The 277,630-nt window shown below is 42.6% G+C and overlaps 4 protein-coding genes across 4 annotated transcripts; 2 read left to right on the top strand and 2 right to left on the bottom strand.

The window, feature by feature from the left end:
* Window positions 1-115,134: 115,134 nt before the first annotated feature.
* On the bottom strand, window positions 115,135-123,909 carry SPCS3 (signal peptidase complex subunit 3). The gene is made up of 5 exons (XM_054990455.1): window positions 123,489-123,909; window positions 121,996-122,069; window positions 119,496-119,572; window positions 118,028-118,143; window positions 115,135-115,561 (listed from the first exon to the last, which is right to left on the bottom strand). Exons 1-5 carry the CDS (start codon window positions 123,629-123,631, stop codon window positions 115,429-115,431), a joined length of 543 nt encoding a protein of 180 aa, XP_054846430.1. The 5' UTR covers window positions 123,632-123,909; the 3' UTR covers window positions 115,135-115,428.
* An 11,602-nt stretch (window positions 123,910-135,511) lies between these two features.
* Window positions 135,512-161,441, top strand: ASB5 (ankyrin repeat and SOCS box containing 5). The gene is made up of 7 exons (XM_054990684.1): window positions 135,512-135,764; window positions 152,305-152,384; window positions 154,599-154,706; window positions 156,724-156,874; window positions 156,972-157,106; window positions 159,256-159,447; window positions 160,795-161,441. The coding sequence occupies exons 1-7, from the start codon at window positions 135,569-135,571 to the stop codon at window positions 160,920-160,922; spliced, it is 990 nt and encodes a 329-aa protein (XP_054846659.1). The 5' UTR covers window positions 135,512-135,568; the 3' UTR covers window positions 160,923-161,441.
* A 5,368-nt stretch (window positions 161,442-166,809) lies between these two features.
* SPATA4 (spermatogenesis associated 4) lies at window positions 166,810-183,664 on the top strand. Its single transcript, XM_054990198.1, has 6 exons — window positions 166,810-166,961; window positions 169,069-169,198; window positions 176,545-176,663; window positions 178,162-178,382; window positions 180,330-180,437; window positions 183,288-183,664. Exons 1-6 carry the CDS (start codon window positions 166,861-166,863, stop codon window positions 183,422-183,424), a joined length of 816 nt encoding a protein of 271 aa, XP_054846173.1. The 5' UTR covers window positions 166,810-166,860; the 3' UTR covers window positions 183,425-183,664.
* Window positions 183,665-187,246: 3,582 nt separating this feature from the next.
* Window positions 187,247-257,701, bottom strand: WDR17 (WD repeat domain 17). The gene is made up of 30 exons (XM_054989996.1): window positions 257,636-257,701; window positions 247,560-247,688; window positions 245,257-245,440; window positions 243,853-244,083; window positions 231,331-231,582; window positions 230,523-230,645; window positions 228,012-228,199; window positions 227,090-227,258; window positions 226,045-226,136; window positions 223,862-223,944; window positions 220,661-220,747; window positions 218,352-218,516; window positions 216,380-216,582; window positions 216,116-216,265; window positions 215,517-215,647; window positions 212,711-212,836; window positions 211,174-211,329; window positions 209,130-209,194; window positions 208,429-208,561; window positions 206,813-206,904; window positions 205,897-205,996; window positions 204,073-204,212; window positions 200,379-200,399; window positions 196,861-196,972; window positions 195,591-195,732; window positions 195,395-195,497; window positions 191,094-191,195; window positions 189,837-189,935; window positions 189,475-189,658; window positions 187,247-187,890 (listed from the first exon to the last, which is right to left on the bottom strand). The coding sequence occupies exons 1-30, from the start codon at window positions 257,699-257,701 to the stop codon at window positions 187,771-187,773; spliced, it is 3,948 nt and encodes a 1,315-aa protein (XP_054845971.1). The 3' UTR covers window positions 187,247-187,770.
* Window positions 257,702-277,630: the final 19,929 nt, after the last annotated feature.

Here is a 277,630-nt window from a genome sequence, read left to right as displayed (position 1 = left end):
TTAAGAGAAGATTTTAGTTTGTATGTTTTAATTTGTTAGCCACATTAGTGGCCCTATGATGATGGAAAGTAGGGGTAAAAATCTAATAAATAAATACGTGTCTGATTCAAAGCTGTGACTCTCCATCCGACAAGTTATACAAGTATGTTTGTGTGAGTTTGACATATGAAAAGTCAGTGCCAGTTTCAAACAATTTGCAGCAACATGGGTTTTACCTTAACAAATTTATACACGATCGGCTGATTTTATGAATTAGGCATTCATTTTGCTTCAATCATCCGATTCCATTGTTTTGGCAGAGGATCTTCATTGAAGCCCAGCAATGTGTAATGATTAGAACTTTGAACTGGCATGTGGGGAAAAGCCTAGACTCAAATTTCTGTTCTTTTCTGCAGATTTCTGGGTAGCTTTCTCAGCCTAACCTACTCCACAGGGTTATGGGACTAAAATGTCACTGTGCGCTAGGGATCCTGTAAATTTTGCCATGAACCCAATCAGCTGTCAAACTTACCATGTTTGAAGGTGGCAATGAGATATGAGCCAATTACTCAGTTTGCATCCAGTTTATTCAAAACTGTGAATAAAAAAGACACTGCCAATTTAAACTAATCAGTGGCCATCAACATCACGAAGGACTATTTAGACAAACACCACAGGGTAGGATTTTATGAGCCTCACCATTTATTGATGACTGATTTAAATGATTTGTGAGTGATCTAATTGTCTATTTAAACAGTTGCCTACCAGACAGAGAAGTTATGCAAAAAAGCATGTGGAGTAGTAGAACTTCAATGGGCTATGTGAGAATGTGCATGCATAAAAAGTCAATTGCGCTGTACTGCATGATTACTAAGGAATGCAGTGAAACAACCTGCCAAGCACTAACAAATAGATCACAACCAGCAAACAGGAAGTGAGCCAAAATTGCAAGTGTTCAAGCATCCTTATGATGAGCTCTTTTGGAAGAAGGACAGAATCCAAATGTAATAAAGGATTAAGGACAGAAATGTATAAGGCATGGAATGATAACAGCTAGCCATCCTATTCCATGCAGGTTTGATCAGAATGACACTGGTCTACTGACTGTGAAATCCTGAGAAGAGTTACTCCAGTCTAAGCCTATTGAAATCAATGAGCTTACACTGGAGTAACTCTGCTTAGGATTTCACTGTAAGTGGATCTTATTTCCAAAGAAATGTCCTTATGATGGCACTGTAAGGGCCTTTAAAAAGGTGCATATTAATAACAAAATGAGTTTGTAGAACTCACAACACAGAGTGACAACAACCACTAGGTTAATTAATGTCTCAGTTAATGTCAGTAAACGTCAGCATAACGTTCGTTTCCATTGCTTGTTTGTTGGCTACATTATGCTGTTGCACTGGTTCTCTGCTTTCATAGTCCAGTTTTGTTAAATTGTTTGTATGCAGTATACTGTTGTTATTGCACTACTCTCTAATTCTGCCATCCTCTTTTATCACAATCATGATTTGAATGTATTATACTGCTCTGATTGCATTGCTTTAATTGTTCAATCTGCCTTGAGTGAGAATGTGAACTGTAAGTGAAGCCAATAAAATAAATTAGATAGCTTTAAAAGGGAAGCAGACAAACACTTGGGAGAGGGATAGCGTCAGGTACAAAAGCGCACTTGTGGCACCTTGACCTTGTAGCCCAGGGCTGCTTGGACCGTAGGGCAGTACTCCCAGCCTGTGGGCTTTGTATCCAGTGGGGAAGAGACCGAGAGACCCAGGCAAGGATCCTTTTACAATAAAGTAAAACTTGATTGAATTCACCTATGCTTCCTTAACTAACCTTGTTCACATTTCCCACTCACCTGAAGTTACGATGGCTAGACCTGAAGGGGTACCCAAGGCTGCTGCACAGGCTGTTCGAGCACAATGCAGGAAATCAACAACTACCTCACAACTACATGCTTCTTCTGTGGTTGCCCCCACCTTATGGAATAGCCTGCCTGAAGAGGTCAGGAAAGCCCACGTTCTCGTGTTTTTTTTACAAACTGGGCAAATTTTTCAGGATGGCTTTTTTACACAGGCAATAAGGCTGTGTTATAAGGAAATGGATCTGAGACAGGATCTGGTAAAAAGACAGGGACTGTAGACTGTACTCCTGCGTACTCTCTGTTGATGTAGATGTGCTCTTACTGGGTAATTTCTGCATTGTTTAATATGTCGTGTTCAACAAAGTTTCATCTCTGTATTCCTGCATTTGAATTTACACTTTTTTATTCCTGTATTTGAACGTATGCTTCTTTTTAAATTCCTGCTTTGCATGCCTCATTGTATTTTTATATTTTATCCCAGCTGGTGATCATATTGACTTACACTGTATAATCCGCCTTGAGTCGCAATGAGAAAGGCAGACTATAAATAAAGAAATGAAATTTCCCACATGGACTTCCAAGCGTTATCTATTTTTGGACGTGGCTTAAGAAATTATCAACCCTACATTTCTGAATAAACAGAAACTTTCAGTACTGTTATAAGGAGGCTTGCTGATTTACCGGTGGGCTACATTGCAGCTGGGAGGGAAAGGGCAGGCTGTCTCCCAGCAGAAGCACATCGTTGGTGGGGAGCAGAGCAGGGAGGGACACAAGAGGGCCTGACAATCCTCCAGCTGCCCTTGTAATCCTCACCAGGAAGGAATTTTTCCCTGCAGGGCGAGAGTGACTGGGGGCCTGGGGTTTTTTTTCACCTTCCTCTAGGCACTTGGCTGGGATCACCCGGGTATGGGCTGCTTGATTCCATTAGAATGTTGGTGGGAGGTAGACAGCATGCCTGTCTCTTGTGTCATTTCAGGGGATTGAACAAGACCCACTGGGGTGAGTTGTAGTAGCAGGGCAGCTCCACCACCACCCCTTTTTGGGGGGGGTCCCCTTAAGGGATCTGAGGGAAGCTGAGGGGTATGCGCCTAGGCTGGCCATTGAAGACTTCACCCTGTGTGGCAGGGACCACCAGGGTCATGCCTGGCCAGGTGCTACACCTCCTGCCATCCCCTGGTGGGCTCGGGAATGCATGCCATCAAACAGTGGGAGGCCTTTTGATGCAATGGATCCATTGCTCTATGCTGCCAATTTTCCAGCGCCTGTAATCAATACAGTTGTGGCCAATTTCCATTCAAGAATGATGTGTTGTGTGTTCTTTGCCTGGGCACCAACCTCGTGCATAGCCTATATGGATGCAATTGCAAGTTAGCTTCTGGATCATTGGTCTGTTCCAGCAGGATTGTTCTTATGTTGTTAATTAGGGTTATCATTAAAGTGTAGCGTAAGTGATATCTGATGAAGTGAGCTTTGACTCACAAAAGCTTATACCTTGGGGAAATGTGTTGTTTTTTAAGGTACTACTGGACTCAAATTTCAATCCCAGTGACAGAACTGCATTCATGAAAGTCAAGGATTCGTCACACGTTATTGCCCCCCAAGACTGATTGCTGTGTAAAAGGAAAAGCACACATGTACAACACCAAAGTGCCTGTTTGGACACAAATCAGGAAGCCACATTGAATCAGCTTCCTGGCATGTGTATACGTAGCCCAAAAATAATTGTGTAATTGTGTGCAGATTACAAAATGCACGCTTTCCCACATTTCATGTGGAGAATCATCTGAATAATCTCATTGTCCTGAAAACTGATTTATCACTCTCTGTCTCCATTCAATACAGTTAGTGGTCAATGGATCCAAGAAGGCAAAGTTTGTCAGCCTTTACCCCACATGCATATGAAATACACCACATACTAGGAAACAGGAAATGACTGTTACACAATTACTATGTGATAAGCACTGGCAAAACTCAATTTCTTACAATTATAAATGCATATGAATGCTTTGATGGAGTGCTAAAGATTAGATGTTATTTGGTCTTGTTCCAGAAGGTCTGACTTGTAGAAACAGATTGAAATAAATGGCACAACTAATACTTATCATCCAGTTAGTCTGATAATATGTTACCTGATCTCCTCATGCCTTATGATGTTGTGGCTTGCCCAAATACATTCATAAGCTTCATATACATTTCCTGGTATTCGCAGAAGACACAAAAATGCAGTTATTCCTAAAGACTTGAAAGGATCCAGATGTTTCCATTTTTATCTCTGTCATTGAAATGTATTTGCTTTATTTTTCTGAAAGAACTAGTTCAATAAGTTCATACTCACATAAATACACACTAATAGTCAGGTGCCCCCTCTGAATACTTAAACTGACGGATTGGGGCCATTTGGGAACAATACAGATGTTCCAGCAACCTTAGGGGATTGCCTAGGGTTGCAGAAAAATCTGAGGCCCCAGATAAAAATAATTGGGGAGGTTAAAATTCCCCAAAACCACTTACCCAAGGTTTGGGCATGCACCATTGCTGCAGAAGCAGTGAGATGTTGTCAAGCCAACCCCAGCCTCATCATGGTGGCATCGAGATACCCAAGGCCTGACTTCCGGTTTGGGATTTATGGAGGTCTAACGCAGCTCCATTTGTGGAGCTGACCGGACTGCCGTTTTAACCGGCCGGAGGGGTGAAAATAACCCGCGGCCGACTGCTCTCAGGCGGGGAGCAGGCAAAGAACGCTCAAGACCCTAGGGTGAGCTAGATCTCGGATGAGGGGGGGCTCTACTCAAGGAGTCTCCCCCCCAATCCTTGAGGTCCCACCTTGCGACGGGTCGGCTATAATCTCTGCGGCAGTTCTGGGGCCAATTCGGCTGGCATAAGACCTACATACCCAAGCTTCGATCGGGGAGGGAAGTCGAGAGGAGAATTTAAGATCGAAACAGCGATTACAACCCGAGAAAGTTGAAGAGAAGGTAAAGATCACTATCTCTTGAAACGGGACAGATTGATAAAAACAGAGAGGAAAGAAAGTAGATTTTTAAACTGCAACAGACTAATGAAAAGGAGGTGAAGACTCGGCAGGAGTTGTATTTTAAAAGAGACTAAATTTAAAGAAGTTATTGCAAAAAGCGGACTATTGTTTTGAATACCTGTGGTTTTGGAGCTGTGGGAAAAAGACACCATCGCGAGACCTGCTGTGGGAAGACGGGAGACAGGAAGTGCGTAACAACAATAGAGTGGCTGGAGGGAAGCGGCCCTTGCCGACGGACAGGAAGTAGGGAATCGCCATTTTTGAAAAGGGAAGGGTCGCGGCTTCAGCGGAAGAGGAAGTAGGCCATCTTGGATTACAATAACATAGAGAAACCATAGAGAAAAGACGCCCGACATTTTGGATACAAAAAATTAATTTTGGCAAAGATTGGGACATTTGAAAAAAAAGGAAAACGTTTAAACATACGCCACGGAGCTAAGGAAGAGAGCAGATTCGTGGGAGCGAGCTAAAGCAAGCCCCACGATGTCGAAAAAAGAGTGGCAATCGGCAATAGAAAATTTGGATAAAAAGCTTATAGACATGATGAAAGAACTTAAGGACACGAAATTGGAGCTTATTAAAGAGGTCAAAGAAGTTACACAGACAGTAAAGTCGGAGCTGTCAGAAGTGAAAAAAGGCGTGGAAACGATTAGTAGTGAATTACAAGGAACGCAGCAGAGAGTTAAAACAGTAGAAGACGCGATGGAGAATTTAATAGAAACGCAACAAACAGAGATGAGACTGGTGAAGGGGAGGATGTCAGTTGCAGAAACTAAACACATGGAGAAGCAGCTTCGTTTTCGTGGTCTGCCAGAAGTGGAAGGGAAGTCAGCGCAAGAACAGATGACTGAGGTGTTGGCTGATTACCTGGGGAAGGAGGAGGAGGAAATTGTGGCTATCCTAGATGTGGCGTACCGTGTGAACTCAAGAATTGCAACCCAGAGGAAACTACCAAGGGATGTGATTGTGCAGTTTACAACTAGAAACATGAAAGAGAGGATTGTGACAAAACAATTTCAAGATCCATTGGAGATTGATGGCAAGACGATTATCATAATGAAGGAACTGCCCAGATCAGTGTTACTGGACAGGAAAAAATATAGAGTGCTAATTCAAACTTTGAAGGACATGAATATCAGATACAGATGGGAGTTACCGGAAGGAGTGTCCTTTGAGTTTGGAGGGGCAAAAAAACGCATCAGATCTGAGCGGGAGATGGAGAGATTTATTAAGGACAATGAAAAAGACTTACCAACAAAACCATGAATATGGAGTGTAATGTATTATCTTGGAATGTAAATGGACTAAACTCACCGAATAAGAGGAAAAATATTTTTCATTGGCTACTAAAACAAAAATGTGATATTGTTTGTTTGCAGGAGACCCATATTAGAAAACAGGATGTAAAATATTTAAAATCTGGAAAATTGGGCAAAGAATTTGTAGCGGCCTCTAATAAGAAAAAAAGAGGAGTGGTGTTGTACATAAAAGAGGAGCTGCAGCCAAAATTTGTTATGAGAGATGTGGAAGCTAGATTTGTAGCGGTGGAATGTAATTGGAATTTAAAGAGAGTGTTGGTAGTCGGACTTTATGCACCTAACGGTGCAAAGGAAAGCTTCTTTGAGGATTTAAGGAAGCATTTAGACGATCTTGTATATGACCAGATAATTCTTGCTGGAGATTTTAATGGAGTGACAGATTTGGAACTAGATAAAAAGACTACAACAGCACAAAAGAAAAGAGGACTATTGCCAAAGCTTTTTTTTGAGTTGATTCAACAAGAGACTCTCGAAGATGTATGGAGGAGAGAATATCCTAAAACCAAACAGTTTACTTTTTATTCTGCAAGGCATCTTACATTATCAAGAATTGATATGATCTGGGCCTCAAAGGACTTAGCGTTATGGACTAAGGAGGTAGAAATAATGCCGATGGTAGGCTCAGATCACAATCCAATTATGTGGAAATTTGGAAAAAGGAGAAAAAGGAAAGCCTGGAGAATAAATGAGGACTTGCTACAGGAAAGTGAAAATATGGAAATATTGAGAAGAGAGACAAAGTTTTTTATACAATATAACGTGAATAAAGAAGTACCAACCAGTAAAGTTTGGGACGCGTACAAGGCGGTTGTAAGGGGCATACTAATGGACTTAAATGGCAGAGCAAGGAAAAAGAAAGAGGAGAAAAGACAAGAGATTGAGGAGAAAATAAAGGCCAAAGAAATACAGTTAAAAAAGAGACCAGGGAAAAAGAAAATACATCAGGAAATTAAAATTCTTCAAGAACAGTTAACAGCAATGAGTAATAAAGAATTGGAGTGGAACCTTAAAAGACTGAATCAAAAAGCTTTTGAGGGTGCTAATAAACCTGGGAAATATTTGGCATGGCAATTGAAGAAGAAAAGGGAAAAGAAAATAATAAATAAAATCTGTGAAGAAAATAAAACGTACCTGGAGCAGACTACCATTAGTAGAGCCTTTTATAAATTTTATGCTAAGCTGTATAATAAAAAAGAAGTAACCAAAGAATCAATAGCATCATATTTGGAGAAAACCAAACTTCCAGAGATCTCGGAAGCTTGGAGAAATAAGTTGAATAGTGAAGTAACTGATGAGGAAATAAGTAAGGCAATACAATCCGCAAATCTAGGAAAGGCGCCAGGGCCAGATGGACTTACGGCTAAATTTTATAAGACAATGGCCAACGAACTGGCACCATTCCTAAAAGAGGTGATGAATGGAGTTTTTAGGGATCAAAGAATTCCAGAGACTTGGAGCGAAGCGAATATATCATTGATCCCAAAAGAGGGCCAAGATCTGACTAACGTGAAAAATTACAGACCTATATCATTACTTAACAATGATTATAAAATTTTTACGAAGATATTGGCGGAGAGACTGAAGGGGTGGCTCTCGGAAGTCATAGAGGAGGAACAAGCAGGCTTTTTGCCAGACAGACAAATAAGAGACAATTTAAGGACAGTGATCAATGCTATTGAATATTATGACAAGCGTTGTGACAAAGAGGTTGGTTTCCTCTTTGTAGACGCTGAAAAAGCGTTTGACAATTTAAACTGGGATTTTTTGTTTGCCACTATGGAAAAGCTACAATTGGGAGAAAGATTCATCAGAGTAATTAAAGAAATTTATAGAGACCAGACTGCAGCAATTGTAGTGAATGATGAACTGACCAAGAAATTGACGATTAGTAAAGGAACAAGACAAGGTTGCCCGTTATCTCCATTGTTGTTCATTTTAGTATTGGAGATTCTGATGATACAAATACGACAAGACGAGGAAATACGAGGAATAAAAATAAAGGACTATTCATACAAGGTTAGAGCATTTGCCGATGACATAATGTTAATTGTAGAAGATCCATTGGAGAACATGCCAAAAGTGATAGATAAGATCAAGGAGTTTGGTGATTTGGCAGGTTTCTTCATTAATAAAAAGAAGTCAAAGATACTATGCAAAAACATGACCAAGCAGAAACAACAATTGTTAATGGAGACAACGGACTGTGAAGTAACTAGTAAGGTGAAATATTTGGGAGTTGAGCTGACTGCAAAAAATATAGATTTGTTCAAGAATAATTATGAAAAATTATGGACTCAGATAGAGAGAGACTTGATCAAATGGAATAGACTGAATCTGTCATGGTTGGGTAGGATTGCAGCAGTTAAGATGAATGTGTTACCAAGAGTAATGTTTTTGCTACAGACAATACCAATCATCAGAGACTCTAAACAATTTGAAAAATGGCAGAGGAAAATATCAGATTTTGTTTGGGCAGGCAAGAAGCCTCGAGTGAAAGTAAAAGTTCTACAAGATGCAAAGGAAAGAGGCGGAATGCAACTGCCCAACCTGAGACTTTATCATGATGCAATCTGCCTAGTTTGGTTAAAAGAGTGGATGATGTTAAAGAATAAGAAATTATTAGCCCTAGAGGGATATAAAAAAATTTTTGGATGGCATGCATACCTATGGCACGACAAAGTAAAGGTCAACTCGATGTTCCTACATCATTTTGTAAGGAGAAGTTTATATACAATCTGGAAGAAGTACAGAATTTACTTACAAGAAGGAACCCCCTTGTGGGTGGTTCCATACGAGGTGATAGATCCGAGAGCTGTTGATAATGAACAACAATGTTTAACATACAAAGAAATAACTAAAATTGAAGTATCTAAACTTAGAATAAAGACGCAAGAGGAACTATCACCTAACTACGATTGGTTCCAGTATAGACAGATTAGAGATTTATACAATTCGGACTCTGCAAAAGGGGGCATACGAACAGAGAACTCGGAACTAGAGCAGACCCTTCTTAAAGAAGACAAGAAAAGAATATCCAAGGTATACCAAGTACTGTTGAAATGGTATACTGAGGATGAGATAGTTAAAACACAGATGGTGAAATGGGCTATAAATTTCAATAAAGAAATAACAATGGAGGCATGGGAATACTTGTGGAAAACTACAATGAAGACAACGACATGTATCAATATTAAAGAGAACATTTTCAAAATGATCTATCGTTGGTACATGACACCAAAGAAGATTGCGCTAGGGAACTTGAATACTTCTAATAAATGCTGGAAATGTAAGAAACATGAGGGCTCCCTCTACCACATGTGGTGGTCGTGTGAGGTAGCTAGGCAGTTCTGGGGAGAAATAATAAGAGAAATGAGTGAAATTTTACAGTTTCAAATAAATAAGAACCCAGAACTCCTGCTGCTAAACTTGGGAATGGAGGGAATTCCAGCCCATCATAGGACGTTGATTTTTTATATGACTGCAGCAGCTAGACTTTTGTATGCGCAGAAATGGAAAGTACAGGAAGTGCCAACTATTGAAGATTGGATCTACAAATTGCTGTATATGGCTGAAATGGACAAGATGACAAGAAAACTGAGAGATCTGGACTCAGGGCAGTTTAACACAGACTGGGAGAAGCTGAAACAATATCTGGAGAAGAAATGGGAGGTGGGAGGAAAACTGTGGCAGTTTGAGAACTACTGAAGTATAATAAAAGTATAAAAGAGAGGGGTGACTTTACCGGGGGAGGAAGAGAAATGTGAATTTATAAGCAGTTAGATTAATTAATTGATTGAGATATATATAGATATGTAAAGGTTAATTGATAGAATATTGATAGAGAATAATTAACGGTTTAAACATGAGGATTGAGTAATTAACAATATTTTTTTTTATTTTATTTGATAAGACTTATATGCACCAAACTGAATGTATAGAAGAGTTAAAATGACTGACTATGTGATGAGTTATATAGAAATACTATAAAAAGAAGAAATGATTAATATATAGAGAACAAATCAAATTGTTTGATTTAAATGTGGGAAATTTTTATGGTTTATGACATACAGAAATATTCAAAACTGGAAAATGGGATAAATTGTTTATCTAAAGAAGTATAGTTTGGATGTATAGTAAGTAAAAGAGTTAAAGATGTACTGCTTAATATAATGGAGAATATATATTTGTTTTAGATAGAGGAAATTAATAGAAGTAAGGGAAAAGGGACAGAGGGTGGGAAAGCTGTTGGAAGTCAACAAAAGGGGGGGAAAGGGAGGGGGTTAGAAACGAAAAATTAGGGGATAATTGAATGCAATGTAATGTAAAAATATTAATGTTCTAACCCAATAAAAAAATTTTACTAAAAGAGATACCCAAGGCCTGGATCAGGATATGGTCAGCTGCTTTGATGCCAGGAGCAGTGGTGGCGAGACTTTCCAAGGCCTGGCACGGCAGTTGCAGCGAGCTACCCAACACCCAGGAGAGGCAGAGAACCGCCCCAAACTGGGTGTGGGGGTAATGAGCCACCTGAGACACAGTTTATGCGGCAGCAAGCTGGCAGAGGCCTCTGTAAGGTTGCCAGGTCCCTGGTGGCCAAACCAGGTGATGGGAAAGTGTGTGTGCGGGAGCTGCATGGGCGGTACTTACCATGAGTGGTACTTACCCATCCCAGTTTGGGGTAGTGGTTAAGAGCAGGGGACTCTAATCCGGAGAGCCGGGTTTGATTCCCCACTCCTCCACTTGAAGCCAGCTGGGTGACCTTGGGCGAGTCACAGTTCTCTGGAGCTCTCTCAGCCCCACCCACCTCACAGGGTGATTGTTGTGGGGTAATAATAACATACTTTGTAAACCGCTCTGAGTGGGCATTAAGTTATCCTGAAGGGCAGTATATAAATTGAATGTTGTTGTTGTTGTTGTTGTTGTTGTTACCATACCCATGTGCTCTGGAGTGACACACATCACACCAAGAATTATATAATTCCTGGTGCCAGGAAGTGTGTGTGTGTTGCTGTTGTTTTCACTCAATCATCCCCCTGACATGACATGAGGGCATGTGGGCGTGCTCCGGAGCATGTGGGAGCCCGCTTCGCTCCCAGTACTATGTTTTGGCACCTTTCTTCCTCCTGCCACCCAGGTGAGAAGTGGTGTGGGGGGGCAGAGGCTGGGGGCAGGATCCTCTGCCCCCACCAGGGAAATGGGTAGCCTAGTTGAGGAGGCAACGAGCCACTCTGAGACCAGGTGCAGCAGCACTCAGCAGCCCCAGGCTCAAGCAATGAGCAACAAGGTGGTGATGGGGGCTTGGGAAAGGCTTTTGGAAGGGGGAAAGGAGGAATTGGGAAGTGTATTGGGAAGGGGAAGAAAGAAGGGAATGAGGGAGGGTCTTTGGAGAAAGAGGAAGGGTGTTTGGGGGCACCCAGGGGAAAGATATTTGAAAATGGGAGCAAAGGGGCAGGGTCTTTGAAAGGGATGGATGGAGGAAGGAAGAATCTTTGGAAAGTCGGGGGGGCGTGAGAAAGAGGCAAGGATCTTTGAAAACGAGCAACTCAACAGCTGAGGATCTAGGAAGGAAGGAACAGGAAAGGATCTTTGGGAAGTGGAGGGGGATATGGAAAGTTCCTTAGAAGGGGGAAAGGGGAAGCATCCTTGGGAATGGGGGGGAACAACGAAGGATTCTTGTGGGAGAGCCAGAGAAAATAATCCTCAGAAAGGGGAAGGAGAAAGAAACAAGGAAGGGTCTTTGAGAAGGGGAGAAGAAATGGAAGGATCTTTAGGAAGGGGGAAGAACAAGGAAGGATCTTTTGTAGGAGAAAAGCAGAGGCAAGGGAAATGGGATCCCTCCTCCCTGCAACTGCCTTGCCCCATCCCAGTGTCACCACCACTGCCACCCCCCACCCCCTGGGACCATTGCCAGACTGGGTATGTCTCCCTGCGCTCCAATGTCACCCTAACACATACCGCAACATATTCTTGTGGGCCCTCACTTGTTCTAAACTAATAGCCAAGAAGCCCTGATCAAAGGATACTTAAATCCAGAGAATGGAGCCATGAACAGAAAGGACAGATCTTCCTGCACACCTGAAAAATACATCGGAGTTTAAAAAAAAAAATGATAAAAGGAGCTCCAGGAAGTTTAATCAGATGCCCTCAGCAGCTGTTGCGAGGTGACCATAACAATAACAATTTAACTGGTATTCTAAGCTTGGTTTCTGTCAGTAAAAGACAGGGGGAGGGGCAGGACCATTTCCAGGGCTGTTTTAGCCTTTGAGGGAGGACTCACTGGGGCCAGGCCCAGATACCACCACAGGACAACTTACTTCCACTGGACTTATGTAACTCACCCAGGCCTGGTTGCTTCTTGCTACTTTTCAACAGCAGTCCCCGCCTCTCGCCGCCAACAGTCAGTATAGTGTAGTAGGATCTGGGAGATCGAGGTTCAAATCACCACTCTGCTGTGGAAGATCACTAGGTGACTTTGATCCAGTCACACACTCTCAGTCTTGCCTACCTCTCAGAGTAGTTGTGAGGATAATATGAAGGCAAGGAGAATGATGTAAGCTACTTTGGGTGCCTATTGTGGAGAAAGGTGGTATATAAATGAAGCTAATTAAGAAACATAGGTGAAGATGAGAGGGGCAGATAAAAAGTAAGTTGTTATAACAGGTTTGAAGGAGAGAAGGACATAGGGAAAGTGAGCATATGGAGGCTGCCAGGAGGAGGGAGAGGAGATAGTGTGGAAAAGGGGATACAGGGGTTAAGTGAGGTACCCCCCCATGCCCTTGCAGGTTCCCCACCATGATACTGGGCCATAGGGGGGGTGAAGACAGGAGGGCAAATAAAGATGGATGGGAAGGAGAGTAGGAAGCAGGAAAGGGGGGAGAGGCCATGGGAGGCAAGGGAAAGGAAAGAAGACATGATGAGGGAGAGGGAATGTTCTTATGGGTGCCCACTTGAGTATACGTATATAATATGACAAATATACATGTTCTTAAATACAGACAGGGATACAAATTACACTCTTAAATTTGCAGAAGTTGTTATGAAGACCCTGAACTGCATTTCAAAAGCACTAGTCAAAAACCAGCCAAGTTTCAAATAGCACAAAACACATTTTCCAGGTTTCTTTTGCTATTCTGCGCGCTAACTCTTGACAATAATTCAACTATTGCTAAAGTTCAAAATTCTGCACGGGCAGAGCTGGTTATTGTCATATACAAACTGAAAGGAAAAACTCAAAGATTTTTGGAAGAAAGTCAAAAAGGTATTTCAAATGCTTTGGTTTGAGACAAAGCCTTCATTGTTTCATAGTAAAGTATATATTATTTTTGAAATCAGTTTATACCTTTCTTATGTCATAAACGATATTTCTTTTGTGTGAATGTGAAAAGCCCAACCTTCATCCATTGAATACTTACTGATTCACAAGTATGGCTGGTTACTAAAGTGGAAGGTTAGATATATGAATGTTGGCTTGAATAGTAATTCACTTTTCCAGCTGTGCATTACTTGCAGTGCCCTTGGAATGAAGGGGTGTTTGCTCCTGCGATCCCTCTGGTTCTGCAATGGAAGTGTTACCTGTATCTAAATGAAGATCAGCATATTTGGCAGCAAAAGGCTTTGATGCAAGGGGTTCTTTGATTTGCTCCTCAGCTTTTAAAAGTAAGTCTACGCTTTCTACAAATTCCAGTTATGGAAGAGAATAGCTGGAGTGACTGTCATTTGATCAGTAAACAGAAGCTAAGTGAAATAAAAACTTTGGGGTCAAAAGAATGATCACTGATTGGTACAAAGAATGGACTCTGAACAATGAACAGTTGGGAAAATGAAGCCATGTCTCCAGAACTTCAGATAGTATCTGTTAATGCTTCAAGGCAGTTCACCACCTGAGCATCTGGACTCTCAATTAGACATGGGCATGAACAGCATTATGAACAGAAAAAACCCACAAACCGCCCATTCATCTGTTCATAAACAAGCAGTTCGTGAGGCTCCATTCTAAACAAACAAGTGGTCGTTGCAAGCCTTGTTCGTTGCCTTTGTCAGCTGTTCATCAAGCCAGACAGTCTGGGGCCTTTCAATCAATTCCTCTGCCAACGGCAGGGACTGAACTCTGTCTGAACTCCTTCTGGCTTTCCTTCTGGCTTTAACCCTTCAAAGTACTTCCAGCAGAGAGTCCCGTTTTTGCCACTGGGAAGAGAAAATGACAACAAAGGGGGACCCATACATCATGACTTTCCTGGGGTGAAATCTCTCTGAAAAATGGGGGGTCTTTGGAGGACAGTCCAACCCCCCCCCCAAATTTGTTCCTTCAAATGTGGTGGGTATTGGACATTGGGAAGGTCAGTTTGTAACCCCTCAATGTAGCTGCCTTCCAACAGGCAGTTCCGTTTTTTCCACTGTGAGGAGAAAATGAAAGCAAAGGGGGGGGGATGCATGGATCATGCCTTTTCCAGGGTGCAATCTCTCTGAAACTTGGGGGATCTTCAGAGGACAGTGAGGACTATGTCCCCTGCAAATTTGGTAGGTATTGGACATTGGGAAGGTCAGTTTGTGGGGTGTTTAAAGGGCCCTGCCCCTTGCACATGGCAGGAAAGGGTCCTTTAAACTATCAGCTGGCAGACAGCAGGGGGGAATTCCCTGCCTATACCATATTGTTAAATATAAACAATATTCAGAAAGCTGATCAGAAAGAAGAATACCAAGAATACCTCCCACCTACCAGCTGATAGTTTAAAGGGATCTTTAAGGGGCCACAAACAACTAACAATGAACGTGTTTGTGAACAAGGTCATGTTCGTTACTGTTTGTTGTTCGTTGTTCGTGGATGGCAACAAACAATGAACAGCTTGTTCGGTTTTTTCCCCGTTCGTGCCCATGTCTACTCTCGATACAGGAATAAATGTTAATTTCATACTGTGTTTTCAAGCCTCTTCTCCCAAGGTTGGCTGGTTTCTAGACAATGGAAAAAGGAAAGATGGCAACCTTATGGGCTGGAATCTGTGTATCTCTCTCTCTCTACCTCATACTGCTTCTTAACTTAATAGTTTTAATCAGACTACTAAAATATAAAAACTAGACCACATTTAAATGGCTGTGGAAATCAATCACAAGTGCATAAAATTTCACAACTGAAAGAGTGATAGGTCTAATATTATTTTCTAATATAAAAAAGGCAATGTCGCCATATGATCTATATTTTGGAGCAAAGGAAAAATTAAAAGATTTCTAGCCTCAGAAGAATAGCTGCATTTAAAAGTCACATGATATAGAGCATCCACACTACCTATTCTACAGTCACATACTCTGTCAGAATATGGTACCCAATGGTACCTCCCTCGCAAAACTCTAAATGGTAAGGCATTTAGGAGCACCAACATAAAGGCATGCCTATACTATATTGTTAAATATAAACAATATTCAGAAAGCTGATCAGAAAGAAGAATACCAAAAAATTGAGTAGAGCAAACATATCAGGGTCTACAAATCATGCTCTTATAATCATACCTAAATAAACAGTTCTTAATCATGCTGATAGCTTCCTGTCTGGTGACTGAATGGAGGGAATCCACGGAAACATTAAGAAGCTGAAGTCGTAGCTCTACAAGTTTATCCCAAAGGGAAACAAAACAGTCATCTCTAATCAAGCCAAGATAGCTCTCTTGGATGCTGGAGTGTATGATTTTATATTTAAGGGGGGAAGCCTTCATCCAAGCCCAAGCTACAAGAGATGATTACACAATTTAGAACTCCAGAGATGGAACATAGGAATTTAAGGAGAATTGAATCAAAGCACTCTCCTATTTTATTAATCCAAATATCCACCCCGTATAAACATTGCACGGCCACCTTGACAGTGAAAAGTTTAATGGCAGCTGGAATATATTGAGCCCCAGATGAATAAAAGAAGCAACAGATTATATTTGTTGCTGCGGTAGCCAATCTTTTAACATGAGCACCTTGCACTGACTGAGTTAATCTTTGATCAAACCTAGGTATTTAAAATAGGGGACCACCTCAATGTTATTACCATGAATTGGCCACTTATGGTGTGCCTGAGATTTTTGACAAAAGACAAGGACCTTGGATTTTTTATAGCTGACTATCAGGTTTTCTTCTAGACAATAAGAGACAAAAGCTTTTGCAATAGTTGGAGAATATCAATACTGGGTGGAAATAGCAGAACTCATATCATTAACATACAAAATAAACAATAAAGGGGCCAGCACACACCCCGACGCACTCCCTGCTGTAGGGAAATTACATTGGAAAGTTGTCCCATAGCAAATTTGTGCAGTAGGGTTAGAATACAGAATCTTAATCAAAGCCTTAAGTCTTTTGTTAATATATGTTGATTTTAGCTTATGCCACAATCTGGTGTGGGGTACAGTATCAAAAGCCTCCTTCATATCTATATTTGTTGATTAAGAACTGTAGGGTCAAAAGATGATATTGTGTACCCGCCCTAGAACTGGCCTGTTCTCAGGGCTTTATTGGTTTCCAGACAGTCCACAAGTCAATAGTAAAGAGACAGAGTGTAGAGCTTCTTGACCACTGGTAGAAGGCTAATTCGCCTATAATTGTATGGGTCCGCTCTGTCCCACCTATTATAAACTGGTATTATGGGAGCATGTCTCCAACCAGACAGCATGACTTCTGTGTATCTGTGACCGCTCAGCTCAGTTCTTCTACGCAAATGAAGACATTACTAAAATTGTTTCTGCCTTTCTGCTGTCTTTCTATGCTTTCTATGCTTGATCTCTCTCCTGCTTCCACTGGATTATTTATTTCAATACTGGATTGTTTCTTTCTTCCCTTTGCTTGCTCGAAAGAGCTCAGAGCAGCATTTTTGCTTCACAACTCTGTGAGGTAAATTAGACTGAAAGGTCATGATCTGCCCAAGGCCAACCCAGGAGCCTTACAGTCAGTAAATATCTAAATTTGTATTTTCCATACTCATCCCATTTAGACAACACCATTATTCCAGTAATAGAATATCACAGAACAAACTCTGCTTGCTGTGAAACATGCACAGAGGGAGTTTAGGCTATTAAAATGTTTGGAAAGAACTGGTTCATTTGAGCAAGCCGACGCATTTTCTGTAATGCTTTCCATCTTGCTTGGGCTTGTGCAATCAATTTAGTTTTGCAGGCAGCACTTAAGATTTCTTCTGCCACTAGTCTCTCTGAAGCAAGGACACTTTCTGGCATGTCTTCTAATTGTTTTGGCCTGATGAGGCTATAAATTTAAATCTAGCAGTTTGGTTGTTTACTTTACTGGACCTTACATACTCAGAGCAAAATGCCACAATATTAATTTCAGCTTTTCTTAGGGTATAAATAATGAGCTTTTTTTTTAAAAAAATGCATATTTCTAGGCCACAGTCACTGACATAAAAAACTGTCTCTGCAATTGCTTACCAGCACTATCACAAAAGAGACATACACACACACTTATGCCAGATCTAGGATTAATTTTTAGAGAGCTACTTAAAGCCTTACTCTGCCCCGTGGCGCACTGTGGTAAGCTGCAGTACTGCAGCCCAAGCTCCGCTCACAACCTGAGTTCGATCCTGGAGGAAGCTGGGTTCAAGTAGCTGGCTCAAGGTTGACTCAGCCTTCCATCCTTCTGAGGTCGGTAAAATGAGTACCCAGTTTCCTGGGGGTAAAGTGTAGATGACTGGGGATGGCAACGGCAAACCACCCCATAACAAAAAGTCTGCCAAGAAAACGTTGTGATGCGAGTCGACGTCCCCCCATGGGTCAGTAATGACTTGGAGCTTGCACAGGAGACTACTTTTACCTTTACTTAAGGCCTGCTGTCTCAGTACACCTATTGGGCTCTGATGTGCAAAAGACTACTGTCACTTGGTCAATAATATTACAGTACCTGGTTAATGTTCAATTGATCAGGATGAAACTGGATGTTACACACAGCTGCATGTAATTCTACCTGCATTCTACTGAGGTACTAGAAACTCCCAGTATACTGTCCAGTCCATTCATGGATCACTTTAATATGGTTGCTACAATGGACGCTAACAAGATCGTGGGTTCTGTGAAGGCCACCACTTGTATGTCGGATCCTTGCTCATTCTGGTCACTGAAAGCACTTAAGGATCATATCAATGAGACCCTCGTGTCCATCATAAATCAATCATGAATCAATCACCTTTCCTTTGTCTCTAAAGCAGACAGTCATCCATCCACTACTAGAGAAAAATAATGAGGCCGATTATTGGCCAGTCTCCAAACTGCTCTAAAGCAGTAGCAGAGCAACTCCAGGTCTTCTTGAATAACTCATTTGCCCTAGTTAGGCATGTTGCCATGTTGATATGCAGCAGAACAGCAAGACTTTCATCCAGCAGCATCCTAGAGACCAACAAGATTTTCAGAGTCCCAGAGCATCTTTCCGATGCCCACCCACTTGGTGACATTGGCACCCTACAGTCCACAGTGTCTTCCCCATCCTGATGATGCTGCCTAGAGATCAGCCCCACGAATAATGCTGTGCCCACAGATCCAGACTGATACATACCAACCTGCAGAGACTATAAAATGGAGGAATCAGTGGAAAGCCCAGATAAGGACCAATTTGGTGTAGAGTGCCATTTTGCTGTAGTGGTTAAGAACAAAGGGACTCTAATCTGGAGAACTGGGTTTAATTTCCCACTCGACTTGAAGCCAGCTGGGTGACCTTGGGTCAATCACAGCTTTCCCGAGCTCTCTCAGCCCCACCCAGCTCACAGGGTGATTGTTGTAGGGATAATAATAACATACTTTGTAAACCACTCTGAGTGGGTGTTAAGTTGTCCTGAAGCACGTTATATAAATCAAATGTTATTATTATATTAATGTAAGAGCAGTACAGTTCTGATCTTCCCTGCCTATGACCCTAGTGCAGGCTGAGGGGAGCTTGGCATCAACCTTTTCTGGGCATCAAATGCCCTGCTCCCTCAGAAAGGCCAGGTAGAAACATAGATGCATAGGACTGGAAGTGACTCTGCAATTTATTCCTAGCAGGTGGACCAGAGGGTAGACCTCTAGGTCCACTGGCCAGGACCCACCCCCACAGACTGGTCAACCTGCTGCTGACTGGCTGGCTGGGGATTTTGAATCTGGGATTGCACATGCGATTGCACATGAGATTGCAAAGGCATCTGGGAGCTGCTGGGCCCCAAGGATGATGGTGGCTAGGGTACCATATGCTTCACCCCCTTCCTAGTGGACCACAAAGGAGGCCTTGGGTAAGTCTGGGACTGGGTGCATTTCAACAGAGATAAATGTAAAGTTCTGCCTTTAGACAGAATCAAATGTATAATTATAGGATGGGTGAGACTTGTCTCAGCAGTAGAACATGTGTAAAGGATCTAGGGGTCTTAGTAAACCATACACTGAACATGAGTCAACAGTGTGATGTAATAGCTAAAAAGGCAAATGCAATTTGAGCTTCATCAACAGTAGCTCAGTGTTCAGACGATGTGAAGTGATTTTGCTCTGGTTAGACCTAATTTGAAGTACTGGGTTCAATTTTGGGCACTTCAGTTTAAGAAGGATGTTCACAACCTGGAATGTGTCCAAAGGAGGGCTACAAAGATGGTGTGGGGTCTGGAGAACAAATCCTATGAGTAAAGGTTGAAAAAGTTGGGTATGTTTAGCATGGAAAAGAGGCGACTGAGAGATAAAATAATAGCTCTATTCAAATCGTTGAATGTCTGTCATACAGAGGATGGAGTGGAGGTGTTTTCTGTTGCTTGAGTGGGTTAAAATTAAACCAAATGATTTTTTTGGCCTAAACTTTAGGAAGAACTGCCTAACAGTTAGAGCAGTTCCTCAGTGGAATAGACTTCCTTGAGAGGTATATAGTAGGCTCTTTTTCTTTGGTAGTTTTTAAGTTTTTAAGTTTGCTAGATGGCCATCTGTCTGCAGTGTTGATTCTCTGACTCGGTATGAACTTAGGCAGATTGTAAGAAGGAGGGTAGGAAGGGATGAGCCAGAGCTCGGCTGTCATGGCTCTTTCTTATGTGTCTAGGATTATGCAATCAACACTTAGGGGTGAGGAAGGAATTTTCCTCCAGACCAGATTGGCCAGGTATCCTGGAGGATTTTGCCTTCCTCTGGGCATTGAGCTGGGGTCACTGGGAGAGTGTTAGCTATGAATTTCCTTACACAGGTTGGACGCTTGTCAGCTTCCCTCAAGTTTTGATGGGAAATGTAGGCATCCTGGTCTTGCAGCTGTAATGGAGAGCCAAGCTGTAAAACCAGGACGCCTACATTTCCCATCAAAACTTGAGGTAAACTGACAAGTGTCCAACCTGTGTAAGGCGTCACTTGTAGCTTGGCTCTCACTCTCTAAGTAAAGCCCTTAGGAGGAATCAGTCACGGTTTTCGAGTGTCTCTTTCACCTCTGCCAATGCAGTGTGAACAGTCAGCTTCTACCTCCTCTGCTTGGTTTTCCCTTGTCTTTCCCCTCCCTCTGCCCTGAAGAGGCTGTATGGAATATGTTGGTCAGTTCAGCTGAGCAGGAATGGGGGTTAGCTAAGATTGCCTTCCTTTTTTGCCTCCTTCATACTAGCCCTGTTCACACATGTTTTATTGGTAGTAGTAGTAGATTTATTTTATTGCATATGGCCATTGGCCTTCACAATATCAAAACACTCTCAAATATCAAAATAATACATTATCAAATAGTCAGGTGATCAAACACTTCAGAACCACCTAAAACACCCCGCTAAAAAACTTTAAAATTAATAAAACTTTCTAAGATCAGTCACATCAAGTCAACGGCTAATTCCTTTGCTCTAATCTTCCTAGCAGCTAAAGCAAAACGCACCAATCTTAATGAAATGAAAGAATCCTTGTCTGAAAGCATCGTAACAATCTTATCAGAATCAGACAGAGGATGTAAGGCCAGTAAGATCTTAGCTAGGAACTTATTGCCAAACCGCACAAGGAGGCCCGCATGGACTACCCTTGTGTACTTGTAAGAGAGTGTTAGTCAGAAGTATAAGAAGAGTCCCAAAATATTATGTAGCATAAATACCACTGGCAGTCGACCCCCCCGCCCCCCGCACATGCACATTAAGCTAATAGGACAATGCCTGGTGATACCTTTAATCAAATGTTGCCTATGAAGTCAGACATCTCTCTCCCATGACTTGTTGGGGTCCCTAAAGGTCTATTAATTAATTTTCTAAAGAAGCTAGCCATCTTCGTTAATAGTTCTAAGAGGTGAGGTGATAAGTCCCAGAATAAGCTCATGCCCAACAACATTCAACATTTATTCTACCTCGGCCTCCCTACACCTGAGAATGCATCCGATCACAATGCTCTGCCTTAACGCTATTGTTCTACAAAATGCGTTTGCTGGATTTTTCTGTGTGAAAATGGCATGAGAAGTCTGAAGACTGACTCTTCTGACCGTTTTAGTCATTCTGAGAAAGCTCACAGAATCCCAAGAGAGTTCCAAAGAACAATCAAGTCTTGCATCAAGGAAGTAAAAAAAGGAAGCGCCAACCCAGTGGAAATGTATTTATCACACACTTGAAGACTGCTGAAACAACAAAACGTCTGGTTTCACAGGCAAGCAGGGTATATACAAAAGCCATAGGATTTGTCTGGCTTTAAGAACCATTTGCTTTATTCAAGTAAGTGTTAAAAATGTTTGCTTTGTTTTAAGCCCTCCAATAAAATTAAGTGTGTGTTGGGGGGGTGGATGCGACAGTCATCAAAATGTGTAATTGGAGACAAATTTTGCTAAACATTGCAGGAAATCACCTCAACGAAGACCAACGACACTGTGAAGAGGACCAAACACTGCATCATGCGAAGTCATTTTTGATGAATAAGTATTAAATATTAAAATACAATGTAGCTGATGCTAAGTATAAAAAAAACAGTACATATAGATCCAGAGGAGTTAACCGTGTTAGTCTGTAGTAGCAAAAATAGAAAAGAGTCCAGTAGCACCATTAAGACTAACCAACTTTACTGTAGCATAAGCTTTCAAGAATCACAGTTCTCTTCTTCAGATGCCTTGAGGGTAAGAAGAAACTGGTCAGATATATAGGTGGAGAGGGGAGGGGGGACTAGATGCAATCAGTAGCTTCTGATAATGGGATCAGTTGGCTTCTGATAATGAAATCAGTTACTTCTGATAATGAGATAACCATTCATAGTCCCTATTCAATCCAAGCCTGACTGAGTCAAATTTACATATGATAAATTTGACTCGTATGTAAATTTGACTCAGTCAGGCTTGGATTGAATAGAGACTATGAATGGTTATCTCATTATCAGAAGTAACTGATTTCATTATCAGAATCTACTGATTGCATCTACTCCCCCCTCCCCTCTCCACCTATATATCTGACCAGTTTCTTCTTACCCTCCAGGCATCTGAAGAAGAGAACTGTGATTCTCGAAAACCAGTACAGTTACCTTGGTGGCTGAGAGGGGGTGAAATCTAAGAATTTAAGCAGAGGGCATAAGATCTGGCCAATCATATTTCTGTAAACCTCCCTGCATGTATCAAAATCCCATCAAGAATTCTACCCTACCCTTCAAAAGCCCATCTCAAAAGTAATACTGCTTCCTAGTAAGTACCTATTGAAAAGCAGCTGATCACATATGAAGCTACAATAGCTATAAAGGAAAGCTACACAACAGTTATAAATATATACAGTAGCATCAAGCACCATTTCCTGTGATCCCAAATGATTTATGTTTGTCTATGAATTTTTGGGTGTCTTCAGATGTTACACAGACGCACCAATAGAGGAAGTGCTTGCTTTTTCATGCTCCTTAAAGTAGTGTGCAAAAAGAGAGCTAGCACTTCTCTTCAATGGAGAGCAGTACACGTTACAATCGCGGGTTCAGCTCATACATCTTGGCATAGTCTTACATCTTTTATAAGTCACTCCAGAAGAGCAAAAAAAGAATTATGACTCATTCACTCTTCCTCACTTGGCCCTTCTCCATATTATCCAAATTTTCTCTTTGTATAGTTTTAACATCCTTCAAAGTTAATATGGAAAGAGAAAATCATTCTCCTCCCTCATCAAAATAGCTCTTTCCTGTAAGGACTGAGGGCTTCAAATAAATCTATTAGAATGTTTCCATACTCTTTGAACTCCTGCACTATCCTGTTCTGCTTCACACCACCATATTCTGAGATGGTTCACTATTTTCTCTGGGATACCTTTCACCTACATGAAGCTGTGGCTGGAAACCAATAAAAAGAACAGGGTATCCTCTATTAGCTGGTCATATGCCCATGTATAAACACAGCTGCTGGAGCACTTAATGTGACAAAGAGGTCTGTGATAAGGAGCCCGCTACAGGATGCACATGATGAAAACATGTTTCATTTCAGTAGGAATGTTTCCATCACATGCCAAATAGATCAGGTAGGGAGCAAGGTAATTCTTTGACACAGCGCAAAAAAAAAGCCAGTTGTTATAAATCCTGGTTTATTTATATAAAGATACTCATCCTTGGTGAATCACTTTTGGCATTCCATTTGTCTCCAAGTTGCAAAGTATTGTACAACTTAGTCCAAAAAGAAAAGAAAAAGGAACGGCTGCAGAAGATTGTTATTTTTCAAAGATCAGCTTCCAAAATGCTTGGCTAATTGGATGAGACCAGGGCTTTTTTTCAGGGGGAACACGGGGGAACGGAGTTCCGGAACCTCTTGAAAATGGTCACATGGCTGGTGGTCCCGCCCCCGGATCTCCAGACAGAGGGGGGTTTAGATTGCTCTCCATGCCGCTCCAGCGGCGTGAAGGGCAATCTCAACTCCCCTCTGTCTGGAGATCTGGGGGCGGGGCCACCCGCCATGTGACCATTTTCTCTGAGGGCAACCCACTGAGTTCCACCACCTCTTTTTCCAGAAAAAAAGCCCTGGATGAGACCATTGCCTGTAGCAAACATCCTCATTCTGCATTCCTCTTATCATCAAAATTAAGAAGGGAAGGTCTTCATTGGCTTCCTATTTCTTTCTGTTTTTTCAGTTTTCTCCAAGCAATTAGCATTGCAGAACTGTAAAACCAACAACTACGGTGTCCATTGAAAATATCTATTTCCAGATCCTGCTGGTGTGTTAGAAGGCTCATTCAATTAAATCATGGTAAATATGGTTACCAGAAAATGTGGGCTAATCCTTTATGATAAAATTAATATTCTCAAAAGCATAAGCATTCCAGAAAGTGTCAAATAAATAACATAGGAAAGTAAGAACTGCCTTGCTGGATCGTACCAAATCCAGTCCAGCATCCATTTTTTGACAGCAGCAATCAAATGCCTCCTGACAGTCACAAGTAATCCCTTTTGCAACTTAAAAAAACTGCCAAATAATGAAAACAAACTAGTCTTGCGACACTTGGATGACTACAAAGTTTTTATTTTAGCATAAGCTTTTATGGAATACAACTCACTCCAACAGGTGCTTCTTATGAAGTGGGCTCCAGTCCACCAAAGCTTATGCTAAAATAAAAACTTTTTACTCATCAAAATGCCGGAAAAATCCAGGCCATTTTTTTGCAGCAACAGGCGGTAATGGCCACCTAGTGGACTCTCTTTTCATGATGGTTCAAGAGGAGTCGGCAGATCCGTGCTCAGGATGCCTGGGTCACAGTTGCTACCTGGTAAAGAGCTCTGTTGTCTAGGGACTCTGTACAACCTGTGGGCAAGAGGACAAAGAATCTCTCTACATGTGGCATCTGACACATGAAGAACACATGTTGGGAGATGCAATGGTAGCCAAGAAGGGTAGTTTAAAAAGACAGAACCAGCGGCAAGACAAAGGCTCTGCTATACACTGGAGCTGTATGACAGGTCTGTGAAATGACGGAATGGAAACTTCAGCCCGTTATAACGTGTCCAGGTCCAAGCCCGGCTCCAGAAAGCAGCTCCAGCCCATTTCCATTCCTTGCTGCCCTCTGGTTTTGATCCCACACAGTTTTAGATTGGAGAGGTGAAATTGACAAAGCCTTTGGGGAGGTGAAGATGAAATTAACAAACCCTCTGAGGAGTGATCTCGTGTAGAAAGAGAGTGGCCATGTTGAATGAGGCTAAGTAAACTGTGCTACCAAAGTCTCTTGGCCAACATAACTCCCCTTCCCCCCTCTCAACTAAAAAGGGGACGTTCCTCTTGTGGTTTATAGATTCCTGGGAAAGTGGGCTGACCTTGGATGATGCATATCTAAACAATCACGTCCTCTAAAGCCAACCCCTCTCTTCTCTGGGCCCCAGGCTAAAGGGAAGCAAGTGGCAGAACTGTTTTTGTTCAGCTTATCTGACAATACTGTCTGGTTATAGGCTTGGCCCCTTCACTCTTTTCTATCCTGACAATATTTGCTGGCAGCCCAGGCTACATTTGTACTCAGTCTTCAGTCTCTGTGAGCTAATATGCAGAAACCCCTCCTGGCACAGCCTAACCCCTGTTTTCCCTTCCAGTACATGCCCACTCAGGGCACCCACTTTGCTAACAATGAGCAGAACCACAAGTGACAAAAGGCACAGATTGGACACTTGTCAGCTTCCCTCAAGTTTTGATGGGAAATGTAGGCATCCTGGTCCTGCAGCTTGACTCTCTGACTGCTGTCCAATGGACTTTTCAACTGTCACTTGTCCAACATTCCGCCAAGCTGCCTACATTTCCCATCAAAACTTGAGGGAAGCTGACAAGTGTCCAATCTGTGCCTTTTGTCACTTGTGGTTCTGCTCAATGATGAAACATTCCATCTCAATCTTCCCAACATTCTAGCCAGCTAGGACTCAAGATGAGGCTGCATAAAAGAAAGGGGAAACATGCTTGATTCTTCTCAGTAATTCAGGTCATTGGGATAACTAGAGATAGGAAAAGTTGAAAGCAGTAGGAAAAGAGGAAGACCTAAAACTAGAGGGCTTGAGTCAATAAAGGATGCCACAGCCTTCAGTGTGCAAGATCTGAGCAAGGCTGTTAATGAGGTGCCGTAAGTTGGAAGCGACTTGATGGCACATAACACAGAGATTGGGAATAGTTTCAGTCACTGGTAGGGCAATCTAGAAAGAGCCCATTGATATAAAGGATTGCACTGTGAGTGTGTTACTTTACTTTCTGAGATAAAAAACAAAGAGTTGCCTGTCTAATTTATGAAGAAAAGTAAAACTTGGAGACATAATTGTACAGACGGTAGAAACTACCCTTCACCTTTAGTATGCAGTGGACCTGTCCTTGCTGATTAGGATCCTCTAGGCCCTCTCTACAGAGAGAAGGGGGGTAGTGTCTATTTTATGAACTATTATGCTCTCCGCACCTGTCATGTTAAAGTTTCACTGAGAAATTGCATATCTTGGATCTTAAACAATTTGTGTAATTTAATATAGTTAATCCACTTTAGTTTGATCACAGATCACTTATCTTATTGGCTAAACCTAGCTCGTGCTTTCCTGACAAAGGATGAACATACAAATATATACATGTGGAGCTTTGAAAAAATATCAATATATCTAATTCTCAATGTGGCCTCATCTGTCAATCCTTAAATCCAGAGACTAGGACAATGAACAGACAAGCTAGATCTTTCTACATACCTGGGAATAGCCCAGGTCGCAGAACTATCAGAAATTTGAAAAAAATAAAAATAAAAATTGATAGAAACACTGCCTGTATCTGTAAGAAATAGATGTCCTGTGATGTGAACTGTCATTGGCTACTGTGAGGGTTGCTAAGCAATCAAAACATTATTGCCAACCTTCAACACTAAAAGATAGGGTCTTCCCAGGCCTGTTTTGACCTTACAGGTCATCCTTGCTTCCCTCCCTCCTGCTCTGGAAGGAGGACTCATCAGGGTCAAGCCTGGCAGCAACTGCCTGGTGACTCACTAGCACACAACTTGCACAACTCACCCAGGACCAGCAGCAACCATCTAGTGACTCACTACTATTAAACATTAGCCACTGCATGAAAGCCAGTATTGTGTAATAGTATGAGTGTCAGTCTAGGATCTGTCATTCTAGGATTCTCATCTCTACCATGAATAAGTGACCTAGAGCCACACACGCTCACTGTAACCTACCACATAGAGTTGTTGTGAGGATAAATTAAAGAGGAAGAGAACTACATGCTCTGCTTTGGGTCTCTACTGCGGCTAAACGCAGGGTATAAATAAATTAAATAAATAATAAAGAAAACTGAAGAATAGGCTTCTAGGAAAGGTGGGTGGGTGGGAAGAAGAAATAGAAGCAGCATAATGGGAGAAAATATGGGGGCTGCCAAGAGGAGAGTATGGGGAAGGGGATAAAGGTGGAGGTCTCTCTCTCTCTCTCTCTCTCTCTCTCTCTCTCTTTCTCTCTGTGTGTGTGTGTGTGTGTGTGTGTGTGTGTGTGTGTGTGTGTGTGTGTGTGTGTGTGTGTGTGTGTGTGTGTGTGTAAAGGTGAGCTATTCAACCAAGGACAAAATGGTAGGATTCATGGCTGATTAAATTTCCAAAATGTAGAACGTCTACCTGTAGGATGTTTATCTATCTTGCAAATTGTCAAGCCAGAAAAAACAAAGCTCACGAATATGATAACACTAGTGTGACTTCTGTTTTCAACCAAAACGAGTCTCCAGTGAATGCATGCATCAAATATTTTATTTCTTTCAAATACTTTCAAACATCAATAATCTATATAAACCAAGAAGACAGTAAAGGAAATAATACACTATCAAAAGCAACAATCCCTCAAAGACTCCTCTCTTACTGCTCCTAAAATTATAATATCTAGCATCCTACTGAAATATAGTATTTGGATAATACAACACTAGCAGGTGTCTTTCAAAATGTACATGAAGATATTATTAAATTTCCATTTGCAAGTCTCCTTTTAGGATTACAGCACCACCTAGTGTGTCGCAATATTGTCCTCTGATCTCTCATTTTTAGACGGTCTCAGTGGATATCCATTTAATGCCATTTATTGGAAAGGATTAACCTGTAACAAGGAGCTGCTGTTTGCAGCAACCATTATAACCTCCCTAAGAAAATGACAGGCTCACTTTTAACCGTTCTGATAAATTCCATCCAAGTCTGCAGATTCACAGCAAAATATATCAGATTTGCTGGCCAGCCCTTTCTCCAACAGGGGCTGTAATAGTGGGTTGGCTTTGACTGGGCTTGAAGGCTGGGGCAATTTTTTTAGCATGCGTGAGCATGGACCAAGGCTATATTGAAGGAGGCAATGTTTCTGTACTAAGGGTGTTACCTTTTCTTCCTAAAAGCTCTGTTGACTTTAAGAGAGTTACACCATTCAACGCATGGTTTCCCCAAACATGTAGGTGCAGTTGTGAAGAAATCTGCAGACATTCTTCATGAAAGTTAAACCGAACGTTGTCTATTTTTATTTCCAGAAGGCTCTCTGCTTTCAATTAGTCTCCAAATAAGATAACTGACTTTAAAAATAGCCACACAGTGGCATCTTTCTCCTTACAAAATTGCAGACATTTATATAAATTCTTTAGGCTACTGATGAAACGGCCATGACTGTTATTTCTTTAATTCCAAAGAATTTCTATTTTTAAATCTCAACATTCCCTCAGCATTACCTAGCATACTTGAGCATATTCATTTAGCAACTAATCAGTTTGACAAGTTAAGGGAGTCTGAGAATAGAAATAGTAATTAAGATGAAAAAAATCTTGTATTTCTTTACAGAGATCTTGGCCTTCATTTTTTTCAATTACAATTCATGCACAGGCACCAATTACATCTCCATTCAAGGGGGGTGGCCTAACCCCACTTTTCCTTAAACATCTCTCAATTTCTTTTTAATTCACATTCTTAGGCCAGTTCAGCCTTAAATACATGTTAAATTCTCTTCCCTGGCTCCAATGGCCCTCTCTCTGTTTTATGAGTCCCTAGATTCTGCCTTTCTGAGGCTCTTAGAAACTGTTCAGATCAGGGCCAGTGCCAGCACATGGCAAGGTGGGGCAACTGCCAGGGCCTGTGGCTTCTGGTGTGGCCCACTGCTGCCGACTCCCTCCCTACTAATTCATCTCCCGATGCCTGCATTCACACCCTTCCACTGCCTGCTTGTGAGTAGAGATGGGCATGAACAGAAAAAAAACTAACATGATGTTTGTTGTTCGTTGCCATCCATGAACAGGGACTCACAAACAATCACGAACATGGCCCTGTTCACGAACATGTTCATGGTTGGCTGTTCATGGGGGCCAGCAAGCTCTCTTCCAGCCATCATCCAAGTCAAGATCCCTACTGCACCACTCCCAGAAACCTGACCTGACCAGGCAGCAGGAAAGGTACCAATAATAAATAATAGCTTGGCCCCAGAGCCTGGCAGCAGCCCTGGAACTTGAAGAGGTAGAACCCTAACGCACCACTCCCAGAAACTTTACCTGAGCATGCAGTAGGAAAGGTACCAATAATAAATAATAGCTTGGCCCAGAGTCTGGCAGCAGCCCTGGAACTTGAAGAGGTAGATCCCTAACCCACCACACACAAAGAAAACTCACGGTCCAATGCACCTTCTCTATTAAAATGCCAACAGCAACTGTCTCTCTCCCTCTCCACTGTCTGCAAAGCCAGAGCTGGGAGCCGCCCTCCCCCCTGCTCTTTGCTCCCTTGTTGTAACAAATTTGGAGCTCCACACTTGACAGGAAGACCTGCCTATCAAGCTAAATTGGGTTTAGATTGGGGTTTCCAGGGCAATAGCAGGAGTTCAGACAATCCCTGCCTGAGTTGCCAAGGGAATTGATTGCAGGTGCCAGACTGTCTGGCTTGACGAACAGCAATGAACAGCAATGAACGAGGCTTGCAATGACCACCTGTTCGTTTAGAATGGGGCCTCACGAACAGCTTGTTCGCGAACTGCAGATTGGTCTGTTCGTGGGGTTTTTTTGTTTGTATTGCTGTTCGTGCCCATCTCTACTTGTGAGTGCATGTTGGTGGTGCATAAAATATCAGAATTCTTGGTGGCACTCCTCCACCCACCAACATTGGGCAAAGAGAACACAGGCAGTGTTGGCAGCTCTGACTGCAGGCATTGGGAGAGCTTTTGAGCGGGAAAAGGAAGGATGCACAGGAAGGTTTGGGCATGTGGGAGAGAGGGCAAGAAGAGAAGCCTAGTAGTGTGCATTGAAGGGGGGAGAGACTGAGCACTTTGCTCTTTGCCCAAGGCCCTTCAAAACCTGGAACTGGCCCTGGTTCAGATGTACAGAAATAACACATGAAACAAGACTTCCAGGATGTGCAGTTCAGACTGCATATTGGCAATTACATGACTGACAGTGCAATTTGAGAAGGGGCATTGTGTGCATGTGAAAGTGCTCAGTGAGCAAACTGATCACTACTCTGACAATCATGGCACGGATGGGCAGGGATCCCAGGGACCACCAATAAAGAGGCAATGTTTGCCCACCAGTCACCAGCAACCAGAGGGAGGTTGCTAGCTGTCCAGTAATCGCTTGTGGTCAGGTCAGCACAGGTGTTGGCAATACCAGCGTCTCTTTTAGTTATTTAATTAATTTATTTAATTTATACACTGCCTCTCCATCACGTTTAGGGCTCAAGGTGGTTTACAACATACATATAAAATACATGATTTAAAAAGATAAACACAAATATTAAAATAAATAATGCAATATTACAGTAGAAATACAAACATTAAAAACCAATTACACAGTAGAATACAAACATTAAAACACATGCAGCTCAAAAAACAGTGCCATCACTAAATCCTACCATGCCTGTTGTCTATAATAAATCACTCATATGGAGTCAAGCCACATAATATGGAGTCAAGTCATCAACCCTGTAGTGTTGCTGCCAGGGATTGTGCCCAATCCCCAGGCTATGTAGATCCACTCCAGAGAATGGAACAGTGGCACTAGTGTTGTGTTGGTGGCTGGCCACCGCCACCTTGGTGACCTTCAGAATTGTGCTGCCCATGTGCTCTTCTTCCACCACAACCTCCCAGTAAAAACCACCTCCACATAGAAGAGAAGGAAACTGCAAACTCAAAAAAAACCTGTACTGTTTTTGGTACGTCTTTGGTATGGAAAAGGAAAACAAGGAGCCACCAGCATTCCAAGCTCCTGGGATATGTGCTGTATGTGTATGTCTGTATATGCTGTCAAGTAGACATGGGCACGAATAGAAAAAAATGAACATGATGTTCATTGATCATTGCCATTCATGAACAACGAAAAACAAACATTGACGAACATGACCTGTTCACGAACATGTTCATTGTTCGTTGTTTGTGGGAGCCAGCAGGCTCTCCTCCAGCCATCAAGATCCCTACCACACCACTCCCAGAAACCCTACCTGAGCAGGCAGCAGGAAATGTACCAATAATAAATAATAGCTTGGCCCCAGAGCCTGGCAGCAGCCCTGGAACCTGAAGGGGTAGATCCTTACCACACCACTCCCAGAAACCTTACCTGAGCAGGCAGCAGGAAAGGTACCAGTAATAAATAATAGCTTGGCCCAGAGCCTGGCAGCAGCCCTGGAACTTGAAGAGGTAGATCCCTATCCCACCACACACAAAGATAATTCAAGCTCTAATGCACTCTCTCTGTCTCTCTCTCAAAATGCCAACAAATGTCTCTCCCTCTCCACTGTCTGCAAAACCAGAGCTGGGAGCCCCCCTCCCCCCTGCTCTTTGCTTCCTTGTAACAAATTTGGAGCTCCACATTTGGAAGGAAGACCTGCCTATCAAGCTAAATTGGGCTTAGATTGGGGTTTCCAGAAGGAGTTCAGACAGAGTTCAGGCAGTCCCTGCCTAGGTTGCCAAGGGAATTGATTGCAGGTGCCAGACTGTCTGGCTTGACAAACAGCAACGAATAGGCTTGCAACTACCACCTGTTCATTTAGAGTTCGTTTAGAATGGGGCCTCAAGAACAGCTTGTTCACGAACAGCTGATTGGGCTGTTCGTGGCTTTTTTTAGTTCGTATTGCTGTTCATGCCCATCTCTACTGTCAAGTCACAATCAACTGATGGTGACCCCAGTAAGGGGCTTTCAAGGCAAGTCAGAAGTAAATGTGGTTTGCCAGTGCCTTCCTCTTCAGAGTCTTCTTCAGTGGTCACCCATCTGAGCACCAACCCTGCTCAGCTTCCGAGATCTGATGAGATCTGATGACATTGGGCTATACTATGCTGCCTTCCCTTCCAGCATAAGTCCTAGGATAGGATTTTTAAATGATTTGCCTGGAGTAAGTCAACAGTGTGTGTACTCTCATAACACCTGTTCAACATATACATTAATAAACAGATTGCTACTGCTCTTGATTCTGTAGGATACCTGTTCTGGTGAAGGATGATCTGAATTTCCTACCACTCAGGGAAGAAGAGCATGACATGATATTTGCACATTACACAGCTTTTCAAATATTGGTTACAGAAATAAGTGGTTTATGGCAGGACACCAAACACAACAGGCAATGAATATATCCAAGAAAGCTGAATAAAAAGCTGAGAACACCTGTGCAATCAAAAGAACGCTAGGTATATTTTCATGATTTTTGAATGAACTGTGCACACAGAAAAACCCTTGAACAACATATTCTTGAAAACAAGACAGAAAAGAGACGTAGGCATTAAGTGAGAGGTTACAATAAAAATTGGCTGTAATATTGCAGTGCAAAATGTATACTAACATTTCAACAGACTGATAATTCTGTCTGACAACTGGTCTTCCATTCTGGATGCGACCATATGGCATTGCTTCAAAAGCTTCAGAGGAGGCTTCAGCAGCTCCGAAGTTTGAGAATTTCCAAGTGGGATGTTTCAGCAAAATCCTCATTTATAAAAATAAACTTATAAAAATCTACTTTTATTTGCCTTGATTGCAATTTCATGGATAATTTATTTTATAACAACTTTGTGGCTCTGTTTCCTATATCTATATCCATTCTGATCCTTTAATCTCCCAAATAAAACTTGAATAACCTTATGGACTATAAATAAAACATAGCTATATTTTATGGAATAGAATTTAGGAATGTTTTTTATACTAACTCATCTTTTTCAGATAAATTATATTTCAGACATAAAATAACAGATTTGACCACCAAACCTTGAAACTTTGAGGGGTCGTCCAATTTTATTTTTTGTTTATAAAAATCAACCAAATTTTGGCAAAAAATTAAGTTCATATTTCAACCAAAGTCTGCTTGTGATACTTCTTATTAATGTAGGTATAACAATTAGAGAACAATCCCAAGAAGTCCCATTTTATTCAACAGGGCTTTCTCCAGGTAAAATGACTTTAAGATTGCCGCCTAAGTGGTCCCAGTCCAGAGTATTAATGGAGTCTAATGACTGGGCTGGATAGCAGTTGTATGGAGACCAGGTTATAATGCAGAACTTAGACATGGGGAACCATATTTCGATTTCTGCTTAATTATGAAGTCCCTTTGGTTGCATTGGACAAATCGCTCTTAGCCTAACCTACCACAGGATTGGTGTGAGACTACAAAATTGCTCCAAGCTGCTTTCGGGGAGGGGATACAAATGTGAAATAATTAATGATGCCACTAAGTGGGTATAGATTTGGACTTCAAATTCCCCTTGCTCATAATATCAGTTTGTATTATACAGCTATCTTGCCATGAAGTTATTACTTTGTTCAGAATTAAAAATGAGAGTTACATTGAGGTTTTGTGTTACCGTTGTATCAGCAATGTTGATATGTTTTTTCAAAAGGCAGCCAAGGCCAAAAGCTGCCGCTGGTACGCACTGTGTGACCTTCACATGGTCACCTCCCAGCCCTGGTATGGAATCCCAAGTTTGTGTATACACAGGCATCAGCATGAGTGATATTTGTAAAAATGCGAGAGAGGCTAACCTTTAATTCGACTAAAGCAATCTTTATTGCACTCTGAAAAGCAAGAAGGGATGGCAGCTTTTGAAAATTTTAATGAAATCAAATTTTACACAAAATTGGCCAATGCAACACAAAATAGCTAAACAATTCCTAGTGGAAGCAATCAGTTTTAATTCAATGTCCATCCATGGTTAGTTCAAGCAGAACCCACTTGTAAAGGAACATGTGGTACCACCAATAAAAAAAAAGGAAGGAGAAGAAGCAGAGCGAAGAAGAAGTGTTGCAGACTGAAGAGGGAAGTTTTGGACTTGAACCAGGGAGTGGAAATAGAAAGGGTGGAGGGGTGCAGAATGGGGTTTTGAAGCTTAGCCAAGCAACGCTAGGAGAGGACAAAGAGAGAGAAGTTGTCTGTATTATAAGGAATGATCTTTGAGGGGAATGACAGGTAGGGTTATCATCCCACAAGTTCTGCTAATTCTGTTTGAAGGGCAGCCCCATGAAGTCTCAAGAGTAGCACTTAATGAAAGGATATGACAGTTTTTCATGGGGACTTGGCTATCTCATCATGAGATGGAAAATTCCTATTGCGATTATCATGATGTCGATCTTAGAGATGGGCACAAACAAACAAAAACGAACGTGATGTTCGTTGTTCATTGCCATCCACGAACAGGGACTCACGAACAACCACGAACATGGCCCTGTTCACAAACATGTTCGTGGTTGACTGTTCATGGGGGCCAGCAGGCTCTCCTTCAGCCATCATCCAAGTCAAGAGTCCCTAGATTCCCTAGAGTCCCTAGATTCTGCCTTTCTGAGGCTCTTAGAAACTGTTCAGATCAGGGACAGTGCCAGCACATGGCAAGGTGGGGCAACTGCCAGGACCTGTGGCTTCTGGTGTGGCCCACTGCTGCCGACTCCCTCCCTACTAATTCATCTCCCGATGCCTGCATTCACACCCTTCCACTGCCTGCTTGTGAGTAGAGACGGGCACGAACAGAAAAAAAAACTAACATGATGTTTGTTGTTCATTGCCATCCATGAACAGGGACTCACAAACAATCACGAACATGGCCCTGTTCACGAACATATTCATGGTTGGCTGTTCATGGGGGCCAGCAGGCTCTCTTCCAGCCATCATCCAAGTCAAGATCTCTACTGCACCAGTCACAGAAACCTGACCTGACCAGGCAGCAGGAAAGGTACCAATAATAAATAATAGCTTGGCCCCAGAGCCTGGCAGCAGCCCTGGAACTTGAAGGGGTAGATCCCTATCCCACCACACACAAAGATAATTCAAGCTTTAATGCACTCTATCAAAATGCCAACAGCAGCTATCTCTCCCTCTCTACTGTCTGCAAAGCCAGAGCTGGGAGCCGCCCTCCCCCCTGCTCTTTGCTCCCTTGTTGTAACAAATTTGGAGCTCCACACTTGAAAGGAAGACCTGCCTATCAAGCTAAATTGGGCTTAGATTGGGGTTTCCAGGGCAACAGCAGGAGTTCAGATAGAGTTCAGACAATCCCTGCCTCCAGCTGCCAAGGGAATTGATTGCAGGTGCCAGACTGTCTGGTTTGACGAACAGCAATGAACAAGGTTTGCAACGACCACCTGTTCATTTAGAATGGGGCCTCATGAAAAGCTTGTTCGAGAACAGCAGATTGGGCTATTCGTGGCTTTTTTTGTTTGTATTGCTGTTTGTGCCCATCTCTAGTCTATCTATCATGATTGTATTGTTTAATCCATGACAGTGTCTGCCTATACCTTCACGGTCAGGCCCCAGGAGTGTAAGGGATGCTTATACTAATAAAGTGGTGGTGGTGGAGAGTGCCCTCAAGTCACATCTGACTTATGGTGACTCCTGGTGGGTTTTCATGGCAAGAGACTAACAGTGGTGTTCTGCTCTGCGACCCTGGTCTTTGTTGGCAGTCTCCCATCCAATTACTAACCAAGGTTGACCCTGCTTAGTTTCTGAGATCTGACGAGATCAGGCTCACTCACTCGGGCTATGGAGGTCAGGGCATCAGTAAAGTACCCTAGCAATTTAAAATTTCTGTCCTTCATGGCTTCATTTTATCCCATGCTGTGTTTCCTGCTCCTGAAGATGCCGCTCATATTTGACAACCCAATTACAATATGACTTATATACATAGCAGGAGTAAGAAGCCAGACATGCAGGTACAAGACGATCTCTTATTTCTCCCGTCTACACTGCAGCATTCACTTTCACCTGATACAGGAGAAGCATGCTTGTGCCTCTCATGTATCATAAGCATTTCTCATGCCTGACTTAATCCAGCCAGTGGTGGTATGTCGGGCATTGCCAGGAGAAATGGATTTGAAAGGAAGGAACACCACATGATGGCTTCTGCTCCTATTCTGCCTTGGCAGTTCTGAACAACAAAACGGTACCATTTTTAATGTGGTACCAACCTGGAACCCCTCCTTCTACTGTATTTAATTATACCAGCCTAGTATATCTAAAGAAGCAGGGCATTCATTGGCAGGCAATGGACTCAAGTTCTTTCATACATATATTTTCATAGTGTGAACTGACTTTCCATTAACGTGAATTACTCCTTATAATCAGAAGGCCCAGCTCTGAATATTGAGACCTCTAAGGACTAGGCACTTCCTCTCTCACACTAATCATTAAAGTTGTACCTTTGCCCTTAAGATATTCCAAGGTTATTAAAACTAACCACCCTGTGCAAGTATAACAGGCAGTAAGGATGTTATTGTTTCCTTGACCTTGACCCATAATATTTTATCCTACGTCAACACATTTATAACAGTGTTGGATTGTGTTGTTAAAAGATGTGGCTGAAATAAAGAGTACTAGAACTTCTTTTTAAAAGCATCTTATTATACTTGCCAAAGAGGTGGAAAAATATCTCCCTCCCTATTTCTTACTAAGAATTGCTAAGTGAATGTGAGAACATCAAAAGCTAAAATAGCAAGACATTACAGAATGGTGGTCTACCTTCTGCCAATTTCTGTATTCTGCTCAGCACCTTATTAGAGTAAAAAACTTACTTGATTCTAATGGGACTTTCGCTACTAAGAAACAAGCAAGAAATGTTATGCAGGTCTCATAATCATGGGGAAAAGGTATGATGAATAGGATATCCTGCCTCCTCCCTATCACGTAATTGCCTACCTAAACAAAGTACAGTGCAATTGACACTCCTTAAGGTTAATTGGAATCCTTTCCATATTTCCTTTCAAATGAGCAAGAGGATTACGAACTTTTTTAAAATGGACAATTAGGGTGCATTCATTTCAGGATTTAAAAAAAAAAACAGTATCAGTATAATGTCACACTATTAATAAAATGTCATCAATTTACACATAAATGTATTTATGCCATAAGACCTAATTATTTAAATCACAAAGAGATCTCAAATATGAAGGTTTTTAATTTAATTAATCTGACAACAGCACATGATGTTTAAAATGCAGAATGCTACCTTGCATAAAGTAGTGTATACGTATTTGATGAATTATTACGGGGTCTATTCAGTTAAAGTTACTATATGCAACAAGGTAATATATTCTGTGCGCAAGTGTGTGCAGCAATGAGATAGGGAGCTTGCAGTGTAAACATGCACTTCCTGAAAAGGGGAAATTATATTTTAATTGATGTGCATTTGGCAGTACTTAACATACTTATGTCAATGTGAGAAAAATATTAGTTGGCTGGTTTTTGATCAGCAGTTCCCACATTGGCTGTGTTGTAAGGAGTCCACCTAGAAAAGCTAAACAATGACCTGTGAGATGTAGCTTTGGGATGGGTGTTGATGAAAAGGTTTCCTTGTATTATTTTCATTGTGTTTCCTGCTTGCCTCATCACTAATGATTGAGCTGGTAGCCAAAAAATACAGAATATTTTTTAAACAGCATCTTAGGAGATTGTTTCCTTTGCATCTTGAAGTTGCCATGTAGGGCATACAAAAATGGGCCAGAAGTATGGGTTATGAGGGGCTTTTAGCTCTGATCCCATGACTCATCTTTGTGCAAAGTAATGAAATCAGCTGGGAATGATTAACTTCGGTAGCTATAAACATTATCTGGAGGTTTGATAGAACACAGCTATAGATATTGAGCAGGTGTCTTACAAGGTTCATACTCAGAATGTACACCTTGTGTTATGTCTGCTGTACGGAAGTTAAAGATATAATCTGTGTTTATGACAACGTGCTCATTCTGCTGCAATTCAATCCGCCAGTTTGCATTATAAGTAATGGCTCAAATCTTGAAATGCTGCCTACTTGATAGCTGCCCCATTCATTTTCATTAAGAAGAAAACTAGCACACATGGAATTATTCCCTCCATTCAAATTAATGGAGCAGTTGTTCCATTCACTACCTGGTCCATCAGGGAAGGGGCAGGAGGCCTCTGGTGGGCAGTCAAGATCAATCTGGGCTGGAACACACCCTTGGTGTAGGAGCTGGGAAACATGAGCCTTGCTGCAGAGATCTGTCCAGGATCTGCACAAGCTACAAGAGATAATCAGCAAATCTGCACACGCTACAAGAGTTGCTCAGCAAAGGCTAAAAGCTCAACTGAAGGCTTATATAGGGAGCTAATACCCTGTCACCAGAACTGGATCCTAGATCTTGCAAAGATCCAGAGAGTGTTGCTGCCCTTCTGGAATGGGGGATGTCTGGAGCTGTCAGGCATGCATTCCTATACCTGGTTGAGGTTCTGATCCTGGCTCTCCTTCTTTGTTTCTGCAGTCCTGAGGGAGACACTGGGGATACTGGAGGAGGACAAGTCAACTCAAGGGTTCCAGATACCTAGTCTGTTTGTTCAACTGGGTTTTGAATGGCAGCCTGCTCTGGTGAGAGGGCAGGGGGTCATGCCCAGGACGCTCTGAGGTGCGGGGAGCCTCTGGGATAGCAGCAACCATGGGGGATCCTTAGCCATTAAGGAGTGCTTCTTTTCCTCTGAGAAGTCTTCTTCCCATGGAGAGGCTAGGTAAGGGCAGGTAGGAATGTCTGAAATAGGGTTACCAATCTCTAGGTGAGTCCCGTAGTTCTCCCAGAATTACAACTGATCTCCAGACTACAGAGATCAGTACCCTTGGAGAAAATGGCAACTTTGGATGGCCAAGTCTATGGCATTACATTCTGCTGAGGTCCCTCCCCTCCCCAAACCCCACCCTCTCCGGGATCCACACCCAAAATCTCCAGGAATTTCTCAAGCCAGGGTTGGCAATCCTAGCTCAGGAATGAAGCACTAGCATATGGTTATTCTAGCCCTGAACAATAATGCATATTTTTCCGGTTTAGAAGTTTCAAAGTTAGATTCATGCTTTCCATTTATGAGCAACAATACTATTTCCATTTCTATTTCTGTTTTGATAGATCTAAAACTGGTACTAAACCCTTTAACCATGGGGTATAATATGCTAATTTGTTTTCTTGCAGATTCTTTTGACAAATGTCACTATTGATAATAGAATTACTCCTTAATATCCAGGAGATGACAGAACGTAATACCTTACGCATTCATCTAAGACGTATAAAGTCCTTTTGCAATGAACATCTGATAAACATTCGTATGATATCATAAGAAGTTCGGCCTCCAATATAAGTCTGCTGGGGCCACTTATGTCTCATCATAACCATATTTTACAGATGTATGACTCTCTCACCAGCAGACAGAAAATATAATCAATCTAAAAAATAATGAAACTGGATAGCACTGATTTTATTCTTATTGACAGATGTTTATGCTCCATGATCTATGGCTGAAAGTAGCTTTTGCATAATTTACTGTCAAATGTCTTCTGATGAAAGAATATGGGCTCTAATTTTCACATCTAATAATAGGAAGGCTCACTGCATTTTATCAAGGGGCAAATAAACATAAAAAAATATATCAAAGTGTTTGTACTTTGCTGTCGGTGAACATGGCATAGCAGGAATTCTTGTTAGTTTTTTTTTTAATTTAAAAACTTTGTAACCTGACAATTTTTTTTATTTTTTTAAAAAGTTCAAGGTAGCTTATAAAATGACACCAGTAAAAACTGGAACAATAAACATTCTTAACACAAAACAATGATAAACATAGTCTGTCTACATGAGACATCTAACACATGAAGAACACGTGTCGGGAGATGCAATGCTAGCAAGGAAGGGTAATTTTAAAAGATAGAGCCGGTGGCAGGGCAAAGGCTTTGCTATACACTGGAGCTGGGTGAAGGGGATGTGAAATGCCGTAAGGGAAACTTCAGCCCATTACAACCTCTCCGGGTCCAAGCCTGGCTCTGGAAGGCAGCTCCAGCCCATTTCCATTCCTCACTGCCCTCTGGTTGCGATCCCACACAGTTTTAGACTGGAGAGGTGAAATTGACAGAGCCTTCAGGGAAGCAAAGATGAAATGAACAAACCCTCTGAGGAGCGATCTCCACCAGCTTGGTCTTTTAAAACTACACTTCCTGGCTAACATTGTGTCCCCCTATACTTGACAAATGTATGCATCTTATGTAGAGAGACTGATAGGAACCCAACTTTAACACTCGGGGGGGGGGAGGGGAATTTTATCACTGAATGTATGTCAAAATAAAGCCGCATGTCAGGTTCAGTGAAATATAAGCATAGAAGGGGCCTCATGCATGTTCTCAGGCAGCCCATTCTTCCATAGAGGCACTACAACAACACAAAAGGACATGTAAATCACCTAAATGGAGGGTACAGCCTAAAGAAATTGCTCAGGAAGTCTCAGATATCACATAGGTTCGTACAGGGAGAGGTGGCCTTCAGGTATGTATGCTCCAAGTCATTAAGGATTTTAAAACTAATATCTTGAACTGAGCCCAGAAAAAAATCAGCTCCTGCTGTTTTAGGACAGGTTACCATTTTCATAACACTTCAGTCCTATAAGAAAATAAGCCAAAGCATTCTTTATTCATTGAAACTTCTGCAGAGTCTTCAAGAAAACCTCATGTAGAAGGTTTTTCAGTGACCAAGTCTTGATGTTAAAGAAGCATGGATCAGTAAGGCAAAAGCCACATCAGCTTAGTCAAGAAGGGAGCTGTCTCAGAAGATGGAAATGGAAAGGGCTTTCTTAGCAACTCTCCCAACGGCTTTTTCAAAAGCAAGGGTGGCTCCAAGAGCACCAGCGAGCCCTTCATTTCATCATCCACGGATAATCTTACCCTCTCTAGAACACACAGCATCAATATTCTCTAGAAACTAAACCGGATCTGAAACCACCTGCTGATGTGCTTTTATCTGATCATATAAAGGTGAGATTTAATCTTAGAAAAATTGTGGGGAAATGTATAGTGCAGTAGCTCAAGTGAAATCACTTTGGGTTTTCATGAACTAATGTTTTTGGTATCCAGGTTCTCGTTTAATTAGCTACATGCCAAAAAGATATTTGCTGTTATCAAGACAAGTCACCATGACAGAAGATTAAAATCAATTCACCCATTAAATATTTCTATACAATAGAGGCATGTAATTAATGTCTGGTGTTTCGATTAGCATAATTGTCTTTCTGGCTTCAATATCAATTATCTATTATTTAAATTTTAGATGAACTAGACAGGCCGTTTTAATACGCCTGTAAATGCCTCTGGAAAATCACGTAAAACTCACAGCACAACGGCGTCTTCATAGCACGATTTCCCTTTAATAGAGCAATGACATCAGAAATCGAGCCATTAAGCGAGAAATTGCGCTATGAAGACGCTGTCGCGCCATAAGTTTTGCACTATTTTCCAGAGCTTTTAAACGTGTAAAAACGGCCTTAGTGGGGAATGACTATGCTCTTCCGTTATATTTCTTTTGCCATTGCATTCAACAAAACATAGGTTAATTTGCCTACTGCAGTAGCTAGGAAAAAAACAGCCTCTAAATGTTACTAGTGGAAGACCCGCAAGGACTTTTGGGTAGCATCTCATTTCCCCCTACCGCACAATTTAATCTTTCTCTTCCTTGAAAGCCCCTGTAACCTCTCCTCTTTAACTGCTTCATTCTCTCCTTCCCATTCACCAGACAGCCTACCTTTATCTGCTCACTAATCTCCTTACCTCCTCTAGCAACCTCTAGAATCCTCTAGAAACCCCAGGAAAACTATGGCCTAGTCATGTGGTGCTGGCCACCAGCCAGGCACAGTTGTGCAGTGGGGAACCCCTGAAGACTTGTGGGAGGCACCTCAGTTCCCCCGTGTATCCCCTTCCCCACACTCTTTCCTCTTTCCCTCCTTCTGGCAACAACTATGTTCTCAGCTTTCCCTGTTTCTTTTTCTCCTTCTCACCCACTCACCAACATTTTTTTTTTATCCAGCATCCCCCTTTAGATATATTTGTAATTTATTTACTTCATTTATATTTACCTCATTTCTCCACAATGCAGGACCAAAGCAGCTTACATCATTTCCCTCTACTCCATTTTATTCCCTCAACAACCCTGTGAAGTAAGTTAGGCTAAGAATATGTAACTGGCTCAAAGTCATTCAGTGAGCTACCATGGAAGAGTAGTGATTTGAACCTAGGTTTCCCAGATCTAACCACTACACATACTGGCATCTGGGGATGGCAAGCAGTTTGGCCCCTGGTGAATCATGCAAATTACCCAGTGGTAGCTGATGGACTTGGCATCAATAAGTCCTCCTGTAAAGTCCAAAACAGCACTGGAAAGGGCCCTGCACTAGACATGGGCATGAACAGAAAAAAAAACCCTGAACAAGCTCCTCGTTGTTCGTTGCCATCCATGAACAATGAACTACGAACAGTAACGAACGTGACCGTGTTCACAAACATGTTCATTGTTCATTGTTTGTGGCCCTTTAAAGATCCCTTTAAACTATCAGCTGGCAGGTGGCAGGGGGGATTCCCCCCTGCCGCCTGCCAGCTGATAGTTTAAAGGGCCCTTTCCTGCCACGTGCAAGGGGCAGGGCCCTTTAAACACCCCACAAACTAATCTTCCCAATGTCCAATACCCACCAAATTTGCAGGGGGCATAGTCCTCACTGTACTCCAAAAACCCGCTAAGTTTCAGAGAGATTGCACCCCGGGAAAGGCATGATGCATGGGTCTCCCCCTTTGTTGTCATTTTCTCTTCACAGTGGCAAAAACGCGACTCTCTGCTGGAAGCTACATTGAGGGGTTACAAACTGACCTTCTCAATGTCCAACACCCACCAAATTTGCAAGGGACATAGTCCTCACTGTCCTCCGAAGACCCCCCCAAGTTTCAGAAAGATTACATCCTGGGAAAGGCATGATCCATGATTCCCCCCCCCCCTTTGCAGTCATTTTTCTTCACAGTGGCAAAAATGGGACTCTCTGCTGGAAGTACTTCAAAAGCCAGAAAGAGTTCAGACAGAGTTCAGTCTCTGCCTCCGTTGCCAGACTGTCTGGCTTGACGAACGGCTGACGAAGACAACGAACAAGGCTTGCAATGACCACTTGTTTGCTTAGAATGGGGCCTCATGAATGGCTTGTTTGCGAACAGATGAAAGGGCTGTTAGTGGTTTTTTTCCATTCGTTTGTGCCCATGTCTACCCTGCACCCTGCCCCTGCCCTTTCCTGAGAATCTAAGGCTCAAAGGCAAGCAATACTGTTGTGGTTGCCTAGAAATGGCCACTGAGGGCATTTGTTTCTTAAAGCTACAGGTGCTGCTTCTATTATGGGGAGTTAAACCCTCACCAATGTTTTCTCCCCCTGCAAACCTGGAGCATTTGGGGGGGGGTTGTAAAAGATCTGTCTTGTTTGTTCACAGCTCCCATCTCTGGATTTAATATCCTCTTATTTGGCAGAGCTGAGCATATTTATTGATGTTAACTAAATACTTCTTTTCCAGTACAAAACATTTTTCATTTATTAAGAAGGTTGCTAGTTTATTCCAATGCATTGTTCACATTTTTACGTTCACTGAAAGGGAAAAATCATTCCAGAAACTGAAAGTGGTAGACCTTTTCAGCATTAATAAATATAGAGATCCATAATATTTGAGTCTCAACTTAAAGCAATCAGTTACTGCTGTGGGGCGGGGGGAAATCAAACAATATAAAATATAATGAACAATGGAAGTAGTAGAGGATAAAAAACAAAGAATGCAACTCATGCACTAGGCCTAATGTTAGGATGATGCCAAAGAATGTTTCAGTGGTATAGCATGCCTCTAGAGGGCCCAGGGCAAGGGAAGCCCGCGCGCTCCCAGGCCCGCGTGATGAGGTCACTTCCAATGATGTCATTGCACAGGACGTGGCCACCCCTGTCCACTGCAGCTGCCCATGCCCTTTGGGAGGCTGCTTTTGCTGCTTGTGGCTAATGGGGCTGCCGGCTTGCTAGGCGCTTGCTGGGCACCAAGAGCCAGCTGTCCCATCAGCTGGAAGCAGCGAAGTGGCCTCCCAAAGGGTGTGGTGGTGTGGGTGGCTGTGGTGGAGCGAAGACTGTGCCGCTGCCCATGTGCTGATGGGGTGGCTGGGTCGCTGGGTGGAGCAGGCAGCTTCTGCATAGGGGGGTGGCCATGTCCTTTGCAGCCCGCTGCAGGAAGCCCAGCTTGGTGCCCAGTGAGACGGCTGGTCCATTAGCCCACAGGCAGCCTACCCAAGTGCACGACACAATCTCTTGCACCCCCCCCCCCACAAATTTTGTACCCAGGGTGACCTCCCCTCTTGCCCCCCCCATGCTATGCCACTGGAATATTCCCCTGTGTTTGAGTTCTGACCCCATTCTACTGGATGAGATTCAAATTGCAGACACAAGCTTGGATCCTGTTTAAAATTTCCATGTGCAATGTGAGGGAGGCAACAATTTTCACCAGTTCTGTCTCTCAAAGTGATTCCCCCTCCCCCAAGCTATTCCTTGGGTCCCTCAATATTGGGGCTGCAGTAGGAGGAGGTCACAAGGATATTATACTACTGTGGATAGAAATTTTTCTGTCTGCGGAAATTTGAGGTGAGATCCAAGCTAATGCCACAGCTAACTAAGGAATAATGACTGCCCATGACTGTACACGTTTACTTTGCAGCAAGTCTCACCAAATTCAATGTGATTCAAAAGAACATAAAACAATCAAAACCAAAGTTTTGTCTATTACAGCATCCCTTTTCTTAAAGGGGCCAAACAGATGGTTCTGGGAAACCTACAAGCAGGACTTAAAATCCTTTCCCTTCTATTGTCCCCTGATATTTGGGGATATACTGTAGCTAAACATGGACGTTTAATTTAGACCCATCTTCTATAATTTGGTCATCTAAACTAGTGGCCATCTTTACAGTCATTAAATGTTGTGTGATGAAGTATTTCCTTTCATCTGTCCTGCATCTACTGTCCAACAACTTTATCAGGTGATCAGTAAGTGACAGGACAATAAGTGCAACAAGACAGTATTGCCAAGATGATGCGGTTCCCGAAAAGAAAATTTGAAAAATGATATGACAAGGGATAGGCATACATTTAATATATCAGATGATGATGATTTATTTGCTCAATCTGAGGGAATAGTCCCAATTTACTCAACCTCTCAGGTTATACTGCGACTATTACTACCATTATTCACCACTTGACAATTTCCCAGAAAATACTATCCTATAGGCAGCTTGCACTTGCATGAAACAAAGCTATCATCCACCTGCATAGGTTATTACGAGACTGGGTTGGCAGAGTTTCGTTCTAAGAACTGGACTCATTCACTTGCCCTCATTTCTGGTGACTCAGGGCCAAGCTACAAGTGACAAATGACACTTGAACGGCAAGTGTATTTCTCCCTGTTCACTTGCCCTCCACTCAATCCACTTGCCGTTCAAGTGTCATTCGTCATGTGCAGCTTGGCCCTCAGTGAGACAGCCAGGAACTGGTCCATGGGTTGGTGCTTGGTACAGTTCCTCTACTACTTCCGTGGAGTCATACAGCAATTCTGTAGCAGCAGCAGCTCCGTGTCCATTGTGTAGACCAGGGATCTCTGTCCATTTTATGAGAGTTACTTCTGAGTAATGAAAAGAGTCTAGAATTACTCCTCCCCCCCAGCATGTTACCAAGTTTTTTTCTGTTCTAGAACAGAACATGGAGTTTGAAGAGCACCCAAAATAAAGCTATCAGCTAGGCATCATGGAGGAAAATCCTATGATACAAAAGCTTTAAAAAAGCCTAGGTCACACCTTTCTGTGGTCTTTTCCTGGGTCTTGTAGCGGATGGATAAGTTTCCTAAAACAGCTCATGAGTGACCTATTAGAGTCCCCTGGCGCTGACCATAAGATACATTCCCATAAGCCTGAGGGCCAAGCTACACATGACGAATGACACTTGAACAGCAAGTGTATTTCTCCCTGTTCACTTGCCCTCCACTCAAACCACTTGCCGTTCAAGTGTCATTCGTCATGTGTAGCTTGGCCCACAGAAGTCCAGACATTCCTGATCATGGCCATTTCCACACGGCTTACCTTCTCTCAGAACGACCCAGAACATCACGCAAAAAATGTGGAAGATCGTGTTTTCTCGTGCGAAATTTGTGCAATGTCACGCAAATCTCGCGTGAGAAAACGCAATCTTCCACATTTTTTGCACGATGTTCTGGGTCATTCTGAGGGAAGGTAAGCCATGTGGAAACGGTCTTGTTTTCCATCTCCATTCAGCCAGGCCAGTCAGGATTTTTAGAGCCCTATCTAAGGACAAATCTTGTTATCCAGATGCTTCTTCCTCTTCTTTTCCCTTTGCTTTTGGTAGCTACAGTTGAATCCCAGCAAGCAGGCACAAAAGGAGTTGTCCTATCAAGAAGCTGTGTTCTGCTTTACCTTATGGTCATGCTTAAACTATAGTTGTTGATCACATAACCTATATATTCCCACTGAGATAAGCAAAGACATTGACATAACATTTATTCTTTCAAATTATATTGCTAAATTTATTAGAATAAATTCTCTCAGTGATAAATACGTTGGAAGGTATGTTGTGTATGGAGGCATTTACAGCCTCTCCATTGCATCCTATGGGTGATGTTGAGGCTGGTGCCCCAGCCAAGAATACACAGACACAGCATGATTGGGTGTAATGGGTCACAACTTTATTGATTACAGCCATTGGAGCATTGGCAAGGCATAGGGCCATGGATCCACTGCATCGGAAGGCGTGCTGCCAATTAATGCTATATTCCCCCACATGCCCGCTGGACACCACAGGATGGCAGGCAATGTATACCTATCCTGCTGTTGCTGGATGGCTTCTGCCACCTGGGGCGAAGCCTGCAGGGGAGGGTGGGCAGGTGAAGCATCCTGCTTCATCCACTGCCATTTGGAAATGGCAGCAACCACAGGCTGCCCAGAGGAGGAGCACACCTGCTTGGCGATCCTCCTTTGGCACCCTCTGATGTCCTTCGCCTCACCCCAGCCTGGCCCTCAGCTGCAATCTTGCCAGCAGTACGTCAACAAGCTACCTTTGTTGTAATTGACCCTTCCTTCTTCACCTATTATCCAAAGGACTTCAAGAGAGGAATGGGGTAGCAGAGGAGATCCTTTTCATCCAGAACGTGATCTATTCTAGAGGTAAGTGTAGATCAATGAAATAATTTATTTAAAGTGGTACCTAAGAGTCATAATAAAGAGTCATAATAAAGCTTTCAAGAAACCCCAAACAATATTGTAACAATGGTTGTTGGGGATTTTCCGGGCTGTATTGCCGTGGTCTTGGCATTGTAGTTCCTGACGTTTCGCCAGCAGCTGTGGCTGGCATCTTCAGAGGTGTAGCACCAAAAGACAGAGATCTCTCAGTGTCACAGTGTGGAAAAGATGTAGGTCATTTGTATCTACTCAGGAGGGGTGGGGTTGAGCTGAGTCATTCTGTAAGAGTTTCCCAGGGTGTGGAATGCTAATGGCGGGAGGCTTCACTGTAACCTGAGGAGGTTCTTTTGCATATGGATTGGTGCTTGATGTGCTAATCTTCTCTGCAGGGCTATTGTCGGGTGTGGAGTGTTTTGTTGGCCTGGTGTTTTTCAGAACTGGAGCCCATGCTCTGTTCATTCTTAAGGTTTCTTCTTTCCTGTTGAAGTTTTGCTTATGCTTGTGAATTTCAATGGCTTCCCTGTGCAGTCTGACAAAGTAGTTGGAAGTGTTGTCCAGTATTTTGGTGTCCTGGAATAAGATACTGTGCCCTGTTTGAGTTAGGCTATGTTCAGCCACTGCTGATTTTTCAGGCTGTCCAAGTCTGCAGTGTCTTTCATGTTCTTTTATTCTTGTCTGGATGCTACGCTTTGTGGTCCCGATGTAAACTTGTCCACAGCTGCAGGGTATACGGTATACTCCTGCAGAGGTGAGGGGGTCTCTGCTGTCTTTTGCTGATCGTAGCATCTGTTGTATTTTTCGGGTGGGTCTGAATACTGCTTGAAGGTTATGCTTTTCCATAAGCTTTCCCATCTGATCAGTAATTCCTTTGATATATGGCAAAAACACTTTTCCTGTAGGTGACTGTTTTTCCTTGGTTGTTTGATTCATCCTGGGTTTGATTGCTCTTCGGATTTCATTTCTGGAGTAGCCATTTGCCTGAAGTGCGTGGTTTAGATGATTAATTTCCTCATTGAGAAAGCGCGGCTCACATATCCGTCTTGCACGATCCACTAATGTTTTCATTATGCCTCTTTTCTGTCGGGGGTGGTGATTGGAGTTTTTGTGTAAGTACCGATCAGTGTGAGTTGGTTTCCTGTAGACCTTGTGACCTAACTGAAAGTTTGCTTTGCGGATGACCAAGGTATCCAGGAATGAGAGTTTTCCCTCACTTTCTTTCTCCATTGTGAATTGTATGTTCAGGTGGATGTTGTTGAGATGATTCAAAAACTCCCTCAATTCTTCCTCCCCATGGCTCCAAATGATGAATGTATCATCCACAAACCGGAACCATACACTGGGTTTGTGGGGTGCTGATTCTAGAGCTGTTTTTTCAAAATGTTCCATGTAGAAGTTTGCTATAACTGGGCTGAGTGGGCTCCCCATGGCCACCCCATCCATCTGTTCATAGAATTCGTTGTCCCATTGGAAGTAACTGGTTGTCAGACAATGATGGAATAAGGCTGTTACATCCTCTGGGAAAATCTGATTAATCAGTGCAATAGTGTCTTTTACTGGAACCTTGGTAAACAGGGATACAACATCAAAACTGACAAGTATGTCTTGTGGATTGAGTTTCAGAGAACTGATTTTGTTGATGAAATCTGCTGAATCTTTGATGTAAGACGAGGTTTTCCCGATGTGGTCCTGCAGGAGATCTGCCAGATGTCTAGCTAATTCATATGTCGGTGAACCAATGGCACTCACAATGGGTCGGAGTGGGACTGAATCCTTATGTATTTTGGGGAGTCCATATAGTCTAGGTGGCTGTGCTTCAGTCTTGCATAGTTTTCTGTGCGTGTCGGGATGTAGTGAGGAATTCTTGATCAGCGCATTTGTTAGCCTGGTGATTTTGCAAGTGGGATCTCGTTTTAGTTTTTTGTAGGTGGAGGGGTCCAGGAGTTCCCACCCGAAAAATACAACAGATGCTACGATCAGCAAAAGACAGCAGAGACCCCCTCACCTCTGCAGGAGTATACCGTATACCCTGCAGCTGTGGACAAGTTTACATCGGGACCACAAAGCGTAGCATCCAGACAAGAATAAAAGAACATGAAAGACACTGCAGACTTGGACAGCCTGAAAAATCAGCAGTGGCTGAACATAGCCTAACTCAAACAGGGCACAGTATCTTATTCCAGGACACCAAAATACTGGACAACACTTCCAACTACTTTGTCAGACTGCACAGGGAAGCCATTGAAATTCACAAGCATAAGCAAAACTTCAACAGGAAAGAAGAAACCTTAAGAATGAACAGAGCATGGGCTCCAGTTCTGAAAAACACCAGGCCAACAAAACACTCCACACCCGACAATAGCCCTGCAGAGAAGATTAGCACATCAAGCACCAATCCATATGCAAAAGAACCTCCTCAGGTTACAGTGAAGCCTCCCGCCATTAGCATTCCACACCCTGGGAAACTCTTACAGAATGACTCAGCTCAACCCCACCCCTCCTGAGTAGATACAAATGACCTACATCTTTTCCACACTGTGACACTGAGAGATCTCTGTCTTTTGGTGCTACACCTCTGAAGATGCCAGCCACAGCTGCTGGCGAAACGTCAGGAACTACAATGCCAAGACCACGGCAATACAGCCCGGAAAACCCCCAACAACCATCGTTCTCCGGCCGTGAAAGCCTTCGACAATATTGTAACAAGTTCCTGATTTGGAGCAGGATCCAGATTTGGTCTTCAGAAATCTATCCACCCAAATTTATTTGATTTATAGATTGATTTATAGATTGATTTATAGACTGACTTGTACTTACAGTTTCACTGGGCTCTGTATGGTATGATGTCCTCTGCATGGTGTCTGTTCTAAAAGTGCTAATGAAAAAGCCCATGAAAATTCTCTAAAGAAATATTAACTTTATCTTCAGCATCTTTAAAATGATGAGATGTATACTAGATTTTGAAACTACAGAAATGTACTTTTTGGTCTGCACGTTTTTGTCTGTTTGCACATTTTTTTAAAAAAGCCTTGGGAATTATCAATTCACACATCACGTTTGCAGTACAAATGTATACCCAAAGAAGACCGGGGCTGACTTGTGAATAACAAATATGTTGCATTAATTGAATAAAACATGAAGAACCTAGAAGGCCAACAGTATGTCTGAGATGTGCCAACATGTAGGAAGAAAGCCCAGAAGATTTAAGGAATGCTTGATTACGACCTTAAATGACTGGATTTTTTACTCTAGATCACAAAATTATAAAAAATGTATTCCCGTAATGTTTACATGAAAGACAACAGAAAACATTAAAACATTGGTTTAGACATTCAGAAAATTATAAGTTGAAAAATATGGTTTTCTGTGCCAGGTTATGCATTATAACTGTTCAGAATAATACATGTTTGTTAATTGATGGGACCACCCAGTTAAGTTTTTAGTCTTCAAACACTGAATTTTCTTACCATATGGCAGATGTTTTTAACAGATAACCAGTGCATTTTTAAAATTAACACTCGCTGTGTAATAGTTTAACTGTATTAAGTGTTTTGGAAGGCAAACAATTCTATATTTGGCAACATGAAAATATAATTACTCATTGTTATCTAACTCATGGGTAAGAGGTAATGAAAATGGCAGGACACTGACATTTTCAGATGCCTCGCTGCTTTAAAAAGCCCAATTTTCCAAAGAAGTAGCTTCAAAGGCGGATAAAAATCATACAGAGGATTTTTCTAAGTAGTGCTTCTCCATTTCTCCTTCATATCTCCCACAAGCATGTTATATTAAACTATGGTCGAGGTTAAATCACAATCATTCTCAAAGCAAACAAAGGCAGTGGTTACTAACATGAAATAAATTTATTCCAACCCAGTAATGGAAACAAATTTTGGTACATGCAAGAGCCTCCACGTGCAAAAAACAATCTTATGCACAGAAGTGTGCTCAAGAATGTTCAGGATCCAGAGCTCCAAGTTATACTGGGTACTTGCATGTAATTGGGGGACAGCTATGGTTGCCAGCCTTCAGCTGGCAATTGTTGGAAGTATGCAGGGCAGCCAGGAGACTGCTGAGATGTCAATTCCTGTAAAACAGAAAGTGATGTCATGATGATATCCCTAGGGCTGCCGCTTCCCCAGTTCTGGCAAGGGGACATCCGGGTAATGTTTCCCGTCAGCCATGCTTGCTCAATGGAGCTGCTGGAGAAAAATGGGGAAGGAGGAGTGGCATTTATCTATTCCTGAATGACACTTCCTGTTTTGGAACAGGAAGTGATATCTTGATATTCTAGGAATTTCAAAAATCTCTGTGGTCATACTTGATCCGGCCTTATTGCTATAAAAGAAAGATGGTACAGCTGCGAAAAAGACATTCTACTGTAGCTCCTGGAACAATCACCTTATAAGACCTCTATTTTGGTTCTAACATGGGCTTAGTGGTAGAAAATGGAGTCTGCATCCTGTTGAAGTTAACAGCAGTGGCTCATTATGCAGCAGCAAGCCATTCCAAGGACAAGGTGGTGAGGTGTTAAGTAGCAATGGAATGCAGAGCTGCTACTTCCAAAAGCCCACCTCAGGCTGATTAAATCGGAAGGCTATTCTCCCCAAGGACTTTGGAGCCTCCTCCCTGAATAATCTGACCCTAATGAATGACCCAGGTCTCCAAGACTATGGGCAATGGACTGACTCCAGCTAGTTCCTCCCCTTATCTTAGTGACTGTACAGGAAGATTTCTGCCCTCTCCTTAATCTTATCATTCACCCAGTCTTAGGTCTGTGTTTCTCCAAATCTCCTCCAGGAAGCTTTTTTAACTTTTATAAAAACCGGGAAAACTCCCTTTTACAATATCAGCCTCCTCCACAGAGTGGTAAGCTGCAGTACTGCAGCCCAAGCTCTGCTCGCGACCTGAGTTCGATCCTGGAGGAAGCCAGGTTCAGGTAGCTGGCTCAAGGTTGACTCAGCCTTCCATCCTTCCAAGGTCGGTAAAATGAGTACCCAGTTTCCTGGGGGTAAAGTGTAGATGACTGGAGAAGGCAATGGCAAACCACCCCATAAAAAATCTGTCAAGAAAACATCATGATGCGACGTCCCCCATGGGTCAGTAATGCCTCGGTGCTTGCACAGGAGACTACCTTTACTTTTTTTTTTTACCCCACTTGAAATATGGGCGATTCCCCAGAACTGGGCTTTCTGATTACTTTAATGCAGGGCAGAATCTAGCAGGTTCTCAGCCTTTTTATAAACCCATCATCCTCTTAGAGCCAAGCTACAAGAGAGGAATTATACTAGGAGGAGAACATGAAGGAAGTTACAGTGTTAGCCGGGAAGCTGAGTTTTAAAAGATATCAGAAGGCTTTGTCAATTTCCCCTCCCTACAAAGCCAGGGAGATTGCTGCTCAGAAGGTTTGTTAATTTCCTCTTTGCCTCCCAAAGGCTCCGTCAGTTTTAACCTCCCCTTCTAAGAGGTGAAGAGGAAATAAACAAACCCTCTGAGCAGCATATCCCTGGCTCTGTAGAGAGGGGAAATTGACAAAGCCTTCTGATCTCTTTTAAAACTCAGCTTCCCGGCTAACATTACCACTCCCTTCACGTGCTCCTCCTCATGTAATTCATCTCTTGTAGCTTGGCTCTTAGAGACACTCATCTGTCACTCCTAGGCCTTTGTTCACTTATCATTGCCCCACCTTATGGTCAGCACATTCCAGATCATAAACATTTGTACTATAAATATAGGCAACAGATCCCCAAAACTTTGCAGCAGTTTCCCCAGCTACTGCCCCTTTGTGTCACAGGTTCCTTGGAGACACCGACTGGTCTCTTTCTCTACATTCCACTCTTCACATCAGGACTCTACAGGATTTTCACACTCTACAGGACAGGTCATATGCTCTCGCGCCCCCCCCTCCCCATTTTCACTTATAGACTGGTAGCTATTAGGGAGGGGTTTTCATTTTTTTACTTGGCAATTGCTCTCTCATTTATCTCAATAAAAATCCTTTTCATTTTAAGAGGTCTTATTCCCCCCTCATTATTCTGAGTGCTGTGCTGGATCTGGATGTTGGTATATACTGGTTAAAGATCCCAAAAATAGTGCTCCACTGTACACATGTTTGTTCCTTGCTAGCAAGGGTAAGCCTTTGCTTATTGGGGGCCTTCATGCGTATAGCAATTTGAATAACACCACCAAGGCTGTTTCCGCATATCCTAACATCACACAATACTCATGTAACTAGGGCGTCTTCATGGTGCGATTTCTGATGTCATTGTGCCACGATCCTGTTTTTGTGGCGTGATGACATCAGAAATTGTGCCATGAAGACGCCCTCATTAAGTGAGTGTTGCACGATGTTAGGCCATGCAGAAACTACCTGGAAATGGCCCTCTAACTTGACTCTGCTGACCTGGCAATGTGGATCCATGCTCTGGCTACCTCAAGGCTAGAATATTATAATACATTCTACATGTCTGCCCTTAAAGACAGCTTGGAAACTAAAGTTGGTACAGAACGCCACAGCTGGCTGCTATAGGGCACTAAGTGGAATGTGTGTATCACTCCCTTTCTACAGACTCTCCATTCTAGAGACCCCATCAGTTATCAGGTTCAATTCAAGGTTCTGGCTATCACCTACAAAGCCTACAAAGCTGGACTGGTTCTCCTGCTATGTTCTGCTGTGACTCCTCTGCTCACCTGAGCAAAGCCTTCTAAAGGTGTCATCCTTCAAACAGATAAAATTGTCAACTGCCTGTTTATACACATTCACTGTGATGGCTTCTAGATTGTAGAAAGGTCTGCCCAAGACTATTAGAAAAGCACCCACACTTCTGTTGTTTTCCAAAATACACAAAATAAAGTTGTTGAGGGGGGCATTCTTGTACAGGGAGAAAAAATATGGTATAATGGACCAGCCCAGGAGGTGACTTTTATTAGGGATAAAGTTTTTCCTGCTTGTTTTGCTGCCTTAGAGCCAAGCTACAAGTGACAAATTACACTTGCCTGGCAAGTGAACAGACTCTCATGTATTCCTCCCTGTTCACTTGCCATTCACTTGCTCTCCACTTGATCAAATGGAGCGCAAATGATTGACAAGTGAACAGGGAGGAATACACGTGAGTCTGTTCACTTGCCAGGCAAGTGTAATTAGTCACTTCTAGCTTGGCTCTTAGTTAGATACATTTACATATGTTGTTCTTGTTTATTTTCCTCCTGTTCTACAGTTCCAGCCCAACTACATTATTTGGACTCTTCACTGTTAGATTTGAACGTTATCATATCCTGTAATCCTCTTACTGATTGACTGATGTTATCGTATTTTGTAATTTGCCTTGAGTCCCAGTGATTGAGTCCCGGGCATGATTGATTTCCCATTAGGTATAAATTGCGTAACATGACACACCTTTCTCACCTCGGCATATATGGATATGGCTTTTGGAAAATGAGTTGTTAACTTGATTCTGTGATATATGGTGGCCTGAAGAAGGATCTTTCAGTCTGAAACGAGAAAAAGGAATATTTTGGCTGGCTGACGCTCGTTGCCTTCTGTCTCGCAGCAGCTCTACAAGCGCCTGCCTTTGTTTCGCAGCCGCTCTACAAGCGCCTATACCCCATTTCGTTATACGGATTTGGGAAGTTCATTGATTGCAGCTGGACAATTACCATTTCGGCAGCACTGTTTTGTTCTCTTTAGGACTTTGGAAGAATTTATCTGATATATTTGTACACTGTCTTTACCCTTGTATGTCCTTGGGATTTTGTATTGTAACGTGTAACTTTTATGAAATATTGCATTCCTAACTTTCACTATATTCCACGGCTTAATTTCCTTCCGTCTTAGGCGTGCTTTTTTGGTTCTTGTTGAGTCCCAGTGAGAAAGGTGAATTATAAATGATGATGGTGATGATGATCTAAGCAGTAATAGTAGTAGTCGTAGTAGTAGCAGTAGCAGGGCCGGTGCTACCATTAGGCCAACTAGGTGGCTGCCTAGGGCACAGACCTCAGAAGGGCACAAAACTGACCTGAGGGGCACAGTTTTATACAGATTAGGTTCTTTTTAAAAAGCAGCTGACAATTTTTATTTTAAAATAAATACTACCGCAATGCTATAGAATATAATTAATTATAACATCTTATCAAAGTTTTCTCTGCACCCCCTATCACTTGCAAAAGTCCCATTGGCACCAGCCACTGTGGTCTGTCTCTTGGGGTTATAAGTCAGCAAACAGGACAGGAGTGGGGAGAAAAACCTACTGAGCATCCCCCAACAGGGTAGGGGGAATGGTCCTCTCAACAGACAATCAGGTGTGATGAGGGTTTTCAATAAGTTTTGATAGATCCTACGGAGATTGCAAAGGAAAATCCAAAAGTTGATACCTAGGATATCCATGCAACCACTGTAGCAATGCGTGTACTTTCTCAACTGTTGCATTTTTCAAAGTCCAATAATATTGTGCTTTGTGATATCAGTATCTCTGCAACAAAATTGCAACTGCAAGGAAAGCTTGTGAACTCTGCACAGCAAAAGAATGATCAGTGTATATTTACTGATCAACAAACTGCTCATATGGAAAGATCCTGAGGAAGACATGGGATTGGACACAACCCCACCCTTTTGGCTGACCCAACTAGGACTTTCCTCAAGTGGCACAAAACATCGAGAGACAACCAAGTGTGCTCGGCTACAAGCAAATACTTATTGTTGAATCTGGGAAAAGTGGAAATCGAGCAAAACCAGATCAATTCCCACCACTATTAGCGTACACAAATGGGCATTTAATGTACGGTTGTCATCACAATTTACAGAGCCAAAAATCTACCACAAGGTCAAAAATTAAATATGAGCATGTGAAATCTCAAGCTCATATAATGCAAAAACTAACCCATCATTTTATGTGAATAATAAAAACAAGTTGTTGGACAAAAATGAGTCCAAGAGCAAAAGGACTGGTTTCATTATGAAATGTATCTTGTAAGCTTCAGTTCTCGTGAAACGTTTGTGCCCACTGGGGTCAGGATATTTCTCCCAATTACCGTTCGAATGCTTCTGAGAATCAGAGACTTGTGCATAATCCCTACCTCTTTTTACAACTGAGCAGCACCTCTGCATGTAGACCATGCACAGGCAGACGAGGAAGGTTGACAGATAAGGAAGTTTAATTTGAAAAAAGAGATGTGAAAAAATAGAAATGCTAGTCTTTCAGTTCCCTAGGCACAGACAAATATTGTTGTAGATTAATGGAAAGATGATGTATGTTGTCATGCAGTAGGTTCCAGGGGTCTTTTGCAAATTCTTTCTTGGATGCTTCTTTTTTCCCAGACCTTTAAAATGCCGTTGCTGCTCAGAGGATTGAAAGTTTCAATCCTCTGAGCAGCAACGGCATTTTAAAGGTCTGTAAGGTGCCTAGCACACAGCATTAAAGTGTTGTTAAGTAGGAATAGCAATATAAAGAAAACAAAGTTAACAGTATAAATATTTTTCTTCATTGGGTTACTATCTGCAATCTCAACAATTTTATTATTTTGAACCTGTAAGATACATTGACCAGCAGCAAACACACACTTGACATCTCCTTCACAACATTTAGATATTGTCCTGATATGACAAAAGCATTCCAAAGGGGGCTTGGGATATCGTTCATTAATGTTATTGCTGTGCCTAGAAAAGGCTTGGGGAAATCTATTTGTTTCCTGTGTCCACTAACACTGAATGCTTTGTGTCTCCCCTTTCTTTTTGTTTTGACTATGATCATGGCAGAAAAATTAAACTGGGAATATTCCTGAATATCTTGTTTTATATGGATATATAATACTTGCATTACCTCTGGCACACACATGTAACTTGGGATTTGAGGGTGATAATCTCGACTTAACTGGGGTCATGTATGAAATTAATCTTTTCTGCAAAGATTCATAAAGGCTTTCTGGGAAAAAGTCAGGTGGTAGCCGAAGAGCAAGTAAAAATAAAATAAAATAAAGGTTGAGAGGGGGAAATGTGCAAAAGTAAAACCTTTCAGTGACTATGCAGAAAATATGCAGAAGATATCCCAAAGCAATCATTATATATGGAATATCCCTAATGATAAGCACAGGACATTATTTATTTATTTATTTTCAATTTCTATTCCACCCTCCCTGCACCGGCAGATTCAGGGCAGATTACATTAATGAACTTTAAAATTTACATTCCACAATTAAAAACACAATAAATGCAAAATAAATATATATAATAAATATAATATAAATATATATAAGACAAAACACATTTTGACATCACTGTCTTCATCAGTGGTCTACCCAATAAACAAAATGTTCATGATGCAACTTTCTCCTGTGTCAATTACAGCTATGTATAAGCCATATACAGGGATCGTGTAAACACAATAAGTACATCACATTATTTTACATTTACTGGTACGCAGAAAGTTGAAAAATCAGAAATTGTATAGGTACACTGAATATTTCACTGGGCCATGCCTAGCTTGTTCTTCTTTAAAGGCTTATTTTCGATGGCTTAAAAACACAAATTAGAAAAAAAGCTTAATTCTTTTTAAAATTCCAGTAAATATATTAACCAAGGTTAAAAGTTTGCTGACCCTAGAATAGTCAATAAGTCAATCCAGGCTACTGGATAATCAAATAAGAATGCTCGTAAAGTTACCAGGAGTGACCGAAAAGATAAAATCTTAGTAAAGCTTATTTGCTTTAAAAAGTATTATTTAAACATCATTAAATTCTTACATCCTCATTGCATTTGTAAAGCTTATACCACCTTAAAAAGTTTTAAATATTCTGCCCAGAATGGAAATGGGGCTTTGCAAGGGGTGGATGGATGGAGTGGATGGAACCTTCATGAGAGAACGTATAGGGGCAGTTGAGAGCAACAGAAGGACAGAACAGCAGCCGAGAAGCCCCTGGAAGGAAGCAGGAAGGCAAAAGGTCTTCCGGAAGAAAGCTACCAGCCATGGCTTTCCAAAAGCTGGGTTGACCGTTTGTGGTGCACTGAATTGTATACACGTGAGATGACTTCTTTTGATTGTATGAAAGTTTATTGTTCTGGTGGACTGTTTTATGGCCCCTGAGGAAGTGGACACCTTATGAAACAAGCAGAATACTGATTGCCGGCCGCGTGTACGCTTGTAGGGCAGGAGGGACTCTTTGGGGTCCCCTTGTTTTCTTGTGACTCCACCTGAAAGAGATAAGAGAAAGCGAAGTTACAACTAACTTCTTGGGATTATGCACAGGACTCACCTGCTCTTTGCTCCACGTGAGTTAAGGAGGGGCGGCGTTTCCCAGCAGTTCATTTTCGTCTTCCATTTGGATTAGAATTCTCAGGACTTCTCAGTGTCTTCAGTGCTTTGTATAGTGTTGACAATTTAGGAATCCACATGACCAAGTAATTGGGACTTTGTATATAGTTGCACTGAGAGACTATATGAACTTACACAGTCTGTGATCATAATTGCACATTGATGAGAGATAGCAAAATTGTTCAAATGATTATGTAAGTTTGTATATAAATTGATACTTCTGTATAGAAGAGAATTCAATTGTGTGAGTATTTCTTGAAGTTTGACATTGTTCCTGGGAGTTGTGTATCTTGTGAGGCTTGGGGGGGAGGGGCATGGAGGGTGCCATAGACAACAGCGTTATATCACATCTGGGAATACCTGGGAGCGATGTCATGTCTCTATAAGTAAGACCGTAGGATTTCTGGTGATACTGAGACAGGATTGACATCACTTCCAGGTTTTCCCCAGAAGTGATATCACACCATCACCTGATGGCAATTCTTTCAGATTATTTTTCACCCACCCGCCACAGCAGCAGTTGCAGGAAATGGGATCTGGGGGCACAGCATGAATATAACTACTGGTGTGTCATCTTGGCATCAGTCCTTTCATGGACAGAGTAGTATAAACATGTGATTTGTAGCGGTTTACATTTTTTTTTCTATTTAAGACTTCAATGTTTGTTTCCAGGGGACCTGCCTGACAACCTGGTGATGCTTGCAAACCTTTGGGATCTTATCACGTCGCCACAGGCCTCATCTTTATCTTTTGGCTTTAAAACATCATTGCATCCACATAGTTGGTTATGGCCAAATTCTCTTGTCCGGCTAAAGTCTGCCAAACAGATATTACTTGCCTTTCTAATGCAGGTATCTCACTGAATCTTCTGGGATTCTTAAACGGTAGTTTAGAAGTATCAAAAAATCCTCCTCGTTCCTTTAAAGAAAATTGGCTCGTTTAAGCTTTCTTAAAAGCTGCTGGACCATGAATGAGTCACGTCTCAGAATCAAAACATAAGGAAGTTTCTTTTTGAAACCAATTTTAAGCAGATCTTCTCAGAATTCTACTCAGATTTATTCAATGGAACTTACTCCCAGAAAAGTATTTTTAGGACAGCACAACTTAAGTATCAAAATGGTTGTTGTTGATTTTCCGGGCTGTATAGCCATGGTCTTGGCATTGTAGTTCCTGACATTTCGCTGGCAGCTGTGGCTGGCATCTTCAGAGGTGTAGCACTGAAAGACAGAGATCTCTCAGTGTCACAGTGTGGAAAAGAAGAACTTCTCACAGTGACACAGTTCTTCTTTTCCACACTGTGACACTGAGAGATCTCTGTCTTTTGGCGCTACACCTCTGGAGATGCCAGCCACAGCTGCTGGCAAAACATCAGGAACTACAACGCCAAGACCACGGCTATACAGCCCGGAAAATCCACAACAACCATCGTTCTCCAGCCGTGAAAGCCTTCGACAATACATAAGTACCAAAAGTTCAGAGCAACTAAAACTATCACCAGATAAATTAACTACTTTTTTTTTCTTTCAAAATCTTCTCTTTGTGATCCCTTTTGTGCTCTTGAGGTCCATCTCCAATCATAAACATGTTCCTGTTTTGGAAATAGTTTACGTTTTAACATCTGCTGTATTTGGGTCTATTATACAGAAGAAATAACTGGATTTCCCAGAGAAAACAAAAACTATTCCAATCATTACTGCAGCTTATATATATATAATTTCATCTAACCTGGCCAAACCATCAGCCCTCTTTGTTAAGGAAAGGCTATACCCATTTATTTAATGCATGCATAAAAAAGGAGTCTCCTTTCAAGTATGGTTGTTTTGTAGTCCTAAATATATCACTGGACACTCATGTATGCAGGACTATTCCATTTGTATCAACCTTGCAACTATGCAGTAATCTCAATCATGTGTAAACTATTGAACCAACCAAAAATAACTGTACATTTCCTTATTCTAATATCCTTAATTAGTTTTGTCATGTATTGCAGATTAGAAGCAAGACAACAAGTAAAGGAGAAAATCAACTAAAAATCAAAGACATTTGCAGGAGCTGGTTAAAAGATTATGCTTCAAAACAATAAAAATAAACACAGAGCTGGCTGACCCAAGACCGAATGTTTGCCCAAGGCAAGGAGTATGATGGGCGCCCCTCTTCCTGTGTCCAACTTTTGCTTACCTTATTTCCATTGTGTTTGTAGATCAGTTCCTTACTTTGATACATGATTTGCACGCCTGATTTCTTTTTACCATATAAGATAATACATTTGCATGCTAGGATCTATAAATATTTATTCATGCTACATAAATGCCAATAAAAACAAATGTGTTTCTTCTAACCTTAACTTTAAGAACAACTGAATGGTACTAACATCAAGAAACTGAGCTGTATGCCAGTACTGGATGGATCAGTATTAAATATGGTTACAAGCGCTGAAACCTTTGTAATGTCCTTTAGTTTGCACTATTTGTTTCAGCTGTTGAGTGGCTAGCTGAGTCTGGGAATGGCATTATCCAAGCCCAGCACTTCCAAAACCTGGTACTTCAAGCATTCTTCTAAAGTGTTTGTCCCTAAATCTGGCCCTATTTCCCCAGATGGCTAAGGATTATCTCCAGTATACTTGTACATATTCCAGAAAGCACTTAACTGATGTACATCTTAAGTGTGACAATTTTTGTCACAGGGTATGTGATTTGATTACTATAGGCATACTTGCGTATGGTAATCAAATATATCTATAGTAAAGATGGGCACGAACTGAAATACGAACCAAAGTTTGTGACGAATCAGGCCGGTTCATGGTTTGCAAACCAGCGGTTTGTCAGAACCCATTTCTGATGAACCACCATGAACTTTAGGCTGGTTCATTTGGTTCATTTTTTGGGTTTGTCACTGCAGACAGCCTGGCACTGATCAATCAGTTTCCTAGGCAACAGGGGATGGACTTCTTACAGACCTTCTGCTGACCCAGAAGTGGTCTTCTGCTGGCCCAGAAGTGACCTTCTGCTGACCTGAAAGTGACAGTTTGCTGACCTGGATGTGACGTTTTCAAGAACCAAATGAATCAATTCATGAACTGGGGCAGGTTTGTGAAAGTTCGTGGTTCGTGGTTTGTGAAATGCAACAAACCACGGACTGCACGGTTCAGTTTTTTCTGGTTCGTTCCCATCTCTAATCTACAGTTATTGGCCTTAATTTACAGATAATGATGTAATGAGCTGAAGAAAGTTGTGTGCAGTAGCCCCAAAAGGATGAAAATAAGAGTACACATTCCTGATAGCATCAACAAAGCAAAGCAACTGTGCCTGTTCATCCACATTACACCAGTGCTACAGGGGATATATTGTTAGATGCACATTTAGATGAATATATGCATCCTGTTCCTAGCAAACCACATGCATATCTATACTTATAGCCTGTCATACCTGCACACAGCAGCCCTATTCACGTTACAGTGAATGCATGTACAGCTCGCATGTACATACACGTCTGTTTGTAATCAAGAGCCAATGTGCATTCACTTTACATGTGAAACGGGACCAATACCTTGATAAATGAGGAGTTTAAGTCATACATGTTGAATGTGAAATGAGAATTACTCGATGCATGTATAAAGAAAAATCAAATGTACATTGTACACACATTGTACATGCTTTCAGTGTAACTTGTGAATAAGGCTAGCAGCCCTAGATTTAGAGTGCAATCCTAAGGAAAGTTACTCCAGTCTAAGCTCATTGATTTTAATGGCCTTAGACTGGAGTAACTCTGCTTAGGATTGTACTCTTAGATGTGGAATAGGTAGGTCTTTACATCTGCTCTTTTTGTCCATTGAAATCAGAACCTATGCAATACACATTACTCCTTTACTACCTGGGCAAACTGATTTTATTTACAAGGCAGTTTCCAAGAAATACAATAAATAATGAAGCCGGAAGATCACTTCACTGAGTTGAATTCATAACAGAACAGAATTAAACAGCACTTCTCATCCAAAACATATTGAAGCAGCAGCAAGCCCCTGTAACACAGCCTAGAACAGCAACCGTTGGCGGCTAGTCCCTATTGGGGCTGGCGGAGCAGGGGGCAGGGCCATCAGCGGTAGCACAGCCAGAGCCGATGATAAGTGGAGTCCACTCTGGCTTCCTCCCTATCTTTCTCCCTTGCAATAGTACTAGAAAACATGTGAACACTAATCTCTATGAAGGCACCAACCTAATAATTTATTTAGATATTTATATCCTGTATTTTCTCCAATGAGGGCTCAAGGCAGCTTTTGCAACACCATTCTCTGCTCCTCCATTTTATCATCACAACAACCCTGAGAGTATGGCTAGCTCAAGGTCACTCAGCGAGCTTGCATGGCAGAGTGGGGAATTTGAACCTGGCTTCCCAAAATCATAGTCTAACCCTCTAACCACTTCACCACACTGGCTAATGCAACTTTTCCTTTTTCTCCTTGTATTTGTAATGAAAGTAGGAATACCCAATGAAGGAAAGAAATCCTGCCACATGGAGGACATGGTGACATCAGCACCATCACTGACATTACACACACCCCATCTCCCTGCTGGTTGCTTTAGTGATTTCTAGCTTGCTTGTTAACAGTGCTGAGTTAAACAGAGACAAGACAGAGACTGATTAACTCATAGCCTGCCATTCCCTGGACAGTTGGAGGAGTATATTAAGTGGTAGAGTTGCCAACAAAAATACTGGACACACTTGATAAAAATTTCTCAGTCATGCAGGGACCACATAACTTGGCAAGTTGCCCCCTACCCCCAAGCAGGAGGCAGAAAACGAGACAGGTTGGCAAGTTGTCCCCCAACCATGCAGGAGGCAGAAAACGAGACTGGTCATGCTATACAAATGCTTCCCGATGGTGCCATTAAAATGTTCAATGAGGCCATTAGTTTCTGGGTGATATGGTATTGAGGTTATATGCTTCACCCCACAAACTTCCCACAGTCTCTTCATTAAGGCTGACATAAATGAGGTTCCTATATGAGAGATTATTTCAGTTGGGACGCCTAGCCTACCGAATACATTCACCAAAGCATTAGTTAATACAATAGTGTCCATAACTTGACCATTCTGAGGTACTTTCTTAAATCTTAGTGTTTTCTGTACTGATGTTCTGTTGCTGAAAAATAAAAAGCAATTGTTTTGGAATTTACTGTGAGATGTTGCGACCACATCCTTTTGCTGTTAGATAGTCTTGCTGTCTTCTGTTTACTTGTCAATAGCAATTTCTATTCCACCGGCTATTAATTCTGTGCACACCCAGGTGATTAGCTACTGGATGAGAATGTGCCACCCTTAGCAAGTCAACCCTATTTTTCCTCTGCGCCACTAATTGTTTCTTTGGTTTAAATATGACTTGTTTCCTTCTCTTAATCATCTCTCTGTACAATTTGCCTGGTTTGCCAATAGAACTTACTGGTTGTTCAAGTGACAAGTCAGGAGGGTTGGTGTTACCTAGATCCTTTAGGGATTTTAAAATGTCATCCTGTTGTTGTTTGGCTGTAAATTCAGTTGATCCCTGTGTTCTCCCTAGAATCACATAAGTCCTCTCCAAACAAGCCTGTTCTTCAGAGATTTATTTTATGAGATTTTCTGGGTGCCCACCGCTTTTTCTTGTGGAGATGTATCTTGCTGCATTTGTAGGTATATTTGTAGGTATTTGAAGGTAACTGTTCACATCTGCCTTTTCCACATACTTGGCAAGGACATTATCCAGAACCATGAAAATAGGGATCTCATCCAGCACACCTACTTCCCAAAATCCTTGCTAGTCTTCATATTGTATATTAATTTCAGCAGGGAAAGCAGGACCTGTTAGGGAAAGCTCTTCAATGACCTTCCTTTTCCCTTCTGTTAGGCCCTCTGAGTTCATTGAGTGGGGTGTACTGACATTTACTTCAGCTCCTGAAACTCTCCATGATAACGCATGTGATCCATTCACGTCCACAGATTCACTCTCATCAGGATCCATGCCTTTCTCGAGTGTTACTATTGTACACACGCTGGCATGTCCTGAACTTAAAATGGCAGTAGGTCTGAACATTCTAAGCCTCAGAACATTCTAAGCCTTTGGCGTCAGTTGGTGTTACCAACTAACTGTTCCTGTTTAATAACCTTCATTCTCTTTCCCTTTGTATTTCTTCCCTTTCTGCCTTTTCTCTTTGGGCTGCTAGTCTGGCTAAGGCCAGTTCTCTCTCTTCCTGTCATTCTTCAGCTGCTAGTCTGGCTAATTCAAATTGTTCCTTGCTTCTCTGCATTTCTAAAGGATTTTGCTCTCTCTCAACTTCACTGTCAGTCTTACTCAACATTTCAGCACCTTCTTCTTTCTCTGCAACTGGCTTTATTTTCTTAGGTGGCATTTCAGTGATAACTACTTACACTTTACCCTTTCTGATTTTAAGAGCATTAAATTTTTTGGTATATCTGCTCTGTTTCTTTTAAATGTTATGGGGTCGTTACTACAGCTCCTCCTTACGTTACCTCAAAACTATTACTTTAGGAGGGCAGTCACTTTTGCCAAACCTCTCTGTTGTGTTAAACTGCTTTGAGTTTCTATTAAAGCTTCTCCTTATTTTTTTTTACCGTAAACTTTTACCTCAGGAAGGCAATTCCTTATAACACACTTGCCTGTTAGTTTAAACTGCTTGGGGTTACCTTTAGCAAAATTCTACCTTGGAGGGCACATTTGGCAGTAACCAAATCTACAGTCCTTAGATCAATAGGTGCCATTCTGCTTGGGGTTCCTATTACAGCTCCTCCTTACTTTTTTAACCAGAAACTGTTACCTCAGGAGGGCAATTCCTGTTTATCAACTCCTTTTCTTAATTCACTCTGTGACTGTTTCCACAGCACCTTCTTATAATTACCTTTAACTTTTACCTCAGAAAGGCTTGGTCACACTGAATTTCTTCACACTCATGCACACAGGCCAAGGTATTCTCTACCTAACCAAGGTGTTTACCTCAAGAACACCTTTGCTTGGGGTTTGAATCTCACCTCTACCACCACTTCATGGTGATGCAACTACTCTCACAAGCCTCTCACCCCCCTACCCCCCATTCCAAACCTTTCTTCACAGATTTGGGGCTTCCCAGTCAGGTAAAGGCTGGGTCACCACCACATGCCACCCATCTCACCTTCATTATAGCAAGCAGAGAGCCCTGACCCAAATCCTCACAGGGTCCTTTTTCTCCTCTTCGAGGCTCCACCAGGCAGGCAGCCCATTCCCTTTATTTACCTCCCCTCACCCAGTTACAGGCAGCCCAGGGCTACTGAGGAAAATCAAACACACACATACATACATACATATATATGCTGCTACCATTTGAACTTGGCCCATTTAATGCGACCAGAGTGTTTGAGGCCTGTGTGCAGGATATTTTGTCTCAGCCAATGATTTCAAGACAACCGGGGTTAAACAAAACAAAAATAAACTTAATTTACAAGATGGAACATAGGAGCGATTGGATTTTAAACTAATAAACAAACTGGAGTTAAACAGAATATATCAGTGTAACAGAACAGGTTTGTAATCAGCTATCTATCTTTTCTGTCTTCCCTCAGCAGTTCCCAAAAGCCTTCTCTTCCCTCCCATAGACACTAACTCTCATTGACCCAGTATTCTACCCTCTCTTATTGGCTGTCTCTCAGGACAGGAGAGGCAGAGCTGGAGCCAGTCCTGTCTATCTATCACAACAAGTTTTACAACATTTACCGGTCACAGGTAGATTATAAGGTTGCCAACTTCCAGATGAGACTGGATATTTTCCAGAACTACAACTGACCTTCAGACTGCAAAGATCAGTTCTCCTAGAGAAGATCACTACTTTAGAGGGTTGATTATATGGTATAGCATCCTACTGAGGTTCCTTCCCTCCCCTACCCAAATCCTGTCCTCCCCAAATCCCTTCCCCCCAAATCCCCAGAAATTTCCCATCCTGGAGTTGGCAACCCAAAGTACAAATGATTTCATAAGAAATACTAAAAATTGCTTTGGAATTTTCAGCATCCCCATAGCAATATTATAAGCATTATCCTGCTCACAACAGGACAATATTCAAGCCTAAATTAGAATATGGATCATGTATGTCATAGGATTGTTTGGAAGATGAATCACAATAAAGATTCTAAAATGCCTTATGCATTAAGAATCAGACAAAAATTAGAAATATCACAAGTTGCTACACTGATATTGTGAAAAAAGTTGTTCTGTCATCTTGATACAGATTTGCCACTTCAGCTACCAGCCAGCCTGAAAGTGGGTGCAGCATCAACCTATGACTCGTTTAAAGAGGCTTTGGAAATAATTTTTAGAACACTTTTAGTTTTAATACCCATTTTGAAAATAAAACCAAGGATCAAATAGTGGAAAGTTGTTCTTGAAATTTCTGCATCTTTGCCCAAGAGTAATTTTGCAATTAGAATGGCTTTTATGAAAGAACAGTGTAAACTCTCGTATCTTTTCCTCCATTTGGTAGCTACCCCACAGATGCGATATTACTTGCAGTCTGAATCCCTGTTCTAACAGGCACACATATAGAACCATATTGTACCGCTTATTCGTATGCCAACAGAAGTGCCTGGCATGTGCTCTGTTTTTCTAAATTATAAGGCCCAAGGGGCTATATCACCCATTACCAAGAACACATTTATATTACCAAACTACAAACAGAAGGTTTAAATGATATGGTTTTCATCTCCTTTGCCCATGCTGTAAAATACTGCACAAGTATTCAATTTATGCTATACTCAGGAGTCTTTCAAAGGGTTAGTGTATGGAAACATTGCTGTGGAGATGTCAAGTACAATGAAATCTCCTGGCTGTTTTTTAGACATGTCATAAACTTCCTTCACCTTACTCCATCTAACAGGCCAAAATCTTGAATGGAACAAAGTGCATATTTTGATATGCTTCAGTTTTGCAGTCACCCATTACTTCTATTAAATATCCAGAATTAACAACTCCTTTTAGGGCTTTCATCAGTTGGGATTCCTGCTGTTATCCTTGGAAGCAAATTCAAAAGACATCATTTGGCATGCAACCCATGAGTAATATTTGCTAATCCATCAATATGACAACACAAATGAAACCGAAACCCTACTGTCCTCTCCATTGCTTTGTGGTACAATAGTATTTACAGATTAAAACCATCTTAAACTTCATTGATTCTCTGGGGTTTATCCCCCCCCCAAAAAAAGAAAAGTGGAGCCTCTATCCCATTTGACAGGCTTTAGAAAAATCAGACAGGAGGAATAATAAAGATCATACCCATGCCAGTAGAGTTGCATAGATGGACAAATGTGCAAATCCGCATTATAATTTCAATCACATTGCCAAATGTTGAGCTTACCCTATTAAAAATGAGTGAAAATGATATGCAAACTGGTCTTATGATGTTAAAATCAATTGTAAGTGAAATATGAGAAAGTGGTTGCTCTAGAAGAGTTCTTTATTTCACCCATTTTACATTTTGTGTGTCTCTGCTGTACTTCATGTTATACATTTTGAGTATCCCATCTTCTTTCGGACCAGGAAACAAAGAGTAGTTGGAAGAGTTCAGGTGTGATTTAGAAGACAAATACGCCAAGTTCAGCATAAAATATAACAATCCACCCAGGGATGGAGCTAGCATTCCTTGTTAGAATGGACTGCCACATTTCCTGGTGGGTCTACATGATTGAAGAACCAGTGGTCGCCTCATAAGAAACAGCTTCTTCTATAATGCTGTCACTAAAGCCCAAATAGCTGCACTTTAATGTATCAGCTGCCTAAGAGCCGAACCACACGATACAAATTACACGTGAATGATACGAAAACGCACTTACACATGTTCCAACGTTGTTTTCAACTACACGTGCCAGGAATGCAGGACCTCCAACAAACCCATGTTCACGGTGGCATGGGTTTTCTACGCATTCCTCCAAGACGCAGGAAGGATATTCCATCATGCATCTGCACTCTACGCATAGACATGAGTGCCATCTACCCACAGTTCTGAGAGCACAGTGGAGTGAGCTGCAGATAGGAAGCAGAAGATCCAGGAAAAAAGGACACTCTGCATTGTTGACTTACTGGTTGCGACCATGAACACGCACCGTTGCAGCCACACCAGAGCATAACATTAAGAATCTGTGCCTGGACCAGAACACGTGCTCATCGAGAGAATGCTGGACACGGGCATTTGGGGTAAGACAGGACTCTTGACACTCGCTCGGTCTCATGTAATTCATATCGTGCGGCTCGGCTCTAAGTGAATACACTGAATAAGAACATTAAGTTGAGAAGTTTTTCTTACTGATACTCTGAATCATGGTAGATAAATGGGAAGCTATTTCAAGATAACTTAAGCATAAGGTGATAATTATCTTCATGGCTTTTTTCCTGATGGTACACACAGTACCAGCATCTCTTTTGGCCAGCAGGTTTGGGCCCTCAAAGCGGCGAATATCATGAATACCAGCACCACTTTTTTAAAGACAAAAAGTCTTGAACAATTCACTAGGCAGCTGGACAGAGCACAACTACTTCCAAAGAGCAACCTCTACCGCCAAAAACAAGTTGTCATGATTGAAACAGAAGCTGGTCAAAGAAAAAAACTGCAGTTTTTCTTTAAAAAATCTTAGGTGGAAAAATCAGTTCTCCTAGTGGACAACAGTGTACCTACTGGTTGCACACTGGTTGCACACCCCAACAACACCAACCTTCTCTCTTCCCAGAGTATCTACTCCATTCACGGCCATAGTTTACCTGTGTCTAAACTACAATACTTCTTTGTTACATTTTTATTTAATAACATTTGCTTCTTGACAAAGATTTTGCCTGTGGACAGCTTCTCGTTGTTGTATCTAATACAACTTTCCTTCTGTGTATTTATACATTGGATTGTGTCAGAATGGCTAAATTTCCTTTGAGACGCTTGTGCACAGTTTGTCAGTCTATTAAATGAAGAGTTTGGGGAAGAGTCTCTTGCTAGACTTACTAAACAGTCTTCAAACAAGACAGAAACTTGATGGGAAAGAAGTGCAAACTGTACAGTGTTCCTGAAAACTCTAAATAATTTCTTTAATGGATGTGTATCTAGCCTGCCTCTCACAACAGGTTTGAGCATGTCAAATTGCTTTATACCAAGTCAGAGCATTGCTCTCTCCATGTCCGTGTTGTCTGCTCTGTCAGCATCTTCCCAGGATCTCGGGCAGAGGTCTTTTACATCATCTGCCATGAATTCAACTAGAGATGCTAGAGATTGAACCTCAGACCTTCTGCATGCAAAGCAAGTGCATTGAGACTTGGCACCTTCCCAGGTTTGAAAACCTACAGGTAGCTCTAATAAGAAGAAGGAATGTGTTGTATTTGTCAGGCCACATCAGTTAGCAGATGTCATATTTTAGCATTCATATAGAATCTTTTGAATTGCTCAAATTGCTGTTGCAATGATCAGTCGTCGAAGAGTGAACCAAAATCCATTACAGCAACCTGAGGCTGCACTTATATCAGCATGGTTGCTGTGCTTTGTGCAACTGGAAAAGGAAAGTTCTTGTTCCAACTAGTGTCACATACTGTCAACTCATTAAATGAAACACCTACATTATTATCAAAATCCAAACATTAAAAAGCCACAGGGATATCATGTAAATCAAACAGATCCAGAGCACTGGAATTTCTCTTTGCTCATTCCCAAACTGAGCTCCTTATAAACCATTGCAGCAGGTACCATGTATCCCTGAAGCATTATTTAATAATGTTGTCTCTTCATAAGTATTCCATTTTATATCCGCTGGACTAAGTGATCCGTCTAAATCCTTTTCTAAACAGATTTTTATTTGACAAAAGCTCATATATGGAAAATATCCATTTGTTTCCTCTGTCATAGTGCCTAAATCTGTTAATATTGCACGAGGTTGTCATTGAATCTGCAGTAACCCAATAACTTTTTCCATAGAGTAACTATGAATAGTTTAGACTGTCAATTGCTTATTCTATTATGCTGTATGTGTACTAATGGAATTATATTATTATTCTCATTGTTATTGCTATTACTAAGTTGTTTTATACTTGTAAGTCTCCAACCTGCCATCTCATCTTCCCAACTAAAGCTTGTTAATTATAAATATTTACAAGTTTTGAAGACCCTTCTATTATCCTTTAAGTACCCTTCATCCTATAGGCTTGGCACAGTGCCGAGTGTAGGTAAATTCAGTACATGTAAATTCTTCAAAGAATTAGTGAAAAGTGCCGGATTTAAACTTTAGAATTCCTCATATGTTTGCAAAAAAAAAAAAAACCTTCCTGGATGAAATTACAATATGAAGTAACATGAGAATGTAAAAAAGGTAACAAGAGAAGGGGAGATGGAAAAATATTTACATCAGCAGAACGTGTGTGATTGGCCTCTGCTATGTATGTGTATTTAAGCTTTGAAATTTTATGGTCATGAGGCATAATGAAAGAGATTTTTTTAGGATCCTCAGTCAAATTCAAGTGAATTATTTGAAAAAATAGGACGTATGCATGCACATTAGAAATGTTCTGTTAATATAGTTTATTTATTAAGGGCTCATGTGAGGCTTTAAGTATTCAAAAATCAAGACTATTTATACAAACTATGAAAACTTATCAAAGCTGAATAAGCTAAAATTCCCAAATATATACATTCATTTTAAGCTAAGTTCTGTAGTACTGCCTGTTGCCAGTATAATCTTTAGCACCTTCATCTTCACTGCACTGGTGCTCTTGCATTTCTCCCCCTATTTTAGAAGAAAATCCACTAAAGATTTTGTATATGGAAGAGCCAGCATGGTGTAATGAATGATTAGAGTGTCAGATTAGGATCTGGGAGACCCAGATTCGAATCCCCAACTGTACCATGGAAGCTTGCTGAGTGACCTTGGCCCAGTCAGCCATTCTCAGCCAAACCTACCTCACAGGGATGCTGTGAGGATAAAATGGAGGAGAGGAGAATAATGCAAGCTGTTTTGTGCCCCATTGAGGAGAAAGGTGGGGTAATAAAATAAATAAATACATAAATAGTAGTTAGAATGTTGGACTAGGATCTGGGAAACCCCGGTTCAAATCCCCACGATACCATGGAAGCTTGCTGGGTGACCTTGGGCCAGTCAATGGAGGAGGAGTGAGTGATGTAAGTCACTTTGGGTCCCTAATGGGAGAAAAGTGGAGTACAAATGAAGTAAATAAATAAATGCAAAAATGAACTTACTAATCACTTTTTAGCAATGCTCATAAAGGATTTTTAAAAGAAAGGTAACGTAAGCAGAGTCATCCGTTGTGACCAATGAAAACATAACTGATGTCTGCCCTGTCTGACATGAGAAAGAATGAGTAGCATATGTTCAAATGTATCCTACTTCCCGAACAAATGAATAACAATATATCTAGTGATTCTAACAGGTGCAAGACCTTCGTCTGTTCATTTGAATCATAGCCTTTTCCTAGCCTGCTCTCCCGCAGAGGAAAACTATGAGGCATCATTCTGCCACCTCTAGCAACGAGAACACGTTTGAAGATGCGGGTCTTGGCAGTATCCTGTTAGGGCCTCACAGCTAGTTGCTGAAAAAAGTTTTATTCTGTAAACTAGACAACATTTATCTCGAAGAACAAAGCACACCCATTGAGACAAAGAAGAGAAGAACAAGAGTTTTTTGGTGAAAAGAAAACACAGCTGTACCTGCAGATTAAAAAATAATAGTAAAGAGAGCGTGTTGGTCCTCCGATAGAATTAGTTGGAACATTGTAGTGCAACAAGACACTTAAATCTTGTTGAGATCTTGATTTCAGGGCATTTTGACTATCTAATATTTAGATCTATTTTGTGGCAGCATTTATTCTGCAGATGTATAACACTGATCGTCATGCAAAGAAACGGATAAAACTATACCCTGGGGAAATATAGGATGGAGGAGGTAGGGTTTCAAAAAATGAAGAGGAAAATGTGTATATGCTCTGTATTCTTCTTACCAGTACCACGTAGCTTCTGATGAGCAATTCTTCATATACTAGATCACATTTTTACTACTTTTTCATGAGGGTTATCTTCCTCTTGGCCAAGCCCATGTTTCAAAGCACTGAAATGTGAAGGAGACTGAAAGAAATATGCAAATAGGACTTTGCAAAGTAAATGCAGAAAAGTGAAGTGGCTGCTAAAAAGTGAAATGAATTTGATGGAAGATTATGCTTAATCCAAGGGTACATTGCTCCCAGGGGTCATTTCATAGAAAAAGAGCTGGAGGAACTCATTAGCATAACTCATTAGCATAACTCATTAGCATATGCCACACCCCTTGCCATCACCTATCCTGGCTGTTTTGGACCCAATCCTGGCCATTCAGGGCTGAAATTGGGCCCAAAATGGCAAAAAGGGATTGAAAATGGCCGAAAAGGGGCCAAAAATGGTCAGGATCAGGCTGCTGCTGAGCGGGAGAGTGATCCACCACCTGTCAGAGGCCTGTTCTGGGCCTTCAGCCCCAATCCATGCCAAAACAGGCCCAAAATGGCTGAGAGTCAGGTGGACAGGGCCACCTGTCATGTAACCTCTTTAGGGAACTGCAAGAACTGCGTTCCTGCATGTTCCCCCTCAAAATAAGCCCTGGTTGCTCCCATCCACTTTCTGATATATTTCAAAAAAACAAATTAGCTGTGTGATAGACATGGGGCTAACTTATGAAAGATCTGTTGGAAACATTTATCAGGGATATATAGAAGTACCCAGAAATTCATCCTGACAGTGAAATAGTTCATTGGATTGGATCCAACCAGCTGTTCTGTTGAATCTCAATTCTACTGCCTTCCTTACTACAGCTCCTGTCCCACATGGCTTTAGTTCATTTAGGTGAAATGATTACTTTTTTAAAAGCCATAAGAGCTGGTTGGGTCCAGTCCACTTACATGATATCAATGGATTTTATGAAAATACAGAAATTAATTCAAATGATCTTCCTACTGAAATACTGTGCTTCTTCCAGGATCCTTTAGTTTTGTTCTTTATTTATTTCTTAGAAGCTGCATGTTTCATTTCTGCAGCACTACAATAAATCTCTCTTCACGTGTTATTAAAGAGGCAGCCAACTTGAGTACAACTGTCTCCAGAAAAAGACAGTTTCCATCACAGAAGATTTTCATCATAGAATATAAGGAACTTCTTGGGTCTGAATTGGCTTCAATGCAAGTGTAGCACTAACAATAAACGGAGGTTTTTAAAAGTCATCCGGGAAGGTCTAAAGGTCTTGTCTGGTAGCAATTCACTTCTAGCCACTTTGTTCCGTGTTAAAACGAATTAATGCTGACTTAGACCAAACAGAATACCACTAACCAAATAAAGTGCTAGAGTATTTAAACTAAACAATTGTGGTTACATCATTTATAGAGTCAGTTGATAAACCTATGTTTAATCATTTTAAAAAAATTAAACTATGGAATTTTCATTCACTTAACTCTATTTTATTATAGGTTTATTTAATAGCTATCTATAGTCCCTCCCATGTGGATTAGAAAATCTACACAATAAGCTGATCAGAGCTAGGGTACAGATTTCTGCAAACACTGAGAACACCGCAGGCTATCAGAAAAAAACAGGCAGGGCAGGGGGGTGGGCAGATAGAAATGTCTGTCCAGGCAAAACAAAAAGTTCTTTGATGCGTGCAATCTCACAAGAATGCCTCACAAGATCTTGGGAGCCATTTTGGGTTGCCAGGGCAACCTACAACAATAATACCAAGGCAGCCTGCCCCTTGCCCAAGTACTATGGTATCCAAAGAGGTGTTTGTTGCTTTCTTTCAAGTATATAGAAACTGATGCTGGGTAAAAGGCAGTAAAGAATGGATGTTGCCCACCACACTGGATGCCAACATTATCTGGTGGTGGGGAATGGAAATGCAGACACCATTTGATCACCACATGAACTTCTTCCAAATGACCATTGGTCTCATCTCCTGCAGAGTTGACATATGGAGAAAGCCAATCCAGAAAATCTTAAACTCTGGTCAGGTTCATACAGGCAAAGGAGGTTGCTCAGATAACGTGATCCAAGGCTATTGAGAACTATAAAGGTCAACAACACCAGTGCTCTGAGTTGGAAAACTTTTTGCAAGGATCCGATTCCTTAACCCAACCCATAACTTGACACTTGCTACAATAACATCCTTGTTCATTTGATGGGATAGAAATAGCCATATTCACTCTCTATGACTGAAGCACAGCACACCCATTGTATACCCTCCTTAGTATGACTGGATGTTTTCTGGCTCAAGTTTCCTTACTACCATTGCCAGTGGATGCATACAAAACGTGATTGCCACAGGGAGAACTTCAGGCATTTAAACTCAAACCAACTTTTAACTATAGGAATAGCAGTAGTGACTTTGCTACAGGGTTCTGAACAAATCCAACAATTCAAATTAGTGCAGAAACTGAAGGAAATTTAACCACACTTTCCTGTACGGGTGGTCCACTCCATCTTTAGTGTGGTAAGCAGGGCTAACATTCATTAGGTTGTGTGATTTCTTGTCTTTTTCAATCAGCTGCTTCCTGCCGTAAATATCAGAGGTCTCACAGTGTACACTGTGTCTTGTTCTCTGTGCATTTTTAAGTACATACTTCTCCGTGAACTAAACAAACAATTGAACCAAAGAATGGAAACATCTGCACTTGTATAGTGGGGGATTTTCTAAAGCAGGATAAAGCCACAAGACCAAATGCTATTCCTTGTTTTGCCACAGTACAAACAAACATGAGGAGAATAACAATGCAATCCTAAACTGAGTTACACCCATCTATACCCATTGCTCTGAATGGATTTAGAAGACTGTAACTCTGTTTAGGATTGTCCTGTAAATTCTGTATCACAGACATACCTGTGAGAAAATATGTGAGAAAATATGAGTGTATGTTTTTTAAAAAAAATTAAAAAACTAGTTGTGAGAAAAGCCAAAATCAATTCTTAAGGCACTCTATCATTTTCCATCCCCCACCCATCCCGTGAAAATCAATAATGTATGTTCAATATAAAGAAGTCCCTAATTTCTGTGTAAAAATGCTTTTTATTGTTTCTTGCTTCTCAAGCCTTCATCTTTAATAGATGGGAAATTTCATGAATGCCTCCCCACGCTAGCCTTTTCAATGTACAAGAATAGTATTTACAATTCAAAAGAATAGCAGGAAATGTCTAATAGACTTAGCACTTGGTCTCTAGGAAACCAAAAAAATACCATGCTAATTTGAAGACTGCTCCACTGAACTTTAAGTAAGGCAGCTTTAGTTGTCCATAGGCATTACGAGCAGATTAAAGGCAGGCATTTTCAAAAACATAAGATCAAGATTAATATCCAGTCTTATAACTGTATCAACACTACACAAATACAAAACAAGAGCTAAGCTTTATGGGTTTACACTAAAAATAATCCCCCAAAATAACATTATGAGAATTCATGCTTGTTACCATTTCAATGTCAGATATACTTGTTTATTAAGCAAAATAACAGGCAGAGATATCAGCTCTCTATTTTTTAAGTTCATTCAAAGATCTGCCAACTAAAAACAGCTAAGCCCTCGTTCCAAAACAATATGGAAAACCTCTGATCATGAAAATCAAAACATAATTTATGACACATCAGTCCAAAACTTGTCTTCTCTTCCGTTCCTCTACTAATCGTTTTAATTTTGTAATGTCTGAATGTGTCCCACTAGGATGTACTTGATTTCATAAGTGTTGTATCACCATCATATTATAAAATCCATCACTTTTCAAAAGAACAAAGTTTCCAACAATATTTTATGCAGTTGACAGATATTAAAATTAATCGGTACTGAATATGTAATATTTTGAATTCAACTGATGAAGAATATTGTGGATCAGGACTGCGTAACCCACAATTCTTCAAACCTCGGAAACAATTCTAAAACCTATGACATTGCTATGCTGATATTCAGAAAGCTAATTATGATGAAATGAGAAGGGCAGGATAAATTCTTTGCTGGAATGCTGGTTACTGAAAACAAGCGGCATTCTGATGTCAAGATGAGAAGTTGTGTTAGAGAGAAGACTGTTGGCATCGGGTGCGAACTCCTTTTTCCAGCTCCTTTTTCTCCTTCCACCCCTTGTTTGATTAAAAGCTTCCATAGCTGACAAAGCTGAGGTTTTGAATCCTGGCTTTAGGGGTGCAAGGGGGCAACACATTCCATGTTGCTGAAGCACCTGCATTTGGATGTAATGTTAAACTGAAATTTGATCAAACTAGAACTTTTTAAATTAAGCTCTGTATGTGAGGAGAGGGTGGCAGAAAAGGGGGAGGGAAGTGAGAAGCTGGATTTGTGCTGCATCACTGTTTTATTCCATTTCATGGTGACATCTGAATACAGGCATAGGGCTGTGTATTTGCCCTCATAACTTGTCATATAGAGAGTACAAGAGATTATTTTCTTAGGATGAACAGTGTCAATTCTAACTCTTTCTGGTTGTTGCTAGCCACCAGTTCATGTCAAGGATTTCTTTTTTTGTCTCTCTGTAATTACAATAAAGCTACCAGTTGGTTGTCTATCCTTTTGTGTGGCTTCCTCATCACAGTGCATATTACACAGAATGATGAAAAGCATTTAGGACCACAGATACTGGTGGAGAGAATACTGGTACTTTGAATAAAAAGGAAACAGAGAGTACCTCTACCACTTGTAGGAATGCAGCACTCCCAGCTGGCTGCAACAACCACTGTGGTTGGGGGCCCTGATTTGCCTCTCTGGAGGAGGGAGAGGCAGCGGTGCTTTCCCAGCCATCTGGGATTGCTGCAAGGGGCGGAGCTGGAGGCTTTATAAGGCTGCTCCACTCGTCAGTGCTGCACTTGCTTCTCATGCTCAGCCCACCCACCTCACCCTATTTTAGTACAGGTTTAGCCAGTTGTCATTTATTGGGGCCAGGTGGGATTTTTTTCCCCTTTCCCTCAATTGGCAATTAGGTGAGGAGTTTTTCACCTACCTTGCACTGTTAGAAGAGGGGATAATTGGTGGCGGTGGGTCAAGTTTCCTTCCCTTGACAGGTTAGAAGTTGGAGGAATGAGCAGGCCAGTGGGAAATTGGGGTCTATCCACATTGGTGGGGAATTGGGGTCTATCAGGAGCAGCTGGCTGCTTCATGGCCCAGTTGCGAGGACAGACACCCTGGTGGGGAACCCCTGGACAAGTATGTCCTCCCCTAGCTTTACAGCTGGATGGGGGAGCTTTAAAGGGGTAGTTCACCTGGCTAGGCCGGGTCCCAGCCATATAATTGATGGCTCTCACCTGGGGCAGCGGGGGCTCACCCAGACAGGTCAGGGCGGAGGATGAGGAATGACCCCAGGCCCTGACCTGTGCCAGTAATTAGGCCCTTGCCATGTTGACAGATACATTGTTGTAATGTTAATAAAGAGTTCCCAACTCTTGTGTCTGCCTCTTCATTCCAATAGGAGAGGGCAACTCCTTACTCTTGAAGGAACACATTTGGAGGTCAAAATTTATTTATGCCTCACCTTTCGCCCCAGTTAGGTGGCTTTCAAAATTCTCTTTTCCTCCATCTGATGACTCCTGCTTACCCCACAAATGCCTTTGGCAAGGGAAGGCACATGTTTAATTTTTCTTTACAGAGTATATACTTAACACACTGCAGGGAATCATTCAAGTGTTAGTTCTGAATAGTTCTGCTGGTTGAGCGGAGCTAATTACACCAACACATGAAAGCACATATCCCTCTCCCAAAAATTGCTTCAGGGGCTAATGGATGCCATGTGAGTCCTCCATTTCCCTTATAAATGTTTGCCAGGCAAGGGGAAAGATCATGCTCTGCACACCGCTTGGCATGCTGTCTTCAAATTACTCCCTGACCCCTAGCATTTGCCTTAAGAGAAGTGAATCTTCTACATTTGAAGTTGGGGTGGAGTTTCCCCCATGCATTTTGCAACAGTTTCTTCATGTCATCGTCTTGGAGTTCTTAGATTGCATGATGTAAAATATAGAAAAAATTATAATCTGGGATCTTTAGAGACTTCAATTTACTAAGAGAAAGCTGGGACGCTATGGAATTCTGTCACTCCAATACTGATGTTTTCCATTGTTTTCCCTCCACTCTTCTACTCATTTTAATTTTGCCAGTTTTTGCCAGTTTGCCAGGAAGAACTCTGCTAGCAGAAAAGGAGAATCTAAAATAGGGATCCTCAATCTTTTTGAGCCTGTGGGTACATTTGGAATAGACATGGGCACGAAACGGAAAAAGTCCGAAATGAGAGTTTCATGTTTTGTTGCGATCCATGAGTCACAAATCACAAAACTTCATGAAATTGACACGTTTGCCAAAACGATTGGTTAGTTTCATGATTTGTCAGAACCCAGGGCATTTCAACAACCCCTTTCATACCTGGAGATGTCAAACTTGCAGGGAGACTTCAGCAGGCTCTCTTCCACCCACCCTCCCAGTTTGTAGTACGTTGATTGGGAGGGGTGGGAAGGGAAGTGCTGCCAGAGTGCATGACTGAAACGGGAACCAGGAGTTGCTGGATCCGAGGAGGATGAAGAACCTGTCATGGTGGAGTTGGGCTGGGAAGACAGAGTGAGGGTGGGGTGGGGTGGAGGAAAAAAGGCACCCTTACCCAAAGACCTTCCCACAGCAAGGCCAAGAGCTGAAAATTAGAAGCTTCTTTCAGTCTTTTTAAGGCAGCAGCAGCCAAAAGCACAATCCAAAATCCTTCCACACACTCTCCCACTCCAATCCCAGCAAAACGCTGGCATAGATCAGAATAGGAGGTCTGTGGTTGGCTGACAGACCTGCCTAACAGGGTTTGGAGGGGTGAGATTGGTGTGCCCATGGCTACAGAATGGTCGAAAGAACAGGTAAGCAATACAACAATGCACTAAAATGCTCAAGGATATTCTCCAAATACTTTATAAACGGTCAGTATAAATACATTCAAAAAGCAATGAAACTTCAATTGCTACAATGTCACTACAACTATAAAGCAAGCTCAATGCCAAAAATACAGCAAGGTGTTACAAATCTGAGTAGCATGTGTGCCCTCAAACTAGAAACCAATATAATGAGTTCTCTTGTAAGTATATTCCAAACTTCAATGCTGAGGACTTCCGCTGTGGCTGCGGGAACAGATGAAAAGTCCCCCGAGAGGAGGTGGAGAGGAGCTGTGACTCCGGGAGGAGATGATGTTGTGATCTTCAGGTGGAACGACAAGAAACAAATGGGAGACCCCCGTGGGGGGGACCCACGGGGGTCTCCCATTTGTTTCTTGTCCCCCCACGGGGGTCTCCCATTTGTTTCTTGTCATGGGCGGGGAAGCCCCCCACGGGGGTCTCCCATTTGTTTCTTGTCGTTCCACCTGAAGACCACAACATCATCTCCTCCCGGAGTCACAGCTCCTCTCCACCTCCTCTCGGGGGACTTTTCATCTGTTCCCGCAGCCACAGCGGGAGTCCTCAGCATTGAAGTTTGGAATATACTTACAAGAGAACTCATTATATTGGTTTCTAGTTTGAGGGCACACATGCTACTCAGATTTGTAACACCTTGCTGTATTTTTGGCATTGAGCTTGCTTTATAGTTGTAGTGACATTGTAGCAATTGAAGTTTCATTGCTTTTTGAATGTATTTATACTGACCGTTTATAAAGTATTTGGAGAATATCCTTGAGCATTTTAGTGCATTGTTGTATTGCTTACCTGTTCTTTCGAGCTTGCATGGTTTGGTGAGCATTTGGGTTATTGCCTCTTTTGTAGTCCATGGCTACAGAATGCCAACCTCCTTGGTTGCCTAGGGGATTGACCCCCAGCTCCTGGCTGTATAGGGCAGAATGGAAGCTCTCCAGATGGCTAGGAGAGCTGCCAATCAAAGGTAAGTGGGCTATGACTGGGGTTTCCAATGAAAATAAAAGCTCTGGGCCCATTGTTGCCTAGGGAATCAATGGATCGGCACTAGCCTGTCTGAAATTACGAATCGTTCACAAAGTTCATGAAACAGGCCAAAAGTTGTCAATTTCGTGATAATTTTGTGATAAGCACGGCCCCACAAAACGCTGTTTCGTGACACATGAAACGGCCTGTTTCATGAAGAAATTTGCTTCGTATTTCAATTTGTGCCGTCTAATTTGAAATTCTGACACAAGTTGATGGGTGCAGCAACAAAATGGCTACCACAAAATAGCTGCTGTGGGAGGTGGAGCAAGATGCAAAATGGCTGCTGCAGCTTACTTTCAGTCACACAGTGAAGATCCTTGTGCTGTGGAAGCAGCTTCTTTCAAAGCAATGTTTTTTAAAATCCACATAGCCAAGGGCCAATCAGAAGCCATGCTTTACAAAAGCCCCACCCACTTTCTAAAAACACTTGGCAGGCATCAGGAAAGGTGTCAGTGGGCACAATTCCATGTTGGGACCCCTGATCTAGAAGCTTTATCATATGCTTGGTCTTGCTCCCATCCAATTCTCTTCGAAGGAAATTATGAGCCCAAGCACTTCAGCTTAAGTTTTTCACCTTCACTATAATGTGTAAGAATAGGTGATAGATACGATACTGATGTGTGGAGGGGGATTTTTCTTGGTCATGTGGTAATGAGGGTACAAAATAGTCTATTGAAGATTTAGCGTACCCTCTGCCTAAATATACAAGTACTCTAGGTACATAATGTAGTACAAAAATAACTTAACTGTAATTACCTACAGAGACTTAAAATTGGTGTTAGGCTTAATTTGAGTTATAAAAATATTTTACTCAGCCACTTAATGCTGATTAACTGTTTTCTTACATATTCTGGTTATTCTGTCAATGATTATTTCTAAGTCACTAACATTTTCACAGTAACCTTCATTAATAATGCACCCACAAGGGAAGAAATGTAACTTTTACTTGAACAAATAAAAGATTATAGCAACATTACATATTTCACAGCTTCTTTCACATTCTTATAACACTGAACGTGTACTGGAAAAGAACTCAGCCTTTTCCAGAAAGGTGTATTTAGAAATATGCTGCAAATATGGTTTGGTCTAAACTCCATTTAATAGAGATCTAAATTATTTAAGATTACATTTCATTTATTTGCTGGGAGGGTGGAATCATTTTAAAGATACCACAACCTCCACTTTGATGTTCATGTTTTCACAACATTATGAAATTAATGTCAATGGCATTCATATATCATTCGTCTTTAAATATAATGAGAGAATTACTTATTTATAGGCAAATGTTGCCTTCTGATTTTTAGATAAACAAAGCTCAGCAAGTACGAAAAAAATATAGGCAGCATTCATGAGATCCTAAGAGCCAAGCTATAAGTGATGAATGACACTTGAATGGCAAGTGAACAGACTCACATGTATTCCTCCCTGTTCAATGCACTCCACTTGCGCTCCACTACGTGATCAAGTGGAGCACAAGTGGAGCGCAGGTGAACAGGGAGGAATACACGTGAGTCTGTTCACTTGCCGTTCAAGTGTCATTCATCACTTGTAGCTTGGCCCTAAGAAACAGCAAGATGTTACTGATATTTATTACATTTAAAGAAAGCAGAACTGGGGGTGGAGGTGGGGAGACAAATGATTTTCTAAGTTGGGATAAATGTGCTCCATCATAGCTGATTTTAAAATGATGACAGTGCTTCACCATGATCTGGAACACGGACAACGGAAGTACCTGCAGGAGATAGCACCTGGGTTTCTTTGCAATGGTATCTCTTTGTAATAAACATTTCCAATTATATTTCTTTCTAATAGTGAATGGACACCACCACCATTCATTCTTAAAAGCAGCTCCATTAATTTCTCCTTTTCCTTGATGCCTATGATATTTTTAATGCTTCTCACTCAGAGAGGATCAACCTGAATGTCCTGATATGCTGCTAAAGTGATTTTAGCATCAGCAATCACTTTAAAACAAACTTTTCTCTCTCATCAAAGAAAATCAATGAAGGCATTCAACAAAACAGCTAGAGAATCCAAAATTATCCAATGAACAGTATGTCTTATCTTTTCATGATGCCTTTGTATTCTAAATATTGGCTTCAGTACATGTACATTTTCTTTTATCAACAAAACCTAAAGTGACCGATAGTTACTTCTTGTTTGCAGAGCTAGCTGCCATCTGAAAGCTCCATGCTGTGTCAAGGGAAACTTTGTACATCAAATCAACTTCTAAATGTTTCCTGATGATATTTAAACAGGTTCCCACACCTCTTCAGTGAAAGATTAAGGTCATCCCAGAAACAAAGCAGATGCTAATGTTTCCATCTTTACAATCAGTGAACGTGCAGAAGTCAAACATATGTTTTTAGTGAGTTTCTCTAAAACTTGCGTAATATGCAACATGTCAATACTGCCCTCCCTTTGATCCAATGTAACTTGCAGAGGTTATTATACAGATGTACATCTGCCTCTCCAAATCCTTATCCAATTCAGTAGCTGAAGAAAACAATGCAATTCTCTTGTTCAAAAATGAAGGCATCTGCACACATCTGTACTCATCACAGGGCTGCAGCTGTAATTCTATGGTTGTTTGTTTGGTTTTTAACTTGTATTAGTCTGTAAAGCATTATGAAGACTTATTTTACTATATAAATAACTACTATAATAATATTATAATAATGGTATATATTAAGGACCTGCTACTAGGGGTGTGCATAACAAACAAAATGAATCGAAAATACACACAGAAATAGGTTAGGCTCATTAAACAGATTCCGATACAGTGGAACAAATTTGGGAAAGGGGCTGTAATGAATTTCACCTCCCCCCGCCAAAAAGTTTGTGTGTTTCATTTCAGTTCCTATCTGCACAGAGACCATACAGGCAGGCCAGGTGGTGGTGGACTGTCCAGCAGACTGTCCAGGGCCAGTCTGCACTCATCATGCAACCAGGGGAGAGAATGACCCTTTAGCACCAACTCTGTTGGCAAGAAGGGGGTGTACATGGTGCGCCTGAGTGCATTTTTTCTTCAGCGCTTCCTGGGCAATGGCATTGGCACTGAATAGCTCATGAGGATCAAATTGCAAAAGACTTCCTTTGCACGAGGGAGAGGAACAGCACAGTGCCATTGGCGTTAGTATCACCATTGCTATCATGTTCTGTGCTTTTTTAAGCACAATGCAAGGAATGGTTGGCAACATCCATGCTGGCATGCACGCATGGGTCTGAAGAGGGAGGAGTCTCCTTCAGCCTCCAAGCTGCCGGCTGCCACAAAGGCTCATGTTAAGTAGATTAGGGTGAAAATTGGAAAGAAAAAGCAATTATTAAGGGAGAGCTGCACTAGGAGGTCCCAGGCATGTGGAGCTGGTTCATGCCCATTCAGTGGCCTTTTGCTGCTGTTGTCCTTTGCTTAGGTGCCACGGTACCACCAAAGATCCACCAAAGATAGCAGGTTAAGGAGCACACAAGGAATTGCCCAGAAAGCCTTCAGTTTTGGAGGCTTTTCTGATTAAAACTGTTAACTCAGTCATGACATTACCTCATCCTTAAAAAACAGAAATGGCACCAGAGGCATTTTTAAAATTCAAAAATAACTAACTAGTTTGTTTATTTTAGAAGGGACATATCAGGTGAAATCAGGTAATTCAACATATCTATCTCTGAGGTAAAATCAGAACATACACAGACTTTAATTCTTACATTCTTCACAGATACTTAAAGGCTTATGTTTTGAGGCTTTTGTTACTTTGTTTTCTCCCAAGCACTCTAGAATACTTTCTTTTAGTATTCTCTTTTGGAGTTAGGAATACTGTGACCCACTTTCTAGTGCCCCAGTCCCCTTCTCTCCAAACACCAGTGCTTTCCTTCAGTCTTTAACTGAATCTGAAGGTCTCCACAGGCAGTTTCCAACCACACCCAACCAGGGATCTTTTCACTCTCCAGAGCTACCTCCCTGTTTGACTGGGTAGGGAAAGTCTCCTCTCCTTAGAAGATTGCACCCCTTTCTTTGGCCCGTTTAGGAGCTTGCACCTACTTCCCAAACCTCCTTGTCAACTTTCCCCACTCCTCCTGCCGGTGTTAAAACTACTTTCCATTAGGACTCCATCTCCCAACTCCTCACATTTGATTCCTCTCTGCTAGGGCTGCAAATAGACCCTCTCTTTCTAGATCACACTACCCAATCAAATTCCTTGGAGTAGCCTGTCACTCAAAGCTCTCTGCGTCGGTGAAGCATTAACTCTTAACAGTCCTGCAGCTGTGTGTACAGCACTTCCAGACTTTTTAAAACATGCATCCGTCACACCATAATTAAATGACATGGAGGTAGAAGGCATGTGCATTGCACACTTCCATGCGCAAACATCTTTCCAGATCAGGATTCCACATGGAAGGGCTGATCTGGTCAGATTTTTTTTTTCAGGCACACCAATAAGACTTTCTCATTCAGCTCTGCTCATCATTGTTTCTTCTTCATTTTCATTCAACTGGATTAACAGTTTTAGTCAGAAAGGGAGACTGGCAGCCAGCAACCTGTCCAGTCTCTCACTTTTAAAGGTAAAGGTAGTCCCCTGTCCAAGCACCGAGTCATTACTGACCCATGGGGGGATGTCACATCACGATGTTTTCTTGGCAGACTTTTTACATGGTGGTTTGCCATTGCCTTCCCCAGTCATGTACACTTTACCCCCACGAAACTGGGTACTCATTTTACCAACCTCGGAAGGATGGATGGCTGAGTCAACCTTGAAACTGAAAAGGAGGAGCAGGTCTCACACAACTGCATAAACTCAAGGGGACACTAAGTCCTAAGAGACCTGGAATTTATAATAAAGATTTTTACATTTTTAGTTTTAAAGTGCAAGTGCAATTAGAGCAAAATTATTATATAAACATACACTGTAAGCAAAAATCTCTCATATATACAATCCTTATAGGATGTTCCCACCCCAAATAGCCAACAGGTGCGCCAGCCCTTAAAACATCCCATTTCGCAACGCTTCTTCATAAGCCAACATTTTAAATTGCATCTCCGATAATTTTCAATTCGTTACATGCATTGGTGCTAATTGGTGAAAAATGCTGTTATTAGCACCAATGCATGTAATGAATTGGTTGGCTTATGAAGAAGCGTTGTGAAATGGGATGTTTTAAGGGCTGGCACACCCGTTGCCAACTCTCCTGGAACATTGCTCCCCATTGTTCGTGACTTTGGTTCTTCACGACGGGCATCTGCATACACTGGTTTACAGTGTATGTTTATATAATAATTTTGCACTAATTGCACTTGCACTTTAAAACTAAAAATCCATAAAAATCTTTATTATTAATTCCAGGTCTTTTAGGACTTTGAGTCAACCTTTTAGCCGGTTACCTGAACCTGGCTTCAGCCAAGATCGAACTCAGGTCGTGAGCAGGGCTTGGGCTGCAGTACTGCAGCTTACTACTCTGTGACACGGGGCTCATATATTTTTTACTACTTTTACCACTTTTACTAGTAAAAAATAGAGGAAAAAAAGAAGGCCATCTTCCCTCTACTTCCCTTCTCATGAAGGAAAAACCAACATCTCTTCCTCCTTTTCTGTGTACTTTTACACACAGTGCAACGACAGGCCAGAGGCCAGCAGTATCTTTGGAGGCTTAATTAAAGAGTCCCAGGCTGCCACAAAGGCTCATGGTTATGCAGAGTGCAGTGAAGATTTACCCCTCATTGTGGCAACAAAACTACAAGGCACAGAAAAATGGTGATAATTTATTGGCTCTGTCACTAGCATAAAGCAGGATTTTTAAAAATTTTGCTGCGCTGTGCCAGTTGGCAATGGAGCAATTTCCTGCTTGTGAACCATGCCAATAAGTTTCCTGTCATTGTGTGCACCCACCAACACTCTCCTTCTTTGGGGTCCATTGTTGTATGTGTTTTCATGTGCTTGAGGAGAAAATCATTGGATCAATGGGTTTTAAGATGGTGCGGTTTTTCGTTCAGCATGAATACAGCCTTGTTTCCCCAGCTCCTCCCTTGGAAAGAACTGTGTGCATGCATGCATGCACAGCTGGCCAACAATCACCTTGACGCATGCTTTCCCAAGCATTCTTCAGGGTCCGTAGACATGGAACCCCACTGTTGTGTGCTCTCAAACTCAGTGGGCCCATGGTTCAGAGGGAGGACTGTGTTCTGTGTGGTTTTGGTGCTGTTGCTTGCCAAACCAGAGCCTTGTTTCTCTACCCTCCTCGGAAAGAACAGTGTGCATCTATGCATATTTGGCCAATGCCTGCCTTGCGGGATCACAATGGGCTGAAACTCATGAAAATAAAAAAAAAACCCAGATGGTTCATATGCAAGCCAGCACTGGCACATCTGGAACGAACTAGTAATGGAACGGTACTATTCCAGAACCCCTGGAACCAAAATTGAAATGGAAATTTTCCCAGTGCACACTCCTACCTGCTACATCAATTTTATTGGCATTGGTGGGTAATACACACAAATACTGGATTCCTTCACTTGATGTCGCATAGATATTTTTCTATTTATTTAGTACATTTTTATATTTCTTTTCCTCCCAAGAGCTCAGAACAGTGTATCTTATTCATCAGTGTACATCACAGCGTACATAATTCTCCTCTCCTCTGTTTTATTCTCACAATAAACCTGTGAGGTACATTAACCTGACTGGTCCCAAGCCACTCTTTAGACACCTAGCAAGTTCCACGGCATAAACCTGGGCCTACCAGAACCACTAATTACTGTACCATACTGGCTACTAACTAGGATTGGATCCAGTGATTTATCAGCAGAAAGCCCCACAGAAAGAGTATATCTGCCACTTTACTCCTCCTGCTGTAGTCCCTTCGGACACCAGAGAGATGATTCCCAGGGTCGTGGGAGTGGGCAACAAGGACAGGAAAGGGGTAAAAATGTCTTTTTGCCTCTGCAGAGCTGTGTTCATAAAAGAGGGAGTTTCACCTCCTTTCCTGTCTTCACAGCAGCCCCCCCGACCTGTAGAGCTGTTAGTCTACAAGCGTCCCACAACCTCAGGATTCAACATACCCAAAGTCACAAGAGACTACTTTGGGGAGGAGAATGCAGTAAAAATGGCTGCAATTCTGCCAGGGCAAAGAGCTTACTGAGAACTCACAACAGGATGGCTACTACAAGTGGTGAAGAAGAAATCCTGAAACCTGACCAATATGGATTTGTATAGTAGTATGCAGGGCTCATTTTGAGCGGAAACACACAGGAACGCAGCTCCGGCAATTCCCCAAACAGCTCACATGTCAGGTGGCCCTGCCCACCTGACTCAGCCATTTAGGCCCATTTTGGCCTGGATTGGGGCTGAAACAGCCTGGATTGGGCCTCTGGCAGGTGGTGGATCACTCTCCCGCTCATCAGCGGCCTGATCCTGACCATTCTGGGCCCCCTTTCAACCATTTTCAGCCCCCTTTTGCCATTTTGGGCCCAATTTCAGCCCTGAATGGTCAGGATTGGATCCAAAACAGCCAGAATAGGTGCTGTCTGGGGGTGTGGCATATGGCAAATCAGTTATACTAATGACACACTTCTGGTGATGGCAAGAGGCGTGGCATATGCTAATGAGTTCTGCTAATGAGTTCCTCCAGCTCTTTTTCTACGAAATGACCCCAGGTAGTATGTCTCATCTCCACTTTGACCTTTGTGGTTGAGGCTGCATCATGAAGAAAGCAAGTTCTTGCCAAGATTCTTTCAGGTTCCCAGTCTGTCTTATCTCCTATACACACATGCACACACACACGCACACACACACACACACACACACACAAAGAGGGAGGCAGAAAGTGTTATATGTCTTGGGTTTGATTACTGGAATGGATCCATCACTATGGACTTAAAGGGACACCTGATAGAGAACAGGGCCTTTAACAAGTATGTTAATTTCTTTAAGGGCTGCATATTTTCTTAACAGGAGCTAACAATTAGAAAATTGTCTCCAAAAAGGTCATAGTTTATTTATTTATTTTTGTTCTGTCCATATGCTTTGTTATTTTTGTTTTTCTGTTAGCTGATTTTTTGTGCAACTGTATCTTTATGCTTTGTCCTTTTTTTTGCTAAATAAAAATCTATTTTTTTTTAAAAAAGGTAATAGTTTCAGAAGGGTAGCTGTGTTGGTCTGTCACAGAAGAACAAGATTTGGGTCGAGTAGACAGAAAAGATTTCCAGGGTATGAGCTTTTATTAAATTTTTTAAAAAGTACAGAAAAAGGAACAAAGATTTTTTTTAAAAAAAAGATTACAAACTGTGCGTTACCAGGACTATCAGAATACAAAGACCATATAACATTTAAAATATGTTTTTTTTTCAAATGAACAACGCAAACAAAACTCAAGCTTTCAAGAGTCAGTGCTCCCTCTTGGTTTTTGAACGAGAACTTTGAGGAAGTACTCCCTAAAGTTTTCAGGAGGAAATAAACGTGCGGACACATAGAGAGAGCATTTTCAGTCAGTAGAAATAAACATAGCATAGTAATTTAAACATAGATTTCTCTGATACTGATAGAAGCTGTAACAACCTTAAGTCCTGTTTAAAATTACAAAGGCTGTTCTGCAGGATGTCTTTAACTAGCTCATTCGCATAGGAATATACCTGCAAATGACGGGCTATTAAACCCAGCTAGCTGTCTCTAAGCCTTGTGTCATGTTATCTTAAGGTACGCCCACAAATTACCAATCCCTTGATATTGTTAAGTATAAGACAATGTCTCTAACTGTAAATTCAGTCACTGTAGACAACTTATCATGCTGCAAGAAACACTTCAAGAGTGAGAGTACATGAGAAAAGACACCCTGGGAAACCCTTACAGGATGACTCAGCTCAACCCCACCCCTCCTGAGTAGATACAAATGACCTACATCTTTTCCACACTGTGACACTGAGAGATCTCTGTCTTTTGGTGCTACACCTCTGAAGATGCCAGCCACAGCTGCTGGCGAAACGTCAGGAACTACAATGCCAAGACCACGGCAAGACAGCCCGGAAAACCCACAACAACCAACACTTTAAATTCTTTTTTAGAAGAGTTTGAATAATGATTTGATCTTAGATGCTGATGTCTGAGTGGTAGTCCTAGCATACCTTGCATTGTTGACAGATAAAATTAGAGCTATGGTCAAAAAGGGCAAACTTTTCAACCTGCAATATTCTTAAACAGAAGTACCTTACAGCAATTTATGGAGTTCAGTGAGACCAGATAGGCCTGAATCCAGAAGAAATTAGTGGATTTGTAAGAAATGGCCTGGCAAGGTATATTGACATTATGTTGCATCCAATGAGGAAGAGGAATTTTGAACAAAGCCAATCCCACACCACAGAACATTTGCCACTAGAACCACTGCTAGCACATCTGCACTGATGTCTTCATCCCAGAAATACAGCTGTGCTCTGCAAGAGCTATCAAGAGCTAAGTCTACAGTAAAACATCTTGAGCTGCAAAGGCCAGCAGAATTAGGCACCAGCTACTTTTTATCATAAGGAAAGGGATACAAACTCTTCAGGAAACACTTCCAAATAACTCAGTTACTGCTATTGAACTGTTGCATCTGTTTCCCTGCAATGGTCTGCAATGATCTATTAGGACTGGATATACCAGTTTAGTGACAAAATTTAATCCAAGTTTCTACCACAGGCAAAATCCAAACTGATGCGTGGCATGCATTTTAAAAGAATATGTAAAATACATGAAATACTTTAGATGTAAGTCACATGAGTGATTAAGATGTGCTCAAATGACAAAGCTGTTCTTAACTCGCGGTTCCTTGATTTAAATGAGGAACATGAAAATATAAATCAACACACTATTCAAAAAGACGGGGAAAGGCTGTAGTTCTTAGGTCACATTGTCTAGACCGACTGGGTAAAAGATTACTAAAGAATAACAGCACATTTGTTTTAGACTCGTGAAAGAAAAAATGGAGTGATCTTTGCTGGCAAGATCTGACGACTAAGTGACGGCTGACAAGGCTTAAGAAGCTTCAAGACTACTAAAGTTCACAAATTGCTTTGAACAGTGTATAATCTGATAATTAGACACTTTTTATAAAAATATTTTAGAGATTTTCCACATGCTTCAGGCTGAAACCACCACTGCTCGTCAGATAGTAGTTTCAAAGTCTCCAGTTACATTATTGTTAAATAGTGAAGGGTAAATTTCCTCTTCCCTTTCCTACTTCTCCCAGTTATCTTGGCTTTTGCTTTGCACTATTATGAACCTCATATATGAATACGCAAAAGGACAGAATTTTTCAGAGGCCTTGATTTCCCATACAAAATACACAGCCTTTTTGAGAATTTACTAGAACTGATATCTATAATTCAAAAGTGGGTTTATAAATAAATTATATCAAACTTTTTATGAAGAAAGTTTCAGGTAGGTAGCCCATTGGTCTGCCCCTGAGTCCTTGTTAGTCTCTAAGATGCTGCTGGAATCAAGTTGTGCTATCAGACTTTGAGCATCACTGACGTGTTCACGAGGTGACAAATCTTTGATAAAGAGACTGAACTTTTTTATCCATTTGTGGTAGACATATCTTCAAAAGAGAGGGAAAAATACCTTCGCAAACCAAAAGTTAAATCCTAAGCAGAGTTACTCCAGTCTAAGCCCATTGAAATCAATGGACTTAGAGTAACTCTCCTTAAGATTTCAATGCAAACATCTTTGACAATTTTGAGAGCCAGTTTGGTGTCGTGGTTAAGAGCAGCAGGACTCTAATCTGGATAACTGGGTTTGATACCTCACTTGTCCACTTGAAGCCAGCTAGTTGACATAGGGTCAGTTACAGCTCTCTCAGCCCCACTCACCTCACATGGTGATTGTCATGAGGATAGTAATAACACACTTTGTAAACCACTCTAGTGTGCATTAAATTGTCTTGAAGGGTGGTATTTAATTGATCGTTGTTGTTATTGTTGTTGTTCTCTCTAAAGAGTTTTGAACCACATCATATTTGTCATATGTTATGCTGGAAGTTATCGGTATATTAAGAGTAGAAAGTTAACCATGATTCTAAGGCTGCAATCCTTGTTCAGCCTTAGAAGCCCCACTGAACATAGTTGGACTTATCTCTTGAGTAGATACACTAAAGGATTTTGCTGTACATAACATACAATAATGCCAATGTGGTACTGGTTACTTAATGCATTGGTTCTCAAAATGTGAGCCAGAACCCAAAAGTGGGCCATAACTCTCTTGCAAGCATAATACAAAGGGAGGAGGAAAGAGGAGGAGGAACTGGGTGTACCTGAGAGGAGGTTCCATGGCAAAAATGTATAGTATATAAGATGGACATGTAATACAATGATGCAATATATTTATAAAGAGTAAACATAGTATAAATAGTAAAATAAAGTTGTGCCTTAGGACTAGACATGGGCTCAAACCAAAAAAATTTAACGAACCAGCAGTTCATGGTTTGGTGCCGACGACGAACCCGAACCAGTGAACCGCAACGAACATTTCCCGCTGATGAACCGGTTTGAGGTTCGTGGTTTGTGGGTGTCAGAACAGCCCCCGTTGGACTTAGAGAGCCCATATTCCCAGGGAATGTTTAACAGTCTCTCCTCCAGCCAGCATCCAAGTTTGGTCAAGATTGCAATAGGGATCTTGGAGTTATACCCTCTCCAATCTGAGGCCCCCAGGAAACTCCCATTCGATACAATTAGAGCTACCAGTTGACGTTGGCCCAATGTACAAGGGGTTGGCCATCAGAACTGCCTATCAAGGTTTGCAGGGACAAGATTGGAGAGCCCATGGCTACAGAACACCCCCCTTCCCCTCCCTCCCCCCGAGTGTCTTCTCCCATGTAACCAATTGTAAACAATTTGCAGCTCCATGCTTGGAAGGAAGACCTGCCGATCAAGGTAAGCTGGGCTTCGATTCGGGTTTCCAGGGCAACAGAAGGAGTGCAGACAGAGTTCAGGCATTCCCCCAGCTCCGTTTCCAAGAGAATTGATTGATGGTGCCTGACTGTCTGGCTTCATGAACTGCAGGCAAACGCAATGAACCGGGATTCCAACAAACGCTGGTTCATTGGCCATGGACCCTCACGAACCGCCAGTTTGTGAACAGACAATCGGGCGGTTCGTAGGTTTTTTTGGTTCGTGATGCAGTTCGTGCCCATGTCTAATTAGGACTAAGCTGTCCACCAGTAACTATAAACTAAGGATCCAACTTAATTAGTCATTCACTGTAGTCTTTGGCTACATTTTCCAAACTCTCTTTGCAAGAGCAGGAAACTTAATATTGACAGCAAATGCAAAGGTTAACTTTGATGGTCAGAATTCCTAAATGTAAAGCAGTACACCTAAAGAGGCTTCAGAAGAGATTAGATCACAGATGTCAGATCTTGGACAAACCGGGGATATTATCCTCAGAACAGAGGTGTGACCTAGGTAGGGTGAGAGGATTCCCTGGAAAATTTCTTGTAAAAAAATGTCTGGGCATGCCTTTAAACTAGTGGGACCATTACAACGGATAGCTCAAGAAAGTTATTATTCAAGAAAGTTTTTCACTTCAAGTGGGTAAAAAAAAGTGTGGTTTTAAAAACAGATGTTCTTATTTAGGTTGTGAGTTTCTGATGTGCACAATGAACAAACACCAACATACATCTAGACACTTGCGTTTGGCCAGAGCTTTCTAGACATTTCTGTTAGTTGTGCAGGAATCATCCCCTCTCCCATATTTTTTTTTGAAGGGCCATCTGGAAATATGGCAACTCCACCTAGGGAGCAAGACTCAGTATGACCCTGTGTGGACCTCACAGGTACCTACAAGTATTGCCCCAAATCTTTTGCTTTTAAGCGATGACACTAAAGATTTATGATATATGCACATGCAAGCAAACACTCATAACAATATAAGATTTTTTGTTTAATTCATTTCCGTGTGAAAACCATCCCATGAATCATTCTTCAGAAAACTAGCCCTTTAGAGGCCCAGGAACTCATAATTCATAGTAACTAAGATCCTTGAACCGAACAAATATTTCAAGAATCTAAATGTGGTTTGTGAGAACGAGCAGCCATTACTCCATGGGCTAAAGGGTCATTGTGGAGATATTACCCTTAGGAATCACTGAAACAACTTCACATAGTTCCATTAATCCATGGCATACTATGTGATTACTTGATTTTAAAAATGTAGCAATGCACAAAAAACATGTATCTGAGAGATGAAGATAGATAATAGGATGCCTGCTACGGCAAAGAGCACAAAGCAAATGAAAAAAATGAAAATGAAAAGAATAAAAAATTATCCAACTTAAATAGAAACATACGGTATAGTGCACATTTCCTTGTAAAAATTCGATAAAATGCAGATTATAACCCACAACTCATTATCATACCTAGATATTAACATTCCTATTTTTCATCACTGTGTAACTGGACTATTTTATTCTTTAGAGACTGTGTGTTCTCGGTTGGACTTCACAGACTGTGTTTGATTTAGGCTGTCAACTAAATGTATGGTTACACAGGTTCAGAAGGATTTCTTAGCATGCTGTGCTTGAAATATTAATGCATATAATAATAAAATTTGTGCTATCATAACTCTGTAATTTACTGCCTTTTCTATAAAACCCAATATAGTTGTAGCTGTACTGATCTGAAAGGGGGAGGAACTTTAAGAAAATTTTCACACATCTCAGAATTATCCATAATTGTTTGAGGAGTGGCTCAAATGGGAGCAAAAATGTTCATTCAGGAAGAAACAGGCCTGTTGCCATGGAAACCTGACTGACATAACGTACATATCAATTTAAAATGAGGGAAAATAAAATTTACTACACATCCTCCTTAAAGTAGTCATATTTTGAGAAACTGCAGAATAAAAGGAAATCCATGTCTATGAATCTGAATTTCTCAAAATACGCATTTTCACTGTACAATATAGATTGATTTCTATGATGGCTTCATTCTCATAGCGAAAAGAAAGACTTATCCATGTTAATCTTTCAGAGTAAACTTAACAAGAGAGAACCTGAGCAAACAGTGGCCTCAATCTTAAAGACACTCCCCTGGAAATATGTTCCATTGAACAACATGGTATTTACCTATTTAGGATCACTCATAGTGTCTGGTATCTGGCAGCTTATATACAAATCAGTTAGAGGTAAACTGGTGGTGGTGGTGGAGAGTTCCATCAAGTCATAGCAGACTTATGGTTACCCTTGGTGGGGTTTTCAAGGCAAGAGACTAACAGAGGTGGTTTGCCAATGCCTGCCTCTCTGGTCTTTGTTAGTCATCTCCCATACAAATACTAACTAAGGTGAACCCTTCTTGACTTCTGAGATCTGATGACTGGATCAGGCTTGCCTGGACTATCCAGGCTACAGGAGAGGCAAACTACCTGCCTGATATCTAGAAGAGGGTACCAGAGACATGTGACCTCCATGGGCTCCATGGTGGTTGACTTCTGGGCTGGCATAAGGATTTGATGGGCGCTGGTTTTAGGAAAAAAAACATTTGGGGAGCTGCACCGTGTAAAGCCTGAGATCTTCTGACAACTCTACGCTCCTGCTGAAAAACTGAGGACCCTCAAAAAGGCATACAGCAGAGCCGTAAAAAGTGAGTTACGACTCTTCAGAGAGAAGGAGCCATTCCATGTCTTTTGTCTCCAGGGAAGTCCGTTTTATCACTATAATAATTCAAGCATACAGCATAAAGACAGGAACTCTGGTTTGCCTGTTTCCAAAGAAAGGATTTGTTCTGAGCAATATAGTACTAATTAAAAATAATTCTGGCTTGCCTTCTGAAATATTCTCCTGGATTTTCCTTCACATGAAAGCTCTGCTATAATGGGAATCTACAAAACACAAACTGCAAATGTGACTCATTACTATTGTTTCCTCGGGGTTTTTTTCCCTTTCAGCATCTTATCCTGCCCCATTTCCCTTGTTCACGTCAATGAAAAACATTAGTGGAAAAATCAGTGTTTAAAAATGTTAGTATTATGTTCTCAGTAACAGGTTGGAATTATCTCATATTGCAGTGCCCTGAAATTTATATGTAAGTACAACAGATTAGGTATTGATTTTGTCTTAGTTCAACTTTCTTTTTTAAGAAGCATGTAAGGGTATGGTACTGTCTTTTATGGAGTCAGACCATATATCTCGTACATTCTATGTAGTCCAACTAGGAGTAGTTCTCTAGAGTAGTTCTCTAGAGTTCTCTAGGGATCTTTTTAGTCCTTGTCAGGGCTTTTTTTCTGGGAAAAGAGGTGGTGGAACTCAGTGGGTTGCCCTCGGAGAAAGTGGTCACATGGCCGGTGGCCACACCCCCTGATCTCCAGACAGAGGGGGGGTTTAGATTGCTCTCTGCGCTACCAAGCGGCGCAGAGGGCAATTTAAACTCCCCTCTGTCTGGAGATCTGGGGGCAGGGCCACCAGCCATGTGACCAATTTCAAGAGGTTCCGGAACTCCGTTCGACCACGTTCCTGCTGAAAAAAAGCCCTGGTCCTTGTAAATAGATATGCCTCTAACACATTTTCTGCATTGTGTGTGTATAAATAAATAGGTTGTCTTCATAGTACTATGAGCAGAGCTCCAGACACAGACTAGAATTTCCCCTCATCCTTCTGCAACCTACTGGTTCCCCCTTCAAGTTCTCTTGGAGTTTGGGGTAGTGGTTAAGAGTGATGGGACTCTAATTTGGAAAACCGGATTTGATTCCCCACTCCTCTGCTTGAAGCCAGCTGGGTGACCTTGGGTGAGTCACAGGCGCTCTCTCAGCCTCACCCACCTCACAGGGTGATTGTCATAAGGATAATAATAACACACTTTGTAAACCACTCTGAGTGGGCGTTAAGTTGTCCTGAAGGGTGGTATATAAATTGAATGTTGTTGTTGTTGTTGTTGTTCCTTAGCATTCAGGGAACAATACAGTGTAGGACGAAGGAATCCATGAAAATCTCCCCTCATGCCTTTCCACTGGCTGAAAAACAAACATTAGACCCTGAGTATTTCTGGGAGAACCTCGGGCAAAAGTGTAGTGAAATAAATTGTAAGAAAACTGTTGAGGGCACAGTCTAGATTTAAACCATACATTTGTTGAACTCCTTGTTATCTTCCAGGCTTCCGGTGTTCAGTCTAGATTTATAAAGATGTATTCCTTTTTCAGAATACAGAACTCCCGAAAAATAGGGCAGAGATTAATGTAATTTATCCCATATGCATGGTAGGAAAGTTGACACTAACAGTTTCTTAGTCTGTCTTTCACTTGCAGTTTCCAGTATTTCACCAATTAGTCATAACATGATCTGTTTTGTTTTTAAACCTCTGTTTTAAGACAAACACTTAAGTTGTTAAAAAAGAAGAGAAGCAGCACTTATATGTTGGTTGTGGGTGGCTTCACAGAGGCAACTTGGGGGGCACTCAATGTCTATCCTGTAGCACTCAGAGAGAGACCAGTGCTAAGGGCCAAGCTACAAGTAACTTTTTTCATGTGGAGAGAAAGCCGGGCAAGAGGGCTCTCAACGATCTTTGGGGGCAGGCAGCTGCTACTTTCCCCCTGGGCATCCTGCTCTTGTCCAGCAGGCTTGTGATTGGAGGAACAATTTGCAAAAGCTGCTGCTGCTGCCGGCTTTCTCTGGCTCTTCAGGCAGCAATTCTAACACAGAGGGGAAGGACACTCGGACTTCAGTTCCCAGGAAAACTTGGGAAAACAATCAAGTGTTCTCCTCGTGAAAAAAGTCATTTGTAGCTTGGCTCATAGAGGATTGGTGCACAATTCATTCAGCATTCCTAAAGAAACTTTGAACTTGAGTTTCTCAGAGACCACCTTCCCATTCCATGTGACAAATCCATGTTTGAAAATGTGGTGTGTCCATTTAAAAGAACAAAGTCAAACATTCCACTGGGCCTGCTTAAAGTAGCTGCGTCTATCTCAGCCTTCACATCTGTTTTATAGAATTCGAGCTGTTATGGCAATGAAAAATGGCCAATTGTATGCTTTTCACTCATGCTTATGAATGGCAAAGGATTACAAAAAACCCCTCCTTTGCCCATGTGCCCCCCTCTGTCCTTAAAAGGAAGGAAACTACTAGCACTAGAACTAAAATGCCAACCTGCTCATTCTTGGTGCACATCAAAGATGAAATATATTTAAAGGATACGGTTTCCTTCCAAATTCCTTCCGATGGTCAGAGCAGGCCATTAGATTTTATATAACACATTCTTCAAATGCCTTTAAAAGCTCTAACGAATTATATTATCTGTTTAATAAGGATTCGGTACATGACTTTCTACTTACTTACTTACTTGCTTTGGCATTGCCTTCAATAAAATAGTCACCATTTTTCATGACCAGGGTTCAAAAGACCAACAAAATCCCGTCCGGTAAAATTTTGCTGTATGAGAAATAATACATTGCTTCTAGTTGGCTTACGTATGTACTGTGATTAACTTCTTTCATAATCAATTTTAGAGCTGATTATTTGCTACATTCGTCTATAGAAAGTTTTGTTCTGCCCGTGTAGAGTTGCAGGCATGCAGTAAAAAAAGGGTAGAAGGCTTATTGCCAGAAGCAGCTGGTTACAAGCTAAGTACCACACTATTTATTGCCTTAAAGAAAGAGCAACTGCAGCAGGCTAAATGTTGATTTTGCTTGGCTCTCCCTTCCTCTCCCCCAGTCCGATATCCTATAATGCTTCAAGGTAAGCACTTGTATAAGTAACGTGTGCTGTTGCAGACACTGGCTGATTCCGCACACATTGGATAATGCACTTCCAATCCTCTTTAGAGATGATTTCGAACTGAATTTTTCGAGTGTGAAAAAAAAAATCCACTTCCAAACGATAGCTAAAGTGCATTGAAAGTGCATTATCCAACGTGTGCAGAATCAGCCACTGCTGAGATGTGGCTCCCTGCCTGCCCCAGCTGCATCTCTTGCTGCATGCGTCTAGCTTCTCCAAAACCTCCATCCTCCATGCTTGTGCCCTGAACAGATTCTCCAGCCATGCCCTCGTAAATGGCTTGTCCTTTTAATGGGATATTCTTTTTCCTTAGCTAGACCTGCTACTTTCAAAGTATGCCTATTTCGTGTTCTAAAACTTCTGTTCCTGGTGTTATTGGAATTTTTTACAAATCCTGCAACCTGGTTCTGACAAGACTTTTTTATTTTAAAAATGTTGTCCTTGTAAAAGCCTTCATCAAAGTAGTTGATATTCTTAAAACATCTAGATATGATGGACAGACATTGTGAGTGATGTTTTCATAAAGCGATGTGGGATAACTTGCAGGATACCATGAACTGAGACCCTTCCCCCCTTTTTTGACCAAGTTTGCTTCCTATTAAACATGTGTGTAAAGTGCCGAAAAGTTGCAGCTGACTTACGAAGCCCCCATAAAGTTTTCAAGGCAAGCGACAAACAAAGGTGGTTTGCCATTGCCTACTTCTGTATAGCAACCCTGGACTCCCTTAGTGGTCTCCCATCCAAATACTAACCAGGGCTGACCCTGTCTAGCTTCTGAAATCTGATGAAATTGGGCTAACCTGGGCCACCCAGGTCAGGGCCACTAAATATATGTAACCACTTACAGTGTATGAGCGATATGGAAGCAACTTGACTCCCTATCATCCAAGATGTTAGAAGAGGTCACCATTGAAGATGGAATACTGGAGAATGCGAATGAATGCTCAGCACTTTTCACATTTATACATTGGAGAAGGGACTATGGCTCGCTGGTAAATAGGGTTGCCAGCCTCCAGGTGGTAGCTGAAGTTCTCCTGGAATGCCAACTGATCTCCAGGCAACAGAGACCAGTTCCCCTGGAACAAATGGCTGCCCTGACGGGTGAACTCTATGGCATTTACCCCACTGAGGCCCTTCCCCTCCCTAAACCCAGCTATATCCAGACTCCACCCCCCAAATCTCCAGGAATTTCCCAATCTGGACCTGGCAACCTTACTGGTAAAGCAGTAGCAGAAGCAATGCAGAAGATTCCATGGCCATTTCCACACATGTTGAATAATGCACTTTCAATGCACTTTCGCAATCCTTTTGAACTGGATTTTTTGTTCCACACATAGAAAATCAGTTTCAAATGTTCACTAAAGAGTATTGAAAATGGATTATCCATCGTGTGTGGAAGCAGCCCATGTTCAGTCTTCTGCATCTCCAGTTAAAGGGCCTCTGTCTGGGATCCTCCCAATCAAACAACAAGAACAACATGGCAGCTTCACGTGTTCACGGAACTATCCTCTACTCTTTGTCTAAATGATGCCATCTCTTCTCGAAGAAGGAGACCCTTTTGCAAGTTTGCCACATTTTCTGGTGAACTCTCAATTGGCACCTAGTGGAAGTGCAGTGGAAAGCCGAAGACTGAAAGAGGTCTTCTTGAGCAGAAAGCTCCATGAAAACGTCGACTCCGTGCATGGCAGTAGTGAAAAGGACAAACTTCGTTGTAAGGATTATTAGGAGACTGAAAATAAAATGGCCAATATTGTAAAGCCCTTTATAGACCTACAGTGCAGCCTCATTTGGTATACTATGTATAGTTCCGGTTGCTGTATCTCAAGAAAGGATACTGTGGAGATGGGAAAAGTACAAACGAGGGCAGCCAAGCTGAGCAAGGAAAGGCTAAATTTTGGGACTTTTCAGAACATGAAGGAGGCACATGATAGAGGCCTTAAAATTATGCAGGGCGTAGAGAAAGTGGATAGAAAGTCCTGTTTCTCCTTCTCCCACACTAGAATTCAAGGGGGCCCCCTGCTGGGCAATAGGTACAAGACAGACAAAAGGACATCCTTCTTGACTCAAGGAGTAATTAAATTGTGGCATTCACTACAAGTGGGCATAGCGATGGTCAGGAGAACAGATGCCTTAGAAGGAGATTTGACAGATTTAAGAAGGAGAAGTCCAACAATGGTTAAAAGGTGACTAAAGGGAACCTTGACATTTTGAGGCAGCAGTGCTAGCAGAGGAAGGCCTTCTTCTTTGTGCCCTGTTGGTTGACTGTCCAGGGCAATGGACTGGCCATTATGTGAAACATGATGCTAGACTAGATGGGCAACTGGTCCGATCCAGCAAGTCTCCTCTTATGATTTTCTCATGGGGTTTGGCAAGCACTAGCTCACCTTCCGCATGACGTTTTACACCATGCCATCAAAATCTCCTGCTTGGCTCCTACATGCAAGCACCAATTTTGTTTGCTTCCCTGCTGTACTACACCTGAGTGAGAGATACATGAATCTAACTATATGCCTTCCTCATATTTCTGTGAGCTCAGAAGCCACAGAGCAGAGAATACATGCAATGCTTCACTCCCAGGAATTCCAGTTTTTTCCTTCTCGTTGAGGTTTGAGAAAAAAGACTTGCTCTTGCAGAAGGCATGGTGGCTACTCCAGTCAGAGACTAGGGCTGGGATCCAGCTATTTCTGGTCATCATGTTGACAAGAAGGAACGGCAGGTTCTCCCAATAATTCAAGCTATCCCGTATTAATAAACAATACTGACCCAACATATAGCATCTCCTCCTTAATCAGGACTCATTTTGAGGGGGAATGCGCAGGAATGCAGTTCTGGTAGTTCTCCAAAAAGGTCATGTCAGGTGGCCTCGCCCACCTGCTTTTTGGCCATTTGGGGCCCATTTCAGCCTGGATCGGGGCCGAAACGGCCCAATTTGGGCCCAAAATGGCCAGGATCAGGCCTCTGACATGTGGTGGATCACTCTCCCGTTCAACAGTGGCCCAGTCCTGACAATTTTGGGCCCATTTTCGGCCTTTTTCGGCCCAATTTCAGCCCTGAATGGCCAGGATTTGGTCCAAAACAGTCAGGATAGGTGATGCCAGGGGATGGGGCATATGCTAATGACACACTTCCGGTGATTACAAGGGGTGTGGCATATGCAAATGAGTTGTGCTGATGAATTATGCTAATGAGTTCTGCAGCTCTTTTTCTACGAAATGACTCCTGTCCTTAATTAACTTTCATTCACTTCCCCTGTTCAGTCTAACAGAAGGAATAGATTAAGATGGGTAGCCATGTTATTCTGTATGTAGCAGTAGAAATGAGCAAGAGTCCAGTAGCACCTATAAGACTAAGAAAATTTGTGGTAGGGGATGAACTTTCGTGAGCCATAGCTCACTTCTTCAAATCCTACTTCTTCAAATCCTACTTCTTCAAATCCTACTTCTTCAGATATCTGAAGAAGTGAGCTGTGACTCACAAAAGCTCATAGCCTATACAAATTTTGTTAGTCTTATAGATGCTAGTAGACTCTTGCTCTTTTCTACTGTAACAGAGGGAAGTTACTGGTGAAAGAGGTTAGGGGTCACGTGAACAAATCAGAACAGTAAGATGTAGTTGAACTCTTGTTTAACAAATTGATCTCTTCAGAAGTTACTTAATAAAAACTGCCATTTGCTAATCAAACCTATAGCTCACTTTTCATCATATATAAATTCTCAAGGTGGAAAAAAATTCAAAACTAATTTAATATGACAAAACAATAATTCAAACGTCGTTACAATGTGTTCATTCAGCACACAAGTAAATGCATAGAATACTAAAACAACTTCCCTGCTGCTCTAATCCTATTTGGTATTTAAGTACCTGAAACTTAAGCCTTCTCCACCCCTACAAACTTTTCTGACACTTGAAGATTAGAAGTTTGTCTCAGTAAGAAAGTTTTATTTACCCATCAAAATGGGTCAGATTCTTGGACCTGACACGTCTCTATTAAAAAATCCATAAAAGATGGGGCCACTCCCACGATTGTTGTGTGATACTTGGGATGGTATATTAACATTTTGAACTTAAAATGAAGTCATCTTGAATGCAAACATCTATGCAAAAATAGATGTGTAGGTATTACTGTTTTTGAAGGAGGAAGGCTGACATCTAGTGGTAGCAACTGGTAGAAATAGAAGCAAATTTTAATGTAAAACTCATGTTTTCCATTCTCACAAACGGCTTTGTAGGGGTTGAATTTTTCAAATTCATCTGAATAGAGGATAAAAACAAAGGTTTAATTCTTTATCTTATTTTTATCTGCTGCCTCCCCATTATATGGATGAGTTTTTTTCAGTAAGAGTATTTATTTTTATATATTTTTACTTTCCATGATTAGCAAATAAGGTGCAAAAATCTTATACAGACTTTTTTAACAATTTGTTGATTGTTCCAGCAAAACTGTCTACTCCATCACAACAAAAAAATGCAAAAACTGTGAAAATGCAGCACAGCTTGGATTAGATCTCCCTCCCTCTTGTACAAAATCTCAGACTCCTGTAACCTTGAGATAATCCAGATAATTAGAAACGCAGCTGATGCAACTGGTATATTATGCAAGATAGCCTCACTCTTTGACTAATGTTCATTTATGTAAAACTGGAGCCTAAAACACAGGCTAGGCCAGGAATGCAATGCCAGCAAAGCATTTGGGATATTATTCATCATCTTCCACGCTTTTTCAAAATTCAGTAAATGCGTGTATAATCTTTTATGATGGCAATATAGCATGACTATACCCTGCTGGACGATTTAAGAGGTGAGTGATTGAATTGTCAAGATATGTTGTTGCAAACTGACACAGCACCTTATGTTTTGTAGATAGTGAAGTTTGGAGATGCTGCTACTAAGTCATCAGTCAAGGAAGAGAATTAATGGGGGCTAAGCACATGCAGGGGTCCGGACTATGCAGGATGAAATATTCTGCACATGGCCATTGGATTCTCTGAGAAAAGCCCATGCACATTTCCTTTTCACATACTCTTTTATATAATATATAATAACATTCGATTTATATACTGCTCTTCAGGACAACTTAACACCCGCTCAGGGCAGTTTACAAAGTGTGTCATTATTGTCCTCACCACAATCACCCTGTGAGGTGGGTGGGGCTGAGAGAGCTGGACTGACCCAAGGCCACCCAGCTGGCTTCAAGCGGAGGAGTGGGGAATCAAAACTGGCTGTCCAGATTAGAGTCCTGCCACTCTTAAGCACTATACCAAACTGGCTTTTTAGAGCCGCAACATCAAGATGGGAATAATTTGTATTTAGATCAGCTACTAATGAGCTTGTTGTCCATCTATATTGATGATGCAGTAAAATTCATCAAGATCTGCCATTCCCACTCTGCCATAAAGTTTGCTGGATGACCTTGGGCCAGGCACTCCTTGGCCTCAGCCTACCTCACAAGGTTGTTGTGAGGATAAAATGGGAGAGAAAAGAACAATATATGCCACCCTGAGCTCCTTGGAGAAAGGGCAAGATAGCAATGTACTAAATAAAAAAAACACAGAGATTCTATAATACTCAGTCGTCACAGGAGCAAGACTAAGCTAGTTTATGAACGTCAAGGCATGATCAACAGCAGCAACTCTGAGCTTTTGCGGCTGGCTTCTTTTCCAGAGGATTGGGAAGAATCTGACCACCGTAAATGCAAACCAGGGTTTTTGAATATCTTTTCAGAGTGCATGGACCTGTCACATTGATATATGCAAGCATGAGAACTATGCAAAGGAGTGTATATGTTACAAAAATAAAGCTTGTTAGAGCAAAGGCCACAAACATATTCAAGGAATAGGAACAAAAATAAGCACATATTGACTTGGATGTCAATATCAGTATAAAATAGCTTTAACCCAACACATAAATTTACAACAGCTCACTTCCTACATTGAAAGGCAGTCATCATACAGGAATTTTTTTTGAAAGAGTTTACAGTCCTCGGAGAGTACCTTGATTTACAATATAATGCAACAGCGCCACCTTGTGTAAAGAGCAGCATACCCATATTTTTTAAAAAATGACAGTACGGAAGCGTACAATACTTTTTTTTTTCATTTTCTGTTGAAATATTCTATTTTCCTCATTATTCTGTTTTGATTTTATGTTATTATTATGTTTTAATCTTGGCTGGAGCTCTCCCCAGTTCGTAGGATGAAATGCTCAGTGATTGCATCCTTTTCGCTCCCAAAGAATGCAGAGTTACAGATGGATAAAGAGTCTCCATTTTATAGACAAAATTGTCGTTTTCAGGGTTGGCAGAGGCAGCTACTCTGCAGCCCAAGAAATCAAGAAGTGGGCACAAGTAATAGATACTTGTAAAACAGGAAGTGTTGTCATCTAATTACATTAATTCACACGATAATATATATTAGAAAAGCCCTCTTCTAAATCTAGAGCCATCAGCAGGCTTAGAAGGGGTAACTATGGTTAGCATTCCACTGTAGGAAACCTTGGTTAAGGGAGTCAAATGCTTGCCAATAACAGAAAAAAGAACTGAACTTTTATTTGACAGACTTAATTAACTGCAGATTAGACCCTCCTCCGCTTGTCTCTCTTGGAAGTGCTTCCAGTGCAGGCTTCCCTTTGCCCCCATAACCAGAAGGTGAGCAAACGCTGAAAGAAGCAAAGAGAAGGGCAGGCTTTATCTCCCCTCACCCACACACCCCATTTTTGTTTCAAAATACATGCTTGCAAGCACTTTTTTTGCATTCAAACAGGCAGGCTCATGTAAACGCACACGGATCCCTCTGCCACATCTAGTTTAATTAAAAAAAAAAAGCTTGCCTACTTTTCTCCCCTATTGGGTATAATAACATCTGGAAAAGATTTTTTTTTAAAAATCAGGCAATCGGCTTGGGGAAAGGGGGTTAACCACTATCACATCTGCCTCCCCCTGGCTACTTTCAGAAACATTACAGATGTAAAAAGATCCAAGATTTTTTCACTGATCTTCATGTGGCTCAGACCTGAGTCTTGCGTTATCGATTGCACATGCGTGAAGATGGCAGGGCAAACACTGGCTGGCATCTGGTGAAAGGCAAGAATGGTATGAGACCGTTCCTCCCCTGCAGCACGTGGCCCTTCCCTATGTATAAATAATTCAGATAAAAAATTAAAACCAATCAGGAATATACAGAAATATTTGCATAGAGACATTATCCTACTACTGGACTGATTGACTTAGGAGGTTAAAAACATTGGAAGGTAAGACAGAATGTGGAGTGATTCACCAGCTGTCTATCGCATTTACCCAAATAGAAGATGGCCTTTGTGATGTCAGACAGTCCACCAGAAAAAAGTTATACCCCAAAAGTTTTGGATTACATTTACTACACATACCAGTTATTTGTATGGGCATTTAAGATTACAAACTGTTAAGGCGTTCCTAGGGGGTGCTTTTTTGGTAAAGACAGTAACTGACAGGGCTGATTACCATTCAGACAAGCTGCATACAACTGAATTCACAATTTGAGCATTTTTAGATGGGGTTTTGATTAGTCACTACCTAAATTCACATCCTGTACATTACACCATTTTAACTTTCTGCCAAATTAATATAGCAGGAAAAAAGAGTGGGACGGGATGTGCAGGTGGTAGCCATTGTAGTAGCAGAGAGAAGACAAGAAACCAGTACTGAAAGCACCTCTAGTCTTCTGTCTCTCTGTTTCATTCTACTGTTAGAAAGACAACCCCATCAACATATTACTTTTGGGAGTAAAGCTCTGTACATCTGTCCAGAGTAGTGTCTGTACCAATCGCCTCGCTGCCTTACTGCCTTGAGTGACTTTTAATTTGCTCTACATAAGCAGCGGCTCCTCTTCGCCTGGCTCTTCTAGCGCTGTTCACAAGTTACAGGGAATGCGTGTACATCGTTCCTAGTCTTCCTCAGGCCTTCCCTCTTTGAATCCACTTTGGCATGCTAGGGAAGAGCACAAACACTCCTGCAGCAAACGACAAGTTTGGGATTTCAGGAACTAAGTGCCTCCCTGGAGGCAAAATAGGTTGGATGCAATGCGGGTTCTTCTTCTCCCTTCTCCCTCACCCAGGAGAATGGCAAGTCGCTGTGCCCCACAAAAGCTCATATTGAAATAAACATTGTCAGTCTTTAAGGTTGGTAGCTACATACATACTTACATGCATGCATGCATATACATAAATACATGTATGTGTATACACATAAAGCACTAGCTAATAGCCTAGTGAGTTACATCCATTGTGAGAACTAACACGGGTGCTTTTCAGTAGCCTGCCTCCGCATCGAAACTGGGTCTAAAGAACTTACATATAAAACTGTTAAACAAACAGATCACTTCAGCACAACCTCTTTGGTGTGCCCGCAAACATTTAATCTCTTATCTCTTCTCAAAAGTCAGCCCAAATCTTTTCATATTGGAGTAGGGTTGCCAGACTCCAGGTAGTGGCCGGAGATCTCCCAGAATTACAACTGGTCTCCAGGCCACAGAGATCAATTCACCTGGAGAAAATGGCTACTTTGGGGGATGGACTCTATGGAATTATGCCATGCCAAGGTCCTTTCTCTCCCCAAACCCCACTTTCTCCAGGTTTCACCCCCCAGATCTCCAGGAATTTCCCAACTTGGAGCTGGCAACCCTATATTGGAGGGGAGATGAGTTTCTCTTTTTCAGTTTAGGGATGTCACTGTAATGCTCGCAGCTTAGGTGTTAACACTAAAAGAATTGCGGAGTGGTACCCGTGTCACTCCATTGCAGCAAAATAAAACAGAAGTCTAGGAGCACCTTAATGACTGCCAACATTTATTTCAGCATGAGATTTTGTGAGTCAGAGATCACAGCATCTGAAGAAGTGAGTTCAGCTTCACAAGCGCACGCTGAAATAGTTGTTGTTTAAGTCTCCAAAGTGCCACCGGGCTTCTTTTCTAACACAAAGAGAGGCCTCTCCATTGATGGAAGAAAGCAGGGGAAAGTTTCTGCATTCCTCTGTTTCTGGGTCGTGCTCTTTTCATTTGTGTATCTATTGACTTGAACAGCAGAGGTCAAAACCTGCACGATTTATGAGGACTATTATCTAAAGAGGCTTCACACTGCCAGTAGCGTGAGATAAACTGTAAAATCATGAGTCTGAAATGGGTTTCGAGTCTCATTTTGATCAGTGGGAGAGGCATGTGGGCTCCACCAAGAAAGTGAGTGAGGTCATGATTATCAGAGAAGGAGAAAGGATGAAAACTAAAATTTCAGTAGAAACTGGCCACATTGTTTCGAAGTTTATTCTCAACAAAAATATATCATTTTATTTTCTGAAATGAAGACTTGCATTCCTAATCATCCAAGGGAGCTACTCGAATCCCTGGATCAGAGCCCAAATGCTATTTGTGCCCCAATTTCATTTTTATGAGGTTTAGACTGACTGAATGAAATCTGCCCTCAATTCACAGTTGACTTATGGCTACCCTTGGTGGGGTTTTCAAGGCAAGAGACTAACAGAGACGGTTTGCCTCTGCAACCCTAGTCTCGCTGGAGGTCTCCCATCCAATTACTAACCAAGGTTGACCATGCTTAGCTTCTGAGATCTGACAAGATCAGGCCTATCTAGGCTCTCCAGGTCAGGGTGCTCATCATGAAAACTCACCACTTTTAAACAGGTCACTCCCTCTTGCTTCCACCCACCATCATTCCAGACCAATCCTCACTCAGCTATGGAATATGTGACAGGGTGAGAGGTTTTTACGGGATGACTCGTATCTTCACACCTTTGGCCTATGTACTCAGGCAGCTTGGCGAATGAATTCCCATGTGCAGCGATCACATATTCAGATAACCAATAAAGCCTATACCTAGCAAAGGCTTGCTGACACCATTCGCTGGATTCTTTCCCTCACCCAGCTCCACTTGCCATTAATCTAGGATTTTGATCGGTCATGAGTTGATACAATTATGTATGGCCACCCAGTAGTTTCTGCACTGCCAACGTCTCTACTACTTGAGTATGACATTGTACATAACACACCCTAACATAAGGAGAAGCCATCCTCAGAAACAGTGACACGTCTACAGTTACATTCGCTGGTAGGGGGGTGCATTCCAGAATTCCTGAGCCAAAAGTGTAAAGAGTCGAGTAGCACCTTTAAGACTAACCAACTTTATTATAGCATAAGTTTTCGAGAGCCACAGCTCTCTTTGTCAGATGCTTGCGTGGCTGTGGCTCTCGAAAACTTGTCTTACTATATAATTGAGTAAGCATATTCAAGATGACTCACTTCCAACCCTGGTACACCACCAGAGGGTGCTGCCGTGGAGGGAAGCCCAGGCAAGGCACCATGTCTCTCCAGAAAAGGTGTTATGGAGGGAAGCCCAGGCCGAGAGCAGGAGGCAATGCCCGTCTCCTGCTTTAATCTAGCTGGTATTAGGAGCAGAGCAGGTGGCAATGCCCATACCCCACCTTAACCCAGCTGGTATTTGGAGCAGGAAATAGAAAACCAAACAACATGGGATACCTCCAAACCTGCTGAAATGTAAAATGGAGGGAGAAATCCCAGGAGGCAAATTAGCAATTGGATAGTAGCTGAAGTCTTTAAAGTACCCTCAGTTAGTTCAACAATGAAAAATAATCATGTGAAACACTTTAACAGCCGTTAATTGAACTGTATTAACAACTTTAGAAAAAGAAAATGTAGCAGAGATCATGACTCAATATACACAATTGTATTTTTCCCACTACGGGCTTTGTTGCTAGTGCTACAATAAAGCTTATTAGTCTTAAAGGTGCTACTGGACTCTTTACTATTTTGCTACTACAGACTAACACGGATAACTCCTCCGGATCTATGAGCCAAAAATATACACAAAGATGGCTGCTTCGGGTCCTTCCTTACCATGATTTTCCAAACTAGTTACACATATATGGGATTCTTAGGCATTATGAACACACTCCCATGTGTGTTTTTCATGCTGGGTGCTTACCACCACCGCTAGCAGCAGACAGCTTGTTTTTCTTTGATTGTCTGTGTTTCCCAGGAAGAGGCTCAGCGAAGGGGGATGGCAGACAGCGCAAGCCAGGGACAGGGCCCAGCAAAGCTGTGGTTTTGGCTCACTCCTCCTCCTCCCCTCCCTCCTTTGTGGGGGCATGGTCCTTTTTGGATGGCTCTGCACCTTGTGCAGGGACCTGTAGAACTGGATCCCTTGGTCCAATTCACTTGACATTTGGGGATTCTTTAGTGGATAGGCAACACTAAATGATCTGCAATTTTGGTGTCATTTGGTTGGAAAACCACCACTCCAGCCCTCCTCACTGAAAAGGTCCTTCAGAGGATAACAGCAGAACTTGAGGTTGCCAGCCTCCAGGTGGTAGCAGGAGATCTCCCAGAATTATAACTGATCTCCAGGCCACAGAGCTCAGTTGCCCTGGAGAAAATGGCTGCTTCGGAGGATAGACTGGATAGCATTATACCCCGGCGGGGTCTCTTCCCTCCCCATCCCCTGCCTTCTCCAGGCTCCACTCCCAAAATCTCCAGGAATTTCCCAACTTGGACCTGGCAACCCCAGCAGAGCTACGGTTCTTCCCTCCCTCTCTTTACTTTGTGAAAGGAGACAAACAACAAACCGCAAGGACAAACAGCAAACTCAGCATTTTCAGCAGAAAGGTTTAAAAAAAATGTCAGTCACACTAGGAAAATGAAACAAAAGCAGATTTGTTTTTGTTTAAAAATGCTGGTGGCTGGACAGCAGCCTCCACTTGACCTCCAACACTGCCCCCCCCTACAAATCAGTAGATACAAGCGACCTGTGCCAAGAAACCAGCCTACTCCTGGGCCAAATCCTTGTTTAGGGAATACTGCCTGATTAGGCCTCAAAGGAGAATTCTGGGAAATTTAGAGAAACTCAAAGCAAGCAGTTCTTTGGAAACGTGTTTTTTGCAGAGCTCAGCTGCCAGTGAGCTCATGGGTGTATCAAGGTTGAGGTGGGCGAGAGAGGTTTGTCACCAGCTTTCCATCTCTTTAAGGATCAGAGCTCAAATGGGGGCTAGTTGCTCTGATTGAGAACATGTCTCAGAGCGGGACCACAAGTGACGCCTGACACAGGTTGGACACTAGTCAGCTTCCCTCAAGTTTTGATGGGGAATGTAGGCATCCTGGTCTCGCAGCTTAGCTCTCTGACTACTGTCCAATGGACTTTTCAACTGTCACTTGTCCAACATTTTGCCAAGCTGCCTACATTTCCCATCAAAACTTGAGGGAAGCTGGCAAGTGTCCAACCTGTGTCAGGCGTCACTTGTGGTCCCGCTGTCAGTGGCAGGGAAAAGAAGAACCAGGTATAAGGTGAAAAAATTTACTCAAGTTTTGTAGATCCCTATGCTACAGGCAGCTTTCTTATTCATACCATTGCTCAAGGTGACACTTGAAATACTTCCTAGATCCTCTAACAAAGCTTTTAAGCGAAATGCGTAGAGATCTACAAAATGTGAATAAATTTTTTCCACCTTGCACCTGGTTCTTCTTTTCTTCTGCAAACTGGTGCGGCCGTTGTTTCTCCTGCATCAATGGCAGACAGCCAGTTTAGTATAGTGGTTAAGAGTGCAGGACTCTAATCTGGAGAACCGGGTTTGATTCCCCACTCCTCTGCTTGAAGCCAGCTAGGAGACCTTAGGTCAGTCACAGCTCTTTCAGAGCTCTCTTAGCCCACCTCACAGGGTGTTTGTTGCTGTGGGGATAATAATGACATACTTTGTAAACTGCTCTGAGCGGGTATTAAGTCATCCTGAAGGGTAGTATATAAATCGAATGTTATTATTAACATGCCTTAGCAACACCGACTGGGTCTTAGAATCGACCCATGTTGCAGGCCAATAGGGGATAAAAACGGAGCTTCCAAGTTAGCTCTTTGTTCTTAGACCACCAGAGGACAAAGCTGCTAGCCCTTGGCCGCATTTCATTCTGGACTAGGCTGGAAGGTTCCCCCTGGTGTTCTGTTTGGACTTTGTAGCTTGAATTTACAAGGTTATGCCTGGTTTATTGGGCAGAAACGCCTGCCAAGTAACTTAGGTTTTAGCTAAGTAGCTCTTGTTTTACCAATATTGTTTTGCACATTTTCGAAATAGTATGTTTTTGCACAATTCTTAACAAACATGTTTATTCTTGTTACTGGGTTTTGGGGCTTCAATCCAAATCTAGCACCTTGGTTTATTTGGCCCAAGCTAGCAGTTAACTGTTTGTGAAACTCAGTCTGCTGGTGGCCTACCCTGCAGGGCTGGCTTGAGTAACACCCAGAAAGGCTGGACACATTACCTCCTCAATCTCTGGACTTAGAGGCAGTCAGAGGAAATTAGTGGCAGTGTTCTACCCTGGAGTGCAAAGTTTTTTTGCTCAGTGTGTGTTTGTTCTTGAAAACCCACCTCGGGGACCCTAGGGCTAGTAATAACCTGCACCAAGAAGCACCTGCTTTGGGGGGGGGGTCTTCAAAATCATACCACTTTATTTGATCTGCTTGAAACATAGAGGGTCTTTAGATTAGAGGGAAGATTTTCTTCTGTGCGACTTTGATGCCATTATGTTTATATACAGCTGCCCAGAACCTCAAATATCTTCCCCCCATTGAAGTTAATGGTCCTGAAATGCCAGATCCTGGAAAAACCACAGAAACTTGCTAAAAAAAAATCAGCAATCATGGTAACCGCCCCCCCCCCGCCCCGAACCTAAAATTATAATGAAATTTTTCTGTGAGCAAGCCAGTTAGTTGGCACAAACCCTTCAATGCAATTATGTATCATCTTAAAACTAGGGATTTCTAACAGCCTGGAAAAAAGACATTTAATACAGGCTTCCTCTGTGGAAATGGGCGGTTAAGGCTTTTCATGGTATGGTGGTAAATAACATCAGCAGATAAATAACATCCCTTTAATCCTCAGTTAAACAAAAATATCAGGAGGCCCTAGTGACTTTATGGATGCAAGTAAGAGAACAGAAAGGAGGGAAAGCGTGAAGAGGTGAAATGAAGGGGGGAGGATAGCGTCCTCAGTTTTACAGTTTACAGACATGCACCCCTAATTAAAAATTGCTGGTTTTGCCCTGGAGTCCATTTCCTCTAAGTAGATAGTACTCAGCTGAATTCAAAAGTATAGGATATTTTGTTTTAGTACCGCAACTATTAACATATTTGGTATTTATGATTAAATGACAATGCTCAGTGACTAACAGAAAGGAATGTCGAGAATGGAGAAAAAGGGAGAAAATAAACAAGAAAGCTACTGGATGAATTAAAGAAATATTCTAATCCAGTTTTTAGAAAACATTGGCCCCAGATCAGCTGCTGAGAACCAGTGGTATTTCCATCCTTATTGTTGGGGCGCACCCCATTTCAGCAGACATTCAAGGTACAAAAAATTCTGTGGGTGAATGCTGTCAACTCTGGTGTGTGCTACAGGGCTGCAGACAGGTGGCATTGCAGAGTACTGTCAAACTTCAGAAAGCGAATCCTTCCTCAAGGAAGCAACGGTCCATCGGGTACAGCCATATTTGAGCCTGCATGCACAAGGCTGTCACCAGCTGATCAGTAGTATAAGTGATGACCATCTTCACTAGTTTGCGAGAACACACGACGTGGGAGGGAGTAGTGAATTTTAGACCAGGGAGACTCCTGGTAGCCACATCAGTTAAGAGTGAGATTTCTTAGGGCATATTTAGATATTTACATACACTTTTCTCCGTAATGAGGACTCAAAGCAGCCCGCATCATTCTCCCCTCTTCCATTTTATCTTCAAAACAAGAACTCTGTGATGGAGATTAGGCTTCAAGAAAATAATCAGTTCAAGATCATCCAGCAGGCGGATTCAAACCTGGGCTTCCCCGATACTAGTCTAACACTCTTAACCACCACACCACATTGCATGCATGAGATCAAACTTCTTCCCATATTAATCAGAAACAAGCAACCAGTGTCAGGTAGGTGGCTGTGTTGGTCTGTAGTAGAACAGGTTTTGAGTACAGCGGCACCTTAGACCAGTAAGAGTTTCAGGGTATAAGCTTTCAAGAGTCAAAGCTCCCTTCAGCTACGAAGCAGCCAGTAAGTTTTATCAATTGCTGAAAATGAACATGACCACCATAAAACATGGAGGGGTTTCCACACACAACCTTCAGTATTAAAAAAGCTGAATCCCTGGTCCCTGCTTCACTAGATGTTAAGGAAGAAAACCTAGAAAGTACAGAACTGCTTCATGTAACTCAAGACAGTTTGCCTCCTAAATGAATCTGCGAGAATTCTCCCCCTATCTTTAAGCCTGTTCCCCCCACCCCATCTTGGAGTCTTAAAATAGTTCTGGCACTTGTAATTTTGCTTAGCATATGCTTCAAAATGGAGAGACCCCTATTATGATGATAAATGCTTAAAGATCTTCGTCATTTGGTTGCTAAAACCATACCATCTTAAACAGTTTCAATGATTCTCACTCGGCAGTTGACATGCATGAGAAAATGGTACTTAACCTATGCTCCTAAGTAAACCTGTATCATGTGTAGAACCAGACCCTGGTTCAGGTACTGTGAAGTCAAGCAAGTTTAGATGTTTACTTATTTCTTGTAGAACTGAGAAAGAGTTAAAAAACCAAGACAATTCAGCATAAGTTTTAGCGGTTTTGGAGCTTTAAATGGTAATTCAAATATACTTACCGGCTAATCAACTTACTCCTTTTAGAGGAGTTCACATAAAAGGAATGTACCATTCAGTCAGAATGAAGGTGTTACGTTTTGCTTGTTTTGTTTTTTGCCAAGTTGACATAGAATGCATTTACTTCCAAGCTATCTACTCTGCTCATATTGGGTTGGATATAAAGGCTCCCTCTCCCGCCAAGAAGAATCTTCATGCATTTACTTCTAGTCTCTCGATGGAAAAGTCTTTGAATCCAACCCAGGGCCTAGTGATCTTTTCATTTTGGTTATCAAGTTCATTTGTGGACTATCATAGTCATCTTCTTTGAGTTTTACCCATTTCTGGACATTCTATTAAGTTGTACTCTTCTTGTTGTAAAAAGGTACAGTGCCAGTAATTAATCTTGTTGCACTGTTATTGTTATGCAGAAACATCAGCAAACTTTATTCCTGAACCCCTTTAAGATTTAAAATTCACTTCAAGAGGGGGCGCCTTCAGACGCCCAAACCATGAACACAGCTCTACTTCACCCAGTTTTGTTGGGCCACAGATCCATTTTCTCAGGGAATTCCTGTGATTTGAACAGATGCCTGTCCTTCCAGCGGCTCCAAAAACAGAGCATGCTTTATACATTCCAACAAACAAGATCCCCAGGTTCAACCAACTGTAAGGGTTTATAGTTTAGGAACAAAGCATTAACATTCAATTGCTTAAGTGTGCCTATGAATTATATCTTGTATTTTTAGAAACATTCCAATTGTGAACGCTCTTTTGAAAACAAAGGACACAGCCGTTTTTTGAGTGGTGTCGTTCATGCTCCATGACATCTTTATAAAATCTTTTTGTACCAGACTTCAGCAGCACAAAATCCTTCCTGCTCCAGAATCATTGATTTTAAAAGTTTATATTTGACCCCACGGTATTAACATATTCTACTCAATCTCATTGAGAAAGCTGAAAAAAAATTAGGAACTCTCAATACACTTAAAGAAAACAAAACCATTTTCTGGTTTCAAAAAATTTATTCGTAAGAAAGGGTTTCTGCCGCCCTGGTTCCCAACACAAACTCTTTCCTCTGAATTTAAACAACTGATTACCTTTCTTTGAGATTTCGGATTCTTTTGTTTTACTTAAAATTAAAAAACAAGCCTAAGAAATTCTTTTCCTTCCCTTTTAGCTAAACCGAAAGAAATCATGTACAGTACCTTTGAATTGCAGTGGGCGGGAGACGAAAAAGTGATAAAATTTATAATGTACAAGTATAAAAATATGTTACTCAAGGTTCAGAATAATAACTTAATAGCTTTTTGCTGTTTTGTAAGCGTCTGGGAATGGAACAGAGATGTGCCCTGCTCCGGTCACAAGAGGTAGGATGCCTGCGTTCGGTACGACATTCCACGAGAGAGTCAAAGTGACATTTCTGTTGCCCCTGAAATTCGAACAAAACATGAGTGGAAACACTTGCATAGTCTCAGCAATACACATTACAAGAAGCACTACCATATATGTTAGAAGGATTAGGCATGTTTACATTCCATTCCATTAATACGATATATTGTACATTCCATGAGCTCTCTGCAAATAGCCTATATTATTAAGAAGCCATTACAATGTTCATGGTACTCTGAATCTTTTTTTAAAAAAGGTTTCAAACTCTAATGGGCTCATCTGTACAGAGAGCTATGCTTATTTTCTACACCAAAAGGAGCCATTTTAAGCACTAGTTATACGACTATGGCACATTTTACTCTTTACTTCTTGTAGATTATATTGCTTCTGCTTCCAGATTTATGGTACAAAAAGATGAAAACTCATTTCTCTCTTGAATACTTTCCTCCACATACCAGGAGATGAAAAAATGCATAAAGCCCCTCACGTTTTACTGCTCAGAATCGGATCTGGACATTATTCCCTATTTCCCCTCTTCTCAGCTATCACAGTTTATGTCACACAGGAAGCATCATAATTCTAGACCTCACATACAACTGCTAGGGCTCTTCCTTGGGGAGAGCCATGATATTTAATCAGTTTACATCTGTAGCACTGAGATGGCCAAGAACTCATGAGCCAACATGCCTTAGTAATTCTCTGCTGCAGCAGTGCATGAAAATTGCACTGAAATTCAGAATACTGTTTGCACAGTAAGAAGTAATGTGCCTTCAACTGGTAGGTTTACTGAGCTAAGCAGCTACACACTTGTCAGGTAAGAAGGCTTTACCTGTGATGGCCATTTTAGACAAGCTATTACAAGTTAGTCGCTGTTGTTATGCAGTAACTATTTTTTATGTGAACTGGTCCCAAGTTGCAGGCCTTCACCATATCTTTCATCTTTGTGTCATGCAAAGGGAAGGCGTAGGGTGAGTGAAGTTGTTTCCTCTCCACCTTTCAACAGCAAGCAGCCAAAGCCAAAGTGAGCGACCAAAACAACTGCTCAAAATCTATGCCTCTGATTTCACATTAAAAACCCATCTCAGTAACTTGAATACATTCATCATTAACTCTAGGTTTGTGACAAAGCGCATTCAAAGGTGTAACCCAGCATTCTGTGGCACGGTCCAAATGCAATGACAAACCACAGTTCCAAAGCATGGATTGTATCCCAAAAACAGACATCCCACACCAATGATTTGAACTCCCTGCCCACCTCCTTCTGGACTCTTTGGATACTACTCTAAAGTGCAGGGCTTTGCCCCTTTCCCTTCCAATGTTCCCCTCCCTATGAAAGTTCAAGGCGGAGACACAGCTGTTGCTAGGTTCAAGGACATAGCACATCCTCCTAGTGCAGCCACAATTGCTGCAATTGCTGCCCTGGAACATAGCAAAACAGCACACAGTGAGACAACGGGAACGGGCTAAGAAGTTAACCTTTACCCCTTTTGTTGCTGAAGAGTATTACCAATTCACTTATATTCTTTCCTTTGGGGAAAGATAGGATTTGCAGTGTATTTGCTTACATGGGAATTTCTTACATAGTGAACCATTTATGACAGGTGACTATCGAGGAAAGCGATTTTGCAAAAATGTGGGTTTTTTGGCTACGTTACTATGGAATATGCCTGTTCGTACATTTGTGGTTAGCCGTTATCTATATTGTTGCATGAATTACTTATTTAGTAGTTTTATTCTGAATGGTATTTTAAACTAATTTTTAGTGACATTCATTATAATTATATTTCCATCTTTTAGAGCCACAAAACTTTTGTTTTTGCTTTCTCAGCCTCCTGATTTACCTAATCTGTTTGTGTGCCCAGGTAAAAAAAGAAAGTCAAACATTCCACTGGGTCTGCCTAAAGCAGCTGTGTCTATCTCAGCCTTAATGTCTATTAAGGCTGGGGGAGGGGGTGTCCTTTCCCTTCTTTACAAAGATGGCAGTTTATCAATCAATCACAGCAGCTCCCAACAGCACATGGCAAAGAAAGGCACCAGCAATTCTTTCACATGTCCCCTCTGCTGCTTTCCTCCTCCACCACAGAGCAACAATTACTCTGCTCTTTCCATCAGTTGCTTCCAGCCTACAGATTCCATCACAATATATCCTTTCCCACGTGTAAAAGTCCCCAGTCCACCTCCAGCCTCTTATGCTATTGTTACATCCTCTTTCATGAATATCCTTATGCCCACCAATGGGAAAAAAACCTAAGTAACTCTGCTTTTGTACAAACTAAGCCATATTAGCTACATGCCTTTGCTGGATTTGTGATGTTGACAGCAGGTTTGTAGTATCATGCTCTCAGGAAACATTTGTTATCCTTTTATATTATGCTGTTCCAACACACATGCTAGCATCAGTGCCTTTTTGAAAGCATGTGTTCCCCCTGCTTGGAATTTGCGCATGGTTAGCACAGGACACGCCACAACCACTGGATTTAAGAAATAATAGATACATATTACTCACTTGAGACCGTTTCCATCATCAAAGAAAAAGTATTTTGATTTCATATCTTTCAATAGTAGCTTTGGATTATCTCCTCTCAAAATGATTTTGTCCCAAAGGACAACTTGGTTCAAAGCCTGCAATTAAAATTGATCAGCAAGTTAATTCAAGGCAGAAAAAAAAAAAGATAAAGCAATTCCTGGTCTGGGAAGCTGAAAATGTAAACAGTCAATTTGTTTATTATTATTCATTATTCATTTGTTGTCTGCAAGGCAGATTACACAGTGCAAGTGAGATACAATATAATTAACAGCCAGGACATTCTCTGAGCAAGTACTATTCTGAACAACAGTTAGGATATTTGTTGAAACAGATACAATAGCAGGCAATTTGAAAACAAGCATAAAGTCAAGCACAGAGATACCATCTTCTGAAACAACACATAACTACATGGCATGTTAAGCAACATGGAAACTCCTTAGCGGCACTTACCTGCATCAGCGAACAGTACCCAGTATCACGGCATATAGTCCGTGTCCCTACCAAAGCATCTCTCTAAGTTATTTCTTATGACATAGCCCTATAATCTGGGTAGAAAGCCCTCCGGAATAATTCAGTTTTTCATAGTTTGCAGAAAGCCAGGAGAGTGGGAACTTTGCTGCCCTCCTCGGGCAGGTCATTCTGTAAGGCAGGGGTCACCACAGAGAAAACATGTGTGCAGACAGCTGTTGATTTTGCCCAATTGCAGGGTAGTATTTGCAGAAGGCCCTGTCCAGATGAGTGAAGCTGCCACGGAGGAACAAAGGGGGAGAGGCACAGATATGAGGGGCCAAGGCCATGAAGGGCTTTGATTGTAATAGTCATGACTTTGAGTTGAGCCTGGTAACTGACGGGTAGCCAATGGAGTGACTGCAGAACGGGAGTGATATGCCTGCTCCATCTAGCTCCTGAGAGTAAATGAGATGCAGTGTTCTGCACCATCCGGAATCTCCAATTCAACTTTGAGGGGAGGCTAACGTTGAGTGCATTACAGATAGTAATAGCACAATTTTGTTTGCATGACAAACAATTCGCTAATAAAACTCATAAAGATGTCAGAACAGAATGTAAGGCCAGAGCTGTCAGCTAATGCAAACCTTTCAGAACACAGAGAAACCTTTCAAATAAAAATTATAGATGAAATTAAATGAATGGTGCAAACTTGACTGTGAGCCATTTTCTGAACTGTACCCTGTATGCTGCACTTCCTACAATTAAATAAAGTTACTTTTTAATATTCATAATAAACTGCAATATTTTCTGTTTATTGATAATAAAGTTGAACACAAAAAGAGACGGCAGTGGTTTGGAAAATAAGAGTTTGCTATGCCTACGAAGCTTCTAAATGAGGCTCTAGACGGTACCAAAAACTATCCCTTAGTGATTACATTATAAATGGCAGGAAAGATAGCATGATTTTGCAGTCATACTAATATAACTTCATACTTACATTGTTCTTGGTTGAATATTCTGCTGATAAATATAGAAATAACTGTTTCACATTCCAGTCAAATATACTTTGCAGATGTAAGAAAATTAAGGAACAGAATCTTTTGAAAACAAACACCTAGCATAGATGAAACACTCAGTTTTTTAAAAATTATTTAAAAGGCATTTGCCAACTTTACTGTTGTCTCTGTTACATATCCCTTAGGTGCAGAGTACCTGACCATCAAGAACTAAGAGAGATTAAGATCAGAATAGCAAATTTTGTCCAGAAGATGACAATCACATTGCAGAGAAAATACATTAGTTTTTGCTGAAACAGAACATCCAATAATGTTGTTAAGCATCGTCTCTTTACAAACTTCTCCTGTGCCCTTCCAGGAGTCCTCCCAACACTTTCCTAATTTTAAAAAAATGAACACGAGTTGAACAATTGTGCAAAATTGTTTAAAATGAGCAAACTAAGTGGCTATTATACAATTCCGACTCTGTTATTCCATATGCAGGATTTAGATATCATGACTGCAGAATTCGGGATTTTTGAGAATAGAACTCTAAGGATCACTTCCAGTGGTACTGCTCCAGCAGAAAAGAACTTCCATAGGTGGGGAGGGGTGCTCTGCTGATACAGACATCGGCTTCACCTTCCACTCTGTCCATGAGGGTCTCCTGACCTTTAGGATAAACATTTCAGGGAGGCTCAGCAGGGGATGGAATGTTCTGTGCTGGTGGCAGTTTGAATTCAACCTCAATTCTCTTACATATTGAACCCCACGCTTTAGATTTATGTTTCTCAAACTGCTGCCCACTGTATCTCATGGCAAGCCATAACTGAAACAGAAGGGAGTTTAAAATATATTGGGGGGTAGGTGGGTTCAGTTGAAACAACAAAAAAAGTCAGAATCTCAAAGAACTAAGGCAAATGTTCCGGCAGGCATACCTAATCCACGGCAGCCCCCTCCCTAATTCTCTGCATTTCCCAAAGGGAATGCCAAGCATCTATTTGCAGTCCAACCCTACCTCATTGTGGGAATATCTGCAGCTGAGCAGGGCAATGAAGTGGCAGGAGGTTGAGAGAATGCCTGCTTTCAATTCTACGGTGTGTATCTTCTGCCTGGATTCAGAGGTGCATGCCAGAGAGGGTGCCAGATTGAAGTCAACCATGGCCCTGATTTAATTAAGGCTACCACACCATAGAATGGCTATTATCATCGTTTAAAAGCTTGAGACCGTTATCATCTAGCTGCATTTGAATACGTCAAAGACCGGGAGAGCAAAGACCTAGCTGGGGAGTGAAATAAGGTGGCAAGGGGAGAAGATGGGTTTGCAGAGAGAAAAAGAAGACAGTCTGCTACTGGGTGCATTTTATTTATTTGGAAAATATCTATGCCATCTCTCCACAGATAGAGGCAGCTTGCAACTAAAACTCTTCAGTTAAAATACAGAACATGGATCATGTCAAATGGAAGAGAGAAGAAAGAAGAGTTAACAGTGATGAAGTCCAGAGAAAAGAGAACACCAGAAGCGCCACAAAAATGCTTTGCTGTGATTAACTTGGGTGTCAGAATGTCTTGCGTCAATACTAAAATGTGAAAGCGAAGGTCAGAATTATTTCAGTTCACATACCCTTCAGCAGAACTCAACTAATACTTTATAAGCCGGCTTTAGAAGCATCATCTTGTGCAGACAATGTTTTCCACTGTTTTTACTTTGTGCATTTATTATCCTACTTTTCTTTCTCACAGAATTCAAAACATTATACAAATGTTTACCCTCTAGCCTCCCATCCAGGCCCTGACCAAACACATACCTGCTTAGCTTGCAAAAATTTCTTAAGAATGTAATCTCTAGTCATAGCCTGGGACAGATATAAGCAGAGGGCTATGGACGCTTGTATTCTCACCCTAGCAAGTTCCTTCTATATAGCCTTTCAAAGGTTATCCAGAGCATTACCTCTATGTTGATTCTACTAGCTGTAACTAACTTTTTGAATCATGGTTTGAAACTATATTGTGAAGAGGGCATTCAAACCATGGTTAGCAGGCTTGCTGAAGGGGAGGGAGAGAAATGGAGTATGGAAGCCTGTAGCCAATCTCTAAACCATACTTAAGAGGTAATGTTGCATCGGTATCAGACGAATATACTGTTTTCCATTCACGGACTGAAGTATAAACCAAACAGTTTAACCTATTCTCTGTTCTCTCAGTTTAACATATTCTCTGTTCTCAGTTTTGAAAAGCTTCACAGATTTTCATTTTCTTACTCTCCTACTACTTACACAGTTAGATCCAACTTTCTGAACTGGTGAAAAAGAAAGGTCCACTCTGACCAGCCAAAAAGGCTATGTTTGGGATCATGAATCTTACATGAAAAAAAAAAGCCATATGGGGTGGGGACTGTAGCAAAACAAGAGAACTGAGAAAGACTGAACAAAAACTGGCTGGATCCAAACAGAATTTGTTTTTAAGCTCCACCAAAGTCTTTGCACTTGCTAGAAAGGATATCTGCTGTAATGTCAAAAGAAATGATTCCAAGGTCACTTCTTTCTCCAGGCCCAGTGAAATCTTCTACATTTTTTCTAAGAAACAATAACAAAAGATCACACAATTCATTATTCTTTATAACTTGCATGACAAATAAGATTCTTCAAGAAAAAGATATCCTTATTCAGAAGGGAGGGCAACGGGAAGGATTCTAACTGCATGTAACAGAATGCACAGCCAAACAATCTTTAAACTTAAAAAGATCATTATTGCACAAAAACTTGAAAAGCAAATGAGACATGCATATTTCAAATAATATGTATCATCATACTCAGCTGTTACACTTGTAACTACAGTACAGTGACATCTGACAAATGGTTTAGATGACTGTCTCACCCGAAAGACAGAGTGAGAAATGATTATATTATTCAAATTCCCCATGCACTGGAATGAATTTATTTACACTGGAAAGGCAGTTGATTTAGCACATTTTAATTGCATAAAGCATGCGATATTTGAAGCCCATAATTTAACGTGCCCAGCTGTTACTTTTTAAACCAAAGCAGACTGAGAAACACCGGGTTGGCATGCAAGAACCACGTGTGACTCATTCCGAGCAATGACACTATTAAGAACAACATAACCCCTGGAGCAGAAATGGCATGCGATAAAAACCAAACGTTATAGCCCAGTGCAGCTCTTTAACTTCTGGCAAACGACAGAAGCTGGGCAATGCCCTGCCAGAGCAACAGTCAACTGAGTGTCAACCCCAGGGCTGAGCTGCCTCCCCAGGCGCACAGGAGCGAGCCTGGCCGAGGGCAGCCGACAGCACTGGAGAGAGTTCGTGTTGCTCGCTCATTGGTCAGAGGAGGGGGAAATGAGCAAACAGGAAGCCGAGGGCGACAGTTCTGAAAACCACACGCTAAAAAAAGGAGAATGCAGTTTCAAAGAACAGGACTAAAAATAAAGATGTGCAAAAATCGAGGCTGCGCGACCCCCAGACTCTGCACGAGGCTGCCCGGAGACATTCACTCCCGGCAGGGAGGGCAGAGCTAGAAGATGCGCGAGGAGGTTTGGGAGGGTGCAAAGCGGGCGCCCCGCAGCAGGCGCGCGACAACCTCGCCGGGGTTTCCAAATTCCCTAAACGAATAAGCGGCGCCCGCATCCGGGCGTTTTGAGCGGCGCCTGAAGAAAGGGGGTCTGGCTCACGAAAGCGCGCGCCCGGCCACGAACGTTGCGAAGAGGCGAGCTGTGACTCGCCAAAGCCCAGCCCCTACCACGAGTGTCGTTAGTCTTACGGTGCCACGGGGCTCCTGCTCTTTGAAAGGGCGCCCAGTGAGGGATGATGGCAACGAATGGCCACTTGGCGCCTTTTGAAAGCAAACCGAGGCAAGCCCCGGGGCGGTTCCCTCAGGCGCAGGCCGGCCGGAGGGGCGAGACCCCGGCGCCCCCCGGTCCCTCCCACCCCCGCCAGGCCTGGCCCGCCGGAGCCCGGCCCGGCCCGCCCCACTCACAGCATGACCCGGGAGACGGCGATGCTGACGGGCACGGTGCGCTCCTTGAAGGCGGTGGTGATGAAGCAGCCGAAGGTCAGCGCCGCCATCACGCTCAGCGAGAAGGCGAAGAGCGAGTTGGCGCGGGTCAGCACGGTGTTCATCGCCCCGCCGGCCCTCGCGCCTCAGCGCACCCGCGACGGCCCCGCTTCCGTCCGCCCTCCAGGCCGCGGCTCCTCCGCGAGGGGAGGCGAGGCGGGCGAGAGAGCCGGGCGAGGGAGGGAGGGAGGGAAGGAGGGCGTCTGTGGGGACGCGCCGCTGCCGAGAGGGTCGGTGGGTGGGTACGAAGGAAGCGGCCAACGCTACTGCTGCCGCCACCGCCGGAGTGCGCGACGGAGGAGAAAGAGCACGCCCGACCCCGCCGCCGGGAAGCGAACCCGCCCAGTCGCCCAGCCCGCCCCATAGGCGGGCTATCCCCTCCCAGCTCCGCCTGCCTGGAGATGCGGGTGGCGCGGAGGCCTAGGTGGGAAAGCGGAGCGCGGCCGCCGCTGGTTGGTCCGAGCTCGGCGGGGGGAAGCCCGGCGAGTCCGCCAACCACGAAGCGCCGGCAGAGGCGCGGAGCGGGAAATGGCCGGCGGCCGGGCCTGAGCGATTCCCGCTGCCGCCGTGATTTGGGTGGCGGCGGCGGCGGCGGGTGGGTTGCCGGGCCGCCTCTGCGCCGCCGCCCGCTTCTATTCCAGCCTCAGCATTTGCGGCCCGTTTCTGACGAGTCACCTTTTAACAACATTTTAGGGGCTCCAGTCCGCGAAAGCCGCTGCTAGGCTAAGAACGCGGCAGTCTCTGGGGTGCCCGACACGTCTCTTTATTTTTCTTTATAGGTTTCATTTCATTATTTTGGCTGCTTCTCCTCTAAGATTGTTTTCCGCGGGAATCTCTGGATTTCCGTCGATTCAGAGTGAAATCCTATGAAAGTAGTGAATTTAGGCTGGAGTGACTGTGCCTAGGATTGTACTATTAGACGTGTGAACTGCTAGGAATTGTGAGCTGTCACGAAAGCTCATACCCTACCACAATTTTTTTTGACGAAAAGATCAAGAGTTCAGTAGTACCTGTAAGACTGAAAATTTGTGGCAGGGTATGGGCTTCCATGAGTCACAGCTCACTTCTTCAAACAAAATTTGTGACAGAGTATGAACTTATGTCAGCTGCGGCTCATGAAAGCTCATACCCTACCACAAATTTTGTTAGTTTTACCAGTGCTATTTGCCAATCGCCCTTTTCTTCAAACAAAATTGGTCACAGCACAAAAGCTCATACCCTACCACAAATGTTGTTAGTTTTACAAGTGCTGTTTGACAATCGCCCTTTTCTTCAAACAAAATTGGTCACAGCTCACAAAAGCTCATACCCTACCACAAATTTTGTTAGTCTTACAGGTGCTACTGGACTCTTGCTCCTTTCCGCTGCTAGGAATTGTGTCCTTTTGAAAGATTTGTGCGAGCTACTACTCTGGTTTGCCTGCATCTTGAGAATCTCTGTGCAGAATTGGGTGGAGCTTAAAAACAAATTCTGTTGGGATCCAACCAATTTCTTTGTTCAGTCTTTCCCATTTCTATTTTGCTACAGTCCCTGCCCCGCTTGGCTTTTTTTCATGTAGGCCCCATGATCCCTATCATAGCTTTTTCAGGTGGTCAAATGGAGCCCCTCTTTCTTTTTTCACCAGTGCAAAAAGTTGGTTGGATCCAACTGTGTAAGTAGGAAAATGAAAATGAAAGATCAAGATCAAGCAGTTTAACTCATGCTGATTGGTCAGCAATACATTTGCACCTAATGAAAGCCTTTTAATATGTTTTGTGTATATAATTTATAGAACCCTTGCAGGAAGCTATGGTACTGATGACTTCCATTAGGATACTCATTGTTCTAGTGATCTCTGCTCAGTCTTCCAGAGGAGCAGGATCTCTGAACTTCGTTGCTGACTGGAGACACAGAGGACCAAGGAGGGGGTGTTGAATCTCCTTTGTGCTGTTTTGAACATCCAAGGGTTGAGGTCCTTTTCTGTTCATTTGCAGAAATTTTGCCAATCTGCTTTGAATTTGAGACTTCCTAAATGTGCAGAATCTTCAGAGAGGCCTTCTGGCCAACTGAGGAAGCTCGCAGTGTTCTTGAACAACCATGTTGTTCATTGCAACAGAATATGAGCTCCCAATATATTTTATTTATTTAACACATTTCTATGTTGCCTTTCCACCCAAATAGGTTTCCCCTCAAGGTGGGAAACATCACAGATATTAAAACAGCATTTAATATATATATATGTGAAATATAATATAAATAATTCAATAAAGACAGTACACTTAACACCACAACTAGGGAAGAGGTCCATTAAGAGGACCAAAATAAAACAAAAAAGTTATACCTACTGGTGGAAGGCGACAATAGAGGGAGGGAGATGAATCTCCCTGCGGAGGGAATTCTAACGTTTTGATGCCATGACCAAGATGCTTTCTCCGGTTGTCACCTATCTAGCCTCTAATGGTAGGGGTACCAGAAGCAGGAATTCAAAGATGACCGAAGTGGACATGGAGGTTCATATGAGATAAGGTGGTCCTCCAGTTAAGCCAATTCCAAGCCATATAGGTCTGTAAAGGTCATTACCTGCACTTTGAATTGAGCCCAGATCAAACGGAACCAGCATAGATGAAACAAAACTGCAATGATTAGGTCTCTACAACCTACGCCATTCTAACCACATATGTGCCACAGAGTGCATATGACTCGGGAAAGCACACATAGGTAAATGGACAGCTCTAAGCTCTTGCCAGTTGACACTACACAAAATATCCACTAACCTTGAGCAACCAGTACTGCAAAGAGTTTGGCCCAGCCCCTCAGGCTTAATACCTGTTTTAAGGAGAAAACAGTATTATCCTGGACGTGTTGGAAGGATAAAAAAAGAAAGTTCCCAACCTGAAGAATGACAAAGGCTTGCTGACCGTACCAAAGAGCAGTATCCTCCTGATAAAGGAGGAGAGACCACTGGAGACACCAGGGATGGGACCTCACCCAAGAGCTTAAACCCGTTACTGAGATTATTAACCCCTAAATGTGGAGCATCATGATGTCCAGTACTGGTCTGTGAAGGTCTAATCCTCACTCCATCCTGAGGATGTGAAACCTTGTTTAGATGCTGTGAGGACTTAAGGGGAATGCCCCAGGTTGGAGTTGTAGGGAAAAGAACTGGGAAATTCCAAAACATGGAGGAAGGACAAAGAGAAGAAACTTTTATTGCCACCGGTAACAGGTGCTTTGGAAAAGATACTGTTCACATTTTTTTGCTTAGTTTCATTTTTGCAGCAAACTACCCTACAGTCTGAGGAGTTGCAAAAGAAACTTAACCCTTTCTACCATGAGGTAGTGATGCTAAGCAGTTTAAGAGCTTTGTGCTGAGTGCTCAAAGAAATATAGCAGCTGTGGAATCAACTCTATTGTCTTGAGGTCTATGAAACTGATAGCTTGCAGAAACTCAGTGTGCTTGACTGGTGATCTTAACCTCAGCAAGAGAATTCAACTGTCCTTGGTATGCAAAGAAAATCTATACAGTAGCCTGCTTTGATGATTTGCCTGTAGAGATGGGTTCCCAAGCTTAATAGAAGTGTTGGAATTGACTTTCCACTAGTGGACATTAGGAATCATGGCTCGTGCTGGCACTTCTCTACTGCTTGCTGGTAGCGGCAGAGAAGGCACTCATGAATTATGCAGTTCTAGACTGCAGCCTTTGCATGGTTATGCCTGTGGGGCTACTTCTTACCTAGTTCAAGTGGGATAAGAGCTGCCACCTTAGTGGTCAGGAAGGAGCTTTGCTAGGATTCAGCTTCCTGCCTGACTGCGTAGCTTTCCAAATTTGGTTGGGGTGGGGCAGAATCTACTTGCTTCCCTATGCCTTTATTTTTGGCTCTTTGCCCTTTTCTCTCCCATCTGGCTATTCACAAATTCCTCTAGCCAGTCCTGAAATGGGAGTTGGGCTACACACGTTTGTCCCTTCCCCATCTGGCTCATTCCCTTAGGCGCTGCAGCTTCCTGCTCACTCATCCCTCTAGCAACTAAGGCCCACGGAGCTGAGCCTATAGGCATTCTTCACTACGCTGTGAGTAGGCATTTCGGTGCCAAACTGCACTTCACCTCTCCTTTGCATTAAGTACCTCATCACCCATGGCTCAGAGGGGGAAAAGCAGTTCCCATGTGGCTAGAGTAGTGTTTAAAGCGCCACTAAGATTTTTGACTTGGCTGATGTGATTCTTAGCATTAAAATATTGCGCAATCTTGTTTTAAAGCATTTTAAGCTGAGCCTCAGAGACCTATGAAACAGTACCAACCACCTGGTGAAGTCTTAAAAATTTTACATTAAGAAAAGGGTGTGCGAAAATTTCAACAACCTTTTGTCTAGTTTGAGTGGTGTTAGAGCTGAGGAATCTGTTAGTTTTAATACAGAAAGATGCTGGAAGTTGGATTCCCTAAACAGAATAGTCTATCAGAGTAAGAAAAGTATCTCTTATAGTCTAACACGATATATCCATGTCTGGTCAGGATTAAAAAGACCAGAGTTCAAATCTCCACTTAGCCACACAATTCTGAGTTACAGTCACACCTGTCTCAGAGGGTTGTTGAAAGGATAAAAGGGACGAGAAGAAAACCATTAACATCACCCTGAACTCTCTGGAGGAAAGGTGGGATAAAAATCTGATTGATAGATAGGAACCATGGAAAGATGTGTGGACGAGAAACAGACTACAGTAGTTTCCAGTATAAAGCAAGGAGAGGGAAATGTGCAAATTCTCAGGGCCAAATGAGTTGCTAATATCTTCATATGATTTTACCGCATTTCCTGGGTAGTGAGATCTGAATGTGAAACAGTACCACATACTCAGAAAAAAAAAACTTGAAGTAGCTACTTCTTTTAAGCAACTTTCAAGGATTTCCAAAGATATGATAAATTTAGCTTTCTTCCCTATTACCTATTTTCATATAAAGATCTTGTCATGTCAAAATGGTACAATAAAGACAAATAAAACTTTACTAGATCTTCAGATCTTGTTATTAAGCTTCTCAAGCCATGTACAAAAGCACCAACAGATGGAAATCATGTTTGAGATAAGATAAACTATACTCAGACATGAACTTAGAAAGTTCCTCCTGGTTAGGAACAGCATTTTTACTAGGAAGATCACATGGAAAAGGGTAATAAGACTCTGAAATAACCCTGACCAGAGCTAAACAACGCCTGTCCCAGTCAGTTGCTTATTACTGTAAAAACATGCTAAGTATTTCACTAAGAGAAAAGAAGGTAACCACACCTAATATTCATATTAACAAGACCCTAAAGTTCCAATTCATTAACTAGAACAGCTGATGCCAAATGCTGACTTGTCCGCCTTATCACATAAGGGCTGATTCTGCACACGTTGGATAATGCACTTTCAATGCACTTTATCCGTCGTTTGAGGTGGATTTTTTGTTCCGCACATGAAAAAATCTGTTCCAAATGATCTATAAAGAGGATTGGAAGTGCATTATCCAACGTGTGCAGAATTGTATCAACTGAAGTACGATGCAGTAAGTTCTGCTGAGCATTGAACAGTTGATTTCTCCTCTCTGTATCGTAGACATTTTTGCATAGCAGTTCTTAAACCTCAGAAAGATAATATTTCCCCCAAGTTTTAAAAAAGTTCTTTGCAGCTTTTGAAATGTGATGAGAAAGGCACAGTATTGCTAAATCTCCATGACAATTGTCCAGTGTTTTATAGCAGTCATTGGCATCTGTCTCTCTTTTCTCTGATGAGTAGCTACCATTGTTACCATTGTAAGAAGAGGGAATCATGGCTTCAAAAATAACCAGGAGATCCAGTTTGTCAAACAAACTGTCAAGTAAGTACTTTCTTACATTTGTATCTTGCACTACTTCTCTGTTATCATTGGTCAGAGGTTGAAGGCAAGTGCCACCTTGTGGCTGCCATTGAAATACTGCCCTCTGAGTCCTTACTATAAGATCCCAAAATACAGCTTTTATTTCAGTAAGATTTTTAAAAACTTTTTAAAACTTTGTGTTTATGCTGCAGAAAAATGGCAATCACTTTTAATCCTTAGTCTTTAAGTAGTCATACATTTTATCTTCTGTACTTTTTATTAGAATCATTTTCTATACATTTTCAGCTCTAGTGGTTCAGTATATTCTTTATACTGTTTTAAACTGGCACATTTTCTGTTTTGCTATTATTACCGAAGTCATTATTCAGTTGCTTCTTGTATCTAATTCCATCTTCTGTTTTATAGTTTCCAAAATTACAGAGCTACTTTACTAGGTTGGTGTAAGAACTGCAACAATATATTGTAGGCATATGAATTTTCTTTAAAAATAACTGTACTAAGCATTTGAAACACTTGACAGCTAATAATTGTTACATGTGGAATTAATTTATGTAGTAATTCTTTTTTTGAGAGCCAGTATGGTTGAGTGATTAGAATCAGTACAATCCTAAGAATGCTTTCCTAGGAGTAAATCCATCTGAATAGACCTGTTTAGAATTGCTCTCAGTGATACCTAAGACCAAAGAGATCCAGCTTAAAATCCCTATTCAGCAATGAATCTCACTAGGTCACCTTGAGAGAGTCACCTGGTTTAAATCCTTCTGTTGTTTTTGTAGGGTACAGACTATTGAGCAACATAATAAAGTAGGGAGGGACAGTCTGTGGAAATGTTATCAACCAAGTAGCGTTCCTGTGCAACTCTTTTCCCCACATTTTCAGACATCGCTTTTATCACGTTCCCCCAAATTTCTATGCTTTACCTTGTTAAAGATAGGCACCAAAATGTTCTTGGCTGTATATTTGGCTTAAAGAACTTCTTACGCTCCAGGCAGGGTTTTTTTAGCCAATTAATATGATGTGGAAATCTCTCTGCTCTAAAATCCATCCCTCAAACTGATTTAGATGGCACATTCACACATAATGTTTTTTTAAAAAAATATTTCATGTTAAGAAGATTCTTCTTACTGCTGGAGAGAAGTAAAGAAGGGAAAGAGAGCAAAGCAACCTCTCTGTGCCCTGGAAGTAAGGCCCACTGTTCAGAAGTAAGAGCTCCCTTTAGAGTAGGGCTGCCAATGGTCTAGAGAGAAAAAATGTCTGGTGCCTTCAATAGAGGTTTAATGGGATGTTATTTATCAGGTGATATTACCTCCATCTCATAAAAGGCTTTGTTTCCATTTCTGTTAAAGGAAGACCATATTTCTCCCAGGCCTGGTAATAGTCTTGCTTTAAAGAATCAGAACTGCTATAAAACACTGGAACATTTCACTTGCTAGGTAGGTGATCAATTGGATGACACCTGAGAAGATAATACGAAAACACTGTGAAACATCTGACTATGGAAAATACCATCTCTCTTCATAGAGGATTTAAGCCAAACTGGCAATGTTGGCTTGGAACATATTAGACATTTTCCTAAGGGTAAACATCCTGTGGTTAGTGCAGTGTCAAATAACATTATACCAAATATAATCCAAGAGTTTATCGTGTTTCAACTGTGTAACTAGCTACGAAATGACTTTCTGTCTACAGTGGAGTGGGACAATATTACTATATTTGACTTCAGAGGTGCCCACCAAATGGGAGCAATGGTGTATGGCATAAATATGGGTTGTAACCAGGGCTTTCTTTCAGCGGGAACGCAGTGGAATGGAGTTCCGGAACCTCTTGAAAATGATCACATGGCCGGTGGCCCCACTGCAGCGCGGAGGGCAATCTAAACTCCCCTCTGTCTGGAGACCAGGGGGCGGGGCCACCGGCCATGTGACCATTTTCTCTGAGGGCAACCCACTGAGTTCCACCACCTCTTTTCCCAGAAAAAAAAGCCCTGGTTGTAACTGAGGAATACCTGGCTTTCCCTCACTCTTGGCCTCTGCTTTCTGCAGTCTTCAGCTGCATCTACAGTCATGTCAAACTCTTCACAACCTGGAATCTTCATATCTGCAAGGCAGCCCCCACCTCCTGCCCATGTGTCCACAAGGCATCACTGGGCCACCCGCTAGGCAATGTACCACGCTTAGGGCAGTTATTGCAGCTCAAGTGTGTGCTTTCTCTGTGGCTGTACCTGTGCCATAGCATTAACTTGTAGAAGATGTGAGGCCTTGACCTTGCACAGGTTTCGGAGGCTCTGTTAAGTTTTTTTTTGTCAGGCCTTCAGTGGCCTACGAGGGAGGCTGCAGCCGACTTACTTTTATTTTATTTTTTTGCTGATGTACTATTGTGTTTGTTTTTAAAACATGTAAGCTGCTTCCTGTCCGAGAGACTGTCTGGAAGACTGTTATAGTCAAGAGTATATACTCAAGAGTATAACTTTCTGACTTTAATTAATTTTGCTTTGCTGCTGTGTAACAGTGTCTTAATCAGAACTGAAAAAATCATAGTTGGGGCATATAAGATCTTTGTATGAGACTTTAAGGTATGGCTTGAGTTCATTGAAATGAGTTTAAGTTGATCTTTCTCAAGTCCACAGAACTGCAGAGACAAAAGGTCAGTACTGCATAATGTTCAGCAGTAGCAGTAAACGGCAAACCTCTCTGTTGGGGGGGGGGGGTTCCTCGTGGTAGGATTCACCTGTTGGGGAACTAACAGTGCAATCCTAAACAGAGTTATACCAGTCTAAGCCCATTGAAATCAATGGGCTTAGACTGGAGTCACTCTGCTTAGGACTGTACTGATAGTGTGGTCATTGAGCTAATATTACTTATCTCTTGTAAGCAGTTGCAGTGGAATTCTGTCTAAATTTTCTGTTTGGGCTGCTTCCTGGGAATCTGCGAGGAAAAGGACAAAGAGCTAAACAATTAGGGAATCAATATGAGTGCTAATTTACATCACATACAATTTAAAGTTACTGCTAATTGATATATTGATAAATAATCTATAATATTTTGTCAATATAAAGTAAAATTTATATGCCAGTTATATTGTTGCATAATAAGGGATATAGCAATATATAACAATACAACAATATAAGGTACCTACTTTTACCTTATATTGTTATGTTTGAAAAGAAAAACCCAGCAAAAAATTAGAATCCCTTATTATGCAACATTTTTTTTCGGCACAGGCAGGTTCAGAGACCCCGCTTCCTGCAGAAGCAATCCCTTGACTTCTGTCTCCATTCAGGATTGGCAGGCTGGGCCTGGCAACCAGTGGGAGACTGCGGGGTGGACATGGAGAAGGCGCTGTCAAGACAGTGTGAAGTCACTTCCAGGGAAATCCCTGAAGTGACATCATGCCTTTCTAGGAATTGTCAGAAACTCTATCATAAAATCATAGTGTTTTCAGCAATTTCTAGAGAGGTATTACATCATGTCAATCCTTTCTAAGGGCTGGCAAGCTGGGGAATTGGGAAACCTGGTCCCCCTGCCCCACTCCCCACTAGTTGTTCCTCCAACATCATGTTTCTATCAACTCCCTACCCTGGTGTGTTTCCGTAGTGCATTGTCGCGGAGGGAAACCCAGGCAAGGCAGCCTGTCCCTCCAGAAAGCATGCTGTGGCAGAAAGTCCAGGTGGGGATCAGGAGTGGAGCAGCTGGCAATGCCTGCCCCCCTTGCCTTCATCCAGTTGGGATCAGGAGCAGAACAGGTGGCAATGCCTGCCCCCCTTCACTCAGCTGGGATCAGGCATGGAGCAGGTGGCAGTGCCCGCTCCCACCTTCCCCAGTTGCGATCAGGCATGGGGCAGGCAGCAATGCCCCCCCTTCACTTGGCCAGGATGAGATGCGGAGCAGCTGGCAATGCCTGCCCCCCCCTTCACTTGGCTGGGATGAGGCGCAGAGGAGGGGGCAGTGCCTGCCCCCCCCCCCACCTTCACCCAGCCAAGATCAGTCATGGAAGAGGAGGCCATGCCTGCCTACCCTCCCCTTTTCTAGAGCCCTTCCCCCCCCCAACAGTTTTCTTTTGCTAGTTCTATATATATGTTTACAGTACAATGCTTCTTCACCTCAAGGAAGTTGCTCTTTTGTAGATAGAGGGGCTTTGTGCTACATATGCAAGCAAGGAGTCTTAAACAGCTGGCAGGAGTGAGCAGGGCATGACTGGGCAAATAGAAAAATAAGGCAGTCGAATGTTCTCGGTCATCACGAGTCCCACCATGTATTCCCTCAGGCAGTCAACCAGACCCTGACCTCTAAGGCTACAGTCTTATAACATACAAACAGGGAAGTAAGTCTCGTTGATTTATATTCTATTATGTTTTCTGGTGTAATTGGGATTATTTGATATTGTCTAGGCATTCACCGTCTGTAGCCAAGTGTGCTGGAGCAATGATCAATTTTCCCAACACATGGGGTATCACCAAACATAATACATTGGACTAATTCCATTTTTTCTAATTAAATTTCCAAGGGATGTCATGCAGATGGATATGAGGAGAGTGGCAGAGCTGAAGGCGATCCTGGGCTTTCAGGAATGCTTGGCTCTCAGGTAAGCTGATGCTTAAGAATAAAAGAATCTTGGGGAACCTTAAACACTAACAAATGTATTATTGCATCTACGAACATCAGTGACAATCAAGAACGTGGGGGTCTTCAGAAATATAATATAATGGCCATCCATACAATTTACTTACTAGTGGCAGCTCAAGATATTTTGCTGCCTAAAGAGATGGAGGCAACACACACTTCTGTGACATCACTTTCTCCCTCTCCCCTGGCAAGAGGCCACCGAAAATGGTGCCTCCCTCCTGTGAGAATGAAGACTATGACAAGTGTTTTGCTCCTGCTGATGTCACACACACAGGAAATATACAGTGCAAAATCTTGTTTGTTTTATGAACTATGGGCTGTGCCATCATTTTTTGTGGCAGAACTTTCTGCTGCTTCTAGGGGCGTTCCCAAGCCCAAAACAGCTTAGGGATCCAATTAAGTTGTGCCCTGTCCCCGGCAGGCTGGTGCAGGGACTTATGCTGTGGTTACGCCTGCTCCCAGTTGCTGCAACCAGGCACTGGAGGAAGGCCTGAGTGGAGTGGTGCTGGGCCACTGCACCAGTATGGGGGGGGGGGTTACGTCAGTGTAAGACTGGGACACACCGGTGTAACTCCTAGTCAGCTCTCAGAGCACTTCCTCTCCTTCAGGATTGTGATGTTAAACATTGGTGCCCCTGTGGGTCTCCTGGTGATAAGTTCTTACTCAAGAAAAGTTAAATATTTCTGAATTCAAGTTCGAGTTGATTGTCTAGCCAGCAGGTGTAACAATACAACTGTAAACACAATAATAACCTTGAGGAACTACTGGTATCCTTGAAGCACCAGTTGTAATAAGATATGTAATATTTTTGTCTTAATGGTTTTAAGTATCTTTCTTTAGCCTGTGAACAAAGCCACATAAATTAGATGATACCCCAGTTAACTATTGTGCACACCCTGTACAAATAGATGGATTTCTGGAATCTTTGCATAACTTCACCCTGGCCCATTCATTTGTAAAATGAAATGACATTCTCAAAGTCTACCCCACCCCCAATTTCTAACTTTTATTCTTTTTGCGCGTGCGTGTTAGAATATTCCATTTCAGCAATTTAAACGTGAGATCCAAAAGAATTTTGAAAAATCTCTCAACAAAACCGTGAACATAATGAGGAAAAACTCCCAGCAACCTTCAGATCTACAACAGGTTCTTAGGAATATTAGGGTGCAGTGGAAAAAGTTATAAATAATACATTTGATAATCATTCTTTGACTAGGTACAGAACTGCAGTAATTACACACAATAGATATATGAGCTGTGAAATGAAACAGACCTTTTTAATATGGAGTGTTGTAATCCGAAGTGTTTGAAACACTACTGTTTGTAGATGTTCTGCTCTAGTCAAATACCATCAGGCTAGCAGGAGCTCAAGTGAACTCAGTGCTATGTACAGTATAAATAATCCTCATATTTTGAGCAGCAAACATCATGACCAGCTGATATTTTCTTTCACCAGGACCAGCTGTTCCCTAGGAGTGTCTGGCTGGAGCCGTATGATCTTATCAACATAGTTCAGAGTGGTATCGAAACACTGACGAAGCCTCTTGTGCAGCGATGACTGTTATAGAGGAAAATCGTCCTTTTGCCCAACAATTATCCAATGTCTACTTTACGATCCTTTCACTTTTCTGTTTTAAGCTGTTTGTGAAAATCAGCCTTGCAATACTCAGTCACTTCTACATCGTAAAAGGGAACAAAAAGGAGGCGGCAAGGATAGCTGCTGAGTTTTATGGGATTCCTCAAGGACAAGGTATGTTACTTGTTTGCTTTATTATCATTATTGGCTCTTCCTGTTATTGATCTGTTCGTTTTGAAAGTGTTTTTTCCCAAGAAACTCAGTCTGTGATTTTTCTTTTTCTCCATGCCAATTACTTTTTATTGCGTACTTTAGTTATACTGCATGCTACCCCGTTGTGCAGTATAGTGATTAGCTTGCCAGATGAGAAATGAGCAGAGCCAGGATGTGATCCCCATTCGGCCATGAAGCTCACCGGATGACTTAAATGGAAGCTCAGTGGCACTTCAAAGACGAACAGCATTTATTTCAATCTGGGATGTCACAAATCTTGCTCAAGAAAAGGTTCAGTTCTCAAACTTGGCCAAGTTGGGATGGCCGAGTATTAAACTGAAATGAGACCAGGTTTTTTGCAAAGTAATTTATGGAGCAGTTCTTTGTCCTTCTAGACACTCAAAATGTTTGATGATCTGAAAGGGGATTAGTTGGAAGATTCTTTGATATAACTCCAAATAGGAACTGAATCAAAGTTTGCCCGATATTGCCTCGATTTTATTTAGTCTTCTTCAAAAGTTCTATATAAGTTCAATCTAGACAATATTGAATTTGGGGGATGTTTTTATTTACTGAAGGAAATTGACTTCTTCCAGTATATTGGTGTTTATGTCCACTATGTAAGCAGGTCCAAAATCTACTTCAATAGGGCCAGCTAACAACAGCGTCCCCTCCCCCAAAGCATGCCCCATTCTGCACACCCAAATGCGTCCTTGGAGGAGTGTGTACTCTCTCGAGCTCCTTTAAGCCCCTCTGGTGCTGGCCAGGCTAACGAGTTGCACTCTGCTCCCTCCAGGCACCTCTCCTAGCATGAAATGTGAGATTGCCCAGAGTTCTGTGCAACTCTGAGCGTTTAAATAGTGCTTTCAGTTTTAACACATTAACATCTTCTAATCAGCCCTGCTGGAAAACGGTCCTGTAAAGAAAGTCAGTACTATTAGGACAGATATGGATGGAAGACTGATAGCACTATCCTAAGCAGAATTACGCCCTCCTTAGCTGATTTGTTTCAATGGACTTAGAAAGGTCTTGCTGAGGATTGCATTGTGAGACTGAAAAAGGGTGGCTTGCCTAAGATCATGTGGCAGAGATGAGTTCTGAACTGTTGGGAGACAGTTGGGTCAACTGATTACATCCTTCCATTTTTTAAGTGTTAGTGCAATCCTAGATAGAGTTACACTCTTCTAAGCCTATTTACGTTAATCCTAAACTTCCTGTTTAGGATTGCACTGTAAACTACATTGCTCAGCTCATGCCATACTTCGGCTGAATCTGGGAATAAATTATTCTTCCATTACTTCCATTACTTTGCCAGGAAAACTGGGCAAACAGTAAATTCTTGATGGATTCCTGATGCTTGTTTGTCACACTTGATTTTAACCAGAAAGAGATTTTCAGTCAGCTGAATCCACTCTATATTATAAGAGAAATTTTACTTCATGTTACTCTACCTTAAGTAAAGGTGGCATTTTTTTTATGACAGAGCTTTTATGCCTGTATTAATGACCTAACACACATGTACTTTTCACAAAAGCATCTCCAATTCAGGAACAACTTCACTGACTTAAATTTCTGCCTATTGGATAGTTGTCAAAGGTACCAGAGCCTCTCTAGGGGGAAAACCCCCAAACCATTTATAACCTAACAGTAGAGGCAGCTGTGAGGCAAAGCGATAAGCTAATGAGCTTCAAAGTCTCAAGTGTAGGATACAATGGACCAGGGATACAATGGACCAGGGCTTTTTTTCAGCTGGAACTCGGTGGAACGGAGTTCCGGAACCTCTTGGAAATGGTCACATGGCTGGTGGCCCCACCCCCTGATCTCCAAACAGAGGGGAATTTAGATTGCCTTCCGCGCCGTTGGCCCTGGGAGCATGCATTCACTTTGTGCACGCACATGTGGTACCAGGGGCACCACCTCCCGCCAAGAGGGTTGCCCCCTATGCTAGCAACCCACTGAGTTCCACCACCACCTTTTCCCAGAAAAAAAGCCCTGCAATGGACTAAACTTTTGAGCACAGTATTCTTGTTTGAAAATATGGGGTCTTCCTTTCTCTAAAAGAGGTACTACTTCTAATGAAAGAAGTCTTCCTTCAACAGAAAATGCATCACTCTAGTAAAAGGGAGTCACTTGATATAAGCTAATTGTTGCCAAGTAGGCCCCCTCTCCTGCTCTAAGGCCTGCCATGAACTGTGTTAAAGTTTCCTGCATTGCTATTTTATTGCTACACAAAAACTGCTTTGCACGTGTGTGTGTTAATACACGTGTCAGTTTCCTGCCTGCGTGTCAAGTGCCTTGCTGCTGTTATAGACTGTGTAGTTCCCTGACTCCATGTTTGGATAACTGCACAAAGGACTCTCCTTCTGGGCAGCCCTGCCCTGCCCTGTACCTGGACTTCCTAGTGTGCGTTTGGACTTTGTTACAAGTGTGCCCCGTGCCTGCATTGCCATCTGCCACGGACCGTGCCTGTTCCCTGCCTTGGACTGTGTTTTAAGTACTGTTCCCCCTGCCTCCATGGAAGCCTGCCTCATATGGGCCCAAGCCGCTGCTAGCAGCCGGGCGCCTGCCGGGGAAACCTCCAGCGAGCCTGGCTAGGCGCTCCCTGGTCAGTTCCCGCCTGGAGCCTCCCGCGGGCCGGTCCCCGAGCTTGCCCTCGCTACCGGGCGACCTGCAAACCAGCCCCAGCTATGCCCAGCCGGCGTCCATGTTCTCAGGCAGCCAGAAGACCCTGGGAAGAAGACTGCTTTGGGAAGCCATTTCGGCGAAGCGGGCACACCACGTCCGCAGCGAGAGTACCTCGCCCCGCTCTGCATATCTTAGGAGCCGCCCCGGAGAAGGAACTAAGTGCCGACCATCCCAAGCACTTAGAGAATGCATCTCAAAGAAACCTCCGCATTCCAGAGCTGAGGACATCAGGACAAGCCCTGTCCGCTGGAACATCCTTTCAGCCCCCTTGGATTTCCCCCTCCCTCTTTTGTCCCCTCTTCCTGAGGTGTCACTTATCACGATCAGATTACCAAAGTGGCCCATCCAAGCCATTCAGTAACCCATTAGACCCTTTGTTTTAATCTGTGAGAACCACCAAGTACAGCACCAGCCCCAGGGTACATTTTGGGGTATTTAAGCCGGTCTCCCAGACCGCATGGTGCGCGTGCCATCCTATCCAGACCTCCTTGCTGTCCGTCTGTGGTCCCAGTGCTGGCATTGGGCCACCCCTCGCTGTCGTGTCTCTGCTTCGCTCCAGGATAAGTGAGTATTCCCCCTATCATCGTTGGGAACCAGCTAATGCGAACGTCTCTGTATTTCATACTCTGTATTTCCTAGATCTTGTGTGTTTCTTGTATGCTTGTGCAAGTTCAGGCTTACGCCACATTGTTAGACAATACACGTGTTTGGAACCTATTTTGTAGTTTGCCTCTTATTCACTAGAGTGTCTGGAATCGGGACCTCCGTAGACATAGGTTAAGATCCGCGCTAATTTTAAGTTACAGACTGCTACAGCTAATTTCCCCCTTATAATAAAAAGCAGTTCTGGTAACATATTAGGAGGATGAAAAGAAGTTTGTTTTATCTGACAGCATAATGAAGTGCGAACATCATGTTTTTCTGCATCATGTGACAAAAGTTGACTTTTGTCTGAATTAGGTTCTTCAGTAGTCATTTATTTTCTATATATGAAACAGTTTATTTAACGGAACTCAACAAATCCATAACCTTTCCTTTCTTTATTAGCTCCTTTGACCAGAAGTCTCAAGCTCACAGGCTTATGGCAAACATATCCACAATTTAAAACAACATACAGCAGTACATAACGCAAGATAAAACAGAATACAAACACTACAAGATAATCATCATAAATCATTATCTTGATGGACTATAAGATAATATATAATTACATAAAGTATTCGGTAAGGATAAAATATATGTAAAATGTACAAAACGAATGCATTAAAATATATAAAACCAGAATGGGGAAAAGTTTAAATACAGACTTCTATTCAGAACCTCGAATTAAATTTAGTTTAGTCTAAATCTAATAACCCTATGTTCAATAACCAATACCAGTAATAACTTATTGGCATTTTGTTAATGGCCAGTCGCTACAAAGCTGCCAGAATTTTTAAAAACTTTTATCATTAGGATTCATTGTAATGTGCTGTGATGCTGATGATGCGAAGTCAATACACAACAGTCATTTTTTACAAATAAATACATTGTTTTAAGGCTAATTGGAGAACTTGTACGAAGATTTGCAGGCACTGCTCCACATCTAATACACTCCCTTTATATGTAGTGGTGATAAAGCTGTTTTTATGTCTCCTCAACTGTGACATTCCCTAAGCTTTGGTGTTAACATGCATGTGAGATGACTGGCATGTGCTTTGAACTTAGGTGTTCTACAACTAGCCTAAATTAGGCTCATCATGAAATATCTTTTAGCACAGGCGAGTGACTACCCAGCTGTTTCCAGAAACAGGAGTAATTGCTTCAAGTCACCTTTTCCCCTTCATCCGTCATATCCAATGATCCATCGGTGGAAAATTATGTAGTAGCTCATATTTCTCAACCTGTTATCCAGAATGGTTGACTGCACTCACACTGTTATGAATGATAAGTAATGTTTTCCTATTGCCCTGTTTAACAATCACAACTGATAATGTCACTCAACAACAGTTGCTGGGAGAAGGGAAAAAAGGACAAGATGTTTCCTTAGCTCACATTCCAGACAGATCACAGTTCTATTAATAAAAAATGATAGACCTCTGCTAGCTTTCTAAGTACAATAGAGATGCAGTTGGTTATGAAAGGAATGTGGTAGGGAGTAACGACTCAACATAGTACCTAAAGCGCTATTGTTTGGTATTTTGCTTTTTTCAAACTCAGTGAGCCCTTATCTTAAATAGTTGAACCATAGATATTTTTTTCTGTTGAAATGAGTCTATGGTGCTGACAGAGAAACACAGGGACAGAATAAAGTCAATGAACGCACTACCCTACTTGAAGCATTGGTTCACCATGCCTAGGCTATTTTTTCTCCCTTGGTGTAGGGATGGGTTTTTTTTATTTATTTATTTATTTATTTATTTGAAATTTCTATTCTGCCCTCCCCGCGAGTGGGCTCAGGACGGATAACAACATATTAAAATACAATAAAAATACATCTACATTAAAACATTAAAACAACAGTGTATTAATACACATTTAAAACAGGATATAAAACAAGATGGTGGACAGCCTTCACAGGGAGGGTTAAAATTTTATACACCCCTTTTTTTCAGGCCGGCGGAAGCCCAGCCTCAGCCATATGCCTGGCAGAACAACTCTGTCTTGCAAGCCCGGCGGAAGGATAGTAAGTCCTGCCAGGCCCTGATCTCAGCAGACAAAGCATTCCACCAGGTGGGAGCCAGGACCAAAAAGGCCCTGGATCTAGTCGAGGCTCAGCAGGCCTCCTTGGGGTCAGGGACCACCAACAGCTGTTTGTCCCCTGATCAGAGTGTCCTCCAGGGAATATATGGCATAATTTATGACGTAAAACTACCACTTAGAGTATTAGAGATTGCTTTTAGAAAAGGAAAAACTCTGATTTTTTTTTTAAAGAAGTTGTACTCCTTTCTGAAAAGTGGCAATGTTCCAGCTCTGTCTACCTGATCTATCCAGCTCTGGCCACCAACAGTTCCTGCTGGCTTAGTGTGGATTTTCAAGATTTCTCTCACCCTTATCACTGCTTATATGATCTTGAATCAAAAATCCTCCTTTATCCACTATGTGGCAGAGAGCAGAGTAGGGTGATTAAAAGAGGGCACAACAGAGAGGCAGCCTATGGAAGTTCACTTTTGTTTAAATAGCATATACATTACAAGTGGTTAAAAGCTTCAGATCCTCCCCCCCCCCCAAATCAATTGCATCTATTTCTGACACTGCTCATTCTTAGGCACTAAAGGGCACACACAGGCACTTGGGCTTGACAACTTCTTTGAAGTTTCTGTTGATTATGAGAAAACCTCTAATTTCTTGGAACGTGGCAGCCTGAGTATGACAAGCTATGCCACTGAATATAGTTAGAATTAACAAATTTCCGTTTGCCTGTACACTCCTGGTTCTTAGTCTATGGATAAAGCAATCACATCTATGTCTTATTTTCAACAGTTTATGCAAAATACTTATAGACCATCTCTAAGCACATCGCTCTCGAGATTTAATGGGTGTTTCCCTTACTGTAGACCAGGAAGGAGCCTAGTGGCAGAGTAAGGACAAAGATTTATTATAGCTCAAGTTTTCTCAGGCTAGAGCCCTCTTTATCAGATGCATCTGAGGAATTGCACTCATACCTTGGGAAAGCTCATGGCACAATAGATCTGTGACTCTTTAATGTACTATTAGGTTTGCCCACCTCCAGGTGGTGCCTAGAGTTCTCCCAGAATTACAACATCTCCAGGCTGCAGAGAGAAGTTCCCCTGGAGAAAATGGCAGCTTTGGAGCATGGACTTTATGGCATTACATCTCCACTGAGCTCCCTCCCCTCCTCAAATGCCACCCTTCCCGGGCACCACCCTCACATCTCCAAAATTTCCCAAGCTTGAATATGCTCCATTTTGTTTTTGCTACAACAAACTAACATGGCTAAATCCCTGGAATGTGTTGCCTTAGTGGAATAGCATCTGCTCACGCCCACCTCCTTTCGCTTTGACTCATTGGGGGTTTGGCAAACTTGACTTCCACTGCTTTTTCTGCATGCAGGGTCTGATGGGGTGGTGACAGCTTAAGGGAGGCAGCAGCAGCTGTAAATGAGAAAAGAGAATGGGCTCACCAGACTGGAGTTATGCCTATCCCCAGTAATGCACACATCCACACACAGAAGTATATGTGTACCTCTTTAAATGCCGCTGCAAAACATCCCCTCTCTCTTCCTTTAACAGTATTAGCTAATTTGGGAGGCGGGCAGAGGAATTCCTGGGAAGAAGACCTTATTATGAATGGAAGCAAGGAGGACTCTTTCTTGCATCTCATGCTCCATTCACGTGCCCTTAAAAAGCTGCCTAGAGGTAGGATTCCATATATGGTTGAAAAGCCCCAGAAACAGGGCTGGATCTTGGAGGTGGACTACAAAGGAGCCAAGATACAGTGGTACTGAAAATGTAATTTGGCCAGCAGGCATAAGATCTAGCAGCACTCCACCATCGCCTGTAAACACATACCTATCTACAAGTATCAGTTTTCAAACAACAAATGTTAAAGCTTTATGCTTCTGAGGGGCAATCTTTATATTATTGAGAGCGTTTGTTTGAAAATTAACTCAGACCATAACTTATGCATCTCTTTTTCCCAGGCACATCACTGATGTAATATGATCATTGGTCTAGTTAATCTGCATGGTAACTTTATCCTAGATCAGTCTCTTCTGTTTGCTTATTCGGGCAGATTTGCTCCCAGTATTATACCTCGTTATCTAGAGCCCTGCTCCGGTCTGCTAACATGTTTGCTCCGGTCTGCTAACGTTAAGTGTCTCTGTTGTCTTGTGAGTCAATGCAGAAGAAATTAGTTTATTGGATCATCATCATAAAAAAAGAGTAGCTATTTATACTTGATCCCTGCTGCTATATTTTAGCAATTGCTGTTATTTTCTAATTTATATTTCATGACATGCTGCACTTAACATAGTAGTTTTAATTTTTTTAAGTGTTTCAACATTTTTATCATGTTTCTTTTAAGAAGTATTTTCCCCATTTTGCAAATACTAAGACTAACTTTCACCTGCTAAGATAAAGAGAAATCAAACAGCCTTTCCTTTTAAACCACATAAACAGACCCGTGCTGTAGCTAAGCTGATTCTTTCTGGTTTTATAAATAGAAAGTGCCAATGCAATCCTTCCCTTCCCTTGCTCTACCCGTCTGCCTCGCTAGTAAATATTGCTGAATGGGTATCAGCCAACAGCAAGTAACCATGTCTTTTGTGAGAAGATGTTAAGGGAGGGAAGAAAGTAGTTAGCCGATTGTGGACATTTCCAGAGGGAAAGAGCATCTGCATTCTGCTTGGCAGAAGGAAAAAAATATGACCACAAATGCTGCTACTCAGAGGAGCTGCACTAAACAGAATCTCTCAAAGAGAAGCCTCGAATACGTCAGGGAGTGTCCTGCGAAACGAAAAGCTAGCTGGGGTATTCTCACCAGCCAAGGTCAGTAAAGCAGTCATTGTCACAGGCTGGAGGGGCAGGAGAATATGCTAATGTGAAACTTTTTTTTTTGCGCAACAAACTAATTATAAATTGTGACTGTTTCCTAATTAAAATGTTCGGTATAAATACTTATTTGAAGCATCTGGGTTCATATATATATTAATGCAGCTTCTTTGTACCTGCATAATTCTGTAAAATGAGCTTGTTTTTATGGAATGCTGCTTTTGCAAAGGTTGTGGCTATATATTTAAAGAAAAGTGTGTTGCTAAGCCCTGAGAGCTGTTTATAGAGTGGAAGGGGGGAAGGAAGCTTGTAAGAACTATAGCAGACAGGAAAAGACTGCAGAAAGAGTTAGCAGTCATTTGGTGCATGGTGTGTGTCTTCAGAAGCAATGTGATGCATACAAAATATATTGGGTTACACTAATGAAAGAGCAGTGAAGTTTCTAATTATACTGCTCCTGCACTCTTACCCTCCAGTAAAGACTGGGTGGAGGGAGCACAGTTTGCTAGTAGCCACTGGTGGAGAGTGGCATAACATTGGCACACTACTGCGGAGTGTGCCAATGCTACACTCAGATGCGGAGCAGGTTAAGCCCAGGAAATATCCTGTTTAAAGACATGCAGTCCCCCTCCTTTTTGGTCTGAAAGCTAAATGGCTACACCTGTCACTTAGCATATGAATATGTCTCTGTAAATTACATACATAAACCTGGCCTCTGTAAGCAGGTGAGGGGAGTGGGGAAGTCTAGGGGTGGGCAGGAAAACTAGAGAAGAGGAAGAAGGCAGAAGATTAAGTGGGCAGGTGGGGGGAAGTGGGATGCACATGTACTCACAGCCAGGAGGATGAGGATGGGGGAGGGGAGTAGTATGAAGTATGGGATTTCCCCTCATTATGAAAACTTGTACTTCCCTCTCCTGTGCCCTCTGATATCAAAATCAGTGCCAACCTGCAGTGCAGCAAAAAGTGACCACAGATAAAGCGAGGTTCTGCAATTTTGAAAGAATCTTAAGGTTTGCAGAAAAATATTAATGTGGCATTTGGGTTATTTTTTATACCATCCTGTAATGGTTTGCTTAGTTTGATAACTGTTTAAAACTCTTTTAGACCTTTCGTTAAACCTTTGGTCATAGATGCAGAGGAGTTAGCCGTGTTAGTCTGTGGTAGCAAAATCAAAAAGAGTCCAGTAGCACCTTTAAGACTAACCAATTTTATTGTAGCATAAGCTTTCGAGAATCAAGTTCTCTTCGTCAGATGTTTCTGTACCATGCATCTGACGAAGAGAACTTGATTCTTGAAAGCTTATGCTACAATAAAATTGGTTAGTCTTAAAGGTGCTACTGGACTCTTTTTGATTTCGTTAAACCTTTGGCTTTGGACCATAAATATAGCTCCTCCTTACATTACTTTAAACTTATACCTCAGGAGGGCTCTGGTCACAGCCAACACACTTTTTAATTCCACTCTCACAGAGGTTAGTTGTTCTCTACTTTACCCAAGCTTATACCTTAAGAACATCTTCCCTCTGATGAAGTGAGCTGTGACTCACGAAAGCTCATACCATACCACAATTTTTGTTAGTCTTATAGGTGATACTGGACTCTTGCTCTTTTCTACTGCTACATACAGGCTAACACGGCTACCCATCTTGATCTACCTTCCCTTTTGTGCTTGTGTGGCCTGTACATTGCTGCCTCCCTGACTCCTTCAAAAAGTTTTCATGCCACCAAAAGTTTTTACCTTAGACCTCCTTGTTATAGATGGTAGTTTGATGGAATGGTCAGCATGTGAAGGTGGTTGTGAGGAAAAAAAGATATTTATTTCTTAAAGGTAGAATTTATTTATAAGAACATTAGCATGATAGTTGCAGAGTTTTGGTAAATGTCTTGGTTTTAGAATAGTTCCTTAGCTTGGCAGTTTCAAAGACAAGTTATATATTCACAAACCCAGTCACACAGACTAATTTTCTGCACAGATCTTCACTAACAAAATAAACTTTCATCTAATACACACACAGATTCGCTCAAGCCTTTCCACACAACTTGTCCGAACCAGATGGATTAATCTCTCAATGAGATATACACAGACTTTCTCTCTCAAGAGTTTGCCTGCCTTAGACAGAATTTCTCAGAATACCACATAGCCAGCCAGTTCAGGTTCCACACAGGTTGCCTGCTTTGACCATTATCAGAATTTTCTCTGACACTCTCAGGCGGCACACAGCCTACTTGTTTTGATCAGAATGAAAACTTTCTCTCAGCACACTCTCTCAAAACTACAGTTGACTCTGACTCCCAGGGCACAGCTACCCTCCCAGATCACACTGTGCTCATTCAGCCTCCCCTCCTTCTTTCCTCAGAGCTAAGTTACAAGAGACGAACTACACGAGGACGTGCACATGAAGGGAGTCGCAATGTTAGCCGGGAAGCTGAGTTTTAAAAGAGATCAGAAGGCTTTGTCAATTTCCCCTCTCTACAGAGCTAGGGGAGATGCTCCTCAGAGGGTTTCTTAATTTCCTCTTTGCCTCCAGAAGACTCTGTCAGTTTCACCTCCCCTTCTAGAAGAGGAAGAAGAAATTAACAAACTTTCTCAGGAGCATCTCCCCAGGCTCTGTAGAGAGGGGAAATTGACAAAGCCTTCCGATCTCTTTTAAAACTCAGCTTCTCTGCTAACATTGCAACTCCCTTCACGTGTACGTCCTCGTGTAATTCGTCTCTTGCAGCTTAGCTCTCAGAGACCTGCAATTTAATTGACAGCAACATTTTTTTTAAAAACCCACATTAGCAAGTAGAAAGAAACTCTAAACTATTTAAATGCAAAAATTACAATTAGTTTGAAAAAAACAACAACTGCAAATTGGCAAACAAAGGGTTGCATGTGTACACTGTCTTCATACTGCCTGGAACTTTGGCAGCATGAGAACACAGCAGAAGTGCAGACTTTGAATCTACACAATATTAATTAGGCTGTGCACCATTAGATACACATCTCCCAATCCAATGCCCATCACCTGCAGAATGTTGTTGGGGGCATTCCCCTTTTCAGCTTAAAGGGTGCTTTGGATAAAGTGAGCTCTCCCCTTTAAAGCAAAAAGTGTCAGAGGCAAATCACATCCTCTGATCATAGTTAATTCCCCCCAGGTCCTCTTGATACTGTAAAGGGGGTAAAACCCCTAACAGCTTGAAGAATCCTTAAAGGGTTGGGTGTGAAATTATTGTCAGTAAGCATGCACTATAAAAGCATGCTTATCCCAATTCCAATTTTACCCTAAACTCTTCCATGCATTGCCGGGGAGGGGAAAGTAAAATATTCCTCTTTTCATGATGTTTTGCTCTGGTTTGAGACTGGGTAAGGAGAAAATTCATCATCCCACATGGGTTTGGGACTGAGAGAGGAGCTTGTTTCTTGGTCACTACCAACTCTCAGTAAAATAATGCTTCACTGCTCAGGTATAGGAAATAGATAAAGGAGAACCAGCCCAAATCTGAGGGAGAGGGGAAGGGGATGTTCTTCAGAGATTAACACCCCCCTCCATTGGTGCTTCTAGGACTTCAACTTTAATAAATTAGTAGGTAAATGTAAGAAAATGTGGATCAAACTACACAAGACAAAGGGAGCTCTGTGAGCCCTTTTTCTTCACAAATAGCTGTATCAGGGCTCTTTCATTTTTAGTAGCCACTCTTGGACAGTCAGAAATGAATAGTTTTTCCAGAAGTTGCCAAAAACCATTCTAGGAGTTGTAATTAATTATCTTATGTCTAAATTGACATTTCAAAAAAGAGGTGAATTAACCTGGATTCATTGTGGAAACCCTTGGCAAAACTAGAGGTGATCTGATAAACTGTGGTTAACTGTACTAGTTGGTTGGTTGATCCTCTCCTTCCTTCCTTCCCTCCTTCCTTCTTTGGCATTTATAAAATAATTTCTGTTGGTGTGGTAGGGTTGCCAAGTCCCCTTACCCTCCCCTCAGGAGGGGGACAGACCTGGCTCTTACTTTGTTCTTCCCTTCTTTACTCCTTACTCTCGCTGTGCGTGCATGGACCCACAGCTACACGGTAATGGCACTTCCGGTGATGTCACTTCCGGTGACATCACCATGCAGGCGCAGGGTGCATGCTCGCTTCACAGCAGGCCAATTTGGGCCTCAAACAGGCCCAGTTTGGCCCACTTGTGGCAGAAGAATGGGACAGCCTTGACCACTTCTTTTGCTGCCAACATTAATCAAAATTATGTAGGTATAGCAGCATACTTACGGGATGTTAGCAGGAGTGCTCAATAACACAGCGGTAGTTACGCAGTACTGATTAAAGGTTAAAAGAGTTTATTTAGGAACTACATTTCTGATAGTAAAGGGGAGAGATAGAGATAGATGTTGTCTAGCTAACTACATAGTAGAGAGAATGGGTCCAGGAGAAAGAAGGAGGAGGAGGATATTGCCCTGTTTAGCCCAATAAGAGACAAGACAAGGAAATGGCCTTTAGGAGACAAGAGAGTTGCTGCCCTCACTATCCTAACTAACTGATCCTTGCTGCCCCCTGTATGAAAAAGGTTTTCTTCTCTTCTTCATTCTTCTTCATTCTTGTACACCAGACATTGCTATTTCCAACAGGGGAGACCTTCTGGTCTCCATCTCTGCAGCCAACTGGCCCACTGAGGTTCATCAAGTAAGCAAATGTTTTAAAAAGTGGCATTGCACCAACAACACAACATCCAGAAGTGATGTCGCATCACTGAAGTGACACTGACACGACGCTCTAGGATTCAGGCAAAGTCTGTAGTTTTACCAGAAAGTTTTATCCAACTCCTAGAGCGTCACGTCAACAACATGCCTGTGACATCACTTCTGGGTACTCAGCAGAAGTACACAATCTCACTGCCCCCCATCCCTGTCCTGTTCCTCTTCCCTGGTTGCTAAGCATATCTGTTTTATTCTAGTCAAACATTTTGCATATATTCTTCTGAATATCAGAGGGTCAAAGTCAGAGTGACTCTTTGTCTAGGGGCCTGATGAAATCATTGCATTAGGCAGAGTCCTGAAGCCATGCAGAAAGAAAGACAAGGGTCGAATCCACATTACTCATTCTAAGTCGCATGTTCCCCGCATTCCCCACGCAATCCCGCATGCCAGTCACATTACCTCATTAAACAGATGCATTTCATTCGCATTTCTCCCGAATATGTGGTCACAGGTTTTCAACGGGAGTTTCACGGTGACCGTGAATGAGCCAATGCGCAATTTACATGTTTTTTTTAAAAAACCACCCCCCTTCCTGTCTCTCCAGCCGTTCCGAGAGTTCCTATTGGCTGATTCAACTTGCAAGTGCTCCGTAGTCTGCAAAAGACTGTTTTTGACTTCATAGCATTGGATTTATTGATTATGCTGTTTCTGAATCAAATCTGGTAGTTTGAAAAATCATTTTGGGGTGAATCCATCCTCAGAACGGACTCGCAAAACTTCCTTTTTAACTGTTTTTTATTTTTTTTATTTTATATTACTGTAATATCGAAATTACGAAATATCGAAATAATGACACTCCAAGGAAGTGAAACTTCAGTAAAATTCAGGCACTGAACTGTTCTGCATAGGAAATGCCCACGAAAGCTTCCCACATGCTTCCAAATTTCCAAAAAAGAAACGGGAGAGAGCCATCAGTGCTGTCAGTGGGGGAAAGAGAGGCATCATTATCTTCAATGATGTTTCTTTATAAGGCAAGATCAAAATAACGGAAAAGTGCACTAAAAAAAAAAATGGGCGGGGAAAAAGGTCCCACCCAAAAAAGCGGTTTTCGAGCGGCCGCGTGACCAGAGGGATGCGTGAGAAAGACGGATTGGAAGCAGGAATGTGAACGAAGAGGAAAAAATCGTGGATTGGAGGCAAACGGAAGATATCCGATAAACATGCGGGTAATGGGTGAATGTGGATTTGACCAAGAATTGTAATTCAAATGCTCTTTTATTTTTCTTTTGCAGGAGTAGGCTATTTTATTATATTAACTGAAGTGCAGAAAAGCTAAATTTTAGAAAATCCCAGAAAGAAAAGACTCTTTTATATATATATAATATATAAAGAAAACAGAATCTATATAAAAATACATTAAAAAATCAAAGGGGGGAAATGTGCAAAGGACAGAGGACACATGTGGCCCAACAATTTTCAACATTCTGAAATCTCATTTCTTGGCAGAAGATAACGGAAATGAGCAGAACTGCTCGTCCCTACTTAAAACCATAACATGGAGAGATTATTTAGACTGGACTTTGGTTTGTAGAAGGTATATTGGAGAGGAAAGGTTTTGGTTTTGGCATATCCTTTGTATTTTTCCTAAGAAATCGTTAAAAACAATTGGCAGAGACTTTGTTATTATTTTAAGTAGCATGATTAGATAAATGTTATACAAGCATTCTTTTACTTTTAGGATTAGACCCCATAGGCAGGAATTCAGATTCACGATCCAGAGGAGTTCGCCATGTTAATCTGTAGTTGCAAAATAGTAACAAGTCCAGTAGCACCTTTACGACTAACCAACTTTATTGAGGCATAAGCTTTATTGAGGCATCTGACGAAGAGAGCTGTGGTTCTTGAAAGCTTATGCTACAATAAAGTTGGTTAGTCTTAAAGGTGGTACTAGACTTCTTACAGATTCACAATATTATTGCAATAGATAATTTTTGTAACACATTTGACTTGTAAAGCGATCTGTAAACTTTTTACATTTGCTGTTACAGCAAATGCAAAATATAAATATATCTGGTGAAATATTCTCCCTTTTCTAGAGGTAGGAAATGTAAGTTGACAGAGGGTGTTTTGCCCAGGGCCATGTGACAAATTAATGAGATCACATTGATTCTCTACTATTAAATTATGTAATCGTATTTTAAACTATGCCTTGTGGTATGTTCTGTTTCTATGGAACACTGCAAAGCTTTAGCTTTCTCCTAAATTCAGATCTTCGGAGGTTTCCTTGCTGCCATGTCTTTGTGGGTAAAAGTTCATATTGTAATGAGCTGCAGTGATCCTTCTAAAATGGCTGAAGAAGAGTACTAAGAACAGACTGCAGCTAACAGAGACAGTTTTATTTTCTTATTAAACATGAGCAGGATTTATAATTATGATTGGCTGGAAATGCCATGGGGAGACGGAGATTTAGGTATTGTATAACATTTTTTCAATCATTCTTTGTTCTTGCCTGTTTATATGAATTATTTTAACCTTCTCTCTGCAGCATTTACAAAACTGAGTGCTGCTGTTCTCAGTAAATTAGATACCAGATGGCTTCGAATACAGAGTCTATATTTAGTCTGAGGTGCTTCGCATTTCAGTCAGAGAGGAAAGAATCATAAGAACCCTTTGAATTGGATGTATTTTCCAAAACTGCCTTTTGAAGTCTTGCATATTTTTGTTTCAAAAGGCACAGCTGACTTAGAATATATTGACATGTCCAGTACTGTAAATGGGAAAGCTCCTGTGCGCCTATAAAAAAAGGGCAGGAATGTCCTAAAATTAACACTAACAGTACATCAGCCGTAATATGACTACCTGCAACTCTGCCTGTAACAGAACACACATAATTGAGCAGGAAAGACAAGGTGCGATATTTAGAACACATTAGGGTTGCTCGCCAATGGATGGCAACTGGCAGGAATCCGGAGGGAGCAGGGACATGGAGGGCACTGATGTTACATCACTTCCAGGGAGTTTCCATGGAGTTTCTGGCTATTCCTAGAGAGGCATGATGTCTGTATGTCTCTAGAAGTGTTTAATGCTATTGCCGAATGGTGATTTTTAATTTCACCCCCTCCCACCAGCTGCTGGAGTGCTGGCAGGCAACAAGAGCTGGGGGCAGGTAATGTCCCACTCTCAGAGGGCAAATGGGAAGCCTAGAGCACATGCACATAAATGCATGCATAAGAACACACAATATCAGATTCCCTCATGCAGACAGAAAAGTTGAAGAACTTGATTGCAGGTGTTCTGTAACTAAAGCTAGGTTCACTGTAAGAGCCAAGCCTTCTTCTGCCCAGCTGATTTCCAATACACTGCTATACGTGCTTACTCATAAATAAGCACATACATTTTAAATAAATAAAGACCTTGTAGTTGAATGGGATTCACAATAACAATCTCTTCAAATTTGAAAACTCCAGCTTTTAACCAGGCCCTTCCTACTTTTGCAATAAAATAAAATTAACATGCACTGAGGGAGAAGTTTATACTGAATAGATATGATACTGAATTTGTGGCGTTTAAAAATGCTGTTTATCATACATTGTCATTTGTCCTATTAATGAAAAAGTAACTCAGTGTTGTAATTTAAATTGTTCCCTAGGTTCGTGGGCAGATCGCTCACCACTGCACGAAGCAGCAAGTCAGGGACGGCTCCTTTCTCTAAAAACGTTAATTGCACAGGTAAATATGCTTATTGTTATACCTGACTCTTTTGCAATGCATTTTGTGAATACAGTCATTCACATCTCTCCTGACTTGGATGCCACAGTTGGTTCAGCTCAGTCACAAGAAACAGTCTGGTCTGAGGTGTATGGATGTCTTTCAGTTGGCGAGGCACGTCAAAGTAGACAAACTGCTTAGAAGGGATGTAATCCTTGCCATTCATGGCTATTTAGAGATGTGCCCTTTAAACCTGGATTCAGCCCTATTAGGTTAGTCAAGTAAGTTCAAAAGAGCAGGTGTGGAAAGAAACGGTCATGAAACTGCTGCTGAAGCAGACCTCCTTGGACCTGGATGACCTAAATAATTAGTCTCCATTGTCGCCACCATCCCATTCTTGGACAAGATATTTGAGTGGATGATATCTACACAATTTGGGGCAGTCTTGGACAAGATGAATTATCTAGATTTATTTCAATCCAGATTCAGGCCTGGTTTGGAATGGAAATGGCCTATGGTTACCCTGCCTGATGATCTTTGCCAGGACACTGACAGGGGATTCTCCTGGGTCTCTTGGAGGTTACGGTAGCATTGACCATAGTATTGTGCTGGACAGTCTGCTGGATAGAAGGGGCTCACTAGGCTTTGACAGTTTCAGTCTTTATCTGGCAGGCTGGTTCCCGAAGGTAAAGCTCCTCAGCCTCATGGCATTTATGCTGTGAGGTCTCAGAGAGGTTCCCTTTGTCCCCAGAGCTGTTTAATACATGAAACTGCTGGGAGAGCCATTGTGGCGTGGTGGTTAGAATGTTGTACTAGGATCTGGGAGACCCAGGTTCAAATCCCCACTCTGCCGTGGAAGCTCACTGGGTAGCCTTGGGCCAATCACAGTCACTCAGCATAGCCCACCTTACAGGCTTGTTATGAGGATAAAACGGAGGAGAACAATGGAAGCTGCCGGGTCCCCATTAGGGGGAAATGCGGGGTATATCTTTATTTTATTTTTTATCATCCAGGGATTTGGTGTGAGGTGCCACCAATATGCAGATGATACCCAGCTCTGTTTTTCCCTAAGTGCTGAGTTGGGTGGGTCTGTAGAAGTCCTGAACAATGCCTGAAGAAGGTAATTGGACGGATGAGAGCCAATAAATTAAAATTCAATTAGTCAATTATCATCAGTCCTACTGTTAGTAAATTATACAGCTACTTGAGGACTGAAAAGACAGTCGGTCCTGGAGGAGGTTAGAGTAGGACTGCCGCTGGATCCTGGCCTGTGATTGGAGGCACAAGCCTCTGTGACACACAGCACCTTTTATCAGCTTTGTCTGACACGGCAGCTAGAGCGACTCCTCAGAAAGCATGACCGGGCCATGGTGATCCATGTTGAGCTCATATCCTGGTTAGCTCATGTGTGTTACATGGGGCTGCCTTTGAAGACGGTCTGGAAACTTTAACTGGTCCAAAATGTAGCACCCAGGCTATTGGTGAAGGCCGGATACAGAGACTGTATCACCCCCTGTGCTGAAAAATCTGCACTGGCTGCCCATTTGCTGCTGGGCCCAATTCAGACTGCTGATTTTTCCCCTTAAGGCACTCACAAAGCAATCCTAAACAGAGTTAATCCTTCTGACCCCATTGACTTAAGTGGGCTCAGAAGGGTATAACTGCTTAGGATTGCACTGTCAGTGCCTTGGAGCTCATGCCCCTGAAAGACCATCCAGCACTTAAGATCCTACTTCTAAGCCCTGCTTGCTGTTCCCGGCCTGTAAAGATGTTAGATGACAACCAGAGAAAAGGCTTTGCTGTTGACAGCTCATACTTTCCCCCGCCCCCCAGACCTTAACAGATGCAAGAAGCATCCAGGTATAACATTTAATGTCCCTAAACATAAAAACAGAAGAATTGTTATCAAAGAAAGCAACTATTCTAATCACTGTTCAGCCTCAGGAAGTTGTATCGTAAAGGAAAAATTACAGTTAAAAAGTCCGTTTTTGAGAAATGTTTGTTGTTCATCTCATGTTTCTGCAAGTCAGAGGTTTAAGAATGCCTTGCATCCTCTCGTGATCAGGCGAGCTTTCATTTTAATAAGCGCAGGTAACACTGTTGGCCTTAAACCAAGTTCTTTTGGAAGGACAATGAGCTGCCTTTTGATTTTAGACTTCTTGCCTGTTGATATGATAAGATTCAATGGCTGTGAATAACTGGTTTAATGATGAGAGATTTCCCTCCCTTGTTCAGGGTTATAATGTAGATGCTCTAACAATTGATCAAGTGACTCCACTGCATGAAGCATGCCTAGGAGATCACGTAGGATGTGCTAGAATCCTTCTTGATGCAGGAGCAAACGTGAGTATTGCTTCTTCATATAAAGTCAGTACTAATAGCACCTTAAATAGTGACTACAAGAAAAGGCAGTGCAACCGTTGGAGAATTAATGTAACGTTCTATCAGTGGCCCTCTGTATTCTGTTCCAAATGATGATTTCCAACAGTAATTGAGCGAATCCATTTAATAAATGTGGAATGCATATTATCCAAATTCTCCGCCATTTCCAGATATTAAAAAAATTGTATCTAATCTGAATCAATTTTTAAAAATCCTCACAGTGGATCAAAAAGGGGGAATGTTTCTACAAGCCTGGGGAAAGTCTTGGGTTTTCAAAAAATTATGAGAATGCATTGGGGAGTCAGAAAAATCCGAAAATCATAGAAGCAAAGTCTTCTTCTTTAAGAAAAGTGTGCCACTGAATTCTTGTGGTACACGTTGTGAATTACCTGGGGATGCTCGAATGCAGAATTTTATGTGTGGTCCTCAATTCACATGCAGGCTGTTCTTGCTCGGCACACGTGAATGCCGCTTTCACGGGAGCTCCCTTTATGTGTCTGCATCTGCAGGTGATTCTGAAGGGCAGAGTGCCAGTTCAGCTCTGTTTTCACTGTGAGAACAAGTACTGTTACTGTAGGCTCCTTTGACTTGCCAATTTGCATTTCTTTAAGGTGTGAGAAAGTATCAAGATCTGCATTTTAATGAATGGTTGTGGGAGGTGGGGGGAAAACGGGATACTTTTAGATCCAGAGGAGTTAGCCGCATTAGGCTGTAGTCACAAAATAGTAAAGAGTCCAGTAGCACTTTTAAGACTAACCAACTTTATTGTAGCATAAGCTTTTGAGAACCACAGCTCTCTTCATCAGAACTGTGGTTCTTGAAAGCTTATGCTACAATAAAGTTGGTTAGTCTTAAAGGTGCTACTGGACTCTTTACTATTTTGGGATACTTTTAGCAGTTGAGGAGGAACTGATATCGAATGGGTGAATGTATTCATGCAGAGCAAATGACTGTGTGAGTGAGTGCATGGAAAGTTGGAGGGGGGACACATAACGTGAGGTTTACTTGAGCATCCCTAGGTATTTAGTAACATGTATTTCCACCCTATGTTGTAAGATCTCAATGACCATTTGGGGGGCAACCTGCAATCAACATTGCTGAGGATTCCAAGCCTCTGGTAGTGTCAGTATGGTGGAGGAGGGAAGAGGGACAGACTAAAAAAAAGTAAAAGAGAGGAGGGATGGAAGCTGAAGGGGAGAAGCAAAAAAGGTAAACATGGAAAGCTTGTTAGGAGAAGGGAACAGAAAATTGTGGGTAAGGGAACGAGGGCCAGGGCTTTTTTTCAGCAGGAATGCAGTGAAACGGAGTTCCGGCACCTCTTGAAAATGGTCACATAGCTGGTGGCCCCGCCCCCTGATCTCCAGACAGAGAGGAGTTTAGATTGCCCTCCGCACCGCTCAGTGTGGAGGGCAATCTAAACTCCCCTCTGTCTGGAGATCAGGGGGCGGGGCCACTGGCCATGTGACCATTTTCCCCAAGGGTGAGTTAAACTTTTAAAAACTCCCCCCTTGTTCCAGCTGATCCAAAGTGGCATTATTGTGTGGTCCTGAGTTCCATCACTGAGCTCCACCACCTCTTTTCCCAGAAAAAAAGCCCTGACGAAGGCACAGAGAAAAGGGTAGGTAGGTCGGTAGGCAAAGAGGGAAAGCATGAGGAAATGATATTTCCTCTACCCCGCTCACACAATGCTCACTAGTCCTCTATTTGAATCCATATAATTTTCCAGTTTTGACGGAGTGTATTTCTTCTCTTCTTGACAAGCAATAGACAAATTACTGGAGGGTTTTCTACTCTTCCTCCTTTTCTTTGTTGTAACGTATGCAGTTTCTGGTTCAAAGACTGTTACCCTTCAGATTCTCTTTCAGTACGCTCACTGTAACATCAGAGATTTAAAAACATAAATAACAAATATTCCTGAGACAGAACATTTATATGTGAACAAGTCTTCTACTTCTCATAGACACATTTAATATTTCAGGTAAATGCGACAACAATTGATGGAATGACCCCCCTGTTCAATGCTTGTTCAAGAGGGAGTGCCTCTTGCGTGGAGCTTCTCTTGGAGTACGGTGCCAAAGCTCAGTGGGAGACGTGCCTCCCCTCTCCAACTCATGAAGCAGCCAGCAGAGGTGAAACTTTGGAATTACTGAAGTGGATCCAGAAATGGATCTGGTATTGCAAATGTAATTTCTTGTTTCAGAGGGTAATTATATTCTCTTTGGCTAGGTCACAGTGACTGCCTAGAGTTGCTAATTTTGCGGGGTATAGATGTTGACCAAGACATTCCTCACCTTGGAACACCTCTATATGTAGCTTGTATTTCACAGCAGAAACGATGTGTTCACAAGCTTCTACATGCAGGTACGTGCTTACTGAATCTTTTTATTTTAATTTGATCTCAAACAAAACCGTCATTGATGCATGAGCAATTAAGCAAAACATTAACTTTGTTGTAAACCAACAACTAATTAAGGCAACAGTTACATAGGATTTGATACCTTTCATGTTATGTTATTGCTCATCCAAGATCCCATTTTCCTTTAGATTCCAACTACACAACAGGGTTTTTAAGGAATCAGATCAGGGTTCCCCAAGCCCACTCTATTTCCTTGCGGCCACAAGACAGCTAAGGAACTTACTGCCTTAAGCACTATAGGGTATAATTTGGATTGGGACAGCAGCACTGGGGAAGGAAGGGTGCCAGCCTTCTTGTTGCACGATTTCTCAAAACAGCCAAGGGAAAATGCTTTTTTGCCCCGTTGTGAGACTGCACATGCAGCCCTAACAAAGGGGCAAGTAATGGCTACCCTGATTAAACTCGTTAAAAAAGTACTATGTAATTTTTCGCTGAATACAGTTTGTCTGATTCCCCCTCATGCTTTTACTTACCATATCTTTCTTGTAACTTATCTACTTCATAGAAGAAATGATTATGCTGGGACCAGTTAATTTAGAAACAATGGAAAAGGCCTATTGGTAAAAGAAGACTTGAAAGATATATAATCCTACTATATAAAAAGCTAAGTGTATTCAAGACAACTCACTTCATACTCTGGTGCACCTCCAGAGGGAACTGTTGTGGAAGGAAGCCCAGATAAGGCAGCCAGACCTCCAGAGAGTGTGCCGTGGCGGGAAGCCCAGGCTGGGATCAGGCAAGGAGCAGGCGGTAATGCCTGCTGCCCGCTGTCACCTAGCTGGGATCAGGAGCGGAGCAGGTGGCAATGCCCGACCCCCATCTTAACCCAGCTGGGATCAGGAGCAAAGCAGGTGGCAGTGCCCATTCCCCATCTTCACCCAGCTGGGATCAGGAGCGGAGTAGGTGGCAATGCCCGCCCCTGCTTTCATCCGGCTGGGATCAGTGACAGAGAAGGAGGGAATGCCCGCCTGCCCACCCTCCCCTTTCTCGAGCCCATTGTATTTTCCCCCACAACGGGCTTTGTTGCTAGTATAGCTAATATTTGAACTACACTGTATACTTCAGATAATGAAGTGAGCTTTGCATCTTCTTATAGAAGGAACACCATCAGTACTCAGAAATAAAATTGACCATTCATATAGCGTGCAGGGCAGCACCCTTATTTGCTGAAAATCGCTTCGCAGTCCCTTTTCCCTCAGAAGATTCTTCATTATCCTTTCAGTTTACTTTGGGCTCTAGCCAGCAACATCTTTCAACATTGTTCACAAGAAGGAATAAATTAATCTTGATAAGGTTACAAGAAGTACTGCTATTCTAAGGTATATCTACCTTTTAACAAAATATATTTTCCTCCTAAATTATATTTCCTTTTAGACTCAACTGACCCATCTAAGAGATGCTGCTACTATAACCTCAGGGCTAGACTACTGTAATATGCTGCCTATAGGGATGCCCTTAATTAACAGCAACTCAGAAAATTCAGTGTAAAATGCAGCAGTTCATCTCTTAACAGGGTTGATCTGATATGAAAAAGGGACACCTATTCTAGATCACCAACGTTTGTTTCTTCTTTATTTCAAGCCTCAGTTTAAGGTGCTGCGTCTTATCATTAAAACTCTTCAAGATCTAGGACCTGCATACCTGAAGGACCGCCCCTCCCTTTATCAATCTGTGTACCAATTATGCTCCTTCCAACACAGCTTGCCCTCTGTGTACTCTCTTAGGGATGCTTGATTTTATGCTGCCGCTTTGAATCTATGGGATGGTCTGCCAGAGTTGTTTAGATGAGCACCTTCTGTGGCAGTCTTCAGGAAATCTTCTAAATAACCTTGTTAAGGAGGGCTTTTGTTGAATTTTATACACATTTAACCAATCCTTTTTAGTTGTGTATGGCCAGGTTGTCAAGTTTTTATACTTGTATCCTGCCGTTTTAATTATTTTTGCTATATGTATTGATTGCATATAAGAAAGGCCGGCAAAAGTGTTTAAAATAAATAATTAAACCTACTTTTTAAGGACTGGATTTTAGGTACTAGGGTTTAACTGTAACTGTTTCAATTAAATCTCTGTTCTTTCTCTTTTTCAAATTTATAGGAGCAAATGTGCAAAAAGGGAAGTTTTTAGAAACTCCGCTACATGCTGCTGCAAGGCAATCTAGTGCAGAAATAGTAAACATTCTTCTTGAGTTTGGGGCAGATATTAGTGCCAAAAATGCAGAGCTTGAACGCCCTGTCGACGTAGCTTCTCCACGTGGCTTGGTGGAAAGAATATTGCTTCTACATGAAGGTAAAGTGGCTGCTGTGTAAAAGCAATTTTATATACGAGGAAACTGTAGTTTTTGAAAGAAAGCTTTTTAGGGAAAGCTGCCAACAGTTTTTGGAAGTATTGATAATGGAACCTTTCTATGGTAACTTTTGCAAAAATCCAGGGCTTTTTTTCAGCTGGTGGAACAGAGTTCTGGAACCTCTTGAAAATGGACATATGGCTGGTGGCCCCGCCCCCTGATCTCCAGACAGAGGGGAGTTTAGATTGCCCTCCACACTGCTCCAGCGGCGTGGAGGGCAATCTAAACTCCCCTCTGTGTGGAGGTCAGGGGGCAGGGCCACCAGCCATGTGACTATTTTTGCCGAGGGTGATTTCAACGTTTAAAAACTCCCCCCTTGTTCCAGCTGATCCAAAGTGACATCATTGGTCCTGGGAGCATGCATGCACTTTGCGCGCGCACATGTGGTACCAGGGGCACCACCTCCCACCAAGAGTTGCTCCCTGTGCTGGCCAACCCACTGAGTTCCACCACCTCTTTTCCCAGAAAAAAAGCCCTGCAAAAATCCATTCAATTTTTTCAAATATCCCTAAGCAGTCTGGATTCACTGTATATAAAACATCATTTTCTTCCAACCTACCCAAAGATTAAAATCTTTTACTTAAGTTCTCTTGCTTACGCCTCCACCATCTGAAGTGCATTGAGTGGCTGCGTGTGACAGGTCCGGTACAACAGTGGCACCAAACTGGGGGAATTTAATTTACCTCTTGGCCTTTAGGCAGAAAATGAAGACTTTTTTTGTTCCAGAAGACATTTGGGTTATAAATTGTTCTTACTGTTTTGGGCATTTTAAGATACTAGCTCAGGATTATACTGTCTGTTCTTTGGTTGATTTGTTTTGACTGTTTAGCTTCTGCTTTGATTGTGGTTCAGTTTATGATTTAGATTTACTGTTTTTATTTGACTGGACTGTTTAATAGTTTAATTATTTTTATGAAGGTTTCTAAAATTGCTTTAAAAAGTTGTAAGATTCCTTGCATTGGTGAAAGATGGGTTATCAATGGTCAAATAAATACATAATTTTCCATAAAGCTGGGGGATATAACCCCAATTTAAAAAATTCCTTAGAGAATTAAAGTAAAAGGAAGTATACGTCACAAAGTAAAATAATCTATGTTAGTAAAAGTAGAGGTCACATTAACTGTAATATGTAATCATTAAATGACAATGTTAGGGTTTTTTTTAACTTTGTGGTAGAATAGGTTTCTGTTAGGTACACCATAAGAAGCTTTAATTTTGTAATAAACTTGTTGCAAGTCCTTAACAATATTGAATTGCCACTTAACTTTACTTTTTTAAATTTGTTGCAGCTACTCCATGTTCTCTTTGCCAGCTGTGCAGACTATGTATCCGAAACTGTATAGGAAGAACCAGATTAGACCTTGTGCCACAACTCCAGTTGCCAACCATATTGAAAGACTTCTTGCAGTACAGATAAAGTAGCAAATAGTTCTGAAAGACTTGAACAAGTGTTTTATTGTATGTTGCAGATAAAAACCTGTAGGGGTAGGGAAGCGACTTGTACATACTAACATGTGTCCTTAATAGCAACATAGCATCATGCCGCAAGAGATATCATGCCGCAAGAGATATTTGAGGATTTTCTTAAGCACCCCAGTGACAAAGTGCCTGTATAAGTAATAAAACAGTTGTTGTTCACTCTTGGAAAGTATTAGCTGAGGCAAAGTTATAAGGTTCTATATTATAGAAGTCCCAGAAAGGTATTTTGGTATATATATATATATATATATAGGTGTTTGGAGTAATGAATCAACTTTTGTCATTATAAAAAAACCATGAATACTCTCTCAAATATTGTTTGAACATTTAAGGGTTATTTTGTGTATTTATTTTTTGGAAATATTTGCAGTTTCAAATCTGCATTGTTCAAAATGGTAACACGTTGAAAAACATAGTAATCAGGTCTTTTTTTCAGCAGGAACGTAGTGGAATGAAGTTCTGGAACCTCTTGAAAATGGTCACATGGCTGGTGGCCCCACCCCCTGATCTCCAGACAGAGGGGAGTTTAGATTGCCCTTTGTGCCGCTCAGTGGCGCGGAGGGCAATCTAAACTCCCCTCTGTCTGGAGATCAGGGGGCGGGGCCACCAGCCATGTGACCATTTTCTCCGAGGGCAACCCACTGAGTTCCGCCACCTCTTTTCCCAGAAAAAAAGCCCTGATAGTAATCATCTAGTTTTTCAGAGTACATACTACATTATGAACTTGCACCTTCATTTGATGACTCAATTTGCCAGCATAGCACCAAGATCAAAATGGTAAGCAATTGCACGTGCTTAGAGCTCAACTTGCAGAGTTTCAGTCAATGTTCTCCAGCAACATCTATCACATTATATTTGAACTGAGATAAATCAAATGCATCACAGGACTATCTAAATGACTTCTCTAGCATTTTTGCATCCTTTACCTGTGAAAGGACAAAAATCAACTACAATTTTGTTTTTATTTTATATAGTCCGCTTTCCCCACAAGTAGGCTCAGTGTGGATCACAGACAGTAATAAATAGAATAAAAACAAGGTAGCATAAGTTAAAACATTTCAGTCAGTTCAATAAAATCTATATAAGTAAGTCACACCCATATTGCACATCCACCAAACATAAAACACATCCGTGGGGCAGGGTGGCCAGCTACCAGATGAAAACAATCTGGGGGGCAACACTTCCCCTCTTGGCAGGAGGACGTTTTTTTGGCCTGCCAGCCTCAACCTCCATATACCTGGGGGAACATCTCTGTTTTGTAGGCCCAACAGAAAGACAATAAATCTGGCTGGGCCCAGGTTTTCACAGACAGAGAATACCATCAGGTTGGGGCTGTCAGGGCTTGCGGCGGCCGCCGCTGGGCAGGGCGGTCTGCTCTTGACGTCAGAGGGGTGCCAGGGATGCTGCAAGACCCTGCTCTGTGGAAGGAGGGGCGGTATACATCACCCAGACTTCCTCTCAATCCACTCGCTGGTCTGCTCAACCTGCGCCACCCACCCCTTTGATCTCTGCCATCTCCTCCTCCATCCACTCTCCTCGCCTCTGCTCTCACTCCACTCCATTACTCCTACTGAAACCCACCATCCCAGTGCTCTTCTGAGCCATCCTTTATAGGGCTTTCTCTCCTCTCCTCTCCCCACCCCACCCCCCTTGCAGGCTCCACCTGCCAGGCCACACCCCTCCTTGGCCTCCCAGCATTGTTCTGGGCTGCCTCAAGCTGTTGCAGCTGGGGTAGCTGGTTTGGCTGCATAGGTCAGCAACAGCTGTGTCTCGTTGGCTGGCTGCCAGGCCTCTCTGGCTGAGCTGGTTGCTGAAGGCAGGCCCAGCTGTGGCTCCTTGGCTGGCTGCCCAGCTTTTCCAGCAAAGTGCCTCCAGCAGCTCCACCTGGAGGGCCTTTGCTCTTGGCATCTCCTGAACCAGGTTACTGTCTTCTAGCCAAGGTGTAGGCTGGGGCTTGGCTCTGAGCTGTTGTGGCTGCTTCTCCTCCTTAGCTGGTAAGGGCTCTGTTTGGGCAGCTGGTAGGTCCCTATTCCCCCTGCCTTTGCCCTCTCCCTCTGCTCTGCTTAGCCCCCTATCCTCCCCCTGAAGGGTGGGACTAGCTGGCCTCTCCCTGCCCCTTCTAGCCCTCTGAGGCTTTGGACCTTTGCCCCTTTCCCCTGTTGTAGGCAGGTTCTGGCCCTGGTTGCTGGCTGGAACAGCAGGATAGCTGTCTCCCGGCTGCCTCCCATTGCTTCCTCCCAGTAAGGCCGGGGGCTGTGCCTCAGACCCCGGACAGGGGCCAGGACTGAAAAGCCCTGGCCATGGTTGAGGCAAGGAGATGCTTCTGAAAGAAACAACTTTGACTGCTTCCTTGAAAACTAGAATGACACAATGTTTGACAAAAGTTACACTGAAACAGCAATTTACTTCGAGGGCATCAGTGATTAACTCAGATTGGTTTCCTGGTGTTTGCTTAACACTCTGGAGTCTGGCTGATGAAGGGGCCCGATTTTGACCCCACATTTTATGTATTGTTTTAATGTGGTAGATGTGTGCAAAAAGTTCTTCATGTGAATTTTATTTTCTTTATTTGTCACTGTCAACAGCTTGTAACCAAGGTGAAGCTCCTTCTCCATCTAGTGATGATGTAGACTTAGATGGAGATACAGGCTCTGAAGAGCTGGAGGGCAGTAACGTTTTTCAATGCTAGTGATGCCACTGTGAGCAACAGAAATACAAAAATGTTTTAAAAAAATCATTACAATACATTCAATTGCCTGTAAATGTTCAACATAAGCAATTTACAAAGCAATTCTAGAGAGGACTAATCAGAATTCTACTCAGGTCTGTTCAGTGGGGCTCAGTCCCAGGAACATGTTCCTATGATTACACTCTGACAGACTCAGTCTGTTTTCAGGTGGGTAGCTGTGTTGGTCTGTAGTAGAAGAGGAGGATTCAGGTCCAGTAGCATCTTAAAGACCAACTAGATTTCTGGGGTATGAGCTTTCAAGAGTCAGAGCTCTGCTGGTATCTAACGAAGGGAGCTCTGACTCTCCCAAGTTCATACCCTGGAAATCTAGATGGTCTTGAAGATGCTGCTGGACCCAAATCAGACTCAGTCTATGAAAATATATTAAAATAATTGTTTGGTGGTAGTCATCTTTGATTTCTCACCTACCAAATTTTCCTCAATTTTTTGGAAGAGTCCCCTCAGTTCAATGGATTGGCTCCTATGACTGCTCTCTGCTAAATGAGGAAACTTCCTCCTGTGGAACAAGGCTTTCCCATAGCAGAAGGGAGTCCTAGGCCCAGCCAATGCATTCAGCATCCTTCAAGTGTCAGCCCTTTCTCCCTGTAACTTGGTTATTAAACCCTTTTATTTTGCCTCTACTGGTGGTACGATATGTTTTAATTTGCACTTACTGATTAACCACTGTGCTGTTAAAATGAACTTGTATTTGAGCTCTATTTAGGGATTTTCTATAGGATTATTTTTGGTACAGGGAATATGCACCTGTAACTCATAATAGACTTGCTGGGGGGATTCCAAAATCTTTCATCCAGCGACTGTATCAGTTATAGAAGAATGGTGTTTCCCAGCTGATGACTGCTATTCACTGTTGCTGAAAACTGTCTATTGTTTCTCACTCACAATTTCTCACTTAATTTCTCACTCAAAAATGTTTTCATTCACTCTCGTTTACTCTCTCCGGTGTAGAAGGAAGGTGCACTGTTGAGAATGAATCTGTACCACAAGGGCTTTTTTTCAGCAGGAATGCGGTGGAACAGAGTTCCGGAACCTCTTGAAAATGGTCACATGGCTGGTGGCCCCGCCCCCTGATCTCCAGACAGAGGGGAGTTTAGATTGCCCTCCACGCAAGCGTGATCAGGGGGCGGGGCCACCAGCCATGTGACCATTTTCTCCGAGGGCAATCCACTGAGTTCCACCACCTCTTTTCCCAGAAAAAAAGCCCTATGTACCAGCTACATGATATTGTCTTACCCTAATCTACTCTCTTCCCCCTTCATCGAAGGAGGCTGCGTCTGAACAAATGAAGATGCCAAGAGCAGTAGTTTTTAAGTGGACACAAACTATGTAAAACAAGGAGTTTCCAGTGTGGGTGCTGCCATGCTTCTGTCCCCCTCCCTCCCCAAATTTCAGTGTTGCACAAGCAGTGCTATATAACTTCGAAAAAAGCAAATACGTTTGGAAGCTTTGGGCTTGTACAGGTAGACCCACTCTTTAGTCCTAAAAGTACTGATGCTTTTGTTGTATTTTAGTTCATAATGTCTGATGTATGCGTCTAGAAATACAGAATGTTAGGTACAATCTATGCATTTATAAAATTAAAGCCTATAAAATAAACAAGTCTCATTTTCTTTCGTGCCTATCCCATTTAAACCCTTTGCTAACAACCATTACTGTGAACTAATTTTCCTTTCTTTTCAATCGGCTACATTTGCTGAGGCATGAAACGGGTCTTGATGGTACAGGTTTTCCCACTCCTGAACTAATTTTTATCACACTGATTAGTATCTAGAAATCATTTTGTGCAGATCCTTGCAAACAAAAAGGGTAATGGTAGCCAAATAGCTGTTCGGCTACTTTCTTGAAAATTGTGGGAAACTGCCACAAGTCAGTATGATGACTAATCTTATTTCTGAGAAGGTAAATGAAAAGGTTTCTCTTTGATTAAAAAGCACATTTTTAGAAATTGACCATGGACACTTGACATTTAGAGCTCATTGTGTCTGTTTCCCCTTGTTCTTTGGCATTACTCCTTTGAAATCTTTACCTCGTATATGTGATATTTAACTATTCCACACTATTGCAGAGCTTCATCAGCAAAATTGAATATTATACCTTCTATGGTTTAGATTATCTGCTCTTGGGGCTTTAATAGGATTTACACATCTTTACATGTCTTGCATGAATACAATTTTTATGAGAATATCCAAGACTACTATATTAAGCCACGTTACTGATCAATCACACCCCTACCTCTCAGAAACACAGTTTTATTTGCTTAGAGATAATGATCCCAAGATTACCTAGGTGGTAGCAAAATTTGTCTCAGTCCTTCTGTCCCTTGCATCAGGAATGGATTGAGGGGGGGCTGGGGGATCCAAAAGTATTGTGCCAGTCTATGCTCATGGAAGTCAATGGGTTTAGACTGAAGTAACTCTGCGTAGAATTTCACTGTAAAGGCACCACTCGTCTGACATATGCTTTAAATAGCCAGCCCTAACCACTTAAAAGAAATTTCAGCGTCTCTCTCTTCAGATACATTCTAGCTGTATCTGAAAAAGTGAGCCATGGCTCACGAAAGCTCATCCCCTAACCACAAATTTTGTTAGTCTTATAGGTGCTACTGGACTCTTGCTCTTTTCAACTGCCACAGACAGACTAACACGGCTACCCAGCTTGCTCTTTCTGTGTGTGTTAGGGTTGCCAGCTCCAGGTTGGAAAATTCCTGGAGATTTGGAGGGGGGGCACCTGGAGAGGGCCGGGTTCGGGGAGGGGCCTCATTAGGATATAACACCATAGCGTCCACCCTCCAAAGCAGCCATTTTCTCCACGGAAACAGATCTCTGTGGCCTGGAGATCAAGAGTAATGCTGAGAGATCTCCAGCTACCAACTGGAGGCTGGCAACACCATATGAAAATACGGAAAAGCCTCTGAAAGCTGTCCTGACTTGTCCCCTCCTGTCCAGTGATTTGCGCCGCTCTTTGCATTTCCTAGTTCTGTCGGGCGGGGCCGCTCGGCCGGACGACTCCTGCGGCGGTTGCCTTGGTAACCGTTGCTATGACGCTCGGGTGGGCCGGGCGGCGCGTGAGAAGCGAAGCCTCGTCCTTTCGGGCCTTGGAGCGGCCTCGCCTCGCCTCGCCTCGCCTCATGTTCAGCTTCACCAACTCGAGGCGCACGGGGCTGCCGCGCGCCGTCCTGCGGTGGCTTCAGAGCCTCGACCTCACCGTCTCGCCCAGGCACTTCTGTCGGTGAGGCAAGCGAGGGCCCGGAGGCTGCGAGGGCTCCCGCCACCCACTCCGGTCCCCGGGCGGTGCGACTCCTCGGGAGCAGGTTCCGCCGCATGCAGCCCGGTTTACTCCCAGGGAAATGCGCAGGGGACGGCAGCCGAGCCCTTTCCCGAAGCCAGGCGCTTTGAGAGGGCGCGCGGGGGGCCGGGGACGCTGCTGCTCGAGATTAAACCGGGTCTGCCAGTTTGGAGTTCCTACTCACGCTAACCCGCTCTTACCGAGCATTCGCCTTCGGCGTGGTGGCGGAGAGTGCCCTCAAGTCATCGCTGACTTATGGCGCCCCCTGGCGGGGCTGGCAAGGCAAGAGACAAGAGGTGGTTTGCCATCGCCTGCCTCTGCAGCCCTCGTCTTCCTTGGTCTCTTGGTCTCCCATCCGACTACTAACCGAGGCTGACCCTGCTTAGCTTCTGTGGTCCGAGGAAACCAGGCTCACCAGGGCTGTCTAGGTCAGGGCTCACCCTTGGCACCGAACCGCACAAAATCAGCCTCAAGTCTCCCCAACAAGCCCTATTCTTCCCCCTCCCGGCTTAGGACAGCTGTTCCTGCAAGGGCTTGGTTCGGGTTCTGTAGATCCTTAAAGACCACCGAGATTTCCAGGGTATGAGCTTTGGAGAATCGAAGAGCCCTTTGTCAGGCGAAGGGAATCTTGCTCTTCTGCAGATCCACCTGTCAGCTACCCATCTGCAAGGAGCTGTCTATCCTGCAGAATATAGGAGCCAGAGGAGGGAGCTTTTTCTGAGCAGAGCAATGTTCAAAGAAGCTTCTTTCCCCCCACCCCTCTCTGCGTGTGTAAAGTGCCATCAAGTCACAACTGATGTATGGCGACCCCTGCCGGGGCTTTCGAGGGAAGTGAGAAGCAGAGGTAGTTTACCATTGCTGTCCTCTGCAGAGTCTTCCTTGGTGGTCTCCCATCCAAGTACTGATCTTGCTTAGCTTCCGAGATTTCACAAGATTGGGCTAATCCATGTTGCCTTCTCTCCCCCCACAACAGCTGTGTATTTGTTGGCAGGCGTGCGGGGGGGGGGGGACCCTCCTGAGCCCCAACAGGGTTGAGTGCCCCCAGTATGGTTCATACGTCTCCTCCATAAGAGGGAAAAAATTGTGCCCATCTTTGACCCTCAGAGCAAAATCAAATGGAATACCTATTTGTCTGTATAATATACTGCATTCATGATTGTTAAAGACATTATCATCATACTGAACTTTATAATATGTATTGTGTTGGTACTCCCTGCCTATAAATAGGCTGTATTGTCTACAAACAGCAGTAGGGGTTGGGGGAAGGAGAGCCATAAGGCTATGTTTGTCCTGGATTAGATCTTTGCAGCATAGCTCTCTGGAAAGGTCAGACCACCTTTACCTGATTTCCACCCCATTTGTTGCTCCAGAAGGATCTTCTCCACATAAAATAAAATACAAGATAATCAAATTGATGTTACTCTGATCTACAGTATTGCTTTAGGTGTACATCCCTTAACCAAAACACCAGTTCTCAATAGGCCATTGTGGGTGTTCAAGGTTGATGTGTCTGAACATTTTTGCTGTTTGTTAGGAACCATAATGATCTGTAGCCAGTATATAAGATAGATTTCCACCCTGTCTTCCTTTAAAATTAAGTCAGGGCATACAAAGTTAGAGCAACCTGAAAGCAACTCTAAAACTCAAGGGCTTAAGGTGCAACTTTGGGGATACTGTAAGAATAATAGGAAATAATATTTAATAATTTACATCACAGATGCTTCAAGCCTTGTGAGAAATGGCAAGCAGGGGTATATTCTGTGTGTCTAAATATTTCTCTTCCCATCTATTTTCCAACATAACTTTCCTTTTCTGTTCTATGTTTTCTATCAGAGGAAATGGAAACTTACAGTTTTAAAGATCTGAGAAAGATGAAGAGGGAATCCCACTGTAATCGTTATAAACTTGACCCCCACCCACCCCATAAAAACAACCTTCAAGTTTGGTGATCAAATTCACCTTTTCCCATATAGAGAATGAAATTTCTATATTCAAATGGATAAATAATATCAAGCCAGTATATAAGTACTATTCTTCTTTTTTGGAGTAGGGATTTTTCAAATGGCTATCTCATTGCTGAAATATTCTCTTGGTATTACCCAGAAGATATTCAAATGCATTCCTTCCAAAATGGGACATCGCTAGCTGTCAAACTCAGCAACTGGTCACAGCTTGGAAAGGTGAGTGATGTCAGACTGTGGCTAAATAAGGCTCTCACTACAGGGTTCCCTTTAGAAGCAAACACAAGTCCATTGTTTGAGAAAGGAAACTTTACTGCAGACAAGGTCCATTATAGTCCACTGTCCTGAATAGGAGACTCAGGATGGTACATGATCATTGTTACCAATGAAGAGCAAGCATAGGATACAGAGTAACAATACCCATCTGGATCAGCCTCCCCCCACAGTTCTCAAAACAACATCTTTCAGTCCTGGGAAGCTGCTCTCCTTCAAGGCCAATGCTTGGTGGAACGGTGTTAGACAAAACAGTCTCCTCCGGTGGGAATGCAGCCTGGGAACTGGTGCACCTGGGAAGAAAGCACTTAAACACTAGAAGCATTAGAAAATGGAGTCAGTACAGTTTAGATATACACTGGACCTGACATTCTGCCCCCCTTAAAACAGATCCCCCCCTGGTTTATACGGGTAGCGAGTATGAAAAGCTTTGGTTAATCTAGGAGCATGAACATGTGCAGAGTTCACCCATTCATCGTAACCTGAATCAAAGTCCTTCCATCTGATGAGGTAAAAAAGCTGATTTCGTTTGAGTTTAGAGTCCAAAATTTGTTGTACCTCATAGTGTATTTGGTCGTCAATTAAAGTTGGAATGGGTGGAGCTTTGATGTGCCATTTGTTGTCGGTGGGAGCTTTCTTTAAAAGGCTGACATGGAACGTATCATGCACATGGCGCAGGTTCTTGGGCAAAGTTACAGCAACAGTCACTTTATTTATTATCTTGTGCACAGGAAAAGGTCCCAGGAATTTCAGAGCGAGTTTGCGGCTTGTCTGAGCTAGTTTCAGGTTTTTTGTGGAAATATACACATGATCTCCGGGTTGTAATTCCCATTCGGCCACACGATGGCGATCTGCGTATTTTTTATAATCCAGTTTGGCTTTTTCAAGGTGTTTCTTAATAAGAGTCCACTGCTGTGCCGCCTCCCCCCACCATGAAGATACATCTGGCAATTTAGAGGAATGGAGAGGGGGTGCGTCCAATGGGAAGGGATTGAAGTGAGTCCCGTATACAATTTTGAATGGGGCCTCTCCCGTTGAAGCGTGTACACTGTTGTTATAGGAGAATTCGGCTAGAGGGAGAAGGTCCACCCAATTATCTTGTTGAAAATTGATGTAGCAACGCAGGAACTGTTCTAATATTTGGTTTGTTTTTTCGGATTGCCCGTCGGTTTGTGGGTGGTGGCTTGAACTGATGCCTTGCTCAATATTCAACATTTTCAAAAGCTCCCGCCAGAAGTTGGCAACGAACTGTCCGCCGCGATCCGAAATCACCTTGGACGGAAAAGAATGTAATTTTACGATGTGTTTTAGAAACAGATCCGCTAGTTTTCGAGCGGAGGGTATAGCAGTACAGGGGATAAAATGAGCTTGTTTGGAGAACAGATCTACCACAACTAAAATACAATTATGTCCTTTTGAAATAGGTAGATCAGTGATAAAGTCCATGGATATTACTTCCCAGGGCCTGTTCGGTGTTTCCAATGGTTGCAGGAGACCCGGAGGTTTCCCTTTTCTGGTTTTTGCGCTGAGGCAAACAGGGCAGGAACTAACGTATTGGGAAATGTCTTTGCGCATGCCCGGCCACCAGAATTGTCTTTGAATTAGGTGCAAAGTTTTCAGGTACCCATAATGTCCAGCAGTGGGAGCATCATGACAGCGCTGCAAGACCTCCAGCTTGAGGCTGTCTGGGACATAAAACTTGCTCCCAGCTAGCCAATCCCCGTGTGGGGATTGGGTTAGTTTGTTTCGCGGAGCTTTATCCCCCTCCTTCTCCACTTCAGTTTTAAGTTTCGATTTCCACTCTTGGTTGGCCGGGAGGGGCTGCTTGGCACGGCTGCGAGTAGTCACCACGCCCCCAAGTTGCGTAGGCGAGAAGACCGTGTCGACAGTCTCCGCCCGTTTGCTCTTATGTTGGGGCATGCGCGACAGGGCGTCCGCCAAAAAGTTAGTTTTGCCCGGGAGATAATTTAGAGTGAAGTTGAATTTGGAAAAGAATTCCGCCCACCGCAATTGCTTGGCATTCAGTCTGCGTGGGCTCCGGAGGGCCTCCAAATTTTTATGATCTGTCCAGACCTCGAAAGGGTATCGCGCCCCCTCCAGCCAATGTCTCCAGTTAGTAAGGGCTGCTTTTACTGCAAAGGCCTCCTTCTCCCACACATTCCAATTCCTCTCCGCCTCCGAAAACTTTTTAGACAAGAAAGCACAAGGCCGCAATTTCCCATCCTCCCCCTTCTGTAGCAAAACCCCCCCTATCGCCGTATCGCTGGCGTCGACCTGTACTATGAAGGGGGATTGTTCGTCGGGGTGGGAGAGGATGGGTTCCGTTACAAATTGCTTTTTTAGGCATTCGAAGGCCGTTTGGCAATCGGGGGTCCATTGTAGTTTGGAAGAGGGTTTTTTAGCTTGGTCCCCTTTATCTTTGGTTTTCAGCAACTCTGTCAAGGGGAGTGTGATTTGGGCAAAATTTGCTATGAAGTCTCTATAGAAGTTGGCAAAACCCAGGAAGGATTGCAGTTCTTTGCGGGTGGTGGGTGTCTGCCAATCTTGGATCGCCTGTATTTTGGCTGGATCCATTTTCAGACCCTCTTGGGAGATACAATACCCGAGGTAAGTGAGTTCGGTTTTATGGAATTCGCATTTGGACAACTTGATGGGCAGTTTATTCTTCATCAAGGTGGCTAGGACCTTTTGTACCATTTGAATATGTTCTTCCTCGGTGTCCGAATAAATTAAAACATCATCAAGGTACACCACCACCCCTTTGTACAGAAATTCGTGTAGAACTTCGTTTATCATGGACATGAATACAGACGGGGCTCCCGTCAATCCAAAAGGCATGACTAAGTATTCATATTGTCCGAGGGGCGTATTAAACGCGGTTTTCCACTCATCCCCTGCCTTGATACGAACGTGGAAGTAAGCATCTTTTAGATCTAATTTAGTAAAGATCTTACCTTGGGCCACGACGTTGAGAAGGTCTCGGATGAGCGGTATAGGATAGGCGTTGTTGGTGGATACTGCATTCAGTCCTCGGAAATCCGTGCACAGTCGGAGTCCCCCATCCTTCTTTTTCACGAAAAGGACTGGAGCGGCGTGGGGGCTAGAGGCTGGGCGGATGAACCCTCGTTGGAGGTTGGTGTCGATGAATTTCCGGAGCTCTTCGCGTTCATGGAGACTCATGGGATAGAGTCGTCCTTTGGGCAGTGAAGCTCCGGGTAAAATTTCCACCGCACAGTCCGTTCGTCGGTGCGGGGGTAGAGTATCAGCTTCCTCCTCCGAGAAAGCATTTAGAAAAGGCCAGTACGGTTCGGGTATTTGGTTGACTTCTTCTTGGGTGAGAAGGGCCTTTTCCTTATGAGTTGGATCTTCACCCCAGTTTTGATTCCAACGGTGATTTTTACAGTTGGCATGACTGAAGGTAATACATCCTTGTGCCCAGTCTATGTAGGGATTGTGATCACATAGCCATTTGCTGCCTAGAATTAACGGGTACTTGGCAGTAGAGCTGATGACAAAGGACCTCTTCTCCCAATGTTGTCCCATGCCTGTGATCACCGGGATGGTTTCAGTTGTGACAGGATTCATGTTGGTACCATCCATTTGTTCAAAGATTACTGGATTTTGTAAATCCCGAGTCGGTAAGACCAGTCCATTGACTAGAGCTGGGGCTATGATGTCTCTTGAGCAGCCCGAGTCAATAAGAGCTTGCACCCGAATGTGCATTTTCCTCTCTGGGTTGATTAGAGTCACTGGCATGAATAAGATGGACCCAGGTGGCCGGTTCCGTGCAGGGACGGGCTTGGGGCGGATCTGTCGTTTGGGCCCTTTTACGACAGATCCATCTCGTTTCCCGACTGGGGACTTTCTGGATTGACTTCTGAAGATGGGGAAGCGGGATCGTATTCCATAATTTCTTCCGCTTCCAGCCCTCTTTCTGAGGCTGGCCTTTGGGAAGCGCCGCGGCCTCTATTCGCTCGTGGAGCTGGAGTCGGGCGTTGGAGCGTAGGAAACGGAGCAAGGGTTGGACGCCGTAATTGAAGCGGAGGTCTTTGCACAGGCCGGTATGGGCATTGTGCTGCAAAGTGACCAGCCTGTCCACATTGCAAACACAGCCCTTGTTGCCATCTAGCATCTCTCGCTCCACGGGTGGCGTAGCCAGCTCCCCGTGCTCCCCTCTGTAAGGTCAATGGTCTTCTTTGTCCCGTTTGTTGTTGTTGTTCAACCAAACGGACTTCTAAAATGCGATTCTCCACTTCGCAAACAAGTTGGATCCAACCTAACAGTGTAGGTGGATTGTCTTGCATGAGGGCTCTGTCCAAAAGTCTCGGGTTAAGTCCTTGTTTGAACAGAATAATTTTGGTGGACTCCTCACACCTAGGGCACTTGGCTGCTAATTGTCGGAATTTTGTGACATAGTCTCTTGCTGACATGCTGCCTTGTTTGATGGCTTGCAATTCTGTTCGGGCCCGGGTTTCTTCTAAGGGGTCTTCATATTGTGCTCGGATAGCATCCACTAACCCCTGGAGAGTATCGAGTTCTGGGGCCCCAACATTGTATAGTCCTACATACCAATCTGCTGCCTTGCCCTGTAAACGAGATCCAAGATGTTCAATTTGGCTAGCCTCACTGCCGAAAAGGTGCCCCCACCGGTTGAAAAACTGTACCACTTGCACCAAGAAAAATCCCAGTTTGGAGGGATCCCCATCGAAGGTGGCTTCCAACTTCACCCAGCCCATCGGGAGTTCTTGTCTCGGAGCAGGCGCTGGGTAGAAGTCCATCGGCAGTCTTAATTGCGCCTGGGGCGCGGGAGGAGGTAACTGGAGCCTCGGTCGGGGCAACGGTGGCGGCTGTACTGGCGGAGGTTGGACCGGCGGTGCGGGCGGAGGTGGTCTCGGTTGGGCCGGAGGCTGCAGTGGCGGGCGAGCAGGTGGCGGCAGTCTTGGCCTGGCTGGTAACACGGGAGGCGTTGGCGGCAGCTGTCGAGGTGGAGGAGGCTGGTGTGGTTGAGTGGAGATCGGCCTCTGAGGAGGGGGTTGGAGGTGCCGTAGTGGTGCAGGCCTTCCCGGTTGATTTGGAGGTGGTAAGACGGGCTGGTCCTGGGGCTGCTGCAACGGTATGAGCTGCGGTCGAGGTGAGAGGGGCCGCAGCGGCGAGGGTCGAACGGGTGGAAGGCCGCGCGGGCTTGCCCCTCCAGGCGTTGTTATTCTGGGAAGCAACGGCTGGCCCCGTGGCGCTGGTAGACCGTCTCCCGAAGGTTGCCCGACGGGAACAGTTTCTCACGGTTGACCAGGGGCTCCCCCCTCGGATGGAGTCGCGTGTGCTCCCGCTTGGTCCGGCCGGACCGTTATAGGAGAAGTATGGGGGGGTATCACCGGTGTATCACTTGGCTTTTCCTCCCCTTCCGTAGGCCTTTCAACGGGAGTCTCGTCTGGCGGCACATCCCCTCCCGCGTTAGGAGGTTTGGTGGGAGTCTCACCGGGTGGCTCAACCGGGTTATCCCTTCTCGGTGGAATTTCCTGCTGTGTGGGAAGTTCCTTGGGTTGTTCTCCCGATTCGCCAGGATAGGTGCCCCCCTCGCCGGTAGGTGACGACTGCTGCTGAACTTCCTCCACCGGATAGGAGATGACACTTTGGAGGGTAGCTATCTGTATCGCCATCTCTTCAGGGGACAGTCTTTCTCCTGCTCCCATTGCAGAAATTAAATGAATGGCATGAGCCAAACTTTCTTCCATATCCATCAGCTTAGCTTCTAACTGTTGCATTCGACTTGGCCCCGGTTGTTCACTCATGGAACCTTCATTCGTTGCACTCACCGGGGAAAAGGGGCCCCAAGGAGGAGGGTCCCCTTGGACGACTCGCGACCTCACGGCTAGAATTCCCTTGGCCATACCTGTCACGGCCGAGATGCTGGTATCTACCGCATAGGTGCGACCTTGTATCTGCTCCCAACTTTGTTCAGGGACTTCCGTTGGCTCTTTCCACGGGGCAAGTTCGGAATAATCCCAACTCAGGGCGCCGCGGCGAGACGTGTCCCCCTCCGTCTGCTCGAACGTCCTGTTCCAATATCGCCAGGGTTGGCTGCTATCTAGCTCCGGGACGGTTTCTAGGCTTCGGCGCCCGTCCATCGAAACTCGTGGATGGAGTCCACCTGCCCGGCGCTCTCTCGTTTCTCGGGGTCTGGCTCCCCACTCCGACGGGGTGGGTACCGAGATCAAGGGGAGAGCGGTCGCTTTCGGCCTTGCCCCGAGGTCGCCTTTGGTCTCGTCCCGAGTACTGAGGTCGATGAGAGGCGGGGTGGAAGTGGAAGCTCCGGTTCCGTTCCCGGCTGCTCCCAGCTCCTGGGAGTCTTGGGCTTGCACAGGTTGATTGTCGGGAGACGCATACGGATCAAACAAAGGATCCCTGTCCGGGACAACCTTGGATTCCGCTGGGCCCGACTCAGACATGATTGGTAACAAAATGTCAGACTGTGGCTAAATAAGGCTCTCACTACAGGGTTCCCTTTAGAAGCAAACACAAGTCCATTGTTTGAGAAAGGAAACTTTACTGCAGACAAGGTCCATTATAGTCCACTGTCCTGAATAGGAGACTCAGGATGGTACATGATCATTGTTACCAATGAAGAGCAAGCATAGGATACAGAGTAACAATACCCATCTGGATCAGCCTCCCCCCACAGTTCTCAAAACAACATCTTTCAGTCCTGGGAAGCTGCTCTCCTTCAAGGCCAATGCTTGGTGGAACGGTGTTAGACAAAACAGTCTCCTCCGGTGGGAATGCAGCCTGGGAACTGGTGCACCTGGGAAGAAAGCACTTAAACACTAGAAGCATTAGAAAATGGAGTCAGTACAGTTTAGATATACACTGGACCTGACAAGTGATAGATGCAATGCGTGTGGTTTAAATACGTTTATGTATCTTTTAAAGGAGACATTAAGACAGAAGCTTTCCTTATCCACTTTGAGTTCTTTTGATTCGGAGAAAAGTGGTATAGAAATATTTCAAATGCATTGTAAAATAAATCATGATTAGTTCTCTGCATTTTCAAACTAACAGCAGCCACATACATATGTAAGATTTGTTAGACTATTTGTGGACATGTATGAATGAATATAATGCCAGTGAAACCCAACAGTTTTAAATGTGTTCAGATTTGAGGGTTTATCTAGTTGGGATCAGAAAATAATTTCAGGTGTTTGCTTTACGATGAGAAGGAATAGTTCTTACATAAGTAGAAAGCAAAAAAAAAATTCTGAAACAGATTCTTTCTCCTTCCTCCCCATTTAATAAAGTTCTTTGCTAAAAGAAACCTGAAGCCCATTCGAGAGTTAATTGATGGAACTATACATTGTAAACCAGGGGCTGCAGAAATATTTGTACAAGACATTTATACGATGCTAACAAATAGACGGTAAGTTACATTCGCCACAACGTTTCATTAGAAACTTACACCTTGGTGTTTAAATATTGATTATGTGTGCTTTTTGATACTTGCTGAGTAATATCTCATGGATGAGTTGTTCCTTCTACAGAATAAACCACTCACCCTTAGGCTAAGAGCTGCTGTAGCATAGTGGTTAAGTGGTCACATTGCAAGTCATCAGTCTGCTGGTTTGAATCCTACTACTGCCTTGAGCTTGGTAGGCTTGGACCCTTCGCTCAAGCGATAAGCATCTGTTAAAGATCCCTGGCCCTAGGGAGGCCCGCCTGTCATCGACCAGGGCCAGGGCTTTTTTGGCCCTGGCCCCAGCCTGGTGGAATGCTCTGTCTTGCGAGACCAGGGCCCGGCAGGACTTGTTGGCATTTCTCCGGTCCTGCAGGATGGAGCTGTTCCGCCAGGCATATGGTTGACGCTAGGCAGTGTCCCCCCTCTGGTGGGGGAGGTGTTAAATGTTATGCCCTCCCGCCCAATGTCACCTCTTGTCCTTCACATAGTTGCTGTAAAATGCTCACATGCTGCTATGTTCTCTGTTTTTACATTTGTATTTATATAGCTGTAGTATATATTTTAAATGGAATGATATGTATTATTTATACTTTTAATGGTGATGTTGATTAGTTGTGTGGTGTATTTTAAGTCTGTTGTGATCCACCCTGAGCCCACTTGTGTGGGGAGGGCAAACTATAAATTGAAGAAAATAAATAAATAGGTGGCCTTGGGTAAGCCACTCCTCTCAGCCCCAGCTCCCCAGCTGAATTGTGGGGATAATAACAACACTGTTGTTATTAGAGCAGCATTATTATTTCCAGAATTGGTAGAACATGAATAACACATCAGTTATGCCTTTTCTCCAATAAAAGCTTCATTATTTTTATCAAAATACATTAAAATGCAACAATTACCTGAAGCAGTATTCAGAATTTTAAACAGTTGTTGAGAATGTTTTGTGGTATAATTAAGGCTTCCTTAGTTGCTGTGTACATATAAGGGATTTGCATAGCTGTGCTGGGGTACACCCTAGAAAGGATGAGAAATGGTGTGCATTTGGCAGTTTCACTTTAAGCAAGATCTTGTGTGCATCCATAGCAGTCTCAGATTTTGACCTTATTTCTGATCATCTCTTCTGGAACCAAGTGGAGCAGAATTTCATAGTTCCATTAGCAAGTTGTGGTTGTTGTGGCTTTATTTGCAACAGCACATACCATTGTTGTTAAGACAACGGCAATTAAAGCCACCGCTTAGAGCCAGTTTTATCCATCTCATATGTAGTTGGGATCTCATATGTAACAAACAAAGCAGATCGTTATTGACCCAGATAATAAAACTGATAATTATCACTCCATTATAAAAAAGAAACAATTATTGCACAGAACAGTGAGGATTCATGTTAACTTCTTATTTGGAAAAGATTAATCAAAATAAATGCCTTATTAATTCCCCCACCCCCACCCCACCATCCTGCTTCTAGGATAAAACACATTCAGGATGAAGAGATCGATTTTTCAGATCATCTTTATCAGGATAAGTTACCAATGGTTGCCAGGTCAACTGCTTCAAGGGCTATTAAAACCAATATTAAACTAACAGAAATAATGGTGGAGCCCAACATCAACAAAAACAGACAGAAAGTTAATGCCATCATCAACATGCATCTGCAGCGAAGACTTCTAGAGAGGGAACAGCATCCAGGTGGGCAGCACTTCTAAAGTAAGCATTACAGACAAGATGGTTCCTGAATGTGGTTATGGTTGTACTAGTACCACTGAATATAAGCCAACACTATTTATGAATTAGATCAATAGAATAAATAATTTCTTGCAAAGTAGTGCTATTTCTTACTAATATGATTGCATACAGAACAACAATGATGCTGTATATCTACCAAAGCGTTAGGGGGGAAGAGGTTTAAGTTGTTCTCTTAAATATAATGTTCTGTTACCTTTAAACAGGGCTTTTTTCCTGGGAAAAGAGGTGGTGGAACTCAGTGGGTTGCCCTCAGAGAAAATGGTCACACGGCTGGTGGCCCTGCCCCCTGATCTCCAGACAGAGGGGATTTTAGATTGCCCTCCGCGCCACTCAGCGGCACGGAGGGCAATCTCAACTCCCCTCTGTTGAGATCAGCGGGCGGGGCCACCAGCCATGTGACCATTTTCAAGAAGTTCCGGAACTCCGTTCCCCCACATTCCCCCTGAAAAAAAGCCCTGCCTTTAAAAAACCCTTTATTGTTGCTCTTTAGAAGTCTGTATTACAGAGATTGCAATAGAGAATTCAATTTACAATAATAACAATTCAATATAGGAATCAAATATAACTGTGTGCAAGAAGATATTAAAACTGAATATAGAATATATTACAATAACATCAAAAGAGTTTAGCTTACCATTCATATGTAAAATCCCAACGTATTTCAGAAAGAGGGGAGTGCCTGGGGGACATAGGAGGTCGTAGAATACCATGTTTACTGAGGTAAGTCAGCAGCGGAAACCAGAATCCTTTGTGTGAATCTGTCTTGGGAATCTTCAGTATCAGATTGTTTTAGACTGTGTGATATTTTCTCGTAAATAAAAAACTCCCATAGTTTTTTATGCCATGCTTGTTTGGTGGGAGAGCAGTTGTCTTTCCATTTGGCTGCAATAGCCATTTTTGCTGCTCCTACTAGAATCAAATAAATAAAAGAGAGGTGCCTACTTAAAGTATACCAAAAAGAGTGTGTGTGTGTGAAACCACACAAGTAGGAAAATTAACAAAAATCAGTGCAAAAATAAATGAAGAAGGAAAATCAAGTCAATCTATATTGGAGCACAAAGCTCTCCTCCAAATCAAGATTTTTTTACACACATTAAACAAATTAATGTTGTAAAGCAACTGGATGCTTCTTGCTTTACAACTAGAGATGGGCACGAAACAAACCACGGAACAAAATTCTGTATGGAATGGCTGGTTCATTTGCACCAAAACATTCATTCTGTGGGAACGCGTGTTTACGGAACAAATGAATGTTTCCAGCTGTTCTGTGGCTAGTTCGGGGTTTCACAGACCCCGTGCCAGTTTCAGCTCATCGGCTGAACCCAGCATGGGGTCTGTGAAACTGACAGCCCCTGCACAGGAGAAAGGGGAATTAGTAAGTTATATATGAATCAGTAAGGCCAAATTGAGCAACATATGTAGTAAGAACTGTGCAAGATACCCCCATTCCTTGCTGTTTATAAGCTTTTCTGACTTCTTGTCATACTTAAAGAAGTAGAAATTTGCTTTTTCTGCCAATTATATGACATATTCTTGAGCCATCCCAATAGACTTGTGGAATACACCTGGTGGTATTACATTTCACCTTTCTTTCTGGAAGTCAAGGTGGTGAACTAAGAGGTCTTCCGTACAGGCACTGACTAGACCCAGACCTGCCTTAGCTTTAGCAAGGTTACCATTTCAAATGCCTTCCAACTATACACTGGATCCAATAGTATAGGTTATTCTCTAACTTTAGGTCTGTCTCTAATGCAATTTTTTATTTAATTTTTACAAATATTAATCATTCTCTAGAAAGGACAATGTAGTTATGAAAACTTGATGTGATTAATGCCAGTTTATGTATGCTCTTGTTTGTTAAGGCTAACAATATAATCTTTTTTTTAAAAGAACGATTTAATATTAAACCAACTCTGGGAGCACGTGCCATTCGTCGTCCTTCTATTATGACTGAAAGCTCAAATACTCTTCAAAGAGAGAAATTTCCCTATGTATCAAGTAAGTATTCTTTTTTTGATTTAAATGTCCAGTGGTGTAATTCTGGGCAGAATTTAACTTGGAAGCAAATTCCACTGATGTCTGTACATTTTAAATTCAGATTTAGACATTTAACAAATACTGGGCCGTTTCCAGATGGCTTACCTGCCTCCGGAATGTTGCGCCATCTTGCGGGGAAAACGCGAAATACCGCGTTTTCTCACGCGAGTTTTGCGCGACGTCGATATTTCGCGTTTTCCCCGCAAGATGGCGCAACGTTCCGGAGGCAGGTAAGCCATCAGAAACGGCTCTAGTCACAGTTGTTTGACCTTATGGAATCATAGGGTTGGAAGGGGCCTCCAGGACCATCTAGTCCAAAAGAGATGTACAATGTCTCTTTTTTATAGGACTTCCATTTTGAAAAAGCCTATTGATTTCTTTTACTATTACATTATAGTATCTGTTAATATAGGTAAAATTTCCTTAAAACTCGTCTGTGTTCAGAGTATTAAAAAAATAAATCTAGTGCTATCAACCAACAAAAGAATTTTCAGTTGATTAACCATCTTACTTTTAATCTATTCAATGCTGTATTTAAATATATTTGCATATTGCCAATGCTTGAGATGCTTTTTATTGTATCTCTTATATTAACAGACGCTTCAGATTTATAATAATATATAAATACTATATTATTATTTTAAAAATTGCACGATTAGAAGGAATGCCATGTTTAATACTGTTTTTCGTACTTTTGCAGTGGTATGGCAGAAGCAAAATGGCCTACCCTCCCTGCTGCAAAGTGTTATTATTTGATAAGTCAAAGCTTGCAATCTGAAAAAAATAATGTTGCATTACTGAAATGAGCTCATAGATTTAGAATTGTTGCAATATTAAATATTATTAAAAGTGCTGTTGGTGCAAAAACTCTGAGGTGGGAACTGGGCAACAAATCTTAATATAGTAGAAGATTCCACTTCCTTGCATGCGTAGCATTTATGGCATGTAACAGATCAACGTCTATAGGGAAGATGCTTCGGGAATGAGTTAGGGACCATAGACTTCATCACTATATTGTCTTACGTATTATCTGCTGCTTTAAATATGTACTCTTATGTACCACTAGTGCTCCATGTTGTCGAATGTTAGTCCTAGAATTGATTATGTTCTGCTTCAGTATTTTGACTACTCTGTATTGGATTCTTGCTAACTTGTATCTATTTACCCTATGATATTGTTTATGAAATGTCCTTGATACTGATTGTACTAATCTCATACTGTGTAATCTGCCTTGAGTCTCAGTGAGAAAGGCGGACTATAAATAACATGAATAAATAAATATCTATTTCCCTGCTCTGCTACTTAGTATGAATAATTTTAACCAATTGACATATTAAATTAGAATGCTAGAACTTGATGCACATGGAGCAGAGATTCTCTGGTAGCATTGCAACATAAATAAAAACTAGCAATTAAAAATCTACACTACATTCCTGGGTAAATAAAGTTTTTAATTGGTGCCTAAAGTTTATCAAGATTTGGCCAGCTACTTTGTGAAGGGCATTCTACAGTACAGTTCAGGTATCACTACATAAATCTTTGGTTACCACTCCCCTTACCTCAAGGTGGGAGCACAGAGCAGGGCTCCTGATACTGATTCTAACTGATAGGCAGGCTGATATGGGAATATTTTTCAAGCAGCATGATCCCAAACGGTTTAGGGCTTCGAAGGTTAAAAAAAGCATGCCGAATAATGCCTGAAAACAAATTGTCAGCCAATATTTAGAACTGGTAAAAAGTGTGTTCTGCATCCCAAGGGTCTTGCAGCTGCATTTTGCACCTATGGAAGTTTCTGAACAGTCTTCAAGGCACACTGGTGCAGAACTCCGTTACAGTAACCTGCCCTGCATTAGCTCCTTTTTGGATGCCCATGGCCAACTATTGCTTCTAAGTAGGTCTCCACTATTATATGGATAAAACAGCAGAATTTATGCATAACGATCCCATTTTATCCCACCTTTCCTCTAAGGAGCTCAGAGTGGCATACGGGGTCCCCCTGCATTTTATCCTCACCGTGTTAGGTGGCTGACTGGCCCAGCTCACCCAGTAAGTTCCGTGGCTCTCTTCCCCCAGCTGTAGCCCTCCGAACTCACTTCCATGGACCCCAGCTTCAAAGCTACATTGCCCATCTACTTCCCGTCCTTATAACGAGTTGCTTTTATTTCCCTAGTTTCTTCACCTGGCCATCCCTTGAATTCTTTGTCTTCTCTTTCCTCCAAGCCTCTGACTTGCAACCTTTCCCCCTCCCGCTTTTGCTCCCGCTCTCATTTACTTTTCCGTCATCTACTTTCTGGGCTTGCTGTTTTACTTTCCCTAAAACCTGGGTTCTGCTCCTTCTAAAACTTTAGCATCTTTTCAAAAGAACAGACATGCTGTCTGCTGGAGGTTTTTTCCAGTGTTAGTTTACTTCCTTCATAAAAGTTGCAGTGTTGTTAGGGTTGCCAAGGAACCAGTAAAAAGGCATATCCCATTGCTGTGCCTCAAAAGGCAGTTCTAGAAGATAGCAAGTGAAGATTTTCAGGGCTTGGAGATGAGCATTAGATAATACCCATGTCTGCAAACATTAAGGCATAGGAGAGAATTAAAAGGTTGCCAATCCAATCTGTCAGCTTTGTAATTGCTGACTACCTGATCCTAAGCCGTTTGGATTTTCGTAAACATTTCTTGAATGTCTAGTAGCAAAAAATAATGGCGTTTAAGGTTTGTATTTGAATAGCATACTGTTGGAATAAGAGTATTTACATGTATTTTGAAACTGTTCTTGAAAGTTTTCTTGGTTGAACATTCTGTTTCTGTTCTTCCTGGGTACAGCATCCACAGAAATCAGAGGCAAAATGGGCGTACATTTCAAAACTATTCAAGTGAAACAAGCTGAGAGATGCCCCTTTGATGTGAATTTAAATGTGGGTACCTACGTTAAAGGACTTCAAGTTGCCAGAGAGATCTGAAGACTTGATTCAATGAAATCTCTATGACCAAGTTTCTGTACTGCATGGGAATCAAACCTGCACTTCACCAATATGCTCAATTAAGCATAAATAAATAAATAAAGCTGTGACATGTAATGCAGAATTCTTTTACAGGAATCTTACCTTTTAGACACGTTCCAGCGGAGATGTTTTTCTGCTTACAGATACTATCCTATGTCTGTTCTTATTATCATTTGGTAGTTGAATAAAAATAATTCTTAGGGCAAACTGTATTCAGCTTCTTTTTAATTTTAGTTTTTCTGTTGTTAAACTACTTTTTTCATTTTTCAGGTAAGATCTAAAAACCTGTTGTGATTTAATCAAGTTTTGATTACACTTTCTTAAAAGTAAACTCTGTTGAAACGAATGGGTCATCACAAAATAGTTATGAGGCCCCAGCTTCTTACTAGCTGCATTGAAAATGTCTACCGTGACACTTTCAGCACCATTAATTTTATACACTTCCTAAAACAGACTTCTGGAAAAAATATTTTTTGTCCCTGGTTTTTGTATGTTCATAAGAAGTTGTACACATTTTCAGTGTGCAATCCTAAGCAGAGTTACTTCAGCCTAAACCCATAATGTTCTATTGTAAATAGTCTGTTTAAATGACTCGTTTGACTTTTGTCAATGGAAAAAAAAACACTTTGGTAACTGCTCCAGCACATGGACTACTCTCTCTGAGGTACATACGGCTCCTGTAATGTCCACTTTCAGCAAGAGTTGTTAAAAGCTCTTCTTTTCAGGTGGGCATTTGGCAGCTTCTAAGGAGGAAATTCACAGAGGGCAAGTTGTGCAGCCATATCGATTTGTTCCTTAAAAAAAATTAGTAGTTTGCTATTTTTATAAGGCACTTTGAGACACCTTGGTCATTGGGAAAGGAAGGAACAGGAGTATTTTAATAAATATTATTCATTTTACAAAATGCATCTTAAGATGCTTCATTTTGGGGCATGTAAAAAAAGAGCTATCCTACTCCATTAAACAGGATAGCTCATGTTTTGTAATCTATTTTTACTTACCATGAGGTTGGAACTTGGAAATGAATAGATCAACTCATTTTTGCCCATCTAAGATACCTGCACTTTTGTTTGATAATACAAATTATCCTTTTAAGGAGGTAAGATGGTGAACAGGTGATTGATGCTGTCACTGATGATAAGCTCGTAGGTGCTGAAATACGATTGGAAACTTATTTCTGCTTTCAGATTGGTCTTGTTGAATTTAGGCATTCATCTAGAAGTTGACAGTTTTCCTTATGGTTGGTATTGCATTTTCAGATATGCACAAATTGTACTAGTAGATTACCTGTTTTGTGACATTTTGGTGCTTCTGTGTTACTACTGTTTTTGAAATACGGAGATTGAATTTTTTTTTCTTTAGCAAATTAAATACTGACGTGTATTATAGCAGTAACACAAGTGATGTTAAGTCAATATTGTAAAGTATTTTTAATGAGAAAGTTCAAATGTTACAGGGTAAAGTTACATTCTAGCAAAACCCAGAAATTTGGAAAAAGAAAACTGAGTCTGCAGTGGTTTAATTGTGGCTGTTATCAAGCACAGATTTAGGAGCACCTAAGCACCATTGATTTCACTGGGACTTAAGTGCACATAACTGTATACTGGGATATGGCTTACAATTAAAATTATCTTAGGCCACCTCTTACAATATATTTAATTCTACAGTTACACAGACTGCCTTAAAGAAAATTGTCAGGAGTCTGTATTGCCTTCATCACATCTATTACTTCACATTTCCCTAATAGAAAAAATATCTTTCTGCACAAGTTTTATACTACAATCCTCTGAAGAAAATATTATCTTCTAGTAACAAATACATTCATTTTCTATTCCTTAATAATGTACTACAATCACAAAGTTTTAGTTATGACATATTTAGATACCTTTCCTATGACCAAATACACTAAGCCATTATCAACTGTATAAACCAGGACAAAATAGTATTTGTAGTTTTTATTTATATTCCATTTCATGAACTGGGCAAACCCTGGATCCATCTGTATTTGCTTTCCACCCCACTCATGGAATCTACGTAGTAAGGCTGTTATTTCTTCAATTATTATAACTAATGAATCATCATTGTAGTAGTTCTTACACAAAAAGCATTAGTGGGTCTCGTTTCTGACTTTCTAAATACTGTTGCAAAACTTGTTAAAAACTTCATATACTATTAACTTCTGTTTTGTTTTTCAAAGATTGCATGGTATGAAAGTTTAATTGATGTACGCACAGTGGATAAACAGAACACCTGAACTATCTTTGTGGCTGAGTTTTTTACCTTCAGAAGACCACCCACATTTTTTTTCTTGACATTAATCTCCATTGGGAACAGATATCCAGGATCACTTTGCCCATTGGGATACATTTGATGAGATACACTTGCAATGTGGGTACAGTGGATTCCTATAAGACTTAAGAAAAACCTCGTTTTCCCTGCTTTCTCCATCCCCACGTATGCATATGCATGAACAGGACTTCTGACCATTAGGGGAATACAAAGGGCACACCAGCTTCACTTTCCCCCACAGGACTGAAATGTTCTCTGTATATTGTGATGGGTCAGAATTGGGCTGAATTGAGCCCTACAGGAACCTTCCACATGCAGATGCTATACCCACATTGTGAGTGCCCACTGTTTTGGGGTCTAATGACCACCACCTGTGATGGTGCAACTGACTGCAGTTCTAACACAGGCTCTTAAGATAGAGGTTGTTTGGAGGGATGCTGTCATTCACCCAGTCTGAGTTTATGGCTGCATGCAGAAAATCTGTGTCAAAGGCAAAATGTTATGGGCTGAAAATCAAAGCAGTGCATTATGGGTAAGCCAGCCATGAGTTGGTTATCAGACTATTTACCTGTCTACTATGATATAATAAAAATTTAACTGCAGTTGTCAATGAGAGAGACTTCTTTTGTCCATTTTGGAAACAATAAAATGCTTTAAGAATTAATACTTTAATCCACTCTTAGATGGAGTTGTAATAAGCAAACATCAATAGAGATGGGCACGAACCAGAAAAAAAATGGAACATGCAGTTCGTGGTTCATCACGTTTCATGAACCGGTTCACGAATTGGTTCGTTTTGGTTCGTGAAAATGTCACTTCCAGGCCAGCAAACCACCACTTCCGGGTCAGCATAAGGTCACTTCTGGGTCAGCAGAAGGTCTGCAGGAAGTCCATCCCCTGTTGCCTAGGAAACTGATTGATCGGCGCCAGGCTGTCTGCAGTGATGAACTGAAAAATGAACCAGCCTAAAGTTTGTGGCAGTTCATCAGAAATGGGATCGTGCCCATCTCTAATTATCAACAAACTCTCAGAAGATACTTTGTGGAAGAACCACTATGGACATAGCTGCAGGCGCTATCTCTTCCCTGTATTGTATACAATATGATGCAGAGCTCTTAAATCTATTATTCAATTTTATGTCATAATTGTTTCCCTAAGAGGATGATCCTAGATGCAAACTGTCTATATAAAATAATCTCTTACCATATTATGGCCTTTACATAACACAAATTTACAATAAAATTAAAGAAATAATTTACATTTACGTCATAGTTTACTTACCAGTTATTTCTTGGAAAATAATTTTTAGATATATGTTTGTTCATTAAAATAAAAAGAAAATATCAATAATTACAGATCAAGTTATTCAAATTATATTAAAAAACAATTTTAAATACCAGTAGAAGTGTAAAACTAAGTATTCCAAAATATTTTCTAAATAATAATCTGTATTTATAATACAACCATTTAATTTACAGTTATGGATCAGATATTAGATTACTACAATACAATCCATCATACACAGTATCTTCATAATTCTGGACCTAGAACCAAGATAACATTCAGTAGATTGTGTCCATCATTTTCTCACAGAGGGGATAAAAACACAAATATGATCTAAAAACTGAAGCATGTACTCCTGTTTGTAGGCTGGTAGTTAAGCAGCTTACAGTGCCTGTTCAAAAAGGCGTAAGTTACTTATTTATGGGTTTCAAGCTTCAAGCTTCACATTTTGTGCTATTTTTGCAGCTTTCGAAGGTACAGATTCTTTTTTAGGTGGCTTACATGTTTGTTAACAGAAATAGCATTTTAATCCTTTTAAAAAGTTGGTCAATGATCCACATTCATTTTCCTTTGGATTATCAAATACGTTGATATAAAAAGTTTATAACTTGCAATATTCTTAAAACTGATGTTCAAGATGATTCAACCCCAAATCTTTCAGCTAATACAGGTAAAGTATTAGTAACTAACAAGGTGTTCATTTTTAAAAGAATGGAGTTGTTTTCTTTTGGTCAGAATGGATTAAGCCGTATTCCTGTCCCCAAGGGAGAGAAGGGATTCACTTTTGCCCACATCAATGCATCATTTAGTGAAATAGCAGACTTTCCATCTTCAAGAAAAAACACTGGACCCTAAACAATGAAAGAAATTCAAACACAAACAGGTAAATATAAATTTCATTTACAGTACTTTGAGACAACAACCATTGTAACAAAAAGTCCTATCCTTGCCCTGATTTGAAATGAATACAAATAGGGGAAAAGCCCATCTTTCAACTGAAGATCACACTCATAATAAACTGACTTAAGAGGAAACTGAGGCTTCCACCCTCCTTACAGAAACATTCCTGGGCCAGTTTTCTCACCATCCAGAAGCCCTTCTGCCATCTCTCTCTCTCCCATGCCCTCCTCTAAAAGGGTATGCTGGCTTCAAAGGAATCTCAGCAGTTCCAAGGTAAGTGGGGAGCTGAGAGAGCTGTTCTCCTTTGGTTCAGATTAGAGATGGGCATGAATCCAATTACGACCCAAAAAACACACGAACCAGGCCGGTTTGTGGTTCATGAACCACTGTTCGTGAAAGAGCCTTTCTACGAACTTCCATGAACTTGTTACTGGTTTGGGCTCGTTTGGGTCATATTGGGAAAGGGACAGTTTAAATGGCCATTTCGAGGAAATGGCCATTTAAACTTTTCCCTACAGCTTGCAAGTGGCAGGGCCCTTTAAATGGACCACAAACCCCAGCCCCAGCTCCCCACCCCCGCACATACCTTGATGACACCTGCGGCCTGTGGCCTCCTCCCCCTCCTCCTGCAAGGCCATTTTTGGCCTCCTCCGCCCCTGCGCAGGACCGCAGAGGGACAGAGGAGGCCGAAAACAGCCTTCCTGTCCCTCAAATGGCTGCACGCAGAGCGGCGGAGGAGGCCCGCAGGTGGACGGAGGTCGAAAACGGCCTTGCCGCCCCTCAAATGGCTGCCGTGCAAGTGGCAGGTCTCTTTAAACTGCCCCAACCCCAGCCCCCCCAGCCCCATATTTACCTTCCCCTGTGGCACACGGCATCCTCCCTCTCCTCCCGTGAGGGGCAGGAAGGCCATTTCCAGCCTCCTCCGTCCTTCTGCAGGCCCGCAGGGCAGTGGTGGAGGCCGAAAACGTGGCAGCAGCCATTTGAGGGGCAAGAAGGCTGTTTTCAGCCTCCTCCACCACCCTGTGGGCCCGCAGAGGGATGGAGGAGGCCAGAAATGGCCTTCCTGCCCCTCGTAGGAGGAAAAGGAGGATGCCGTGTGCCACAGGGGAAGATAAATATGGGGCTGGGGTTGGGCAGTTTAAAGGGACCTGCCATTTGCAAGGCAGGAAAGGGCCGTTTAAACTGTTAAATGCCCCTTTACCTGCCACTGCTAAGTGGCCGGAAAGGGGTATTTAAACCCCATGAACCACGAATTGGTTCGTAACTGGCCCCAGTTCTGTGCCAGTTCGCAGTTCCTGGTTTGTGAAAATCCACGAACCTTATGGTTCAGGGTTTTTCTGGTTCGTGCCCCTGTCTAGTTCAGATATACTTCTTGAACCAGAGAACTCAAGAGCTGAAACTCTTATCTTTGTATTGAAGACAAGGACTACAAGTTGCTGAGATTATTAGTTTGAACCCTGGAATCCAGAACAGAGCAATACCACTATTTATTGCAAATAAAGTTTTACAGAGAACCTGTTTCTGTTAACTAGTACCTGTATCCTTAATCCAGTCAAGCAAGAGATATGACCATCTGAGTGACTAGGAAGGTTAGAGCCTGTAACATAATCTGGTCCTATCATTCCTTTCAGTGGTTCTTCTTTTAATCGAGATACTAGTGTTGCATAAACCTTTTGTTGCAATTCAGATGGAGGTGTATATGATAATTCTTCAGTAGATCTGTGAGAGAAATACATGATGTATATTTACACAAAATTCTAGTGCTGCAAGAGACCAACTAAATGTGAGTTAAAAAAATATCTAAAATTTCACACAATTCTTGCTACGTTAGTCCCCGGTTAAAGGGAAGGCGGATCACAGAATTCAAAATATCCAAATTTCTGTTATGAATACTTACTTGTATATTGACTGTGTACAAGCTCTCCAAGCATCTAGTTCCTCAGAGAGTTGTTCAATTTTCAAGGGTACGCACACCTCCCGTCTTTTTAAAAGCTGGCTGGAAAAATGCAGCAGCAAGTTTTGAAAGTTTGTCATATGTTCTAGCTCTATATGATGGAGATTAACTCAATTGCCATAGTATGAATAACTCAAATAACATAGTATGATATATTTTATCTCACACACAAAAATATAGCAAAGGTAGAAACTTTGCAATCTTTTCTGCAATCCTTACCCAGCGTCAATGGGGAACATTTTGCAAATCTTATAAACATCAAGGAAAAATATTTTAATAATTGTAAGAGGACAATCTCTAATATATAAAAGGCAAGCCGTGTTGCCAACGACTCTTTATTCCTGCAGGCACACACCACAGTAATAAGTGAGTCAACAGCAACACAGTTTGCTGTCTCATTGCCACAGCGGCTTCCTTGGGGCCTCTGGAGACTCGGGAAGGTCTGGCATGTTAGCGCAACCCTCCAGAAGCCCAGGAAGGCTGGCACAGCAGCACAGCCCTCTGGAGGCCGTTGTTTACACAATGGGCTTGGTTACTAGTAATAATAATAAATAACCTCTTACAATCAGCAGGCCTTACTAATAGCCAAGAACCCTTTGTGCTTTGATCATCTGTTCTCTTGGCCGGGGAAGGTTCCCACAAAGAGAAATACTTGAGGTTGATGGCCTAGATGAATTGTAAAACAGCAAGCTGACCTTGACTGCCTGGACACCCAAATAATGCTTTTCCATTACTTGGAACAAATCTTCATCTTTAGCAGCCATCTTTCAATTCCATCTACACAAATTATTATTCTACCGTAAAATACAACATAACTACGTAAAAAAAATCCCAATTATTGTCCAGTATTAAGATGGAAAACCTCAGACCTCCCTTCCAATGAAGAACATGATTGGGTTTTGTATGCCAGAGATAAGCTCCAGTTAAGTCAAGGTTAAATGGTCATTGCACAGGACTTGTAACTGCTGTTAAATTGATTAAAGGTACATTTGATCTGGATTAGTCACATTTCAAAAGGACTTTTAAATTTTTCAAATCCTAACAGGATGTCAGAGGCAGTTTGTGGAAATTAGTTTTGCAGTTAATGGTAAACTGGGATTCCAGATTAATTAACTTTGTGGAACAGGTAAGTATATAAAGCCCCTCATAATCCCAGCAGAGACTTTTTGATGAAACACTTGTACAAACAGAGCTTGTTACCTTGTATATTCATAAAGTGCAGGTACGATACTAGTGTACTGTCTTCTAACAGCCAGCAAAGCACCAATATAACCACACAATATTAACAACTCATTTCTGAATCTGAAATAAAATGGTAATAAAAAACAACAGTGTTCCTATTATTCTGCACCATTAATTTTGCAAGAGGATTATTAACAATCAAATACCACGTGCCAGTTAGATAGCTAAAGAGATACCACTCCAGCTAAAGACTGTTTCACACAAAAAATACAGAAGAATTGCTGGAGAAGCAATGCTAATTTTTTTTTGTTTTCAGAAAAGAAAAGACACAAAGCAAAGGACATGCAGGTTTTCTCAAGCCTGGCATTGATGAATGAATGCCTCTATCTACCAACACCGTATCTTTATGGAAACCTGCAGAAAGAAGGCCCAGAGAGGCCTTCCTAAAGTCAGCACAACTGAGCATATCCTAGTTCGCCCATGTATTTTGTTACCAATAATACTACCTTAATTGGTGCACAGAAGTGCTATTTCCAGGGGTCATTTCGTAGAAAAAGGGCTGCAGGAACTCATTAGCATAACTCATTAGCATATGCCACATCCCTTGACCAGGCCAAAATGGCTGGGATTCGGCTGCTGCCAGAGGGGAGTGTTCCCCCTCCCAGCACTGACCCTATCTGGACAGTTTGGGCCCCGATCCGGGCCAAAATGGGCCCAAAATGGCAAAAAATGTCCATTTTGGCCCATATCAGGGCATAAACTGGGACTGGGTCAGTGCCGGGTGGGGGAGGCGTCTTCCACCCAGGACCAACCTGTTCTGGATGATTCTGGCTCCAATCCGGGCTGTTTTGGCCATGATCCAGGCTGACACGGGCCCAAATGGCCACAAGTGGCCATTTTGGGACCATTTTGGCCTGGATCGGGGCCTAAATGGCTGGGATTGGATTGGGGCCAGGCAGGGATGCATTCCTCCACTCAGCTCCAACCTGATCCAGGCCATTTTGGTCCCAATTGAGGCCTAAACGTCCCCAAATTTTTCAAAGTCAGGTGGGCGGGGCCACCTGACTGTTGAAGGAACTACCGGAATGGCGTTCTGGTGCTCTCCCTGGCTATTTCACTTGAAATATTCTTTACCACTAGAAATAAAATACTTTGCACATATTGCCACTTCTATAATTGAAAGCCTTGTGCTGGTTATCTTCAATGGTATTAGATTCATTTTGGTTATGTCAAAGCTATATACTTGTTCACTTTTTTCATCCTAGTTTTAAAAGAGAGGAAATGCCATTTATTTATTTACTAGCTTGATACCCGTGCTTCACTATGGGATTTAACTACTTTAAATCCAGCTATAATACTTATGGGTATGTAACATTTTTTTGGTTGGGGGGGGCGGGTTGAGTTGGTTTTGTAGTATAATAGCATAGTACCTGAGCTTCACAAAGGTGTTTGAATAAAGCGAAGCACGCTGATGCTGAAAACTGATGACGTGAATTTTGAAATGTAACGTTTATTGAAGAGATTCTAAAAGGAAATATTGTAGTGCAATAAATAAAGTAAAAAAAGACATACAACCAGGGTTTTTTCCTACTGAAGAACCTCTTTGTAGACCACATTGGTGGTTTCCCCCCCACGTGCTAGAATCACCAGGCTGCTGGTGAGCTCACTCTGCAGCAGGCCACATAGAACTGCCCGTGTGAGAAGCAGTCCTCCCTCAAGTCAATTCCTGTCACATTCAGTGTTTGACCCTGGGATTTGATGATCGTCATAGCAAAGCAGACCTTGAGGGGGAACTGCAGTCTCTTGAACTCAAAGAGGTTCTCTGATGGTATGAGTGGTATGAACACCGACTTCCCCCCGAGCACTACCGGTGAACAATGTGGCCTTGATTACGTTTCTGTGGAGGGCTTTCACTTGCAGTCTGGTGCCATTGCAGAGTTTGGTTGGCTTGTGGCTGAGAAGCCAGGAGGGTTGAATGAGTTCAGGAACTCCACTGGTTAGTGGACCGCGTCATCCATTTGCACCACTGAGTCCACAGATCTGTACTCCATTTCTGCCCTTTTGAGGGAGTTACGTTGTGTTTCACTAATGATGACAGCCTTGTCATTCTTGGGGGTCAGAATGGCATGCTTGCACAGTCAGTCCATTGACTTCTCCATGAGAGTGGTGATATCAGGGTATATCGTGGCTGTTAGGTCTGCTAGGGTCCTCACTACTGTGCCCAGGCCTGCAGGGGTGGTCACCTTTCCCTTGGGATACTCTCCATCACCTATTTTTAGTAGGAGTTCAGAGAATTCCCCAGCAGACCTCTCGCCTCCCAAATGGACCTTCATGTTCTTTCTTAGTGAGAGTCTCCTGATGAGGGGCTACAGATATGATGCCTTGACACACGGTAACCTCGTCAGCTCAAGTTCCCCTTGGGACTACTAGCAGAGTCTGCCAGAAGTATCCAGCCAGCAGCACAGTGACTCCTCCCATCACTTTCTCATTGCCCCTGATATCTTTGAGGGTTATATTCAGTTCCTCAAAACACCTCTTGTGCACCACGGTGCTCTCATCCCAAACAATAAGCTTACAGATCCACAGCACTTGGGCCATGTTGCTTTGTTTTGAGATGCTGGACAGGGATGTTTCTGCATGGATGAGGTTAAGAGGCAGCTTGAAGGTAGCGACAGATCATATGCCGTGCCTGAGTGAACCTTGACCTTCCATGGAAGTGAGCGCCTCTCTACACTGCCACTCTGTGCACCTTGGGGTGATCTTGCTGGTACTTGGCCACTGCTGCTTGGTGCACCACCAGAGTACTATGTGCATATGTTGCTTCCTCCTTTTATCATTGGTGTATCTTGCATGATGTCTGCCAGGAGGCTTCTTGGAAGCAGTAAGAAGTGATGGGTGTGAGAGGTGTGAGGTGGAGTTGGACTGAGGGAGAAGTGGTGTGGTGGGCACTTTGACAGGTTCATGTGAGAGGTTTGCATTGAAACGGCCCCTAGTGCACCATCTTCCCATGAACATTTAAAAACTCAGTTGCCATACTGACTTTTATATAAAATCCCTATTCAGGAGTCTTGTACCATCTTTCTTCAACTGTCTATAGTTTCCTTGACCTGATTTTTACCCCAGAACACAGAATTCTAAAACTGACCCATCAGAGAGAGGGAGGTGCAAGCAGGCAGGCCTCACAGTAGGGTTGCCTGGTCCAGGTTGAGAAATTCCTAGAGATTTGAGTGGTGGAGCTTGGATACAGTGGGGTTTGGGGAGGGGCCTCAGAATGGTGTAATTCCATAGTCCACTCTCCAAAGCAGCCATTTTCTCCAGGGGGACTGATCTCTGTCACCTGCAGATCAGTTGTAATTCTGGGAGATCTAACAGCCACCACCTGAAGGCTGGCAACCCTACACCACAGGGAGATTGGCAACCTTAGTGAACTTTTAGGGGAAGATTGGGAGGTCAATTTTACCTCAGAAAACATTCCATGACTCTCTTAGCAACTGCATACTGTTTAGAATGTTGGGCTGCGCCCCAATCAGGCCACATATGCAAATGACCTTGAAAGCTAGCCCAATCAGGGAAGAGTGGCCAAGTTGGCAGTTGGGGGTGAGAGACAGGCATCTGCCTACCAGCCGCACAGGGAAGCTGTATCCCTATGGAAAACACATTTTACCCCCTTAGGGGGCAAATTTCTTAAAATCCCTTCTTAGTGAGCTTCTACATCACAAAAGAAACATTCTCCCCAAATTTCACGTTTCTAGTTCCAGGGGTTTGGGTGGGTGTTGATGAGTCAGTCAGGACACTTGTCTTTATATATATAGATTTATTATTAAATGAGAGTGGCAAGAAAAATGTATTATATGTTTTAAAATAATTTTGGCATCTTATTTATTTCCTGCACAGAATTGTGCCAAGAGGTACTGGGCCCCACCAATACTGCCCGCCCCCGCCCCCCAGCCATAAGCAGCTAGGGTCAGCTGAATGCCACCCAACACTGAGTGCCCTCCTCATGTCACCCTCATCGCCCTTACCATACAGCTGATAAACAGCTGGCTTTGATGAACTTCCTTCTTCAATAGATGCCTCAGCGTGCTCACCAAGTTTTCCTGCTCATGTCATATTTTAAAAATCATCTATTTTGTTATTTATTATAAAACTTAAAAAGTAATCAAAGGTACTTATATGTTTATTTTCAAATAAACATCTCTCTGGTGCACACTGCCACCAGAAAGTGGTGTATTTATTCATTTTTAGAAGACACACAGTTAAATAAAGTAATAAAAATAGCTGAAATTCACTTACTCAGCTATAGGGAGAATTATACTTACTCGCTACATTTATGCAGCAACAGCCTCTCTGTGCGTATATAACTGAGAAGATCAAGAAACGGACAGACAGAGTCAAGAGTCCAATCGGAGCTACTGATTTGTTCTGAGAATAAAGGGAAACAAAAAACTAAACATCTGCAGTACAAAGAAACAAAGCAAACAAACATAGATCGTCTCCCATTATTTAGAACCATACCTTTGACATACTGAATGCCTATAGGAAGTGCTTTCTCTGGTTCTAAAGTTAACAAATAATACTTCATTGACCCAAATATATTTCCTTCTGTCTGAGCTGTTTCTGCTAACCGCATACATTCTTCTACATCTGGTAGGCCGCACTGAAAAGGAAAACATGTATAAAAGGAATAAATGTCATTTGAAATGTGGTGCTGGAGGAGCGTTCTCTAGATACCATGGACAGCCAAAAAGACAAAATACGTGAGAACTAGATCAAATCAAGTCTGAATTCACCCCTTGAAGCTAAAATGACAAGACTAAGGCTATCGTACTTTGGTCACATGAGAAGATTCTCTGGAAAAGTCAATAATGCTGGGAAAAGTGGAAGGAAGTAGGAAAAGAGGAAGACCTAAAATGAGATGGCTTGACTCAAGAAGCCACATCCTCCAGTTTGCAGGATCTGACCAAGTCTGTTAATGATAGGACGTTTTGGAGGTGTTTCATTCATAAGATCTCCATAGGCCGGAGATGACCTGACGGCACATAACACACACACACAAAAGATAATTCCACTGCAAGACACAACGTTGATGTAAGGCACAAGATAAGTTTGATCCAGTTGAACAGGCAAGCTGGGCCAACACATGCAGAGGTCTTTCAGGGCTCTTGTCCCATCCACCAAAATAAGTTCACAGCCGGCACACGAGGGGGCATAACCAAGAAACAGAGAGGCTGTGGGAAACGTTCATACCCTCATCTCTGCACAGTCCCTGTCTGTCCCTGTCTGTCTGTCTCCCCACCTGTTATTGGCAGGGAGAAGGAGAACAAGGTTCTATTGAGTTCTGTAGATTTCACTTAAGATAGCTATGTCAGTACTTGATGGGATTAAGCCCCAGTGCTCAAAGTTACAGCACCCTTTGCATTAAGAAACTATAGTGCTGTCTAGCCTACAAGGAAGTTTTCCATGCTGATGTTGTTATATTAAAACTGCAGAACCATAATTCAGCATCTCTCAAATGTGCACATAAACTCCACCTGTGTATAGGTATCTTTTCGTCTATAAGAGAGAAATGATTAGCGTAGCCAACAGCTTTGTCTCCCTGCACACAGAGATGTCAGATAGCAAATATGAAAAGCAGAGAGAGGAAAAAATGAACAAACAAAATAATTACTGTAGAAGGTAGAGTTTTATCCCGGCTATCATAAATACATCTAGATGTTAAATAAATGTAAAATATCCTCTGCTATATACATAAATAATGAAAATAAAGTTGGCCTTTTAAACATACCTTTTCATGCAGGTCATTGATCTCTGCTGTGCCTCCAGGATAAAAAGCACACAGTTTTACTAAATGTAGCCCATTATTAGGAATCATCATGAGAAGATCTGCAGCTAAATCCCTGTGGGCAACAACAGGAAGGGGTCACAGTCACTTAGCAATATATAAAGGTTGGAAAGCAGTACCAGAGTTAAGACTGCACGGTTGCTTCCTGTTCCTCTCCTCTCTGATTAATGAACTGTAAAACTAGGCGAGATAAAGCCATTTTGAGTGTTGAAATCAGCTCTAGTAGTATTAATGTAGGAGACACTGCAATACAGAAATGAGAGAAGCAGCTAAGGCCCTTTTGTGAAGATGTGAAAAAGCACACTAATAGTGTGCACAGCAGACTCCTAGGATATTAGCAAAGAGCCATACAAACAATATTTAGGCACACTAGTAGCCATCTGAACATGCCTTGATGAAATCTAGAATGAGGATTTACGATCAAGAATCTTGGCAGAGAGGGTTTATTTAATGTTGAAAGCCTATCTTCTATTCCAGTTGCGTAACTGCTAGCCGCTGCAGCTGTTAAATTTTATACAGTCAACAGAACTTGAGTCTGGTAAAAGTTGCTAAGATGTTGGGACTAAAAATCAGTCAGTTTGAGGGCCTCTCCACAGTGAACTGGCCCTTCCCCATTTCGAATCAGGGAAGCGCTAGTCCACCCATGCGACAGGCCGCTGTTCATGACCAGACGCTGCACAGGCAAGCCGTTTGTGCGTATACCTGGATAAAGTCAGGATGAAGACCAGGAACAGTTATGCTTACTGAATAGTGTTGTCTGTGGAGAATAGTTTAAAAAAATGTAGGAATGCTATACAGAAAGCCGTTCTCTACATAGGCTCCTAGGAACAGCTGGCAATACACACAGATTGTTACGAACAGAAGTAGCAGGGAACCCATAAGGACTTGTGGGGGCATCTTATTTACCCTCCCCCACTATTTCCTCTGTACCTTCCCTGAAAGGTTGCCATGCCCTCTCCCTTTTTTATGCTTGCTCCTCTCTTCCCAACCACCAGCCAACCTACTTTTATCTGCCCCTTTCTACCTACAGTTCCCTCCTTCCTTCTCACTGGTAGTCCCTGCCAAGGAAAACTGTTCCATGGTGCTGTCAACTGGTCTGGGCCTGTTCTAGTTGTGAACACTCAAGGACTTGAGGGGAGTCATTTCCCCCTATCCTCTTCCTGGCTGCTCACCTTTTCCCTGTTTCCTTCTCTCCTTCCCACCCACCCACCTTTTCTCTGCCCCCCCATCTTCAGCTATATTTATTGTTTACTTCATTTATGCCCTACTTTTCTCCACAATGAGAATCCAAAGCAGCATACATCATTCTCCCCTCCTCTATTTTATTCTTACAACAAGCCTGTGAGGTAGGTTAGGCTAAGAACACGTAACTGGCCCAAGGTCACCCACTGAGCTTCCACAGTAGATTGGTGATTCAATCCTGGATCTCCAAGCTCCTAGTCTGAAAGTCTAACCACTACACAACAGCGTGACTGCTGCTGAATAGCTGCAAGCAGCCAGGCCTGGGTTAGTCACACAATTTGGATGGTAGCAAGCCACCCAATGGTTGCTGGCAGGCCTGGTCCCAATGAGTCCTGCCTCAAAGGCCAAAAAAGTCTACTCCTATTGTTGGGAGGGGGGATTAACCCCTCCCCAGGTATATTTTTTTTAGATTTCAGATTTTTCTCAGGTTTGCAGAAAGACCAGTCTTGCCTTTTTGTGGCTCAAATCTCAAGATATGGCCAAACTGAGAATGAGATACATTGATGACAGAATCTTTCAACTTATCAGTTGGCAAAAGAGCCACATGCTCTGAAAATCAGGAGCCCCCCCACACACCTCTTTTTGTTGTACTTAGACCCTAAATATTTGTACCAGAATAGCTGTCTCTAATTATGACATTAATGTTGCTATAGTGCTACCATAACCATAGTATTATATGAGGATATGAGGACATGTGGCATAATAGTTAGCATGTCAGATCTAGGGAGAAGTAGAAAACTGACACTCTGACATAAAGATCATGACCATGGGACAGTCGGTATTACCTAACAAGGTTGTTGTGAAGATAAAATGAAGGAAAAATGAAAACACACAGTGCTCCTAGTTCCTTGGAGAAAGGGTGAGATAAAAATCGAAGAATAAAATAATATGTTTTCTGATGCTACACATAGTTGAATATTCTACACCAAGTATGTATGTGCTAGCTCAAGCTGTCAGATTTCACAGCTCTTGTGGAGTCATGTGATAATCACCATGATAAAAGACATGATTCCTGTCCTGTGGCTTGCTTGGTCTTACGAATATTCCCACTGTGGGCAACGTCCACTTAGCTGGCTCACTGCATCACTCGCAGTGGTGACATAGGGATGCAATTCCACAGCATCCACACTTGGGGGACCACCAGACTGAGGATGCACTGGTGAGGGCCTGGGTGGGTCAACAGACATGGATGACACCAGGACAATGATGGCTCACTGGGCTTGTGCAAGTGGGAGAGGAGATCTAAAAGAAAGGTGGGAGAAGGTGGCAGAGAGAGCCTGAAGGACGGAAACATCTGAAAAGTAAGAGAGTGAAGGAGAAAAGTGATGGAGTAGCGAGGAGTCATGAAGACAGGTGGAGACTGAGGAAGAAAGCCCTAAAGACCAAAGGAGGCAACTCAATGAGAAAGTAAAGACGGTAGTAAAGCAGGAGTCCAAGCCCATCTCTTCCCAGGGAACACTAATGCCCAGGTAGAGAGCTTCATGGTCAGAAACCTAATAGGAGTGAACTGGAAGAAATGGTTGGGGTAAGGAAATGTCTGTGCATCTATGCTCATCAATGAATAAATCATTAGGCAAGCGAAGGAATGGTTTCTAATGTGTATGACTGTCTAGATAATATTGATCAAGTTATGTATAATGTACCCTCAACACAGCACAAAAATGCCCACAAGAGTCTTAAGGACATGTCCTTATTCTTTGATCCCAAAGCCCAACAGAAATTCATATAAATCTGTTTCTTGTGAAACCTATTCTACCCAAAGATAGTTTCAGATAGGTAGCCGTGCTGGTCTGCAGTAGAACAGCAGGATTTGCGTCCAGTGGCACCTTAGAGATCAACAAGATTTTCAGGGTATAGAAGTATCTGAAGCTCTGACTCTTGAAAGTTTATACCCTGAAAATCTTGTTGGGCTCTAAGGTGCCACTGGACCCAAATTTTGATATTCTACCTGGATATTCTACAAATCATGCAAAAATATTTTACTCTGACAGAAAGCCAAAAGAGGCTTTTAAATCTAACTATAAAAAGCCTGGTTAGATCCAGCCAGCTTTTTCAGTCAATCTCATCTCATACTCTTCCTTAGTACAGCCCCCAGCCCAGGACTCCCAGCATAGCTTTTTTTGGTCCTCCTCCCCTTTTTAGCTGTAGAAAACCTGGTTGGATCCAACCTTGTGCTTTGTAGAGGTTTGATTAGAATGTCTCTAAAAGCAAGTAAGTACCTGTATCCAAGGGATGGGAAGCTAAAAAAAGATAATTGTAATTAAAAATAGAATTGAAAGATGAACCAACATAGGGCAAATTGGGACCAGGGAGGCAGGAGTGGCAGGAGTAAGAGAAAACAGGGTAAATATAAGCAGAAATAGAAAATTCATAAATCACCAAATTGCTACCCTTATAATTTCAGCTGTGACACACAAGCATCAACAGTTGATTCTGCTTTCCAAATTCCAATTCCATCAAAGTAAAAAAATACACCCTTTCAACTAAACTGGCTATGAAGATGACTATAAGACTGTAGCAATCAATAAAGCATACAGTTTTTTCTTTCTTTTCCTTTTGTCTTATTAGAATAGACGGGATGCCATGTAAAGATTTTAATTTTCTGCAACAGACCTACAAATTATAAAATAAAGAGAAAAGTCTCCTAACTTAGAAGGTAAAATGTTGAAAGCATAACATTTTCCTATCAGGAAACAGGACAACATTGTAAGAGATGGCAGCACTTGTTCTTTATTCATTCAGGACATGGTTCCTATATAAAGTCCCTATATAAAGTCCCATATAAAGTCAGCTCCCACAAGCATAGCATTTGCAAGGAGTGGAAGGGGCTATGGGTGATTAACATATAGAAATGAAACGCCACAGCTATGCCACAGCAGGCACCACGATTAAATAAGAAGTAGTATAGTCCCATCCCATCACCAGCTAATAAATACAATATAGTAAGTTGCAGGCATCCCTTTTAGATCAGTTTTAAACAGGGGAGGGGGGGGGAGATGCAGTTAAATGGGCCCATTTGCTTTCTTGAGTTTTTCCTGCAAAGAACTTAACAGCTGTGGGCCTATATAGATCTATACCTCTCCTTTTAATCTAATCAGCTTGTTGTGTTGAAAAAAGAATTAGAATGCAAAGCATTCGGCTTTATTTACTTGGTAATACTGAGGCGTGGGAGGGGGGGGACGCGAACAGTTACAACTGCTGCCTTGATGTAGGGAGTCCTCAGAGAGGGACATGCAGATCGTTGTCTTGAAGTAAAAATTCCTAATACATTTCTCTCATCCACAAGGGATTTTAGCAGCTATAGTCAAACCAGTTCTCTTGAAATACCATCCCAGAACTGCGGTTTGATGCTACTGGACAAAAAAACCCTATTAAAATTGTTTTCCTGCCTCAGTTACTCCTGGCATTTATTCTGTCTGGTTTTCCCTGCCACTTAGAAACCACCCCATAATATTTTGCTTGGATGAGTTAAACGATGACAATGTAAAAAAAAATAAAAAGAAGAGTCTCGAAGTGATCAAGAGCCATGCAGAGAAGAGCAATTTAAACATATACATTAGGAGCAGGAATAATTAATGCTGGATGTTTCCACATTATCTGAATCGCAACTGAGATATGTACCGATTTTTGTGCTTGTTAACCCATACAGAGTATATTTTCATCTTATGCATTTTCTTCATTGAACCTGTCTTATGAATAGCACATGTTCTCAGGGAGCAAGCCCAAGCTGGTCTACTCAGAAGTAAGTTCCATTTTATTCAATAGGACTTATTCCCAGAAAAACGTTCTTAGGACTGGAGCCTTAACGTATCATAGAGCTGTGCTGTCAAATCCCTCAAATCTAAACCAAATTAATTCTTCACATCTAAACCAAATTCTCTCTGCTCTTTATATAACAGAATGCCATCTCCATGAAAATAGCTTATTCTGATACCTTGCAGTCTGCTTTTCAGTGCTGCACAAAATGAGGGCACCAGGAAGTGGAGAAAGTGATGCAGCAGATAATCTTGGAGAGGGCAGACAGAAGCAGAGGTTACAAACTCTTCTTCCCCCATCCTAGTGGGCAGCATACCTGCAAGCCAAACTACAAGTGACAGCAGCCATGGGTCCATTCTGTGGATGCCAATGCCACTTTAGAAGCATATGCAGTTCCTTTAAAATTGCTGTGAGGCCCCAATTGGAGCATGTACATGGTGTGGTGGCCCCAGGAACTCTTCTTCCCCCCTCACCTTTTCAGGTGTCAAAACAGGCCCTCGTTGCTGGAGAAAAACAAGAACTCCTGAGGCCTTATGGCAATTTTAAAAGAACAACAAACACTTCTAAAATGAAGTTGGTGGCCATGGGATTGGACCACAGCCTCAAGATGGCAAACTATTTGCAGGTATCTTCAGAAAGGCAGGCAGAGCCACAAGTCAATAGACTTAAAAGTTAAACAAAGTTGGGGGAGGGGAGGCAAGCATTTCCCACAAAAAGGCAGTCCAGTAAAGACAGAGAGACTAAGAATCAAACCAGACAAGATGCAAAATATAAGTAATGAAGAAGGATATGAACTTTCCATGATGAGGATCGTTCTGAGAACTGTCAGATCTCGAGTTTTATTTGAGAAGAAGCCACGGCAGGGAGACTGATTAGGACTGTGATTTCACACAGGGGTAGGAAAGTATGGGAAAGAGAGGCAACTTTTTTTTATCTTTGGGCCAGATAAGGCTATCTGCACATGTTTATGCATCACATTATCTGCACATGAAGGAGCAAGGAATTGGGGGCATGTTTGTGCATTTATGGTAAAATATATATGCACTTAAGGGTAGTTGTCACCATTCCCTCTTGTACCTTTCCTTAGTGCACTCAGTTTACAAATTCAATCATTTTCCTCCTAGGTCCACCCCAATACTAGAAGTCAGTCAGGACAGCAGAAAAATGCTGAACAACCAGGAGCAGCAAAATGAGTGTGTGTGTGTTGGGGGGGGGAGAGGTTAACTTCTCTCACCTGCCCACATGCTCCATTAAAAAAAAACAGACCTCTACATCCTCCATTTGAAGAACATAGGAAAGAACACCCACTCATGCAGAAATACTGCACATCTGCTTTTTACTGCTCTGCAAGCAAGAATGGGTCAATTGCCTATAAAACAGGGTTCTTTTTCGGCTATCAGTGTTGATGTCACCTAGCAGGCAGGAGTGAAAGAGGTGAAATTCCTGAGATCTTCAATCCAACTGCAGAAAATTAAGCTGCAGCTGAAAAGATGTTTCCCGCTTAAATCAACAGAAAGTCATAAAGAATAAAATACAAAAGAAAAAGGAAGTGTAAAATCCACTAAAAACAAAGACAAACAACATTTCTGTGCACCATCCTCAGTGTGACACTGGGAGCTGCATGTGGAGGAAACAAACACCATTTGCTGTGTTCACGCCAGTGATTTGTGCTTGCTGCAGCTGATGCATAGGACTAGTTTCCTAAAAAGGAACTTTTAAAAGTCTGCATGGATTGGGGGGGGGGGGGGAGTCCCCAACGTGCTCATGTAAATCGGCTCCAAGTTCTTCTGGGAGAAGTGCAATAGCTAGAGGAGTAAGGGCAACTGCAATCACACAGATTTTTTTTGATGTACCTTCAATTACTCAAGCAGTTCACATACTTACAGAATTCTCAACAAATCAAGCACTGCATAATAATACTTAAGCAATACTGAAACAATCAGAATCAGCTGAACGAATTTTCCTGCAAACTTTATGTAGCATTTCTCTGCTATAAGGACTTATTCATAGTATGATCAAGACACTACCATGGATCAGTATCCAAATCTGACTAATTTTTCTGGATAACAAACACTGAGTGAATTTAGAAATAGGGAAGTCCTTTGTTTTACAACAATGTCTTAGGGAGAAAAAATCTTTGGAGTAAGAAGTTCTTACCATGTTGTTACAGTCATACATTTTCTTGCTAGTAACTCTAGAGCATAATGTGTTGCTTGTGCTGCACATTCTCCTAAGACAGCACCCATACTGACTGCCAACTCCAGTTCATTTCCACGAATCAGGTTTGCCATGGCAAGCTTGCTCAATAAGAAAATCATATCATTAAGTGTCACAAGCACCTTCACTGAGAACAGCATGCTAACATTTATTCGCAATGCTACACTGAAGATTGAACAAGAACATGGATTAGTCAATCACCGTTGGCTCTCCGTGACTCATTATATTAACCCTCCCCCCCACTTTAATCAAGAAATCTAAACAACAACAAGTTGAATTATGCCGTTTTTTTAATGCAAGATCCTCCAGATAGGGTTGAAACCAACCAGCTTTTACAGTGGTGAAAAAGGGATCCCCTTTGGCCACCAAAAAAGCTATTGTTTGCGGTCCTGGTGGGACCTGAATAGACACCAAGGCCGTGTGAGATGAGAATTGCAGTAAGAAAGAGAACTGAGTGATATTGAGTGAAAAAGCTGGCTGGAGTCAAAAGTCAAATTATTGTTCATTTGAGGGGAACTACATTATGAACATAGGGACATCTTTACTCATTTAGTCATCTGACCTTCTTAAGGTGAAAAACTGCCAGAAATCACTCAAAGACTGAAAACAGCAATAGTAGAGGAAACTGTACTTCTTAAAACTTCAAGTTACATGAATGCATGTGCCCCCTTCAGGTCAGATCTACATGTTACAGAGAATTTGTGGCTCTCGGCAGAGGCAGCAGCCTTGTGTCTCCATTTTTCACTTCTCACTTACCATGTAATGCTACAAAAAGTACGATGGGAGAGTCTCAAACCTGCCCACCTGAGGGGGAATTTGAGCACTCTCATTTCCACAGAATCTTGTACGTTCCAACTACAAATTCTTACCCAGGGCTTATTCACAGCAGTCGACTCCCTAGACAGTGTTAAGGTAAAGATCCCCTTGTGAGAGATCCTTAAAGAACACATTCGATGACTGCAAGATCTATTATTTCTATTGCCTCTGATCTTTTCAGCTTCACCCACTACCTACGACTCTTCAGATCTCTACAACTAAAGAAAAGGGAGGTGGTAGACAGAAAAAAAAATCAGCCAAAGCTGACACTTTGAGGAAATGGAATAAAAAAGCAAGATTAACTTTGCATTGAAGGCAGTTTGCTGAACTAGCCCAAAGAGATCCTAATTGTGCACTAAGAGTCAGCACAAACAGTCTGAATATCAATCATCAAATAGTTTAGTGGACTTTGATGTTTAAAGGTGGATTTTTTTCCCCTTAGACCTCTTGCCTAAACAAGGATGGAAAGTTAGGCTTAGTGTTATTTGTAATGTTGGTCCCAGCCAATGGGAAAGTTGGCTTTGAAGATAGCCGAATTAAAATGTTAATAACTAAAGGTATACGGGGAAAAGTTTCACTATTTCTTTGGCTCTCATTGTTCTTTTTCATAGAACATGAGTACTCTACTGTGTAAAGGTAATTAAGAGAAAGTACAAAACATGCCAATTAAGAAAAAGCATCTAGATTCTATGACCGTTGCTTTGAAGGAGATAATTGATGGTTCATATAAAGAATCAGATAATCTGCTGCATGTCCTTGGCTGTTGCTCACAGACGCAGGAAAAGGCATCATATATTTTATAGTTTTACAGGTTATAGGAGGAGGGAGGAGAAGCTGCTGCTTTTTAGCTGCCCCTAATTCTGTCTGGTAGTGCCAGACAGACTTTTTGCTCTTCCCCCAGCTAAACTTTTTCTATTTGCGTACAGGGTAAATGGGGAAATACTTTACCTCGACATTCTCAACAGCTAAATGGCAACATGCAGCTTGCACTGCGCGGCCATCTTGGAAATACCACTCAGCCAGTTCTTTACTGACGTTATGTAGGAGTCTGCAGGAACAAAAATAATGTGTGTGGACTAAACAGCCAGAATTAGATAAATCAACCAGATGTGTATCATACGTCAGCCTTTGAAACTTGAACATTAAGTCAGTGTCACAAACCATTAGTGACGAAGCAACCAATCAGATAAACCAGCTTTTGTTTGGGTGACACAAAACAGCAACTTATGCTGCCACCAGCAAGCAGGCCAAACTAGCCACCTCTGCTCCACATCTCAGGCATTCCCCTCCTAGCCGTCCTTACAATTCATTCTGGTCACTGTACATTGCATCCCAATGCATCACAAGGCCCATGCATAAAGGGCTCTGAGCAAGCTGTGAGCCCTGGCGCAGCAGTGCCAAACCACCGGGGATGGATCCCAGCTGTGGCGCAAGGCTGCAAACTGAGCCATGGGGTAGAGGCAACTCTCCAAGTGCACACGAGTGCTTCAGCACCAGGAGAGCACGTGGTTCTGGAGGGGGGGGGGAAGATGCAAACAACGCTGGCCAACCAAAAACAGCTATCAGAATACATTCTAAATCTCAAGTAAGACAATGCAAAATTAAAGCAGGCCCCATTTGTATTATTAATTGGGCAGATAGTGTACAGTAACCTATTTGCTCCAGTGAATTAATACCCCTTTTCTTGCAGCAATGTAAAATTGTTTAGAAATGTTATAGGGAAAATACAAAATAATAGCTTTCAAAAAACAAGTGTCAAATCTCATTTCCAGATACCATACAGGCCAGTAAACTAATTTTTTTACACAGGCACAAAAGTTTTACAAATATATGTATATATAAATACACTTTTTGCACGACTCACTCATTGTAATCTTCCATGTCGTTCCCTTCAAAATGTGCTGATCCATTTGATGCCGAAGAGTGTGATATTTGCATATTTCCTTCACATGCTGCCTAGGAACAGCAAAAGAATGTCAACCAAAAGCTATGAACTTCTCTCCTCTTCACGGTATGACTGTCAATAAAGGAAACGCTACGCTAATTTATTAGGCTAAGATTGGAATTCGCTTAATCATCATCTGTAGAAATGGTATTGCAATTTGCAATACCAGAAGGAATTAGATCCCCTCCCCTCCCATTTTTACAAAAGGGAGGATTAACTGACCCACAACATTTCCCCATTCAAAACTTCCCCCTCCTAGGCTGTTTTTAACTTCAGAGAGGGAGAAATAAAAGTACTCTATCCATACCTGCCTTTTTTTCCTCTACCAGGGCTAAAAAGAGCTGAGAAGGCCATTTTGAGAGGGGAAATGGAATAAGGAAGAGGAAGTAAAAACAAACAAACGCTTCCCAGCACCACAACCCTGATCTGGAATCACTACCACAACCCCAATGCTGATTTTGTACTCAAATTACACCTCTGGATCTGATTACAGATGCCAAACTTTAGGTGCCATCAGGCCTCCAGAGAACAGTCTAAGTGTCAGGAGAATCCATATGACCAATAGAGATACCGGCAGTAACCTTGCCTGCCAATCATGATAGAAGGAGCATAAATGGATAGGTAAAATCCACTTTTACTAGCATTCATTTTTTTTTTACCCCAGGAGTAATCCATAACTGCCATGAATCCACTATTCCAAGACACACACAAAACACATTAGCAAGAACTCCTGTACGGTGTTTAGTAGATGACACACAACCTCGGAAAAGGGGATGGATTTTGTGCATTGAAACCATGCCCCGGCTTTGCCAGCACCACTCCTCTTGCCATATAACAACAACAACAACAACATTTGATTTATATACTGCCCGTCAGGACAACTTAATGCCTACTCAGCAGTTTACAAAGTATGTCAACCGCTCAACAAAACACCCTGTGAGGTGGGTGGGGCTGAGAGAGCTCCAGAGAGCCGTGACTCGCCCAAGGTCACCCAGCTGGCTTCAAGTGGAGGAGCGGGGAATCAAACCCGGCTCTCCAGATTAGAGTCCCACGCTCTTAACCACTACACCAAACTGGCACAAAATGCCTACGCTTGCTACCGCCAGTACATGAAGAGAGCTCCTGAAAACTGGGTACGAAAACTGCATTAAAGATTAAAGTTTCTGAATGACAGTGGAAAGGACTGCTGGCACTGCGCAGAGTTTATATGTTTTGCATCTGGTTAATTCATCAGGCTGGGAAATATTTACTACTTAAAAAACCAGAAACCATCATAATATTTGCTAATATCTCTTTAATAATTTCCTCTCTCAAGAGAAATATGCTGGAGTAGAAAAACTACCTGTATTTATTGAGACAATAGTCCATTGAATATGCAAGTGAAATTTTTATAATGCCATTTCTTAAATACTGGGTGTTTCATGGGATATAAAGTAAACAACAGATAATGCAACCTTGATACAAGAGGCAACAGTGTACACCTGACTTTACCCCACCCTAAAATACTTATTTGCTAGCTCATGATAAGTAGATACCTGTACAACAAGCAGAGCTTCTTTAAGTTGGCCTCTTGAAGTAAAAAATCTGACAAGCTTCTTCACATCACCAGTAGCTATGCAGTACGGAATGACACCATCATTTTCTTCCTGAATTAACTGGTCAGCTCGCCTAATCAATGTTAAAAAAACCAGCCTCAGTCATTTGTTCCTTTACAGTTGCAGTTGGGATCATAAGGCATTACTGGGACTCCAGGATGATATATATCATTATTATTAACCTGTCTTCTAAGACATCTATAATTCTTGCCAAAAGAGTGCTTTAAAAATTACAATTAAAAACTGTCTTTCTGTGCATTTCAAAGGTCGGGTACAAATGAGCAATACACAATGCATTGCCTCAGATTATCAGATGCTTCTTTCATCTTTAGCCAGAATTGGCGCATGTTGATGTTGATGAAATACTTAGAAGCTAAAGGAAGAGGAGCAAAGAGGGAAGGCCCAGCAAGGTGGAATTTGTAGGTTTTTTTTTTTTCAAATTCTACCATCGAGATGGAAAGCTTTATGTCTATATTGTCCTAAAATGATGTTACAATTTCACTGTGCTTTCAACTTACTTACTTTCTCAGCCGCAGAGCCTCAACACCCTCCCAATTCACTCAAGCACATCAATAATAATAATAAAAAATACTACCTTTAAAATTAAGCAAAAATCAGTACTGAGATGCCCTCCCCTTTACCTTTGCATTAACTTCTTCCAGTATTTCATAGATACTCCAGGTGCAACTGAGAGGGCTTTGTCCCACTAAAACACAGAACAAGATGTTGTATATAACTGTTATCCCCCATCTCAGGACATGGCGAAACACTTTCTGAAAAGTAGTCTCCATTTCTAATTATCTCTTCAGGTTTTAAGAACAATGGACACGATCTGCTTTGAATAGACACCATCTGCATTGAAACAATCCTTTTCAAAAGATTAGAAGGACAGAATGATGCACGGTTTCTGTGAACACGTGTCTTCTAATCAACAATAATTCAGGGCAGGTAGAAGAGGCATTTGCAGGAGGAAATGGGGAGCGGCTAAAGTCAATACTTCCCTTGCTCAACATTTCTTCCTTGCAATTCCTCCCCAAAGGAGAGACTGCTTCTAAATATGTAGTGCTGCCCTATTATGCATAGAAGGCCTACTACTGAATACAGTAGGTCAGAGGGCAGATGAGGGCCCCTGGGCACTGCCTACCTATGGATGTACTACTGAGTACAATAAAGACTCCGTTTGGTACATGTGTGCAGGCATGAGTGCACTAAGAACCAGACTTTCTTTAAAACACATATGCATGCTTAGTACATAAGAACATGGGCAGCGCAATCCTGAGGCCTGCTATGCCAGCAGTGTCCATGTACCTGTGGTGCCACTAGTCCACTCCCTAAGGACCTTCGTGAGAGAGCCACACTCATGGCTGAGCCCAGAAAGGCACAGCCAGGCTGCAGGTGAGAGTGCATGCCTCATCATTCCTGAGAACCCCACCAGCATCCCCCAATGGCCGCACTGCCCCCATAACTGCCACATGAGTGGCAAGCAAAGAGGCAGCCAATGCACAGGCCACGATCCCTGCTACCTGTCAACAACTCCATTTCCCTCCTCACCAGAGAGCAGCCAGTTGGGAACCACATACCCCCATGGTTATGGCACCTGCATCAGGGTACTTGACTGGGGGAAGCTGGCCGGGGGGGGGACCCTGGTGCTGTGGTGGTGGCCCCCATAATTAATTGGGCAGATCATGGGCCCACAGCCCCCCAGTTCTGCCTAGTCACTCCAAGCAGCCTGGGTAGCTTGATCCTCACTGCAGGAGGGACCATGGCCCAGCAACAGCATCTGTAGACTTATGACTCCCTCCCGTGTTGGCATCATGCAGTCCGCTGGGCCAGTCTCCCTCACCTGGTTGCCCACATGTGAGTGCAAAGGGGGTGATCCATTCCCCGGCCCCACAAAGCATCTCCATATGCAGATGAGGGGGGCATCCTGGTGATAACTCCTGGCCATGCCCTGCTGAGGAGGTGCCCACAGGTATTCTGCGCCAGTGGTTGCTGCAGCTACCTAATGTCCTCCCACAGCTGCTGGCCAGATTCCCCATGCCAGGGAGAGTGCCACTTGCCATGATACAAAGGACCCTCGAGAGATGGTGGGTGGGGAAACCGGGAGTGGAAGGTTCATTCCGCTCAGGCAGCTCTCAGGCTACCTGGGCCAGTCCAATTGGGACTGTTAACCCAGACAGTATTGCAAGAGAGCTGGCACGTGCTTGCACAACCATGTGTGTGCTTCAATCTCCCAGACTGTTATTCCATGTGGAAGCACCAATCTAGGGGAGGCCACAGCCCTCCCGCCACCTCTTCCTTTTTTGGGGGGGGAGGGGTACTGTTTGGGTTAATAGTCCCAGTTGGAATGGGGAAATAGCGGGCAGCCACCTATCCAAACCCCCACTTTCACTGAAGAAGAGAACCTCCCAGGGAGAGGGAGCTTCCCCTGTAGTGTTTGCAGACATGTGTGCATGGCACATGGACAGACCTGCCCCCCGCCCCGTGGATCCTTACTCCCCCTGGCTGCCATGGCCATCTGCCTAGCATCTCAGACCCCAGAGGCATGGAGGGCAGCTGATAGCCCTCCCCCCCACAGGGTGACAAGTATGTGTTTGTGTGTGCACATGAACACACAAGGAGGACACCCCTCTATTTTCCTCAAAAGGGTATCCCCACTCAATTCATTATGCAATAATACCTTACCTCTCCAAGTTCCACCATAAGTTCACAGTATCTCTGAATTTGCCCAAGCCTCAAATGTATTTCTGCTGCTTCTTTTAGCCTTTCCTCCTTGCTAGGTGCACCAATACCGCCTCCAAACTTAGACATTTTTACAGTTGTAAGTTCTTGAGCTTTGGACTGATAGGAGGAAATGGAAAAACACTGACATTTCCTAGTAGATGTTCCTTAGCTGTAACAAGTGGTATGCTTTGTCAAAATCACTAAAGCTCCTGTGCGGTGCTGTCTTTGAAGGTTCTAGCCCTTCCTCTCTTTACCTTTTAGACAATCAGTGATGACAACAGCAGTGATACCTGTAAATCAGGACCAATAGGTACTTGCTTCCCCATACGAGATGCAAGGCTGCCACCTCAGACCCCACAGCCGTTTTTTGGTTTTTTAAAAAATTGTGTTCTGGAAGATCCCCAGAAGAAATCAGTAGTTGCTTGTAGAATTTTCTTGTTAAGACAGAAGCAACTAAGGCAGGCACACGTCGTGGAATCGGCAATGTGTATTACAAAAGATTGAGTCCAGAAAACGCTTAAAGATCAACAAGATTTTCAGGGTATTAGCCTTTGAGAATATAGTTAGATACATGTCATCAGATCTAAAGGGAGATTTGACTCTTGAAAGCTTATACCCTGAAAATCTTGGTCTTTTAAGGAATCAAATCTTGCTGTTCTATTGCAGACTAACACAGCTTCTCACCTGAAATTATGTATTACAATTTCCACCATTTCTGACTAATCTCATGACAGAAAAACATATAAAGCTTGCTTTCCTGTTACTTTCCTGGACATTTAGAGAAAAATCCACTGATGATGCATTTTGTGCAAGCCTTGTAGGAATGTAGGAATGCTCTTTTTCACTTCCAACCCATCTGTTTCAATGGAGCTTGCAAAAAAGAAGTTCCCAAAGGATATTTAAAGACATATACTAAATGTCCAAAGAGATCATACTGCCTTAATTGCATCATAGTATTATTTCTATCATTTTGGTAGCACATATTAACAAAAATGTACACTTTGTTTATCTACTATTACACAAGTCATTTTTATTTTACTTTGGAAATCTATTGGCGAAGTTCTTATGTTGGAATAAAGATTTTTCCAGGATGAAAAAAAATTCATCTCAAAGTTTCCACCAGAAAATAAACATTTCAGTAATCCGTGACCATATGAACAGAGTAGACACAGTGATTGAGAACAGCAGCGCAATATTCTAATATAGCTAAGAGTTCATATTTCATTGATAACTGCTGTACTTCTAAGGAAAGAAATGTAAGCTAAACTACATATAGACTAAACAAGCAAGCAACTCTATATTCCTTGAACTAAAACAATTCATTTGCTCAAGTAAGCAAAATCTAAAAGATGTGTAATGAATGCCTCACACACAAAAGTAGGTAACACACTCAACATGTACTGTATGTTTTATCAAATCATTTCTTGCTTTGCCCAGTGAATTAATAGCATGTCAGTTCCTTTGTAGAACATAAAGGCAGCCTGCATACTTAGCTTACCATTCTAAATCTAATCAGATGCTTCATGTGCATAATTCCTTTGCAGTAATTCTGAGGAAGTAAGCTATCATCTTGGCCTTTTATCACAGCAACTAAGTCCCATAAATTTTTACTGCCTCCTGGAGGCTGAAATCATAAAAAAACAGAATAATTCAATAGGAATTAAGCAATATTTAGACTTAAAACTGCAGAATATGAATGCATTTGTCAATCACTACTGAAGCAAAAAAGGTTAGTTCAAAAATATATTCGTACTGAATTTAGATCAAAGTTCTGGTTTAGTCTTGTGATTTTTACCTTCATACGTATTGCTGAGTAACATGGATAAATATTTCGTTCATATCTTCTCCACTTACCCCAAATCAGTATAATGCATAATATTACAATGTAGCACAATTATGTCAAATATAAACTTCATGCTAGTTGTGTCCATTTGAGATCGCTAGAACGTCTCATGCTACACTAAGAGTGATAAGCAATGCTTCCTCAAAAGGTTCTTCATATCCTTAAAAGCTCTTCCATTTCTTCTTACAAAAAGAATCAGAAAGTCACTGCAGCAGAGAATGTGAGATAGTTCAGCCCAGAAGATGAGTTTTTTGCTTGGACATGGGATCAGTTCTTAACTATACAGAGTTCCCTTGAGAAAGTAATTATCTATCACTGACAGTTTCCCATCTGTACAGTGGAAACAATATTAACCTATATCATCGAGTTGTCAAAAGAACCAACAAGGTAAAGATAGTGAAACATCTTATCTTAGAAATGTTACTTATAAACAACAACTAAACATATATACTGATAGCTTTGTTCATCTCATACAGGCAGCCCTGGAAGCTTTAAAGACGTTCATATGATCATTTTTTATAATGTATCGTGTGCATAAGGCAAAAAAACAAGGTTGAAAGTTTAATCATTGTGATAAAGAAACTTGTACAAACTGCCCAGACAAGCACATGGCAGATAAAGAATAGTCTGATAAATTTTATTGTACTAAGTTTAGAACCACTTTTACTGATGAAATGAAAAAGAATTTCGTTTGTACTGGCAGTCTGATGCTTGCTATTTCCTTTGCATTTCTGGAACTGGACTATTTTCAATTCAAGTCTTGTTTTCAGAAACAATAGATACTTAGGAGTTAATTTAGACCAATTCTAATTTTTTTCCTTGCAGTAAACACTCTGATGTGGAAACAGGAGATGAGTGACTGTAAAAATACAAGAGCTGAGGGCCAAAGAGCCATGGCCTAGCATGACTCCCCACTGCCTATCTACCAAATGTCTGGGGAGGTGTCTTTATTATGTGGGTAGTCCAAAAGAAAGCAAAAGTGACATCATCTCCCCCCCCCAAGAGCACTCCTGTGCTTTGCAGTGGGCCCATTTGAGGCCAAAGTAAGTCCACTGTGAAGCACACGCACACCCCCACACGATGATGTCACTTCCCGGAAATGATGTCATTGCACTGGTGCAGGGGTGCGTACACTTTGCATACGTGCAATGAGGATCATGGGTCCAGCAAAAAGGTGCCAGGTCCCCCATCTCCTGCTGGGAGCTAAGGGGGCCTGGTAACTCTAATGGATAGTCCAATGGATAGGAGGCATATACAATCAACAGAGAAAATCCAGGAGTAAGCCTCCAAAGTTCAAAAATATTTAATACAACATGAAAGGTAAATTTATCCTGACATCTTTTAAACCAGAAATCCTTTTCTTCAGGAGACATGACTTGATGCTTATCTCTTTCTATTTATTAGAATATTTATATCTGCTATTTAACTTAAAAATACTCAAGATAGCTTCATTATTAAAATCCACACAAAACAGTTACACAAATAGCAGTTGTTAAAATATATAAGCACAGGGGACAGATTTAACTTTATAAAAGCCTTCCTGGAAAAACAAAGTTTTCCACTAATGCCTACAAACAGAACATGGTGAAAAGGCTTAAGTGGAACCAGACCAAACCAAACAGCCCATTTATGTCCCACCCTGCTTCAGTGATGGCAGCAGGGGACAAAAACCGAGCTCTCTGCCATCGTTGCATTTGTGCAGTAAACCAGGGATGTTATTCCAAACTTTAGAGGCCTGATGCATCTAAGCATCTGAGGGCAAAGAGGTGACATTTCAGGAATTCACAGGGATCAATTTGCTAAGTACTGTGTGGACCAAATCTTTGGCATCTGATCTGTCTTGAATGCTACACTATCTACAGACATTCTGACTTCTGAATGTTTCCAGTGCTTCCATTAGTAAGGTTTCTAGGGACACTTTTCAGCTAGTACAACCTGAGGATGAGGACAGAATACCTGGACAGTTAAAGCCTACCTTCTCGAGGTAGAATAGTATTTAACTTTAGTTGAAAATGTTTATACTTTTAACCCATTGTAAAGATAAAAGGTTTATTTAGGTTTGAATCTACCACATTTGCTCATCTTATTCCATTTTCCTTGTATATACAACAGCCAAAATAGTTATGATGTCCTAGATAAAAACACTAGTAAAGGAGAGAGACACTATATACTTTTAATCCATTATCTGTTTTGGGCTGAACATGTGAATTTTGTTTAAGAAGCAGCCAGATTTAGTTTAGATGTACTTAGATTCAAAACAAAACTTCAGTAAAAATACAGAATAATAAAACTGTAGTTTGTCTTGTTCCACAACCACCACCACAATAATAATAAATAAAACTGTAGTTTGTCTCGTTAGAACCCAACTTCTATTTATGTTGCAAATATCAAATGAGTTTGAAGGCACTACTGCTAATAGCTACATCACATACGCACATAATTTTCACTATTTAGTACTTACTGATAAACATTCTGAGAACCACCTTAGCTTTTTCCCTCGAGAATTACCAGCCAGTTTGTCTACTTCTTGTTTAATATCCCTGGATACTTTGCCACATAGCAAAGGAGAAGCACCTACTTCCACTGCACGATCTATTAAATAAAACAAAATGAGAGTGAGAGCTTAATCAACAGCCAAATGAAAACACTTAAAGTTGAACATGCATTTGAATACACATTGAAAACGTGCATCCAATATTGCACATTCAAAATGGCAACGCGTGCTCGGTCTTTTGCTGTAATACATATAGGGCTGGATCTCACCAGCTATTTTTGCACAATCTCCCCCATTTCTTATTACAGCCCCTGTCCCACATGAGCTTTGTATATGCAAGTCCCCTTATCCACAGCATACCCTTTTTTCACCAGCAGAAAAGCTGATTGAATGTAACAAATCAATTTTTCAGAAAAAAAATAACCCAATCACACATGTGGGAAAGCAAGGATATTAGAGATATTCTGTAGATTTTCCATAGATAAACTAGAACATGGGCAAGCTAAGCAGAAAATGCTAAGGATATAAAAAGGAAAAAATGCACATATATTTGTACATTTACTCACCAGTATTTCCAATAATCTCATCCCATGATCTGTCTGCCAAAATATTTATTTGCAGAGGATGTATTAGAGGTGTTAATGACCAAAGTCTCACAGTGGAATCTCGGGAACAAGATGCCATAGTGAAGGGACGACTAGGATGACAAGTTAATCCTTAAAGAAGAACAATTTTAGTCAAATCAACAACATAGTTTTAAGAAAATTTTAGTAAACAAGATCTATATTTGTAGTTGAACATACGTTTAAAAAAACCCTTAAACCTTTTACCATAGACATCTGCACCGTGGTCATACACTGTGTCCAGACAAGTTCCATCCCTTGTGTCCCATACTTTTATGGTATAATCCCAGCTGCCTGATATCAACAAATAAGGTATTTCTGTATTCCACAGCAATCCCCGTACTGGTGCTGTATGTCCACTAAGAACATTTATACAAGCATCTTGAGTATAATCCCATATTCGAACAGTACTGCAAGTAAGAAGCAAAATATTTTATCAATAACATGTGGTTCAAGTTCAGGTCATGAGAAGAACAGCATGTGACACTGTTATGGGATGAGCAGTGTTAAATACATTATGAATTATAATGGGAGTAATGGGAACTAACTTCACATAACTATGGCCACTTGCCCTAGTAGTGGATCTTTATAGTTACAGCTGAAGGAGCATTAATGCACTCATGAAGCATCTTTGTTTACAAAGATTTCTAACTCATTTTGGAGAATGTGTTAACGTCATCATTCCATTGAAACATGTGGTGTAAATTACTATTTTTTCTCCTACTGTCCATTAAATACAAATACCACAATTGCATGCACAATTTCCACACTGTGTGGAAAATATAGTTTCATTTGGCTGAGAAAATTCTTAGGATAAGGGTTGTATTTGACAACTCAGAAAAAGCAGCAATTAATAAATCTCTTTTTGATGACACTAGTTATGGAGCAAAACCAGTGGTTTTTTGTAAGTCTCATTGGAAAAAACAATAATGCTAAGAAAGGTGGAAGACAATAAGGAAAGAGGAAGACCCAAAATGAGATGGCTTGACTCAATAAAGGAAGCTACAGCATCCAGTTTGCAAGATCTGAGTAGAGATGGGCACAAACAAGAAAAAAAACCAAACCGTGTAGTTCGTGGTTCGTCACATTTCACGAACTACGAACTTTCATGAACCTGCCCCAGTTCATGAACCGGTTCATTTGGTTCATGAAAACATCACATCCAGGGCAGCAAATCATCACTTCCGGGTCAACAGAAGGTCACTTTCAAGCCAGCAGAAGGCTACTTCCGGGTCAGCAGAAGGTCTGCAGGAAGTTCATCCCGTTGCCTAGGAAACTGATCGGCGCCAGGCTGTCTGCAGTGACGAACCAAAAAATGAACCAAATGAACTAGCCTAAAGTTCGTGGTGGTTCATCAGAAAAGGGCTCTGACAAACTGCCGTTCACGAACCACGAACTGGACTGGTTCGTCACGAAGTTTGGTTTGCATTTTGGTTCGTGCCCATCTCTAGATCTAACCAAGGGAAAGAGAGAGCCACGGAAAGAGATCACCAGAACAAAGAAACACCGTGACCAACTTGCTATCACAATCTTTAAAGACACAGTAAAGCCAGAATCTACTATCAAACAACTTGTTTATACAGAATCAGTAAATAACAGAAGGCAAAAACGTCTACATCAGCCAGTTAATAGCATCATACATTTCATAGTTTTTAAAGTGCATGAATGAATGGCCACTGTGCATGGAGAGTAATATGTGAAGATTTCTAACTTATGGTTCTTGGTAACTGCCATGAAGAAGGGATAATGCAAATGGGATATTTCTCACTAGCAAACCCGTTGCGGTTACTGACGATATGAAAATTTTGTATATATGATTGCTTATGAACTACTGACTGCATATTGATAAATTTCTACTCTGGATTGTACCACATAAATTCTTTATTGTATAGATTACTGTTTGATAAGGAGGCATTGTCTCTTTAAAGCTGGTATTTGCACATTGAAACTTGAAGTTTACAAGCACGTTTGCTAGTAGATTCTGGCTTTAGTGTGTTTTTAAAGATTGTGATAGTAAGTCAGCCACGGTGTTTCTTTGTTCTGGTCATCTCTAGATCTGAGAAAAGCTGTTAATGATAGGACATTCTGGAAGCCTTTCATTCATAGTGTTGTCATAAGTTGGAAGCAACTCGATGGCATATCACAGACCCAATATTGCTTTTATCCCAGCCATGCTCACCCATCATCTGAACCACTGCAGAGGATTCCTTCCCTCAAAGGAGACCATCGTACATGAAATACTTTTGCAGTATGCCCACTGAACACTTTCAGTGGCTGATCAGAGCTGGTTGCTAGGTAATAGACACGTACATTTTTATCTTCACATCCAGTGGCTATCATGTCTCTGTGAAAGGAGAACAGCATGATCAACAGCTGAACGAGTCACTAGACCTTTTACAATGTTAAAACTAGTAGATTTTTAAAGCTCCCTTGCATTGATTTTACATTCCAAACATCTAATGGCAGCAATTATTATCTCAGAGATACAGCTAAATTCCTATTACTATTACTTGTAGAAGTCAGTGCTAACAATTAACAGCTCAGATATATGGAGAAAATGCTGAACTACTGTACAGAATTTTTTATCCTCGTCATCCCTGTCAATCAAATCATTTGCACAAGTACAAGAGATCACTTCCTCCTCTGAACAGATGAACACTAAAAGCTGCCTCATACTGAGTCATACCATGGGGTCAATAAGGGTCAGTGCTGTCCACGCTGAGTGGCAACAGCTCTCCAATGTCTGAGGTGGAGATCTTTCACATCATCTACTACTTGACCCGTTAACTAAGATACAAGGGGCTGAGTCTGGGACCTTCTGCATGCAAAGCAGATGTTCTTTCCACTGAACCACAGTCCTGCTCCCTGCTCTGTATGTTACAATTCCTGCTCTCTGTGGCAGCGGAGAGGAAGAGCTACAGTATTTATCAACAGAGTGCACTGATACATCAATTCTCATTACTTTATTGTTTTAGCAACATATGATTATAAATTGTTTTTTATGATAAGTACCCAGTTTCCTTGGAGTAAAGTGTAGATGACTGGGGAAGGCAATGGCAAACCACCCCGTAAAAAGTCTGCCAAGAAAACGTCGTGATGCGATGTCCCCATGGGTCAGTAATGACTCGGTGCTTGCACAGGGGAAACCTTTACCTTTAGACCATCTCTATTATTTCTGAAATAATGTCTGGAGTAGGAATACCTTTTAAAGGCTTTAGTTACAGCACATATTCCTAGCAACTCATTTCCAGTGATTCTCTAAGAACACACTTTGCTTGCAAATGTCTTCAGTGCACTGGAGGCATTACATATGTTTGGCAATAAACCAGTTTGCCCAATTTTTGGATCTAAATCTACTCAGAAAAAAGTAAATTATTAAAATTATAATTTATAATGCATGTAAATGAACTAATCAAGCATATGCAAGGTTATTTGTTTTAATAAGGACCCTACTCAACACATACCAGAACCAGGGAAAATCTATAGTATGTTATTCAAATTAACAGGGAAACAACTCCCAATTCACACTCCACATGAATGGACTGGCATTCAAATCTATTTTAGATTTGTTTTTAACATAGTTTGTTCCAGGATTTTTTTTCTGGAAAAAGAGGTGGTGGAACTTAGGATCGCACACTGATGGCACTTTGGGTCAGCTGGAACAAGGGGGGAGTTTTTTAAAGTTTAAATCGCCCTTGGTGAAAATGGTCACATGGCCGGTGGCCCCGCCCCAATCTCCAGACAGAGGGGAGTTTAGATTGCCCTCCATGCTGCTGAGCGGTGTGGAGGGCACTCTCCTCTGTCTGGAGATCAGGGGGCGGGGCCACCAGCCATGTGACCATTTTCAAGAGGTGCCAGAACTCCGTTCCACCACGTTCCTGCTGGAAAAAAGCCCTGGTTTGTTCTAATAACAATGGAAATGTGGAAAACCTCTGAGGAGGCCCATACAAGTAAAGATACTTGGCATGACTGACACACCAATAGCTTAGAGTACAAAATATGACGTTACGTTTTGGAAAGTACTGACAGACCATCCTGGAGTAGAGATTCAATTGGTTTGCAGATCATTAAATGGCTTAGAAGTATCATTTTGACCAATTAGCTGAGATTTCAATAAGATTCTCGGGTTCAGTCAATTTTTTCAAAATACCATTCTCACCTCTCCACTGCCATTGTGATCACATTGTGATAACATAAAAATGAATATGGATAAAAATTCAGATGAATGCCAGTCATTAAACAAAGTTTCCTAAGCTGTATTAGTCTCTCAATACTCTTTAAGCCATTCAGGGATGTAATTATACCATCTCCAAGCATGCATAAACCTGAACAAATTGTCCCTTTTAAGTTACCTCAGTTTTACTAAAGCAGATTACATCAAATGATCATGTTATACTATATTAATTTTAAAACAAGGTTTCCTTACACTTTATTATTTGAGATTTTCTGTGGTAAACTGTATAAGAAGTATATAGAATTGTTACTCACTTGTTATTCTGACTCCAATCACAGCCAAAAACTGCAGCTGGATGTTTGTACTTATGGAGAATTTTGCCATCAATGGTCCGAATAATACTGAATAAATTGCAATATGGAAACATAAGCCAGAAGTTCTCAAATCATTTTAGACTACAAGTATTTAGTAATTTCATTTATTTTAAGAGCAGCAGCTTTCTGGAAAATAGGGAAGAATGGGAAAGGGGTGGCACACCATCAACAACAGAAAGCAAAAGGAATCAGCCCAAAGATGTAATAAATTTAATAATTCCCTGCAGTTATACATTTCAAGCTTGCATGGCTGATTCTTCATTTGGGGGACTACAGGTGTATTAAAATCCAAGAAAAAGTCTAATCAACTGGTAAGAGCCATGCATCATTAATATTTTCACTATATTTCTGTGCGTGCCGATGGAAATGTTTAGATTCAAGCCCAGAAACGGATTATATTTAGGGATGCCAGATCTACCTTAGCAACTGCTGGGAGAGGAATGGGGTGGCATGCACGCACTAACCCTTTGTTGTCTTCACGCAAACACAGTATGCGTGTGATCCTGGGCCCTGTGCAATGAAGACACTTCTGGATGTTTTGGGCAGATTCTTAAAGAATTGGCCCTCGTGCGATGCCATCACTTTTGATGTAACCAGTAGCAAAGTCATCATGCAGCGCATATGCACAGACATTTGCCTGGGCTGTCTACCCCCCCCCCCCAGCAGCCTTAATCTGGGGGAACTATGGCCAGTTGCACAGTGCTGTCTACTGGGCCAGGCCCAGTTGAACAGTGGGGAACTAACAAAGATTTGCAGAGGTCACGTCACTTTCCCTATATCCCTCTTCCCACTGTTTCCTCTCTTCCTCTTCCTGGCAACCCTCATATTTTCCCCTATTTCCTTCTCTCCTTCCCACCCACCAAACATCCTACCTTTTACCTGCTTCTCATCCTCAGCTATATTTATTATTTATTTACTTCACTTACATCCCACCTTTCTCCACAACGGAGACCTAATTCAGCTTATATCATTCTCCTCTTCTCAATTTAATCTTCACAGTAACCTTATGGGGTAAATTTGGTTGAGAGTATGTGACTGGCCCAAGGTTACCGTGAGCTGCCACAGCAGAATGGGAATTTGAAGCTGGGTCTCCCATATATTAGTCTGAAACTCTAAGCAGTACATCACACTGGGGTTTTTTGGGTGGTGGGGGCTGCAGATAAAATGCAGCAAGCAGCTAGTCTTAGGTAAGTAAATGCAATCTGAACAAACGGTAACAAGTCACCCAGTGATTACCTAGCCTGTCCCCTCAAAGGCCAAAAAATTATGGAAAAGGCCAAGTCCCCTCACCTTTTAATGTCATAAACCCAGGCCTGAAGCCTGGCAGTTGCCTAGCAACAGCCACTGATAGAATTTGTTTCTTAAAGCTACAAGTGCCACTTCTATTATTTACAGTTTTTAAATGCCCAATATATTTTGTTAAGATTTCAGAATTTTTTTGCAAACCCAGGGCAATTTTTTCAGGTTTGTAGAAATATCTATCTTGTGTTTTCATGGCTGCATTCTATATATTTTAAGTATCTATAGTTTGGCCAGCTGAGAATTACCATATACAGTACACACCATTTATGTTCAAATACAATACAAAAATATCATGTACGTGTGACTGTATACACATATGAATGTCTGATGCTTCCTTGTACTTTGTCAGACTGTTGGTCCATATTGTCTACTCTGACTAGCAGTTGCTCCCCAAGGCACCAGCAAGATTCATCCAAACTGGAGATGCCAGGAACTGAACCTACGACATTCTGTATGCATGTTATGTACTACTGCTAAGCTATGCCACCCATTACTACATATTACTATAGAAGTATTATAATAAAGAATGTTAATGTGTATAGTTTATATCAGTTAAGTTTTATTTTCTGGACCGTCTTAGATTGTCTTCCATGCACCCTTTTACAGAGGAAGAACTATACAGGCACAAAACACACTGCATAACTTTCAGGGATTTATTAAAATTATATTCTCATTGCACCTTTCGGTTAATCCCTTTTGCTTTCTCTGGCAATATAGTCATTCTCCACCAAGGATACTGCAAAACACTCATATTTTTTCCTAAAATGATATTCCAGATTTCCCCTTGGAAGCTAAGAAAAAGAGACAACAGAAACCAGCCACACTTTGGCATTTCTATTAGCTGTTCCGTAATGGTCTAAGGAATAATAATCAGACCATTACGTAGGCTATAAAGTTCAGAATCAAAGAAATGTTCAGAATGCACCCGCACAATACGAAGTATTGATCATTTTCACTTTGCTACTGATAGCTGGCAATTTTACTAGGACCAATTTGCTCTTAGATTTGATATGAATTTGGAGACATTATTTTATCTTATGCTTTCTTTGCCCCTATTAATCCTTCCTAAAAGTCTTTTTTCCTCCAAAAAGATTTCCTTACTACTCAATCTTAAAGGCTGTCATTCAGGTGTAAAACTCTTTCCCTGAAAAGCATGCATGTATCCCAGTCATACATCTGTAACAATCATTCATATCTATTTTCCATGCAGAAGACGCAGCCAGTCTCTGTTCCACAGCATATCACACACAATAACCTTCACTTGGATTGCATGTTTTTTCCCTACATAGAGCCACTATTTGTGTAGCAAAAATGTCATGTCTGAAGCAGCATTCCTCGGGGGAGTACACACTACATCTCGGCCTTCTGAAACATGAATCATCTTGTCCTGTCTAAGCACAGAAAGGCAATTCAGAATGAGGTCTTCCAACCTTAATGAGATTTTTAAAAAAATAAACCATGGGATGCAATTAAGTCATTCTCCCTGTTATTTACTGGAATATGTAACGCTTTGTCAGTACCTATGATCAAATCAATTTTTCCCAGATAATCAAAGAACAAATCCACAGGTGTTAGCCGTGTTAGTCTGTAGTTGCAAAATAGTAAAGAGCCCAGTAGCATCTTTAAGACTAATCACCTTGATTGTAGCATAAGCTTTCAAGAACCACAGCTCTCTTCCTCAGATGCATCTGACAATACATCTGACGAAGACAGCTGTGGTTCTCAAAAGCTTATGCTGCAATAAAGTTGGTTAGTTTTAAAGGTGCTACTGGACTCTCAAATAATAAAGAAATACTTCTATGAAAATTACAGTAAAGATCGCCTTCAATAAAGACTCACCAGAATCCATCACCACTGCAGGTTGCAATCCTTTTAGAATCTTTATGACTCCATGCGATGCAGAAGATGCCACTCTTTCCATGCTTCAAAAAAGGCAAAACACCTATCAATAAGAAATAATTCACCTCTTTTTTCTTTTCTATACTAGGTAAAGGTAGTCCCCTGTGCAAGCACCGAGTCATTACTGACCCATGGGGGGGACATCGCATCATGACGCTTTCTTGGCAGACTTTTTGTTACGGGGTGGTTTGCCATTGCTTTCCCCAGTCATCTACACTTTACTCCGAGGAAACTGGGTACTCATTTTACTGACCTCAGAAGGATGGAAGGCTGAGTCAACCTTGAGCTGGCTAACTGAACCCAGCTTCCGCCAGGATCAAACTCAGGTCGAGAGCAGAGCTTGGACTGCAGTACTGCAGCTTACCACTTTGCACCACGGGGCTTTTCTCCTTTTGTATACTATTCTGTGACATTTACTTTTTGCTAGCACAATTCATCTGCGTTTCTACCAGCTGTCAAATTTGGTGTGCATAAATACCCCTTCTTTCCACAACACAGAGCTGCCACGTCCCTGATCATGGCAGTAGATTCCCCACCCCCAGCCTCCACTTCCACTGTTCCTTACCTGGCCACCGGGGAGTGCAGACATTTGGGGCCACTTCTTAGAGAACTGGCCCTGCTGAAACATCATAGCTTCCGGTTTAAACTGAAAGTAACATTATCAGGCCCATGGAGCCTGTGTGCGGCATGCTCTGGCCTGCCTCTGCTCACCAGGAGAGGCTTTCTATTGTACCTAGAAACTATAGAGAAGCAGTGGAGTTCTTCCAGCACTAGTGTGTTAGGCTCATTTTGGCTCATTCCTTCCTGCTAATAAAGGGGCTCACAAATTTTGAACTGTGGTTTTCAAAGAGATTTTGAACATGTTGTGTTAGTACAGGTTTTTGAACAAGGTGGTTTAAGAATCTAGAAATTCTAAAATAACACCTTCTGAAATGAAAGCTTAAGAAAAAAAAATGAGTAAATACAGAAACTGTACTTGAACTCCTCTAAATCTCAGACTTGGACTATCTTACTTTATAGATCTTACTCTTTATAATGGTATGTATGGGAAATTCATAGTGCAGTAAACCACAGCCTAAGTGGAAAACTTTTTTTAGTACAGCTGTATTGAATGTTTTCCAGTTAACATTTTCAGCATGAAAGGAGAGCCTTGGAAAGTGTGTGTGCAATCTCTCTCTCTCACACACAAACACATGCAAAACCCTTTTATCACCTCGACAGTTTTGCTGCCTTTGTGTTGTACATTCTATTTTAATTATTCGATGCAAAACCTTTAACTTTTTATGCACCTTCTTTCCTGTAAATAAATTTTTGTTGTTCCATCTGTGTCTGTCAAATCAAAATAGCAGTGAAAAGGAGGTGTATACTTACCTCACAATTAAGTACCACACTATTCTTTTATTGTCACAAATAAGAACTCTTTAGGGAACATAAAACTTACATACTACCACCCAGTGTCTCCCCATTTTACTGTCTGTGGATGGCTGAGGGCAATTCAAATAAATAAATAAATAAATAAATAAATAAATAAATAAATAAATAAATAAATAAATAAATAACAATATTCAATTTATATACTGCCCTTCACTTAACGTCCACTCAGAGCAGTTTACAGAATATGTTATTATCCCCACAACAATCACCCTGTGAGGTGGGTGGGGCTGAGAGAGCTCTGACAAGCTGTGACTGACCCAAGGTCACCCAGCTGGCTTCAAGCGGAGGAGTGGGGAATCAAACCCAGCTCTGCCACTCTTAACCACTACACCAAAAAGCCAAAGGCTGAGATTTGGACAGCCATAAGTCCAGAGAGCAGTTACCTCAGAAGTCTCTTCCTCATTCTCCATCTCATGCATGCTGCGCCACAATACAAAAAGGGTGACAGAATAGCCACCACAAAGAGATAGGTTGCTTTTTACAGCTGACAGAAGTTTTCACAAAATGTATCCTATTTTGGTCCCCCCTAGTTTTTACTGTACGATTGTGGTCCATACTACTGTACTATTTACTGCTCTTTGGGGGACCAGGTCACCAGTAAACACACTGATTGGACGTTTCCCCAAACAACAGTTCACTGGAGCTAGAATCTTATTTATAAGAGCCAACACAAAATGAACTCATCGTACCTCACTGAAACGTGTTATCATTTTGCCCCTTAACACATCCCAGATGAAGCCTCCATTTCTGGAAGTTCCACCAGCTATGCAGTTCAAGTCTCCTATAGGAAAGCATTTGTTAAATTAGGAAAAGAGAGGTAGCAAACGAATTATGTACATGTACATCCTTTGCTGTCCCAAAGGCTGTGAAATGGTAGTAACATGTTTGATAGACTTTCTAGAACCGAACACCCACCCACCCCCCGCACGCACGCACAGACCCTGTTCTACATTTCGTCCAGAAGACTCCCTCGATGTTCTGATTGTTTTCAAGGCAGATTTAAAAAGTGGGGAACATCTTGCTCTTCTGCTTGCCAATTACTCAGTTTCAGCTCCTGCCTTAATGCCAGCAAGCAAGTTAAGGTTTCCAGTTCTCTCTACCACCCTTCACAAAATGTACTAAGCACATTCATTGTCTCTTGTTCATGATGAAATAACAAGACGTCTGTTCTATCTCATTTCATGACAACATTGGTTGTATGTTATTATCTGTCGAAGACTTATTTTTGTCCTTACAGGGTGGCCCAACTTTAAGCCAACAGCAGTCAAAGTGCTGTTATTTGGCATTTTCATTCAAGTTATACACAATGCTTTGTGTTTATAAACAAACAAATAAATAAATAGACTGCAAATATTTATTTAGAGCCAAACTCTACACAAACCAAAACTGGAGCAACCTGTACGAATCAGACAAATTAAGCACATTGATATTAATTCTCTTATATCATTTATTACAAATATTCACTTGCTGTACATTATTATTATTATTCTATGGGATAACAGGAAAATAAATCTAATTCAGCAGCCCCTTGGATTTCATTTATTACAAACTTAATGGTTAGAAACATGCTTTTTAAAAAAATCAAAAGCTGAATTATGTGCTCGTGCAGAATCACCATATACACATCAAATGGTGATTTACAATTCTGAACAACAGAAAATCTATAATCCGTTATCACTGTCATCTTTTATATGCAGAAATTACTATGGAATTATTAATGTAAAATATTCTCACCTGGAGCCCATGAAAGGGAATATATGACTCCTTCATTACCAGGAGAGGTATAGACGGCTGTTAAAGTGTTTATATCCCACACTTTTATTGTCCCATCGAAGGATGCAGTAGCTAGGAGGTCAGGGTTATCAGGTTTGAATTTACAGTCAAAGATGGTTTCAACATGTCCCTAGAACAACAGAGGTAAGCCTCATTAAACACCTTACATTAATTCAAGGGATGATTATATCTGATGACACATCTACCATAGTTTTTTAAATCTTTTGTTTTTTGAAACACTACAGCAACTATAAAATATATATATTAAGGTTACAACTAATTAATCCTGTTAGGAGATTTCAGGCATTCCAAGTCTTCTCCATGTGGTGTTCCCCTTGTGTTCCCACTGATGCTTTTGGGCAGATAACATAATGTGTATGATCCAGGCAATATATAGATATAGCCAGGGCTTTCTTCTGGGAAAAGGGGGGGTGGAACTCAGGGGGTTGCCCTCGGAGAAAATGGTCACATGGCTGGTGGCCCCTCCCCAATCTCCAGACAGAGGGGAGTTTAGATTGCCCTCTGTGCCGCTCGGTGATGCGGAGGGCAATCTAAACTCCCCTCTGTCTGGAGATCAGGAGGCGGGGCCACCAGCCATGTGACCATTTTCAAAAGGTTCTGGAACTCCGTTCCCCCACGTTCCAGCTGAAAAAAAGCCCTGGATATAGCCATTGTTATCAAGAAATAATATAATGATTGCAGTAACTCAAATCTGTGTTACCTTGGATCATAGAAACTGCAGCTGGCTCTCTGAAGGGTTTGAATCATATATTACATTATTTGTGTCAGTATATCCCAAGGGATAATCAGGAGGCAACCCCTGAAGATTATGAATGTCTGAACTGACACTTAGTGAAGAGATCAGAAATGAAAACAAACATACCAAATCTCTAAGAAAATCCCACTTCTTGGCTCCCATGTCATAAAGCCCAACTCCACCATCCATGAAACAGCAGACAGCGTGGCCAGGAGGGAGAGAAAAGGCTTGGTTTTGGGTTAGAGTCGGAGGTGGGACAGCCTCACTTGTAGATGACATGTAATGATTTTTATTAGGAGACTGTGAAGAGAATGCTGAATTAAAAGATAAAACATATTAGCATACTTTTAAAATCTCCTATATTTACCACAAATAATATTATTGTCCACATGCTATTAGCAGGTAAAAGGTTTTTAGTGTAATGAATTTTGCATCTTGCACTATATATCAAGAATGATAATTTGGAAAACAAAAGGTTGCACATTATCATGAGATAGATTGTTCCAGTGGATCACAAAACATTGGCCATCTTTCTATAAAACTCTTAACAATGGAAAAAAATCATTAGATCCAGCCCTAAGTCTTGAAAAAGCAAGACATATATATAGTATCTCTAAACTTTTCAACTGTGCTTTTTATTTAGGAATTCTACACATTTAATTTAAATGAGAAAAAAATGAAAAAATAGCTAGTAATGAAGCACATACTGATCTAGGTAGTTGATTCTAAGTCAATTTTTGCAAGTCCCACCAACTGTAACAAAACTTGTTTCTGTGCTTAAGATCAACAACTACATTTAAAAAACAGTTCACATTATAGACATGCTATGGACAGAAACAAAAGCACATGAGAAAACAAGCAACAATAAAGCACATGGCACATAACAGGCCGAAACAGATATTCAACCCAATGATTCAAATATTAATGATCTTGGAAACAAAGGTTGACTTCCATAATAATGTTGACAAAGTACACAAGATGTTAAATGATGCAAGGGCTGACCAGTGGGATTAATTAGGAGAGAAGAATCATTAGCAGCTCCAAAGATGTAAGCAACAAACTGAAATAGTATTGTAGTACAATGAACATTCTGTTAGGAAGTATACAATCTTGAAACAGAAGGGAAAGAAATTCTGTGGTAGGCCATTATCTTGAGCAGCATACTTGCGATCACCACACTACTCAATGTAATGTATAACAAAGGTCTTCAAAGCAAAATAACAAAAAAGGAAGTGTATTAGTGATTGTTAATAAAAGTAACTTTCCCTTTTCATTCACCCAAGAGTGACAGAACTATATACTTATAAAAGTAGCTTCTATTTCTTCTAAACCAGAGGTACTCAGTCTTGTTGAGGCTTTGGGCACTTTTAAAATTTTGGTAAGAGGGAATGGGCACTACCATAAAATGGCTGCTGTGGAGGGACAGGGCAAGTCAGAAAATAGTTGCCACAGGGTATTGGGGCTATGTTGGGAAGCTGCAAGCCAAGCACTCTCCTACTATGAAGCCAGTTATTTTGGGGTCCTCTGGCTCCAAAGAGGTGGAAGAAAGTTATGACTGGCTCTTAGCTTTGGGCAGGAGATGCTTTGGGGAAGAAGCAAATGGGCACCTGGAAACCCACCGGGGAGGAGATGGTGACCATGGGTACCATGTTGGGGATCACTGTTCAAACTATACCATAAGCATCATTAACTTTTCTTCTAACTTATGGTGAATAAGAATTACTTTGGAGGGAGAAGTAAACTGATAGCACCTCTTCTCCGTTGCCACAATGTTCTTTTGTGGTTTGGAAAAAATGGGGGTTTTATTGCCTTTCCAAACTCTTTCAGTCAAGAAGTAGTAGTACAGGAACAGCACAACTACTGTTCTAGAGGAGACCTAGTTGGAAAGCACAGTTGCTGTAAGTGCCATCACAGGTTCTCTTCCAACCACAGATAGCCAGGAGATGCTGCCACCTTCCTAGCATGGGAAAGATGCTGTGGCAGTTAAGGATAAGGAAACACTGAAGACGGAATGGATGGGTGGGAGGGAGAAAAGGCGGAAGAAGAAAAAGGGGGAATCTGTTAATGCATTCAAGGATAGATGAATGTTTAAAATTAGTTGCGAGGTTAGACTGCATGCTTTCTTTACCAAGATGTATTTAAGATCCATGACATTTCTTACTGAGATTTAGTTTGTATTATAAGATACCAATTGATATTATATGCTAAAGAAGCTACAAAACAATTCCTATGATTCCTAAAGATGTTTTCTTGTGATTCTTTAAGAATCATACAGTCATTAATTGATGCATATTGAACTAAAATGCTATTTCATTTACGCCCCACCTGTCTCTCCAATGAGGACCTAAAGTGGCATTGTTCCCCTCTCCTCCATTTCATCCTTATGACAAACCAGTGAGGTAGGTTATGTCGAGAGTGAGTGACTGGCCCCAGAGTTACCCAGTAAGCTTCCACGGCAGAGTGAGGATTCAGAACCCGGGTCTTCCAGTTCCTAGCCCAATACTCTAACCACTATACCACAATGGCTCTCATTTTAAGAGTCTTACAAATGCAGATGCAATTAGGTACGTCTATTTAGCACATTTTAAAAATTATTTTGAATCTATGTCTAGAAAAATAACAAAAATGAATAATTACATTTTTTCTTTGGAGGAGAACTAAGAACATGTAGCCCATGGAAGCCTGTTTTCTTCAATTTAAAATTATCTAGCGGTGTTGTTCGAGACACATTCCAAATACGTAACACACCAACTTGAGAATCTATATTAAAAAAGAATTTGTCTGATTAATATACAAAAGATTTAATTCATTAACTAAAAAAACTAGCAATTGCAACAGTAATAAATAGTATGCCTACACCAGTCTTCGGAGTCAAAACACTAATACAAATTAACACAAAGCATTCCTGTAGCACAAATATTTCCAAAGAGGAAAAGTGACAGTGAAGATGGCAGCATAAATGTACCTACCCACTAGAAAGACAAATACTGTATCAGACAGCTATTTCCCATTTAAAGGAGGTGTGACAGCCTTCAGTCTACACCCTCCTCCCCTTACAATGCAATCCTAATCAGGTCTACTTGGAAGTAAGTCCCATTTTATGCAATGGGGCTTACTCCCATGTAAGCCTTCTTAGGATTGCAGGCTTTATGAGCTCTGAGTCTCTGTCTTTCTCTCACTTGCTCTCGCTCTCACTCTCTCTCTCACTCACAAATTATTATGTCTATCCCTCTTGTTACAAAAATTAAATTGCCTTCTTAAAACCACTTGAGAAATTGCGTGGGGCTGGGGGGTGAGAGAGATGGAAGTTGTGTTAGCAAAGCCATGGACAATAGCCAACTGCTACCTGCATAACTATGTTCTTCTACAGACAAATCTCATTTGGCAAATGGATTTCACTGTGTGTTATCTTACCATTTATATCACAACGTGAAAAAGATTTTACCTCCAGTGATAAACATTCCAGGAGCACTGGGAACCCACGCTAAGCACTGCACAGATGCTGCTGCACTGGGAAAATTAAAGACTGTGATGCAGGACAGAGACTCAGAATCAACTAGACGGATCCCATTATGCAAATTCGCAACAAGAAGATAATCTGTTGATAGAGGGTCCCATTCCAGGGCAGTAACAGGATCTTCTTCATCTGTCCCTTCAAGAGATTCTGGCCTTAGAACATGTTTCTGACTCTTAGAACCTAGATAAGTAAAAAAAGAAGCATCTCATTAAATGCAGACTAAATGTACCTCCTGAAATTTAAGAGTAATATTAGATTCTAATACCAAGAATGAACATCATTTTTTAAAGAATTTTTATTGGATTAGAAACATATAATAACAATTATAATCACATTCTTTAATTTTTTCTAATTCTAACCCCCTCCCTTTCCCCCCCCTTTTTATTGACTTCCAACAGTTTTCCAACCCCCTATCCACTTTCCCTCTACTCCTTCATATTTATTTTATTTGTTTATTATAATATACTTTCAGATTCTTCTAAGCACTATTTCCACTTCCTTTCACATATAAATTGTCATATAAATTGTCATATAAATCAAATCCTCTTAATCTATCTTCTTCATTAAAACTACTAATAATATTCATTTTGATAACCTGTGTTTTATCTTACTCCTTCTATTCTCTTCAATATGGGACAAACAATTTGCCCCCCTTTATACATCAAATCCAATACTTCTATACACATACTTATTATACACACTTATTGTCATTTACTTAGGCTTCTGTTCTATATGTTGTTCTTTAACTATACATATACCATAAGTCTAACAATTAGACCTATCTTTGAATTTACGTATGTATGTATATATTCACTCTATATTATACGGTTATCTTTCCAAAAAAAATATAGATTAGTTAATTTCTGTCCCATTAATTCTCATAGTATCACCGCTATTGTTACTTAATATAATACTTAAAAATCATATAAAGTTGCTTAGAGTTTTTCCATTAACTCTCCACCCCCTCGGTATAGTCACTTCTCTCCTCCTGTGTACCTCAATAATTTTCAAACTGCCACAGTTCTCCTCCCACCTCCCATTTTTTCACCAAATATTGTTTCAGCTTTCCCCAGTCCGTGTTAAACTGCCCTGGATCAAGGTCTCTCAGTTTTCTTGTCATTTTGTCCATCTCCGCCATGTACAGCAATTTGTAAATCCAGTCCTCAGTAGTTGGCACTTCTTGTACTTTCCACTTCTGCGCATACAAAAGTCTGGCTGCTGCCGTCATATAGAATATCAATGTCCTATGTTGTGCTGGGATGTCTTCCATTCCCAAGTTCAGTAGCAGGAGTTCTGGGTTCTTGTTAACTTGAAATTGTAAAATCTCACTCATTACTCTTATTATTTCCCCCCAGTACTGCCTAGCTACCTCGCAAGTCCACCACATATGATACATTGATCCCTCATGTTTTTTACATTTCCAGCATTTATTAGACATATTCGAGTTCCCTAGCGCAATCTTCTTTGGCGTCAGATACCAACGGTAAATCATTTTGTAAATATTCTCTTTAATATTGGTACATGTCGTGATTTTCAATGTATGTTTCCACAAGTATTCCCACGCCTCCATTGTTATTTCTTTGTTAAAGTTTATAGCCCACTTCACCATTTGCACTTTGACTGTCTCATCTTCAGTATGCCATTTTAACAACACTTTGTAAACCTTAGAAATTTCCTTTTGGTCTTCTTGTAAAATTACTTTCTCTAATTCTGAGTCTTCCATCCTTATCCCTCCCTTCGCACAGTCTGAGTAATAAAGATCTCTAACTTGTCTATATTGAAACCAGTCGTAGTTTGGAGATATCTCTTGTTGCGTTCTTATTCTTATTTTAAAGGATTCTATTTGAGTTATCTCCTTATACGTTAAACACTGTTGTTCATTATCGACCGTTCTTGGATCTATTACTTCATATGGAACCACCCAGGAGGGAATTCCTTCTTGTAGATATTCTTTGTACTTCTTCCAAATTGTGAAGAGGCTTCTCCGAATATAGTGATGCAGAAACATAGAATCTGCTTTTACTTTATCATACCATAGGTATGCATGCCATCCAAATAATTTTTTGTATCCCTCTAAGGCCAGCAGTTTGCGATTTTTCAACGTGATCCAATCCTTCAACCATACCAGACAGATTGCATCATAATAAAGTCTCAAGTTGGGCAGTTGCATTCCCCCTCTTTCTTTTGCATCCTGTAACACTTTCATTTTCACTCGAGGCTTCCTGCCTGCCCACACAAACTCTGATATTTTCCTCTGCCATTTATCAAATTGCTTGGAGTCCCTAATGATTGGTATCGTCTGTAACAGAAACATAACTCTTGGTAACACGTTCATCTTGATTACTGCAATTCTTCCCAACCATGACAAGTTCAACCTATTCCATTTGATCAAATCATGCTCTATTTGAGTCCATACTTTCTCATAGTTATTCTTGAATAGATCTATATTTTTTGCAGTCAATTCAATTCCCAAGTACTTCACCTTGCTTGTTACCTCACAGTCTGTTATTTCCGTTAATAACTGTTGTTTTTGTTTAATCATATTCTTACATAAAATCTTAGATTTCTTTTTGTTTACATAGAAACCTGCCAAGTCTCCAAACTCTTTTATTTTTTCTATTACCTTAGGCATGTTTTCAATTGGATCTTCCACAATTACCATTATATCATCTGCAAACGCTCTGACCTTATAGGAAAAGTCTTTTATCTTTATACCACGGATTGCATTATCTTCTCTAATCTGCATCATCAAAATTTCAAGGACCAAAATAAACAACAATGGGGATAGCGGGCAACCTTGTCTTGTACCCTTTCCAATAATCAATTTTTTAGTCAGCTCGTCATTCACCACAATTGCTGCACTCTGGTCTCTATAAATTTCTCTCACTGCTCTTATGAACCTTTCCCCCGTTTGTAGCTGTTCCATGGTGGCAAACATAAAGTCCCAGTTCAAATTGTCAAAAGCTTTTTCAGCGTCTACAAAGAAGAAACCAACCTCCTTATCACATCGCCTGTCATAGTATTCTATAGCGTTTATGACTGTCCTTAGGTTGTCTCTAATTTGTCTATTTGGTAAAAAGCCTGCTTGTTCTTCTCCGATAACTTCGGCTAGCCACCCCTTTATTCTCTCCGCCAAGATCTTTGCAAAAATCTTGTAGTCATTATTAAGTAGAGAGATAGGTCTGTAGTTTTTAACATTGGTCAAGTCCTGTCCTTCTTTGGGGATCAATGATATATTTGCTTCACTCCAGGTATCTGGGATCCTTTGGTCCCTCATAACACCATTGATCACCTCTTTTAAAAACGGTACCAGTTCATTGGCCATTGCCTTGTAAAACTTAGCTGTGAGTCCATCAGGCCCTGGCGCTTTTCCCAAGTTTGTTGACTGTATTGCCTTCCTTATCTCTTCTTCTGTTACTTCACTGTTTAGTTTAACTCTCCACTCCTCGGACATTACTGGCAGCTTCATTTTCTCCAGATATGCGGCTATCGCATCTTTATTCACTTCTTTCTTATCATACAATTTAGCGTAAAATTTATAAAAGGCTCTGCTAATAGCGACCTGTTCCAGGTGTACTTTATTGTCATCACATATTTTATTTATTATCTTTTTCTCCTTTCTTTTCTTCAATTGCCATGCCAAAAATTTCCCAGGTTTGTTCGCCCCTTCAAACGACTTTTGATTCAGTCTTTTCAGATTCCATTCCAGTTCTTTATTATTCATGGCCGTCAACTGCTCCTGAAGGATTTTAATGTCCTGATATATTTTCTTTTTCCCTGGTCTTTTCTTCAACTGGATTTCTTTGGCTTTTATTTTTTCCATAATCTCCTGCCTCTTCTCTTTTTTCCTTCGAAGTCTTCCATTTAAGTCCATTAATACACCTCTGATTACTGCCTTGTACGTGTCCCATACCTTGTTGGTTGGTACTTCTTGATTCATGTTGTACTGTATGAAGAATTTAGTCTCCCTTCTCAACATTTCCATATTTTCACCCTCTTGCAACAAATCCTCATTTATTCTCCATCCTTTTCTCTTAGTTCTTTTTCCAAATTTCCACATAATTGGGTTAGGATCTGAGCCTACCATAGGCATTATTTCTACTTCCTTAGTCCAAAGTACTAAGTCCTTTGAGGCCCAAATCATATCAATACGCGATAAGGTAGAATGTCTTGCAGAGAAAAAGGTATACTGTCTGCTTGTGGGGTTCTGCGTTCTCCACACATCTTCCAACGCTTCCTGTTGCATTAATCCAAAAAAAGTCTTTGGTAATAGTCCTCTTTTCTTTTGTGTAGTGGCTGATTTCTTGTCTTGTTCCAAATTCGTAACTCCATTGAAGTCTCCTGCAAGTATTATCTGATCATATGAAAGTTCATCTAGTTGCTTCTTTACATCCGCAAAAAAGCACTCTTTAGCTCCATTAGGCGCATATATTCCAATCACCAACACTTTCTTTAAGTTCCAAATGCATTCCACTGCTATAAATCTGGCTTCCCCATCTCTAATTATCACCTTTGGTTGCAGCTCTTCTTTTATATATAGTACCACTCCCCTTTTTTTCTTTTTTGAGGCCGCTACAAATTCAATGCCCAATTTACTTACTTAAGGTATTTTACATCCTGATTTCTAATATGAGTCTCTTGTAAGCAAACTATATCACATTTCTGTTTTAATAGCCAGTGGAAAATACTTTTTCGCTTATTAGGTGAGTTAAGTCCATTTACATTCCACGATAAAACTTTGCACTCCATATTCAAGGCCTTGTTGTTGGTAAGTCTTTTTCATTGTCCATCATGAACCTTTCCATTTCCAATTCAGATCTGATGCGCTTTCTTACCCCTCCAAATTCAAAAGATATCCCTTCCGGTAATTCCCATCTGTATCTTACTTTCATGTCTTTCAAAGTCTGGACTAACACTTTGTATTTTTTCCGGTCCAAGAGCACCGATCTGGGTAACTCCTTCATGATGATAATTGTCTTGCCATCAACTATCAATGGATCTTGAAATTGCTTGGTCACTATCATTTCCCTTACATTCCCTGTCGTAAATTGCACTATCACATCCCTTGGTACCTTTCTCTGGGTCGCAAATCTGGAATTTATTCGGTACACCACATCTAGGAAAGCCACAACCTCCTCCTCCTCCTTTTCCAGGTATTCAGCTAACACTTCAGTCACCTGTTCTTGTGCTGTCTTTCCTTCTACTTCCAACAAACCTCGAAACCTCAGCTGCTTTTCCATATATTTACTCTCCGCAATTGCCATTCTTCCCCTCATTACTCTCATGTCCGTTCGCTGCGTCTCTGTAAGGTTATCCATCGCCTTCTCCACATCGTTAACTTTTTGCTGCGCTGCCTGCAGGTCGGTTTGTATCGTCTCCATTCCCTTTTTTACTTCTGCCAGCTCATTTTTAACTGTCTCTTTGACATCTTTGACTTCTTTCACCAACTCCAATTTTGTTTCTTTAAGCTCCTTTAGCATTTCACAAAATTTTTTGTCCAAGTTCTCTATGGCTGCTTGCCACTCTTTCTTCGACATCGTGGGGCTTGATTTACCTCGCTCCCACGAGTCTGCACGTTTTCTTAGCTCCGTGGCGTCCAAATTGGTAGTCCTTTTAATTAGTTTAAAAGTCCCGGTCCTTTAAATGAACAAAAATCGCTTCAAAAATCCAAAATGTCGGGCGTCTTTTCTCTATGGTTTCTCTGTACCCTTTTGTAATCCAAGATGTCCTACTTCCGCCCTTGCTGAAGCCAAAGCCCTTCCCTGTTCAAAAATGGCGATGCCCTTCTTCCTGTCTTCCAGTAGGGGCCGTCTCCTTCTGGCGACTCTATCACTATTACGTACTTCCTGTTTCCCGACTCTCCGCTGCAGCTCTCGCGATGGTAGAAGTTTTCCCACAGCCTGCTATCGATTCTCAACCACAGGTATGATAAACAAATGTCTCTTTTCTGAAATTACTTCTTTTTACTTAGTCCTTTTTGGAATCTATTTCTTGCCGGGTTTCCCCCTCCTTATAGTAAGTCTGTTGCAGTTTAAAAAGTCCTTTTAAAACTTCGTTACTTTTAACAATCCATCGCAATTCAGGAGATAGTGATCTTTACCTTTTCAAACGTCTTTCTGGATTGTAATCACTGCTTCAATCTTAAGTTCTCTTTCCGTTTGTTTTCCCCCTGTTGAAGCTTGGGCACGAAGGTCTTATGCCAGCCGCACTGGCCCTGGGTCTGCCGCAGAGATCTATGCCGACCTGTCAAAGGGTGGGACCTCAAGGGTCAAGAGAGAATCCTTAGCGCAGAACCCTCCCTCGCCCGAGATCAACACGCCCTGAGGTCTTTGAGCGTTCTTTGCCTGTTCTCCGCCTGAGAGCAGGTGGCCGGGGGCTATTTGTGCCCCTCCGGCCGCTGAAACGGCAGCCCGGTCAGCTCTGCACTTAGAGCTGCGTTAGACCTCCATGTATCCCAAACCGGAAGTCCATGAACATCTATATGTCAGAGAAGGTATACATTCCAGTAAGATTGAGAAGGTAACTGAATTAGATTCGCTTCTGGAAATGCTATGGGTTGAAATTACGGGCCCAAATGGAAACTTAACTGTGGGAGTTTGTTATCGCCCTCCAGATCAGAAAATAGAGGAGGATTATAAAATGATGACAGGATTAAAGATGGCTGCTAAACAAAAAAACTGTGTTGTAATGGGTGATTTTAACTACCCACACATTGACTGGGCCAATGGGTGTTCGAATCGGGGGAGAGAAAGTGAGTTTCTAGACTGTCTCAATGACTGTGCTATGGAACAGATGGTTACAGAACCTACTAGGGGAGAGGTGATCCTGGATTTGGTCCTCAGTAATGCTGAAGACCTGGTGAGAGATGTAAATGTGATTGCACCACTTGGGAACAGTGACCATAATGTTATTGAGTACAACATATGTATAAATAGGAAATTGCCAAATAAGACCAACACAGCCATGTTTAACTTCAAAAGGGGTAACTTTTCTGAGATGAGGGGGTACGTGAAGAAGAAACTGAAAGGGAAAGTAAAAAAGGTCAAAACACTTGGGGAATCTTGGAGACTATTTAAAACTACAATCCTGGAAGCTCAAATTAAATATATACCGCTGGTTAGGAAAGGCACAAATAGGTTTAGGAAAAGGCCAGCATGGTTAACAAGCAATGTAATAGAAGCTGTAAAAGGTAAAAAGGATTCTTTTAGGCAGTGGAAAACTAGTCGGAGTGAGGTTGATAAAAAGGAGCATAAGCTGTGGCAAAAAAAGTGCAAGTCTGCGATCAGACAGGCAAAAAGGGAATATGAGGAGCATATTGCAAAGAACATAAAGAAAAACAATAAACAATTCTTTAAATATATTAGAAGTAGGAAACCAGCTAGGGAGGCCGTGGGGCCCTTGGATGACCAAGGCGTAAAAGGATTACTAAAGGGTGATAGGGAAATGGCCGAGAAGCTGAATGCGTTCTTTGCTTCTGTCTTCACTGTGGAAGATAAGAAGTGCATGCCCACTCCGGAAGCACTGACTTTGGGAGGGGTTTTGAAAGACCTGAGTCACATTGAGGTGACGAGAGAGGAGGTTATGCGACTGCTAGATAATTTAAAAACTGATAAATCACCGGGCCCAGATGGCATACATCCAAGAGTTCTGAAAGAACTCAAGTGTGAACTTGTAGATCTCCTCACAAAAATATGTAATCTGTCATTAAACTCTGCATCTGTTCCTGAGGACTGGAAGGTAGCTAATGTTGTCCCCATCTTTAAAAAAGGTTCCAGGGGAGATCCGGGAAATTACAGGCCAGTCAGCCTGACGTCAATACCGGGTAAGTTGGTGGAAACTATTATCAAAAATAAAATTAGTGGGCACATTGATGACCAAAAGCTGATGAGGAAAACTCAGCATGGGTTCTGTAAGGGAAGATCTTGTCTCACCAATCTGTTAGAGTTCTTTGAGGGAGTGAACAAACAAGTGGACAAGGGAGACCCGATAGATATTGTTTATCTTGACTTCCAGAAAGCTTTTGACAAAGTTCCTCATCAAAGGCTCCTAAGTAAGCTCAGTAGCTATGGGATAAAGGGCCAAGTCCTCTTGTGGATCGAAAACTGGCTAATTAATAGGAAACAGAGAGTGAGCATAAACGGGCACTTCTCACAGTGGAGGGTGGTGAGCAGTGGGGTGCCACAGGGGTCGGTATTGGGTCCAGTGCTTTTTAACTTGTTTGTTAATGATTTGGAATTGGGATTAAGCAGTGAAGTGGCTAAATTTGCAGATGACACGAAATTGTTCAGGGTGGTGAAAGCCAGAGAGGATTGTGAGGCACTCCAAAGGGATCTGTCGAGGCTAGAAGAGTGGGCATCCATGTGGCAAATGAGGTTCAATGTAGCCAAGTGCAAAGTAATGCACATTGGAACCAAAAATCCAAAATATAAATACAAGTTGATGGGGTCTGAACTGGCGGAGACTGACCAAGAGAGAGATCTTGGAGTCATGATAGATAACTCACTAAAAACGTCAGCACAGTGTGCGACTGCCATAAAAAAAGCTAATGCTATGCTAGGGGTTATTAGGAAAGGGATTGAAAACAAATCAGCCGGTATCATAATGCCTCTGTATAAATCGATGGTGAGGCCTCATTTGGAGTACTGTGTACAGTTCTGGTCGCCACACCTTAAAAAAGATATCATAGCACTGGAAAAAGTACAGAGAAGGGCAACTAAAATGATTAAAGGGTTGGAACACTTTCCCTATGAGGAAAGATTGAGGCGCTTGGGGCTCTTTAGCCTGGAGAAAAGACGACTGAGGGGAGACATGATAGAGGTTTACAAGATAATGCACGGGTTAGAGAAGGTCGAGAAAGATGTGTTTTTCTCCCTTTCTCACAATACAAGAACTCGTGGGCACTCTATGAAATTATTGAGCAGTCGGGTTAGAACAGATAGAAGAAAATACTACTTTACACAAAGGGTGATAAACACATGGAATTCGTTGCCACAGGAGGTGGTGGCAGCTACAAGCATTGCCAGCTTCAAGAGGGGACTGGACAAATATATGGAGCAGAGGTCCATCAGTGGCTATTAGCCACAGGAGATAGATGGTATTCTCTTTGTGGGGAGGTGGTGCTCTGTTGTCTTGGTGCTGGAAGGAAGGCAGTGGGAGGGCTTCTGGTGTCCTGGCCTCACTGACAGTCCTTTAGATGGCACTGGATTTCTAGCCACTGTGTGTGACAGAATGTTGGACTGGATGGGCCACTGGCCTGATCCAACATGGCTTTGCTTATATTCTTATATTCTTATATTTTTTAAAAGACAAAACTCACTAGTTGTCTTTCCTCCCGTCTCATTTCCTTCAGGATAACAATCATACCGTGTCTACAACACATTCCATTAAAACCTAGAAGTACCACTTACAAACCAAAAAAAAAACTTTTTGCGTGGTGATGCAGAAAGCCACAGATCCCCCAAACTATGCAAAGCACCCACAAATGAAAATTGCATAATATTATGGGGCAGACTCAAACCACTAAGATAAGACATCTGTTCAAAGAATAATGTACAGTGTTGCTCTCAGTAGATACCATCAAGTCCTGCCAACATGACAGGAGATCTGTAACTGGCAGAGCCATCCTAATCAGAGTTACACCCTTCTAAGCCCACCGAAGTCAATGAGCTTAGAAGGATATAACTCTGTTAGGTTGGTACTGTGAATCTCCCAACACTTTGACTTTCACTTAAAATTAAAGCAGTGGCAAGGAGAAAAGAGATAGTTTAGCACATTTCTATCACACATCATTTTACTTATCTAAATTAGGAATTATTGTAAAATGTATTAGACTGATTTTCCAATCAAACCAGGGTCCTAATTCCCTTAGGCTGCTCATGAGACTGAATCCCATTCCAGTGCACTTTCCAACAAGCAGTCCAACAAATCTTGATAAGGAGATTTAATCCTAGCATTTTGATACTGGGTTCTGACATAGAGAGCAAACCTAATAAGTTTTACTCTGTATTTTATTCAGATTTACTCAACAGAGCTTACTCCTAGGAAAGTGTTCCTAGGATGGAGCTTCTCTGTGCTTAAAAATGTGCATGTCTGGACTGGATCCAGTAACTTAGAAATGGTTCTGCATGTGCCTAAATTGCATTTCTAAGCCAGAACTAGAAATCACACGTATACAAACACCCTCTCTGTAGAGATTGGGCCTGAACCGGAAAAAAACGAACCATGTGGTTCGTGGTTTGTCAAATTTCATGAACCATGGACTTTCATGAACCTGCACTGCCCCCTCCCCGGTTCGCGAACCGGTTCGTTTGGTTTGTGAAAACATCACATCCAGGTCAGAAAATTGTTACTTCCAGGTCAGCAGAAGGTCACTTCTGGGACAGCAGAAGATCTGCAGGAAGTCCATCCCCTGTTGCCTCGGAAACTGATTGATCGGCACCAGGCTGTCTGCAGTGATGAACCAAAAAATGAACCAAATGAACCAGCCTAAAGTTCATGGTGGTTCGTCAGAAATGGGATCTGATGAACCGCTGGTTCGTGAACCACAAACCGTCCTGGTTCGTCATGAATTTTGGTTCGTACTTTGGTTCGTGCCCATCTCTATAGATAACGGAGAAGGTAAATAGCAGGGTCAGCCTTGGTTAGTAATTGGATGGGAAACCTGCAGCGAAGACCAGGGTTGCAGAGCCAGGCAATGTCAAACCACCTCTGTTACTCTCTTGCCATGAAAACCCCACCAGGGGTCGCCATAAATCAGCTATGACTGTAGGGTAGGATTTCATGTTTTCAAAGGAAAGAGAGAGAAAAAGTGGACCACTATTTCTCAAATTTTGTGATTCTGCTTCATCTAAATTTGCAACCTTTAAAGGAAAATCTTAAAATCAAATGACCAGCAGTGGAGAGGGACAGAACCCTAAAAGCGACAGAATGGGAGCGATCCTCTCGTCCCTAATCTAAGATGCCTATGAGCTCTGCTGGGGGGGAAAGGGCATTTCTCCAATCTAAACAGACCCTGCCTCCACAACACACACACTCCTAAAGTTGTTATTAGCTCTGCTAGGGGAACAGGCCTTTCTTCTTTCCCCCCAGACAATTCAATAGCAACTTTGGTATGTGTCTGTGTAGATCTAGACTGAAAAACCAAAATTAGAGGAAAGGGAGAAACTACTTTTAAGTAAAAATCAAAATATTGGGAGATCCAGTCTAGATCTTCCATGTTGTGCCTATTCTGGCCCACAGTGATCCACTGCTTGGTAGTTTTCAGGCTACCTGACCAAATGCAATTCTCTGGAAACCTCTCTTGCTCTTGCTAATTAAAGCTGATTCTCCAGAAATTACCTTCGGAGGTTGTATCAGCAGGAGCAATGTGAATATATGGAGCACATCAGAGACTTTTTTCAAAAGTTCTAATTCATAATAAACTTTCTTCTTTGCTAGCCTTGCAATGTCATCCACATTTACTTTGGTGTAAGCTCTGTTGATCTCATTGGGGCTTATGGCATGCATTCGTGCATAGGATCATACTATTACAATGGGGCTGCCAGATTTTTGAGCATGGGAGAGCCGCCAAATATTAAGTTAAGGTTTCACATAGTTCTCATCAGTTCTCAACAACATACTTTTTTTCTTTTACAGTATACGATATTCCCTTGTGTTAATACTAACCACAGAGAGTTAATTAGTTGAAAGCAGAGTGAACACACCAGAGAAAAAGCTAAATACTAACAATTAGAAAACTCTGTTGCATCCTGCTAGTTACTCAATGATGACTCAAGCTTAAATTATACTGCTTGATGGCGCTCAGTTCTGTGTGGGAGGGCAAAACAGCACTTTGTAGGATCAAGCTCACAGGAAAGAAGAAGATTCTCTATAATTTCATACAAAGGTCTTGTTAAAAATTAAAAGCACCGAGTTTGTTTCTGGTATAAACAAATACAGCTCTGCAGCAGCTTCTTGCACAATATAAATTTATCTCTCAGCATTCATTCACATTTGCCTAACCTTTTCATTCAAATCTATTATTCCAAAGAAAGTCATTCCATTCCAAGAACGGGAACTTCAGCGCATAGACAGAGCTTCTCTAGTCAGAACTGCTGCCTTCAGTGGAAGTGCAACCGCTCATCACAAGAGCATCCTTTCATGCTCATGGGACTACCCTTCTAGGAAAGTGAACAAGGTATGAGAACCCCACAGAAATGTTCTTTGTATTCATGAGTGACACTACAGAAGTACTTTCATATGTCACAATATCCATTCTTTTCTATTTGGAAATTATTGCATGAAGTGATCCAAAAATGAAATCTGAGCTGATTTCTACCCTTCCCCAGGAGCAACGTATTAGGGATAAAGTATTCAAGAAAATTATCAAATTTCCTCAAAAGAACAGTTCTCTCTACCCCATGCAAAAGGTTTATATCTATATGCTACTAAATGCCTTATGAGGGCTCTTACCTGGCTGAAAAATGGAAAGACTTCCGTCGGTGTGTCCAAACACGACTTTTCCCTTCTTCTTGGGATGCCACCTAAACAGACAAATGTCTGACAAAAAACTATGGGCATCTTTATGTACTGTTACACCACCGTCTGGTCCTGAAACTGTCCAGATATACAATGGGCCTCTATGGGAGACAAATGCTACTGAATCGCCTGCATTCCAGCACCAACTAAGAGAAGCAGGAATCCCTGAAACATAAAAAATAAAAACCAGAATATGAGAAACATTTGCTTTCATCTCTCAAGTACTGAACATAAAAGAAGAGGCAATGAATTTCCTACTCCCAATCTATGTATACATTTCAGTATTAATCTTATGAAGATGCAAGATGGTTCTGATGTATTTTTTCCCTCCACAAGAATAATTCCTGTGCACCAATACATCTGGAAAACATTGCATTAGAAAGGAATGGCCGCATACATTTTGTAAGATCAGTCCACAAGCAGGATTCTATTATACTGCATATGGGTCTACCTTGAACCTTCTGTCACAATGGACTAAGAATTCCTCCCTGGGGATCCTTTAAAAATCAGTCTAACTCTGATGTATTAACAACGTTACACTGGATTTGGCAATAGATCTACCCTTAAACTTTTGTCTAGCTACAAATAGATGTTCAGCAGGTTGTTTTAGTCTCTAGTTCACATAGCCATGATCTAGCAAACCTATGTGTAAACATTTTACTTCTGCCATAGCATCCTTTTACCTCACCCTGTTCTTGCTCACCTCTACACATCATACCTAATCCCATTTAATGCATGTGCCGACTTATGTTATTTCAACAGGTAAGAAAACCTATGCAAAGGAATGCTCATATGTATCTACTTTCTATCTGGAGCAAGCAAGTGGTGTCAAAGCATGTATTAGAGTACCATTTCCATTTTTTAAAAAAAATTATATCAGGATAATTAAATCTTGAATAAATAGATGGTCCTGACAAAATGAAATTTTGAAGAACACAAATTTAGAATCTACTGTGACTGCTGGATTTCAATAGCAAAAGTATAGGATGTATGATCTAGAAAACTGAAAGACAGATGCTGCAGCACTGAACAGAACTGTACCTGGCTAATGAAAATGCATCAAAATATTCAGAATTTTGCATCATCTGTAAACCAAATATTTCCAAATTAGATTAAGAGATGAAAAAATGTACTTGCAGTTTCTCTGTTCTAGGTAAAAAGCTGAGCATACCGCCAGCCACATTTATTTTAGCAAACTAATTAAGAACATTTCAACTAGGGTAAAAATAGTGGTGTTCCATTACTGTACTGAACTATGACAACCAGTACTTGTTACTTAAAGACATAAATTGTAGGTGGTGGATACTGCTGTAAATGTGTGCTGTTACACTTACTTACCTTTTGTACTGTCAAGTTTTGCAACAACTTTTTGTTCAGCCACGTTCCAAACTATTACCAAGTTATCGGCACTAGCACTTGCAAACAGATCATGGTTATGGGGACACCAAGAAATGGCCGTGATTGTCTTCTTATGCTCTGACATAATTGCCCATAATTTAAATTCATTGTACCGATGATCCAACTACAAAAGGAACACAAATTTACCATTTCTTTACATTCTGAACCACCCTGATGTTTGCTAATCTTGCAAACACTAAAAGAAAAAATATAAAATGTATGCTAAGTAATGGCAGCAGATTGCAAAGCTACTATGTTTAAGCTGGATGCATTTTAGCAATAGGCAGGGCTTTTCTTCTGCGAAAAGAGCTGGTAGAACTCACTGGTACCAAATGCGCATGCGCTTTGCGCATCTGGCGCTCCCAGGACCACACGATGATGTCATTTCCAGAAAGTTCTGTCATTGTGCAGGGTGGAGCCACCCCCAGAGGATATTTTTAAAAAGATAAGGAGGCCAGGCTTAGAGCTACAGAATTAGAAGCAAGTTGGCTGGGTTTAAATGCCCCTTTCCATGCTGCTGTGCAGCGGCATGGAAAGGAACATTTAAACCTCAGCTTTTCAGCTGCCTGGTAGGGACTTCTTCACCAGGCAGCCAGCTGAGTTTAAATGCCCCTTTCCACAGCTGCATGGAAAGGGGCATTTAAAACCCCGGTTTCTGCTGCCTAGCCAGGTGGCAGAAGCCAGATGGCTGGGTTGAAATGCCCCTTTTCATGCTGCCGTGCAGCGGCATGGAAGGGGCATTTAAACCCCAGCGTCACCTGGAGAAAGGGGGGGATTTTACAGTTTAAATCGCCCTCAGTGCTGGCACGGTGGACGATCTAAACTTTTAACCGACAGTCAGTTGGAGCAAGGGGGGGGGTTAAAGTTTAAGTCACCCTCCTCACTAGCTCAGAGGGCAATCTAAACTCCCTCCCTTGCTCCAGCTGTCGGCAGTCAGCTGGAGTAAGGGGGATTTTAAAGTTTAAATCGCTCTCTCTGTCGGCGTGGAGGGTGATCTAAACTCTCTCCCTTGGCAGTCAGCTGGAGCAAGGGTGTTTTTTTAAAAGTGTAATGTCACATGACCATTTTCTCGAGGTGCCGGAATGCATTTCCACCATGTTGTGGCTGAAAAACATCCCTGGCTCACAGGACAATAATAGTTTTAAAGATAGTTCTAGAGAAATATAGGGGTTCTTGCCATTCAAAAACAATCAATCTTGGAAGTAACTGCCTAGGATCCAAAGGGCTCTGCTTCTATGCCTTGTGCAGGTATGCCATTTTTTCTTTCAGTCTTTTTTCTAAAAAGTGCCTTTCTTTCTCCAAATATTCTTTAAAAAATCTCTGTGATTAATAAGCAATTTTGGTGATTAGACAAAACAGTTGTTTTAAGGAAAGCCCAGGAAAAGTACTACATACAGATGGAAAAGTTTTCCTTTACATCTGGTGCTGTATCTAACTGCTCAACTGATTTTGGTTTGTTTGTAATGAATTCAGGGGACCTGAGCCTCTAAACTGTTTTTATCGGGATGCACGGACCCATGTGAATAAGAAAATGAAGACCAAAAATAGTAGTCAGGAAATGCATATGGAGTCAGTGTGAACTGCTGAGAAAGGGAGAAACAGAGAAAATCCTACTAGCTGGCCAGCAGAAGCTGAAGAACATCTAGCGGCATTTGTTCCTTTCGAGCTACAGGTATTTAAAGCCTGACTGAGCCCAGCAGTATAGGCTCCTGGGTGCTAACCAAAGGGCCAAAGCCAAAGGGTTCATGTTCCTTGGCTCTTAGCCTAAAGGCTGTAACATAGACCAGGTAGGAAGATCTGCAGGGACAGAGGAAGAGAAGAAAACTTGCTCTGCAGTTTGAAGCTTTTCCATCATTCTCCTGCTTGTTGTCTCTGTCTTATAGTGTTTCTTTGTATTGTAAAGTGCTTTGATTTACATGCCATGATCACAAGAACCCCGTTAAACCCATTGGACTGATGTTTTGAAGGAAGTTAGGGTGCAAAGGCACATCAGTGGCCACTGATTTCATGCAATGGAAGCTTGATCAGTGCCCATGGGTTTTCTGCGGCACATATTACATTTTGAAAAGTTTTCGCTAAAATTGAATACTTCTACTACAGAACCCTACTCATTTTACTTTGACTGCTCTGGACTTGAAATGTTCAGATAATAAGTAACATTTAATCATGCAGTGATGTTTTTTATGGAACGTGAAACAACAAGAAAAGAAATACTCAGAGAAACTTGATAAATCCCATCTCACCTGATATATATAAATAGCAAGAGTTGCACAGTAGGCAAACCTGTTTCCACTAGCAGCACATACATCTTTGTTCCATGGCTGACACCCAGCAGCTAATAGGCCCACTTGTTTAACTTGTGCCATTTTTGCCTGGAAAAGTAGAGCGGGAATAAATTAAATGAACCCAACACAGATGCTCCAGTAAGAAGTTTGTTGTAAAGCAGCTTTCAATGCTCTTGCAGTTAAAACTAGCGATGGGCACAAACCGGAAAAAACCAAAACCATGCGGTTTGTGGTTCGTTAAATTTCACGAACCACGAACTTTCACAAACCTGCCCCTGGTTCACAAACCGGTTCGTATGGTTCGCGGAAACGTCACTTCCGGGTCAGAAAACCATCACTTCCGGGTCAGCAGAAGGTTAGTTCCGGGCCAGAAGAAGGTCACTTCCGGGCCAGAAGAAGGTCTGCAGGAAGTCCATCCCCTGTTGCCCAGGAAACTGATTGGCACCAGGCTGTCTGCAGTCACGAACCAAAAAATGAACCAAACGAACCAGCCTAAAGTTCGTGGCGGTTCAACAGAAATAGGATCTGACGAACCGCGGTTTGTGAACCACGAACCAGCCTGGTTCGTGCTTAATTTTGGTTCGTATTTCGGTTCGTGCCCATCTCTAGTTAAAACACTGCTTAATTCATGAGTCTTCAAAGTCAAGTAAAAGCAGAAAGTAGAGTTAGACCCTGACCCTAACTCCAAAGTCTTGACCCTAACTCTAACTCCTAAGTAGAGTTAGACCCTTCTAAGCCTATTGATTTCAATGGCTTTAAAAGGGTGCAACTCTGCTTAGGACTGCACTGTAATAGACCCATCGCTTGAATGTAGCGAGTGCTGCACTAAATGTATGGATACAATCTGTTAAAGCCAGATCTCAAGCAAGATTTATCTGTTTAATACAGCTTCTAACACAGAGAAGCAGCATGTGGTTGTCTAAGCTTTGATCAACCCAGTACAGATTTAGTCCAGTTTACTTCACTAAAATAAAACTCTTATTGCATTTAATAAAGCAGTGACAAACAGCCATTGCTCCATACTTGCATTGAAAACCGCTTGCTAGGGTCACCATCATTTGGTTCTGACTTGTCAGCCCATACATTAGGGTTGACAACCTCCAGACAGGGCTCAGTGTTCTCTTGGAATTACTACTTATCTCCAGACTACAGAGATCAGTTTCCTTGGAGAAAATGGCTGCATTGGAGGGTGGACTATATGGAATTATAACCTGCTAAGATCCATGCCCTCTCAAACACCGCCCTCCCCAAATCTCCAACCTTAAGTAGGCAACCCATAACATACATACATATTGAATTTAATTCTTACCAATTCCCCCTTCAAAATGTAACATGGAAGAGCATTTTCCCATTCAAAATGCAACAGGATGACTGTTGATCTCTCTCTCTCTCTCTGTCTCACACACACACACACACACAATTATATTGTATGTAAACACATTTTTCACATACATTATCTAGTTGAGGTAGACTTAGGTCTTTCATGGTTTCACATGGATTGTTAGATGATTACATGGCTTATTAGCAGACATTAAATGCTGAATCTGAACAGTTCCAAACAATTAAAAATTGGTGACATGTTCTGTCTGACTGCATTATGTATATATGAGGTAAACTGAGCATTTTATCACAAATTCAGATTGCATGAGATTCACATCTGGTGGAGTACTCAGGCTGCTAGTTCACAATGTACAAGTTCAACCTGGACATATGGAGTATTTTTATAAGCTTGTTTTTTACTGTATGAAAATTAGTTTTCTCCTGGACTAATCTAGGGAAAAGAAAGTCTTGAGAAACACCCCAAATTTACAAGTAACAAGAAAGGAAGCTTGAAGTGAAGCTTGTGTACATATATACACCACCCCTCTCAAGTAATTGGACTAGCAAGGGAGATACCAGGCAGTCCTGCACCTTGGAGCCTCAGAGTAAAACAGTATTTCATTCCTCCAGTGAAGCCATTTCTTTCTTAATGATGGAATGCATCTCTTTTCAAGCAACCAATAATATGCCAAGATAATTTCATCACCACCAATTTCCAGTTCTTGAAAGGTCTATCTAGGCCTAATCTAGGTTTTGCATTGTTAGAGTCTCACATGCCCCTCACCCACCTGATGTAGCAAGGAAACAGATTGACAAAACCAGAATGATGCCACGGGAGAACCTGCTAGGCCCAAATGAAAGAACAGCAGAACATCGCTGGCGGTCACATACAGTTCTCAGCTCAAACTAGTTCAACGCATCATGAATGACTTGCATCCTATGCTGGACAATGAGACTCTTCTCTCACAAGCATGGAGAGACAAACCTTTTCTTGCTCACAGACAGCCCCCTAACCTTAAATAACTTCTCACTCACAATAATGTACTTCACAATATTGACATGGATTCTGGGACCAGGGCCTGCAAAAAACCAAGATGCCAACCCTGTCCCCATATTTACTCTGACTGCACAATCACTGGACCTAACAAACCCCAGTTATACCATCTCGGGTTCACTCACTTGTTCATTTTCCAATGTTATATATGCTACCAAGTGTCAGCAATGCTCTTCCACTCTCTACACTGGACAAACAGGTCCCTCCCTATGCAAAAGAATAAATGGACATAAAACTGACATTAGAAATCACAACATTCAAAAGCCAGAGGGAGAACATTTTAATCTTCCAGGACATTCCATTGCTGACCTAAAAATGGCTATCCTCAGAGAAACTTCAGGGGGAGATTATAAGGGGAGATTGCTGAAATGGAGTTCATTCACAAATTCTGAACAATGAACCCCTCTGGGCTAAACAGAGACCTAGGATTCTTATCTCACAACAGATGTAATTTCTGCTCTAATCAAAACCATTGTATTTTTATATCCTGACCTCGTCCTTTGCTAAACCCCACCCATCTAATCAAGCTGCATTGTACCTTTGCATCCTGATGCCCGTCCTTGTAACACTCCTCCCACCTTTTGGCTGGGATATAAGGCTCAGCGATCTCCATTCCTCCTTCTATCTGAAGAAGGGAGCTCTGATTCTCGAAAACTCATACCCTGAAAATCTTGTTTGACTCTAAGCTGCCACTGGACTCAAATCCTGCTGTTCTACAGCACAGCTACCCACCTAAAACCCACCTTTACAGACTGTGTCCCTGGTTGCATACCCAAGTCTATCTTGGCAGAAATTAATTACTAACACCTCCAATCCCATCCTGAAGTATAACTAACCCACTCTATGAAGATCTAATGGGACAGCCTGCCTTTCACATCTATGTTGTTACTTGCCCTATTACAGAGATTGAGACAAGTTTCTATTGCCATACAAAGAAACTAGCCACTGCAATTTCCCTCAGCGTATCCATTGATCATCTCCATATATATTACCATGTTCAAGAAGCTGAAATGCCCAATCTGGATAACACTGCTATAAATATACACTGCTCTGGTTCCCTTCTGCTAAGTGAAGAAACTTCCATCAATGAAGCAAGGCTCTTTCAGCCGCATCAAGACTCCTCACTTAGTGGAAGAGAGTTGTTGCATCTAAGCTTACTCTCAGGAAAGTGTTCTTAGGATTGCACGGTAAATTTTGGAAAGCTGGGCATACTACTGATGTTTAAAGAGAGTGTCAACATAGATTTTTCCTTTAAAAATTATATTGATAAGGAAATAATTTTACTCACATTAAAGATGTGGTGGAAGGACTCAAACCCACTAGCCAACAATAGGCATTTACACTGCAATCTGAATACTGCCTCAAGCCTTACAGGTTTTAATTATCCACCATGCAACAAGGAAATTCATTGTAACATGGAAGCAAATCTCCAAAATCTTTACCTGTTAAGCTAACAACAACGTTTAAATTCGTCCTTGCCAAATGAGTAACTAAAGATACAAGATAAAGATCAAATAAGAACAACTGTACAGCGTCTGCACATCCATATGATTTTGCTGAACTTAAATTCTGCATTGTGAATACAACAGCGGTAAAAGATTTTCTACTGTTGCCAAGGAGATGAGGAGGGGAAGGGAAAAGAAGGAGCATTTTTTCAGCAACTGGCACTAGTAGTAACATTTTAAGACCTTCCTGGTTACTAAATATAGCAAAAGAGTGACAAATTGAAAGACTGTTTACTTGAAATCCCTTTTAATATGTACACATTTCCCATAAAATGGACTTGACTATTACAACTCAGATCACTATTTACAGATAGGTGACTAGGTTATTCCCTACCTTAACACAGGTATCATTTTCTGTGAGCCACTTAAGGATTTCCATGTCCATTCCAAAGCCTTACAAATTCCAAACATGCAGCCTCAGTCTGGCTGTAGAATGAGACGGCTTTACGGACAGACGAAGAAATTAAATCTTAATGCTAACAGAATAACACTGACTTTCTAAAGGATGCTGAAGAGAAGCCAGGGCATTGTGTCGCACACTACAAATGCAGCACAGCAATGTCTGTAGCCTGGCAACTACAGCTCTTGAAGAGGGACCATTTTAATGTGTGTGTATTTTTCTAACTCCTTCGCCTACCTCTCGTATTTAGAACATTTGCACGCCAAAGCATTATTATCAGAAAGCTCAATATTCACAATGCAGTATTCTATATTTATCCATATACAGCACATCATCTCTCGTTACCAGTGCTATTTTGCATCAGATCATTCCAGTGACACATTCACATCCCATTCACAACAGTGGCTCATATGCTGCAAGCTGGGTGTCTCCACATTTCCAGTGCTGCAAATACGTATGAAACGATAAGGTGCCATGCGGTTTCCTTATTCTACCTGTGAAATTCCTCAGGATATGAATTTAAAATGATCTGCCATGGAAGCTTGCTGGGTGACATCACACACTCACCGCTGGTGCCAGGGTTTCTGGCGCCGGCGGCCACTAGCACATGTACAGTGCGCAAGCGCCCAGAGACTTCAGAATGACATTATCACGCAGTAAAGCCATGGCCATTGGCCAGCGGGTGGCTGGGGTGGCGCGAGGAGGCTGCCCATGCTCCACACGCCGTCCCGGCCGTCTGCTGTCCCTGGCCCGCCCGGGGGCATGTGGCAGCGGTGGCAGTGCAGGACTGGGCAGCAGCGGCAGCGCAAGGCAGGCACACCAGCTCCGTGGCATGCACCTCCGCCCCCGGCACCCCCTCCAATGCCCCCTCTGGCCCCGTGGTGCCTGTGGCCCCCGCCTCACTGCCTCAATGGTGGTGCCGGCCCTGCACACACCCTCAGCCTAATCTGCCTCACAGGGTTGTTATGGGGATAAAATGGAGGAGATGAGAATCATGTAAGCCACTCTGGGTCCCCATCCCCAATGGGGAGAAAGGTGAGGGATAAATAAAATAAATAAAATAAATAACCAAACTCATTTGTTGTTTGCTATTAAGCATTATGGAGGGAATTGCTCATTACAGGTGTAGTTTTCCACAATACTTGCTATGCACAGCATCCCCACACAAACACACACACTTCAAAACCAGAAAGAACAGGGAAGCACAGCTATAAGTGACTAGCCCAAGACCATTCAGGGAATCCATTCCAGAGAATTCTTAAATACAAACTACGGCTTCATATATATGTCTCTGTTTCACAGACTCAACACAATGCTGATAGTAGACACACGCAAATTTTATTTTCACAGTTTACAGGTGGGGAAGAATCAGATAAATGATTTGCCCAAGGACAATCAGACTAATTTTTAACCACAAAGATAATCCTGTAGCAGCACAATTGGTCCCATGTAACAGACTGGAAACACTGAAGTCAGAAGATGACAGTAAATGCATGAGAACAGAAGCATGTCTTGGTCAGCACAAATCCTTAGCCAGATTTTGGGTTTTCTGCTGATATTCAAAGATTCAATAACCATAAAAATAATATCTAATACAAGTATCACCATGCGCCTTTTGGGTTTGGAACTCTGCAATCTTCTTTTTCAGTACATGATGGTTAGTACAAGGACTCATTTTATAGTTGTGGATTACTTAGAAGTCAGAGAACTGATACTAGCAAATACTGAAATACAAACAAGTAGTTGTTCATCATGTGCCCAGTACCCAAAGTAGTCTTGGCGGGGGAATGGCAACCCTAGATTCAAGTATCAGCACTTGCTTTCTGTTAGAGCTGTGCATCTTTTAAAACATCCAGGGTTTTTTTGGCACCGGTCTAAATTGCATCAATCTCAGACATTCAAATTTACCAGCTACTAACCTCATCAAGTAAAGAACTAAAGTACAATAGTCTAACAGGCACCATAAACTCCAGAAATCTGTTTATCAAAGCAGAAACATTACAGTAGCTGCTCTTGCTCCTCCTTGTGTGCTCCTAGTATTAGATATGCAGAAATAATCAGAACATTGAAGCTCCATTAGCTATAGCAGCTGTAGTAGAGAGTGCCCTCAAGTCATAGCTGATTTATGGCAACCCCGGTGGGGTTTTCATGGCCAGACATTAGAATCATAGAATTGGAAGATACATCTAGAGTCATTGAGTCCAACCCTCTGCACAATGCAGGAAATTCACAAATACCCCCAACAACACACACACACACACACACACACACACACTAACAAGAGGTGGTTTGCCATTGCCTGCCTCTGCAACCTGGTCTTCATTGGAGGTCTCCCATCCAATTACTAACCGAGGCTGACCCTTCTTAGCTTCTGAGATCTGATGAGATAAGGCTCACCTGAACTATCTAGGTCAGAGCATCACAGCAGCTAGCCAGTAATAAATCCATGAAATTGTCGTATTCCATTTTAAAACCATCTAAGCAAGTAGCTATCACCATGTCTTACAGAATTTATTCCTGCAAGTTATTCATTATGTACAGATATATGTATTTTCTGAAAGAACACTGCTACACTAAGTAGCATTATATCCTTCTAAATCCATTGAAGTCAATGGGCTTAGAAGGATGTAACTTTGCTCAAAAAGGAACTGCAACTAAGTTACACTCCATCCAATTATGGGAGGAAGGTATTGGGGGGGTCCCTTAATGAAATCCAGAATACCTACCCTGTGACTCTTCTCAGTTTTAGCTTCTTCCATTGGTAAGCAACGTAACAACAACATTCGATTTATATACCGCTCTTCAAGACAACTTAACGTCCACTCAGAGCAGTTTGCAAAGTATGTTATTATTATCCCCACAACAAAACACGCTGTGAAGTGGGTGGAGCTGAGAGAGCTCCAAGAAGCTGTGACTAGCCCAAGGTCACCCAGCTGGCTTCAAGCAGAGGAGTGGGGAATCAAACCCGGCTCTCCAGATTAGAGTCCCACGCTCTTAACCACTACACCAAACTGGCTTTCATAACTAGCCCCATTCTTACAGGGGACTATACAAACAATCCATGTGAAAAGTATGTCCAGAAAGAGAATGCCCCAGGAGGTGCGTCCCTCCCTGCCAGCCAGGTAAACGGGGGCAGGAGTGGACGCTGGGACCAGGAGATCCCCTGCCCCCACCAGGGGACTGGCAAACCTAAGGGTCCCTGGAACTATTCAATCTTGTCACTGCTGATATAGAGTACAAGCTGGAACAGATTTGAGAGATTTTGGCCACAAAGTGTTTAGCAAAATGACTCATATTATGGCTCCCACACTCTGCAGTGGCCCGATTTGACCCGATTAAGAGAGCAGAAATGATTTGCTTTGTAAGGACTAGACAACTTAATGACAAAGACTGTGCTCTGATCATATACAGGTTTGATTACTATTATGTGCTCAGTGTTGGGGCTGGCTTTGAAAATAGTCTGGAAATTTCAATTACCTGCAAATGCTGTGGCCAGGCTATTCTGAGGTGATGAGCCTGATCTCATCAGATCTCAGAAGCTAAGCAGGGTTGGCCTTGGTTAGTAATTGGATGGGAGACCTCCAACAAAGACAAGGATTGCAGAGGCCCGCAATGGCAAACCACCTCTTTAATCTCTTGCCTTGAAAACCCCACTAGGGGTCACCATAAGTCAGCTATGACTTGACAGCCCTCTCTACCACCACAGAGACCGTATCACCACCGTGCTGAGAAATTCATACTGGGTGCCCATCTGTATCCAGGAGCAATTCAAAATGCTGGTTCTTACTTTTTAGAAAACAGCTGGGGGCTAGAATACTTAAAGGCTGCCTCCTCCTGTACTGCCCAGCTCATCAGTTAAATCTGCCTTGAATCTGCCTCCCAAGCTCAGGTCTCTGTGCTACCCCCCTTCGGTCACTTGTGGAGATGAGACAAGTGGCAACTAATGACAGAGCTTTTTCAGTGGTGGCACCTCACTTTTGGAACACCCTCTTCCTTGAGGCTCACTTGGCATCTACCTAATTTTTTTTTTAAGCCACCAGGCCAAAACATTAACCCAGGCTTTTAACTAAAGGACTGTATCTTTTTCAGCAGCTGTATGGCCTGCTTCTAGCCTCAGGATTGTTTTACTGACTTTTGTTGTTGTTGTTGAAGGTTTGTTTTATTCCATTTTTATGCCCCAGCTTGTTGGCAATATTGATCATATATGATCTTGATTTTATGATATTTTACATGCCTTTGGAGAGGTGGCAAATAAATTCTCTAAATAAATAAATACATAAATAAAAAGTTAAGTCTAAGATTCTGGGCTGGGTAAAGCTCCCAGCATACATTTTCATGCATATAAGGGCTGCAATGTCCCCTCAATGAACTGATTAAGACTTTCCACTGACCACATTCATCTTCAAATCTTATTTTATTTATTTATTTATTTAGACATTTATTCAGCCTTCCCTGCACAGGCAGTTTCAGGGCGAATTACATTTATAAAACAGACATAATAAAACTTACTCCTTAAAACAGATTAAAATTAAAACCAACCAGAACACAACAATAAAATGTTAACTTTAAAAATACAGATAGCGGCAATCAGCTCATTGGAGGCAGTCAGTTTGCAGGATCTGATCTTCCTATTTGTAATTTTATGCAGATTTAATCAATTAAAACACACATATGTCCACATGAGGGTTGCCAGCCTCCAAGTGGGGCCTGGAGATCTCTAAGAATTAGAAGTAATTTCCAGACTACAGACATAAGTTCCCCTGGAGAAAATAGCTGCTTTGGAGGGTAGACTCCACGGCATTATATCCCATAGGGTTCCCTTCAAGCCCCAAACCTTGCTGTCCCCAGGAATGTCCAAACCCAGAGCTGGCAACACCAGTCTACACATGTATGAGTGGAAGGAGACAAGCAGAAGGACTTCCCCTTATCCAGTGATGTGTGCGTATTGCTTGTTGTCAGTAATGAACAGTGTGCATGTATGTAATTAATATATGTGCATTTATGAGATACTGTACATGAGCTCACATGCACTTTTCACAGTGAGCTGAGTGGGTAGGTTATAATCTATATATGTCCATTTTCTCTACTATTGTTAATTTTATTTCTTCCTTGTTGTATTTTTAAGCTGTCAACATATGAGCCTATATCCTCCCCACATTAAATCAGACATTTTGTTAAAAAAAATCAATGTACATTCTCTTATCTTAAACCAACAGAAAGCTACAGTACATCTTTAATTTCCGAAACCACAGAATTGCTATTTTTATTTTTTGAAACATTATACAGAGATTACCATAGCAACCTCATTTCTTACTGCATTATACTGTTAAAAACTAGACTAACCTTCTAAAAGCCTTAAGTAAAATTCTATGATGTCATCCTACTTTAAGATTTATATTTAACTGTAGTCCGTAATTATTTCACTGTCCTTCATAACTATTGCATTAATTTCTACCACTTATTTCAAAACAAATTTATTAGTTACTGTATTTAAACATACAACTGCAATAAAATTTCACTTTGCCAGCTGACAGCTTGCCCGTAGCTCTGCATATTATATTGTAATACAAAACATTGTACTGTATGATTAATGCAGGTTTCATTGTTCAAATAGCTATTTCTGGTCCAACCACAGTATTACAGTATTTAAAAATAAAACAGGGAAGCTATCAGAAACACACAAACAGCGGAAGAAAGATGCAGTAAGAACAAAACATAAAGCAGTTGTTTTATATGGGGAAAAAACTGATCTTACTCTTTGTTGTCCTTCATACCAGTCATCCTCATCAAACCAGTATGAAATGCAGGTCATCCAAGCCATAAAATATTAGAAAATCAAAAAAACGTGTGAATTGGTAACTCAGCACCTGAATCCTGCTAAGGCAATATGGATTCTGTGTGAAAATTTACAAAGGCTAAAGAAGCCACCCAGAGATGAGTTCCGCGATCTGTGAAATGAACTGCTTTTAATAATAAGGCCAGGAATATTTCAGTTAAAAAAAAAGATCAGAATACAAATGAGATCTAGCCATATACAATTCAAACTAGAAAAAAACTTGGAACTAAGAAAGTACGAGTGAATAAAACTACTGCTAGATTAAATGCATATTTTAAATTATCACTGTTTCAGGTAACATTAGACATCAGTTGAAGCCTAATACTATACCTCTGAATTAATTAGGATTTTCTCTCAATAACATATGATTGCTGAAGAAATACTAATGGAGTGGTAGCCAAATGGGAATAAGTCCCGTTGAACTTTATGGTCTGGATGTCTAAATAAACATGCACAGGATCAATGTGATATTTTCAAAAACAACAACTTATTCTATCCTTTATCTCCAACTATTTTGACCACCTTAGCCTAATCATAGGTTCCACAGGTATCTGTGTTGACTCAACACAGGTACTGTGTTGACAGTAGACCATGCCATCCTGTTGAGGTGTTTAGAGATAGAAGTGGGCATCAAAGGATGAGACTTGGACTGGTTTAAATCGTTTCTCATGGAATGGACTCAAAGGGTTGCCGTCAGAGATCAGCTATCTCCAGAAAAGGAGCTATCTTGTGAGGTTCCACAGGGTGCAATCTTATCTCACGTGTTATTCAACTGCATAAAGCCTTTAGGAGAACTCATTTGCAGCTATGGAGTTGGATGTCACTAATATGCAGATGACACCCAACTCTATATCTCACTATCCTGGTGATGCAGTAGAAATCTTAGATCGCTGTCTGACAGCTGTGGTGAAATGGCTGAAAACTAACAAATTGAAATTGAACCCAGACAAAATGGAAGTGATGCTCGTTGGGAAGGCAGAGATCTTGAAGGACATTGTACTCCCCATTTTCGATGGAGTTCGTCTGATCCTTGCAGACTCAGTTAAGAGCCTTGGGGTTATACTGGTTCCAGTGCTACTACTAGGAAAGCAAGTTAAGGCAGCTGCAAAAAAAGGTTTCCTCAACCTCACTCTAGCCTGGAAGATGGTTTCTTAACTAGACATGGCTGGCCATACCGATGGGACCACCTCCCTCCCTGTGTTGCTCCATGGCAACTTTGCCTGTCTGAACAGGGTCTCCTGCAGGTGCCACCCTGCACACGAGTGAAATCAACAGCAGCCCATACATGGGCTTTCTCTGTGGTGGCCTCTACCCTGTGGAATGACCTGCCTGAGGAGGTCAGGAGGGCCCCCCCCCCATTCTCCTGGCTTTCTACAAATGATGCAAAATCAAATTATTCAAAAAGGCTTTACTCAGATAGGAGGGCAGTATTGTAGGGAGGGGGTCTCAGATGCTTCACTAATGAGTTATGAACCATAGACCTCCCTACCATGTTGCCTTACAGACTATCTGTTGCTTTAAATATGTGCTCCTATAAGCTACCTGTGATTCATGTTGTTTAATGTCAGTTCTAGAATTGCTTATGTTCTGTTCCAGCATTTCTTCAACTCTGTATTGGATTCTTGCTAATGCTATGTCTTTGTAAATTTGTATTTATTTACCCTATGGCATTGTTTATGGGAAAGTCCTGATATTGACTGTACTAATCTCACACTGTGTAATCAGCCTGGAGTCTCAGTGAGAAAGGTGGACTATAAATGACAGAAATAAAGAAAGAAAACCATAATATAACCATAACCATAATAAATAAAATAATAACCTTGAAGACCACCAGCCAAAATGATACAAAACAGGTGCAAACTGCTGAATTCTCCAGAACTGGACTCCAGAACTGGACTCTAGGATGGGTAGATGGATAGGGAACTGGCCAGATAACTACACCCAAAGAGTAGTTGTCAAAGGTATCATGTCTGATTGGAGGGAGTTGTCCAGTGGAGTGCCAGAGGGCTCCAGTCCTGGGCCCAGTGATTTCCAATATTTTTGTAAATGATCTGGCTGAGTATGTGAAGAGATTACTCACTAAATATGCAGATGACATCAATCTGGGAGGAGTAGCAAACACCCTTGAAGGCAGGGATAGAATTCAATGAGATCTGAACACACTGGAAAAGTGCACCACTGCTGTGCGTATCTAAGAGCAGGAATCAGCATGAGTACTCCATTCACGATTTGCAAGAAAAAGGGAACATTACAGGGTGTCAGAAAATGTTCTGTTCCTTTATGGGGTCTCCAGCACTGTATAAGAAGATTCCAGATTATACCCTATTTTCAATAATGCAGTATTTCAACCTCCATCAGATTTATCCTTTGTGGGGAATTTAAAGGAGAACTCGAGATCATTACAACAGAAAACTGTATCTAGAAGTCACAAAGGCTGAAGAAGAGGCTGAAGATTACAAAATTACAGTCTTGTGCCATTTGCATAGGAGAAAATGCCCTTGATATTTATAATAGCCTCCAGGAATTACAACAGACCTCCAGATTACAGAGATCAGCTCCCTTGAAGAAAATGGCTGCTCTAGAGGGTATTCTTTTTTTTAATTCCTGCTTTATTTTATTTATATATATATTTTATTACAACAGATAACAAGCAAAAATTCACATAAAGAAACAAGAACATAAACATGAAAAAAAAGAATGAATGAAAAAGAACATCGAAGAAGACACCATTTTGGACATTTTACAAAATTTCTTTAAACTCATTACATAATCAATAACTCTTCTGTAATACCCATATCTTTACTGACTATAACTTTGACTTTACTGAGAAGATATCCGCATTTTCTCCATATTTCAGCCTATTATTTATTGCCTGCCTTTCAAATCTAATTTTCGAATCCACAAATCATCAACTCTGACTTCTCTTTTACATACTGAAAGTCCATGAAAGGTTTCAAGGTCTTCACAAAGTTGTCTGTCGTTTTATCCCACAGCAACTCCGTTAGTTTTGCCATTTCCACAATCTCCAACATTTTCATTAACCAGTCATCTACTGTTGGAAGTTTATTCAATTTCCATTATTGTGTGTAGACTAATCTTGCAGCCGTTGTCATATATCTAATCAAAATTCCAAATTCACTTTCTACTGAATTATCCATTAAGCTCAATAGGCACATCTCTGTCTTTAATTGTAAGTTACTCTTTAATATTTTTGCATTGTTAAGTATATTTGTTTCCAATACTTTTTAGCAGGTCCACCACATATGGTAGAAGGAACGCTCATTTTTTTGGCATTTCCAACATTTATTTGACACCTCATTAAACATCTTAGCTAATTTTTGTGGGGTCATGTACCACCTGTACATCATTTTATAACAATTCTCTTTCAGATTGTAACATTATATAAATTTTAGACAATAATTCCACATTTTCCCCACTGTTCCATATGGATATTATATCCAAAAATTTTGGCCCATTTAATCATGCAACCCTTCACTTGCTCTTCTTCCAGTTTCATTTTTAACACAAATTTATACATTCTAGATATTAAGTGATCTTCTTTTGTACATAACTTTTTCAAATGCACTAGCTGTTTCTTCCATGCCATACATTTTGAGGGCATTTTTAAACCTTTCTGATAGTTGCATATACGCAAACCACTGACAATCCAGGCCTTTCTCTTTCAGCTCCTCTCTTGAGTGCATTTTTATCACCCCTTGTGAGAAATTACATAAATCATAATGTTAGCCACTTATCTTTATGTAATATTTCTCTTCTGAATAGTGTCTCATGTGGTGAAAGCCACAGTGGTGTTTTTGTTGTTATGCTTGCCTTAAACTTATTCCCGATTCAGGGCTTGGCGTATAATATGATTCTTAAAGTCTACATTTACCTTGATTTTATCGTACCACAGGTAGCCATGCCACCCATACCTTAAATCATGTCCCTCTAATTCCAAGAGTCTCCTATTATTTAACGTTATCCATTCCTTTAACCAAACTAAACAGGCAGCTGCATAATATAATTTTAGATCTGGCACCCCCAGTCCACCTCTTTCCTTTGCATCCTGCAAAGCCTTCTGTTTAATATGTGGTTTTTTCCTTTGCCATATAAACTTCATTATCTCTCTTTGCCAAAGCTCTAACTGCTTATCAGATCTTAAAATTGGGATTGTCTGAAACAAAAAACATCAATCTTGGCAAAACATTCATTTTAGTAACGGAAATTATTCCTAACAATGATAGTTAATGATAGGTTAAATTGATACTGTCCTATAGATTTTTGGGGAGTGAACACACCACTGCCCACATCAAGATGGGGCAAACAATCCCTTTCTCAGGGAAGCATTTGCTGTCTTTCAGACCTGGTCTCTCAGGGCTTCCCTGGCAGATTTAAGCAGCCAGGTAGGGCTAGTCATAGAAAAAGGTGACAGGTCTCAAACGTCCAAGAATCCTGTCCACATTCTCAGGCTGGACAACCTGAAAAGTATCCCACACAATTGGACAAATAGCAACCCTGGAACCATCTAATTCTGCAATTGCTAGTGTGTAGAGTACAGGCTGGAAAGGAGCAGAAATGTTATTTCTTTGCCATCATCACTGTCACAGAGTGGGCTTTAGTATGAGCTCTAGCCTGTGTCTTGTAGAATTCGTCTTGAGTCTTTCTCCACTGTTGCTCTAGCCTGGTCTTTTCATCATCCACAGCCCCTTAGTAAACCAAAGTGCTGCCTGGGCTCTTAGGATCTGAGAGAGGGTGCCTAGGAGCAATTGTGTCCTAAGTATGCCCTGTTTAATCAATCGGGCTTACTCCTAGGAAAGCATTCTTAGGTTGCAGTCGTACTTACTTAGAAGTAAGTTTCAGAAAACTCAATGAGACTGAGCTTTGTCAGACGGTCCTGTCCAACTGTATGCTTTACATTCTGTGAGCTTTATTTTGCTACCTACATCTTTCCCCCCTGTATATACGTGTGGGCATGCACATCTGAAATGGGTTGTAATCCACTGAAACTAATGCAACAATAAATATTCCTTAAGATACCACAAGACACTCTTATTTTTGGTATACTCTTCCTTTAGAATATGAATTTGCTGCACATTTACTTATGAATACATTTACATAGGACTAGGCTGTAGGTAAATAAAAACTGTCAATGAATCTTATTTTGAACATATGTATTTTGAGTATTTAAATTATACAAGATTTCTCCCTAGCAAGCTTCTGCATTTATGTTTGTCTCCTTAAAGAGCAAGACAGTTTTTGCTTACAGATATCTTATCATTCAATATATTTAACAAAGCACATTAAACTCGTAAGTTAGCTAAATGCAAAATCCATTACTTGTTCTCAATATAGATAAGCTTTTAAATGTAATCCTAGTACTCCTCAGGGGAAAAACAGACAAATCCTATCCACTGTAATGCTTAAGCAACTGCTTTATTCTGGAATTAGTGTCACCAATAGTGAGAGTTTGTGATCCAACACATATCCTAGAAGCCTCCCCTGAGAGTCTCTAGTTCTATCCAGTGGTACTACAGTCCTTACAAACAGTGTTTGAAACCTAAACTTACCCTGCATGCAAAATCAGTTTTTTCTTAAGGCGTATGTCTGTCATGATGATTTGTAATGTATTATCTGAAATTATGATTTATTTGTAATGACAACTTCATCTGAATTTAAAATGCACGATATTTCAAGACAATTTGCATTTATTTGTGCAGTAATCACATAGGCAGTTGCCATGACTGACACATCCTCAGAACTTATTAAATTGCTGGGGTCATGCTGGGGAAGACTGAGAATAATAAAGGAAAGACAAGACACTTGGACACCTGTCCTCTGTTTATAGAGGCCTCTCCTATAGAAATTTACCCTCCCCCCCTTTTGAAAATGTAAGGTTTATGGGTACATGTATATTGTATGTCCATACATTTCCCACCGAGCACTTGAAAAGGCCCAAATAACCGACCATTTGAGGGGGTACTCCAAATAATGTCAGTGGTTTCAGGTTGAGCATGAAAGAAGAGTGTTCATCTGTATCTTGCATCCTTAGCTTGTTTTGTACTGGAAATAAAGGCAAGGAGGATACACAGCATTTGGGAAAAGCAAACCCTGCAACCTGACCTACCAATTTATTTAATAATGTATATCTCTCTTTGGCTCAATCATCAACCAAAAGGGAGACTGTAATGAAGAAATCAGAAGACTGAGACTTGGAAGAGCTGCTGTGAGGAACTAGAAAAGATCCTTAAAGATAAAGATGTCTCTCTGGGGACCAAGATCAAGATAATACAAACTATGATATTTCCTGTTACTATGTACGGATGTGAAAGTTGGACAGTGAAGAAAGCTGACAGGAAGAAAATTGATTCATTTGAAATGTGGTGCTGGAGGAGAGTCTTGTGGATACCGTGGACAGCCAAAAAGACAAATAAGTGGGTACTAGATCATATCAAGCCTGAATTCTCCCTAGAGGCTAAAAGGACAAAACTGAAGCTATCGTACTTTGGTCACATCAAGAGAAGACAAGATTCTCTGGAAAAGTCAATGGATGCTAGGAAAAGGGGAAGGCAGTAGGAAAAGAGGAAGACCTAAAACGAGATGGCTTGACTCAATAAAGGAAGCCATGTCCCGCAGTTTGCAGGATCTGAGCAAGTCTGTTAATGATAGGATGTCTTGGAGGTCTTTCATTCATAGGGTCGCCATAGGTCAGAGGCGACTTGATGGTGCGTAACACACATATCTTTCCTGTTTATATAAAATGAATCCCTATCCCCCTACAAAAAAATCTCACCTTTAAGCCTTCAAATAACATTTTACATGGTCAGTTTAAAATCAGCTCAGATCATTTTCAGTAGCCTTGGACCAGAGGTACGCTTTTCCTAAATGGCATGTTTTCATTGAACTCTTCTTAAACCTACTTTACTTATTTACTTACTTCATTTATACCCACCTTTCTCCCCAAAGGGCACCCAAGGTGACTTGTATAATTCTCCTCTCCTTCATTTTATCCTCAGAAAAACTCTGTGAGGGTTTTTGTGAGTGTGTGAGACTGGCCCAAAGACACTTAGCAACAGTCTATAGGAGAGTGGGGATTTGAACCTGGTTGTCCCAGATCATAGTCTGATATTCTAACCAGTACACCACACTAGCTTTCAGTGAAATCCTAAGCAGAGTTACTTCAGTCTAAGCCCACTGAAATCAATGGGCTTAGACTGGAGTAACTGCTTGGGATTTCACAGTCAATGTATTACATGAGGAAGTAAGCAGTGGAATCCCTTTGGTACTTTAGAGCCAGTTTTTTTGGCAGGAAGGTGGGGATAGCAACAGCATAGCTGTTGTAGCTACAAGTAGGAGGGCTGAAGGATGCTCTTGGAGCTTGACAAGTAACATTGCTAGGCAGAACAGAATCTGTAATTGAAGATGAGATTTTAGCAGTCTAGTGAAAGAATTGATAGTCATGGGACATTGGCAGATGATACCAAATTATCCAGAATGCTGAAAAAAGGTGAATTGTAAAGAGCTCCCAAGAGGATCTCTCCAAATTGAGAGTGTGGGCAATAATGTATACACACTAATGGTTTTTCAAAGGGTTTTTTTTTCGCAGGGTGATTGTCAATCACAAATTCCAGGTCCTGTACATTATTCCTTAGAGTTAATTTCATAGGGTGGTTTTACTTCTGAAAGTGTTTTTCTGGTTTCATTGTAGGCCCTATGTTGGTACTATTTGGTAGAATTAATTCTCCATTCAACCAGCTGACACTGAATAGAAAACATTATTACACTGCATTGTATTTCCTGCAAAGGCCCAGCACATTTGTGGTGCTACCATGCTGTTAACTAGCAAGACTTTTGTAGTATGTCAAAACATGGTGACTCAGAGATCTATAGTATTTGTTTGCTTTAGACAACACAATTCCCTGATTCTAGTGTCATCATGTAATTTGTGTGTGTGTTTGTGTTCTTTTACTCCAACTTCAACAGTCTTTTGATCTGACAAATGGTTTATTTCTTGGGCTTACTTCAACGTGATTCAATTTATTAGAGCACTTATTTTATTGTACGGTTGTTATTACTGCTCAGCAGTGCTCCCATTTCAGCCATTATTTTAGAGGTGTACAGCATGGGGGTATTGCATTGCTGTCTTCTCTTTTCTTAAGGCAACACAGTCAAATGACTGCTCACTTTCCCTTAAATCAGTATATAACAAAAAATACTTTCCCCAAATATATCAAGACTCTCCTAAAATAACACTCCGCACAGTCTAATCCTTTGTTCTGCTGCTTTAAATATTTATTGGTACTAAATGTGCCTTATTTACAAACCCATATTTAATATTTGTATTATTTAAGCGCACATATCCTCATTCACAGACTCATGGTACCTTACAACCTAGTATTTATTTTACTTACGTCATTTAGATCAAGATGGGTAGCCGTGTTAATCTGTAGCAGTAGGAAAAAGCAAGAGTCCTGTAGCTCACAACTCGCTTCTTCAGAGGTCAGAAGATGCTCTGACCAAGTGAGTTGTGGCTCACGAAAGCTCATACGCAACCACAAATTTTGTTAGTTTTACAGTTGCTACTGGGCTCTTGCTCTTTTCTACTTCTTGCTCTTTCCTCACTTCTTCTGAAGAAGGGAGCTGTGACTCACGAAAGCTCACACCCTACCACAAATTTTGTTAAGCCTTACAGGTGCTACCGGACTCTTGATCTTTCCTTACGTCATTTAGATGTTCCTTACATACAAAAGGACATTTAAAACAGGTCACAGCATGTGTGTTGTTTTAAACACTTCCCTAAACGCTGCCTCACCTTTTCCCTCAGGAAAAAAAAAAGAAACTTTGGGAGCATGGGATGAACCCGAAGAAGGAAGAGAGGAGTGTTCGGCTGGGACGGCTCACGACAGGATTAAAGCCCTAAATGCGGGATTAAAATGGACGGGTGATGCAAACCACCACTACCACTACTGCCTGTCTTGCCCGCCTGTGGCGGGGGGGCGCCTACTCTGTGGCGGATAACCGCAGCGCCGACGCCTCAGACGCGCTCCTCTCCAGAGGGGCTGACTTGTCCCCCTCTCCCTTCCACGCGAATCCTGCCCGGCCGGGGTCGCTCCCCTGCAGCTGCTTCGAGAGAAGGGGCGGCTTCGCCTCTTCCCGCCACCGCTTTCGGCGCAAGCCGACCCTCGGCATCGGGAGGCTCCGCTCGCTGGTCCCCGACTGCTCCCTACCTGCCCGTACAGAGGCGCTGGCGTTCACCCGCCGGACTCCCGACGCGCGAGGACGGGCTTGAAGTGAGGCGGAGGAAAAGAGCCGCCGCCGCCAAGACCTCGCCCGTCTCCCAGGCAACCACCAGAGCCCGCCTCCACCTCGCGGCGTCCTGCTTCTCGCCAGTCACTCAAGGAAGAGGCGGGAGGGGGAAAAGCACGGCGCTGGTGACGTCACTCGGGGATACGTCAGAGGAGGGGGCGGGAAGAGGGAGGAGGGGTTGCCGAGGCAACGGAGGCCGCGCGAGGCGCCTTCGAAGGCTACGGCGGGCGTCTTCGCTCAGCCGCTGAGGAGATTCACGCCGCGGCGCCAAGAGTTTTCCTCCCTTCCCGTGCGGGGCGAAGGGGGACCCCCTGGGTCAGTGGGCTTTGGCTTGACGCACGGAGGACGGGCACACGGAACAAACACATTTCGGCTAACGTTGCTACAGCGCTGAAAAAGGAGGGATGTACTAAAACGAATGACAGGATTGCCCATTGGAAATAATGGGAGAGGCTCGAATGCCCATAGGAAATAATGGGAAACTGGAATGCCCATTGACTTGCATGGGCTCCATTGAAACACATTAGAGAAAAAAAAGAGGTGCAAAGAAAACGTGGAATGGATTTTGAAGGAAAGTGTCTGGGCTCAGATAACCTGTTCTGGGACTGGATTGACAGGTCCCATGCTGGAATGACGGCCCCTGGGTGTGCCAGAAGGGCTCTAGAACTGGAATGACAGGCCCCTGACTAGAATGACGGGCCCTGGGTGTGACAGAAGGGCTCAGGGACTGGAATGACAGGCCCCTGACAGGAATAATGGCCCCTGGATGTGCCAGAAGGGCTCGGGGACTGGAATGACAGGCCCCTGACTGGAATAACGGCCCCTGGGTGTGCCAGAAGGGCTCTGGGACTGGAATGACAGGCCTCAGACTGGAATAACGGCCCCTGGGTGTGCCAGAAGGGCTCTGGGACTGGAATGACAGGCCCCATGCTGGAATGACGGCCCCTGGGTGTGCCAGAAGGGCTCGGGGACTGGAATGACAGGCCCCTGACTGGAATGACGGGCCCTGGGTGTACCAGAAGGGCTCTGGGACTGGAATAACAGGCTCTATGCTGGAATGACGACCCCTGGGTGTGCCAGAACGGCTCTGAGACTGGAACGACAGGCTCTGTGCTGGAATGACGGCCCCTAGGTGTGACAGAAGGGCTCAGGGACTGGAATGACAGGCCACTGAGAGGAATGACGGGCCCTAGGTGTGCCAGAAGGGCTCGGGGACTGGAATGACAGGCTGCTGACTGGAATGACGGCCCCTGGGTGTGCCAGAAGGGCTCGGGGACTGGAATGACAGGCCCCTGACTGGATTGACGGGCCCTGGGTGTACCAGAAGGGCTCTGGGACTGGAATGACAGGCCCCATGCTGGAATGACGACCCCTGGGTGTGCCAGAAGAGCTCTGGGACTGGAACGACAGGCTCTGTGCTGGAATGACGACCCCTAGGTGTGACAGAAGGGCTCAGGGACTGGAATGACAGGCCCCTGACAGGAATGATGGGACCTGGGTGTGCCAGAAGGGCTCGGGGACTGGAATGACAGGCCGCTGACTGGAATGATGGCCCCTGGGTGGGCCAGAAGGGCTCTGGGACTGGAATGACAGGCCCCTGACTGGAATAACGACCCCTGGGTATGACAGATGGGGTCTGGGACGGGAATGAAAGGCTCTATTCTGGAATGACGGACCCTGGGTGTGACAGAAGGGCTCTGGGACTGGAATGACAGGCCCCTGACTGGAATGACGGGCCCTGGGTGTGACAGAAGGGCTCGGGGACTGGAATGACAGGCCCCATGCTGGAATGACAGCCTCTGGGGGTACCGGAAGGACTCTGGGACTGGAATGACAGGCCCCTGACTGGAATGACGGGCCCTGGGTGTGACAGAAGAGCTCAGGGACTGGAATGACAGGCCCATGACTGGAATGACGGGCCCTGGGTGTGACAGAAGGGCTCGGGGACTGGAATGACAGGCCCCATGCTGGAATGACGGCCCCTGGGTGTGCCAGAAGGGCTCGGGGACTGGAATGACAGGCCCCTGACTGGAATGACGGGCCCTGGGTGTACCAGAAGGGCTCTGGGACTGGAATGACAGGCCCCATGCTGGAATGACGACCCCTGGGTGTGCCAGAAGGGCTCGGGGACTGGAATGACAGGCCCCTGACAGGAATGACGGGCCCTGGGTGTGACAGAAGGGCTCTGGGACTGGAGTGACAGGCCCCATGCTGGAATGACGACCCCTTGGTGTGCCAGAAGCGCTCTGGGACTGGAACGACAGGCTCTGTGCTGGAATGACGGCCCCTAGGTGTGACAGATGGGCTCTGGGACTGGAATGAAAGGCCCCTAGGTGTGATAGAAGGGCTCAGGGACTGGAATGACAGGCCCCTGACAGGAATGACGGGCCCTGGGTGTGCCAGAAGGGATCGGGGACTGGAATGAAAGGCCCCTGACTGGAATGACGACCCCTGGGTGTGACAGATGGGCTCTGGGACTGGAACGACAGGCCCCTGACTGGAATTATGGGCCCTTGGTGTTCCAGAAGGGCTCGGGGACTGGATTGACAGGCCCCATGCTGGAATGACGGCCCCTGGGTGTTCCAGAAGGGCTCGGGGACTGGAATGACAGGCCCGTGACTGGAATGACGGGCCCTGGGTGTGACAGAAGGGCTCTGGGACTGGAATGACAGGCCCCATGCTGGAATGACGACCCCTGGGTGTGCCAGAAGGGCTCTGGGACTGGAACGACACGCTCTGTGCTGGAATGACGGCCCCTAGGTGTGACAGAAGGGCTCAGGGACTGGAATGACAGGCCCCTGACAGGAATGACGGGTCCTGGGTGTGCCAGAAGGGCTCGGGGACTGGAATGACAGGCCCCTGACTGGAATGATGGCCCCTGGGTGGGCCAGAAGGGCTCAGGGACTGGAATGAAAGGCCCCTGACTAGAATGACGACCCCTGGGTGTGACAGAATGGCTCTGGGACTGGAATGAGAGGCCCCTCACTGGAATGACGGGCCCTGGGTGTGACAGAAGGGCTCGGGGACTGGAATGACAGGCCCTATGATGGAATGACAGCCTCTGGGGGTGACGGAAGGGCTGTGGGACTGGAATGACAGGCCCCTGACTGGAATGACAGGCCCTGGGTGTGACAGAAGGGCTCGGGGACTGGAATGACAGGCCCCTGACTGCAATGATGGGCCCTGGGTGTGCCAGAAGGGCTCGGGGACTGGAATGACAGGCCCCTGACTGGAATGATGGCCCCTAGGTGGGCCAGAAGGGCTCTGGGATTGGAATGACAGGCCCCTGACTGGAATGACGGCCCCTGGGTGTGCCAGAAGGGCTCTGGGACTGGAACGACAGGCTCTGTGCTGGAATGACAGCCCCTGGGTGTGCCAGAAGGGCTCTGGGACTGGAATGACAGGCCCCTGACTGGAAAGATGGCCCCTAGGTGGGCCAGAAGGGCTCTGGGACTGGAATGACAGGCCCCATGCTGGAATGACGGCCCCTGGGTGTTCCAGAAGGGCTCGGGGACTGGAATGACAGGCCCCTGACTGGAATGACGGGCCCTGGGTGTGACAGAAGGGCTCTGGGACTGGAATGACAGGCCCCATGCTGGAATGACGACCCCTTGGTGTGCCAGAAGGGCTCTGGGACTGGAACGACAGGCTCTGTGCTGGAATGACGGCCCCTAGGTGTGACAGAAGGGCTCAGGGACTGGAATGACAGGCCCCTGACAGGAATGACGGGTCCTGGGTGTGCCAGAAGGGCTCGGGGACTGGAATGACAGGCCCCTGACTGGAATGATGGCCCTTGGGTGGGCCAGAAGGGCTCTGGGACTGGAATGACAGGCTCTATGCTGGAATGACGGACCCTGGGTGTGACAGAAGGGCTCTGGGACTGGAATGAGAGGCCCCTCACTGGAATGACGGGCCCTGGGTGTGACAGAAGAGCTCGGAGACTGGAATGACAGGCCCTATGATGGAATGACAGCCTCTGGGGGTGACGGAAGGGCTGTGGGACTGGAATGACAGGCCCCTGACTGGAATGACAGGCCCTGGGTGTGACAGAAGGGCTCGGGGACTGGAATGACAGGCCCCTGACTGCAATGATGGGCCCTGGGTGTGACAGAAGGGCTCGGGGACTGGAATGACAGGCCCCATGCTGGAATGACGGCCTCTGGGGGTGCCACAAGGGCTCTGGGACTGGAATGACTGGCCCCAGACTGGAATGACGGACCCTGGGTGTGCCAGAAGGGCTTGGGGACTGGATTGACAGGCCCCATGCTGGAATGACGGCCCCTGGGTGTGCCAGAAGGGCTCTGGGACTGGAACAACAGGCTCTGTGCTGGAATGTCAGCCCCTGGGTGTGCCAGAAGGGCTCTGGGACTGGAATGACAGGCCCCTGACTGGAATTATGGCCCCTTGGTGTTCCAGAAGGGCTCGGGGACTGGATTGACAGGCCCCATGCTGGAATGACGGCCCCTGGGTGTTCCAGAAGGGCTCGGGGACTGGAATGACAGGCCCCTGACTGGAATGACGGGCCCTCGGTGTGCCAGAAGGGCTCTGGGACTGGAATGACAGGCCCCATGCTAGAATGACGACCCCTTGGTGTGCCAGAAGGGCTCTGGGACTGGAAGGACAGGCTCTGTGCTGGAATGAAGGCCCCTAGGTGTGATAGAAGGGCTCAGGGACTGGAATGACAGGCCCCTGACAGGAATGACGGGCCCAGGGTGTGCCAGAAGAGCTCGGGGACTGGAATGACAGGCCCCTGACTGGAATGATGGTCCCTGGGTGGGCCAGAAGGGCTCTGGGACTGGAATGACAGGCCCCTGACTGGAATGACGACCCCTGGGTGTGACAGATGGGCTCTGGGACTGGAATGACAGGCCCCATGATAGAAGGACAGCCTCTGGGGGTGACGGAAGGGCTCTGGGACTGGAATGACAGGCCCCTGACTGGAATGACGGGCCCTGGGTGTGACAGAAGGGCTCTGGGACTGGAATGACAGGCCCCATGCTGGAATGACGACCCCTTGGTGTGCCAGAAGGGCGCTGGGACTTGAACGACAGGCTCTGTGTTGGAATGACGGCCCCTAGGTGTGACAGAAGGGCTCAGGGACTGGAATGACAGGCCCCTGACAGGAATGACGGGTCCTGGGTGTGCCAGAAGGGCTCGGGGACTGGAATGACAGGCCCCTGACTGGAATGACGACCCCTGGGTGTGACAGATGGGCTCTGGGACTGGAATGACAGGCTCTATGCTGGAATGACGGACCCTGGGTGTGACAGAAGGGCTCGGGGACTGGAATGACAGGCCCTATGATGGAATGACAGCCTCTGGGGGTGACGGAAGGGCTGTGGGACTGGAATGACAGGCCCCTGAATGGAATGACGGGCCCTGGCTGTGACAGAAGGGCTCGGAGACTAGAATGACAGGCCCCATGCTGGAATGACGGCCTCTGGGGGTGCCAAAAGGGCTCTGGGACTGGAATGACAGGCCCCAGACTGGAATGACGGCCCCTGGGTGTGCCAGAAGGGCTTGGGGACTGGATTGGCAGGCCCCATGCTGGAATGACGGCCCCTGGGTGTGCCAGAAGGGCTGTGGGACTGGAATGACAGGCCCCTGACTGGAATGACGGGCCCTGGGTGTGACAGAAGGGCTCGGGGACTGGAATGACAGGCCCCTGACTGGAATGACGGGCCCTGGGTGTGACAGAAGGGCTCGGGGACTGGAATGACAGACCCCATGCTGGAATGACGGCCTCTGGGGGTGCCAGAAGGGCTCTGGGACTGGAATGACAGGCCCCAGACTGGAATGACGGACCCTGGGTGTGCCAGAAGGGCTTGCGGACTGGATTGACAGGCCCCATGCTGGAATGACGGCCCCTGGGTGTGCCAGAAGGGCTCTGGGACTGGAACGACAGGCTCTGTGCTGGAATGAGAGCCCCTGGGTGTGCCAGAAGGGCTCTGGGACTGGAATGACAGGCCCCTGACTGGAATTATGGTCCCTTTGTGTTCCAGAAGGGCTCGGGGACTGGATTGACAGGCCCCATGGTGGAATGACGGCCCCTGGGTGTTCCAGAAGGGCTCGGGGACTGGAATGACAGGCCCCTGACTGGAATGACGGGCTCTCGGTGTGCCAGAAGGGCTCTGGGACTGGAACGACAGGCTCTGTGCTGGAATGATGGCCCCTAGGTGTGACAGAAGGGCTCAGGGACTGGAATGACAGGCCCCTGGCAGGAATGACGGGTCCTGGGTGTGCCCGAAGGGCTCGGGGACTGGAATGACAGGCCCCTGACTGGAATGGTGACCCCTGGGTGTGACAGAAGGGCTCGGGGACTGAAATGACAGGCCCCTGACTGGAATGACGGGCCCTGGGGGTGCCAGAAGGGCTCTGGGACTGGAATGACAGGCCCCAGACTGGAATGACGGCCCCTGGGTGTGCCAGAAGGGCTTGGGGACTGGATTGACAGGCCCCATGCTGGAATGACGGCCCCTGGGTGTGCCAGAAGGGATCGGGGACTGGAACGACAGGCTCTGTGCTGGAATGACAGCCCCTGGGTGTGCCAGAAGGGCTTTGGGACTGGAATGACAGGCCCCTGACTGGAATTATGGCCCCTTGGTGTTCCAGAAGGGCTCGGGGACTGGATTGACAGGCCCCATGCTGGAATGACGGCCCCTGGGTGTTCCAGAAGGGCTCGGGAACTGGAATGACAGGCCCCTGACTGGAATGACGGGCCCTCGGTGTGCCAGAAGGGCTCTGGGACTGGAATGACAGGCCCCATGCTGGAATGACGACCCCTTGGTGTGCCAGAAGGACTCTGGGACTGGAACGACAGGCTCTGTTCTGGAATGAAGGCCCCTAGGTGTGATAGAAGGGCTCAGGGACTGGAATGACAGGCCCCTGACTGGAATGATGGCCCCTGAATGGGCCAGAAGGGCTCTGGGACTGGAATGACAGGCCCCTGACTGGAATGATGATCCCTGGGTGTGACAGATGGGCTCGGGGACTGGAATGACAGGCCCCTGACTGGAATGATGGCCCCTGAATGGGCCAGAAGGGCTCTGGGACTGGAATGACAGGCCCCTGACTGGAATGATGACCCCTGGGTGTGACAGATGGGCTCTGGGACTGGAATGACAGGCCCCATGATTGAAGGACAGCCTCTGGGGGTGACGGAAGGGCTCTGGGACTGGAATGACAGGCCCCTGAGTGGAATGACGGGCCCTGAGTGTGACAGAAGGGCTCTGGGACTGGAATGACAGGCCCCATGCTGGAATGACGACCCCTTGGTGTGCCAGAAGGGCTCTGGGATTGGAACGACCGGCCCCTGACTGGAATGATGACCCCTGGGTGTGACAGATGGGCTCTGGGACTGGAATGACAGGCCCCATGATTGAAGGACAGCCTCTGGGGTGACGGAAGGGCTCTGGGACTGGAATGACAGGCCCCTGACTGGAATGACGGGCCCTGGGTGTGACAGAAGGGCTCTGGGACTGGAATGACAGGCACCATGCTGGAATGACGACCCCTTGGTGTGCCAGAAGGGCTCTGGGACTGGAACGACAGCCTCTGTGCTGGAATGACAGCTCCTGGGTGTGCCAGAAGGGCTCTGGGACTGGAATGACAGGCCCCTGACTGGAATTATGGCCCCTTGGTGTTCCAGAAGGGCTCGGGGACTGGATTGACATGCCCCATGCTGGAATGACGGCCCCTGGGTGTTCCAGAAGGGCTCGGGGACTGGAATGACAGGCCCCTGACTGGAATGACGGGCCCTCGGTGTGCCAGAAGGGCTCTGGGACTGGAATGACAGGCCCCATGCTGGAATGACGACCCCTTGGTGTGCCAGAAGGACTCTGGGACTGGAACGACAGGCTCTGTGCTGGAATGAAGGCCCCTAGGTGTGATAGAAGGGCTCAGGGACTGGAATGACAGGCCCCTGACAGGAATGACAGGCCCTGGGTGTGCCAGAAGGGCTCGGGGACTGGAATTACAGGCCCCTGACTGGAATGATGGCCCCTGAATGGGCCAGAAGGGCTCTGGGACTGGAATGACAGGCCCCTGACTGGAATGATGACTCCTGGGTGTGACAGATGGGCTCTGGGACTGGAATGACAGGCCCCATGATTGAAGGACAGCCTCTGGGAGTGACGGAAGGGCTCTGGGACTGGAATGACAGGCCCCTGACTGGAATGACGGGCCCTGGGTGTGACAGAAGGGCTCTGGGACTGGAATGACAGGCCCCATGCTGGAATGACGACCCCTGGGTGTGCCAGAAGGGCTCGGGGACTGGAATGACAGGCCCCTGACAGGAATGACGGGCCCTGGGTGTGCCAGAAGGGCTCGGGGACTGGAATGACAGGCCCCTGACTGGAATGATGACCCCTGGGTATGACAGATGGGCTCTGGGACAGGAATGACAGGCTCTATTCTGGAATGACGGACCCTGGGTGTGACAGAAGGGCTCTGGGACGGGAATAACAGGCCCCTGACTGGAATGACGGGCCCTGGGTATGACAGAAGAGCTCGGGGACTGGAATGACAGGCCCATTACTGGAATGACGGGCCCTGGGTGTGACAGAAGGGCTAGGGGACTGGAATGACAGGCCCCATGCTGGAATGACGGCCCCTGGGTGTGCCAGAAGGGCTCGGGGACTGGAATGACAGGCCCCTGACTGGAATGACGGGCCCTGGGTGTACCAGAAGGGCTCTGGGACTGGAATGACAGGCCCCATGCTGGAATGACGACCCCTGGGTGTGCCAGAAGGGCTCTGGGACTGGAACGACAGGCTCTGTGCTGGAATGACGGCCCCTAGGTGTGACAGAAGGGCTCAGGGACTGGAATGACAGGCCACATGCTGGAATGACGGCCCCTAGGTGTGACAGAAGAGCTCAGGGACTGGAATGACAGGCCCCTGACAGGAATGACGGGTCCTATGTGTGCCAGAAGGGCTCGGGGACTGGAATGACAGGCCGCTGACTGGAATGATGGCCCCTGGGTGGGCCAGAAGGGCTCTGGGACTGGAATGAAAGGCCCCTGACTGGAAAGACGACCCCTGGGTGTGACAGATGGGCTCTGGGACTGGAATGACAGGCTCTATGCTGGAATGACAGACCCTGGGTGTGACAGAAGGGCTCTGGGACTGGAATGACAGGCCCCTGACTGGAATGACGGGCCCTGGGGGTGACGGAAGGGCTGTGGGACTGGAATGACAGGCCCCTGACTGGAATGACGGGCCCTGGGTGTGACAGAAGGGCTCGGGGACTAGAATGACAGGCCCCTGAATAGAATGACGGGCCCTGGGTGTGACAGAAGGTCTCGGGGACTGGAATGAGAGGCCCCATGCTGGAATGACGGCCTCTGGGGGTGCCAGAAGGGCTCTGGGACTGGAATGACAGGCCCCTGACTGGAATAACGACCCCTGGGTATGACAGATGGGGTCTGGGACGGGAATGACAGGCTCTATTCTGGAATGACGGACCCTGGGTGTGACAGAAGGGCTCTGGGACTGGAATGACAGGCCCCTGACTGGAATGACGGGCCCTGGGTGTGACAGAAGGGCTCGGGGACTGGAATGACAGGCCCCATGCTGGAATGACAGCCTCTGGGGGTACCGGAAGGACTCTGGGACTGGAATGACAGGCCCCTGACTGGAATGACGGGCCCTGGGTGTGACAGAAGAGCTCAGGGACTGGAATGACAGGCCCATGACTGGAATGACGGGCCCTGGGTGTGACAGAAGGGCTCGGGGACTGGAATGACAGGCCCCATGCTGGAATGACGGCCCCTGGGTGTGCCAGAAGGGCTCGGGGACTGGAATGACAGGCCCCTGACTGGAATGACGGGCCCTGGGTGTACCAGAAGGGCTCTGGGACTGGAATGACAGGCCCCATGCTGGAATGACGACCCCTGGGTGTGCCAGAAGGGCTCAGGGACTGGAATGACAGGCCCCTGACAGGAATGACGGGCCCTGGGTGTGCCAGAAGGGCTCGGGGACTGGAATGACAGGCCCCTGACTGGAATGATGGCCCCTGGGTGGGCCAGAAGGGCTCTGGGATTGGAATGACAGGCCCCTGACTGGAATGATGACCCCTGGGTATGACAGATGGGCTCTGGGACAGGAATGACAGGCTCTATTCTGGAATGACGGACCCTGGGTGTGACAGAAGGGCTCTGGGACGGGAATAACAGGCCCCTGACTGGAATGACGGGCCCTGGGTATGACAGAAGAGCTCGGGGACTGGAATGACAGGCCCATGACTGGAATGACGGGCCCTGGGTGTGACAGAAGGGCTAGGGGACTGGAATGACAGGCCCCATGCTGGAATGACGGCCCCTGGGTGTGCCAGAAGGGCTCGGGGACTGGAATGACAGGCCCCTGACTGGAATGACGGGCCCTGGGTGTACCAGAAGGGCTCTGGGACTGGAATGACAGGCCCCATGCTGGAATGACGACCCCTGGGTGTGCCAGAAGGGCTCTGGGACTGGAACGACAGGCTCTGTGCTGGAATGACGGCCCCTAGGTGTGACAGAAGGGCTCAGGGACTGGAATGACAGGCCACATGCTGGAATGACGGCCCCTAGGTGTGACAGAAGAGCTCAGGGACTGGAATGACAGGCCCCTGACA

The sequence above is a fragment of the Eublepharis macularius genome, chromosome 10 (assembly GCF_028583425.1).
Source record: "Eublepharis macularius isolate TG4126 chromosome 10, MPM_Emac_v1.0, whole genome shotgun sequence".
Classification (NCBI taxonomy): Eukaryota; Metazoa; Chordata; class Lepidosauria; order Squamata; family Eublepharidae; genus Eublepharis; species Eublepharis macularius.
The sequence above is the reverse complement of the archived record's forward strand: the minus strand, read 5'-3'. Positions and strand labels throughout refer to the sequence as shown.

Bases quoted from the DNA above. Each gene is read 5' to 3' on its own strand.
- SPATA4 (XM_054990198.1), top strand. From the start codon at position 166,861: ATGTTCAGCTTCACCAACTCGAGGCGCACGGGGCTGCCGCGCGCCGTC. The intron at 176,664-178,161 runs GTAAGTTACATT...TCCTGCTTCTAG, and splicing joins ACGATGCTAACAAATAGACG to GATAAAACACATTCAGGATG. The intron at 178,383-180,329 runs GTGGGCAGCACT...TTTTTTTAAAAG, and splicing joins AGAGAGGGAACAGCATCCAG to AACGATTTAATATTAAACCA.
- SPCS3 (XM_054990455.1), bottom strand. From the start codon at position 123,631: ATGAACACCGTGCTGACCCGCGCCAACTCGCTCTTCGCCTTCTCGCTG. The intron at 122,070-123,488 runs GTGAGTGGGGCG...ATTGTTTCTTAG, and splicing joins GCCGTCTCCCGGGTCATGCT to AAAAAATGTAGAAGATTTCA. The intron at 119,573-121,995 runs ATATCCTTTCTA...TAATTTTCTTAC, and splicing joins TTCTTTTGACATTACAGCAG to ATCTGCAAAGTATATTTGAC.
- ASB5 (XM_054990684.1), top strand. From the start codon at position 135,569: ATGACTGTTATAGAGGAAAATCGTCCTTTTGCCCAACAATTATCCAAT. The intron at 135,765-152,304 runs GTATGTTACTTG...ATTGTTCCCTAG, and splicing joins TGGGATTCCTCAAGGACAAG to GTTCGTGGGCAGATCGCTCA. The intron at 159,448-160,794 runs GTAAAGTGGCTG...AATTTGTTGCAG, and splicing joins AATATTGCTTCTACATGAAG to CTACTCCATGTTCTCTTTGC.
- WDR17 (XM_054989996.1), bottom strand. From the start codon at position 257,701: ATGGCTTGGATGACCTGCATTTCATACTGGTTTGATGAGGATGACTGG. The intron at 245,441-247,559 runs GTGAGATGGGAT...TTCCTTTTGTAG, and splicing joins TTGCTATTTATATATATCAG to TTGGATCATCGGTACAATGA. The intron at 215,648-216,115 runs GTGAGTAAATGT...TTTATTTAATAG, and splicing joins TGAGATTATTGGAAATACTG to ATCGTGCAGTGGAAGTAGGT.